This window comes from Heloderma suspectum, chromosome 14 (genome assembly GCF_057233095.1).
Source record: "Heloderma suspectum isolate Gila_16-S chromosome 14, 16-S_ref, whole genome shotgun sequence".
Taxonomy (NCBI): Eukaryota; Metazoa; Chordata; class Lepidosauria; order Squamata; family Helodermatidae; genus Heloderma; species Heloderma suspectum.
The window spans coordinates 22669057-22951722 of NC_139471.1; the positions used below are offsets into that span (position 1 = coordinate 22669057).

Consider the following 282666-nt stretch of genomic DNA (forward strand, 5'->3'; position numbering starts at 1 on the left):
CACCATCTTAGCCGACCCAGCACCACCTGCTGTGACATATCCAATCCATGTGCCATCCCCCAAAAAGGTATTTTTCCCCTTCAAAACTATTGTTTCAGGCAAATGTATACATTTAAACTCAATTTGATTAATTAACTAATCTTTAATCAGTTGACAGCCTTATTTATGAGATTTTTATCCCAGAGTTGTGCATATGGTTTTCTACCCATTTGATCCTCCCAACAACCCTGGAAAGTATGTTATAGCGGCCGAGGGAGTGCGACTGGCCAAAGATCACCTGATGAGCTTCAGGGCCAAATGGGAATTTGAACCTAGCTCTCCCCACTTCTAGTCCAACACTCTAACCCAGGGACAGGGAACCTATGGCCCTTCTAGTCAGCAGTGAGGAGTGATGGGAGTTGTAGTCCAGCAACATCTGGAGGCTACACGCTCCCTATCCCTGCTGTAACTACTGCACTACACTGCCTCTCGTTGCCCTAGTTGTGATTAATCTGAAAGGTCATTTCCAACACCTGGTGGGCCATGGTAAAGAATGCAGCTGGAAAGCGGGCCAACAGTATATCCCATATCCCCAAAGGGATTTGTCAGCGCAGGGGGATTAGTGAATGCAGCCTGCTCAAGTCACCAGCTTATGCTTTTCCGCAGGCACAGACATGCAAGCCGGCTCTCCACTTATGCACAGAGGCTCTCCCTCCCTCAGGTTTGGTTCCATGTATAGCCTGCCACATCGTGGTAGTTTTGTGGCATCCTGTTTAATGGCCCATGAGGGCCGGGGGCTCCAGTTCAAAGCATCCCTGACCTATGGCTGTCCAGTCTGCTTGGATTCCTCCAGCAAGGGAGAGCCCAGCACCTCCCTCGGCACTTGGATCCATGCTCTGACTGCTCTGATGGTTAGGAAGCTTTTCCCAATGTTCAACCGAAATCTGCCTTCCTCTAACTTGAGCCCGTTATTTCATGTCCTACAGTGCTGCATGACAGAGAACAGCTTGTGCCATCTTCTGCATGACAGCCCTGTGGGGGCTCAAAAGGTGCTCTCATGTCCCCTCTCAGTCTTCTCTTCTCAAGGCTACACATACACAGTTCCTTCCATCTTTCCTCGTAGGACTTAGCTTCTAGTCCCCTGGTCATCTTTGTTGCCCTTCTCTGAACTGGTTCCAATTTGTCTGAATCCCCCTTCAGGTGTGGTCTCCAGATGCTATTGGAGAGCTAGAATTATGTTACTGTGGGTCAAACGTAACCTTGCTGGAGTGGATCCTTCCCACCTCTCTAACAAGTACGTGCATAAAGGTGCAATCCCATGCATATTTAGGCAGAAAAAAAGTCCCACAACTCCCAGCATGCGCCAGGCTGGGGCATGCTGGGAGTTGTAGGACTTTTTTCTCACTACAAAATGCAGCACAAGTTTCTAACGTGCTCCCTGCTGCGAATCTGCCTGCCCCAGCATGTGGAAATAAGGGTGTGCCAGACATTTTCCAGAAGCGGATGGAAGCACTTAAGGGGCGTCTGCTGCCTTTCATGACACAAGCAATTAAGATTTTCCCATGCTGATAATACCTGGAAAAGGAAAACAAATCCAGGCAAACCAGGCAACTGTTCAACAGGATAACACAACAACAGGTGGGGTTGCAGAGGGTTGTTCCACAACACCAATCCTAGGCCGAGCAAAATGGGTTTCAGTCGCAACCGCTCTCATATGATAGCTGCGAAAGTCAGCTTGGAAGGGAGAAAGCGTGAGGTCCCGAAAGCCAGAGGTCAGGACAGGAGGGGGGCCCTCCGCTCTCTTTGCCCCTCTCCAAGAGTAGTAGATGGATGAGGAAAACCTCTTGCCAATTTTGCATGCCACCTTTTATGCAGGCCCTGGTGTTTTGCCTGGGATTGCCAAGAAAGGTGTGTGTTTTTCCTCCTTGAGCATTTTGTGAAAGTGTTTTGCAAAAAACAGGGAGGGGGGAGTGCAGATCTCGCCCCCCTCATCAGAACAAAGGCAGGCGAACTCCCTGTCGCACATGCACCCTAAACCAGCCCATGAGCAAGCAATCCCCCAACACCCCCGCTGCGGAAAGGGGGGCAGGGCTTCCTTGCGCAATTCGGTCCAAGACATTACTGCAGGCTGCGACGAAGCAGATGGGCCTCGTCCGAAGCCAGGAGACGCAGCCTTGGCTGGCAAGCAGTAAAGCATTTCCCGGGAGGGGGCACAAGGGATTTCACAAGGGCCTTGAAAGCCAGCGGTGTGCCAAGATTTCAGTCTAGAGAGAGCAGTATGAAGATGGGACTCTGAGTCCTTCTAGGAGTTTTTGCTTCAGCCGCCGAGTCACTGGTTTTCTCACGTGCCTCCCTACAATTCCTCTGTCTCTTCTTTGTCACCCTGCAGCCTCTCCTTCCTTCACCTCGAGGAGGCAGATGCCCACGGAAGGCAGCCCGAGCCGGGTTCCAGGAGAAGCAGGCAGCGGCGGAGCATTCCCAGGGGAGAGCGGCTTCCCGCCGGATTCCCCGGGGAGTCAGGGGCGCACCGGGGTAGTGGCCGATGCCAGCCCAAGCCCAGACAGCGGCCTCCCTACTGGACCGACAGCAAAGGCGTGCAACGTCACGCCGCGAAGGGAAGCGGGGGACATTCCGCGGGCCGCCTCCGAGGAGAGGCATGTCACACGGTGATGTGGATGGGAGCCGGGAGGTGCAGGGGGAGCCCCGTTCTGGGAACTTGTTTCTCTCAGCCCTCCTCTTCCCGTAATCCAGGGGTGGGGAACCTCTTTCAGACCGAGGGCCACATTCCGTTTCTGAGAAGCTCTCGGGGGCCACATGGCAGGGATGGGCGGAGCCAAAGGCAAAAGGGGCAGGGCCAAAAGTACCGGCATTTTTTAGCTTCAAGCTGTTCCTGCCAATAGCTCAACCTGGGAGAGGCATTCCAAGCTTTTTGAAGGGCAGGGGCTGTGCAAAAGTTGGGAAACCACCCACTGATTGGTGGTTGGGGGAAAGGGGCCCGGCCCGGGGGAAGGGGGTGTGGTCACCTGGAGAACCCCAGAGGGCCAGAGTGGGATTGCCGGAGGGCCGGATTTGCCCCCTCAGGGTGAGGTTCCCCACCCCTGCCATAATCCCTGTCTGCCCCAATTCTGTGGCAAGTGCCCACACCGCTCCCCGCCCCATTGTGTTCCTGCGGTGAAGGGCCGATGCAGGGGCTGTGCTCATGGTGCCCCGTTTATTCCCACACACACCCCGCCCGGGTTGTAGCTCTCCTGCTTGTGGCATGTTGGTTTCTGACACCAGACCCTACAACTGATCCTGCTTTTACTCATAGCCTCCTTCCAAAAACATTGCAGTATCTGGGGGGTGACAGGCAGGACTTATTCAGAGATGCAAAGAATGTCATGCTGCCTATGCTCGAAGATACTTTCTTCTAGGGCTGTGCACCGCTTCGACCCGAGGCCCGAACCCCAAGTCAAAGCGGGCTGCTTCGAACTCCAAGTCAAAGCGGGTCACTTTGTGCCCCTTCCGAGGCAAAGCGGAGGGGCACGAAGCAACCTGGAGCGGGTCAGAGGCTCTCCAAAGCATTCTGTGCGCTTCAGGGCTTCAGCCCCCTCACCCAGCCCCCCCAGTGCCTCCAGGTCCTTACCTGAGCCGCCTTCTCCACCACCGCTGTCCTCACCACCACTGCTGACCTTGCTGCCGCCAACTGCTGAGGCCTGGACACATGCAGCCACTCTTACTGCAGGGAGTTGCCATTTTAAAAATGGCAACCTCCAGGAACTTCTTGGAGGTTGCCATTTTTAAAATGGCAACTCCCTGCAGTAAGAGTGGCTACATGCATCCAGGCCTCAGCAGTTGATGGCGGCGACAAGGACGGCAATGGTGGAGGCGGCGGCGGCAAAGTAAGGGCGTTTGCGTGGGGGTGTCAGGGGGGACCTGAAGTGGGTTCAACATCTGAATCCCACTTTGGGTTTGTGGCCAAGTCAGGTCAGGGCCTCCCCAAATCTGCCTGAGTTGAATCGGGCCAGCTTGGGAAGCTGCAAAGCGGCTTCCGAGTCGAATTGGGGGGGTCCCTGCACAGCCCTACTTTCTTCTTCCTTGCTAGCTCACATGTTCCAGACAGCAAAGCACCAATTTAAAACTGGGTCTAAGACCAGGCAAGCGTAACCTTATACACTCTCCCCCTTTAAAAAAACAAATCCAACTTTCCCCATGCGCATCAGTAATGTATGAGGCCAATGTTTTTTTTTTTATTGTTTTATTTCACGTTTATTTAATTTGTTGCATTATTTATTTTCTAAAAAGTACCAGAGCCCCCAGCTGTCCACCAATTGCTGAGGTGTGGGAGGCTGGCTGTGGTGATCAAGCAAAGCCCTCTATACATCTGTACATGCTCAGTGGCACTCCTTTCTATAAGATCCACGAGGGAAGCTTTTCTCCAACAGCCTTCCGCAGGTTATGTGACGAGAGAGAGAGAGCTCTGCTGTGGCACCCTCATTGTGGAAAGCCCTCCCTTACAGCAGGGATGGGGAACATGGGGCTCAAATTACATGCATGTGCAAAACGCCCCCCCCCCCATTCCTCAGGACAGGAAAAGCCCAGTGGTCCAACTGCCATTATCCTTTTTCTTCTCTCTTTTTTTGTAATAGGCAAAATCGTCCCACTGACTCAAGCTGGTTCCCGGGGTTGGAGCAGCAGGATATTCCAGTGGTGCTGGGCTCCTCTGTGTCTCTGGGGCTGATCTTTGTATCCATGGGAGTTTATTGGCTCCAGAAGAGAATGGGGAGGTCTGAAGGCAAGTGGGGCAGCTCTGGGTTTTGAAATACGGACCGTGTGCTAATTCCTGGGGTGGGGAGCCAATTATCGGGGGCAGGTATTCTCCAGCCCAGGGTCCCTGAGGCCAGGGGGGCTGCTCGGGGGCCAGAAAGGCCCAGGGTCCTTGTATGTATGTATGTATGTATTTTTACCCCGCTCTTCAGCCAGAAAAGGTTCTCAGAACGGCCCACAGAGATTAATAATAATAAGAGAGTCCCTGGCCCTCAGGCTTACAATCTGAAAGGCACGACATAAAAGGAAAAGGGGTTGGGAGGGAAGAGGAAAAAAGAAAGAGCAAAACTTCGGCACCCGTTCTTAGCTTCAAAGTTCTTAAACTAGGCCCATCTAGAGATGCAATGAGCGTTCCAGTCACAGGGGCTGATGTCTGTTTCTTAAACTTATATGGTGCTCAAGGCAGATAACGATCATCATCATCAATATATTTCTTAGCTATCTTTCAAGACCATAGTCTTCCCGAGGTGGCTTGCGATATAAAACTGTGAAACTGAATTGGAACAAATTATAAAACCACCTTGAATTTAGACGACTGTATAATAAAAATGCAGGAAAAATATAATGAAAGCATAAAAACATATTGATTAAAACATAATTAAAACACATCAGGACCAAAGAAATAAGCAGCAGCCACCAGAATTAAAAGTGTAAAAGCCAAACGGTGGGGCAATGACTCCCACACTGGGGCCGAGAGGTTCTTGGTTCCTCCCTGGCACCTCCATCGTGAACTTTACCAGCAAAGGAAGGGATCTGGGATAGTTACCGGCAGAGACATGGTTTAGAACCCTCCTCACCAGGCTCAGTTCCAGGATCTCTTCTCAGGAACGGAGATGGGCCTCAGAATATACGAAGAAACAATAGGCATCTGAGCATGTGCAGAGTGCCCTTCTCTCACACCGCAGAATCCAGTGTTTAATATTTAATGCAGGGGTGCAGAATCTCAGGCCCCGGACTTGGTCCTCCTGAGGTCCCCAGAAGGCCCCGCCCCTTCCCCTGGCCCCACCCCTTCACCCCAACCACCAATTGTTTGGTGGTGTCCTGTCTATTGTGCCATGTTCCCCTCCTTCTCAAAGGATGAAGTGCCTCTCCTAAAGTTTAGTTGCTGGCAGTAAGGGCTTTAAGCTAAAATAGGCTGGCATTTTTGGACACACCCTTTTTGCCCCTGGCACCGCCCACAACTGGAATGTGGTCCCTGAGAACTTCTTCAGAATGGAATTTGGCCCCTTGGGCTGAAAGAGGTTCTGCACCCCTGATTTAATGACAGAGGGGACAAGGGTCAGATCCTGCCTTGAAGAAGCCAGGGCTATGATCCGAACGCAGAAGACATGAGCTGCTTTGCTGAAGCTAAACTGGCCTGGGTTTGGTTAGGGCCCAGGATTGCCCTGGAAACACCCCCCCCCCGCCCCCCAGTGGACACTGCGTTGAATTCTGCCACGGAAGAAAGGCCGGATCCAAATGTAATAAATAAGATCCAGAGTTTTCCATAAACAATAAAACAGAGGACTTCTGAAATTAGGATGATTGCTGCAGGTTGCCCAATCAACGATCTAAATATGTCAAAGCTGCCCTGGTGGAGGTGTGTTTCTTAACCATCCGCTTGAGGGCTGAATGACCCCCCTTGGTTCTTTTTCCTTGCAGCTGCCCAAGAACCATTGAAATCCCAGCCAAAGCGAAATTACCTGGTTGAAGAGGATGTGGTGTATGAGAATCGGTAAGGCTCGCACTGTTGATGAAGCCTCGTGTTGCCACTGTGCTGCATGAGCAGTCTGGGCCAAAGTCACCCGAGCAGCCCACTGAGAACAAAGTCACCGAGCAGCCCGCAGCAAAGTGGGTTTGCGAACTGGCCCTCGTCCCCTTGAGCAGACCGGAATAGTCCTCTCCGTCTTTCCAATAACTTCTCTTTGGTAGGTCTTTTCAGGAGGAGTATGTCACCAGCGCTGCCCTTTGCAGCCCATTTGAGACCCCGGCTGCCCACTGCGCTGCCAGCTCGGACCCTTCTGCGATAGCTCCAGATGCAGCTTCACCCCTTGGAGAAGTGCTTGTCATTCCCCCTGAGCCAACAGAGCCAGCTGAACAGAGGGTAGGTACTGGAAGGCACCGAGTCTTGTTTAAAATGCGAGAAGCTTTCAGGGCGGGCAGGTTCTTCTCCACACTCCACCGCTCGAAAAACACATCTTGGGCATTTTGAACGGCAGTGGATTCCAACAAGTCGTACCATTAGGGAACAGAACTTGACGGGTTGGAATAGAACTGAGTGCCATGAAGAGTGTTTTTGCCCACTGCCCCTCCCCGGGGGGGGGAGATGAAAATGTCCGGGTGTTAACGGATTTACTTTGGGAGCCTTTAGCTGCCTGTTTACTCCCTAGAGCAGATAAAAACTCTTCTACAGAAAATGTACACCAAAAATTGTTTTACATGGATTCAGTTTTGGTTTTGTACTAACAGGAATTAGGAAAGGGAAATCTTTTTGATCCATTTACAGTATTTATTAGAAATATATTTTTAACACCTTGAAATATATTGTGCATATGAAAACATTTTAGTTGTTAAACAGAGCATTGCTAAAGATCCTTAGATCTTAATAGTTTAACAGGAAATAGAATTTCTTAAACATTTCTTCTTCTTAGACTTTTAGGCTTAATTCTTTAAAAAGGAGAGATCTCATTCTAAGTACCAAGTTCCCCATTCAGTACTGAATAGGCTGACAGGTACACAGGCTTCGAATAAGAAGCCCCGTATTTTAAAATCAGCACATATTTATACTTCTTGTGTAGAAATTACTTCATAGTTAATATTAACTACTGTCCCATAAATTAGGGCTCACAGTCTAATTGTTACTAATTGTTATTAAACATTCCTAAAAAAATTAGAACATACAAAAAAGGTGTACATGTACATCTTTCAGGCTAGATAGGATCAATTTTGAATTATACCTTTGAGAAGATAACTCCTTACTCAAAATGTGCCAAATAAACCTAAGTCTACACATTTTTCTAGACATCGGTATATCAGGCTTTTTTATGTGTATACTTTACGCAATATACTTTGCTCATTAATTGATAAGCGAAAATTTTAAGTACCCTTTTGGCCTGGAATTATACAGTCTCGCACCTGTTCATTACTCGAATAACTTTTTGGCCCAGGTGATAGGGCTCTAAATCAGCATTTTCTCTTTGGATACCATCCAGGTCATCTTGACCATTATTTTTATGCCAGTTACCCAGAAGTCATCATAAACCTGCTTGTGAACCTGTACATTCCTATTGGTACCAATTTCCTTCTCATTTATTTAATTCTCTGGATTCCTAATTACCTTTTATGCAACATGCTTAATTGCCTGAGATTTGCAGCTCCAAGACAAGTCAGCTTTGTGTGTGTGTGTGTGTGTGTGTGTGTGCGCGCGCGCGCGCGCGCGTGGGGGGAATAGTCACTTTCTTTAGTAATCATTTTGAGCGCATTGAGAACTCTGCCACCAACCTTTTGCGGCAGATCCATGACATATGGGGCTCCTTAGTTTAGCGTCAAGCCAACTAAAGGGCAGGGCATGTGACGGAGGTTTGTAAAATTATACGAGCGTGGAAGAAGCGGTGGGAGGTTTTTCTCCCTCTCTAGTAAGGCTCAAAATTGGTGTCTCCCAATTACACTGATGGAAATTCAGGACAGACAAAAGGGAGCGCTTCCTCCCACAGTGCAGAATTAACCAGTGGAACTCACTGCCACAAGATGAGGCTTTGAAGGCTTTAAAGGGGGATTAGACGAATTTATGGAAGGGGAGAGCTTTATCTGCAGTTATTGGATGCAACAGCTAGACTGGATCTCCGTGGGTCAAGGCATTCTAGCTCTGAGTACCAAGAGCGCTCGTGTCCTGCCCATGGGCCTCTTGGTGGTCTCTGGTCTGATCCAGCAGGGCTCTTCTTGTGTTCTTAAACCCGAGGTTGGTAGGACAGAGCGGGGTGGGTGGGGATCTTTACTAGCATATACTTTCCAGGCTGGGAACTGGCCCCTGCCAGAGCAGCCAAGCCGCCTCAGGCCCCATGAACCACCGCCTCTGGCTTCAGCGTGGGACCCCTTGGCCCATCCTCGCTGCCGCCCCGGTCTGCCAGCACCATGATGTTTTCCCGTGAGCCCAACATGCCGCTTCGCAAGGCCACTTGGCCGGAGGGGGGTGGGATCACAGGTGCCCCAGTAACCGCATCTGAGTGCTTCCTTCAGGGCTCTTTCACAGCTCTGCCTGCGGCCACGGTCAAAAAACACCTTTTTGCAGCCCCGGCAGAGATCTCCTTGACATTGTCCCGAACAATTCCAGGAAGCCAGACTGAGAGCGCAGCAGCAGAGATATTGCTGCAGCCGGAAACACCAGCCCCGAGTCTTGGTGAGTAGTAAAACTGTTGCGATAGAAACCTCCCATGATGGATCTGGGAGTTCCTGGCGGTGGAGACATAATTATTTGGACTCCATCCGAGTTTCTGGCACTGTCCTGGTGGAAGTCCTACAAGGCCTCATCTTGGCTCACAGTCTGTTTGCCTGTAGCCTGGTGCAAGCTGACCTTGAGCTGTTTCGATTCTGGCACTTAAAGCAGTGCCAGAGTTTCTTATAGAATCTTCTTCCTTTTAGGTCGGGCAGGGGGCAGAAAAATCTGGCCTGCCTGGGGTCCCAGCCTGGGGTTCCCCAGATGGCTACACTGCCTTTCCCCCAACCACTGAGGATTTGGTGGGCTCCTAGCTTTTGTGCAGTCCCCCCCAATTCAAAAAGATTGAAATGCATCTGCTGAGGCCACGGTACTGGCAGTTAAGAGTTTAAACTACAATTCTAAACCCTCTTAGATTTGGCTCTGACTACCCTGATGCTGGGAAAGACTGAGGGCAAAAGGAGAAGGGGACGGCAGAGGATGAGATGGCTAGATAGCATCAGCAATGCAATGAATATGAACTTGAGCATCCTCCGGGAGAGAGCGCAGGACAGGAAGGCCTGGCGTGCTATGGTCCATGGGGTCACGAAGAGTCGGACACGACTGAACGACTGAACAACAATAACAACCGCTGGAATGCGGCCCCGGAGCACCTCTCCAGAATGGAATGGTGCCCTCCAAAGAGGTTTGACACCACCACCACCCCTGCTTTATGTGGTGGGTGGCAATTTAAAGCATCCCGGATCATCAGATGAAGCAAAACTGGTGAACGGAGTGTTCATTTCAGCTTCCTAAATTTTGCCTCTTCCAATTAGCTTTGCTTGCCTTTTTTCCACCAGCATCAGCAAATGGTTTATTTTTTTCTTCCTCCTTCTAAGAATTCTACCCGTTCACCCCATCCAGCCACCCCTCTGAAGGTTCCTCCTTCTCATTCTTTTGAGACCCATGACGCTAGACGCCCGCTTGGCAACTGTGCTGAACTGCCCATTTCGGGCCCCACGCAGAAGCACAAACCCAAATGGGTTTCTCCCCCCCCCCCCCCGTATAAACTTGAGCAGAAAGCTCTAGAACAGATCGATACATGCTCGCTTTCAAGGGCTTATATCCGTCTTCTCCAGCCAACCTGGTGCCCTTGAGATGTGTGGGACTGCCAACAGCCATGCTGGCTGGAAATTATGGGAGTTGTAGTCCAGCACCGATGGAGGACACCAGATTTGGGAAAGCTGGTTTATACAACTGTGGATTCCTCTGCATATTCTGCATTTGTTGTGTAACGCCGGTTCATGGACTGTCTCTCTTTGAAGGCAGATACTTACTTTGTTTTAGAATTTTCCATTCATGTTCAAGTCTATTTTTTTGTGTTGAAGTGCAGGGCATTAAATGCCTAAATCAGTCAAATTATGCGTTGGATCCTTCTGCGAGAGGAATGTTTCCACTTGCAGAAAGCCCCTCCACCTGATTTGGGGCGATTCCCCCCGCCCCCACATCACAGCGCAATCCATCCAGCAGGGTCTCCTGTGTAGCATTTTCAGGAGGCCAGAGGGGCTGCCGTGCGAAGGGGGAGCGGGGAAGTCCACTTCCATCAGCACAGTGATGCAGCATATATCTGGATCCAACCCATTGATTGTACATTGTTCATTTTAGCGCCCCTGGGTGGATCCTTTTCAAAACCTGTCATGCAGTTGTCACATAATATAAAATGGCTATTTACCAGCTTGAGTCTCCACCTTTGCCTCACTATTTGTGTTTTTGCCTTACAATAGCCCCCCCCCCCGCCCCCTGGAGGAACCCCAAGAGGCAGTGGAAGCTGGATCGGGGTGTCCCGTGAGCCCGATTAGGTGCCAGCAGTTCTGAGCCAGCTCCAAGGGATTTGGCTGGGGCCATACCCTTTTAAGCACCTCAGAAGCTATCCATGTGCATTGGGCAGCAGCTGACCAAGAACCGATAGCCGGGACGAGGCCCATGTGCTGCTGGCTGCTAAACCCTGTCCTAGATTCATTCACTGAGACTGAAGCTGTAGCCCCCTCCATCAACTCAACTCGCTGGTTGGCTCCTTCAACTTTTCTCACGGGTTGGGCTCATGTTGAAGGTGCGACTTCTCTCCTGTCCCTCCTCTGCAGGACCCGGGACCGTCTCGTGATCAGACTGAAACAACACCTGCAGGGACTAACGTCGCACTGGCGCCAGAGACCAGCCGGGAGGGTCTTGTTCCCTTTCCATGTGGAAGATCAGACTGCTCTTGTTACTGTTCCCATTAGATGGACGGGCGACTCTGCAGACCATCAGTCCAGATATCCGAACACAGAATATCGCTCTTATTGCACATTTCTAAAACTGGGACCCACTCCAGCCTCACTGTCTGCCTCGTCAGCAGCTTTGTGTTCTGTTGTGCCTGGCTCTGAGGCTGGGAGTCCTGATTCCTCAGCATTCCCTGCCTTGCCCTTTGCCAGGGGCCACAGCAAAGTGGCTGAGCACCCACTTTGCATGCAGAAAGTCCCAGGTTCAATCCCCAGCACCTCCAGCTAAAACGGCCCTGAGTAGCTGGACCGAGAAAAGCCTCTGTGCCTGAGATTCTGGAGCAGGGTTGGGGGAACCTCAGCTTTGGGGGCCAAATCCGGCCCGCTTTGGTTCTCCAGATGACCATGCCCCCTTTCTTCTGACCCCTGGGTGCTTGGTGGCTTCCCAGCTTTTGTGCAATTTCCCCCCCCCCCATCTGAAAGGTCAAAATGCTTCTCCTAAGGCTTAGTCACTGGTAGAACCAGCTTGAAGCTACAATATTTGGGGGGTATTTTGCCCCACCCCTTCTGCCCTTGGCCCCACCCACTTCACCCATGACTCCACCCACCAATGGAATGTGGCCCTTGGGAGTGCCTACAAAATTGAATTGGCCCAATCCTGCTCTGCAGAGTCTTGGCCAAACATAGTGGACAACGCTGGACTAGACGGTCCAGCGATGTCCAGGTCAGCTTGCTGTGTCCATATCTACAGCCCTCTGATGTCTTCAATGTGAGGCTGAGGCAGGTGGGACCTTCGTTGGACAAGCTAAACTATATTTGTACTAAGCTAAGTAGGGGTAATTCTTAGGGCCAGACAGTGATGCTTCATTTATTTGTTTGTTTAGATTTGTTTAGATTTCTTTCTTTCTTTCTTTCATAGCTTGATATACCACTTACTGCATTTTTTAAATAGATCTCTAAGAATTGTGCATGGCTTGCGGCCACCACTACGTCCCTGGCTATCAGCTCCACCACGTTCCAAAGTTCCCTGACCCCTTTCCTTCCCCCCTACCCCCAAAAAAGCTTTGTTAGAATTTCCTTCCCAGCTTGGCATCTGGGGATACGAGGGCGGAAACACTATACAAGGGCAGGAACAGCTGTGCCGTTTCTTCCCTTTGCTGCCGGGGCTGAGCAGAAATGACACAAAAGGCGTCACCCGTCGACTGCTTGCAGCTGGGCGTGCCTCTAAGCGTGGGGAGGGAGACGCCGCCTTATGGAGTTGCCAGCGAGTGGGTCGTGGGGAAGCTTCCCCGCCAGACTCCCAAATGCTGGGGGAGCAACCAAGGAGGCTGGACTAGGGACCACAATGCTTTTCAGGACCACGGTTGGTTGACGCCCCCGAGGCAATGCTGGGTCGGGTCCTCAAGGTCCACCAAACCATACCTGGACCCCAGCATCTGCCCGGCTTTGTCAAGTGATGGTGCAGATAATGTTCCCCCACCCCTCTGGAGAAAAGATGCACTGATTTAGCAAAAACGACCCTCTTTATTCTCAAAAGCCACACTCTGCGACCCACTGAAACTCACGGTGATCAGTTCTCTCCTGCTAAAACACCCCCTTGGAGGAATTCTCACACACAGAGGAAGAGATGTACATGCAAAAACAATCCCAGAAGTAAATTCTCTCTCTCCCTGGGTTTTGTCTGGACACATCTACGCTACAGGCGCAAAATGGGTTTAATGGTCTCAGCTTTCCTTGGCCAACCTCTGGAGCTCACAGCTTAGGTACCGGTTCTAGGAGGCGTCAAACAGAGTCCATCCCCTTCGGGGCCATTCGTATACAGCAGGGGTGTTGAACCTCAGGCCTGCAAGCCAAATCTGGCTCACCTGGGGCCCCAATCCTGCTGCCTGGGTTTTGCCCTTCCCCTGACCCCAACCTCTTTCCCCAGAACTGCCGATTGCTTGGCAGTTCCCCACCCCACCTTCCAAGAGGTTGAAATGCCTCTCCTTAGGCTGAGTTACTGACCATAAGAGCTTTCAGCCAAAATATGCTGCCATTTTTTTGTATTTCAGCCCCGCCCCTTCTGCTTTTGGTCCCAACCCTTTTGCCGGAGGCAAAAACCCACCACTGGAATTCAGCCCCTGAGAGCTGCTCTGAAATGGGATGTGGCCCTTGGGCGAAAGAGGTTCCACACCCCTGGTGTGCGGGCAGTGAAATTCCTTCTGTGACCGCGTGGCCAAGACTAGCTTGGCGGAAGCGGGTGGGTGGGGAGCAGCCGCCGGCCGGGCTGAGTATGGATTTCACCACAAGAGTCTTTAGTTTCTCCCAATAAAACAAACCCATTTTCCTCCTCCTCCTCTGGATGTAACGCCAAAGGGCCTTTCAAATATGTTGGGAGGGTGCGCGCGCGCGCGTGTGTGTGTGTGATGGTGGGGAGAGATGTTCTCTCTCTCTGCCTGCCAGCCACAGTCCACGGAAACCCCTTTCCTCCGAAAAAGGAGGGGAGCTGACTGGATCGTAGCCAAGCCCAAGAGGGACTCCGTACCTCCCCACAGTGTTAGAGTTCGGTCGATGGCTCCTTCTTCCCGGAGCTGCTGCCGCTTGATGCCGCCGCTTCCTCTCCGTCACCCTCGGGCACACGGAACGCCACATATGGGCACCTCTTCACATTGAGGCACACGAGTTTCTGGAGCGAGGCCGTGTTCACCAGCGTGAAGCCGGTGGCGCCACCGAAGGTGCTGGGCTTCCAGTATTCTGGGGAGCAGATGGGGTTGCCCAGGAGGCCCTTCAAGGAGAACGGGGCGCCGATCTCCACCATGCTCTCCCCGAAGATGGAGTTGGGGTGGCTCTTCTCCACGAGCAGGCCGGGGTAGAACTCCACGGCATCAACGTCTCCGTACAGCTCCTCCAACTTGGCCGCCTGCTCCTCCTCCCCTGTGCCGCAGAGAACAAGCGAAGATTGGGCCGTGACCCAGAGCGCCCCCTTCGTCATGGGCAAAGGCTCACCTACCGTGTATCGCTTCCCCCACTCCAAAGCTCGACAGCAGCTCCTTGCAGAGCCTTGAAAGCCATCTCAGAAGCGACATGGAGCGGGGGGCGGGGGTGTGGTGCTGCTCCCGGCCACCTCGTGGCCCGCCAGATTTGGGTTGCTGTGCCAGGGATCAACTGTGCCTTCTCGGCCATGTCGCTATCTCTCATCCTCGATTCCCCAAGGGTGAAACTTGATCTCTCGGTTCATCAGATCGTTCAGAGGATGGATTAACCAAGAGCCAGTGTGGTGCAGTGGCTGGAGGGCTGGACTGGGGCTCGGGAGGCCTGGGTGGGCTCTAGTCCCCACTCGGCCTCGAAGAGCACTGGGTGACCTTGGGCCAGTCGCTGACTCTCCGCCTGACCTGCCTCACAGGGTTGTCATGGGGATAATACGGAGAGGAGGAGGGCCATGTAAATCGCCCTGGACTCCTTTCAAGAGGAAAAATGGGGGGGGGGGTGGCATAAATGTAAGAATTAAAAAAATACGGTGATGTTACGTTGATTTTTCATCATCACAAAATACGGTGATGAAATACAGCCTCTGCTTTGCATGGAGAAGGTCCCCCCTTTGATCTCTGGCAGCATCTCCTGGTAGGGCTGAAAAAACTCCTGCCTGAAACCTCAGAGAACCGTTGCTGCCAGTCAGTCTAGATCAGGGATGCAGAACCCCAGGTCTATGGGCCAAACCTGGCCCTCCTGAGATCCCGATCTGGCTTGCCAGTGTCCCCAGAAGGCCACGCCCTCTTCCCCAGGCCCCACCCCTTCCCCCTAACCACCAATTGTTTGGTGGTTTCCCAGCTTTTCTACAACCCCCACCCCATTTTAAACGGTTGAAACGCCCCTCCTAGGGTCGAAAGAGGTTCCTCACCCCTGACGTAGACAGTCCTCAGCTAGATGGACCGAGGGTCTGACATGGGATACGGCAGCTTCCTATTTCATTCAGCCCTACTTGCTTTTTTAGTTGGAGGACAATAGCTTCGTGGTAGAACGTATGAATTGCATGCGGAAATTCCCAGGCCTGGTCCTTGGCATCTCCAGGATCAGGCTGGGAAAGATGTCCTGTTTGAAACCGGGAGAGCTTCTGCCCCTCCGCGTCTGACTTGGGATCAGGCCGTTTCCTCTGCTTCTGTGTTCTTAGAGCAAGCATGCTGCAGACCAGAATGACTTGGCAAGCTAATGTGGTGTCCGTGTATGCGTGGGGGGGGGGGATGACTGCACAGGGCCAGGTTGGACCAGCGTTACACTCCTCGGACTGCCCCCAAGAGCACTTTGCACGACTGGCGCTCCCTGCAGAAGCCGCAACTGCAAAACGCTTCTCCCTCTGCATGCACCTCTTAGCATGGGGGCCGTCCAGCCCTCGGACGGGGCAGAGCGGGGAGGTTCTCTGTGGCCGGCCCATGAAGCAAGGAGCGTTAAGAACCTCAGAAGAGCCCTGCTGGATCAGACCAAAGTGGGCACGGCAAAACCGGCATCCTCCACCCCCTCCTCTGCAGTGGCCGATCAGGGCCCCCTGGGATGCCCGAAAGCAGGGTGGGAAGGGAATTGCCCTCCCTTGCTGTCGCAGCTGTCCTACAGAATCATAGAATAGTAGGGCTGGAAGGGGCCTACAAGACCATTGAGTCCAACCCCCTGCTCAGTGCAGGAATCCAAGCCCTGGCCAGTCACTGTTGATAGAGACCCCTCTCCACCCCCCCCAATTTGCCTGATCCTCGTTGGAAGCCACCTAAGCCATCACATCATGAGAACGTCAGAAGAGCTCTGCTGGATCAGACCAAGGTCCATCTCGTCCAGCATTCTGTTCACACAGTGCCCAGCCAGCTGCCCACAGGAAACCCACAAGCAGGACAGGAGTGCAACTGCACCCTCCTGCCCAGGTTCCCCAGCATACTGCCTCCGATACTGGAGGTAGCATAGAGCCATCAGTAGCCAATGACAGCCTTCTCCTCCAGGAATTTGTCTATTTAAAGCCATCCAACTTGGTGTCTGTTACATTCTGTGGCAGAGAGTTCCAGAAGTTAATGATGCCTCGTGTGAAGCAGTTCCCCCTCTGGTCTGTCTTCCGGAATCTCCTGCCAGCTGAATTCTAGTATCACGAGGACAGGAGGAAAAACCTCTCTCTGTCCATTTCCTTCCAAATGGTACATACTTTTAGAAATCCGTATTGCTCTATCAGAGATCCCACCCCCTCGCTTCAGTGTTTCCCCCCTAAATTAGTCCCCCCAAAAGCTTCAGACCAGCCAGCCCCAACCAGGTGTCCTCCAGATATATTGGACCACAACTCCCATAATTCCCAGCCTGGTGGGGAGGCTAGGAATTGTTGGTCAACGCACCCAGAGGGTGCCGGGTTGGCGCTTGCCTTTCCTGGTCAGGAAATGGGAGAGCTTGAAATGGGCCAGCTTCTGCAGGGAGCGTGACCTCACGGCGGGGCGTTTTTCAGCCATCCCCTTGCTGGGCGGGGGCCTGTCATACCTGTCAGGTCCCGGAAGGACGTGTAGGGCTTCATGCCGAACCTCTTCCGGTATTCGTTGAAGGGCTGGAGGCGCAGCTGCCGCGATTCCTCGATTACCCCAATGGCCACTTTCAAAAGTCTCCTGTGGATGTTCGGGATCCCACCAATCTGAAAAGCGGGGGCCGACAGAGGTGCTCCGTTAACAGGAGGGGAGGAGCTGGCCCGTCTAATTGCAGAGCTCAGCCTCCAGCCCCCCCCCCAACCCTCCCGTTTGCACGCAGTTTGAAGGAAAACTGGAGGCTCTAACACACGCATGCAGCAGAAGAAATCGGGCCAACAGCAGTGGGAGGAAAAGAGAGTGAGGTTTGGGAGACTGCTTGGGGGGCCTGGTTTAGCCTGTGGGTTAACTGTTGAAGGGTGGAGACTGAATTCCTAAGCCCACTTCTGTGCTGCTACTGCAGTCGCTTCTACATTTGGGGCCCTTTAGCTGCGCTAAGGCGCTGCTTTTCCCCAATTAAAGTAGAATTGAAATGGTTGATCCACACGGCATTTTATTCAGCGCTCTACTATCTAGTTAGGCCCTTCTCCATAGCCACAGCCCTTGTATAACGTTTACTCACAAGTAAGCCCTGCTCTCTAAAGCTCCCCTCCTTGCAGGTTCTTAGTCCATTTTATTTTGTTCCGTTCAGCAGGACGGAGGATTTGTGATGAATTGCCCCTTAATTAATCACCTTCTGTTTCCTTCCTGGGGAGAAGGGGCTTTAATTCCTTTCATTGTTTCATTTGCCTCCTTTTCTTTCTTTACAGAGCTATCCTTCCATTTAAAGGGCAATTAATCACTAATTCATCTGCACTGAACAGGAAGCAATAAAATGGGCGGAACCTTCCGGGAAGGAAGTTGTAATTAATGGCACGGTGGCCCTGTACCCACTGGACAGGCATTTTATAAAATGCCTGTCCAGTGCAAAAAAGAGACCACAAATCAGGTCTAAAGAAAAAAAGGGAAGACAACAGCAGAACCACTGGAATTTCATAACGTGATCTGGATTCTTTTTCAGAAATTAGCCAGGACTCACAGGGAGATAACACAAACATCTCTTTGACTAACAGGGATACCAGTAGCTGGGGAACATGGGCAGGAGGGTGCTGTTGCACTCGTGTCCTGCTTGCGGGTTTTCTGTGGGCAGCTGGTTAGTCACTGTGTCAACAGAACACTGGACTAGATGGACCCCGGGTCTGATCCAGCATCAGGGCTCTTCTGATGTTCTTAGGGACACTGACATCTTCTGCCACCCCCACCCCCCGCATTCTCTGTTCCCTCTGAGCTTAGCAGCAATCCTCACAATAGCTGCGGGGGGGAGGGGGGATTAATTTTCTCAGCAACAATATACAGTTGTGAGTTATCTCCGTTGTCATGTAAAATATTCTGGGGTGGCCTGGTCTCCTATGGGCAATTACGACCCAATAGCTTTATCAAAGGCCTGCTCTCATGAAGACTGCTAGAACTGGTTTGTTGATATGGATCAACGGAGCGGCCTGCATTTGGGGACTTTCCCTGGGGGGCGTGACTATGGGGACTGTCACGAAGAGCGGCTGCTCTTCCAAACTGCCCACACCGCTACTGGAAACGAATGAACCAAGGATGTCTGTGCCAGAGAAAGGGGCTGAGGGTGGGAGTCCCTTGAGGTGTACAGGTGGCCAGGTTTTCTCACCTGCCCATCCGGGCGCACCCGGGACCAGCCTGCTCCTTGACGTGGAGTTGGCGCTTGCGGACAATGCTGTGATGCACCTACCTGCCCGGCCCGCTGCCTGGAGAAGGCCTCGACAAGCGCCTCCACGCCGTAGTCTGTCAGCATGGTGGTGTTGTAGACAAACTGGTCGTAGCTGTATTCTTTGCTCTGGATGCTGAAGGAATCCGGCATGAGGGGGTGCCAGTGGTACAGCTGGTTGAACTCCACGGCGATGCGGTTCCGGTACTGGAACTGAGCCCCAAAGAGAAGCTCCGGATCGAACTTCAGCTGCAGGTAGTAGCCGCTGAGATGCTGGACGTAGTCCTCAATGACTATTTTGATGGTCTCGCCTGGGAAGAGCAGAGGGAAGGAGGCCGTGGGTGTTGGCGAGCCCTGGCCCCCAAGCGGGCCCCAAAGATAACAAGGGAGCTTGTCTGGCAGGGGTTTGGTGGCGCGTTCGACGATACGACGACGCCACCTTTCGGGGGCACAGGCACATTTGGCCGTTTGAGAAGCTGTCCTGGGCACCACCACAGAATGGCTGCCGTGGGAGGCATGGCGAAGGCCGAGTCCCCTGCCCCAAAGGCTGACTCGGGGGCAGAGGTGGGGTCTGAGCCCCAACACGCAAAACGAGTCCCCTGAGCTCGGTTTTCAGCCCCAACAGAAACGTATTTCACAGAAGCCAAAGCTTCTCGTCAAAAACCTTGTACACGGGCTGGGCTCCCTTCCTACCGCCGGATGTGGGATGTGCGTGGTGTGTGTGTGGCCGGGGAGCAAAAAGGACAGTGCGGGAGACGTGCGCTGGTGTGTGGGACCCCTTGGCCTGGCCGCACCACCAGAGGGAGCGAGGTGTCACAGGGAACCCCTCCTCCCGGCTGGAGCCCCGCGCCCCACACCCCGCGCACCAATCAGTATGAGCCTGGTGGTCTGGAAGAGCTGCTCGTCGTCCCAGGTGGGGTGCTCCTCCTTCAGCAGGCCGCAGACACGGTTGTGCTCCCGCAGCCACAGGGTGGCGTACATCATGAGGCCCGGCAGGAGCCCAAAGACCTCTTGGCCCACGGCCAGCTGCTCCTCGGGCGGGATGTGCTTCGGATAGATCATGTGGACCGGTGCCTCCAGAACGGTTGGGGGATACATCTCCCCCTTCACCATCTGGGGAGACAAAGAGCGAGGGGTGCGACACGGGCCAGGCTCAGAACCCCGAGAGCGGTTCCGCAGCCCCGCCCCAGGAAGTCTCACCTGGCACCGACTCAGCCGTCCTTTCGGCACCAGGCAAAAATGCTTCTGTATTCTCCCAGGCCCTTTAACTCTCAACTCCCACTTTTACCACGACGTTCTCCTGCTTGCACGCGCTCCGCCGGCTCCCGCCATCCCAGGCACAGCGATCATTTTGCCACCTTCGTACCTGGTACTTCAGCTTCCCGTCCCGGAAGAGGCGGAGCTGGTGCTGGCGTTCCAAGTTGTCCCCGTATAGGTTCCCGAGATCCACCTGCAAGACAGGGCCACCGTTCACCTCTGTAATTAATCCCCCCCCCACCTGCCTGCCAAAAGTGCCTGGGTCCAAACCCACTTGGGAGAAGCCACGCCCACTGTTAGGAAGCCCCACCCCTCCTCCTCCTCCCAGAGATAAGACACTAGTCCTCAAGGCTCTACAAGGAGTGGGTGGAGCCACTTCTAAGGGCCAACTCTTCAATCGAGCAAAGTCTGCACAGAGCGAGTCCTACCGCTGCAGTTGTTTTTTAACATGGGCACGTTGCAATGTTTCCTGAATTTCACATGCTGAGGCTCCGAGGAGCATCTCACAACAACTGCTGTCCTCACCCCGTGGCCCAAAGCCCTGGTGAAGCCATTGCCCATCTTGCCCGAGGTTTTGAAGAACTGGTGCGTGAAGTGCTGGGCGAAGAAGGCAAACATCAGGTTCGTCCCCTGCGGATCGGGCCGGAACGTCCTGCGCAGCAGGAACTGCTCAGCCACCAGGTCTGCGTCAGGCAGCTGTGGCGGCCCTGCGAGGGAGGGACAAAAGAACACGGCAAAACAAGTCGGCACCAACTTTGCAGACCGGCGCCTCCGATTCAGGATCGCAGGCTTGGGCGTGGCAGACGAATCCCCCTCAGCGGATCAGTTGCAGGGGCTGCTTGTCAAATCGGTGCGGCAGAGAGTTAAAGCCATCATGGTTTTGTTTTCTGAGCCCATTTTAGTTCCAGTGCCTTACAGGCATCAGGGATAAATAAACTGCCCCTGGTAGCTCGCCCTTCTAGCAACGGGGCGGGGGAGTGTGTGTGAGCTTTTGTTGACAAAAGGTCAAGTCACCCATTTTCTGGTGCTGAGGAGACTCGTTTAAATGCATTAGGTTCATGAATCGACAAATAGGTTAAAAGGCTACTAAGAACATAAGAACAAGGGTCCCTTGACCCTTGTTCACAAGGGTCCATCTAGTCCAGCAACTGGTCCATCTAGTCCAGCAACAGCACCCTCCCACCCATGTTCCCCAGCAACTGGTGCACATAGGCATACTGCCTCCAATACAGGAGGCAGCATAGAGCCATCAGGACTAGCAGCATGGATAGGCTTCTCCTCCAGGCATTTCTCTAACCCCCTTTTCAAGGCTTCCAAATTGGCGGCCATTGCTACACCTTGTGGAAGTGAATTCCATAGTTTGACTATGTGCTACGTGAAGAGGTCCTTCCTTTCACGTGTCCTGACTCTCCCACCAAGCCGCTCCATGGGATGACCCCAGTGGGTTCTAGTATTATGGGAGAGGGAGAAAAACGGCTCCCTCTCCACTTTCTCCACACCAGGCATCGTTTTGTACACTGCTGTCATGTCTCCCCTTCCTCGCCTTTTCTCCAAGCTAAACAATCCCAGCTGTTGCAGCCTTCCCACACAGGGCAGTTGCTCCAGCCCCTTGATCATTTCAGCTGCTCTTTTCTGCACCTTCTCCATCTCTACAATATCCCCTTTTAGGTGCCACGACCAGAACTGTAGCAAGACCGACTTTAAAAAAGTGTTAGAGTCAATGCTTGTGAATCAGCCAGTATGGGCAGGTTGTTTTAAAAGGCTTCCCTCCGCGCTCTTATGTTTTGGCCCTAGAATCACAGAATCACAGAATAGCGGGGTTGGAAGGGGCCTATAAGACCATCGAGTCCAACCCCCTGCTCAGTGCAGGAAAACTGTCTTAGGAACACAAGAAACTGCCTTGTGCCGAGTCAGACCCTTGATCCAACTAGTCCAGTATTGTCAACACTGGCTGGCAGCAGCAGCTCTCCAAGGTTTCAGGCAGGGTTTTCTTGAGCCCTACCTGGAGATAACAGGGATCGAACCTGGCACCTTCTGTATGCAACACAGGGCCTCTAGCACTGAACTATAGCCATTCAACCTAAAAACAAAGTAAGTTTCCGGTCCTCATGGTTCTGAATAAATGACCGATTTAAATAGGAACATAGGAAGCTGCCTTCTACAGAGTCAGGCCCTGGGTCCTACTGAGTCAGGCCCTGGGTCCATAGTCCCTGGGTCCATCCAGCCCAGTCTTCTGGCTGGTAGCAGCCCTCCAGGGCCACAGACTGACCCTCGGGCTGTAAAAGGCAAGGCCTTAGACAGGAATACACATCCACCCCGCGTCCAGAGATCTTTCTGCAAGTTAGATCCTGGACGGCACTGATCCGAACTCCCACACAGGTGTCTCTTTTACATGGTAAGCAACCTGAGACTCAACAGATCGTGTTGCTCCCTTCGGGGGGCAAATGCTTCACCCAGGGTGTGGTGCTGTGAAGGCATTTCAGGCAGGGCCCTAGAAAACTGCACGTACCTTTTGTTCCCATGGGTGTGGGGCAGTCGCTGGGCACCGGTGGCAGGACACGAGTGAAGTAGCTCACGTTGGCATAGGCCTCCCAGCTGATGTACCCGTAGTCGGAGTTGTAGGTGGGTGGACTGGGAACAAGGTTAGCTCGGACTGCACGCACACAGAGAGATGGGAAGATGGTGAGAAAGCATCAGAAAATTACCCAAGCCAACATGGAACAGCCGTAGTATGAGGCAAGGAGACAGTGACTGACTCGGGTGGTGAATTTTGGGCATCACTGAGGGCAGCAGAGTGTGGGGCAAACACATCTGACCCACTAGGCACAATTTACCAGAAGTTTCCCTGCGAAAGCCCCCATCGAACTGAACAGGAGCTATGCAAAAGTTGGGGACAACACAAGCACTAACCAATGGGCGCCCTCCGCAGTACTGCTCATTCTTATGCAGCTGCTTTTCATTTCTTTTTTAAAAATATTTTTTGATTAAAAGTTTCATTCCAAATTGGTAAAACACAAATTTGTTACACTACAAATGAACAACTGGTTTCACTGTATACATACAATCGATGTCAATCTAAAGTTAATGATGGGTTAAGATAGTGCGAATCTCCCCGAGAAGTGAAAAACTGGTCCAGAATCTGCGCAACTTGGAAAAAGCCAATCTGCTGTGGAACCTGCAGGGTCGGATTCATAGAAACCTGAACTCATTTGAATCTGTTGTGGATTTCTCCAAATTTGAAACGTTCTGGGTCATTCCTGCCAAATCCTAAGATCATCTTCTGAGATTCTCTCTTTGGGGGGATAAGCATTTTCCGATGCCCTCAGAATCTTCTTCCCAGACACCCTCTCTGCCTCCCCGCAACCTCTACAACCTAATACTCTGCGCTGACCTGTCAGCACCAGCCGCATCAACGTGTCTCGGATGAAGGTGCTGTTGATGATGTTCCAGAACCACCGGAAGTGGGTCAAGATGAAGTGGTAGAAAGCTGGGCTGGGCTTTAGGGCATCTCGTAGCCTCATCCAGAACTCCGCTGGGAAGGAACATCAGAATGTAAAGAGGAGCCCTGCTAACCCATCATCCTGTCTCCAACAGGGGACGGCCAAATGTCTCCGGGAAACCTACAACAGCCCTCCCCATTTTTATGTGTCCAATGCCTGGTACTCCATGGCAGACTGCCCATGAACATGGAGGTTCCATTCCTAACTATCATGACTATAAGAAGAGCCCAGCTGGATCGGACCAAAGGCCCATCTAGTGGCCAACCAGGTACCCCAAAGGGATGCCCATGAACAAGGCATGAAAGCTGTTTGTCACACAGCATCTTGTATTCCAAGGCAGACTGCTTCCGAACATGGAGGTTCTGCTCCAGCTATCAGAAGAACACAGTATTGGTGAATTGGTTTCTTTCATTAAAGCAGCTTGGAGCTGCTCTTCAGAGATCAGTAACAGGACAGTCCCTGCTTTGGGGCTTACAATCTAACAGGCACGGCAGAAAAGGAAAAGGGAGTGGGAGGGAGGAGGAAAAATGCGAGCTCAGGCAGCGCTTCTTAGCTAGTTACAGCGTTCACCAGGTTGAGGTTCTGTCCCTAGGTGCAATGAAAGGGCTGCTGCATCCTTTGATGCTCTCAGCAATGGCTGTTGGTAGATGGGGAGGGGGGAGGGGTGCTGGGTCAAACCAAGGTGAGCCCACCTAGTCCAGCATTCACTTGACCAGCCTGGGAATGGAGATTTTTGTCAAGGGAGTGGACGGTGGGTAGGGATTAAGGAGAGGATGTAGTTCAGGGGTGGGCAGCATGCAGCCCCCGCCACCCCCCATGCAGCCCCCATTGCTCCCTGCCCTATTTTTTTTACTTTTTTTGAAAAAAAGAGGGGAAAACACTGCAGTTTGCCACTGAAATTCAGCAGCAAACAGCTACGGAAGCTTAGAAGGGACAAATTTAGCTTGTTTTTCCCCTCCCCTCCCTTAAAAAAAAATGGTACAAGGGCGGCAGAGGCCGGGGGGAGTGCAGCCCACGGCGACTCCAGGGATGGCGGGATTGGCCTGTGAGCTGCCCAGAGTTGCACACCCCGGATGTACTGGGAGGGCCCCCTCTGGGAATACACGCGACTCTCTGAGTCTGGCTCAATGGGCACTTTTCCGGGCTTAGGGATTTCCAGACAAGGTTTTTATTATGCAATGCCCCTGCCGCGTTCACAGTATTTTACCGGGGGGGCGGGCGGAGGCGGTGTGTCCAGCCATCACTGTCTTCCACTTGTAAGCCTCCTGTGTTCTGCCGCTGCTTCCTACGTCTTTTTTCTTTCCAGAAAAAATCCATCAGGAAGAAAAGACGGCAACAGCCCTCCGTCCGTGAGCACCCCGACGCTCTGGTTTTTAAAGCTAAACTAACGGCTGAACTCTTCGCTTGGACTGAGGTCTGTGCCTACGATTTAGAATACGAGTTGCACATCAAGACCTTAAACTGAGCTTGAACTGGAAGCAAAGCCTACATTTTTTTGTTTATGAGCAGACGTTTCCCCTTGCTAAGTCTGTACTGTTGGCTGCTGTGGGAACCGAATACTGGACTAGGGAAGCTTTTCTTCTGCTCCAACAGGGCTCTTCTTCCATGCTTATGTTCTGAAGTCTGCCACATCAACCCTTCAGAGATTTAAAGACGGCTTCGCCATAATCTTCTCTTTTCCAGGCTAAACGCGCTGAGCTCTTTCAACCATTCCACATGATGGGGCCTGTGTTTCCAGTCCCCCTCAGCATCCAAAATCTTCCTTTCTGTGCCCACCACCAATTTCTGTGGAAAGGGCAGGGCGGGGGGGGGGGGTTTACTCACGCGATGTGCAGTTGGGGCCATAGTATCCGGTCCGGGTGCAATCGCATTCGTAGCCCTCGGAGCCGACCCGGACACACACACCTCTGTGTTGGCATGGGAAATAGCAGCATGGGTTCACTGCAGGAAGAGCGACAACAGAGAAGGTGTAAAGATCACTGGAAGCGTTTGCCCGTGACAAGGTCTAGCAGGACAGAATGCTCTTAACAAATTCTGCATAAATACTCAAAACCCCACAGTGCCATAATTAGCAGCACCCACAAGGACAGTAGAGTCGGGGTGGGGATTTCAACCTTATTTTTATACTAAAATAAATGGGAATGGACCCAGTGACACATTTGCACTTTTGCAGTCCAATCCTACGCATGTTGACACAGGAGCATGTCCCAATGGGTTCAATGAGGGTAAGTGTGTGTAGGACTGTGTCCTCTACGTCTAGTGATCCTATTGCAAATGGAAAACAGAGCAAACCATATAAACAGCAACACACATACATAAGAACATGAGAAGAGCTCTGCTGGATCAGGCCAAGGGTCCATCTAGTCCAGCATTCTGTTCACACAGTGGCCAAGCAGCTGCCTTCGGGAAAGGGACCTGTGGCACCTTAACAACTAATTCATTTATTATGCCATAAGGTTTTGTGGATGCTGCTCACTTTATCCATGTGCATGGAGATCTGTGCCGTAATAAAAGTGTTAGATTTTAAGGTGCCACAGGTCTCTCTGTTATTATTGCTTCAACAGGCTAACACAGCTGCCCTTCTGCAAATTCTTTAGGCTCGATGCTGATGTTTTGTTTTTTAAGTCCAATCTGAGAAAGAGTCCTGTATAACTTGAAAGCTTGCACAATGCACTGACGGGTTCTAATAAAGGTAGTATTGTACCGTGCCTGGAGATTGTGTTCCAGAGACCAACACAGCTATCTGAATCAAATGATGCAAGGAGCATTTCTTAATGTGCAGAGTGCTGTATGACTGCTCTGTTGCCAATCCTTGCAACTCTGTGAAGCACATTACTGATCCCATTTTACAGATGGAGGAATGCGGAAGAGAGAAAGGGAGAGACGCTTCTGTAGCCATCCAGAGAGACTGCAGCAAGATCTAGGTCTTGAACCGCAGCCTTGCAGAACGTAATCTATTCTTTATCGACGGAACCAGGGCCAGCATCAAGGGGAAGCATGGTCAGGCACCTGCCAAGGGCCCACGCCCCGGAAGGGACCCACTAACAAGAACCCCTGGAGTCGCTCTTCCTGTCCACCGCTGCAACCTGCTTGTTCACCCGCCTCTCGCTCTGGTCTGCATAGTACAACTTGGTTACATGTGGATTTGCCTTGTTACCGCAGGGCCAGCGTCAAAGGTAGGCACAGCTGGGCACCTGCCAGGGGCCCACACCCCCGCAGGGCCCTGCTTACGAGAGCCCCCTGGAGTCGCTCCTCCTCTTCGCCATTGCAACCAGCTTGTTCCCCTGCCAGACAACGGTGGCGGTGAGGAGGAGCAGGAGATGCCATGGCCTGCTTGCTCCCGGGCGCTCTGCCTGCCAAGCGAGCAAGCGGGGGCGAGGAGGGGAAGAGGAGGAGGCACACGAGCAGCGGGTGACCGCGGCGACGAGAAGGCGGACTCGCTGGCAGAGCGGGTCCCTGAGGGTGCCTGGCCCATGGGTCCTCCAGAACTTGGGGCCGGCGCCGTATGGAGCAGCAATGGCTCAACACCAAGGGAACGGGGGATGTTGTGTGGATGGTGCCACACGTCACACTCTGGTAACCGTCTGCAGCCACGGGTAGATCTGCGGGCAGGCGGGGGGTTCACAGACTTCCGGCTGCTCCAAAACACCCCCTGGGAAGAATCTGTGCGGGGGGCGCGCGAGGTCTAGGGAAGCCGCGGTCCCCCTATCTCAGGCCACTCCGGCAGGTCTCCTCCACTTAGCCAGATGGGCTTGTTCCCTGGGCCGGGCTGGGCCGGGCTTATTGATTGATTGATTTCATTTCTATACCGCCCAATAGCCAAAGCTCTCTGGGCGGTTCACAAAAACTAAAACCTTAGCAGAGGCTTAGCAGAGGTGCCTTTTCTGATAGCACCCAAGTTCACAAAAACAACAAGGGATTTTCTGTCACAAATCCGCTGTGTGGCGTGCAGCGGCCGGCACAAGGAAAGGGAGGAAAGCCCACCTCTGGCCTGTTATTTGTATAGCCCGCTGTAAACACAGCTGAGATAAGGCCCTGGGAAGCAATCTGAGCCCAACAGAGAAGCGTAAGACACGAGAAGCGTAAGACACGGCACGGAGCGTAAAGCAGGGGAGGGGTTGAGAAAATGGCCCCACGGGCAGGCCCACTCCCGTCTCTCCCCCGAGCTGCTCCGCCTGGCTTCTCGGGCCTCTGATGGAACGGATGCTCTGGGCTCGCCAGCTCAGCTCTGCGACTCACGGAGGATCACAGTGATCGGCAGCTCAGAGGATGGGTAAGGAGACGAAGCTGCTGCAGCTACCAGAGGTTTGGGCCAGGCCTGAGGCAAGGGGACTGTCTCAGGCGGCACATGCTGGCGGGGGCGGCAGCGAGATGTCGGAGGAGAGCTATGGGTGCCATGCAGCCAGCCCTGCGCCCCCTAAGCTACCCTGCGATGGAAGACGCAGCCCAGCATCAGTGTGGACGTATATAAGAATATAAGAACGTGAGAAGAGCCCTGGGGCTGGATCCGACCAAGGGCCCATCTAGTCCAGCATTCTGTTTACGAAGGGCCAGCCAGCTGCCCGTGGGAAACCTACAGGCAGGACGCGAGCACAACAGCACCTCCCAACCATTCTCCCCAGCAACCAGTGTACACAGGCATACTGCCCCTGATACTAGAGGAAATACATAACCACCAGGACCGATAGCCATTGATAGGCTTCGCCTCTAGGAATCTGTCTTGTCCCCTTTTCAATCGGTGGCCATCACTACGTCTTGTGGTAGCAAATTTAACTCTGTGTTGTGCGAAGGACTTCCTTTCATCTGCCCTGAATCTCCCCCCAGTCAGCTTCATGGGAGGACCCTTTGGGTTCTAGTATTACGAGAGAGGGAAGAAAGTGTCTCCCTCTCCGCTTCTCCACGCCAGGCATACGCTTGCATGCCTCTATCATGTCACTTGCCTTTTCTCCAAGCGAAACTGTCCCAGACGTTGTAACCTTTCCTCCAGCCCCTTGACCGCTTCATTTACTCTTTTCTGCATTCTTCCTACTCTACAATACAAAATTCAACGGTCACGCTGGTCACCTTCTAGAGGTGGCATTGGGGGGTGAGTGCACTCCATTTTATTCTTTGCCTCGAGAAAATGTCTTGGGCCCTGGGCTTGGGAAATCAGCACCTTTGGAAATGTTAAGCAAATGAGGCCTCTTACAGCACAATGCAGGGCTTGCCTTTCTACCAGCCACCCGACAGTAGTCTCCATCTGTCAACACCAACATAAAGGTGACCTTTAGAAGCGCGCAGGATCTCCTTACGGAAAGGCGCCTGATTTTCATTGCAAATGGGTCTTTGCAGGATGGAGAGGAAAGAAGTTGTTCCTCTCCCTCACTTTAAAAAAAAAAAGTTTTCAGGCGAATTTTAAAAGCAAGGAACGAAGTTGGATCCAAGAGTCCAGCCCATCTATATTAAAAAGTGAAAGGTCAAAAGGCCTGATCCAGCCGCTCGCTGAGAACCTCATCCTTCAAGAGCAAGAATCTCAGCCTGTTTGTAAACCTGGCGCAACTCGATAACGCCCACTTCGTACAAACGGAAGCAAAGTCTCAGACCCCAGAGCTGCACCGACGTTTCTGAGTGGCCCGCCAGATCCCATTCTCTCAGACCCAGTGGAGTTACTTCATGCTAAAAACGTACTCTTCGCTTTTAAATCACATTTTCCAAAATGGCTTGCAAAAGACAAGCAGGAGACCACACTAAAACTGATGGGAGGACGACGAGTGGGGAAGCCAACTACACATCAAAACTATGGAACTCTCTGCCATTTGATGTCAAGCAAGCACCATCGTTGTTTCATTTTCAGAGCCTGCTGAAGACATTTTTATTTAAACAAGCCTTCCCTGACTAACCAACTGTGGTTTTATTGCCGTAATCTGACTGTAAATGTTTTAATTCTTCATTTCTATTGTTGTCGTTGTCATCATCGTCCTTTTTATTGTTCACTTCACCGCTCAGGTATGCAAATACTAGAAGCCTCCAAGCCAAAATGGGAGAGTTGGAGTGCTTGATTTTAAAGGAAACCCTGGATATAGTGGGCATTACAGAAACCTGGTGGGGCAGAGAGAACCAGTGGGATGCGGTCATCTCCAGATATAAACACTATAGGAAGGACAGAGAAGGGCGTACTGGGGGAGGTGTTGCCCTGCACGTCAAAGAGGGCATAGTGTCGAGCAGACTAGAACACCTAAAGGGATAAGCTCTTCCACAGAAGCTCTGTGGGTGACAATACCAGGCTCCAAAACTAATTTCGTGCTAGGAACATGCTATCGTCCCCCAGACCAGAATGCTCAAGAGTGACCTTGAGATGGAAAACAAAATCAGGGAGGCCTCCACACGAGGAGGTGTTGTAATAATGGGCGTTTTCAATTACCCCACATTGATAGGATAAATGCATGTTCCAGCCACGACAAAGAGGTTACATGTCTCGATGCCCTAAACAATTGTGCCCTAGAACAGTTGGTCATGGAACCGACCAGAGGGGAGGCGACCCTGGGTTTAATTCTAATGGTGTCACTCAGGACCTAGTACGAGATGTAAATGTTGTTGAACCAGTTGGAAACAGTGACCACAGTGCTATCAGATTGTATATATATTTAAGCGGAAAATTGCCCAGGAAGTCCAACACAGTCACATTTGACTTCAAAAGCGGAAACTTCTCTAAAGTGAGGGAGCTGGTGAAATGGAAGCTAAAAGCGGGAGTCAAAAGGATTAAATCCCTTCAAAATGCTTGGAGATTACTCAAAACCACAATAACAGAAGTCCAGCTAAATTGTATTCCACAGGTTAGGAAAGGTAGCACCAAGTCCAAGAGGTCACCGGCTTGGTCAAGGAGCAGTGCTAAGGGAGCTGTTAGAGAAAAGGGAGCTTCCTTCTGAAAATGAAGCCTTGCCCAAGCGAGGAAGACAAAAGGCAGCACAAGCTTGCACAAAGGCGATGCAAGCAGACAGCAAGAGGTGCAAAAAAGCATTTTGAAGAGCATGTCGCCAACAACATCAAGGCCAACAATAAAGAATTCTTTAAATATATCAGAAGCAGGAAAACAGCTAAGGAGGCAGATGGACCGTTGGATGACAATGGAGTTAAAGGCGTACTGAAGGAGGACAAGGAGATTGTGGAGAAGCTGAATCATTATTTATTAATTATTTGGTGCCTACGGGGGAGTGACTGACCAGGACAGCTTTCCCCAAGCTGGTGCCCTCCAAAAGTGTTGGACTACAATTCCAATCATTCCCAGCCAATATTTCCCTCGTTTTTGGTGATGTGTTTCCTCTTCTGTGGCAACGCAGAAGTGGTCACTCTACCCAGGCTATTTTAACTTGTGGGTTTTTTTTTTAAAGAATTAAGCTGTTTTGTTGCCATATTTTATGTTGTGATTGGGCTGGAAGCCTTCTGGAATTCTAAACAGGGAGGTTTTAAATTAAAAACAAAAACAGACCACCACCACCCATCAAGATCTCATTGGCCTTGTAAGAGCATATGAATTGACTGGCCGGGTCAGAACATCTAGTCCAGGGGTGGGCAGAAAGTAGATCTCCAGAAGTTTGGGGATTCAGCACCCAGCATTTCTGCTCGCTGGCTATGCTGCCAGGGGCTTCTGGGAGCTGAAGTCGGAAACATACCTTCTGCCGATCCCTGGACTAGTCCAGCATCTGGGAAGCCTTCAAGCAGGACACAAAGGCAATGCCCCTGCCCTGTTCTTTGCCCTCTAGCATCATCTGGCATGCCAAGGTAGACTGCCATTGATGATGGGTGTTCCATTGGTCATGTCCACAGTAGAGCAACCAGGATGGTGAGGGGTCTGGAAACCCAAGTGCTATGAGGAACAGTTGAAAGACAGGGTACATTTAGCCTGGAGAAGAGAGGATTAAAAGGACATATGATGACAGTCTTCAGATATCTGAAAGGCTGTCATGGAGAAGACTGTTTCTCTGTTGCTCCAGAGGGCAGGACTAGAAGCACTGGGTGGAAATTGCAGGGAAGCAGATTTTGGCTAAACATTAGCCAACTATTTGCACCTTCAACATTTTTATTAATGACTTGGATGAGGAAGTGCAGGGAATGCTTATCAGATTTGCAGATGACACAAAATTGGGCAGAATAGCCAATACCCTGGAAGACAGAAACAAAATTCAAAGTGATCTTGATAGGCTGGAGCGCTGGGCAGAAAATAACAGAATGAAATGTAATAGGGATAAATGCCAAGTTGTGCACCTAAGAAAAAGAAACCAATGCACAGTTCCAAGAAGGGGGATCACAGACTAGTAGGGTTGGAAGGGGCCTACAAGGCCATCGAGTCCAACCCCCTGCTCAATGCAGGAATCCAAGTCAGAGCATCCCTGTCAGATGGCTGTCCAGCCTCATCTTGAATGCCTCCAGTGTGGGAGAGCCCACCACCTCCCTAGGTAATGGGTTCCATTGTCGTATTGCTCTAGTAGTATCTAGGGATACTTGGCTCAACAACTCTACAAGCGAGAAGGAATCGTGGTTGATCACAAGCTGAATATAAGCCAACAATGGGATGTGGCTGCAAAAAAGGCAAATGCTATTTTGGACTGCATTAATAGAAGCATAGCTTCCTAATCCTGGGAAGTACTCGTTCCCCTCTACTCAGCACTGGTTAGGCCTCATCTGGAGTACTGTGTCCAGTTCTGGGCGCCACACTTTAAGAAGGATGCAGACAAGCTGGAGAGGCTTCAGAGGAAGGCAACCAAGATGATCAAAGGACTGGAAACAAAGCCCTATGAGGAGAGACTGAAAGAACTGGGCATGTTTAGCCTTGAGAAGAGAAGACTGAGGGGAGATAGGATAGCACTCTTCAAGTCCTTGAAAGGTTGTCACAGAGAGGAAGGCCAGGATCTCTTCTTGATCATCCCAGAGTGCAGGACATGGAATAATGGGCTCAAGTGACAGGAATCCAGATTCCGGCTGAACATCAGGAAAACCTTCGTGACTGTCAGAGCGATACGACAATGGAACCGATTACCTAGGGAGGTGGTGGGCTCTCCCACACTGGAGGCCTTCAAGACGAGGCTGGACAGCCATCTGTCAGGGATGCTCTGACTTGAATTCCTGCATTGAGCAGGGGGTTGGACATGATGGTCTTATAGGCCCCTTCCAACCCTACTATTCTATGATTTTACGATTAGGAGAAACATCCCAATAGTGAGAACTCTTCAGCAGTAGAATAGACCCTACCTTGGGAGGTGGTGGGCTGGGTGGCTGCCTGTCAGGGATACTGTAGCAGACTAGATGATCTCTGAGGTCCCTTCCAAGTCTATGATTCTATGTCCTCACAGACATCAACTTTGCCTGCTGCTCCCAGTCCTTGTTGTCCAAGCCCCATCTTGACCCAGCCGACTCTCAGCCCGTCAGGCTCTCGTGTCAATGGGATGGTGGCGGCATTTCCAGCTGTGCTGCAGCTGTTGTGGTTCGCCTCTCCGCTGGCGTGCTGCAGGAGTTGCAGCTGTGATTTATAAGCTCGGATTTATGGGACATGGAAAAATGAAGTGTTTATAGGAGAGCAGGAAGAACTAAACACACCCAGGAGACAACTGGGGAAAGGTGCAGGATCTGAGCGTTTTTGGAGATTGTGAGAAAAGTCCAGTATCAACAGTGACAGCTACATGATTGCTGAGATCCCACTAGGCTCTGGGTACAAACTGATCCTCCCTTTTGGGAAACACTAAAAAGGGTAGAGTGGCAAACCAACAAATATTTGTGTTCCGGCTCTGGGAACGGAGATTCACATTCTGCTGAATATTCATGCACTGCATTTGTTCATTAGCTGCAGTTGCAAAACAACTGCAACTTGCAGACATCTCTGATGAATGGGCAGCTCGGAAGACCCCAGTGCTGAGGAACTTTCCCCAATATTCGCCTCTGGCCATGTGGCATCCCAGCCCCCCCCCCCCCCGATTCCTCTCTTTTCTGATTGGCTGGGAGCTCTATCTCTCGGGGGTGGGCTGAAGGCAGATCTCCAAAAGTTTTGGACTTCAACTCCCAGCATTCCCGGCACAGGCTTCTGGGAGTTGATGTCCAGAACATCTGGAGATCTGCCTTCTTTGGGGCAAACATAAATAGGCATGTGTGGGGGGGTTACTTTGTTTTTGCTAGCAAACTGGAGTTAGGACAATTTGGCAGATGGGTGTCTCTTTTTCAACGAGAATCCTGTTCCTCCCAGAGTGCAACAAATCCTTCCATTTCTCCAACCACTGAGGCCATGAGCTTTTGCAGCCTCTCCGTTGAGATTCCCGGTGTACCTTCTCTGTGCGTGTATGTACCTGGCAACCCCAGGGCATACATGCCCGGCCATGCCGGGGTGGATATGGCGGAACCTCGCACACAGAGTCAGCTTCGCTTCCTTGGCAAGTGCGGACTCGGCGGACCAGCCCTTTCCCTGGGGCCTGCAATGCCGTCTCCTGCTTAGGAGAAAAATCCATTGCTGAGGGGAAGAGGCTGCCCAGCGGAGCAGCGAATCTGCTCCGGGTTTCAGTCAGAAGTCTACAGGAGCCCTCCAAGGTGCAAAGCATCTGACTGGCTCTGAATGAAACCTGGAGCGAATCCACTGCCCCAGTGGCATCAGGGCCACCAGCCTCCACTGGGTTAACATAAGAAGAGCCCTGCTGGATCAGAACAAATGTCCATCTAGTTCAAGGATGCAGAACCTTAAGCCGGGGGATTCGGCCTTTGGGCTGAAAGAGGCACAACACCCCTGATCTAGTCCAAAGCTCTGCTTCCCATAGTGGCCAGCCCAGTGCATCCAGGAAGCCTGGGGCCATGAAATAAGCAGCCCTTTCCTCCAGGTCCTTTCCATTCCATTCAGACAGGTAGAGTGCTTCTGAAAGTGGAGGCTCCATATAGCTGGTAGCAGCCCTTGGCAGATCTCCTCCTCCATGAATTGGTGGAATTGTAAAGTCGTCTATCTTACCTGCTCTTGGCCACATGTTGTGCCAGGAAATCGCATCCATGAAAGCAGCCGGACGAGGGGCTTGCAGCCCCCTAAGTGAAAAACAGAGAGGTGGCAGCAGCGTGGGCCACTTCCTCGTGAAAGCCTCTCCCACCAGTGGTGCAGTGGCACCTTAGCTCACAGGGACACAGCACCAGGACTCTTTTATTAGCAGGGACGTGGACATTGTCTGCCGCCCACCTCAGGCCTCCCTGCTCCCTCTGAGCATAGCTGCAGTCCTGACAGCAGCTGTGGGAAATGGATTTCCCCAGCCACATTATGTTGTTCCTTGTTGTAATGCAAAGTATTTGGGGCTGGCTCGGTCCTGGATGGGCAATTCAGACCCCATCGCTCTGCAAAAGTGAGGACCTGCACTTCAAAACTGACCACTAAACCATTGCTCCCCCTGCCCAACAACCCAAGAGACTGTCTAAAAAAACACTCGGCCGTAGACCCTCTCTGTTTAGGAATCAGTCACAGGACAGTGGTCGTAACTTCTACTGATGGTGCTCCTTGGATGGGAACCTAAGAAGGGCCCTTGTCTGCTGCTTTTGCCCAGCACTGAAGGTAGATTGTGTCTGAACAAGGAGGTTCCATTCTGATCTATCACCTGAACCAATAAGAACAGAAGACAAGTCCTGCTGGATCAGACCAAAGACCTTTCTCGACCAGCACCCTGCTTCTCTGAGTGGCCCACCAGATGGGAAGCCCATAACCAGGACATATGGCTACTGGAAGGACTCATATGATTAACATCACTGCTTCCCTTCTGGACTGTCTACAGGTCTGCTGGACCAGGGTGGCCACGTGTCCTACTATATAGGCGGCAGTCCTCCATCTGAAGGGCTGTCCGGTCTGTGTCCAGTTGAAAGATGAAGAGAGAGCAAAATGAGCACCTTCTACTTAGAGATGGGTGAACATGCAGTATTGAAATTCTCCAAATTCTTCCTCAAAGGTTCTCTGAATTCTTCCTCAAAGCTCGTTTTGCTTCTTTTGCATTCCCAAACATGAACATCTCCGGGGGGGCCGCATAATCAGGAAAAACATGCACTCTTAAAACTGCGCAAATTTTCCCAATTTGAAAAATATGTATTTTTTAAAATGCGCACTTTCCTGACCAAAAAGGCGCATTTCTGCCCACAGGCTGAAGTATGAAAATGTGAATTGGGGGGGGGGGGGGATTTGTGCAAGCGCACATAGCCACAAATGCAAATTTTTGGAACTGCACATTTCCACCAGTGTGCACTTTCGAATGTGGACACAAGTTTGGGAAATGGCAAACGTTTCCTGAGAATTGCGTTCCTGCTTATGTTTGGGTTTGGGTTGTGAATGGACATGTTTGCATGATTTGCAAACAGGAACGAAATCCTCGTACACCCCCACTTGGAGTTGCCCATCAACACTTAACAACACCTGGGCAGCTGACTGAGTAGCAGGAGTACAGGACAGCTGGTCCTAATCTTCCTGACTGTGGGGAGGTGTACTGTATTTCTACTCAAATAGTAGTAATTATCTTACTTCTAGTAATTATTTTATCTTTACCCTGACCTTTGACCAAAAAAGGTTCCTAGAACAGCCAGCAAAAAGCAGTTCCTGCTGTCAGGTTTACAACCTCAGCCAGTCCCTGCCCTCAGGTTTGCCATCTAAAAGGCATGACACACACGGGAAAAGGGGAGGGGGGGGAGAAGAAGCAACTCAGGCCCCAGTTCTTACAACCGACAGCTGGGATGGAAACGGTTCAGGTAGCTGCCACTACGTGAAAGTTGAGGGAGGACCAAAGGTCTCTTAGGAGAAGCAACGGAACAGCCCTGCTTCTCTTATATAAATGAGCACATAAAGCTGTGCCCTCTTCCCCCCCTTCTGGGAATGCCTTTCTTTTGGGGGCCGATGTGTAAGGGGCCACCCTAACTCAGTGGGGTGTAAGTGGAGGCAGCAATAGAGATGGTACAGAAGTGGGGTCCCTCACTTCCAAACTACCTGCGGGAGTAAACCATTGTAGGCTGAGAGTGTCAGCGTGAACATCTCCCCTGACCCCACCCCCAGGTTGCAGCAGAACTGCCTTCCCCAACTTGGTGCCCTCCAGATGGGTTGGATTACAGCTCCCATCATTCCCAGCGAGCATGGACTAGAAGCATTCTGGAGTGGGAAGCGAGCTGTATTTTTAAGAACAGATACAGCCGTTTCGCTTGATGCATCCATTCAAGCTCTGCTCTGGCTGCAGCTTTTTGAGTCAAATGCTTTCCAGAGGCGTGGCCTGGCAGAAGTCCCCTTTGCGTCCCGCCATTCAACAGCACCAAATCCTGGCGCCGTCCCAGTTTGTGTCTGGAGGACTCGACACCATTAGCTCTGTTGCGTGCTTCTCGGTATTTATTAAACATCTGGAGCCAGAAGGACTTAATTCAAGCTCTGCAGGAGGAGGAGACAGTCACTGTTCCTTTCCCCATCTCTGCGTGCAAAAGACAGGGCAGAATATTCCAGGCATCAATTTGCATGCTTCCACAATTTTCCATGATCTGGAATTCTTCCGCCAACTTGATTCCGTCACAAGAGAAGGACTCGCAGGAGTCCCTTCCGAAAGCAAAGCAAAACCGTGGCCGGCCTTTCCGGCAGGCTCTCACACTCGAGCAGGCGGGTGCCTCTGGCAAACCTCTCGTGGCACGTGGTTCTTCCAGGTTTGGGGAGTGCAGGGGCGGGGTGGCGGCCAAGGCACTGACTTTTATTAATAAACCAGCCAGTTGGGAAGTGGCAGAGCCGCTCTTATCTCAGTGCAGCAAAGGCAGCTCCAAGTGGTGGAAGCTATTTGTGGCTGTGGTTGTTTTTTTCCCCCCACCCCTTTCTGGAAGAAACAGAAAGGAATGGAGGGTTCTTTGGAAGCTTATCAGCAGACAACTGTGTCTGGAAGTCCCCCCTCCCGCCCCATCCAAGGTGCAACTGTGGTAGGATGTTGGAACAGTTTTCTGGAAGCTTCCGCCGTTCATGCAGCCCAGTGCAGACACCCACAAAGCCTGGCTCGTGCCCAGGCTGAACGGAGCAGGTGCCCTTGAGGCACCTTAGATGATCATATCTGGCCCAGGCAAGGAGCAGCTTGGGTGCTCCCGCATCCATTTGTTCAACTTTTGGATGCCTCGTGGGTGTGTTTTAAAAAGCACTTCCGACGCATTTCATGATGATCAGGCATGATCGGACATGCCTGCCATATCTGCACGCACAGATCCGATCGCAATCATGCTGCCAGGACTCAAACCAATCAGCTTTGGATCTGTGCGTAGCTGCCCTTTGTGGTGACAAGCCACCAAAATGCAGCTTTTTGCAGCTCCCGGGGCCAGCAGCCCCCCCACCTTTCCGAGACATTTGGAATTTAAAGCGCGTTGTGTCCGCTCTCACAAAATGGCTGCCACGGTGGTTGGTGGGCTTGCCCATTCACAAAATGGCTGCCACGTGGTCACGGCCGGTCACAAAACACTCATTTCCCAGAAAAGAAACCGGTGGGACGAAAAATCTAGCTTGCCCAAGAACCCGATTACATTGCAGAGGCGTGGTCTGAGCTACAAGAGCACAAAACTGCTCTTTTGAACCCAAATAAAGCTGGTGCTGGAGGGCAGCATTTTGTTTTGTAGCATCACACACACACACACACACACACCCCGGGTAAAAAAAATAATACACGGGCACCAGTCCCATCCACTGGATCAGCACCTCCTGCTTCCCAGCTCAGTGCAACCCGCTGCCTCCAGCTCTGCTCTGACACGCACACATTCACACCATTTATTGGATGAGCAAACACCGATGTTTGGAAACTGCAACTGTGCCAAAATGCAGCAGCCAGACTGATAACAGGGACCAGACAGTCTGCGCATGTAACACTGATTCTGGCGCACGTGCATTGGCTGCCTATCCGCTGCATTCCCATCCTGCTTGTGGGCTTCCAGCAGGCAGCTGGTTAGCCAATATCTATGAACCGAATGCTGGACGAGATGGACCCTTGGTCCTATCCAGCAGGGCTCTTCTTATTGTTCTTACATTAATGAGCCCAATTCAAGATAGGGATGTTGGAGGAATCCATTTGGGGGTGGAGCTCGATGAGTCCACCGGACTGCATCGTGTCAGGCCAGTTCACGGATCTTTTCATATTTTTTTATTTGCGGAAATAGAGATTTGTGCAAATTGCAGCCAAAATTTGCTCAAATTATGCAAATTGTGGCTGCAATTTGCACAAATCTCTATTTCTGCAAATAAAAAAAAATACCGGAAAAGTTCTCAGAGTTCGGGAAGAAAGCACAACTCGGCCCACAAATGCAAGCCCCGGGAACTCTGACAAGCCAAAAATGAAACGGATTTCTCAGTGACGGACTTTCCTAATTCAAAGAGCTGGTTTTAACTATAAAGCCTTATACAGCTTGGGACCTAACTGCCAGAGCGCCTCCCCCAGTATGAACCTACCCTACCCTACGATCAGCATCTGAGCACCTCCTCCGAGGGAGGTTTGAAGGATGGCAACAAGGGAGAGGGCCTTCTCGGTGGTGGCTCCCCCCAACCATGCAATGCGGGGCCTGCCTGACACCAACAATGTCATCCTTTCATAGCCAGGTTAAGACTTTCCTATTGTCAGGCATTGGACGGCATATGCTGGGCTGTTTAATGCATCCATTGAATTGTTTATGGTTGTCACTGATGGTTTAGTTGTTTTATGGGCTGTTTGTACTTTGATGGAAAATTGTTGTAGATGTTTTAAATGTTGTATGTTTTTGATTTTGTTGGCCATCAGGCTGCCAACTTTTAACAAGTGAAGAGGGCGAAGAGCATGGTTGAGGGAGCAGAGTGACTGGGGGTCTGTGGTGGGGGAGAAGGAAGAGATGAGTTGGCTGGCAAAGGGGAAATGAAGAGGAATGGATTTGGGGCAGTTTCTGGCTGGGTAATGGATTTGGAGGGAATTGATTTGGGTGTGACCTTCCTATTAATTTGGCAAAAATAATTTCAGTGGGATTTATTCAGAGGTGATTTGGGGGGAAATGACTGGGCTTGCCTTCTGTAAAATGGGAGCAGAAAACTCTGGGTTCAAAGGAGTGGGTTTGTGTTTGGGGGCTGAACCTTTTGCCTTGCATTCAGGTTCTTGGGGAAGTGGCTTGTCTGAGAAAGGGTGCTTTGGGTATAAGCCTTAAGCATCCATTCGGGATGATCTTGGTCAATCAAGACACTGAATATAGCAGAGGGAGAGATGGGCCTGCCCCGTCCCAGTATCTCTCCTTCACCTTTACCCAGCAGGTTTTAGAAATTAACAGCTGTAAATTGTTTAGAGGTCCAAGAAAAGGAGTGTTTAATTTGCAAAACAAAAAGTGCCATGGAAAATCTCCCTCCCAGTCAGTCTTGGATGCTTGAAGTGGCTGGTAGCAGGAGATCATGGTGAGAAAAAGGCGCTCCTCGCACTTTCAGAGGCACCCTCCTCTCTAGCCAGCGTGGCTGCAGAGGGGAAGAAAAATATGGCTCACGAATGCCACCAGCTGATAAGAGCGGAGGCCGGGTCAGAAGATCCCAGCCGAGCCATTAACTGTGAGCAAGACGGGGATTTTGAGGTGTGGCTTGGATCCGCTGGTTGGTGTTGTTTTGTTCCTACTAATGTTCCCCACGGGGCCAGTTTCAAAACCGCATCAGGGATTGTGGAGAAAACCAGGGCTCCGGTCCAGCAATTGGTTAAGCTAGCACTGTTCTGGCAAAGGCGACGCCCCAGAAAAAACATTCCTGGCAAAATCCCCCCCAGCAATTTTTTCCTGACAAAAGCTTCAGCGAATGAGAAACAGAGTTTTGCAAGGTGGGAGGGCAGAGGGGAAAGGGTTTGCTCCCTGTGGGTGTAGCTGCTGTAACCGCCTGTGGTGGTGCAAAGATGTGGATCTTAGTTTATCAGTAGGGGATATGCCTGTACTCGCTGTGGCTGAATGAGGTAGTTAAGGGAGGAGTGTCTCTCTCAGGTCGGGCATCCGTAAAAGGGAGAGAAGTTTTTGCAAGACAGGGGCCCTTATCTTGAAATAAAAGATCTAGAAAGTGAGACAACCCAACACAGCACCCACTGACATTTGCACTCAGCAGTTGCCCAAGACTCCAGACCCTGGTGAGGCCAACTGCCAACACCTACCTTGGGTCCCCCACACCGGGCAGCTGGGCCTGGCAGCTGCCAGCCATTTTAATGACCCACAATGCCACTGATGGAAGATGGCTCTCAGGAACTGTGGGCCCTCCAAAGGGTTCTCAGCTCCCTCGAACCGGGATTTGGCCCTGAGCACCCAAAGAAACATGCACAGTCCCATATATCATAAAGATGGGGTATATTCCTCCAAAAAAGATGTTGATGGTGACATATGCATTTACCAACTTAAATGCTTTCTATCTCTATTCAAAACGGGGGTGGGTGGGTGGACCTGTTTCAGCCTGAGGACCAAATTCCATTTTGGAGAAACTCTTGGGGGCTGCATTCCAGTCATGGGGGGGGGAGGCAAAGGGATGTGGCCACACATACCAGGCTATTTTAGCTTAAAGCTCTTCCTGCCAGCAGCTAAGCCTTTGGAGAGGCAGCTCAACCTTATAGAACTGGGAAAAAACCTGCACAAAAGCTGGGAAGCCACTAAATGATCTGGTGCTTGGAGGAAAGGGGAATGGATCGGGATCACATGCAGGCCAGATTTGGCCTGTAAACCTGAGGTTCTGCACCCCTGGTTTAAAACAACAACATCCACTCTTTGAAATCTTGGAAAGTAATGGAAAACTTCCATTAAAAAAAAACTTTGCCCGAACTCCCTGCCAAATGCTGTGTTCGAAGATAGGATAACTGTGCAAGAAACGCAGCATCTGGAGTTGCTCTTTGCCATACAAGCCTAAACATTCATACTTGTGGTGAAATGTGAGCTATTTAGGGCGCAATCCTATGCATGTTTAGACAGGAAATGTCCTACAAGTCCCAGCATGCTGGCTGGGGAATGCTGGGAGTTGTAGGGCTTTTTCTGTCTAAACATGCATAGGATTGCACCTTCAGTGTGGAGACGCCACACCTCATTTGCTCACTTTTTACGGAGCATCCACACAAGGCCGTCATGCAGTCATAACATCCTGATGGTTCCATCTTCCCTGAGGCTATGGAGCATGCTTCCAGAGTAGAGTTTCATCCTGCAGCTGCCCTGCCTTGAGATGAACTTTTACGGGGGGGGGGGGAGTTGGTGTCCAGACATTGCTGCCTTCCATTTGTAACCCTCCCATATTTCCCCACCACTACTTCTGCCTTTTTTCCTACCAGAAAAGATCCCTTAAGGAGCAATCCCATGGCCGCTAGTCAGCACCTAGACAGCCATAAGACATCTGGTTTTCCAGGAACCGACCTCGGAGCTGAACCGACCTTCCCCCCACTTCTGTGCTGTCTCGCAGGCAGCGCAGAAAAGCCCCGTGCTCCGCACTCGCAAGAGGAACATGGAGCGGCCGAAATGGGGTGTGTCTGGGGGAATACAGGTTGGGGAAGGCAAAAATGCCTGTACGACACATCCTATGTGTTGCACGGCAGCCTCCTTCCCCGCTCCGCCGTCCCACGGCTAGACAGCTGCCATCGGCTGTCTAAATGCAAAAGCAGGGCAGGAAAAGTGCGGAGCGAATGATCCCCTCTGTGCTTCTGCTGCCCTGCATTGGATAGGCAGTTGCCTCCGTGTTCGGCGGCGACCCTTTAAGGAACCTTAAGGATTGTGCCCTTAAGGAGGAAAAGGCAGAATAGGTTTGGATTGGTAGCGTTAAGAGCCCTTTATCTGGAAAAACCCAGAAAATCCAACTTTTCCCCAAAGAACTGGAACAGTTGCACAGGTTCTGCATGTGCTACTCCTTTGGTGCCACTCTACTGTCCTTTTTAAAATGGCGGGGTTTTGACACGTCCTGACAGTGACGTGCCAGGAAAATGAGCTTATCGCAGCTCAGCTCGTGTTTGTTACAAGCTTTGCAGACTGTGGCGTTTTTTTGTCACTGAGAGGAAGGCCAGGATCTCTTCTTGATCTTCCCAGAATGCAGGATGTGGAATAATGGGCTCAGGTGACAGGAAGCCAGATTCCAGCTGAGCATCAGAAGAAACTTCCTGACTGTCAGAGCAATACGACAATGGAACCAGTTACCTAGGGAGGCGGTGGGCTCTCCCACACTGGAGGCATTCAAGACAGGGCTGGACAGCTGCCTGTCAGGGATGCTCTGACTTGGATTCCTGCATTGAGCAGGGGGTTGGACTCGTTGGCCTTGTAGGCCCCTTCCAACCCTGCTATTCTATGATTCTATGATTCTAATTTTCTTCAACCGATCTTTTAATTAGTGCTAACACACTTTTCTTGCAATAACTTGTGCAGGAAGCCTCATTCCCAGGCGGTCTCCCATCCAACTACTAACCTGGGTTGACCCTGCTTAGCTTCCGAGATCAGAGGAGATCATGTATAACGCCTTAATGTTAATTGTTTAAAATAAAATAAGAACAAAACCCCCGCTGATTATCACCACTGACCCTGTTGCGAAAATGGCGGCGGCCAGAAAAGTTGGGTTTAATTAATTAATTAATTGATTGCGTGTCTATACCATCTCTTAGCTGAGGCTTCCGGGACGGTTCACAAAACAAAACTTAAAGCCGTAACGTACAATAACGTCATCCAACATCATATAAAATACATGCATCTAAAACGGAATAAAACCAAAGCAAACCCAAGAGAAAAGCCAGCTGCAGGGCAAAGTTCCAAAAACACACTTAGGGCGCAATCCTGCGCGTGTCTAGGCGGAAGAAAGCCCTACAACTCCCAGCATCCCCCCGCCAGCCGGCGGGGGGATGCTGGGAGTTGTAGGGCTTTCTTCCGCCTAGACACGCGCAGGATTGCGCCCGAAGGAATTGTTTCTTTGAAATTGTTTCTTTGAATTGTTTCCCAAGAGAAAAGCCAGCTGCAGGGCAAAGTTCCACAAACACACTTAGGGCGCAATCCTGCGCGTGTCTAGGCGGAAGAAAGCCCTACAACTCCCAGCATCCCCCCGCCAGCGGGCGGGGGGATGCTGGGAGTTGTAGGGCTTTCTTCCGCCTAGACACGCGCAGGATTGCGCCCGAAGGAAATGTTTCTTTTTCACCGGCAGAGCCTGGGATGATGAGGGCGCTGGAAGGGCCACACAGGGGCTCCTCGGCTGCGCTCCGATGCGTCTGCGCCATCCTTCACTTTCTTTAGGGGAGACGAAGCGGGGGAAGGGCGGCCGGGAGAGCCTCGGGGCGCGCGTCGGACGGTCGGCCAGAGGGCAGCGGCGAGGCGAGGCGAGGCGAGGCGAGGCGAGGCCGGGCAGTGGCGCCCCGCCAGGGCCCCGGGCGCGCGCCCAGCAGCCTCGGCCGGCGCGCGGATGCTCGCGCGGACAAAGCGGCAAAGCCGCCCGCCGGGCCGCCCGAGGCGCTCCTGCCCGCGGGCGCCCTCCGGAGAAGCGCTCGCCCGGAGAGGCACGCGCCCCCGAGCGCTCTGCGGCAGGCTGCCGCCCTGGGGAGACGCGCGTCTCCCCGAAGCGAGCCGGTCGCTGCTGCTGCTGCTGCTGCGGCTGGAGAGCGGGGCGGGGGGGGCGGGGGGCTGCCTACCTGAGCCGGAGATCGCGGGGCTGGCGCGCAGACTCAGCAGCATCGCCGCGGGGAGGGCACAGCAGAGCCCTGCGAAGCGGGGGAAAACAGAGCCGGTTAATCGGGGGGCGGGGGGCAGAGGAGGCGTCGAGCCCCTCGGCCGGGACTTACAGCGCATGGCAACAGCGGCGCGCGCTCCCTCGCTCCGGGCGCCGGCAGTCCAGGGGCAGCTGTGCCCCCGCCCGCCGCCGCGCCGGCAAAAGGCTCCCCGCCGGCCCCGCCCCCCGGAGCCGCCCCTCCCCTCCCCTCCCCTGGGCCGGGGGGGCGCCCCTTGCGCAAGCCAGCCGGGGCCGCCGGGCCGCCCGCCCCGGAAGCGCCGGCGGGTGCGCGCTGAGCATGTTCCCCTGCCGACCCCCTTGGGCAGCCTTCCCCGGCCTGGTGCCCGCCAGATGCGCTGGACGACAACTCCCATCATCCCGGGAGTTGTAATCCAGCACATGGGGGGGGGAGCAGGCTGGGGAAGGCTGCTCTTGGATGCTCCCTGCCCAATTAAAGACAAAAAACGGGGGGGGGGGGGCTTTTGACAGGCCCCAGCTGCCAACGGACACCAGGTCTCCGCCGCCCTTTTGCGCAGAATTTGCCCTGCCTTCTTTTGGCCCTCCCTGTCCTGGAGTCTTACAGCACTCGGACCTTGAGATTTCTCAGCCCTACGTCCCGAGCCTACTCGCACACCCCTGTCCCACATGGTGACCTTTAGAGAGTGGCTGGTTGCGCCTACCCACCCCCTAAAGGGAGGTGAAAAATGAGTGGAGCAACGTCTTGGGTGAGATCCACTTCGGATGGTCTGCAAGCCTTCAGGTTCCACAGCACTCTTTGTCACCATTCTGTAACATAAAATGGAAAAAAACCAACAGGGTTACACTCTAAATCTGATGTTTCTAATGGAAGCGCAGACCTTACTAGAGATAAGAGGTAACATTTTATAACCTGAAACAACCTTGTCAAACTAAGACTGCAAGTGTGTTTTCATTTTATCAACTTCTTTCATCGTGTGTATCAAGTAAGTACATTCCAATGTGATTGTTTAGGCTGATATAGATTTTAATATCTAACAGTAAATTAAATTTGACAGGTCCAGAAAGATAAATAAAAATGAAACAGACTAACAAAAAATTACGCAAGCTTTCTGAATGCCATGGCAGGCTTCCTCCAAGAAGATTGCAGGCTCTTTGGGAAGGCCCAGGTGTGGACAGGTGTGGACATCAACTCCATGGGCTTGGAGGCCAATTACCTCCTGAGAAGCACTTGCCAACCCACAAGAGGGCCCTTTCCCACACAGCGGTGCCAGCCAGCCATCGCCCGGGCCAGGGAGGAAGCTCGAGGAGGGTGCGGCTGTGTATCGCAGTTTCCGCAGCACAGGACAGCTCTAAAGGAGGTTCTAAATTAAGCTGCTGAGTTCTGGAGCATCACAGTTCTAGAGTTAAAGCGGCAGCATTGAGATGGTGACTAGAACGGACGGACACTCCTCTCTCCAAAAGGTTCTGATCAGACCGGCAGATGTTTTTCTGCAGCATGGTTTGGAAATAGCCTCTGTTGTTTTGCTTCTGCTGCGTCTCCATGGACAAAATCCAAAGGCTTGGTTTTAAAACTTGCTGGTTTGGATTGGTCATCTTCTCGCTGCTGGTGTGTATCTTTTGAGTCATTAGGGCTTCTTCCAACAAATCCACTCCCGAGAGAGAGAGAGAGAGAGAGAGAGAGAGAGAGAGAGATTTGCCAAATGCTGCTCCCCCTCCTCTATTGCTCCTCCCCCTCCAAATAAAAAATGTTGGTCCTGGGGGGGGTCCTTCCCCATCCAGTCCTAGTAGTCGCTCCTTAACACCCCCTCCCCAGCTTAGAATCATAGAATCAGAGTCATAGAATAGTAGGGTTGGAAGGGGCCTATAAGGCCATCGAGTCCAACCCCCTGCTCTATGCAGGAATCCAAGTCACAGCATCCTCGACAGATGGCTGTCCAGCCTCGTCTGGAAGGCCTCCAGTGTGGGAGAGCCCACCACCTCCCTAGGGAACTGGTTCCACTGTGCTTCAAGTGGGATAGGGGAATTTCTTTCTCTCCCTCCCTTCCCCTCCTCCATATTTACCCAGAGGTGAACTCCAAGAAAAACAATGGAAGTAATTTAAAACTTCAGCATCACTTTTCAAGAGGGGTAGAAAGAAATACTTCAAATTCCTGGAAGCCAGCACATCTGAGAACCACATTTTGAAGCACTACCTGGGTACAGGATCCTAAAAATAATTCCAGTTCTTCTGCAGCCCCAGCATAACGTTTCAATGCTGCAGATATTATAATTAACAATGAAGGATGTTTTTTCCCCCAACAAACCCTCCAAATGATCAAAATTCTGCATGAAATTGCTCACCAAGAAACACTGGATTTGATTGTCAGACCCTCCTTCCATTTGGTGGACTCAAGTTCTTTAAGGCGCAACCCTATGCATGTTTAGACAGAAAAAAAAGTCCTCCAATTCCCAACATTCCCCCAGTCAGGATGGCTGGATGGGGAATGCTGGGAGTCTGAGGACTTTTTTCTGTCTAAACATGCGTAGGGTTGCGCCCTTAGAGGCTTTAAAGCAGAGGCTAGAAGGCCCCCCTGTCCAAGATGTTTCCAACAGTGGGATTCCTCCATTGGCAGCGGGCTGTACTTGACGACCGCTGAGGGCCCTTTCAGCTCCATGATTCACCTGACTGTCGGCTCGACTAAACGTGGCAGCCCTAAAAAATGAAGTAACGCCGAGTGAGTCTGTGGCTTTCATTGCGTATTCCTTGGGGTGATATCAGTTCTGTCTCATCCCATAAATCATGGTAATTGCAGTGCATAGGCAGCGCAGGAAAAAATTGTTCGAAATAAATGCCCTTCCAGTAACAACCCGCTCCCTCTCAGATCCGGCCCACTGCCCGAATCTCTTGGTCCTAACGTGCTTTTGAACCTCTGTTTGCACCCGGAGCTAACTGAGTCAGAATAGCCCAGTAAAGAGGGAGGAGTAGCAGATCCACCCCACCCCCCTTTCCCTCTGTGCAAGACCTCCAGTCTGCAGGAGAACTGGAAGCAAACCAAATTCTTTTCCTGACTTCCACCCATTCTTTGTCTAATCCAGTTTGTTGCAAGGCACTCACGAGGTTTAGGGGCTGGGCCCACAGGACACAAATCTGCATCAAATCTCCGTATGCTCATTTACATCTATCTATATGCAACTTTAGAAATAATTACAAGGATTTATTTAAATTTCACAGAAGGCAAAGCCCGTCAATTAATTTCTCATCCAAATCAACTCAAATAAAATAAATTATTCCGTTCATTTGCCCCCTGCCCTAGATCATTCCAAACCAATGGGAAAATATTATTTTTCTAAGCTTAATCGCCATGCAGGGACAGTTTTGGTTTTGGGGGGCGTGTTGCAGCATGTGGGCAGGGGAGAGAGCCCTGCCTTCTGAAGGTGCAAACACCCTTGAAAATTGCCCCCCTGGGTGGCAATTAAGCTGAGAAAAAAACCCTTGGATTGGCACCAATAGAAGGGCTCTGTGAAATAGTTTTGGGGCCAAGCACAGCAATGCCCACACTTGACAATCTAATGTTTTCTGGCCTTATATCCAGTAGCAAGGAGTTCCACAAGTTGCCAAAGTGAAAACAAGATGGGGAGCTATGGCATTTTGGTTCCTGCATGGAGAAATCGAAGTGTCATCCAACCATCTCACTCATTAAAATGAGACCCTATCCACTGGGAGGTTCTCCTACGCACGCCCCACTGAAACAAACAGGAGCTGTGTGTGAGAGCATGGTAGTTGGTGGCATCACAGGTGCAAGCCAACCGGCACCGGACATGGCAGTACTCTTGCACTCCTCTTGTTCAGTTCAATGGCGCTTGCTCAGGAAAACATCCTGCTGGATTGGGCCAAGGGAGTCAGTCAGACTGGTCGGCCTCCGGCTATTCCACATTTAGTGGCACCTTGCCTCAGGGTACAGTCGCTCCTGCCAAACCATCTGCCCTCACAGTCTATTCTTGAGCAGGGTAAAATGACATGGAGCAAGAGCAACAACCAAAAATGCTTGATGGAGCGATCCTCTGTTTTTCTAATACTGGGGGGGGGCTCAGTCCCAGGGGGTCCCTTCCCCTGGCCCCACCCTTTCCCCCCAACCATCAATTGTTGGGTGGTTTCCTGTCTTCTGTGCAGTTTTTCCCCCTAAAAGGGGTTCAAAGCCCCTTCTGCAAGGTAGTAAAAACTGCATTCTTACAAGGGGCTCTTTGCAGCTGTACCCCAACGGGCTGAAAACCAACGGAGCCCTCCCAGGCTCGTTTTATTTTCTTACCATTCTTTCCACCAGGGAAATGTATGACGAGGAGGAAGTGTTGCTTATCTGCTTTGCTACGGGGTGATTAAGAACGACAGCCTGCGATTGGTTTGGCAACGGGGATGCTGGTTTGGTCTCAACTTTCTTTGCTCTGTACAAACAAATTAAATTGTGCTGCCCGCTTAGCAGATAATAACGTTTCCATTTCTGCCTCCTAAAGAGATCTGTTGCTGTTTTTTTTTTTTTAAATCCATGTCTGTAAAAAATATCTATACCTGCAGCAAACATAGAGTAATGTAGGAGCATGCAAGCTTTTGAGTTCAGCAGATCTCTTCAACGGTGGCAATGCAGAATTCAATATTTAAATACTTACAATTATGAAAACCTAAAACGGCCTTTCCCAACCTGGAAAGCCCTCCAGATGTGTTGGACTGGGACTCCAATAATCCCACAGCCATTGGGGAGCAACGTGGCAAGACAGAAATAACTCTGTGTGACTCAAAAGCTTGCTTGCTTTTATGATCTGATTCAGTGTAGTGGGCAAGAATGACATGCTGGAGTTATTAAGTTATTAAAGGGTTAAACCAGCACCTATTCACACTGGCATAGGTGACACTGACTGACTGGGTGTGTCTCAGGTGACCTTAGTGTTGGGGAATTCTTTAAGTTAGCCAAATGTCCCAGAACAATACTGGTGAGGGCCAGTGGAGGCTGGTGGCTCCAATGTCAGTGGGGTGGTGAATCTGCTTCGGGTTTCAGTCAGAACTCTAAAGGAGCTCTCCAAGGTGCAAAGTTCTGACTGGTTTTGACTGAAACCCAGAGTGGATTCACCGCCCCACTGACATCAGAGCCACCAGCCTCCACTGCTGACTGTTGAAAACGATAATTTCTTTTAAAGAAAATGCAGCACTAGCAAAGGAGAGCATGTACCAGGGCTGGGCAGACTTTGGGCTTGCAGGATCTATTTTGTTTTTTTAGTGCAACCCCGAGATCCACCCGCCGGAGCCAGGTTCAAAATAAATACACTCAGAATGAAAGAATTTGTTCTGAATAACAGAACTGACTGGCGTTAACACAGCCCTTCCGCACAAGAATCCACGCCTGGTTAGCCTCCAAATGCTAACCTTCGTTCCAGCAGCGTAGCTTAGGGTGTGTTGGGGACGGACGGAGCACTTTGTTGTAGTTGCTACTGTTCAAGAATTGGGAGTCAGAAATCCTTGCCAAACTACCTCAAATCACGCCGGAGCTCTTCTCATCTACTGTCTGTGCTCCCACCCGGGGGTGTTGCTAGGCACTGAAAAGATTTGGGGCCCAGCCGCCCAGGCCCATAGGACACCAATCTGCAAATTTAGAAAGAATCGCTAGGATTTATCCAAATTTCGTAGAAGGCAAAGCCAGCCAATTAATTTCCCATGCAAAGCCCACCAAATAAAATAAATTCTTTAATTAATTCGCACACACACACCCCAGGTCATCCTAAATTACTAGTTCCTCTTCAATTACAATTAATTTGTGATCAATTAGTTTGTGAAAAAAATGCACAAAAAAGACTAGCTGGTAAGGGATTTTCTTTTAATGAACCCTTTCAACCTGGCCTCCTCCATGCAGTTAAGCTTTTTCAGTGGGATTTAGTCCTCCCACCCTACCCCACCCCATACAGAGATCCAACTGAGTAATTAAGAATTAATTAACTCCAGCTGGGTTAATTAATTAATTAACCTTTGGCTCGGAGGGCTGTGTTTTTATGGAAAGGTGTGGCTAGCAAGGCTTCCAGATGTTTGAAGCTGACTTCCCGTACCCTCCACGTGCCCGCATAGCAGTGCAGCAGTGGTCAGTTTTGACATGCAGTTGCTCATCGTGACTGTCCCCATAGCCACGGCCCCACGGGGAGCCCAAAAAATGTCTTGATCCATATCAACAAACCAGTTCTAGCTGTTTTCATCTCTACCGGAAGCAGGGTTTTTTTTGGTAAAGCTCATGGGTCTGAATTGTCCACTCAAGATGAGGCCACGCCAAAAATACAACAGGGAAAATATATTGTTGTTAGGAAAATTCATCCCCTCCCACGTCAGTGTGGGGCAAAAGTGTACAAAGCCCTTCCTCCTTCTTGGTGGGGAAGGCGTACCCTCGCTTATGTAATGCCTCATTTTGCAGTATGTAAACAAATGACTTCCGAAGGCATTACTAATTTAGGAAGGTTTGCCCATAAGGTAAGCGAGATACTGCCACAATAGAAAATCCTCTGTTAAAACGAAAGTCAAGATTTTACACCTTTGCGCATATGTTCTTTCCGGCTTGGGGAATATATGATTTAGAACAAGCCTTTCTGAATGTATCCATAAAAATAAAAATAGATGCTATTCATGAGCTGAAAGTTGAAATAAAATAATTAAGTGATGTGGTCCTACAAAATGGAATAGCTCTGGACATGATGTTGGCTCAGCAAAGAGGAGTAGGTGCTGTAATTAACCAATCTTGCTGTTTCTACATCAATCATAACAGTAAAACAGAAACAGATATGGCAAAAATAAAAGAGGCTGTACATGTTTTACACCGAGTAAATACTGACCAAGTAAGAGGATGGTTTAATTGGCTAGATGACCTTCTCCCAAATATTAGAATAGCACTGAAACATCTGCTGGCCAAAATCTTAATGGGTATGCTAAGAATTACTCTGTTGATTGTCTTAGCAATCCTAGCGTGGAAAGTATCCTTCTGTCTCTGCCGGAAAGCAAGAAAGATGCAGATAACCCCTCAACGCGAATACCTCAGCATGGCAGCTATAGAAAAAGAACCTGACCATGCAGAATTACAAGTTAAATATGAAGAAATGCATGTTATTGAAGGGACGGCGGGAGATGGAAGTAATATCTTAAATTAAGAAGAAACAAATAAGCTAGGCTAGATCGAAGTGTGATGCTTCCTTTAGTATAGAAGCATCAAAAGGGAGATTGATAAGAATCATTTCTATTTTGCTGAAGATCATTGTTCGCTTGTCTGCTATAAGTAAGAGCAGGGTCAGACGCACCCTAGCAACGGGCGTGAAGAAAAGGGGAACCTAAGCAAAGGAACTCAGGATGCTTCCATGATGTGCCAGACATTTCCTGGAACATATTCGCTCACTTTGCCGACTGTTGCTTTCCAACTTTGCTAATTGTTAAGTCTGTAAAAGCTTTGCAATATAGCAGTCCTAATTTAGAATAATCATATGATTAAGAAACTGCTGTGAATAGCAGATACTAAATGCCATGTACGGTCGGTGATATACTGTGATTGGTCCTCGGGCAGGGTTTTCCCTCGGGCATATGAATGCGTTGTTCTGGAAGGACGGTTGCTGTTTCGCCTTTGTTGGTGGACATCCTTCATGCATGAATAAAGGATTTGTGTTAACTCAGCCTTGACCTGCAGCCTCATTCCTTACTGAGCGGAGGACTCGACAGGCGCCAACTGCGCCGTTCGCCTAGGGCGCCAGTTGCTGGCAGCCAGTCCAGGGCCAACCCTGGAAACCAGCGGCAGAGGGGCAGACACAACAGGAAGGAGAACCTCTTGCCCTGCTTGTGGCATCTTGTTGGCCACGGCAGGAGACAGGAACATGGACTGGCAGGTCCCTGCGCTTGTCCAGCGGAGCTCGTCTTCTTATGTTCTTAAGTGAGCTTTTGCAGGGAGATAACCGTATGTGGACATGGCCTGTGTGGATTTGTCAAGGTTCCCCTTGTAAAGCTCCCGGCTGCATCGATGATGCAACAGCAATATTTTGGCAGCTTTTATGACTTGGCTTTGCTACCTTCGCACGTCGTTCTGGTGGTGCAGCGGTCGTAAAGCCTTATAAAGGGTTAAGATTCTCAGAGGACGTCTTGAAGTGCGTGACATGGGCCCGCAGCATCTTGGACACAGTCCTGCCTTTCGAATTTGTGACTCAATGGCCTGCTTAGAGAGAGGTTTCCTTCCCCCTGACCGCCCTGCCAGCGCTGTTGCCAGTCGTGACATGGGCTGGGGGTTTTGTGCTTCATCGGTCTCCGTATGTGCACCCACGGAAGTCTGTCCTTGTCGGTGGTGCAGGGGGGTCAGGGCTTCCAGGGACGCACCTCTGGGACCAGGGCCAGCCCGAGTCATTTTGCTGCCTGAGGCGAAGGAGGAGATGGCGCCCCCTCCATTCCATGAAGCCAACTGGACTGGCAGTTGCATCTTACCTCAGCACTGGTGATAGTCTGCATCCTCCACCCTGTCACCCAAGGTCAGTAGGCTTAGTGGGTGCAGGACAGGCCGTGTGGCACACGCAGCTCTGTATTCCAAGAGAAGGGAGTGGCTGGATGGCTCAGGGGCCTCTGTTGCCCCCCAGCGTCTGCCGTCTGAGCCAGTTGCCTCGCTCGGCCTCATGGCAGGGCCAGCCCTGGCTGGGACTCTTATTAGCAGCAACTCTGGCATCACCTGCCACCCCCTCAGACTTCCCTGCTCCCTCTGTGCTGAGTAGCAATCCTCGCAGTAACCGGGTGGAAATGAATTTTCCAAACAGCAATATATTGTTCTTGGTATTAATGCAAAGCATTGGGGGTGGCCCGATGTTGTATGGGCAGCTAAGACCCAATAGCTTTATAAAAGACCTGCTCCTGGTGGAGATGAAGACTGCTAGAACAGGTTTGTTGAGATGGATCAATGCAGCTGTCTGCATTTCTGGACTCGCTGCTGGGGGCATGGCTATGGGACGGTCATGATGGGCGCCTGCATTGCAAAATGTACCACCACCCCACTGATTATTGTTTTGTTCCTCCTGTCCAGTAACAGGAGCTGACCCATTTGAGGAGGATGCTAATTATGGACCATTTCTACAGTGCTTGTGGTACATGTTTACCTTAAAGGTCTCTCTTTCTCTCTGTCTCTCTGTCTCTCTCTTTCTCTCTCTCTTTCTCTCTCTGGGGCTGTTCACACAATGCACTAAGTGGTTGACTGTGGGTTGTTGCTGAACCATGGGTTAGCGTGTGTCAGGGTTGGATCAGAGCCCAGAGAGCCCCAAAGCAGTTCTGATTCTGAGGAAGAGATAGAAACCGCGGGAGAGGAACCCGCACGCTGTTCAGAGGAGCAGCCATGGGGAGAGCCCCTCCCTGTACACATTCCTGAGAGTGATAGTGACCCTGGCAGGGAGAGGGAGGCGCAGCAGCAGTTTCTGGACGCTAGGCGCTGGCGCACCCTCAAGCATGAGATGGCGGGTGCTGAGAGGAGGCGCTCAGCCCACTTGGCGTGATGGCAACAGTGGCACCCCGATGCCCCACGGGAAAAGGGTGGACTCTCTCCTCCTAGCCCATAAGTACAGAGGTTTCCCGCCTTCCCCTCCAAACGGAGATCAACTGATTCCTAAGGTTAGAACCCCCGAGTAGGCAGCTCTCTGAAGTCTCACTCATAGGATCAAGCAATTAGCATCTGTAAGCGTCATTAGGTTGAATGGGAATAAAGCCTTGGAAAAGAGCCCTATTGTCTGAGTGTTGATTCTGGCTACCTGAGGATTTCAGAAGGCGGCAGGCGGACCGTCCAACAGTGTGCTGTCTAAACTCAGGACATTTACCGCAGTGTGGCTTGTTAACCACCCCGAATAACCCAGCAACAAACCCTGGGTTCTCAAGGCGACTTGTTCAAGAAAAATAACTGCATGGTTAACAGGCCACCCTGCGGAAAATGTCCTGGGTTCAGACAACATGCTAATCCACAGTTCAACAAACAACGCACACATAGGCATGCATGCAGGGTGTGCCAGGTGTACTCAGGCACCCCCTAATGTCTCCCCCCAAAAGTGGCCTTGCGTTTTAATTTAAGCGCATGATACGCTCTCTTTGTTGTAAAGTATGGATTCTTGTATTATGCAATAAGTGCCAAATTGTGTAATACAGATGTTGTGGAAAGGTACAGGAAGCCCACGTTCCCCCACAGCATGTGTCCCCGCTATTGCAGCACCGCATCACCACTGGTCCTCCCCTCCCGCTCCGACTACTATTCTAGAAAATTCTTTGACCGATATAAGCGGCCACGTCAGCCATGCCTGGCACAGTGTCTACAGTAATATAGTTTGTAGTTTTTGTTCAGGGAGCCACTGTAACTCTGGTGAAGCAGCTTCCGTGTCGTGGGGGGAGCAAAATATCTCAGCCCAGCCCGTAGCAGGAGAAACTCCACACAGAGGGGAAGGCCTGGGGCCTAGGATTTATTTCCTGAGGATTGTCCTTAATTTTTACAGGCATGATAGGAGCTATTATTAGTTTGGCCAATTTGGCTTAGCTCGTTATCTGGTTAAAGACAGAGATTATGAAAGTTGACTGTATCTTTGTATACCCCTGGTTATCACTACCGCAAAAATGTGGCATTTTGTGTCTAATTTTTCAAGTTTTTATTTTTTAAGTAAAGTTTAGTTCTAAATTTTTTAAAAATTAAGTTTTGTTAAGTTTTAGTTTCTATAGTTTGTTTGATGAATAAAAATAATGTCCTTTGTGATTGAGTATTCAATAAATGTTTGCCTTTAAAAAATAAAAATCAAAACAGTTCCCTGGGTGCACACCCTCACGAAATGGAATTATGGGAGTTGCAGGCCGACACATCTGGAGAGCACCAGCTGATCTAGTTCCTTTACACTTTTGGCTCTCTGTTTCTTTTTTATTTTGATTTTTGCTGCTTTGCCTTGCGGGTGGCGTAACTTCTCTAGAAATGCCACGCTTCTCGTTCCTCCTTGAACTGACAGATTAGAAAAATCAGAACATCTTTTAGGTTTCCTGTTTTATCTGGGATCTCCACCAGTCGTTTGTTGTTGTTTATTCACCCAGTCGCTTCCGACTCTTCGTGACTTCATGGACCAGCCCATGCCAGATCTTCCTGTCGGCCGTCGCCACCCCCAGCTCCCCCAAGGTCGAGTCTGTCACCTCCAGAATATCATCCATCCATCCATCCATCCATCTTGCCCTAGTTAGTTAAAGCGAAAAAAGCAGTGTCAGTTTTGACGTACAAACGCAGATCATGGCTGTGCCCATCGCCTCACCCCAAGAAGAGTCCAAAATGCAGGCAGCTGTATTGATTTCTGTCTCTGTCTCTGATTCCGTGTGTGTGTGTGTGAATATGTATATGTGCACATAACAAAGAGCAGAAGTATATAACCTAGTTCCCAATTTCTTAGGATTGGCTGACAATCATAGACTAGTGAGCTGGCAAAGGGTAGCGTAGTAGTTAGCAGCACACTAGACCTCATCTGGAGAGACCCAAGACTGCACAAGAAAGGGAAAGAGAGAGTCGCGACACGTCTCCAAACAGCATAAACCTCAAGATTTTCCAGGCGTTTCTTTTCCAAGGTAAAGGTGTTCCCAATCAATCGTGTCCGACTCTAGGGGGTGGTGCTCATCTCCATTTCTACGCCGAAGAGCCAGCTCTGTCCGAAGATACTTCCGTGGCCATGTGGCAGGCATGACTGAACACCGAGGTGCACGGAACGCTGTTACCTTTCCCGCCAAGGCGGTACCTATTTATCTACTTGCGATTTCTTGCTTTCGAACTGCTAGGTTGGCAGGAGCTGGGACTGAGGACCAGCAAGCAAATCCATGTTCCTCCCAACTGCTGTGAGGATCGCAGCTAAGCTCGGGAGGAACTGGGAAGTCTGAGCGGGGGGCTGATCACATCAGCATCCTTGCTAAGAAAAAGGTCCTGGCACTTCGACCCCGCAAGCCGTGATGTCGCTACACCACTGGATAAAAACAATCTGTGTTCCAATGGACGCTATTCATGCCCCCAAAAGTGTGTGTGGGATTTGGGGTGACATGGGGGTGTGTGTTTTCTCACTGACTAGCGGGAGCATGAATGGACAAATGTTCTAATCCACTTATGCTCCTATGCGCCTTCTCCCACCCACCCCTTCAGCAAAGACAGGGTAGCTGACACTTCTTCAAACCTTAGGCTGCTTCCAGGCTGGCTGTTTTATCTGGAAGTCACATAATTTCATTTGTCCACTCAGTTACGACGGAGGTGCCTGCCAGGTAGTTGCATTCCAGCATTCTTGTGCCTAGTGACTTCCGCACAGGAGCCTTACAGCACAGTCAAGGCATTGCACTTCTGCAATGGGATGGGAGCAGCAGGGCCCCATAAGGCACTAGTTTATTTATTTATTTGTTGCATTTATACCCCGCCTTTTTTCCTCTTGCAAGGAACCCAGGGCCGCTTACATTATCCTCCTCCTCTCCATTTTATCCTCACGACAACAACCCTGTGAGGTAGGCTGGGCTGAGAGTCTGTGACTGGCCCAAAGTCAGAGCTTCCATGGCTGAGTGGGGACTAGAACCTGGGTCTCCCGGCTCCCAGTCTGTCACTCTCACCGCTACACCACACGTGGCTCTCTAATAAAAACACACACACCATTTTCCAGTGGTGTCATGGTCTCAGAGCTTGTAAGGTTGAAGCCCTGGAACTCTTTGAATAGCTGGGACTCTGATATCAGCTGCCACCTGCTCAGAATTCCCTCTGAGCTTAGCTGCAGTCCTCACAATAGCTGGGGGGGCGGGGGGGATTTTCCCAGCAGCAATATGTTGCCCCCTGCTGCCATGCCAAGTGGTCTGGGGGTGGCCTGGTCCTGAATGGGCAATTAAGATCCGTTGACTTTACAGAAGTCCTGTTCCTAATGGAGATGTTGTTGTTGTGGATCCACACAGCTGCTTACGCTGCTGGACTCTCTTTGGGGGGAGCGTGGTTACGGGGACTGTCACGATGAACGCCTGCCCTGCAAAATGTATCACAACAACGCTGCCACTTTCATTCACAGGAAAACCCAACTTTGAAAGAGCAGGGGTATCTGTCTTTGCTCCGACTTTTGGGCAGGGGAGGGAAGGATGGACATACCCCACTACGCTCAAATCACAGCAACGGATCAGGTCCATTGTCTCCTATGAGCAGTTGCCATTGTTAACTCTCTGTTATTGCTACCGCTTGAGTGAGAGATCCTAGCCGAGGTTTACAGAATAACCAGGCAATTCAGTCTTGAGCCAATGAACTGCCAAAGTCAAGCGGATGGCAATCTTATGAATTAAACCTTTCTTTTTAAAAGGAATGCTCCATTCCAATGAGTTCACAGCCATTCTCTACCCCCCCGCACCCCATGCCTTCGGATACCAATTGTTTGAGGTCTTTCACCACCTGCTGGATTCGCTAATTCTGCAATATTCATTTGGTTGGATCCAGATTTAGTCATGCTTACAGTAGACCCACCGAAATCAATAGGATATGTTAGTCATGATGGTAGTTTATGGGATATTTTTTCCTCTTCCATCCCCATCCTTTTTTCCTTGTGTGTCCTGACTTTTTAGATTGTAAGCCTGTGGGCAGAGATTGTCTTCTTTTAAGAATTGGTTGTAAGCTGCTCTGGGAGCTTTTTTTTTTTGGCTGAGGAGTGAGGTTAAAAAAAAAACTTTAAATAAATAAATAATATATATATATTTGTGATTTTAGAGTCATGATGTTAATGTTGTCTATATGGTGTACGGTGTTCTATGTATATTATTTGATGCCCGGGGCTCTTTGTGATATAAATAAAAGAAATTATAAGTAACTTAAGTCTCATTGATTTCAATGGGTCTCCACCAACATGGTGCCCTCCAGCTGTTTTGGACTACAATTCCCATCAGCCTCAGCCAACATGGCCAATGGCCAGGACAGCTGGGAGTTATAGTCCAACACGTCTTGACAACATCTGGTTGGGAAAGGCTGGTCTACTGGAAACATGGCTGGATCCAAGACATCACAGTGAGTTCAGAAGATAGGGGCTAAATAGCAGCAAATGCATCTGAATTTATATTTGATCTTTCGTTATCCCCAGACCCCGATGTTTCTTCCTGTCTTCCTTCCTGGGGGGGAACAACACTACATGCTGAATGTTGTTTAACTCTGCCAGGATGCTGAAGTTGGTTGCTAGTTCCCCGTTCCCACTTCCACATTTGCAGAAATGTTCAGAACAGAGCTTAATAAGTAAACTTGGTACATACGCCCCTGATCCCAAAATTAGCTTTGACTTTGAGGGCAATTTCTTTTATTACACAGATTTAGATACCACTTTCCAGTAAACAATCAGAACGGTTCACATCATCCTCATATAGCCATAAGAATAGAACAACAGGGCACAGTAAAATAATCTCTGGGCGAGAATGAAACTACCGGTTGGATCCAGGATCTGCCTTTGCGGAAGGGCTCTGCTAACAATTTTGGGGGATCCCCCCATCCCCCCATGCAACAGGGCCTTCTGACCCTCTGTGTAGCATTTTCAGCTGGCTGGAGGGGCTCCTGTGGGAAGGAGGGGGTGGGGAAGTCCACTTCCATCAGCGCAGTTGGTCCAGTGTAAATCTGGATCAGACCTGGCCACAGGGAAAGCCTGCAGGAAGAGGCGGGCCTTAAGTCGGGGTCTGAAGATCAAAAGTGAAGATCAAAGCTATGCTTTATCGTGGACTTCCATGACTGGGAGCTGTCCCCTTGGAGATCCACAACACTTCTCTCCAAGATGTCTCTTGAGAAGCCTCACCCAGCACAATGGGGCTTACTCCCAGGTAAGTGGGAACAGGAGTGGCCCTCAGGCTGCATTTAACTCAAAAACTCTCCCAGTTGCAATGGTTACTCCTAGAACATTAAGGCCACGATCCTGCGCACACTTACTGGGCAGTAACGCCCACTGAATGCTTACTTCTGAGTTCACATGCATAGGATTATTATTTGTTGTTGTTCGTTCACTCAGTCGCTTCCGACGCTTCATGACTGCATGGACCAGCCCATGCCAGAGCTTCCTGTCGGCTGTCGCCACCCCCAGCTCCCCCAAGGTCGGGTCCGTCACCTCCAGAATTTGTATCTCTTTGTATACTATCTGCCAGTTTGGCTGTTTGGGGTCATCACCATCTTTCAGCACACCGGTGCTTTATTGTTTTTTTATTTTGTTGCTTACTTTGCTGCAAAGATACTGGTGCGGCATTCTGTTTCCATACATAGGAAGCTGCCTTATACTGACCCTCGCTCCATCTAGTCCTATACTGTTGACACTGAATGGCAGCAGCAGTTCTCCACAGTTTCTGGCAGGAGTTTTTCCAGCCCTACCTGGAGATGCAGGGGATCGAACCTGGGACCTTCTGCATGCAAAGCAGGGGCTCTTCCACTGAGCTGTGGTCCTTCCATTAAACATAAAGTAACATAAAGGATTCTAGTCCTTATGATTCTAAATAAAGGGCTGAACTAAACAGGAACATCAGAACTGCCTTCTACTGAGTCAGGCCCATGGTCCATCTAGCCCAGTACTGTCAACATTGACTGGCAGCAGTGGCTCGCCAGGGTTTCAGGCAGGAATTTTTCCAGCCCTACCTGGAGATGCTGGGGATCGAACCTGGGGCTTTCTGCATGCAAAGCAGGGGCTCTATCACTCAGGCTCATAGCCGGCGGGGGGGGGGGGAGGGGGAGGCCCAACCTGCTAACAGAGCCCAAAGATCACCTCCAACCTGATGGCCTCCAAAAGCGTTGCACTACAACTCCCAACATCCCCAGCCAGCATGGCCAATGGCAGTCGGCCTTTGAATACTGTTTGCTGGGGAACACAAGCAGGAGGGCCTTACTGTGCTGATGTCCAGCTTTTGGGCTTCCAGCTGGGGCATCTGATTGGACCGTAGCTCAGTGTTAGCAGGCCCCTAGCCAGCCTAAAAGTTCGGGGTGGGGGGGCTGCCAGTGGGAGGTTTCCTTTCCGTGCACATGCTGGCTTCAGAAGAGGTGTTCTGCTTGGGACCCTTGCAGGAGGAAAAAGTTCCATTCCTCCCTTGTGAGTCCAATAAAGACTGAACACCTCCCAGCTGATGCCATTCGTCTTTGGAAAGGCCGGCACATCGAATGCTAAGAGGAGCATTTGCGTTCACACTGCTGATTCAACCCCTAGCCAGAGTTTCCCCTTCCTGGAAGTTTTCATGGGAGTTTTCCCACATCCTGGCCTCTTGGGCTCTTGTGCCGGCCCTGCGTCGGCCCAGATGTTCCTTTTCTTGGCCTCGGTCTTGTTGGGCGACTGTTGCTTGGCTCCGGTCACCCGTGCGGTCGTGTTTTCCTGGCCTGCCTTCAAGTGCAGATTAAAAAGCATGACTAGACGCCGGAGCTGAGACCCCACAGTTCACCTCCTTGAAAGCCAGAAGTGAAGCAGCAGCAGCAGCAGCAAACTAGTTGGATGTACTGGCTGCCATTTATAGTCCTGGTTTTATAGAGAGTCTTCTTTGAGGTCCCTCTGGAACAGAGAAGAACCTTCTCCAACCATGCTGTGTCCACAATTCTCTTGTGACGCTATGGAACGTTCACTAACACTTTATTTATCTATTTGTTACATTTACATCTCACCTTTTCTTACAAGGAGTCCAAGGCGGCGTACGTGATCGTTGTCCTCCTCTCCATTTTATCCTCACAACAACCCTGTGAGAAAGGTTAGGCTGAGAGTCAGTGATTGGCCCAAAGTCACCCAAAGTCACATAAGAACAGCCCCGCCGGGTCAGACCAAGGGTCCACCTAGTCCAGCATTCTGTTCACACAGTGGCCAACCAGCTGCCCATGGGAATCCCACAAGCAGGACAGCAGTGTAACAGCATCCTCCCACCCATGTTCCCCAGCAACAACAACATACTGCCTATGTTGGCATACATATGGTGTACATAGGCATACTGCCTCTGATACTGGAGGCAGCATATAGCCTTCAGAACTAGTAGCCACTGATAGCCTTCTCCTCCAGCTTCATGGTAGAGTGGAGATTTGAACCCAGGTATCCTCAGTCCTTGTCCACCACTCTAACCACTACACCCCACTGGTGGTGTTTTGCATCTGTATTTATAACCCGCTTTTCCAGCCTGCCCAAAGCCTCCAAAGCAGTGACCAACATAAAATAAAAAAATATTACAATAAAAAACAACCAATCTAAATACAAAAATATATCAATCAAAATACTATCTAAAATAAGCACATCCACCCACATACACACTTAGAGCAGGCCACAGAAAAGCTAACAGTGCCGTGTTTATCAAGGGGTGTCTTCAGGGCGGAGTTACTCCCAGGTAATTGTGCATAGGATTGCAACAACCTAATACCACAAATAGAAAAGCTGGGAGAAAATACAGTTGTTCCAACACAAAGGCCTGATGGGAGGAGAATATAGTTTTGGCTGCCTATAAAATGGCTAGGGGAGTTCTAAAATGTAAGTGCCACTACCGAAAAAGCCCTGGCCTGTGTCTCTACCAACCATTCCTCTGATGGTCGTGGGACATGGAGAAGATTCATGGAGCAGAAGGCAGTTCTTTAAATACTCTGGTCCTAAACTGGATAGGGTTTTAGATGTTGTAACTACTCAGGCAGAGCTGTCACCAACAGAATGCTGACAAATACAGCGCAGTTTCCATGGTGGAACTGAGAGGTCCGTTTGGCTGCTGATGGTGGTGGGACTCACACCAGGGGCTTTAAGGATGGCATTAGAAACATAGACTCTGAGGGCTAGGTAGCTTAGTGCAGGGGTCCGCAACATTTTTGGGCTGGTAGACACATTTGAAATGTTGACTGTCGTGGGTACTCTCACAAAATGGCTGCCACAGAGGGGTTGTCCATTCACAAAATGGCTGCCATGGTGGCCATGGCCAATCATAAAACACCAAAGGCAAACTGGTGAAGCCAAAAGAAAAGTAACTTGCCGAACAGCCCTAAGTATAAGGAAGCATTGGAATCTGAGGTCTGAAACACCAAAGCCCTCTTTTGAGCCAGTCATTTTCTGCTCCAGCACCCATTTCACAGAAGGCAAACTGATGAGGCTCAGAGACAAGTAAGTTGGCCAAGGAACCGAATACAAAGCAGAGGTGGGGGCAGAGCTCCAAATGCCAGATCACATATTTGCCCCCATGAAACACAACAAAATATCCATTTCAGAGAGGGCAAAGCCTTGCTTTACAGCACAACAGCCTCCCTGTTAAAAATATTTAAACATGTAATGCTTTAACTGTGCAATCCTATGCGTGTTTAAACAGAAAAAAGTCCTACAACTCCGAGCATCCCCCAGCCAGCCAGGAGTTGTAGGACATTTTTCTGTCTATGCATAGGACTGTAGGACTTTTTTCTATCTAAACAAGCATAGGATTGTAGGCCATGCATGTTCTGTCTAGATATGCATGCGATTGCACCCTAAATGACAAATCCAAATAGTTATCTTCTAGTTATTTCCTCTAGTTATTAGTTATTTAATAGTTATTTCCTCTAGTTATTTCCTGTAGTTAATAACTAATAGTTATTTCCTCTAGCAAATAGTTATTTCTTCCAGCAAATTCCTTGCTCCAGCAGTAAGGTAGTCGATTTGGAAGTGCAGACACTCAGCATGACCACAGCCAGGCTTCCCCAAAGATCCATATCCACAAACCAGTTGTAGCCATTTTCATTTTCATCTCTAGCAGGAGCAGCTCTTTTGTAAAGCTCACACTCACAGGCCCTAATTCCCACTCAAGACTGGGCCGCCCCCAAATACCTTGCATCACAACAGGGAACGCTGTATTGTTGCTGGGAAAAATTAATTTCCCCACACAACTACTGGGAGGATCGCAGCTAAACGCAGAGGGAGCAGGGAAGTTTGAGGTGGGAGGGCAGCTGCCCTTGAAGTCCCTGCTCGTAAGAGTCCTGGTGCGGTGGCCCTGTGAGCACTGAGTCAACCACTGCCTCTCTTATGCCCTTTCCGTGCCCCATCCTCTGAGCAACCCCCAATCCCACTTTCCACCCGCTCACACTGCAGAAAACAGTTTATTGCTGTACTGATAATCAATCAGAAGGGAATTGCACAGCTCAACAGAATGAGGAAATTCCATGGATTAAGTCTTGATCTCTTAAAGGCGAGCTGAATGCTTGGGAATATACAGCTTTGTGTCCCCTGAACCCAAACCTAAGTCCCTTTCCCATCCCACACCGATGAAGGCGAACCGTGATTTACTCACCCACTTCCTTTTTAAAAAAAGAACTTAAGTTATGATAAAACTGGACTGGGGTACATCCATTCATCTACCGTGCTTGGGATCACAAAGTTCCCCCTTTCTTTTGATGTCTCTAACAGCTACATAAAAGACGGATATTCAACAGGTCATGTTTTCTCTGGCACGATGCTGCAGTGATGGGGAGGCACAGTGGTTGTATTCCTGCCTGCCATGCTGTTCGTGGGGGTGTTGGTCAAGGGAAAAGTCTTTGAGATGGAGTCCACCTCGAAGCTTTTCTGTTTAGTGTTGACAGGAGAGGACAGGACATCTTTCCTTTTCTTGTGCCTTCAAAAGCAGTGCAGCAGTCAGAGATTTAACATGATAGTCAGAAATTCAGCAGGCATAGCACCATCATAATCAGGGACATTGGTCCCAGGGACAGTGGGAGCAAGTAATATCGGTAGATGTGATACTGCCATGTCTGGCTATAAAGACTTATCATGAGACTGTATATACGGGGTGGGATCATGGTATGCATAAGGGGGCCCATGCTGCAAGTTTGTACTAGGTCCACACAAAAATGATGCTTGAGCCCTGGTCCTGAGAACTTCCTCTCTCTCTCCTTGAAAATGCACCTTCCCCAAACGGACACCCTCCAGATGTGTCAGACTATGGCCACGCTGGCTGGGAATTATGGGAGTTGCAGTCTGACACATCTTGAGGGTGCCTGGTTAGGGAAGGCCGCAAGGCCTAGGGTAGATCTCTGGATCTCGATCTCTGGGTCAGTTCTGGCATTTGCTCCTTATTCCGGCCCACTGCTGCTTTGCTGGCTGGCTGGTCCAGCTCTCGTTTTTCCTCTTGTCCTTAGCTGAGCCACTGTGCGTGCTGCCAACTGACCTACCTGCAGTGTTTACAGATGTGGAAAGGTCTCGCCTGCTGTGGCTTTTGCAGTCTCCACACCCTGTTCCTGGCCCAGAAGAAGCCCAGCGTATACTTTCCCAAGGCCCGTGTGGGTGGCTGTCATCCAAACATTTCACTCGGTCTATCGCTTCCTCCTTATTCTCTAAGAGATAACATTCCTGAGTTCAAACATTTCTTACCAGTTTATTTCCAGCGTCAGTGTTCTCTTCTGTTAATATATGACTTTGCTAGAGATGTTAAGATTACCACATTTTTTCCGTTGGCTCCTTTGCCTTGAACAGGGGAAACTCACAAGGTGAAGCTTTTCCTGCAAGCCAAAGAATTGAGAGGAGGAAAGGGCGGCCCCCATGTTCTAAAGCTGCCCTTTATATTAACCTCATCCTTCGGATCCACAATCTGACTGTGGCTGGAAACCTAAGCAGATTAATTTGGAAATAAGTCCCATTGAATTCATTGGGATTTACTTATCCATAAAGATGTGTAGGATCAAAGTGTATGCAATAATGTCACAAGGGCCAATGTAGCTCAGTCTCTTAGCTACAGTGCTACGAATCGGGAGGGCACCTGCTCGGCCTCGACCTCCTGTCTGCAATATGGAGATGATAACACTGGCCTACTTTACAGGGATGTTGTAAAGTCTACTGAGAAAAACCTAGGCGAAGTGCATGGAATGCTCTAAAGTTCTTTTAGAAATGCCAAGGCTTCTGTCTGACTAATGATTGCAAAATGCTCCAGCTGGTTTATACCACTAGCCTTTGGTGTAAAGTAAACCATCCACTTCTACATTTATACAAATGAGTTGGGAAAGATCTTTTGTATATCTGCCAAGAATTTGCACAGAGCCTTCTCTTTCCCATTCCCTGACCCCTGCATGTGCTTAATAACGTTCTGCCCCAAAACAAAGGGGCGGAGATGTTGAGGAGGGCGAGCTACTCAGAGCAAGTGGGAAAGCAGTGCGTAGGAGTGCAGAGTTATTTGCTATTATTTTATTTAAGCTGCTTCTATACCGCATGTCATCCCAGGATCTCCAAGTGGTTCACGTAAAACACATACAATACAGTATAAAAACCAATATAAAAACAGTGCAAAACAATAAATGCCTTTAAAACATTGCAACAAAAGCAGTAAAATAGAACAGTGTCATGATCGATAAGAAGTCAGGGAAAGTGGACTGTTAATCTGCTGTATCTACTTTCGGTTTCGTTGCAGAATTGAGATCAGAGCACTACCCGAGGAGCATTTCCTTTTCTACCTTTCCGCTACATAACCTCTAGGTGGCACCATGGTATACTGGAATAGTGCAAATACACAAGAGGAAATCATGCTTTCTTTTGCATTCACAATTAAAGTGCCGCATTTTCCCTGCTCTAAGAAAACTTGGCAAAAGTTTTGCCAAAAACTGGGTGACCAGCCAGATGGGCAATTAATAAATTTAATAAATAAATAAATAAATAAATAAATAAATGTGCTGGTTAGACACAGAAGCAAAACTGGAGGGTCACTATGTTGTCTCAGAACCTGTAAACAACCATGGGTAGGGAATGACAAGCACACGATAAATGCCTTGTGTAGATAAAGCCCTGAGTGAATAAATGTGTTTTCAAGAGGAGTTTGTTTGATGCTCGTCACAGTTTCCACCTCTTAAACCACACATGGGAGAGCGTTTGAGGGTGGGTGCTGCTACCAAGAAAGCCCTGCGTACGTGCTGTTGCCTGACGACACACTGTTGGTCATGGAATAACCAACATGTTCTCCTCAGAAGATTTCAGGGGTTGATTGGTGTATATAGGGGAAGGCGGTCACCTAGGAACATCAGAAGAGCCATGCTGGATGAGACCAAAGGCCTTTGTAGCCCAGCATTCTGTTCCCACAATGGCTGACTGGATACCCCAATGGGAAGCCCCTAAACCAGTACTGAGCACAATAGCACTCTCCCACTCGTGTTCCCCAGCAACTGATATACTACCTCTGATACTGGAGGAAATACACATCCATCCAGATAGGGAACCACTGATAACCTTATCCTCCATGAATTTGTCAAAACTCTTTTCAAGCTCTCCAAGTTGGTGGCCATCACTACATCTTGTGGTAGTTGCTGGGGAACCTGGGTGGGAGGGTGGTGTTACACTTGTGTCCCGCTTGTGGGCTTCCCAGAGGCCACTGGTTGGCCACTGTGTGAACAACACGCTGGATTAGACAGGCCGTTGGTAGGACTCAGCAGGGCTCTTCTAATGTTCTTATGTAGCAAATCCATTAGTTTATCTGTTGTGTGAAGAAGGACGTCCTTTTCTCTGACCTGAACAGGGCCAGCATCAAAGGTAGGCATGGGTGGGCACCTGCTGAGGGCCCACCCCCCAGCAGGGGCCCACTGACCAGAGCCTCCCGGCGTTGCGCCTCCTCTTCGCCATTGCAACCGGCTTGTTCCCCTGCCAGACAACGGAGGAGCAGGAGACGCCATGGCCCGCTTGCTCCCGGGCGCTCTGCCTGCCAAGCGAGCAGGTGGGGGCGAGGAGGAGGAAGAGGAGGAGGCGCACCGTGACCATCGTGGTGAGAAGGTCGACTCACTGCGCGAGGGGCCCACTGAGGGTGCCTTGCCAAGGGAGCTGGCGCTGATCCCGGATCTCCCACCATTCAGCTTCATGGGATGATCCCATTGGCTCCTCTACGAGCTTTACAGGAGAGGGGGGAAATGTCTCCCTCTCCACTTTCTCCACACCAGGTACACCTCTGTCAGGTCTCCCTTAGCTGCCGTCTCTCTACGCCCCAAAGACCAGACGTTGTACCCTTTCCTGGCAGCAGGGTACACCTACTTAGGCGCTAACAAAAGAGAGGGCAATGATTTGCGTAGCCTTTGCATGCGTTCGTTTATATGTATAGATGCAAATTTAGAAACAGTTGCTATCATTGAAGAAGAAACACAATACGTCTTGGGGAAGACTGTGACCAGGTCACCTGGGTGACTGCTTGGTTCAGCTGAGACAATCCACATTGGGTGTCGAGGTGCTCGCTGCGGATGGGAAAATCCTGTTCTCCCTTCTTAGGATTCTTTACCTCTAAACAGGCTTTGGACTGGACAGTCCATCGAAAAGAGGACACCTCCAGATAGAGGGCTGTCCTCTGCAAAGTAGGGCACACGGCCACCCTACCTCACAGGGGAGTCTCTCCAGCCCCTTGATCACGTTGGTTGCTCTTTTCTGCATCGTTTCCAGCTCTGCAATAGACATTTTATTTGCTTTACTGTCTCTTTCCTCATGTGAATAATCGCAAAATGTATCACTTTGTATTGTGTAGAAGGACATGTGGCAGGAGGTGGGTTGCACCTCAGGGGGGCTGGGAAGAATACGCTTGGCGGGGTCCTGCAAGCAGACCTGACTGGGTGGGCTTTCAACGAAACCTTGCTGGGAAGGACCATGAAACTGAAGAAGAAAGCAAGTAACGGGTGCAGGAGTGCAACTGGGACGGCAGTATAGGCACCCAGTGATATGCAAAACAAAAACAAAAAACCCCCAGTAAGGGAGCGGCCAGGATGTGCAACCCGTCTGATGTCTCTACACCAATTGCACAGTGTAGCGGGGTGGGGGGAACCAGGATGAACATGTGATCTGAATACAGGAAAGCAAATACAGGAAAGGCAATGTGATATAGTGGTTAGAGTGTTGGACTGGGACTCGGGAGTCCTGGGTTCTAGTCCCCCCTGGGTCATGAAGCTCACTGGGTGGCTTTGGGTCAGTCATGGACTCTCAGACAAACCTACCTCACAGGGTTGTTGTGAGGATAAATGGAGAGGAGGGGGAGGAGGAGGGGGACTATGTGAGAGCCGCCTTGGGCTCCTTGCAAGAGGGACAAAAAGGCAGGATAGAAATGTCGTGAGAATAAAATTAAGAGGCGGAAACGTGGTGGGATGAGACTCACGCTTGGATGGTGGGAATGGAAAGGTGGAACTGATTCAAGAGGAAGGGAGCAAACAGGCACGGAGGAGGAGGGAATCTGCCCATGTGAGCGCAGACTTCTGGACAAAGGGGCATTGCCGGTAAGTGTTCCCTGTAACGCAGCTTTCTCCAACCAGGTGCCATTCCAGATGTGTTGGACTACAACTCCCAGAATCCTGGCTGGCTGGGGATTCTGGGGGTTGTAGCCCAACACACCTGGAATGGCGCCTGGTTGGAGAAGGCTGCCGCAACATGTGGCAAGGAAGTGTGGAAACGTTGCAGATCCACCCAGGACCGCTGAGGGGCAGCCGCGTCCCATCTTTGAAAGCAGAAGGGTGGGTCAGGGTAACTTCTCCACAATATATGTAGCTCTTGCCAGACAGGCTTGCTGGGAGCCGGCTGTACCTCCACCCTGCGAAATGGGAACGACTTTGAATCTCCCAAAATACCTGGCCCGTGTAGGAAGAGCATCCCAGGGAGAAATATAAACAGCAGCCTTGTCCCAAGTCAGCCCGCCAGTCCATCTCGCTTGGTGTCGTCAGCACCAGGGGTGGGCAAGTGATGGCCCTCCAGATATTTCAGCCTACAACTCCCATCAGCCCTAGCCATGAGGGATCATGGGAGTTGTAGGCCAAAACATCTTTCACAGTCCTACCTAGAGGTGCCAGAGGTTGAATGTGGAACCTTCTGCATGGCTCTACTCCATCTAGGAAAAAAGTAAGATCTCAGTCCATATGGTTCTGAATAAAGGGCTGAATTTCATAGGAACAACAGGCGCTGCCATATCCTGAGTGAGACCATTGCTCCATCTAGCCCAGTATTGTCAACACAGACTGGCAGTGCCTTTTCGGGGTTTCAGGTTTTTTCCTGCCCTACCTGGAGATAACAGGGATCGAACCTGGGACTTTCTGCACACAAAGCAGGGGTCCGACCACTGAGCTGCAGCCCCACCTGATGTAACCTTCCTTGGTTCACAACCTATCATCTGAAGGCTTTACGCCAGTGGATTTAGGAACATCAGAGGAGCCCTGCTGGATAAGAGCAAGGTCCATCTGTATTATTATTATTAGTAGTAGTACTAGTATTATTATTATTCCTTTCTATACCGCCCCATAGCTGAAGCTCTCTGGGCAGTTTACAAAGATTAAAAACCATTAAAATACATTGTACAAAGTGTAAAACCATTTCTGTAAAAACATATAAACGGAGAGCGCACGCACACAGGCAACATATATCTAAAACACTTTCAAAACAATCAACCATAAGACAAATCCAGGATCAATTAAAACTCATCAGATGCTGCCAAATGCCTGAGAGAGGAGAAAGGTCTTAACCTGGTGCTGAAAAGATAATGATGTTGGTGCTAGGCGGCCCTTTTGGGGGAGGTTGTTCCATAATTGGGGGGGGCTACCACTGAGAAGGCCTCGGTGCAACGTCCGCTGTCCCACAGGGTGGCCAATTGAAATGTCTCTGGGAAGCCCACAAACATGAAAGTCATGGCCCTCTCCCACTGTTGCTCCCTAGGACATAGCATTCAGAGGTAGACTGTGTCTGAACTTGGAGTTTCCACATAGCCATCACTGCCTTTTCCTTTAGAATTCCCCCCATTTTAAATTTATTATTACATATGTATCCTGCCTTTTTTTCCTCTTACAAAGAACCCAAGGCAGCTTATGCAGCCCTCCTCCTCTCCATTTTATCTTCACAACAACCCTGTGAGGTAGGTTAGGCTGAGAGTCCATGACAGACCCAAAGTCAGCCAGTCAGCTTCATGGCTGAGTGGGGATTTGAACCCGAGTCTGCCAAGTCCATACTCTAACCACCACACCACACTGGCTCTCAAACTTTCTTCCTCCCAGGACACAGCGGACAATTTTGGTGCATACTCTAGGCACGCAGTTCACGATGGCAGATCAAGCTTTCTTTCTTTGTTTGGTGGTGGTGAGAAAAGCCCAGAAATCTGATTTTCCTCTGCTCAGCCCAGAGAGTCAGGCAGTGTTCTAGTTATCCGACCTGGACACGGAGGAATGTCTGCCTTCCCAAAAGACTGGCAGAAATCCACTGAAGCGGAGACCTGTGGTGGAGAGCTGATTGGTTGTTTAAAAATTGTTCTTAGATATATGTTGTCTCTGTGTGTGTGTGTGTGCTATCTGCTTATGTGTTTTAAGTAAAACTTTAATGGTTTTTAATTTTTGTGAACTGCCCAGAGAGCTTCGGCTATGGGGTGGTATAGAAATATAATAAATGAAATGAATCCTGTCAGGGATGCTCTGACTTGGATTCCTGCATTGAGCAGGGGGTTGGACTCGATGGCCTTGTAGGCCCCTTCCAACCCTACTATTCTATGATTCTATGAATGCAATGAGATTTATGGACCCCTCCAGGCAGTCCATAAATAAAGAAATAAAGAAATGAGAGCTGAATGAAAATGTCAGCCCAGAGCGCAGCTGCTCTGAAAAAGGCAAATTTCATGTTAGGCATAATTAGGAAAGGAATCGAAAATAAAACAGCCAATATCATAATGGCCTTATACATATCTATGGTGTGATCACGGATGGGATACTGTGCACAGTTCTGGTCACTGCAGCTCCACACAGATATTGTAGAGTTTGAAGAAGTGCAGGAAAAGGCAACTAAACTGATCAAGGGGCTGGAGCAAGTCCCCTGCGAAGAAAAGTTATGACGTCCGGGACTGTTTAGTTGAGAGAAAAGGTGAGTGAGGGGAGACATGACAGAGGTGTACAAAATGATGCCTGGTGTGGAGAATGTGGATAGGGGACATTTTTCTCCCCCTCTCATCATGCTAGAACCCAGTGGGGTCGTCCCACGAAGCTGACTGGTGGGAGATTCAGGCCAGATAAGAGGAAGGACTTCTTTACACAGCGCAGAGTTAAACTCTGGAACTCACTTCCACAAGATGTAGTGATGGCCACCAACTTGGATGGCTTTAAAAGAGGATTGGACAAATTCCTGGAGGAGAAGGCTCTTGCTGGCTACTAGTCTTGATGGCTATGTGCTCCCTCTAGTGTCAGAGGCAAAATGTCTATGTGCACCAGTTGCTGGGGAACATGGGTGGGAGGGTGCTGTTGTGTTCATGCCCTACAAGCATTTTATGGCAGAAGGATCTTGTAGAAACCCAGCCAATATCCAATTATATTCCTACTACTGCATAAATCATCTTCAACACCACCACCACCACCACCACCACCACCACTGCTTAATTCCACCCCTCCACCCACCTGCTGGTTTCCATTTTCCCCTCCATTAGTCAGTCAATATTCCATGTCCATTTACCATGCTCAGTTCTCATTATGCTGTTTTGGGTTCCTTATCCCACCCCTTACACTGTGTTTTTTTTTAAATTCCAAAACATTTGTTGTCCTTTTACAAACCTTGGGGTTACCCCAAACCCGCTAACATCTCCCTCTTGTGCATGCGTGGTGCCGTTTTGGCTACATAAAGACAGGCAACTGGAATGATGGCTACTACGCTATCAATGTGTGTGTTGCTTCTTAAAAGTACAAGAGGACAGGTCCCTGCCCCGGCAGGCTTACAATCTATAATTTGGCACTGGGGAGACAAGAGCGGAAGAAGAGGGAAGTGGCGGCGGCAGAAAAAAAAATGTAGACAGACAAAAAGTCTGACAATTCCCAGTATTGCATGGCTAGCTGGGGAATGCTGGGAGCTGCAGGACTTTTTCTGACTATACATGCATAAAATTGTAGGACTTTTTCCATCTCAACATGCATAGGATCATAGGACTTTTTTCTGTCTAAACATGCATAGGATTGCACCTTTAGAGTTGGTTGGGAAGAGAGAGGTAGGGTGGCCAGGGGTCTGCTTTGACAGAGGACCCTCCTCTGTTCTGAAAGTGTCCTCTGTTTTGAAGGGCTGTTCAGTCCAGGCCCAGTTTAACGGTAAAGACCCCTTGGAAGGAAGAGCTTGTCCTTGAAGTTGCCCATCCGCAGCTCCTGGACAGCAGACTGAGCAAGGCACACAGGACACAGTCCTCTGCACTATGCTGCGATGTACTGTATTTCTGTTTAAATTACAATAATGATTTCTAAGTCTGCATCTAGACAAATAAATTAGAACACACAAATGTTATGTGAAAAGGTATCCTATTTCGTCCCCCCTTGGGTGTGTGTGTGCATTTCCTCTTTTTGGGTGACCTATAAGTGGACACCCTAAAAAGAGGGGGGTCATGAAGATGTCCCAGGGCAGCAAGGGAGAGAGGAGTTTCTCCCAGCCCTCACCAATGGATCACAGCTGACAAGGAAAGCCATGCCAAAGGCCCTTGAAAACGTGGCATCGTTTCCCCAAAGGGTCACAGGCCGGCGGCCCACCTCCACGATGCTGGCCCAGGTGCCACGAAAGCAGCGCTCCTGCAAAGTGGGCAGACGTGGCCTTTGGGCCCTGCCGTCCAAGAAGGAGAGAGAGGGAGGGCAGCTGTTTCCGGAGTTGCAGGGGGACGGCCGACAGGCAGGGTTTAACAAGGCCACGAGGAAGGAATGAGAAAAGGGCCGAGGAAGGACAGGACGTCTGGGACGTGGAAACCCAATCTGCTGGGCGAGGGGCTTTTCAACAATCAGATTCATCATGGACTCCGGCGCAGACTCGCCCACCACCCGGCGGATCACCAGCAAACCAGCGACCCTGAGCCGGTTCCCCCGCCAGGCGCGCAAGAGATTTATTTCAGAAGCGTAAATGCTTCCAGGTTGCCAGGGAGATGCCACAGCTCAAGGGAGCAACGCTGATTATGCCGCATCGTTTGAGTGCCGGAGCCCTGGCCCCGGTTTTTGTTTTATTTTTATTGCTGTAGAGCTGCGAGGCACGCCGTCCCAGCTCTTCGGCGGTCCCAGGCCTGAGTCACAGTGATGGGCGCATCCATTCCCAGGCCACAGCTGCACGGGGCGTGTTCCTTCCACTGCCCAGTTCCAGAGAGGAGGGCCGCCCTGACTTGGTTCACACAACACAACAAGACAGAGGACAGGTTGAGTACGGGCTGAGTGTGAGCTGTCGTTGAATTGTGGCTTGTTGTGTTGTGTGAACCCAGCCGCGCTAACAAACCATGGCTTGTTAAGCATGAACAATCCACAGTTCATAACCCAAGAACAAACTGTGGTTCTGTCCATGGGTTGTTCGTGATTAACCAACTGCGGCTTGTTAGCAAGGCTGGGTTCACACAACACAACAACCCACAATTCAACAACAACCCACACTCAACCCATACTCAAATCAACCCCTACCCTGGCTTGCTGCGTTGTGTGAACCCAGCCACTCAGCATTACTGTCTCACCTGCAAAGTACTAGGGCTCAGAGTCACCTGTGAAACCACCTGGCCTGAGACTCTCTCTCTCTTCTTTAATCCTATCTTTGTAGTGAGCTGGGATTTGGCATTTGGGGTGGGGGTTCCTGGGGCTTGCTAGGGCTTCATCGTGCTGTTCCCTGGTACTTGTCAGGACATTGTCAGTTGACTGAAGCGTCTGGGCATGTGTATAAAATCACAGAATTTCAGAGTAGGAAGGGATGTTGGAGATCATCTAGTCCAGCCCCCTGCTCAACGCAGGCTCTGCAATGCAGGGTGCAGCTACAGTGTCCCTGACAGGTGGCTGCCTGGCCTCTGCTTCAATCCCTCCAGCAGGGGAGAGGCAGAGTCTGTTCTACAGCTCTCATGGTTAGGAAGTATCTCCTGATGTTTAGCCGAAATCTGCCTCCCCACAATTTCCCCTGTTCATTCAGGCCCTGGAGCAACAGAGAACGAGTCTGTGCCATGACTGCCTTTCAGATATTTCATTGCTGCTATCATGACCCCCCTTAACTTCCTCTTCTCCGGCCTAGACATACACAGCTCTTTCAACCGTTCCCCCAAGGAGATGGTTTTCCAGATCCCCGCACCATCCTGGTGCAGGGTGCCTTACCCCAGTGCCAAGAATCCCCCCCGCCCCGCCGAGTGCCAGCTCCAGGTTTTGGACAGCCTTTGGGCAAGACACCCTCAGTGGCCCCCCGCCCCCCGCGAGTCCACCTTCTCACCGCCAGTGTCCTCAGCGGCTCTTGCTCCCCCTTCTCTTTCTCATCACTTGCTGGCTCGACAGAAGGGGAGCCAGGGCGCAAGCGGGCCGCAGCCTCTCCTGCTCCTTCTGCTCACCACCACCCTTGCCTGGGCCAGGGCTAGAGGCAGGGGAACAAGCAGGCCGCCAGGGTGAAGAGGAGGAGCAAGTCCAGGGGGCTCTGCTCGTGGGCCCCTGCTGGGGAATGGGCCCTTGGAAGGTGCCCAACCATGCTTACCCGTGACGCCAGCCCTGCCCACCCCCACCCCCCACTGGCTTCTGGGACTCCACTTGACCCTAGAAGGGCTGACTTTCAAAAATTAACCACTGCTAAAATGCGATGGACGCGGCTCTGGTGTCTTCACATCCTTGAGCAACGTTGGCACGTGAGTTTTGGAGAGGCAGTGTGGCGAAGCTGCGAGAGCACCCGAGCTGATCAAACGAAGACCTGGGTTCAAGTCCCTTTGCTCAGCCAGGAACCTCACCGGGCGGCCTTAGGATGAGAACAGGTGGCCTGTCTACCTCACAGGGCTGTTATGTGAGATGACCCATGTCTGTTGACCTTGTGGTGTCCTTCGATTCGAGAATGAAATAGGTGCTGGAGCACAACTCTACCTGGAAGTGTTTTTTGTTGTGCTTTTGGCTCTTTCCCTCCTGCTGGTTTTTCACTCTGGTTTTATTGTTTTATACTTTTGAAGGTTTTACATTATGTAGTATCATGTTGTATTTTAGGGTTTTAATTTTTGTGAACTGCCCAGAGACCTTTTGGCTATTGGGCAGTTTAGAAATGTAATACATAAATAAATAAAGCCTTAACCCACAGGCAGTGGGCATATTGAGAACCCATTTATGCAGCGCCTGGGGAAAAATGGGCCCAGAAAATCCCACTGGTGGATCCGCTGAGATGCCTGGGGAGAGCAGTAGTTTCTCTGCGTTGTGGGAAATACATTCTGTCCATGGTTAGGGGCAGTCTCTCCCTTTTTCTTTTTTACACTATTACTGCTAATACTGTTTGGCTCTGGTGGCTGTCATCACCGGTGGGAAGGAAGGAAGGAAGGAAGGAAGGAAGGAAGGAAGGAAGGAAGGAAGGAAAGATTACGGGCCTGTGTGCCAAGGTGACCCCCGCCTCAAATTAGGACTGTTGGTTAGCCGGGGGGGGGGGGCGTCTGGCTGGCTCTCGCCCTCAGAAGTTGGTTCCGGCCTGGCCAAAGGTCAGCAAGAAGCATGGGCAAGGACCCACGCGCAGGCCGGAGTTTGACATGCGCAGCCATCCGTCAGTCACGGTCAACGCCAGAGGGCAGGAAATTGCAGCGGACATGAACCTAAACAGAGGGCACTGCTGTCCCGCCCCACACACCCCAGGTTATCAGCTGCCTCCCGCCCCCACCCCTAACTGTCCCAGATGACAGCTTAAATACTGGGCAAGGGAGCTTTGCAAAGGATCCCTTTCTCCTGTGGGGCTTCCCCCCCAAAAGCCAGATTTGACTCTAATTGGGGGCATAGTTGCTGTATGTCCCGTCTCTCCCCCACTTCACAATTTCAAAAAAACGAAAGAAGAAGCAGGTTTACTAAGCAGCTGCAAGGCAGTAATTTAGCGTATGGGATCATTTACCTGATTAGAGAGTTTATTTTATAAAAATTGCTTCAGAATGAGGTTTACGTCCGGGGAGGGGCAGGAGCAGGAATAAGTACACTCTGGGTACAATACGGGGCGGGAGGGCGGGGAGGTGGCCCGGCAGGAAAAGTGTACCTGCAGAGTGACACAGTGGCAAAATAGGTTGCTCCCATTAATTAAAAGCCGATTAAGAAGACTGGCGGGGAACACTATCAAAAGGAAGCTGGTGGGTTTTTTTTCCTGCCCCCCTCTGAGGGAGCGTGGGTGTTTATGATTTCCAAAATTAAGCTCCAGAAGGTGAGGCTTTCGCAGCATAGGTAGCTTTCGACAAGGACGGCTTCTCCCTTCCCTTCCCCGCCAATTTCTTAGCTGCCAGCCCTTTCAGTTATAAGGAGGGTTTCTTTAAATTAGCGCGGCTGCCTAAGGAGAGAGGGAGGCGGAGAGTGGATAGCACAGGGCAGGCCTTTCGGGGCAGGGCTGCGTGCGAATCAGGTGGGGAAAATGACCTCTCAAGAGCAAGAGGGATTTACACCTCCAAAATATGACCTCTCTGACAAATAAAAGCGATTCCTCATGATTTGTGGGTGCAAATCCCCATTATCAGATTAAAGTGGCCAAATACTTAGAAATGTTAAACCTTCCTAAATATAGGAGTGCTCTAACATGAGCTACTGTAGGTTTGAAATTCCCCCCACTGCCCTGGTACAAAAATTCAGGGTTTTCCTTCCGCATTTACATCCTTGTGGCGTTGGGAAGGTTGATCCGCTACACACGTCTCTGATTGTACTGCCCATTTTAAGCAGAGATCATATTGAAGTTACTGCCAGCTTTGAGGAAATCTTCAAATGAACGAATGCTTTGTTTTATTTCCGTAAAGAACAGGCATCAGTTTTTTTCACAAGATGGATATAGTTGCATTTATGCTGGTCTTTTTATGACTGTAATAAATCTTTGATTTGATATGGGTACCCATCCCGAAGTCTAATCAATGTTCAAAGGCAGGATGAAGAAAGGGTTGGCACCTTTTTCTACCTGGCCCTGCTTTTGTGCCTTCAAGGGGTTGCCAACTCTCTGGGAAGGAAACAACAGCTTGCCCAAGTATTTTGGTTTCTGGCCAGTTCTTATTAAAAACATGTATTTCCTGCTTTTCTACCAATAAGCTACTGAAGGTAGCTAACAAAACAAAACACCCCCCCCCAAATAAGACACATCGAATCAATCGAATATATCATAACATTAACAACTGATTATAAGCCTTACAAAGCATGTGCATATCCCACTCCCAGCAAAATTATTTAAAATAATGAGTAGGGGGAAATCAAGGGCTAAAGTTTTCTCTCCCACCACATAACTGTTCTTCTTTTTAAAAAAATGTACACTTAAGGTCGCCTTTCCCTGGCCAGGTGCCCCTGAGATGTTTTGGATTACATCCTCTGTTATTAATTTTATTTTTTAGTATTACATTTATATCGTGCCTCCCCCCCCCCTTGCAAGGAACCCAAGGCAGCTTACATGATCCTTCTCCTCCTCTCCATTTTATTCTGACAACAACGCTGTGAGGTAGGTTATGCAGAGAGTCAGGGAGTGGCTCAGAGTCACTCAGTGAGCTTCATGGATGCGTGCTATGGTCCATGGGGTCACGAAGAGTCGGACACGACTTAACAACAAACAATCCAGATCTCCCGTCCCACTCTAATGCTCTAACCACTACACCGCACTGGTTCTCTGACCATTATCCCTGACCATTGGCCATGCTGGCTGAGACTGATGGGAGTTGTAGCCCAAAACGTCTGGAGGGCACCAGATTAGGGAAGGCTGCTTTAGGTGAATAAACATCTGGGACACCGAACAGCTCCTGAGCTGGCCAAGGGATACTGGCTCCTCCCACTGGCCTGCTGTGGCCCCACCCCTTAGGTAGAAGCTCCACCCCCAGGCATCAGTTGTTGTTGTTCAGTCATTCAGTCGTGTCCAACTCTTCGTGACCCCATGGACCATAGCACGCCAGGCCTTCCTGTCCTGCGCTCTCTCCCGGAGCGTGCTCAAGTCCATATTCATTGCATCGGTGATGCTATCTAGCCATCTCATCCTCTGCCGCCCCCTTCTCCTTTTGCCTTCAGTCTTTCCCAGCATCAGGGTCTTTTCCAGAGAGTTTTCTCTTCACATTAGGTGGCCAAAATATTTGACCTTCAGCTTCAGTATCTGTCCTTCCAATGAGCACTCAGGGTTGATTTCCTTTAGTATGGACTGATTTGACCTCCTTGCAGTCCAGGGGACTCGTAAGAGTCTTCTCCAGCACCACAGTTCGAAAGCATCCATTCTTCGGCGCTCAGCCTTCCTTATAGTCCAACTCTCACAGCCATACATTACTACTGGAAAACCATAGCTTTGATTAGACGGACCTTTGTCGGCAAGGTGATGTCTCTGCTTCTTACTACGCTGTCTAGGTTGGCCATAGCTTTCCTCCCAAGGAGCAAGCGTCTTTTAATTTCATGGCTACAGTCACCGTCTGCGGTGATCTTGGAGCCCAAGAAAGTAAAATCTGTCACTGCTTCCATTTCTTCCCCTTCTATATGCCATCAGAGTTTTTGTTTATTTCAGGAGTGGGCAACCTTAGCGGACAGGAGCAGCCCCGCATGCAGAGATGGAGCCGCTGGAAGTTTTTCCTGGCATGGAGCTACAAGGGAGGGAGGGAAAAGTTTCCCCTCCGCGTAATTTCTCCACGGCAGGCTGCTGTTAAAGGCACGGGCCGGGGGCGGGGGAGACATTAGCATGCAAAGGTGACTAGGCTTCTCCAAGGCTGACTAGGGGCGCAATCCTATGCATGTTTAGATGGGAAGACTCCTACATCTCCCAGCATTCCCCGGCCAGCACAGCTGGCCAGGGAACGCAGGGAGTTGTAGACCTTTTTTCTGGCTGAACACGCATAGGATTGCATTCCAAGCGTACATATTAAGTCAAGGGAAATGTAGGGTTGCTTGGTCCCCTTCCAGCTTTGGCCTGGAGATTCAGGTTTGGGGGCACATTCCCTGGGCCCCGAAACCTCCAGGGCCACTGGGTCCTCGTCTCCAATGATGTGGGTCTAGGAGCTTTGCAGAGGTGTTATTAAGCACTCCTTTGTGGACTCGTCCGCCAGAGGACTTAGGGCCACTGGGAGCCTGTGCCCCCCTGCCTCATAGGAGAAACATCATAGCAAGGGGGGGGAACCAACCTGGCCCCATATATCAGCCGGAGAGGGAGCAGCTGCAGGGACTTTGCTTCACTCCTCCCTGCCAGAAAGAATTCCTCCAAGAACTTTGAAACGAAGAACTAGTGGCTGAGTTTTGCGCCCCCCCCCCCAGTTTCCTTTTGCATCGTGCCTTTTAGACTGTAAGCATGAGGGCTGGGGGGGGGGCTGCCTTATTATTAATCCGTCCTGCCCTTTTTGGCCAAAGAGCCGGGTGAAAAGGCTGTTAATAAATAATCCAGCAGCTTTGGTGAAAGAGAAAACAATGCATGACGTATGTTTCTCCTGCCCGCCTACCTGCAAACACTATTTTTCCAGTGGAATTCCCCCCAGCGAAAATAAACCTTTTCTCTTTTTTCTTTTTCTTTTTTCTTGAATTGTTCCATTTTCCAAGTCCACTTTGGTATTCATACCCAGTATTCACATCCAGCCCGTGGCCTTTGCAGAGTGCGGCCTTTGCAGAATGTGAATTTGGATCTTGCTGATGGATGCAGTGCTCTGTAAGACGCCAAGAAGAGCTGTGGTTTGTAGGAATGTGATCCCCTGGGGAGGCAAAAGGATCGCCAAGGGGGCTTATTGCAACTTGCGGAGAGGTCATTAATAGCTGGTGTCAGCAGGCCAGGAGTCCCCCCCGCAACCCAAAAGCCTCTGTTCCCAAGCTATCCAGCGTCCTGCCATTTCACCCCTCTCCAAACAATTCCCCAGAAAGGAAGAATGAGGGCCCCCAATTTTTCCTCAGAAATAGGTGCTGGGGCCCGAGGGACTCTACACTGGGAATGGCAGTTGCTGGACTGAATGTGAAATATGTCCAGTGCCTCAGAGAGTACAGAAAAATCACCCCATCTGCCCTTGGGTAGGAAAAACGGTATCCTGGGAATCTTGGCTCTCCCTTTAAAAAAACAAAGATCAAGCTTCTAGTCCTTATGGATGTGAAGAAGGCTCTAAGACAGCAGTGGGCAACCCAGGGCCCTCAAGATGTTTTGGCTGACTACTCCTATGAGTCCTTATCATTGGCTATGCTAGCTTGGACTGCAGGGAGTTGTAGGCCAAAACATCCCACTTGAAAACAAAACCTCACAAAATCTCCCAGTACAGCCAGGGGCTCAGCAGAAGTTCTAATGGCTGGAGGTGGGGAGGTGAGCATCTATTATCTCTGGCTGATTGGCAGTAGGTCGCCAAAGGTTTCCGACTCCCAACAGCAAGCACGTAAAATAAAAGTATACATACTGCAAGTTCTAGTAAAAATGACAGTATACATAGTCATAGACTAACAGTGCACAGTCATAGATCCCGCAAGCCTAAAGTCTCCCTGCCCCATGTTCCCATGTGTAGGGGAACCAGCTAGCTAACTGAAATCCCAAAGAGGGAAATGCAGGTTCCCCGCCCACACACACACACTTTGTCCCACACCTGTGGGATATTGGGGGTTGAGATGCAAGAGGAGTTGTCCCCCTCCCCCAGTTTTCCAGATTTCATCCCCCTCCCCAGCCCCACGCTCAGGGCCGTTGCTAAGCCCTTGAAAGGTTCAGGGCCACAGGATTCAATTCTGCATGAAATCTGCATATGTTAATTTAATCTACACATGCAAATTTAGAAATAAGTACTAGGATGTATTTATATTTCACAGAAGGCAAAGCAAGTCAATTTCTCATCCAGATCATTGCATATAAAATACATTCTTCAATTACTTGGCACCCTGATCATCCCAAACCAACGGGAAAAGTTTTATTTCAGCTGGACTGCCGTGCAGTGGGGAAATGGGGGGGGGGAGTGTGGCAGGAAGGGAGAATTAACCTTTCCCTCCCTAGCTGCAGTTCCCCTTGAAAATTGCCCCTGCTGCCTCTTAAGCTTCCATTGACATCAGTGGACATTCAGGGATCTGTGGAATAGATCTGGGTCCCTTGGAAAGAGATTCTGGGCCCTGGGAAAGGAGATTTGGGGCCCAGGCCTTCCCCGTCTCAAAGAACTCAAGTGGGGGGAGTAACATCCCCACCCAGTTTTCCAGACTCTCCCCTTGCACTCCCCCAATTGGGCTGCAAGGGAGAAGGAAAAGGAGCTGCGATCATCCAAACTCCCCACGTGTGACAAGACGGGGGAAGAGGGCAGCCACCCCAGAGTCAACGGTGACCCGCTGGGCCACTCCCCTCTCATCCCCGCCCCCACCCCGAGCCATGCAGACCACATGCCATTTATCGATCTGCTGTATTGAAATCATTTGCACCCGGGCCTTCTTGTTTGCGGAAGGCTGAGCGCAGAAGAATCGATGCGTTCGAACTGTGGTGCTGGAGAAGACTCTTACGAGTCCCCTGGACTGCAAGGAGGTCAAAGTGATGGGAGTACCAGACCACCTTACCTGTCTCCTGAGAAACCTGTACGAGGGTCAAGAAGCAACAGTAAGAACCAGACATGGAACAACCGAGTGGTTCAAAATTGGGAAAGGAGTACGACAAGGCTGCATATTGTCGCCCTGCTTATTTAACTTATATGCAGAGTACATCATGAGAAACGCCGGGTTGGATGAATCAGAGGTCGGAAATAAGATTGGCGGGAGAATTATCAACAACCTCAGATATGCAGATGATACCACCCTAATGGCAGAAAGCGAAGAGGATCTCAAGAGCCTCTTGTTGAGGGTGAAAGAGCAGAGTGCAAAAGCTGGTTTGAAACTCACCATAAAAAAACAAAGATCATGGCATCTGGCCCTATCACTTCCTGGCATACAGAAGGGGAAGAAATGGAAGCAGTGACAGATTTTACTTTCTTGGGCTCCAAGATCACCACAGACGGTGACTGTAGCCATGAAATTAAAAGACGCTTGCTCCTTGGGAGGAAAGCTATGGCACACCTAGACAGCGTAGTAAGAAGCAGAGGCATCACCTTGCCGACAAAGATCCATCTAATCAAAGCTATGGTTTTCCCAGTAGCAACGTATGGCTGTGAGAGCTGGACTATAAGGAAGGCTGAGCGCCGAAGAATTGATGCTTTCGAACTGTGCTGCTGGAGAAGACTCTTACGAGTCCCCTGGACTGCAAGGAGGTCATAGATTCGTAGAATAGTAGGGTTGGAAGGGGCCTACAAGGCCATCGAGTCCAACCCCCTGCTCAATGCAGGAATCCAAGTCAGAGCATCCCTGACAGATGGCTGTCCAGCCTCGTACTGAACGCCTCCAGGGTGGGACAGCCCACCACCTCCCCAGGTAATTGGTTCCATTGTCGTATTGCTCTGACAGTCAGGAAGTTTTTCCTGATGTTCAGCCGGAATCTGGCTTCCTGTCACTTGAGCCCATTATTCCGTGTCCTGCACTCTGGGATGATCAAGAAGAGATCCTGGCCTTCTTCTCTGTGACAACCTTTCAAGGACTTGAAGAGTGCTATGATATCTCCCCTCAGTCTTCTCTTCTCAAGGCTAAACAGGCCCAGTTCTTTCAGTCTCTCTTGATAGGGCTTTGTTTCCAGTCCCCGGATCATCTTGGTTACTCTCCTCTGAACCCTCTCCAGTTTGTCTGCATCCTTCTTAAAGTGTGGTGCCCAGAACTGGACACAGTACTCCAGATGAGGCCTAACCAGTGCTGAGTAGAGGGGAACTAGTACTTCCTGGGATTTGGAAGCGATGCATCTATGAATGCAGCCCAAAAGAGCATTTGCCTTTTTTGCAGCCACATCACATTGTTGACTCATATTCAGCTTGTGATCGACAACAATTCCAAGATCCTTCTCGCTTGTAGTGTGGTTGAGCCACGTATCCCCCATCTTGTAACTGTGCATTTGGTTTCTTTTTCCTAGGTGCAGAACTTGGCATTTGTCCCTATTAAATGTCATTCTGTTGTTTTCTGCCCAGCGCTCCAGTCTATCCAGATCACTTTGAATTTTGTTTCTGTCTTCCAAAGTATTAGCTATCCCGCCCAATTTTGTGTCATCTGCAAATTTGATCAGCATTCCCTGCACCTCCTCCTCCAAGTCATTCATAAACATGTTGAAGAGTACTGGGCCCAGGACTGAGCCCTGCGGTACCCCACTCGTTACCTCTCCCCAGTTTGAGAAGGTCCCATTGATAAGCACTCTTTGAGTCCGATTCTGTAGCCAACTGTGGATCCACCGGGTCGTTGTTTCATCTAGCCCACTTTGAGCTAGTTTGCTCATCAGGATATCATGGGGCACTTTGTCGAAAGCTTTGCTGAAGTCGAGGTATATGATGTCTCCAGCGTTCCCACAGTCCACAAGGGAGGTTACTTGATCAAAAAATGAGATCAGATTCATCTGGCGGGATTTGTTCTTGACAAATCCATGTTGGCTTCGAGTAATCACTGCATTGTTTTCGAGGTGCTTACAGACTGATTGCTTTATCATCTGCTCCAGAATTTTCCCAGGGATTGATGTCAGACTGACTGGGCTGTAGTTACCAGGTTCCTCCTTTTTACTCTTTTTGAAGATAGGGACAACGTTAGCCCTCCTCCAGTCATCTGGCACTTCCCCCGTCCTCCTTGATTTCTCAAAGAGAATAGACAGCGGTTGTGAGAGTTCTTCTGCCAGTTCCTTTATGACTCTAGGATGCAGTTCATCTGGCCCTGGAGATTTGGACTCATTCAAAGTAATGAGGTGTTCCTTGACCATATGTCGATCTCAAGCTGCAATCCTGCCCCTTCAGCCTGTACTTCGCCTTTGCCAGGGGGGTCGTAGACCCTCTTTTGGGAGAAGACTGAGCCAAAGTAGGAATTGAGCACCTCTGCCTTTTCTTTGTCATCTGTTATCGTTTTGCCATCCTTATTTAATAGCTGAACCACCATTTCTTTCCTCTGCCTTTTACTATGCACGTAGCTGAAGAAAGCCTTTTTGTTGCTTTTAGCATCCCTCGCTAACCTCAGCTCATTCTCAGCTTTAGCCTTCCTGACGCCATCCCTGCAATTCTGTGCTATCTGCCTGTACTCTTCCTTTGTTACTTGGCCTTCTTTCCACTTCCTATATGTGTCCTTTTTTGTTTTCAGGTCATCCCTAAGCTTTTTGTGAAGCCACATTGGCTTCTTCTGTTGTCTTCCACCTTTTCTTCTTGTTGGAATTGCTTGTGATTGTGCCTTGAGAATTTCCTTTTTTAAAAGCTCCCACCCATCTTGGACTCCTTTTCTCGTTAGCGTCGCTTGCCATGGGACCTTACTGATCATTGTTCTGAGTTTATGAAAATCAGCTTTCCTAAAATCCAGGGTACGCGTTTGACTACACTCGGCTTTTGCTTCCCTTAGAACCAAGAACTCAAGTGCAACATGGTCGCTTTCCCCCAGAGTTCCTGTAACTGCTACTTTATCCACTAAGTCATCTCTGTGGGTTAGGATCAAGTCAAGGATAGCCGATCCTCTAGTTCCTTCCTCTACTTTCTGTAGGAGGAAGTTATCCGTCACACAAGTCAGGAATTTCCTGGAGGGGCCATGTTTTGCAGAATTTGTCTCCCAAGAAATATCGGGGAAATTGAAGTCCCCCATTACTACTACATCATGCTTCCTTGAAACATTGGCTATGTGCTTTTCAAAAGTTTCATCCTTGTCTTCTCCTTGATTGGGTGGCCGGTAGTAGACTCCGACCACCAGGTTCCTTTTATTCTTTGCTCCATTTATTTCAACCCAGATGCTCTCGATGGGGCTACCAAGCTCCTCCTCCTGTATTTCTGTGCAGAGATATGTATTTTTCACATACAGTGCAACCCCACCTCCCTTTCTGTTCCTCCTGTTCTTTTTGAACAAGTTATATCCTTCAATTGCTGTATTCCAGCCATGAGAGTCATCCCACCAAGTCTCAGTTATACCTATCAAGTCATAATTTCCCTCCTGTGTTAAGAGTTCAGGTTCATTTCTGTTTGTTTCCCATACTCTGGGCATTAGTATATAGACATCGAAGACCATGTGCTTCATAGTCTGGCTTTCTTCCTACATGTGTCTGAAGACTATTATTGGGCGCTATCAGAGCTGTTCTCTCCATTGCAGTGCATGCGCCTATGTCCATTGTTACCCCCAACATTACATCTCCCTTCCCCGTAGGATTCAGTTTAAAGCCCTCCTGATGAAGTTCTTCATGCTGTGGCCAAACACATTCTTCCCATCAAAGGTCAAATCAGTCAGTCCTAAAGGAAATCAACCCTGAGTGCTCACTGGAAGGACAGATACTGAAGCTGAAGCTCAAATATTTTGGCCACCTAATGCGAAGAGAAAACTCTCTGGAAAAGACCCTGATGTTGGGAAAGACTGAAGGCAAAAGGAGAAGGGGACGGCAGAGGATGAGATGGCTGGATAGCATCACTGATGCAATGAATATGAACTTGAGCACGCTCCGGGAGAGAGCGCAGGACAGGAAGGCCTGGCGTGCCGTGGTCCAGGGGGTCACGAAGAGTCGGACACGACTGAACAACAACAACTTCTTGTTTGCACAATGCCCAAGGCGGCTTGCAACATAATCAAAACCGCTGCCAGCTCCGGGGCCTGTGGGCAAGGCACCCCGGGGGCCCCTCCCTCGGGGAGTCTGCCTTCCCCGCTGCCCTCCCCCCCCTCCCCCTCCTCGCTGCCACTTGCATGCAGAGAGCCAGGAGGCGGGGGGCCCGGCGCCCGCTGCTCTCCTCCTCACCACCGCCGTTGTCTCGGGCAGAGCCAGGGGCCGGTGAGCAGGCGGGCCGGACCGATGGAAAGGAGGAGCGAGCGCAGGGGCTCCGGTGTGGGCGCCTGCTGCGCCGTGGGCCCTCGCCGGGTGCGCGGCCGTGCCTGCCCCTGACGGAGGGCGACGAGCGCGCCGAGGCCCTTGAGCCGCAAGCCGGCTGCGTGGGCAAGGCTGGCGCTTAACGGCGCTCGCCGGCTCCGACGAGCGCGCCGCGCCCTCACCGGGAGGGGGCGCGCGGCGGGCGCGCGTGCGGGGGAGCGGGACGGCTGTCGGCGAGCGCCCCCCCCCCCGCCGCCACGCGCCTTTCCGGGCGGCAAGTCCCCCCACGCCGCCTCGGGCTCATCCGCAGGAGCGTCGCGCTGCCGCGCCGGGGGCCGGGTCAGCCGGGCTCCAGCAAGGGAGGGCCATCGGGCGCGGAACTGCTGATTGCATCTGCGCGCGATGAAATCACCCAGCATTCGTCCGACCCCGGCGCTCATCTGGGACGGGAGCGGGAGGACGGGAGCGGCCGCCGGGAAGCCGCGCGTGACGCGCCAGCCGTGATTAAGCCCTCGAGCGCCGGCAGCCCGCCGCGGCGCGCCTAATCAGCGCCGGGCGATTATGCGCGGCGCCCCCGCGCCGGGCCGCGCGCGCCTCGCCGCCTCTTGGCGCGCCTCTCCCGCGCCTCCCTTGGGCGCCGCCGCGGGCTGCAGCGCCGGCCCCGGCCCCCGCCCGCTGCTCGCCCTGGCGCTGCTGGGGTGGGAGGCTGCCCGGGAAGGGCCCGGCGGCAGCCTCGCGCCCGGCGCCGGCGGGCGGGCGGACCCTCGAGGCGACGCGCTGTCGCGCAGCATCGCTTGCTTGCTTCGCCGTTGCGCTCAGACCTGCAGGCCTGGTTGTGCGGAGAGGCTCCTTTGAGGCCCCTCTGGAGCGGAGGAGAGCCTTCTCCAAGCCGGCTGTGTGATGCCATGTGCGCTAGCGGACCATGCTCACTAATACTTCATTTATGTATTTGTGACATTTATAGCCCACCTTTTCCTCCAAGGAGTCCCAGGCCGCTTGCCCGGCCCGCTTCCTCTCTGACTGTGAGAGCAATGCGGCAATGGAGCCCATTCCCTGGGGAGGTGCTGGGCTCTCCCACCCTGGAGGCCTTCAAGACGCGGCTGGACAGCCACCTGCCAGGGATGCTCTGACTTGGATTCCTGCATTGAGCAGGGGGTTGGATGATCAGGGGACTGGAAACAAAGCCCTATGAAGAGAGACTGAAAGAATTGGGCATGTTTAGCCTTGAGAAGGGAAGACTGAGGGGAGACAGGATAGCGCTCTTCAAGTACTTGAAAGGCTGTCCCAGAGAGGAAGGCCAGGATCTCTTCTCGATCACCCCAGAGTGCAGGACATGGAATCATGGGCTCAAGTGACAGGAAGCCAGATTCCGGCTGAACATCAGGAAAAACTTCCTGACTGTTAGAGCAATATGGCAATGGAGCCAATGGCCTAGGGAGGTGATGGGCTCTCCCACACTGGAGGCATTCAAGACGAGGCTGGACAGCCACCTGTCAGGGATGCTCTGGCTTGGATTCCTGCATTGAGCAGGGGGTTGGACTCCACAGTCTTATAGGCCCCTTCCAACCGTACTATTCTATGATTCTATGACCACATTTTTATCCTGCTTGTTGGACACAAAGAGGCTCACATCAATAAAAAGAGAGGCGGGCACTGCCATTAGGCTTTCAAGCTAAAAAGATGCAAGGAATGAATGGGGAGTGGAGGGAAAAGGACGAGGAGGGATATCAGTTTTTCAAGGCCAGAACAAGGTGGGGAGCTGTAAAGCGGGCCTTTAAATGCACTTCGGGCCAGGCTGATCTGACCCGTGCTTGTGTTTTGCTTGACCAAGCCTCTTGGTCCTTTGCCCGATATATGGGACCAGAGCATTCCCCCTTACTTCTGCAGTCCAAAGGCAACCATCAGTAGAAGCAGTGTTCTTTCTGGCAGGGATGGGAGAAGTGAGCTCCCTCCAACTGCTCCTCTGCTGGCTGAGAGACAGGCCAGGTTGGTCTCCCCCTTGGCTTGATGTTAGCCCTGGAAAGCTGGGGGTGCAGCCTCCCAGCAGCCCAAAGTCCCCTGGCCCATGGCAGAAGCCCAAGTGTGCTTCCCTTCTGCTCTCAAGTCCTAGCACTCCAATCTGGTGCTATCCACCCTGATTTACTCATTTCCAGCCTCAATTTACGATGCTGGTGTTGGTCATTAAAGCCCTAAACCAGAGCTGGGGAACTTCGGGCCCACAGGCTGGATGCAGCCCCCTGGGGGTTCCTCCGCAATCTTCTTTTGCAGTTATCTCCGATCACTGATTGGAGAGAAGAGGGTATTTCAAGGCAATTAACCTTTAAACACCCCGCAAACAATTCAGCTGTTGCAAATTTCCAGCAGCGCATTTTGCAAGCAGGGGAGCTGCTATACAGAACTGAGGTGTGCATTTTGCAGGCAGGCAAATGCTTACTTGCGAGTTGTGAGTAGACATGCAGAGGCTTGGTATTTCGGGATGCCATTTGTATGTGCTGCTGAGTGAGACAGTCCTGAATACTTCCGAGTAGACGTGCAGCAGCTTTGTCCTGCTTACTTTTGAGTGGGCTTAAAATGGTAATAAATCACATTTGACCCTGCTCACTCTGCCTTTGGCCCCATGCATAGAAGGAATGTTTTGCCAAGAGAACATGCTGATCATAGCAAACACTCTTTTCCAACAGCACAAGAGGCGACTCTACACATGGACGTCACCAGATGGTCAATATCGAAATCAGATTGATTATGTCCTTTGCAGCCAAAGATGGAGAAGCTCCATACAGTCAGTAAAAACAAGACCTGGAGCTGACTGTGGCTCAGATCATGAGCTGCTTCTTGCAAAATTTCGGCTGAAATTGAAGAACGTAGGGAAAACCACTAAACCGTTCAGGTATGACCTAAATCATATCCCTGATGAATATACAGTGGAGGTGAGGAATAGATTTCAGGGATTAGACCTGATAGACAGAGTGCCTGAGGAACTATAGACGGAGGTCCGTAACATTGTTCAGGAGGCAGCAACTCAATCCACCCCAAAGAAAAAGAAATGCAGGAAAGCCAAGTGGCTGTCTGATGAGGCTTTACAAGTAGCTCACGAAAGAAGGGAAGCGAAAAGCAAAGGAGAAAGGGGAAGATATACCCAACTGAATGCAGAGTTCCAGAGAATAGCAAGGAGAGACAAGAAGGCCTTCTTAAATGAACAATGCAAAGAAATTGAGGAAAACAACAGAATGGGAAAGACTAGAGATCTCTTCAAGAAAATTGGAGATCTCAAGGGAACGTTTTGTGCAAAGATGGGCATGATAAAGGACAAAGAAGGCAGGGACCTAACAGAAGCAGATGAGATTAAGAAGAGGTGGCAAGAATACACAGAAGAACTATACAGGAAAGATCTGAATGTCCCTGATAGCCATGATAGTGCAGTCACTGAACTTGAGCCGGACATCCTAGAGAGTGAAGTCAAGTGGGCCTTAGGAAGCATTAGTAACAACAAAGCTAGCGGAGATGACAGTATTCCAGCCGAGCTATTTAAAATCCTAAAAGATGATGCTGTTAAAGTGCTGCACTCAATATGCCAACAAATCTGGAACACTCAACAGTGGCCACAAGACTGGAAAAGGTCAGTTTACATTCCAATTCCAAAGAAGGGCAACGCCAAAGAGTGTTCAAACTACCGCACAATTGCGCTCATTTCACATGCCAGCAAGGTGATGCTCAAAATCCTACAAGCTAGGCTTCAGCAGTATGCGAACCGAGAACTACCGGAAGTACAAGCTGGGTTTCAAAGAGGCAGAGGAACTAGAGATCAAATCGCCAACATTCGCTGCATCATGGAGAAAGCAAGAGAATTCCAGAAAAACGTCTATTTCTGCTTCATTGACTACGCTAAAGCCTTTGATTGTGTGGATCACAACAAACTGTGGCAAATTCTGAAAGTGATGGGAGTACCAGACCACCTTACCTGTCTCCTGAGAAACCTGTACGAGGGTCAAGAAGCAACAGTCAGAACCAGAGATGGAACAACCGAGTGGTTCAAAATTGGGAAAGGAGTACGACAAGGCTGCATATTGTCACCCTGCTTATTTAACTTATATGCAGAGTACATCATGAGAAATGCCGGGTTGGATGAATCAGAGGTCGGAATTAAGATTGCCGGGAGAATTATCAACAACCTCCGATATGCAGACGATACCACCCTAATGGCAGAAAGCGAAGAGGATCTCAAGAGCCTCTTGTTGAGGGTGAAAGAGGAGAGTGCAAAAGCTGGTTTGAAACTCAACATTAAAACAATGAAGATCATGTCATCTGGCCCTATCACTTCCTGGCATATAGAAGGGGAAGAAATGGAAGCAGTGACAGATTTTACTTTCTTGGGCTCCAAGATCACTGCAGACGGTGACTGTAGCCATGAAATTAAAAGACGCTTGCTCCTTGGGAGGAAAGCTATGGCAAACCTAGACAGCATAGTAAGAAGCAGAGACATCACCTTGCCGACAAAGGTCCGTCTAATCAAAGCTATGGTTTTCCCAGTAGTAATGTATGGCTGTGAGAGCTGGACTATGCGGAAGGCTGAGCGCCGAAGAATTGATGCTTTCGAACTGTGGTGCTGGAGAAGACTCTTACGAGTCCCCTGGACTGCAAGGAGGTCAAATCAGTCCATCCTAAAGGAAATCAACCCTGAGTGCTCATTGGAAGGACAGATAATGAAGCTGAAGCTCCAATATTTTGGCCACCTAATGCGAAGAGAAAACTCCCTGGAAAAGACCCTGATGCTGGGAAAGACTGAAGGCAAAAGGAGAAGGGGACGGCAGAGGATGAGATGGCTAGATAGCTTCACGGATGCAATGAATATGAACTTGAGCACGCTCCAGGACAGAGCGCAGGACAGGAAGGCCGGGCATGCTATGGTCCATGGGGTCACGAAGAGTCGGACACGACTGAACAACAACAACAATAGAAGGAATGTGCCCCCCGCCCCAGACCTTTCCCAGTTTGCACCCTCTAGGCTGAAAAAGGTTCCCCAAGCATGCCCTAGATCATTTGGGACTTGGGTATCTGGAGGACCAGCATCTTGGGCGCATGCATTTCCAGATACTCCGTTCAATACCTGAGGCTTTGCTCTGAGTGCCAAGGCTTGCATGATGATGTCTGAGGAGCATCTACCAAAAGCAGGTACCAGCCTTGTGGACCCCCCACCCCCAGAGAACTTTGCCAAGCACTGATGCAGTTTCCAACAAACGCCAGGCCAAAGCCTGACTCTTACCCTCCAAAGGCATTTTTCCGGTTTGGCCCCAGTGTGCTGCCAGCTATTGTGACTGGCTGTCACCGTGTCTTTTTGTCGAGGAAGGGCTTGCATTTTGAGGATGCATTCTGCACCAGTCTTGGTTTATAATCGTGTGCTGCTGTGTGTGTGTATCATTCAAATTAAGAAATTAAAACCCCCCCAGAGCTAACAGTTCCTGGGGCAGATGGGGAAGAGTGTATTCCTACAACTGACTTTACACCGAGGTAGTCTTCCTTTCTCCCTCCCTTGCAGGTTTTGGAGAGCTTATGTCCCCTTTTCCTGTGGTGCTCAAAACTCATCTCCCAAATGGTCATGTGAACCACCAGCTCGGATGGTTTCGTATCAGTCTATTTCTTTGCATCATGGAACCAGGGGTGGGGGGGGAGAAAGGGGAGCCCCCTGAATGCCACCTCCTGCCCATCACCCCCCAGGCAGTCACACTGCCATGCTTCAAAGTGGGGGAGCGCTTGTGCTCTAATGCAAGCCCCCTCCCTCTGGTGCTCCCTGCTGCCGTGTCTTCTCTGCTCTGCAAATAAACACCCCAGAGTAGAACGTTTACTTTTGCGCGTCCACGTGAAGTTGGGAAGCTGGGGGGGGGGGGAGAGAGAATGAAATATTTTCTTTCCTCGTAGACCCCACATGTCAACAATTTATCTGCTTTGTGTATTTTGGCCAGAAGCGCCTCCTCTCTTGATAAATGAATAGAGGGGGGAAATGAACGCCCCGCGGTGGTTGTTCGGTTCAGTAAATTGCTTTCAGCTCGTCGTCTGAGCAAGCTCCACATTTATCAAGCAGGGTCCTTCCAGTCCCAAAGAGGAAGGGGAAAGAGTGTCTGGCCCACTGGCCACAAGCTGGTACAGGAGTGGGCAATGCCCTGCTACTCTGCTGCTTGGGAATCTTGCACCTCCACCTCTTTCGGTGGGCCAGTTGGGATTTCAACAGAGCAAACCATTTATTTTTAGGACAAGCTGTAGCAGCAACAAGCCGACTGCGGCCCTTAAAGGTACATCTCCACCTGAGGAGAAACCGTCCCCCACAAAACCCAGGGATGAGCTTGCCCAAGCAAACGTTGCGCCTGTCACGCCTGCAAGATGTGCAGATGATCTTCTACCACTTGCCCCCGCCCCCTTCTCCACTGCCCGTGGTGACTCACGTGCTTCGTTATGCGCCCCTGCGTGTGGGCACACACTTGCCCCGTTGTCAGGACTGCGTGCTAAAACCACGTTAACATTCAGTGCCAAGGAAAGCTAGATTCTGCGACTGGGACAGATAATGCACAGAGAGATAATCGGAATAATTCTGCAGTTTGGCTATTTTGCATACCGTACACTGGCTTGGCTGCTCTCGGAGAGGGGCAAGGGGGTCGTCTCCCAGCGACGAGAAATCTTGTTCAGCCACCCCCAGACTTTTCAGCAAGCGTTGCCCACCCAGGCTAATCTTTGTCACCATAAGGACTAGGCTTTTGAGAGCTGAATTCTGTACCCAACAAGACTGCAACCTGCTTCTCTACGAAATCAAGGGGTTCACATAGCCTTGTACTTTATATCATGAAAAAAGGACAGCTGGGATCAGTACACTGCAGGTGTATTTTTGGAGTACAGGAAAGAAATCTAGCAGGCCGAGATGGATATCTTGACAGCCGCCGTCTGCAGCAGACAGAGCAGACCCAGAGAAAGGCCACCACTTAGCCATTCAGAGGAACAGAGGAAGCTGCCTTCTACTGAGTCAGTCCCTTGGTCCACCTAGCCCAATACTGTCGACACGGACTGGCAGCAGCAGCTCTCCACAGTTTCTACCTGGAGATGTTGGGGATCAAATCTGGGACCTTCTGCTTGCAAAAAAGCTGCTCTACCACTGAGCCACAGTGTGTTAGCTAAAGAGGCCTGCTGTGTGTTACCTTTCCTGCACCGCACACCTTCCTCCAAGGACAGGCGTCATTAGATCATACAGACACCTTGGGACTCCTGGTATATTTTATTTCATGTGTGAGATTCCTGGCAGGTTCAGGAAGATACTCTGTGCTGCTTCCTCAGACCCTTCCCCAAGAGTTTGCAAGCAAGATACAGCAGCCGCTACTGAACTACCACTGCTGCCAGGACGGCTCCGTAATTGTGCCCAGACCAAAACTGTCCAGCACACGCTCTGCCCGCAGCAACCATCTCACTGTGTGATTGTCTCGCCCAAGCACTGGTGGGCGTTACGCCCTCGTCCAAACATCAGGCCTGGCCGCTCTCAAAGTTGTTAGAGGTAGCCAAGATAAAAAGCCTAGTGCTTCGCAGAAGCGAGCCTCCGTCTCTTTTCCCGGCCAACGCCAGTACCAGGAGGAGGGCAGCAGGGCTAATCAGACACCGTGCCTTTGTCCGTGTAGTCTCACACTTGCGCACACCGGAAGTCCAAAGCTGGTTGGATGACGTGAAAAGTCACAGCAACCTACGCAGGAGGCTGTGACAGTCCAGAACGGTGTAGGAAGCCACTGGACACTATCTGCCTCGCAAGTGGTACGCCCGCCCGGCAGGGGCTACCCAAGCAGTTCCTTCGTCTTAGCTGCCAAGAGCTTGTCCATTTCAGCTGTTGTGTCATCTGCCATTTGCTGGATCTGTAGCAAATTTGAGGGAGGGGGGAAAAAACATACTGCCTGACCACCTTTCATTTTGAACAAAGGACTGGCAAGCCGCATGGGGAAGTTCACACATTTTTAAAAAACCAAATATGAACGGCATCAAGATTTCTGAAGATTATGTTCTTTACAGAAGAATGTAAGGTGCCCCATTGAATCGGACCGAAGGTCGGCCCAGCCCACACTGCTTGACACGCCGTCCAACCCGTTGCCTCCAAGCCACCCCCGCAAGCTGGGCACGAGGGCAACAGAGGGAGGCTGCCTTTGAACCTGTTAACTGCATATAGCCATCATGACTAGTAGTCATTGGCAGTTACATCAAGTGATGGCAAAGGATGCAGATTCCAAGCTGGTTTCCTATACCAGCCTTTGGACTGCAACTCCCATCATTCCCAGGAAGTGATGGGAGTTGCAGTCCAACACATCTGGAAGGCACCAGGTTGGGGGAGCCTGTGCTGTACTGTTAAATGTTCTTGAAGTGAAGGATATCTGAGCTGCAAATCTGACAGGGAGTCTTTTAGTAGCAGCAAAACCACTCTGGACAGTATTTTAAACGGTCAATCATGGAGTGTCCTCCAAAGGACCTAGAGGTTGTGAGATGGACACATGGAGATGGGTAAGAGAGCCAGTGTGGTGTATTGGCTAGGGTGTTGGACTGGGGCTTGGGAGACATGGGTTCTAGTCGCCGCCTCAGCCACAAAGCTCAGTGGGTGACTTTGGGCCAGTCCCTGACTCTCCGCCTAACCTACCTCACAGGGTTGCTGTGAGGATCAAATGGAGAGGAGGAGGATCATGTATGCCTCTTCGAACTCCTTGGAAGAAAGGCGGGATATAAATGTAACAAATACATTTAAAAAATAAGGTTTGTTGAAGAAATAGAACAGGTATTCCAAGTAACTGAGCAGATAAATGGACAACTTTTATTCAGTACTGGCATGTTGTGTTACAAGGACGTAACGCTGCAAAGACATTAATCATTGCTTTAAAAAAAGGAAATAAAAAGAATAGACAAGGATTTCTAACTGGGAGCAATTAAGCAGCTAAAAGTATAGGAGGTGAAACCTCCTAGTGTTTCCCCCACCAAAAGCCAGCCTGAATAAAAGAGCCTTGCGTCAGTTCTCCAAAGGGAGGGGTGAGGAAGGTCAGGAGGTCTTGGCAGCCGGTAAGAACCGCTTTTAACACTCCCCAAAGGGAGCAAACAGGTAACTATGGTGGTGAGATGGCTCTCACGCTCTTCTTACAGTTGCCCCCTTCATCCTGATTCTCCACACACATGCGCACTGGTACGATGCGGTGGCTTAGAAGTTGAGCAAGTTAAAATCTCTGCTCAGTCAGTCACACATTCACTATGTGGCCATAGGCAGGCTGCCCCTTGCTCGTGCATGGCCATCTGCAAGAGGGGGGAGGTAATGCTGGCCTACCTTACAAGTTTGTTGTAAGGATTACTGAGAAAAATATGGGAAGCCTTCTCAGCGTTGGTAACATGTTATACAAATGAGAAGTATTTTTTTTTAATTTTTATTTACATAGATGTAGGTCCCCGTGATTTCAACAGAACTCAGAAGTGGACGGGTGGAAGTGTAAGGAAGGGTACATGGGTGGGACCGTACCACCTTCCGGAATACCCATGGCAGGAGCGCTTGCATGAACACACATTACTCTGCCTGATGTGCTGGCTTTCCATACGTGGGGAGATTTTTTTGATGTGTGTTCATGTCCACATGTGTCCCAAGGTTCAACATTCCTGCGAGAGGACTATACCACGCCAGGAAGAGCGCAGTGCAATGTATCAGTATGAGTCAGCTATATATTGGTTCTTGCCACCACCACTGAGTTTAATACAACATGCTGTATTTGTTGTGCGGTTAGATGGAAGCTTCCCTTGTTACTCTGAGCTAAGGCAAACAAATCTGGCCTGTATGCCGATCACACAGTACCTGCTTCTCTATTAGCTTGAGGGTGTCCTCTGACACGGTGCTTTTGGCCTTCTTTGTCTGGTTGACGGCCCCAGCACGCACTTTCCGCAGGGACTCCTTGGCTTTGTTGGTCAACTGCTTGGCCGCCACGGCCAAGTTCTCCCTGTGCTCACGGGTGACCCTAGCCAACAAGAAGCAAAGGGGAGAAAGGGAGTCGTCGGGAGAACCATCTGTCCTTTGCACTCAAGCACAGGAGGAGGCAGGCGCAAACAGAGTTTTAAAAGCATACATGGAAACAAACCTGGATGGCACTGGAGATGGATGGGGAAAGCCTCGGGGCGGGATGAGGAGAGCCAGGGATTAGTAGGGTGTGAAAGCCTGATTCCTTCCAAGGCTCTCCGAAGAACCGCTGAGAAGGATCAACGTATCTCTTACTCAGCCTTTCCCAACCTGGTGCCCTCCAGATCTGTTGGACTGCAACTCCCATCAATGACCACCAGGCTGGGGGAGGCTGTCCTCAGGCCTTGAGCCTCCCCCGGTGGCACATGAGTTCTGGGACGTGGTTTTAAGCCATCCTCAAGGGGAAAGGAGCCCCCGCATGCCAAGGGCCAGATGTGGCGATGCAGCAAGCAAGCATCTCATGACAAGAAGCCGTTATGGAGATAAGCAGCCTTGCTCTCTGGCTCTGTTGCTGCAAAAAACCCAGGGAGACAGACAGAGACAGACACACACACACACATACACACACACACTAACACCCGTCTCTCTTACCCGTTCTTGGTTTTCTCCTCCTCCCCCATCATTCAAAGCGGAGGGTGACCCTGGAGCACGTTAACAATCAGGCTGCTGTGCAGCCACCTGAAATCCTCAGCAATTAGGAGTATATAATAGCAGCCTCCTTCAGAATAGGGCGGGGGGGGGGGGAGAACAGGAGAGGCAAGAGGAAGGCAGGGAGACGAGGAAGGCAGAAGGGAACAGGAGGCGGCTTAGGAGATTGAGAAAGCAGAACGGGATTTGCCCGGGCAGAGGAGCTGCCGTGACACCTCCCTTGGGGCAGAGCACTTCTCTTTGACCGACGCTCCATGTGACAACAGCGGGCCTGCCTCTGAGGGTCAGGTGAGGCTGGCCAGTCCGTCTCCAATGACGGGGCTTCGCATGGGGTTTCACTGTGGCTTTTTGTCAGAGCCCCCCAATCCAAAGATTTCTTACCGCTCGTGGGCAAATGTGCTTTTATAAAAACAAAGTTGGACTTTTTGCAGGGAGGGCTTGATCATTCAGCCCAGCATTTCTCTGTCCCATCACATCCTCAAAGATCAACAGAGACTAGCCTCTGAATAGTCCCTCCAAAGTGCCCACCAAGAGAGGTTCTCTTGGTGATCACGTCACAGACTCGATTAGACCAAAGATTAGTCCAGCCCAGCAGCCTGTTTCCAACGTGGCCAGCCAAAGCAGGGCCTTCCTCTGTGCCCAGGATCTACTTAGGAGATGGAACTTCCATGTTCAGAGGCAGTCTTTTTCGTGATTGTGGTATTCATAGACCTGGTTCGCATGTAGTGAAAAGCCACCATGGGTGAATTTCCACGTGGGGCTTCCCACTGTGGTAGTGGCTGCCATTTTGAATATTCAGAGAATGGCAATGGCATGCTTTAGCTTCTCATTACGTGCAAACCCAGCAAGGGTAGGTTGTTGGGGTGGTTGACAAGCCACCCAGAACCCAACTGAATTACAGTTGTGGGTGGCTTGTCAACCACCCCAACAACCCACCCCCGCCAGGTTTGCATGTTATGAGAAGCTACAGTGCCCCCCCGCCACCACGCTCTGAATATTCAAAATGGTGGCCACCACTGCAACAAAAACCCCACAGGGAAATTCACCCCGGTGGCTCTTCATTACATGCGAACTGGGCCACAGACTCATCTCCCATGGATTAATTTAAGACTCACTGAACCCAGTGAGACTGACACTCTGCATCAACACTGCTCGTTATGCTATAATTAACATAACCAAGTTTAATAATTTAGCATTGACTATGTTAAGTCAACATCTGAGTACCTCCACCAAGGGAGAATCATAGAACAGTAGGGTTGGAAGGGGCCTACAAGGCCATCGAGTCCAACCCCCTGCTCAGTGCAGGAATCCAAGTCAGAGCATCCCTGACAGGTGGCTGTCCAGCCTCATCTTGGATGCCTCCAGGGGGAAGAGCCCACCACTTCCCCAGGGAATTGGTTCCATTGTCATATTGCTGTAACAGTCAGGACATTTTTCCTGATGTTCAGCCGGAATCTGGCTTCCTGTAACTTGAGCCCATGATTCCGTGTCCTGCACTGTGGGATGATCGAGAAGAGTTCCTGGCCTTCCTCTCTGTGGAGGTTTGCGGAATGGCAACAAGGGAGATAGCCTTCTCGGTGGTGGCTCCTCCTCCCGCCCCCGTGACTGCAATGCAAGGCCTCACCAGTGCCGACATTGTCATATTTTCAGTGCCAGGTTAAGACTTTCCTCTACTGCCAGACATTTGACAGCGTATGGTGGGCTGTTTAATGCATCCATTGAATTGTTTATGGTTGTCGCCGATGATTTAGTTGTTTTATGGGCTGTTTGTACTTTGATGGATAACTGTTGTAGCTGTTTTAACGTTGTACGTTTTAATCCTATTATAAATTGTCTAAATAAAAAAATAAAAAATATATTTGTTAAGAGGACAATTCTCCTCTTGTTAATCTCAAAGATTTTGCCACTCAGCTTTTCTGGGCAAATTTGAGTAATGAGAGAGGGAGAGAAATTTCTACGCATGGTTTCTGAAATCTCTACTGCCCACTTCCTTCCTCCAGTTGTTGCCTTTTTAGCTGTGGTTTGCGACTGCCTCAAAATGAAAAAAAAAATCCCCTCCAAAGAGTTACAAAAGCATTACGCTTCTCTCGCAAAGCCTGTTAAAGCAGAGCTGGAAATTTTTTCCCCATATTTCCTCATTTCCTGCTGGTATTGCCTTTTAATGTGCTTCCACCAGCTGGGACAGTCTCCTGCTGCAGAACTTGTCCATTTTGCCTGGCTTTGGTGGTGGTGGGCAGTAGAGTTAACCTGGGCGGCTGAGGGCTTTAGTATCAGCTGCGTTTTTAGGGATTCTGTTGCTGTTCATAGTTTAAAACGTGACACAGCAGCCCCTGGGGGGACTGGTGGAACGGCTGGACCTTGGGCCAGTAACTTGGAGTGCTGACGGTTTTCCTGATGTCCAGAGTACAACAGGGCTAATCAGAGGAGCTGCCTTCTGACGGCACTGCTGGAAAACCGCAACAGTGAAATAAGAGCTTGAGCGGGTGTCATTATGCAGCTCCTCTGCCGAAGTAAAATTAAACCAGCCATGCCCTGGAAGGTGCAGCGGAGAGCTCGAGCCACCCACTGCTGGAAAACGCCTCCTGCAAGCCGGGGGAAGGCATGAGGGGAGGGGAGTTCCAGAAGCCCCTGGCTTCACGGCAGAGACATTGGGAAGGAGCTCCCTCAAGAGCAACTGTGGCTCTGTCTCTCTCTGGGAATTCCTCAATTAACATAGTTTTTTAAAGACTTCCAAGGGTGGCTTTGCAGACTGAAGACACTAAGAATGGTAAAATCATAAGATGCAAGAGAGCACTGCAAAAAACAAAACAAAACAGTAACACAAAAATAAAAATAAAGCAGAGCAGATATAGCGGCAGCCTTATAAAGAGAGTCTGTCATCAGGACATTTTAAAAGGCGAGGGAAAACAAGAAAGTCTTCCCCCAGCACTGAAAGGACATTGGGATGGGCACCGGGTGAACCACCCTGGTGAGAAAATCCCTGAGGGGGGGGCACAGGAGAGAAGGCCCTATGACTAGTCGCAACCCACCTCACTCAGATGGAAAGGTGGACCTGGAGGCAGGTTAACATAGGAGGCACTTCTTCAGGTAATCTCTCCCCCAGCCCCCAAATATCTCAGACACACAGAGCTAGAACTGCCCAGGATGTACTGTGACATCCCGTCCTGTCCCCCCTGCAGTCAGCGAGACAGAGAGACAGTCGTTGCGGTTGCTTACTTAGGAATAGGCACGCGGATGATCGGGCCATCTGCTTCCGGGTTTAGGTTCATTCCGCTCTCTCGGATCGCCTTGATAGCTGCAGCTGCGCTCTGCCAAACCGAGATCAAAAAGGCAGAGGGAATTAGCAAATAATTATTACCAGACGCTGGAGCCCTCCATCAACGGGGAGCAATCCATCTTGACAGAACATGGAAACGTTTAGTTCAGTTACCAGCGAGACCAGGAAGTCACATCGGCACAGGCTGCTTTGATCAAACTGAGTTGCAAACTGCAGCGCTCCCCCCACCTTCCCCCCACCCCAGTATAGAGGTATCGGTGAAGCGGCTGGGGCGGGGTGGGTGGGGAACAGTGGGTAGGGAGGGGAGGAAGAAAGCAAAAATGGAAATGGAAACCATTTTGATGGTTTGAGGCAACACAGAGTTTTTTAAGAGACAGCGAATTCTCAAGGGGGTGGGTGGGTGGGACAAGACTCTGGGAGTTTGTAAGATGTAGGACGAAAACAGATGAAAGATTCCGGGGCCTGACTCTGCGTGCCAAAGATCTCACGTGCCGGGGAGCTTAGAGGGAAGAGTTAAATTGCTGTAACTCATTCCACATTGCTATGGGCAAGTGTGAAAAGATGGGGGATTAGCACAAGGCCTGTTCTTTACAGCTGTGGATTTTCAGGCAGCGTCTGAGAGCTGCCAGCTCCGTACATAGCACCACAGTGAGGAGATGGGGACAGGGAGAGGGGTGACAGAGCAGGCAGCCCCTTGAGAGACAACATGGAGAGGGGCAACCTTTTCTCTGGGACAAACTTTTTCAAAAATGCACTCCGCATTCCACACCATGAAAAGCTGGATTCTGCGCCCTGCAAAACGTAGGCAAAATCAGCAAAATTTGCCTAGGCTATTCTGAGTTTTAAATTTAAAAATAACACCCAATTCAGAATAAGTTATTCTAAGTTTGCTAGTCACAAGGAGGGGCTAGGGGCATGCAGGGCACTGATGTCAGAGCTCCTCAATGGGCCGTGGCTCAGTGGAAGAGCTCCTGCTTTGCATGCACAAGGTCCCAGGTTTGATCCCCGGCATCTTCAGGCAGGGCTGGAAAAACACTTGCCTGAAACCCTGGAGAGCCGCCGCTGCCAGTCCATGTCAACATAGCTGGGCTAGATGGACCGATGGTCTGAATCGGTATAAGGCTGCTTCCTCAGTTCCTGTGAGGTGTCTCTCCCAGCTTTCCCCACTCTGGTGTCCTCCAGATGCGCTGGACTACAACTCTCATCGTTCCTAGCCAGCATGGCTGTTGTCCCAACGGGCCCCTATTTCTCCCCATCCTTCCCCCGTTTCTTTTGCTTTTGATCCAACTTCCCCGAAGAGCAAGCGTTGCTGCAGAGTCTGTCTCTCGGCCAGTTCTCACATGATTTTCTGACTTCGTTCACATATAACACTAACCCATGGTTTATTTAACCCATGGTTTGTTGCCCTACCCAGGGTTTGTCTCGCAGACAACTGAACAAACTGCAGTTTGTTTTCTCAGTCCCCAGGTTGTTTGTTTCCCTCCTCCTTTGCCTGTGGGCAAGAGTGGTAAAAAAAAAAACCCAGCTGTTCTACATGCCAGTACTACAGTGCTGCAAAGGCATTTGGAGTACAGGCAAAGGAGGGATTCCCTGTATCCCAAATGTCTTTGCAGCACTGTAGTACTGGCATGTAGAGCGGCTGGGGCTTTTTGATGGCTCTTGCTCACTGTCTTTGTAGCTTGGCAAAACAACCCATGAACAACTCACAGTTCTGAATTCACACATAATGACAACCCATAATTTAAACAACCCAGAGTTCACAACCCAACTATGGGCTCTTTCTGGGTTGTTCATGGTTAAACCATAGTTTGTTAATGCAGCTAGGTTAACCTTATGTGTGAACCAGGTCATTGGTTATGCAGCCGCATCAAACCATGACAGCAAAAAAGGGAGGTCTCTGCCCCAGGGAGCTTACAATCAGAAAATTTCAACCACAGGGAAGAAGCAGGCCGGACACCAGATGACTGGCAGCAGAAACAATGGCAGGTCCTCTTCAGTCTTAATTTCAGCTGTCGAGGAAGACTGGGGGGTTGAGTCAAAGGCTTTGCAGAGCAATTTGGAGGAAGTGTTCAGCTCCTAGGGTCACTTAGTGAATTTGTGGCTGTCAGATCTGAACTGGGGGGCAATTCCTGGCTCAGGCACTTCTTAACCGCTGTGCTGGGATATACACATCCACACACACCAGGGCCCAGCCATACAGAAGTCCATTGAGACAGTCAACTTACTTCAGGGAAGCTGCTCATGTTCACAACGATGAGCTGTGGGGACTTCAGGGAGACCTGCGCAAGCTGGTTTAAAGGAAATTTCCCGTCCTTGGTTGTGACTGTTATATGATCAAGAGCCCCTTCAACAAAAAGTACAATCATGTCAATACCCAATGGGTGCTTGTGGCAACAAAAATGACATGAAAATGGCTAGGTGGAGCCATGTTTCTCTGGGCCAATAGTCCAAACTATCCTAAAGGCCAAGAACAGACAGACAACCACAGAGGTGGAAGGGACCTTGGAGGTAATCTAGTCCAACACACTGCTCAGTGCAGGATCTGAAATGCAGGATGCAGCTACAGCATCCCTGGTGGATGGCTCTCCAGAAATACCTCCAACAAAGGTAATAAAAGCCCCAGTCCAAAAACCTCCCCTCCCTGAACCAATTTAGGAGCAGACAGCTTCTGTTTTGGAGATGGTGTTTTCTGCCCGGCCACTTTTGCCATGACACCCTCAGGACAACAGCTCCTTATCGTGTATTTATTCTGTATGCAGACCAGCCTGCAAGGCAGCCTGCAGTGGCTCCCTGCCTCGCTGGAGGAGGTCGAGGGCAGAATGCTGCAGCCAGGCTGGCAAAAGGGCAGCTTATCACCAGCAGAGGGCACCTATGCAGAGGGAGTGGCACCAGCTGCCTACATGCTTCCAGCCCAAGCTGAAGGTCTGGGCACCTGTACAAAGCCCTAAACAACTCACGAACAGGACACTTCAGAGCTCCCCTGATCCCCTCCCAGCCTGCTCCATTGCTGCACTCATAGGAGATTCCCTCCTGCTGGTATCCAAGACTTGGAGGTCCGGTCCACGATGGCTCAGAATAGGGCCTTTTAGTTTCCTAGCCCCCACTCCCTGGAACTTCCGACCATGACAAATTAGGCAGGTGCCGAAAAAAAACACCTTTCTACGTTTTCAATGCCTACTGAAAAGATAATTTTTGCAGCAACCATTCCAGGAAGGTAATCTTGTCTTCTGTGTACAGTAATAACATACATTCTTTAATCACGATCTTATACTGCATTGTTTTGTACATCGCTTAGAAATTTCTTTTAAGCAATTCATAAGCATAGTTAAATAAAGACATTCCTAATATGCAAATACAACTTTAATGAATTAACCCATTTAAAAAGTGAGTGGATCAAATCCATCCGCTGACCGATCACTTATAAAGGCAAATGATTAAGCTGCCCACAATGGTTGCAATGTCAGTAGCCCAACCTCTAGCACTGTACAAAGCACCTGGCACAAAACAACAATTGGTTAATTGTGGCTTCAACCCACTCCCCCTGCAAGCTCTTTGTAGCCTGCTCTCTCGTTTCCTGTGACAGAACGTTACAAGCCTGAAAAGGTTAAGGAAGGGGGAGCACTTGAACAGAACCCCCTGCCCCCAAACATGCAGCTGAGTTGTTAAGAGCGACAACATTTAAGAGGACTCGAGTAACACAACCCAAGCCCTGCGTGTGTGTGCGTCACTTTTTGTGGTGGTTTGGTGCTGAAAGTCTTTGGCCTGTGCTTGAGTGTTTCCCTAATTTTGGATCTGTAAAATTTAGTTTAGCTCGTTTTATGAAACGACAGACCAATTAAGTCAGCAAGGCAAGGGGGAACTCTTGTGGCTGCACAGATCCAAATTTGCAGCAAAAAAGCCCTTCCCCACGTCTGGATGGCAATTTCCAAGAGGCTAATTTAGTGGCAATTGCATCTTTCCTGCCTGGCCATGCTGGTAGCTGACAACGCCTTTCTCCATCACATCTGTAAACGGTTCACTTAGATGGTTCTGACATCTCCCACTTGCAATGGCTGCCTGCAGGAAGCTATTAGCAAAAATGAATCCTTCCTGGTCAAGCTCAGGGTGAGGAAAGTGGGGTGGGATTAGGTTAAGAATGTTGAGGCAACCATCAGTTTGGTGCCTGGTGTGACACTGCAGTGGCTACAGCTTTGACAGCAACCATGTGCAAGGCGGCTTTTGTGGCATGTTAAGGAGCAAAGATCCTCTCTGCTTTTTGTTTCTCTTCTTAAAAGCAAGGTTCAGGACATATGGAGCACCTTGCTGGATCAGGCCAAAGGACCATCTGGTCATAGGAACATAGGAAGTTGCCTTATACTGAGTCAGGTCCTTGGTCCATCTATCCCAGGATTGTCAACACTGACTGGCGGCAGCAGTTCTCTGGGGTTTCAGGCAGGAGTTTTTCCAGCCCTACCCGGAGATGCTGGTATTGAACCCGAGACCTTCTGCAGGCAAAGCAGGGGCTCTACCCAACATCCTGTTTCCACGGTGACCAAACAAGATGCCTCGGGAGGGGCCGTAGCTCAATCGTAAAGCCCTTGCTTTACATGCAGAGGGTCAATCCCAGGTTCAATCCTCACATCTCTAGGTAAGGCTGGAAACGATTCTAGTCTGAAACTCTGGAAAGCCATTGCTGCCAGTCAGTGTCAACAATACTGGGCAAGATGGACTTATACTGAGTGACTAGATAGACTCCGCCTAAGGCAGCTTCCTGTGCTTCTATGCCTCTGGGAAGCCCGCAAGAAGGGTTGCCAGTTTCCTATCCACATAAGTTTTCTATCTCACAAGCGTATGCCTTGTGAGAGCCTCTGGCCTTCTCTGTAAAGAAATGCCTTAAAATGTGTCATGTGTTTTTTTCTGAGCCTCTGATCAACAGGGTTATCCAATAACCATGTAGAGCTCCCATGTGCGTGAGTGAAAGTTGTGTGCAGAGTTGCCCTCTCCACTACAGCAAAGGGGGAAAGTCCACGCCTGCCAGAGCTCCCGTCCTGTAAAGGAATGGCTAGAGTGGGTCTTGGTGGAGCTTCCACTCATGGGGAATGGGGCAGTGCATGCTGAGTGAAGACCTCTTCACTCAACATACACCCCAGGATGCCTGTTCTTCTACCTATAAACCCCAACCTATTACAAAGGGTGTGCGTGCGAGCTTGTGTGTGTGCTTAAATCTCCATGCCTTGCAATACAGGTGAAATAAAAGGCAGTTGCTACGGGGCAGGCCCAGCAAACCTGCAGAAGAAAGCAACTTACCTGGCGAGGTTCTGATGTTCATGTTCTTGCTGAAATCCTCCTGCAGGGCTTTAACCACAGAGTGCATTTCCTCATTCACCTCTTCCAGGCTGATGACATCCTCAACTAAAGAGGCATTGATGCTCACTCGGGGCTGGCCTTTCTTAGCTGACAAGAGCACACATAACATTAGCTCCCTCGCACGCGAGCAGCCAACAGGATGGAAAGGGGCCTAACAGGAGCTGGGCAAGAGCAGCGAAGGAGCAAAGGCGTGTTGCTATGCAGCTCCTTTTCCTTTCTTGGGGGCTTGTGTGCAGGAGAACTTTGAAAGGGCCTTCGGGAGGCAAGGTGTGTGTTACACAGAACTCTGCAGCTGGCATAGAAAGAGCACTATGTTTTCTCTGTTTAGCAGGTAAGTCCTGCCACCTTAGTTCAGACCCAGGGCCCATGTAGCCCAGTGTCACATTTCCAATACTGGACAGCCAGATGCCACAGGAAAGCTGACAAGCAGGGTAGGAATGCAAGGCTATCTGGTACTCTGGGCTAGACTGCCTCTGGACCTGGAGGTTCCACTCCTAACTATCATGGCTGGTAAGAACATAAGAGGAGTCCTGCTAGAACTACACCAAAGTGGCTCCATCAAGATCAGCATTGTTCTTTTGAGAAGTAGCGCACAAAGGAAACAGCCCTTCCCAGTGTTCTGTCCCCAGGAACTCAGCTTTGAAGCAAGACTGCCTTTGAACGTGAAGACACTTTAACCATCATGGCTAATAGGTGTCAAGAGACTTGAAGCTGTACTGAGGGAGACGGGGAATTGGTGGATCAGTATGCTAAGGAGGGGCCGTAGCTCAATGGGAGAGCCCCCGCTTTCCATGCAGAAGGTCCCAGGTTTAATCCCCGGCAGCATCTCCAGGTAGGGCTGGAAAAGCTCCTGCCTGAAAACCTGGAGAGCTGCTGCCAGTCAGTGTTGTCAGTACTGAACTAGATGGACCAAGGGTCTGACTCAGTGTAGGGTAAGTTCTTAGGTTCCTAATAATGTGAGTGTTTAAATCTTGGCATAATTTCTACTGAGGGAAGCAGGGAAAACTCCCCCCACCTCCCTAGTCAACAGGACTGAGTGGGCTAAAAAAATGTAAACTGATTGCTGGAGGGAAAGGACATAAAAAGAAGTTCTGATGCAGGTTCCTTTTCTCACCTTTGGCCTTCTTGGCAGCAAGATGCCTGGCTTGCATAGTCTGATGGGTCCAGCTTTCCATGCGGCCCCCGAGCTTTGGAGGGGCTTGCGGGGTTGGCCTTGCGACACCCAAGGCAGAGTAACGGAGCAGGAGAGGCAACTGCCGGAGGCACCTGAGCGGCCCTGCCATGATATGCTGGTTAAAAGCAACCTAGAGAGGAAACATCCCAACATCCAGGGTCAGGCAATCCCTTTACCAACCAAACAGGCAGAACACTGTGGGGAAGCTTTTGAGATCTCTTCACTAGGCAAGATGATGCAAAAAGCAGGGGGGCTTCAATGGAAGGAATTGCGGGGGGAAGCAAAGGCTGATTTGATGCGCAAGTCTGCATGGTCAGTGCCTTGAGATGGAACACACCAACCTTCCCCAACCTGGTGGCCTTCAAGTGTTGTTGTTGTTGTTCAGACGTGTCCGACTCTTCGTGACCCCGTGGACCACGGCACGCCAGGCCTTCCTGTCCTGCGCTCTCTCCCGGAGCGTGCTCAAGTCCATATTCATTGCATCGGTGACGCTATCTAGCCATCTCATCAGATCACTGCCTTGTTGTGGCGGAGGGGCTTGCGTAACTCAGTGAAGCCATAAGCTATGCCGTGCGGGGCCACCCAAGACGGACAGGCCACGGCGGAGAGTTCTGACAAAATGTGGTACACTGGAGAAGGAAATGGCAACCCACTCCAGTATCCTTGCCAAGAAAACCCCACGGAACGCATCACAAGGCCCTTCAAGTGTGCTGGACTGCAGCTCCCATCATTCCCAGCCAGGATATGCTATTGTTTACCTGTGTGCTACCTTTACATCCCGCGCCCCGGAGGCCTTCACGACGAGGCTGGGCAGCCCCCCGCCGGGGCCGCGCTGACTCGGGCTCCTGCACTGAGCAGGGGCTGGACTCGAGGGCCTGGCGGGCCCTTCCAGCCCTGATGCTGCGACCATGCCGAGGGCTGCAGGCTGGGGGCGCCGGAGCGGAGGGGAAGGTGCCGAGGGAGAGCCGGGGCAGCCACAAATGCGGACCGGGCGGCGGCGGCGGCGGCGGCGGCGGCGGCGGCGGCGGCGGCGGCGGCGGCGGCGGGCTCCCCCCGGGCCCTCCTCCTCGGGGCCCTCGGCGATGCGGAAGAGCACCAGCCAGGCGCGCAGGCCCCGCCCACCCGCCGCCCGGCCCCGCCCCTTTCTCGGGAGCCCCGCCCACCGCCAGGGGAGGGGCGCTTCCGCTCCCGGCCCTTCCCCTGATTCCTCCTTGCCTCCGTCCCTCGCCGCCGCCGCCGCCGCCGCCGCCGCCGCTCCTGCGCTCGCCCGCCGCTCGCCGCGCCGCCGCTGAGGAGAGCCAGCCGCAGAGCGTCGCGGCCCGATGACGCAGTCCCCCTTCCTCCGCCGCGCGGGCGGGTGACGTCGCCGAACCGCGGGCGCGCCTCCCGGCGCGGGCCAGTGACGTCACACGAGAGGGAGACGGGAACGGGAGAGCGGCGCGCTGAGGGGATGCCGGTGAGTCTGGGTGGGAGGCGAGGCTTTGGGGCGGCCGGGACAGACGCGGGGGGGGGGCGTTCTGCACATGCTCAGAGGCCGCTCTTGCTTTCTCCCCCCCCTTACACGTGGTTTCGTTCTCATCTTCACAACAACCTGGCGAGGCAGGCTTAGGGTGAGAGGAAGCCGGTGGCCCAGACGCGCTGGACTACAGCTCCCATCACCCCCAGCCAGCATATGCTGCCCGGGGATACTGGGCGCTGTAGTCCAGCCCTGTTGGTGGGCGCCGGGTTGTGGAAGGCTAATTAATCTTTAATCAGATACTGAATTTAATCACATACTGAAGCTGAAGCTCAAATATTTCGGTCACCTAATGCGAAGAGAAAACTCTCTGGAAAAGACCCTGATGCTGGGAAAGACTGAAGGCAAAAGGAGAAGGGGACGGCAGGGGATGAGATGGCTAGATAGCATCACCGATGCTATGAATATGAACTTGAGCACACCCCGGGAGAGAGAGCAGGACAGGAAGGCCTGGCGTGCTATGGTCCATGGGGTCACGAAGAGTCGGACACGACTGAACAACAACAAATTAATCTTTCCACGTCCACTGGACTCTTCTAGAAAGTCGCCTCCCGGCCTTGGAAGCTGGAACTGAGTCACCAGCTGCAGAAAGAGGACAGAAGAAGCCGGCCAGGAGGGGCAAAACAACAACTACAACAACCGCTCACGCATGCACGCACAGGCACCCTTGGCTGCAGCCCCTCTCCTGTACACGGCATGTCTTTTTGTTATTTTGTATGAGAAAAAGCAAAACTTAGGGAAGAACTCCCCCGCACACACTCAGTAGAGTAAAGCAGTGTAAACATGCCATTAAAAAGAAGAAACCCAATTGATTAGTAAGCAGAAGGGCTAGATGAACTGCATATGTAGAGCAACCGTAAAATACCAGAAACAAGAGTCATGATCATGATAAAATTCCCGAACAGGTTTTTCTCCCATGTGGATCCCTGTCCTATCCTTATGTGGTAGTTTTTGTGACAGGGCTTTTTCCCTTTGCTTCCTTGTTTTTGTTTGTTAAATGTATTTGCTTACCTTCAGCTGGCGGGCTCTCGGGCAGACCCACAGAATCTGACAAAAACATACACTGGTAATTGTAAATATTAAAAAAAAAACTACAGCAGCATATGAAAAAATTAAAACATAAGGACATAAGAGGGTCCAAACTGTGTCAGAGCAAAGGCCTATCTAGGCCAGGATTCTGTTCTCACAGTGGCCAGCCAGCTGCCCCAGTGGGAAGCCCAGAGGCAGGACATGAGCACAACAGCACCCTCCTGCTCATGTTCCCCAGCAACTGGTGTACATAGGCATACTGCCTGTGAGACTGGGTAGCATCTAGCCATCAGGACTAGTAGCCATTGATAGCCTTATCCTTTATGAATTTATCAAAACCCCTTTAAAGCCATCCAAGTTGTCAGTCATCAGTATATCTCGTTGTAGCCAATTCCATAGTTTAACCCTGTACTCTGTGAAGAAGTCTTTCCTTTTATCTGACCTCCAGCCTGTTCATGGGATGACCTGGGGTTCTAGCATTATGAGGGAGAAAAACCCCTCTTATGTGCCTTTTTAGGGAAAAAAGCCTCAAACGTAATCTTTTTTTAGGGAGGGTGGTGGCGGCATTGCCTCACATTTCAGCTGAGATTGAACTCCGCATGGCTGCCACAACAATATATGTTAGCAGTTGCTTAGCGGAGTGAATCTCAGCTGAAAAGCAGAGGATACATATTGCCTACATATTTATAGTCATTATTTAGTATGTGCTGATTATGTAGTTCATTTCAGGGGGGTACGATCCAGCTGAAGCAATGCACAGTTTTAGTGGCATACCAGCACTGTGTACACTGCTAGGATGCCGCAGTAATAATATTAATATGAGAATTATATTAATAATAAGAGATTATTTGGCAGCACTCTATAATGTATGTTGAGTTTACAGAGTCTCATAAGCAAGACAAGATGGGTTCCTGCCCTGATGACATTACTGTCTAAATATTGACAATGGGGAGGGTTTGTATGTATGAATTATGTGTCATTATATTTATATCCCACCTTTTCTTGAAGGAGTTTAACATGGTTCTCTCCTTCCCATTGTAGCCTCATGACACCCTTGTGAGGTAGGCTAGGCTGAGAGATGGTGACTGGCCAAAGGTCCCCCAATGAGCTTCATGGCTTGATAGGGATTTGAACCTGGGTCTCCCTAGTCCGAGGCTGGGGGGAGGTGGTGGGCTATGAGTGAGAGGACAGGGGCTTGCCAAAGTCTAATTCTAGTGAGGTCACAGCCAATAAATCAAAGTGGAGAACATGGGCTCTCCCATACAGGTGCTACCAGACTCCAAACTGCCTCGCTTCAGCAAGAAGCTACATCACCAGAGCCACTGTGGTGTAGCAGTTAGTATGTTGGGCTGGGACTTGGGAGACCTGGGTTCTAGCCCCCAGTCAACCATGAAGCTCACTGGGTGAGTTTGGGCCAGTCACTGACTCTCAGCCAAATCTACCTCACAGGGTTATTTTGAGGATAAAGTGGAGAGGAAAAGGACTATGTAAGCCGCCTTGGGTTCCATGCAAGAAGAGGGTTCCATGCAAGAAGAGGGTTCCATGCAAGAAGAAAAGGTGGGATTTAAATGTACTACCAGTAATAATAATATAATTGTTCGTTGTCAAACAAACTGCCTAGAGAGGTTTGCCTGGCGCCTTTTTATTTTCCTAGGCATTTTTAGCATTCCAGTTTCTTAGCTCTGCTGTCTTTAAATCTGCTATTGTGCTTTAATTATCTGCATCGCTGCTAGGTTTTTACTCTGGTTGTATTTCTATTCTGTAGTTTTAATCTATTATATTTTATATTGTATTTTCATGGTTTTCATTTTGTGAACCACTCAGAGAGCTTTGGCTATTGGGCGTTATAAAAATTAATTAATTAAATAAATATATCTCATGCCCTTTTAGATACATACCATGCTTGTCTTTGCCTCTGTGCTATGCTAGTGCATTCCACTGCTGTGTTTGGGGGCTAAACCTTGGCAGGGGGCATGGATGCAGAAGCCAAGCTGTTGCTCGCAGCAAGAACAAAGCAGGGTGATGCTCGGTTATCTCGTGGGGCAGCCCTTCCCTTCTTCAGTTCCAACCTCCTTCCACCCCCTCCAACCTCTCTTCATTGTCTTCTTGCCCGGCCCTCCCGCAGGTGCGGATGGCGGCCGCGGTGCCTCCCACGCAGAGCCTGCGCCTGGAGAATGCATCCATCCTGTCTGAGGGGGCCCTGCAGGACGGGCATCGCCTCTGGATCGGAAACCTGGACCCCAAGATCACGGAGTGAGTGAGGGATAATGATGGGAGGAACTGGGGAATGGAGCCCTGAGTGGTGGGATGGAAGGGAAGATGGTCTTCCAAGAAAGGAGAACAACACATGATTGTTACTTTCTGCTGCTCTTTGAGTTTTTAATTAGCACAAATGATGTGCCAGGGTTGGACAAATCAGTGCAATCTCTCTTTCCTGTGTGTCTCCCTCAAAAAAGACTATCTAGGCGTTAAGATCTAGGGAGTGAAGGGAGTCAGACAGGTTCCCTCTTCTTCTTTCAAGCTAGTTCTATACCAGACACCTTTCCTGGGCCACTGAAGCTGCCACTGCCACCTGACTTCCTATTTGCAAGGGCTCTCTCCCATCTGTAGTTTGGCTTCTGGTATCCTCCAGTTTCATTTTTGATCCTTATCTACTGCAGTGGTTGGAATGCTTTTGCCCATGCCTCCGTTCGCCCAGTGCCTGAATAACGGGGCTGCCCTTGGGTGGTCTTTGTGATTGTGGACGGGGCCTGGTGCCTGAGGGCGGCCTTGGGAGCGCCGTCGGCCCAAACTGTTCAGGGCTTTCTATGAAGTGTCTCTAATAACTGCAGCTGCGTGAGCCCCGGACCCGTTTTCTGGTGGCAGCAAACGTTAAGTGTGTGCGTTTGACATTCCCTTGGCCTCCAAATGATTAGCACGTTTAAATTGCGTGCTAACGCGTTTGAGCAAGTTGAAGTGGGGCAATTAAACACCAAGGGAGGAGAGCTTGATTGCTTGGAGAGATATTAGATGCGCTGGTCCGGGGTTCTGGCGGCCGTCTTTCCTCCCCCCACAACCCCCAGCTTTACAAAACAATCTCAGATTTATGCATTCCAAGTGGCTGTTCTCGCTTTATCTCCCGGATATTGTGTGCCTCTCAGCTGTGGAAGCAATTTTTGCCCAGTTCTTGTGTTTCGGCAAGTGCTTTGAGTTTTTTGTTCCAAGTGCTGCTCCTTTCAGCCGGGCAGCATCCTAATCGCGCCTCTAAGTGGAGTCCATCATTAATGTAATGCCCTCTTCAGGCAACTCATTCAGCACTGCACTGACTGGCCTCTTCTTGGTTTTGCATTAATTACCATTTTTTTGCCTAGTGTTGATATTTCTGCAGCTTCTTGGTGGCGGGTAATTGCAAGCACTGCTCAGCTGACAGGCTGTCCGGGCCTTTTGAGGAGGTTTGGCTTGCTGAAGTTTGGGGGAATTAAAAGCCCAGGAATGGCACGAGGAGAAAAAGACTCTCTGGCTTGTTTGACTTCCACCCAGGAATTTTGAGATTCTGTACTCTGTCAAAACATAGGCATTCTGGCTTGTTTTGTATGTTTGGCAGGTGGGATGGATCTGCAGGGCTCGGCCTCCCAGCTCCTTCGCAAATTGCCCATCACGGGGAAGCCTCTTGACCTTCTTATGCCTAAAAATTGGATTCTGGCATCTAGGTATTGGAGATAGGGCTGTTGTTGTTTTTTGTAAACCCTGACGCTTTGAGGCATTTGTAGGATCCTGAACTCAGGAGCCAGGCAGCAGGTCTCCGCCTGCTCTTGGTATCCAGGAAGCGGTGTTCAGAAGTTGACTGTCCCCAAACCTGAAGGCTTCACTTTACTGTCTTGCTGTTGCAGCTATTGAGAGACTTACCTTCCAGGCATGTGTGTAATCCTGGGGTCTCCAGGGTGGTGCCCACTAGCCAGTTCTCTTGGCTCCAACCAGGCTCCTGCCCCTCCTGATTTTTATTTGATGTCATAAGATCTGTAAAATGATTATTATTCTTTAAACTGGGAGGCTGGCCTGCTGCAAAGTGAAGGGCTGTCCTGCAGCACCATCTTTATTTGAATTTAGTGAGCAGTTTTGTGTTTTGGACCTCAGAGCCCACCTCTGCCTTGTACTTGGTTTCATGGGCAAGTTACTTTCCTTTTAGTCTCACCAGTTTGCCTTCTGGGAAAGGAGAGTTTTTGGATGGCCATGCCCACCATGGCAGCCATTTTATTTGGGTAAGCTCCCCGCATAGCAGCCATTTAGTGAGAGAACCCACAGCATTAGCTCAAAATTCCTAATGTGCTTACTGAGCCTGATTTAATCTCCCTTTAAAGCCATCTAAAACGTTTGCCATCATCCCAGGATGTAGTAGTACACCTTCACCATCAAGCCCTACCCACATGTTGAAAGCTAGCACTTTAGAGAAAATGTTTCAGACCTCATCTTTTCCTTATGCTTTAGCTTTCTCTGTGGGGGTGGGGGTGGTGTGACGGGTACTTTTCACCTCAACCTGCCTCCTGTAGTGGTACAGTCCCAGAGGGAATCGACCACTTGCTTTTTTTCTAAATGCCTGAATATTTTCATCTGTTGCCCATTTGTAAAAACAGGGATAGTGTGACCTACCTCACGAGGTTGTCGCAAGGGCAAACAATGAAGACCACATAAACCATGCTGCCCATTAAAAAGTACCACAGATGATAGAAAGCATTCGTATTTTTGAGAGAATCATAGAATCATAGGGTGGGAAGGGGCCTACAAGACCATTGGGTCCAACCCCCTGCTCAATGCAGGAAGCCTGATTCCCAGGCGGTCTCTCATCCAAGTACTACCGAGGGCTGACCCTCCTTAGGTTCCGAGATCAGACAAGATCAGGCACATCCAGCCCTTTGCTGTCGAGAGTGACGTGGTTGTCAGTAGGGTGTTTATAGGTCAGAGACACGATGGTGACAAGGCTATTAATGGTTACCAGTCCTGATGACATATGTTACCTCCTGTATTTGAGGGAAGTCATTGAAATCCAAGTTCCATAAAAGATTCTCAGCCAAATTATATGGCAGGAAGCGCAGCTTTCCTAGTTAGCTGACCATAATAGTTTATATGTTGCTTTCAAAAATATTATTATTATTATTATTATTATTATTATTATTATTTCTTTTAAAATAATTGTTTTGTCTGAAGTCTATTGTCACTTGTATTTCATGTTGACTATTGGAAGTCACCTTGGAATTGTTTTCACTTTTAAAGGTGGCCTATACATTTTTAAATAAATGAATAAATCAAAGACATATAAATAAAATCCACCATCAGTGCCACAGGGACTAAAATAACATGATCTTAAAAGGTTTTCAGCAGCCTGGTTTTTGGGGAGTAGGGACACCTTTTTGTCGATTCTATTGTTAAATGATTAGGAGGCAGCAACCATTGCCAATATACCACAAACAACCCAGAGATCTGACAGTATAGCCTTGTATTTAAGTACTCACCTGGTTGCCCAAGGCGACCAGAAATTGCATGCAGGCGAGTGAGGACTGGTGGAGGAGGGATTGAGCCTTCTGCTGTGCTTAGCATCGAAGTGGAGCTCTCTGTCATAAGAATATAAGAGCCATGCTGGATCAGAGCAAAGTCCTAGCTATGACAGGATTCTGTTCCCCCAGTGGCCGACCACATGCCACTGGGAAGCCCACAAGCAGGACTTGAGTGCAACCCTCCTGCCCATGTTCCCCAGGGTCTGGTAGAAAGAGCCATGCTATCCCTTCTCTGCGGCCCACAGCAGGCTACTAAAAAAAATGTTGCTGGCTAGTAACTTGTGTGGGCTTATTTACAAGACTGTACCAGTACATCCCAATGTTCCTTCTGCCCACCTCTGCCCTGAAGATGCTGCCTTGCCTTCTGCAGTGGATTCTAACTCTGGTATTGTTGCAATTGTCAGCAATTGCATCTGTCTCAGCGTGCCTTAGTTTACCCATCCTCAAGGAGTCTTTGTCACAGTCCATGATAGTGCCATAAAAACAGTTTTGTGTGGCTAAGATGTGCCTTCAGGTGCCACTCCTTTGGGTAGGGAAGGGGGGACCTCAAAAGGCGCCAGGCCTCAGCTATCTGCATCTTGCTTTAAGACCCACCTGAACAACCTCACTCCGCAAAAAACGGCTCAAACCTGAGCTTGCTGACTCCCACCAGGGCAAGATTCCCAGCCGTAATGGCTTTAGCATGTGGCCGGGACCATTCCCGTATCCTTGGGACGGCATTGTTCAGAGGAAGCCCTGGCTTGCCGTTTGAATAGCTCTTAGGGTGCCAGGAGGAAAGCTGGCGGAAAAGGAAATGGGACTTGGACGGGTTGTCCTACAATTGCTTCGGATGACAGGAAGTAGAAATGAGGCCTGGCTGCAGCCCATGGCAGAGATGTGACCCTCCCCTTCCCCTGCCTCGTAGCGCATCATTCCAGGTACCCCATCAGGATGGCTCTGTCGTTTCCAGCAGCCTGCCTTCCTGTTCCCACTTCATAATGGAGTTCTCCTGTTGCTCGTAAACTCTTTCTGGGCCTCTTTAATAATTCCTTGGAAATAGCAATCAAAAATATTGGAAGTGGAGGAGAGACAGACTGAGACTTGGTGGTGAATCCAGAGTAACATTTGCAAACAGCCTCTAGGAATCTGTCTCCTTACGACTTTAGCAAGTGTATTTATTTACAACATTTCTATCCTGCCCAATAGCCAAAGCTGTCTGGGCAATTCACAAAAATTAAACACCCCAAATATAACATGCTAAAATAGAAAACGTTTAAAAGTTAAGGTTTCATGCCAATTACTTGTCTCTATATTAATGATCAACTCCCAGGTTGTGTGTGGTCATGGTTTCAGGATGCTGAACTGAGCAGCTGCCATTTGGGTAATCTACACAGCATAATAGATTTGCCAGAGAAGGTAGTTTTTCTCTTTCCCGCAAGAGTTCCAGAGAAAGCACATTTAGCATTATAGCAGGCAGCGCCATGGTGGGAAAAGGCACATGGAGAGCCCAAAACATTACAAAACTGGTTTCTCTGTCAACATAACCAGAACACTGATAGATCAGTCTAAAGGTGCATGAAATCCAGCATCCACAGCGGCCAAGCAGCAGGACATAAAAGATGAGAGGCTTCTTCAGTTTGATGCACACAGCGTCTGGTGCATCAAAGTAGAGTGCTTCTGAACATGGAGGTTTCATTTCTAACGATCTAGGCTAATAAGAAATTCAGCAAAGTGCTGCAGCTGGATCAGACTGCAAGTCCCATTATGTCCAGCACCCTTTTCCCCACAGTGACAGGCCAGATGCCTCTGGGAATTCAGGAGGCCAGTGCCCCTTCCCTGCCGTTGCTCTCCACCTGATATTCAGAGACAGCCAGCCCCTGAGAAACTTTATTTTTGTTGCTGTTGTTGTTATTACTATTATATAGATGTATATGCCATCTTTCAAAATACATTTTTTCAAGGCAGCATATAATAAAATCAATTTAAATATTAAACATAATAAACAGAAATACAATCATGAGCAGGAAAACAGTAAAATAAAATCTCTTCATTTCAGCCAGCCGTTCTGTTAAAAGATCTAAAAAACCCAGGGCCACTGAGAACAAATACAAATCTAACCCTAACCCTTCTTCATGGAAAAGCAGACTGATTTAAAAACAACGGCGATAACAACACGTTTTTAGAGCCAGCCTAAAAGACAACAGGGAGGGTGCTTAATTGTATCGCCCTGGGCAGGGAGTTCCATAGGTAGGGGACCGCCACCAAAAAGCCCCCCCCCATCCCCCCCAACCTAACTTCCCCTACTGGCAGCTGTATAAGCAGGGCGTCCATAACTGATCTCAATTTTCAGGCAGGTTTGGGTAGTGTAGCCCAGCTTTCCCCAACGCGGTGCCTTCCAGATGTGCTGGGGACAGTGGGACTTGTAGCCCAACACATCTGGAGGGTGTCAGGTTGAGGAAGGCTTAAGTCAGGGATGAGCAAAAGGTAGATTTAGATCTACTGGTAGGTCTCTGGTGTTTTGCAGTAGATTGCCAAGGATTTCTGACTCTCAACTGTTTAACAGTAAAAGCAACCAAATTACTCCCCTCCTCCTAACACAAGTTGTGTTGCTGCAATGAAGAAAGCTTGAGGGGCAACCAGGAGTGTTTTGCATAAAAGGACTGTGAGCTCCATTCAGTCCTGGTACTGAAAACAAAGTCCTCGGTTCAGAATTCTTTCATTCTAAGGGCATGTCTTTTGCACCAAGCTCTGGTTGGCAGCTCTCGGGACTCCAGTAAAAAACAAAGCGGATTCCGCAAGCCTGAAGTATGTCCACCACAGTTTGGCGGCTTCATTTAGCTAGCCTAAGAACTTGAGCAGAGCCCTGCAGCTGTGTCAGACTAAACTAGTCCAGTAGCCAATCAAGAGCCACCAGGAAGCTCTCCAGCAGGGCCACAACTGGAAGTTGCGTAGAGAGCTCTTGCTTCTCTCCTCCAGGCCTTTTGAAAGCCCCGGAGTGGGGGCCACTGCCACATCTTCTCGCAGTGGGTGGCACACTGCGTGTGGAGAATTTTTCTCCGCCCGGAATCTCCTGTCAAGGCTTTGGGTGTAGAGAACACTTCAGTTTACTCACCGGCCTCTCTGGGAAGATAGCAGCCCATATTTGCAGGCTGTGGCCAAGAAGGCAAATTATTTATGTACTTCCGGCAGCCTTCCCCAAGCTGGTGCCCTCCAGATGTGTTGGACTGTGACTGCCATCGTTCCCAGCCACTTGAACACATCTGGAGGATGCCACAATTGGGAAGGTTGACTTACAGCACATTTCTATGCATGTCTACCGAGAAGTAAGCACCATTAAATTTAATGGGGTTACTCCCACATAAGTGTGTATACTGGGATTGCAGCCTTGGATTATCTAGTATTTGAACTGGTCCAGGGGCCTTCAAGGCAGCTGGCTAGGTAAAACCCAAATGCAATGCAAGTATTAAAAGATAGTAAAAGCCAAGCCGTGATCATGAAGCAGGATTGGAAGGTCATTTCTGTACAATTTTGGTTTTGCTTTGGTGTGACAGATCTGCAGCCTCTCCTTGTGCCTTGGTTAGGCCCCGATTAAGAACATAGGAAGAGCCATCCTGGATCAAACCAAAAGTTTACCTAGTCCAGTATTCTGTTCCCACAGTGGCCAACAAGCTGCCCATGGGAAACCCACAAGCAGGACATGAGTGCAACAGCACCTTCCCTCCCATGTTCCCCAGCAATTTGTGTATATAGGCATACCGCCTCTGATACTGGAGGTAGCGTAGAGCCATCAGGACTAGTAGCCATTGATTGCCTTATCCTCCTCCATGAATTTATCCAGTCCCTTTTTAAAGCCATCCAAACGGGTGGCCACCACTACATCTTGTGGAACTGAGTTCCATAGTTTAATTCTGCACTGCATGAAGAAGCCCTTCCTTTGATCTGTCCAGAATCTCCCAGCAATCAGCTTCATGGGGTTGACCCCGTTGGGTTCTACTATTATGACAGAGGGAGAAAAATGTCTCCCTGTCCACTTTCTCCACATCATGCATAATGTTGTATGCCTCTATCATGTCTCCCCTCACTTGCCTTTTCTCTAAGCTTAGCAGTCTGTCATAACCTTTTCTCATAGGGGAGTTGCTCCAGCCCCTTGATCCTTTTAGTTGCCCTTTTCTGCACTTTCTCCAACTCTACAATGTCCTTTTTTAGAATTCCAGCATAGCCCCTTGTATGTGCCAGGCTTGGTACCCTGCCTCTTACTTTCCTTGTGAGGCTGTTGTTTTTAGAGTTCGCTCCCACTCTCTCGCAACGATTGCCTTCTTGCACAGTAATGGAACGGTGCAGCCAGTGTGAGAGAGCCCAGTGAACTGGGTGTCAGAACAGGGCATTGCTAACTCTGCCCACGTATGAACACTGCAGTGGCAGACCCTTGGGGTTAATGTGCTCATCACGCTGCACTCTAAATTGGTGCAATTTAACATTCCCCCCCCCCCCTGCAAAATCCAGCACGCTATTTAAGCTCAACGACTGAGGCTCCGTTGCTTCCCAGCTGGGCTCCGTGGAGATGCCACGGGAAAAGATGCACGTTGAATTCTGATGAAATCAAGGCTGTTGCACAACAGCTGTGCAAACAGGTCCTAGAATTAGGCGCTCTGCTGGGGGTTGCCAAAGGAAATCTAGTCGTGTTCCTCTTGGCAAGGGGCACAGCATTTCCGGTTCAAGGACCGGATGATCCGAAGGCCTAAGGGAAACAGTTGCCGTTTGCCAAGACAGAGAAGATAGTGCTGGTGGTGGGGTGGGAGGAGGATTGTTTTTGTACTTCTAACAATAGCTAATAAATCTTGATGATGACTTTCAAAAGTAAATAAGCCAAAGCCGTATGGTGTATCTCAGTGGCTGAGTATCTTCCTTGGGCCATAGAAAGAGAACGAACATGCAAAGGGAACTGTTGTCGCATACGCCTAAGGAGGGCTTTCCTCTGCCAGTTCGTTAACAGCTCCTTTAGCTGGGGTAAATCGAGTTGGCCCCCATCTTCCTCCTGTTCCAGGAATGTGTCCGCAGCAGCCTAGCCCAGGAGATTGCTTCAGTTCCTGGAATGTTCTCGCTCGTATTGGACTCTGGAGAGCGATCTGGCCGGCACCTGTGTGACCGTGAGGTCACCGTCTTGCTGGCAATCTGGAGTGGCCACTGAAATGTGGCCATGGCCATGTCCTGACCTATGTGTGGTTCCCACCCTAAGAGTCCGTGGTGGTCTTGGCTTTCATGGCTGCCTCAGGCCTGGGCTTGGAGTCCCTTGGCCCCCTGGTGACAGCCTTCTGCCGATCAGCTGGTCACCATCACAGATTTTGGAGAGCCTTTTAGCAGGAAGCATGTTCAGCTCCTTCCTTCCCTTTTTCTTTGCTTCTGATGTGGGCTCAGCTTGCTTTCTTTTCATCACAAGCAGTGACGTGGGAGCCACTTGGGCAGTTTGCCTGTTTCTTCTCGCTTGTCAGCAAAGGCCTTCATTTGGACCCCTTCTCCTTTTTCTTCTCCCAGGTACCACCTCCTCAAGCTTCTCCAGAAGTTTGGCAAGGTGAAGCAGTTTGACTTCCTTTTCCACAAGTCGGGCGCGTTGGAGGGGCAGCCCAGAGGCTACTGCTTTGTGAACTTCGAGACCAAGCAGGTAGGTTGAGGGTCACCTTTCACGGGGGAGATGAGTTTCCAGTTGGCAGCTGAGTTTCCAACAGGGCTCTTTCCCAACCCAGTTTGGAGATGCCGGGGAACCTTCTGCATGCAAAGCCAGTGCTCCACCACTGAGCCACGGCCCCTCCTCAAAGTTAAGCACAGAAGAAGAGCCCTGAGGCTGGATCAGACCAAGGGCCCATCTTGTCCAGCATTCTGTCCACGCAGCGGCCAACCAGCTGCCCACGGGAAACCCACAAACACCACATGAGGGCAACAGCACCCTCCCGCCCATGTTCCCCAGCAACTGCTGTACATAGGCTTACTGCCTGTGAGACGGGAGGTAGCATAGAACCATCAGGACTAGTAGCCGTGGTTCACCTTCTCCTCCAGGAATTTGTCTAACCCCCTTTTAAAGCCATCCAAATTGGTGGCCGTCACTGTGTCATGTGGAAGTGAATTTCAAGGGCATGGAAGTTCTTTCCTTGATCTTGATCCTGCAGGATAGAGGGTTGCCGGTCCACTGAATTCCACAGCTTTAGAATCATAGAGTTGGAAGGGACCTTGGATGTCACCTAGTCCAGCCCCCTGCTCAGTGCAGGATGCAGCTACAACATCCCTGTCAGGTGTCCATCCAGCCTCTGTTTAAATCCCTCCAACCAGTGGAGGCTGGTGCCTTCGATGTCAGTGGGGCAGTGAATCTGCTCCGGGTTCCTATCAGGATCCGTCAGAACTCTAAAGGAGCTCTCCAAGGTGCAAAGCACCCACCAGCTCCAGAGGCAGAGGTGCTGTTCCACTGCTGAACAGCCCTCACAATCCTCACAATTTGGAAGTTTCTCCCAAGGTTTATCCGAAATCTGTTTCCTGCACTTTGAAGCAGCAGAAAACAAGTGCTCCATCTTCCGCATGACAACTCTTGCAATATTTGAGGACTGCCTCCGTGTCTCCCCTTAATTTTCTGTGTAGTCAGCTCTTTCAGCAGTTTTGCATAGTTTCCAGACCCCCTCACCATCCTGGCTGCTGTCCTCCTTTAGATCATCACAGAGAAGAGAAATGTATTATATGCAAAATAGTTCATTAACAAAAAGCCCAACACATTTCAGCCTGTCCCTTATTCTGAGGCCTTCTTCAGAGGGTAGAGAAAAATGTCTGCAGAGTTACTCACAGCAAAAGGATTGTCTCCTGTATTGTTCGACTGGCGACTGAACCCTAACCTGAGGCTTAGCCCTAACACTTGCATGAAACTGAAGTATCTCCCCATCCACACAGTGTACTGTTAAGACAGTTGGCAAGCTGTGCTGGTGGACCACTCAGCCTGTCAGGTGCATCTCGGCTTTACTTAGGCCCCTGTTCCTGCACAGGGACCCAGGCCTTACTAACCCTAACCTGAGGCTGAACCCTAACCATCATGTGAAGCTGAAATACATGGGTGGAATAATCTCCCATATGAACAGTGTCTACTGCTCAAGTGAAACTGCTCCAACAGATCAGATTTCAGACAGGAATCATGCACTTTGTGTACCTAATGGAGGATGATAACGTAAGTCTATAATAACACAGGGCTTTAAAAAGGCAGAAAAAGGACCACGGACTGAACTGTTAGGTGTTAACATAATAACATCTCCAGACCAGAACAACTGCACCTTGACATTTGATTATATCACCAACATTTTGCAAGGAGGCATACAAAGACATTGGCATATAATACAGTACATCTCAGGCTGCCAAGAAAAAACATTGGGCTCCTTCAAAAGAACCAGGAATATTAGAAATTTTCTGATAGAGTGAATTTAAGCATATAGAAGTTTACCCAATGTTTTACCAGGTGCTCCATGCTTAGGGGCCCTCACCCATGTGGATACTGCACCTTTTGCAGGTACACCTCCAAAGTCACAGAATTTGAAAATCCTTCCAACCAGTAGGCATACATTTTGAAGCATTTTACCTGCTGCAGTAGTGTCTCTAGTCTACGCTATCCAGTGTAAATGCCCTACTGCGAGAAACAGTACTTACCAGAGACAATCCTTCAGCAGCGAGAAACTCTGCAAACATTTTTCTCTACCCCCTGGAGAAGGCCTCAAAATAAGGAATGGGCTGAAACGCATTGGGCTTTTTGTTAAACTATTTTGCATCCTGAGAGCCTGTTTCTCTTTTTTGTGACCTACTTTGGATGCTCACCTCCCTCTGCTTTTGTGTCCTCCGTTAGAGCTCTAATGATGGTGCCAGGTGGCCTCTGGCAAATCCCTGCCTGATGGCCTCAGTTCTGCCATCTGTAAAATGCATCTAATAAAGACCTGGCTTATGGGGAGGTTGTCGGATTGAATGTGGCAAGGAGCCGTTATCTGCCCTGAACCTGGGTTGCTGCTGTAAACAAATGCTGGAGGCAGATAAACCTGGATCATGGAGATCATGGATAAAACTGGATCATGAACAGTTTTCATGGAAATCTGTTACTTTCTCTGCTTCCTCCAGGGAGCTAAGATTCCGTGGAGCTTCGTTGTATAATAATATATCTTGCCCCTAAGCCATACCTATCGTTGTTGGACTTCCTTTCAGCAGAGTGCTGCCTTGGGAGAAGTGACTCTTGTCCCCTTGCCAACCTCCAATTTGGGGTGGTGTAAATGGGCATTGCAGCACCTTGGGGAGAACGTGCGTTGGCCATTTTGTTCTTGGTCTGCCTACTGTTCCAGTGCTCCAAGCTCTGTCCATATATGGCAGGCATGGGAAACCTCTGGTCCTCAGGCCAGATATGGCCCATGGAGTTTCTCTATCTGGCTCTCCAACTTCTTCCCCAGGCCTCGCCCCCCTCTCCAGGCAGGGGGAAGCAAAGCTTGGGGCATTCCGCAGTTCACGTTGCAAAGAGGGCATCCATTATCCCTTCCGTATCACAGGCGCTTTTGGAAACGAAACAAAAATCTGACACTTCCCCATGAACTTCCTAAAAGCTCAGAGTTGCCTGGGAGTCTTCTGGTGTTGTGGTTCTGGCGGCCCCTTGGCAAGAGAGTCAGTTGGTGTGTTTTCTCCTGCAGGAAGCCGAGCAAGCGATCCAGCGCCTCAATGGCAAACTGGCCCTCTCCAAGAAGCTGGTGGTGCGGTGGGCCCACGCCCAGGTCAAGGTGAGCAGAGCTGGTGAATCTGCGCACTCCCCGCCGCTGCAGAGCAGAGCAGGAGGAGTGTGGCTCAGTCCCTGCCCAGAAGCGGCTGCTGCCCTTTGCTTCTTCAGGGGCCAGGCCTTTCTGTCTTCCCTTCGCTGAAATAATTTTTGCTCTTTCTCTCCCAACCGCCTCCCAGAGATATGATCAGAATAAGAATGAAAAGATCCTTCCCATCAGCCTGGAGCCCTCGTCCAGCACGGAACCGGCCCAGTCCAACCTGAGGTAAGACCGCTTGCATGTCGCGTGTGGCCAGAAGGGGCTGTGGGGAAGAGGGATGTCCCTTGACCTCAGCTGGAGACACCCCCTTGTGAGAATGTGACGAGAGCCCCGCTGGTCCGTCTCATCCAGCATCTTGTTCTCCAGAGCAGCTAACCAGATGCCTCCAGGAAACCCATAAGTGGCTCATGACACCAAGCACCTTCTCCCGCTATTGCTCTGGAACGGTAGACTGCTTCTGAACTTGGAAGTTCCATTGAGCCCCTTCCTGAATGTGTCTAATCCCCTTCTAAAGCTATCTAAGCTAGTGATCATCACTGCACCTAGTGGCAGTGAGTTCCATCAGTTAATTAAGTCTTGTTTGAAGAAGTTCTTTTGGTGGGATTGGAGGGGGGGCTTGGTCCCGAACAGTACCAGCTCCAGGTCTTTGAGGGCCCTTGGGCAACCCACCCTCCATGAGCCCCCTCCCTCAGTGAGTCTAATTTCTCACCACCAGTGTCCCCAGCTGCTCGTGCGCCTCCTCCTCCTTGCCCCCACTTGCTTGCTTGGCGGGCAGAGAGCCAGGGAGCAAGCGGGCCAAGGCATCTCCTGCTCCTCCTCCTTCTCACCACCACCCTTGTCTGGGCCAGAGCGAGAGGCAGGGAACAAGCGGGTTGCAAAGCAGAAGAGGAGGAGCAACTCCAGAAGACTTTGATCAGTGGGCCCCTGCTGGGGTGTGGGCCCTCGGCAGGTGCCCGACCAGGCCGACCCTTGACACCGGCCCTGGTTCCGAACTCCCCTCCAGTCAATTTCATTGGGAAACCTTGAGTCCTAGTGTTAAAGAGGGCAACATCGGGAACTTGTGTTTCCCAAACCGCAGCCTGGCCAACCGCTTGTAAAATTAAGGGGCTTTTCGGAAGCCATTTGTGATGTGGCACTGTGTTGGGCCTGGGGCAGTTGTTCAGTGAGGTGGGGGAAAGAATCAGAAAACCCTCCTGGGTCCACCTCTTTGGATCCAGGCCTATGGACGTTGGAGTGAAGTATCCCAGCTTTACTCCAGTGCCTTTGGTCTCAGGTCCTTGAATTTCTCTCTCCTCGTCCTCACAGCAGCCCTGCGCAGGGTGAGTCAGTCTGAGAGGGAGCAAGCTGTGTAGGCTGACCAGAGATTCGATCCTGGGTTTCCAACTTTGCAAACTTTACCTGACACCGAAAGTCATACGTGCAAGAGGCATCCAAAGGGGTTGCTTTAGAGTTTGCGAGATCACGGTGGGGTTTTTATTTTATTATATTTACAATATTTCTCAGCTGTCTTTCAACAGAAAACTCTTCATGAGGTGGTTTTTAAGTAATTAAATACAAACAGAATCAGTCCAAAATGGGGGGGGGGGGGAGGGACGACAATGGCGACGACAATACAGCTAAACTAACCCTCAGAATATAAAATGACATTGAAAGAGTGAGAATCCCCACTAATCTTGAAACACCCGATGGAATAAAAGTGTTTTCACCTGCCTATGAAAGGAGGCCGGGGAACAACACACAGGGTTCTTGGGGGAGCAGATTCCACAGTCCTGAGCCACCACAGTAAAGGCCCCGCTCCTTTTCAATGACAAACTTGCCTCCCTAGACCTGGAAACCTACACTTAATAGGGAGTGAGCTCCATTGTACGCCAGGGAATTTACTTCCTAGTTAACATGCATAAGATTGCAGTGTAAAGCAGGGGTGGGCAACTTCAAGGGGTCCCCCAACCCTTCCCCTTTCCTGGGGCACCCTGTATTCTGCAGGGTGCTGAAAAAAAATCCCAGTTTTCTACCAAAAATCTGCAACAAACTGCTAAGGAAGCCTAAAGCATCCAAATCTCACTTGTTTTCCAGAGAGATTTGTCCATTTTAGGATTCCATAGCAGTAGCAGACTGCTGCAGAAGCCTAAAAGAACCAAATCTCACTTGCTTTAGTCTTCCTTAGTGGTTTACTGCTGATTTTTTTGTAGAAAACCGGCAATGTTTTTGCAGCTTGCCAGTGGGGGCCCGTCCCAGGGGGCAGCGAGGGCTGCATGCAGCTACATGTTGCCCACCCCTGCTTTAAAGGAACGAACATCGAACAGGGCTTCACTAGCGTGCCCAGAATTGGATGCCCAGATATTGTTGGACTACAGCTTCCACTCTGGGGACAGTATGCTGGACTAGATAGGCCTTTGGTCTGATCTAGCAGGGCTCACCTTATGCTCTTACGTTGTGAGGGATGTCCATGCCAGCCCTGTGCCTGGGCACACAGACTCTGCAGAAAGCCTTTCTGTGTTGAGCAGGACCATCTGCAAAGGGTCAGAAGCATCTGCGTGATCAGGGCTTTTGGCCACATGGAGGCTTCTGACCTCACAGATGCAGGTGAGCTTGGCTGCTCTTGCTCTCCTGTCCTGCTTGTGGGTTTCCTGGGGGCAGCTGGTTGGCCACTGTGTGAACAGAATGCTGGACTAAATGGACCCTTAGTCTGATCCAGCAGGGCTCTTCTTCTATTCTTATGACCATTGGCCATACTGACTGGGGATGATGGGTGTTGTACTCCAACAACATCAGGTCCCGTGATTGGGAACCACTAGGCTTCAAAAAGTCAAAACTAGCACCTTGAACTCAGCCTGGAAACAAACTGGGAACCAACTGGGAGATGTTTAGACAAGAGAAGGTTGGGGGATGTTGACCTGGTGGTGAATGGGGTACGGCTACCCTTGAAAAACCAGGTCCACAGCGTGGGGGTCATCTTAGACTCCCAGCTGTCCATGGAGGCTCAGGTGTCAGCTGTGAGCCGGACAGCACTGTACCAATTCCATCTGATACGGCGGCTGCGCCCCTGCCTTCCCGACCATCTGCTCCCATCGGTAGTACATGCCCTGGTCTCCTCTCGTCTAGACTACTGTAATGCGCTCTACGTGGGGTTACCCTTGAAGATTGTTCGGAAGCTGTAGCTGGTGCAGAACGCGGCGGTCTGCCTGATTAAAGGCAGCCGCCGGCAAGATCACATCACTCCAGTGCTGAAGGAGTTGCACTGGCTACCAGCTGTTTTCCGGGCCAAATTCAAGGTGTTGGTTTTGACCTTTAAAACCCTATACGTTTCCGGCCCAGCCTATCTCAAGGAGTGCCTCCAGCAACACCAGACAGGCTGCTCAACAAGATCAGCCTCGGATGGCCTTCTCTCTGTCCCATCAGCCAGGACAGCTAGACTGGTGGGGATGAGGGAGAGGGCCTTCTCTGTGGTGGCCCCCACTCTGTGGAACTCCCTCCCTAGGGAACTCCGCCATGCCCCCTCTTTAAAGAGCTTCCACCACGCATTGAAAACATGGTTGTTCAGGCAGGCATTGGGTGGGCTAGGGTAATTTTAAAAATGTGATGTTTTTAATGTTGGATTTTATTGTATGAACTGCTTTTATTGTTGTACATTGCCCAGAGTGGCTGGGTGACTGGCCAGATGGGCGATTAATAAAATTAATTAATTAATTAATTAATTTGGCATCATGTATTCTGAACGACCTGTACCCATCAATAGACCGGCAACAGTATTCTGTTCCAGGTGGAGTGCCTTTTTTTGCTTTTTAAAAATCTGAACAGGAGAGCCCCCCAGCGCCCATATTGCTGCCCGCTTTTGAAATTTCCCTTGGTTTCAGAGGCTGCTTCTCACGTGGTGTGGGAAGGTTGGCTCTTCAAGAAACACAGCTCTGAAGCTGCCTTGGGTGCTCAGTGGTCGTTATGCAGTTCTTTGCGTCTGGGCCCCTGCACGGATCAGTTTTTAATTTTAAATTGGGGGGCCAGGATGGATTGCAGTCCAAAGCAAACATCTGTTGTCTCCTCCACAGCGTTAGTACAAAGATCAAAGCCATCGAAGCCAAGCTGAAAATGATGGCCGAGAACCCGGACGCTGAGCTCCCACCAGCGGCACCTTACACCTACTTCAAGCCGCCTGACAAAAAACGGACTGCCCCGTACTCCAGAGCCGCCTGGAAGTCAAAGAGATGATTCTGGGGTGCAGGCAACGCCGTCCTCTTGCACGAGCTTATAAAGCCAGCGAGGCAGAAGACCCGACTGTCTTGGACTGGACTTCATTGGCTCCCTCTAGAGGGCCGCTTCCTGGCCTTTTGAATGCTCGCATCTTCTCTCGCGTCTCCGTTTGCACGTGGGAGAGAATCCGCTCCAGAGGAAGTAAACTGCAGAACTTCTCCAAACTCCAGTTATTTTCGGTAGTAAATCCAGAAGCATCTACCCATGCCAGTGTGGCTGGGTCCATCTCAGAAGTCCAAGGTGTGGGGGGGTGTATTTGTGTGTTTTCACAGCTTAAGTATTTCTCCTAGCTCAAAGATACAGAGTTCTGAGGCAGCTCACAGTCTGCGTAGAAGACATCTTTGACAAACAGCTAAATACGAAGTGAATTGAGTGACTTCTACAGCAATGGGACCTGCCAGAAAGCCAAATGGTTCTTGTAGCTTGAATTTGGGCAACAAGCTTGAATCCTGAAATGGAGGTGGGGGTGGGGGTGACATTTTGGTGTTATTACTTTGCCCAGTTGAACGCATTTAGGCCTATGTATCAATACCTTTGTAAAAAAAAAGATTGTACAGGAATAAAGTTATCCAGGCTTTCAAAGTGCATCATTTTGAAGGCTGACAGACTTAACATGAGGTGTTTGTGAAGACTGGCCAAGCTCAGCATCCTCTCTGCCTTTCAAATGAGAGGGTCAAAATTCTGCAAATCAAGTACATTTGATGCTGAAGCCATGATACTACTGGGAATCCCTACTCAGTCACCCCACCGACCTCTTTAGGGTTTGCCTGGCATTGCCTGTGCATTTTGAAGTTTCTTTTTTTCCATCCAGGAAAGCGAAAAGCACTGAGGATTCAGATTTTGTAGGAAGCAGGATTCTGTGCCAGGTTCTGGGATTTTCCTGCCCTGTTGCAGAATTCCAGCACACACCCCACACTGAAACATTTGCTACTGGTCCCTAGCCAGGTTGCAATGTTTATAATCAGTTATGCAAAATAATAAATTGAAAACATTTTAGAGCACAATCCTATGTGTGTTTAGACAGAAAAAAAGCCTACAACTCCCAGCATGCCCCAATCAGCCATGCTGTTGTAGGCCTTTTTTCTGTCTAAAGGTGCAATCCTATGCATGTTTAATCAGCTAAAAGATATTAGGTGTATATGAAAACTGCTTATGAAATAGGTGCTTACAAAAGCTGCAGATAGCATTCATCACCTATGCCTCTTCTCTTTATTTATTTATTTAGAGTATTTTTATCCTGCTCCTTAGCTAAAAATTCTCCCAAAGTGGCTTACTAATAATCAGTAAAAGAAGTCGGTCCCTGCCTGCAGGCTTACAATCTAAAAAGAGACAACACACAAGGAAAACGGAATAGGGAGGGAAGAGGAAAAAGATGCTATGACTTATACATACATCACCCGAAACAAATAAATTATGCTTCATGCTTAAGAAATAATTGTTTTTACCCATATTCAGATTTTAAATGGATCCATCCATCAACGAATCAACCCAAACTCATATGATAAACTAGTTAACATTTCTTTAATTGGCTCCTGGATGATAGCAGCAGGCATAGGATTGTTTCGTCTTTCCTTGCCTCCAGCGAGACCATGAGAGGAGCCAGTGCGAATGTAAGGGGCGTGGAGGAACCAGATTAATTGTCTGGATGTTGCTTACATCACACAAACTCAACTGTGCTGCATACCGTAGTTGGGAAAGGGGATTGTGTACAACACTTCCTAGATTTGGGTTTGGAATCCCACATTTTCCATGTTTATAAAAAGTTTCTTTGTATGTTACACAGAGGCAAACCCAGTTTTGCCACCAGGTGTTGCAGAGTTGAGGGAATTGCAGCCAGCGCCTGCTCTTCAGCCAGTGAATGAACCTGTGTGGCGTACCTGTCTGTAAACACTTCTTCGTTGCATATGCATTTTTACATTTGTAGATGCACACTTGAAAACACCCTTTGGAATATACCTAAAAAACCCCAACAACCTATCCCAGAATATGTGTGAAATGGCCTGGGTTAGATTGCGGGGCTGAGGAAGCTGGCTCGTTGGGCGTTCGGTGCCCCAGCACCAACCAGGCAGGATGGACAAGATGCTATCGCTCTGGGGGAGGAAGGCAGACAGCTCCATTACGGCTGCACCCTTGAAACGAACGCTCAAAATATTTGCTCTGTGAAATTCACATCTTAATCCAGCACTGAACCATTACGCCATGAAACTCACTGGTGACTTTGGGCCAGTCACTGACTCTCAGCCTAACCTACTTCCCAGGGTTGTTGTGAGGATAAAATGGCAGGGACAGCAGAGAAGCCACCTTGAGTTCCTTGGGGGAGAGTTAGAATATAAATACAACAAAGAATTGCATGCAAACTTGCGCTGTTTACGAAACCTTTTGGTGGGGGTGGTTGAAGACAGAATTTTTCTGATTCGGTAGGTAAGAGTGGGGAGTGAGGCAGTGGAGGGGAAGTATATAAAAAAAACACCCCGCCCCCAAGAACTTCGCAGTCTTTGGTGAGATATTCTGGAGCAGCTCCACAACTACAAGCGTGCAAAGGAGGGACTCGGAACCTACCCCAATGGTGTCCTTTTACATGCAAGGGAATGTATTTTAGTTGTGTTTTTTAAAAAATGGTTTTGCGAGCTACTGGGCTGGGGGGAGGCCTTTGCGCCAAAAGGTGGCAGTGCTAAGATAAGCCCGCACAGAAAATCCAGGGTCTGAGATGTCCATCTGGAAGATGGGAGCAGGGCTGGGATGTGGGAGAGCCTCTGCGAGCCAGAACACATCGGGCTCGGCTGGCTGGACCAGTGGCGTGTCTCTGGATTCATGCGCCCCTCTGAGAAGCCTCGAGGGAAGTTTGACGGCTGGCGGTTCTCCATTTCCCTCTTGTTGTCGCCAGCCTAATGCTTTCTGCTTGCAACAGCAGCAGCTCGGGCTGCCTCCGAAACGACTTCCCCTCTCTCTCGCCGGCCAATTTGGATGTCGGGTTCAATCAGCGTGATTATCCATCGCCGGCCTCCCGTCTTCTCGTGTTACTTCCCTAGAACCGGCTCTGCAGAGCAGCCCTGGCCAGGCCCTTGCGCCCGACGAGCGATCGGGTTACCGAGCGGGCCCTCGGCTGCGGCTGCCAAGAGGCCAAGGTGATGGGTGGGAAGCGCGCTCTCATCTTGCCGGGCTGTGGTGGGCTGGTGGCGCGCACGGTGTGGAGGCGGACGCCGAGCGCAGGCACCGAGCGGATTGCAGTCTGCAGCCAGGTCTTATCTCTGGACTGGGCCTCCTCTGCAACACCGCGGAAGGAGGCGCTTCAGGGCTGCCCAGACACCGCGGCGCCCGAGGGAGGGCAGGCGGGTTGTGCCATGGGCTCTCCACCGTCTCGGGGAGATGCCGCGCTCCGTGGTGGAGCCCCTGCTTTGCATGCAGCAGGCCCCGGCATCTCCAGGGAGGACTGGGGAAGAATCCTGCCTGAAACCCTAGGGAGCAACTGCTGCCAGTAGGTGTCAGCAGTACTGGGCTAGATGGACCCACCGTCTGACTCAGGATAAGGCAGCTTCCTATGTTCACTTTATGGCGCGATCCATCGTGCACATCCCTGAGACTGTCTTGGCAAAAGAAAATGGATATTGGTCCCCAAATATAGCAGTCTGAGAATTTCAGCTCTCATTAGAAATAAAATAAAATCAAGGCCCTAGTCCTGATGACTTGAAAGGTAGATTCGAAACTTGGTGACTCCTGGCTGGCGAAACCTGAAAAGGGCGGGCTGTGGAAGCCCTCCAGAGTGTTCAGGCTGCCTTTTGGAGTTCTTGGAGGGAGGAGGGCAAATACTGTTTTGAAAAGGGGGGGAATATTCAGCCTTGCGGCGACACATACGGTGATGAGGTGAACACCTGTTGTGCACCCATGTCCAGTGTTTGGGTACAGACACGTGTAACGTTCTGGTGGTTAGTGCTGGAAGAACTCCTGCCCGAAGCCCTGGAGAGCCACTGCTGCCGGTCAGTGTCGGCAGTACCGGGCTGGATGGACTAAGGGTCCGTTTGGGATAAGGCGGCTTCCAGTGTTCCGATGTTCAAAGTGGCATGTGTGAATAAATTGCAAAAGAGCCATGTCTGAAAAGGCACGCGGGTACAGCCCAGGAGACGCCTGAATGCTCTCCTCGCCAGAGAGGGGGGAACGGAGAGAGGCCGCGGAAGCAGCGCTGGCTGGCGCGCACCCAGATGCGCGCCTTTCCCACTGCCAACCATTGTGAGAATATTTTGTCCCGGTGCCCCGCAAGAAGAGAAGTGCGGGGCTCAGCCCTCCTTGACGCTGGGCCTTCCGTGCCTGGATCCCTCTGGCGGCGTGGCCTGTCCTTCCTCCACCGCGAGCGGGAAGAACTCTGCACGTCCTCAGAGGTGCTCTCGGCCTCACGGTTTCTCGTTCTGATAGGCGCAAGGGCTGCGCTCGGCGGGGATAGGCGGGGAGCAGCGTGTGTTCGCGCCTTGCACACGCCTTGTCTCTCCTTCCCTGCGGCTCGCTCCTCTCCTCCCCCCCACTCCCCGCCATCGAGCTGTAGGGAAGGAAGGAAGGAAGGAAGGAAGGAAGGAAGGAAGGAAGGAAGGAAGGAGGAACTTGGGGCGGGGGGGGGGGCGCGCGTCCCATTAAAGAAAAAAGAAAAGGGAAAAAAAGAAGGAACGTTTAAAGTCCTCTCCAGCAACCGCCTCGGGTGAGTCACGTCTGGGCGGCCGCTGCGGAGGGGAGCTCCCCTCCTCATGCCGCCCCCTCGTGCCCTCCCCGCCCCGTCCATGTTCTGGAAGAATGAGACCTCCGCCCCTCAGCCGGAGGGCGAGCAGCCGCGGACTGAGGTGAGACTTGATGGCATGGGGGGGGAGAGAAAAAGCGGGGGTCCTCCTATGCATAGCTGGGGGGGGAACCCCCCTCCTACACCAGGCAAACTCTTCCGAACTGGCTAGAGAGGAGAAGGCGGGGGAAGGAGGATGCCGGGAGGGGGAGAAAATGAAGTGACCTGAGGGAGAACCGGTCCCGATCCCCCAAGCAGAAGAGTCACCTCGTCCATCCCTCCACCTGAACTGGTGTATAGGTTCTTTTGCGGGGGGGGGGAGAATCTAGAGAGATCCCCCCCCCCGGTCGAGGCAGAAGGAGCCTGCAAGGAGAAAGGGGGTGAACTCCCCCCTCCTGTTTCATTTCCTTGAAGGAGGGGGGAGGAAGTCTTGCCAGCTTCATTGGAGTGTTTGGGGTCCCCCCCCCCTGTACAGATGGGGCTCCCATCTCCCAAAGTGAAAGTGACAACTTGTCTGCGTCTCTGCTTTTCCTACGGTGGGGGAAATTAGATCAACTCCCCACTTTTTCCCACCCTTGGCGGGATCTGATCTCCCAGGAGTCTAAATCTCCCCCTCTCCTGCGTATTCCCCCCCCCGGGGGGGTTTCCAACTATTTGAGAGCAGGGGGTCGAGAGAGTCCTCCTGCTTCTGCTGTCCGGGGGAGGGCTGTGCCCCCCCCCCGAGAGCGGATGCCTTGCTTGTGGATTGGGAGTGGAGGAATTGACCATTTTATACAAGAGAGCCCTCGAACAGATGTATGGGGGGGGGCTTAAAACCTCCCCCTCCAGGTGTCGCCTCGGTGTGATGGTTGAGGAATGACGGAAAACTGAGCCGGGGGTGGCGGTGGAAAGAGGTTCTAACAAGTTATTTTTTGTTTGGTGGGGGAGGGATTGAGAGATGCTCCCCTCCCTCTTTTGCTGCGTGCGGGGGTCTCCTCTCCGAGAGCTGGTTGTTTGGTGGGGAGGGGGGAGGAAGGAGGAGAAAGTGCGACGGGGGGGGAGCGCAGGAAAAGGCTGGTAGCTGCGTAATTGCTGCCTTTGCGCGGCCCAACCGACGGCGGCTGATTGACAGGCGCGCTTCTCCGGCCGGGCGTCGGGCGGCGTTGCTAATTGCAGGTGCTTCGGGGCGGCGACGCCGGCGAAGGAGGAGGACGCAGCCGCGGCTCGGGCTTGGCAAAGCGAGCGCTGGAAGCGCGGCGATTACCTCGAGAGCCGCTTTTCAAAGCCACCCCCTCCCCTCTTCTGCCCCCCCCCTCCCCGGCTGCAAATTGCTCCATTAACAAGCCCCACCGCCTCTAGCTTCCCGGGCTCCTTCGCCTCTCTCTCTCTCCTTGATCGACGCCGTTTCTATGGCCACTACAAAGTTGGGGTTTATTGTTTGGACCGGGCTTATATAGGGGGGGCCATGGAGCCCCGCAGATAGTCGAGCCCTCGACCAGCGGCGCTGCAGCCTCCCCGCCGCCGCCTGTTGCAGCCGCGGCTCCTCGGCGCGCCTTGGCGAATGGTAAGCCTCCTCCGACGGGGAGGACGCGGCGCGGCCGGCGGAGAAGCGAGGAGAGCGGGCGGGCGGGCGGGCGGGGAGGAAGCAGGACGGCTGGGGGCAGGCCCTCTGCCCGCCTGGCCCCAGCTCGGCTCCTCCGCACTCCCTCCTCTGCCCGCCTCCCGGCTGCCCCCTCGGGGCTCCGTCCCTGCTGCCCGAGCCACCCGTCGGAGCTCCCCATCTCTTTCGCTCTCCCCTCCGCAGGCCCAGCCGGACGGGGAGGCGCTCCCGTGCGCCCTGGAGAAAGAGGAGGCGCGCTCGGGCGCCAGCACCCCGTCCACGCCGTCCGTGTGCTCCCCGCCGTCCTCCGCGTCGTCCTCGCTGCCGTCGGGGGCCAAGAACCTCTGCTCCAGCTGCGGCCTGGAGATCTTGGACCGGTACCTGCTCAAGGTAAGGTGAGCTGCCGGGTCCTGGCGGGGGTGGCGGAGGAGAGCAGGCAGGCTCGGCGGAGGTCTACGGCTTCCCCGCTCGCCCTCACCTCGCTTCCGTCTCTTTGCCCCACCTCGCAGGTGAACAACCTCACCTGGCACGGGCGCTGCCTGGAGTGCTCCGTGTGCCGGACGTCGCTTCGCCAGCAGAACAGCTGCTACGTGAAGAACAAAGAGATCTTCTGCAAGATGGACTATTTCAGGTAGGAGCCGCGACGCCGCGGGGATGGGACGGGCGGCCACGGCGGGGAAGGGCGCTTCTGGGGAAGCCGGAGCGGCTCCGCTGCCTCGGGATGGCAAGCACGCTGGTCGCGGAGGGGCGAGGCTCACTCCGGATCGCTTTCAGGCGTGTCCACCCGAACTGGAGCAAGATTTCCTCTGGAGACCTGTCGACAAAGAGCCTTCTGGCCCCTAAAAGGCGGTCCGCTCAGGCTGGCAGAAGCTGCGTGGACTGTAGTCCGCTCCATCTGGGTCATCTCGGGGGAGTTCAGAACGAAACTCTCTTCTCTCTGGAGATGAAGAAAATCTGCGCTGGGTTTGTTTGGTTCCCCCCTGCCCCCCACCCCCTAGTCGCGTTCACACTTGATGCACTTGACACACGATGGGCTGGTAGTTAACCAGGGCCTGGAACTGAACAGGCGAGGGAGGCTTTGGAGCAGATCTAGATTTTTACTCCGTCTTTAGGCACCGTCTTAGTGGCTAAGAAACGGGGAGAGAGCTGAGAATCCTCCCCCCCCCCCGCCTCCACGATCACTCTCTAATTCCTGCTTCTGTCCAGAAAGGCGATTCTGACCCCTTTGTTCCTGACCCGCTGGTGGCGTTTAATCCTGGTGAATGAACTGGGAATCATGCCCGTCTCTGGCTAATCCAGCTCGGATACTGAGCTCGTTAGAGTTCCGGAGCGGTGCCGGTTTTCCAATTCGGTTTCGAAGAAAAGGGTCCTGATTTGGGTTTGGAGTCGGCCAAGGCCTTCTGTTTGGGGCATGGGAGAAGGCCGCACGTCGGAACTGGGGCCAACTGGATAGCGGAGGCGCCTGCCTGCCTGCCCTGGGCCCTCCAGATTTGCCTCTGGGCTCACGCATCCAGGGCTCCGGCGTTCTCCACCCCCCGACTGTTTGAGCTCCGGACCCGTGAGGTTTGGAATGCCAAGAAGCGGCCCGGCCTGCTTTCGGCGGTGTAATGAAGCCCGACGCGCTGGCCGGGGAGAGCCGTCGAGGTTGTGCGCGTGGCGGGGGCGGGGGTGGGGGAGAGGCGGCGGCTTTCCTTAAATGAAATAAACCAGACTGGGGGCTCCCCCCCGTGGGGAGGAAGTCTGGAGGTAGAACCACTGTCAAGCAGGGCCCAGATCCTTACTGGGGCTTCTGGGAGGAGGAATTCGGATTGTTCCCAGGACGCCTAAACTCTCCCTGGGAGTCCTGCTTCCCAGGGCAGGCGAGCGTGTGAGGTCCGGATCCGTTCGCCGGAGGCGACGCTTCATCACCGCTCTGCACGCAGATCTCCGGGCCAGAGGCGGTGAGGTTTAGACCGGATGAAAGCGGGCGGGAGGAGAAGGAAGAGGCCCCCGCGTGTGCGTCTCTGGTCAGGGCCGCTCCGTCGCTCTGCACAGATCCTCGTTGGCGAGGGACGGGGGGCGGATTTCGTTGAGGAGGACTGGAGATGCCTCCTTGGAAGAGACGTCCGGGCGGGGCGGCCAATCCGGCTCCTCCCGACCGAGTAGTGCCCGTGTAAACGCGTCGTCGGCTCTGGGACCCCCTTGGACGGTGGGAACCAGTGAAGGCGCAACACCCCCCACTACACCGCCCTCGCCCGGGGGATGGAGAGGGCCTCTGGAGCCGGAGGCGCCGAATCGCCCTCCCGCGGAGACTGCGGTTTCCGTGGCATGATTTGGTGTCCTACGTGCCCTGCGTCTCTTCGGGATCTTACCAGACGCGTTTGGAAAGGGCGATACCCGCGTGCCAACCTACACCGTTCTCTCCCCTGCCCCCGACCTGGATGTGGATCAGGTCTTGATTAATAATAATAATAATAATAATAATTAATAATAATAATAATAATAATAATAATAAAGCATCCAGTCTAATGTTCTAGACGCGATAGCACTTCGACGGGCAACTTTCTGGGGGGCTTGAAAGAAAGCGGAGCAGAGGGCGCCTCGTCTCCAGCGCCTGCACTCGGGGGCCAACAGGGAAGAGAAGCGCATCAGCTGTTCGCCACGGTCTACTCGGACGTCGGAGCCTATTGCTTGCCGCGAGACTTGCTCCCAAGGAATTGGAAGACCGCGGCAGCAAAGCCTGCACGCACGCTTACCTGGGAGTAAGCCCTATTGAACTCGATTGGACTGGCTTCTGAGTAGATGCGCATAAGAGTTGCACTGTAAAAATCTCACCCGGTGCGTAATTACGCACCGGACCGATAAAACACAGGACTCTGCCGTCTAATACATTCCCTGGACTCCAGGAGTTGCCCTGGGGCAGGCAGCGCTGCAAACGCCTCGTGTTTTAATTGCCATTTTAAGGGTTTTTTGTTTTTTAAGTAACAACGTGGATCTCGCAGTACATTCACAGACACTGTGCAGTTTTCGACACCTCCTGCAATCCGAGCCCTGGAATTCGATGGGCATTTTGCAGCTCAGATTTTGCCCCCCCCCCCTCACAGTTTCTGTCTAAATCTAAAAATATCTGGAGGCGGAGGAAATCTCTCCTGGCTTAGGATGGGAGAAAAAGCTGCCCCTTCCGAGGAATTCCGCAGCCAAGTGTCTCAGACTTGCGGCCTTAGCTCTAACTCTTTTTCCCGTGACCAGGGAGTCCCTTCTCGACGACCACCACTCCGCGACACGTACCCCCCTCTATTGACGCATCTGAGGAGAATCAGCCAGGCTGTGGCTTGCAAGAGAAATCTGCCTCCCCCCTGTGGCAACTCCACTTTGGAGAGCCCTGGAATTGTTCGTCTCCAGCGCTTGTCCCCACGACTTGTGCCGCGATTCCTCGACGGCCGAGTTAAGGCGACGAGCGGTGACGCGAACTCCCCTCTTCCTTCGAAGCGGGCGACCTGCTGGGCATACTTAGAGTGCCAAGGTGGAAGCTCAGCTCTGCCTAGCGGTCCAAATATTCCAAATGTAGACGGGGAGGGGAGACACCGTGTCCTACCTTTGCCGCTGAACCGCGATTTTCTTGAGGGGGGGAGGGGTCGTCTCGAGATTTCGAGATATGACTTCGAGCTGCGTTTTGTAGTTCCATAGGATTTACTTGCGAGTAACCAGATTGGGGCCTGGCACCCCCTCCCGCCCTTAGAATTCTTCCCCGCGGGAAAAGCAAGAAAGCTCAAATTGTGTGCCTGAAATTAACGCGAATCAGCACCCACCAGGTTAAAACATTTGGCCCCAGAAGGGAGCCTCGCAAACCAAAGCGGATGGAGCCGGGTGAGGATGAGGGTGGGAAGAAGTCTCTCCCCCGCCCCCAGTCCCTCCGGCTTTTCTGCTGTTGCTGCAAAAACTCACTGGTGTTGAAAGGGAATCCGAAGCGGTTCCCATGCTGCGTTTACACGACGCAAGCCGTTCCAGCTTTAAAATTTTATTCCAGCCTGGGTTTGGGACCAGGGTGAGAAGCGGGGTGTACCTGATGTCCCCAAGCCCTGACAAGGCTGTGCCCTAGAGTCTTCGGGCGAGTTAAGGAACCAGATGTGCTTGGAATTCACCCCCCCGCGCGCGCCTTTTAAGTGCATTTTATTAGATGGGGCCGGCCGCGTGCTCAGGAGGTCGACCGGAGCTCCCTAGCCACCTACCCGGGGAGGCGCGCTTCGCCCTACTGGGACAGCGCCCGAGGCCCCTTCCGCGGGCGGGCAGGGAGAACCCTCGTCCCAGGCAAGGGGGAAAGGACCTGCAGCGGTGGGGGCTGACTACCGTGGCTCGCCCCACTAGTCCCAAGCTCCTCGGGGCGGAGAGAGGGAAAACCAGAGGACTGGCGCCTTGTCCGCGTTGGAGCCCCCTCGCCTTCCTTATCGCCCCGGTTCTCGCGCGGCAGCCTTGGGCAGGGTTTCCCTCGAGGGAAGGGCTGGGTCAGCAACAAAAGGAAGTTGAAGGCGGCGACCCAAATGCGCGCTTACCTGGGAGTAATCCCCAGTGGACACAGTGGGTCTGACTTACGAGTAAACACGCCTAGAATTGCGCTGTTAAAAAAGGGGGGCCATCTGGAGTTTTTTGGCTCCACAAATGCCAAGCTCCGGAGCTGATGCGGGGTGGGGGGTGGCCCTCGCAGGGAATGGTGGCCTTCAGACTTCTGAACGAAAATAATGACTGAGTACCAAAGAGCGAGCCGGTGGCGCTCCTTCCTTCCTTCCTTCCTTCCTTCTCCAATGCTTGAAGTTGGGGGGCGGCGCGGGGGGGAGGAGGAAGAGGGCTGGTTCCATTATTAATGAATCGTAATCGATTACGCCAGATTAAGCCTTGCAGACCCTTGATAAAGAGGATTCCGGGTTCGGATGTTTCTGGATTCCTTGTTGTGGAATCTCACCGCTGGGAGATGCTCCACCATCAATGGGGCGCCTGTCAGCGCCTTTCCCAGGGCCCCGACGCTCATGCCTCTGTGTGGAGTGCAAAGAAGAAACGGCGTTTTTGCCACTGATTTCTCCATGGGTGTGTGTTGTGTGGGGCAGCTCAAGCGGACATGGGATGCCTCTCCCCGCCCCCCGCCGCAACGCTAGGTTTTGCTGGCGGTCCGGTCTCCACGCAGCCTCGACGGTCCGCCGGCGCTGTGCAGAGGCGGACACGAGATGGAGGGAGGAAAGCGAGGCCCGGGAGTCTGTTTCTCTAGAAATGTAGAGGAGCTTTTAACCTCCCACCCACAACAAAACCACCCAAAACACGCGCGCGCCCACCCCACCCTCGACACAAGGGTCTCCAGAGGCAGCCCTGAAAGTTTATGCCGTAATCAACAGAGTTAGGTTTTAAGGTGCCACAAGGCTCTTCGTTGTTTCGAGGTAAGGGGACTGCAATCCTGAAAACCCCCCTTCGCAAAAAAATCTCACGAATACCAAGCGCGCCTGTTTCCCAGTACATTGACCATCCCTCCATATACACCCTTCAGTTACCTGAGATATCCACATGCAAATGATATACATTATGTCTGATAATATATATGATTTGAAACCTCATCTCTGTTACTAAGGAAAGTAGAAACATTGAATTAAATGGCCACTAACTTATTTACACACACACACACACACACACACACAATTGCCCTCCCAAGACATAATGACCCTTTGTTGTATACTATTAAACTTATTTATTAATCTCATTATGTGCTAATCCTTGATATTTTTGTGCTCGCATTACTATGCACATGAATTCATTATTAGCATGGCTATTTTTACCTTGTGTCTTGGTCTCTCATGACCCCCGGCCTCTCCAAAGTGGCAAAGAAAACAAATCATATAGACAATTCATTGGGACTAAGCCCTGCTTACATCTGAGTAAGCATGCATAGGATTTTGTGTGCTGCAAGTTATTTCCCTGATCTTTTCACACACACACACACACAATATAAAACATATGGCTTATTTATGTATTACTTATCTGTTTTCATCAAACATTTATTACCCCAGAACACTCACAAATTGTACATCAGTTACAAAAACATATAAAGAATCCTGCCACAAATTGAAGAGGAACCTGAGATGGGTTACCTCTTCTGCAATTCATTTACATCTATCTATATCAATCTATCAAGAGTTTTAGATATGCAACCTGTGCAATTAAATTTCCAAGCCAAAAACCCAGGATGTGCAAGCCAGTATAATATTGTAAAAGTTCATGGATTAATACAGAACAACAGCTTATGCTTTTGATAAGGTCACTAAAATTTCAAAATCCCCTTAATGCTCGCAGATTTCTGCAGGAGCCCCAACCATCTCCTTCTGAGCATATGGCTGCTTCCTTTTCCACACCCCACAGACAGCCGTCAAAGTGATTTCAAAGCAGTTTAATTTGTCACTTCCCTGTTCAGGCAGGATCCCAAACGGAGGGACTTTAATGCTGCTAAAGTAGTGGGACCCCCCCCCCCGCCTCTGCATCACTTAATTGTCTCTTCATCACCCTTTCCTCCTCCAGATTATTAAAAACAATACTGGTTAGGCACAGTTATAAATCTTAGGACTTCCAACTGCCATGCAGACGCGAGAATGATAATTCACCAGAGTCTCGACTTGATCCTGGGACAATGTGGATACAACACGTATCTTTGGTGTTATATGTTTAGTTTGAACTATCTAATGTGTCTAACGTGCAACCCAAAAATGTTTTTCCCCTGACTTCCCTCAAGACCTATTGGGATTTTCCAACAAATAATTTGTTTTCTTTCTTTTGTTCTACTGGCATCAACATCAGCCACTTCCCCCTCCCCTTTTGCTTTGTTTACCGTCTGCCTGATGAAGAGTTCTGGAGAACTTGAAGGCTTGCACACTATTCTGTGATCTTTGAGTTGGCCTAATAAAGGTATTGCCCAAATATGGATTTTGGAATTTTTCTTATGCTTATTCCAAAAATATTTTGGAATATTTTTCGTATGGATTAACTCCTGGACCAGTTCTTCATATGTAAAACAGGAATAAAGGTTAGGCACTAAGAGTTTTGAGGACAAATGAGATTCAGTTAAAAAACGAAAAAGTTGAAATGAAAGATTGGGGGCGGGGGGATTAACCAGTTTGATGTGGACATTTTGTTGGTAATGTAGCCATTTTATAAGTTTAGTAAGGAGAAATGTTGGACCCAGTGCTGACTGGAGCTTTATGAAAGCAGGAGCTGTTGCTTGAGTTAAATTGTGCAAGGTTTTTGACACAGAACTCTTCATCAGTTAGAACCAAGAAACGGGTTCATTTGCAGCGGTATGGGACAAACTATACTCACATCTGCAGTTGTTTCTAGCACATATCTTAGATAAAGTAATATTCCATTTATTTTTGTGAAGTTTGATAATTGATATATAACCTAAAAGCAGTGTATTATGTAGTTTGGAGAGCTGGGCAATGCCTTAAGAGTTCCCCAGGGTTTACTGGTGTAGCGCCTTAGAAATCGTGAACAATATTTAGTCTTGGGCAGGGCTGGTAAAATACTGGTTCCTTGGAATTTAAAACGTTTCTACAATCCTCTGTATTTTGTCTGTTTATTAGGGCTGTCAACCAGTGACAGATTTACAGTGCAACCCTATATAATTCTACTCAGAAGTAAGCACTATTGAGTCCAATGGGACTCTTATAAATGTATACACCATTTATCTGGGGAAAAGCCCCGTTGAAAATGATGGGACCTATTTCTGAGGATACATGCAAAGGATTGGACGGCAAGGCTGCAGTATTACCTGCACTTACTTAGGGATCCCATTGAACTCCGTGGTTCTTACTTCTGAGTAGACACGCATATAGGATTGCATTGTTGTTTATTTGTTAGTTGATTGATCACCTCACTTTTCATGTGCTTCATGCCAATGCTTTAATTTTAGTGCATTTTAAAAAACCGAAGGAAGGTGGTAACTTACACCATTTAGGCTGTAGTTGTATATCCACTTACGCGGGAGTAAGCTCCAGTGAGCTCAATGGGAATAATTTCTGAGTAGAGATCCACAGAAGCCATCGTTGTTACCATTCGCTTTTGCATCCGTTTGGGAGAAAGGGTTATTCACTATGACAAGAGTACACCGGAGCCAAAACGGCTTTTAAAAATAATTAAGTTCAAGTCCCATCAGTATTGTGAAAACTCCGCATCTTAAAAAAGAAAAGAAAAAGATACAGAGGGATGCTTTTGCCAACGGAGGAATGTCCTTTTAAAAAACTGTCTGGAGTCCTTCCTTCTAGCAGCAAACACCATGAGTGGTCTGGACCGTGAAACTCCGCGAGCTTTAGACGCGAGTTTGGCACAGAGGTGAGAGAAGCCGGCAATCGGAGGAGAAATGTTAATTTTAGCCTTATTTTGGGCACATGGGAATTGTGCTAATGAGGCATAGGAAGTGATATAGAGGGATTCTGAAATGTTCTAGGCACTGTTCTGTACATTGCATTCTAACTGCAAATGTGGTGTATGTGTAGAATTAAGCATCACGTGTGAGGATGAGCCAGAAACGGCTGTGTGTGAGGGCAGGCATGTTTCAACCAGATCAAATGCACCTATGTCTACAGAGTGACATGTAATCTCATACTGAGAAAGCTGTTAGGAGAATTTCCAGAGGGGCAGCCATGTTAATCTGTCGCAGCCAAGGGTCTTGTGGCACCTTAAAGACTAACACATTTATTATGGCAGAAGCTTTGTGGACACTGTGCCTTTCATCAGCTGCCTTTGACGAAGCAGATGGTGACCGGGAAAACTTGTGCCAGAATAAGTGTTAGTCTTTAAGGTGCTACAAGACTCTTCACTGTTTTTATTAGGAGAGGAATCCAACCCTTGACTCCCAGGGGGTAGATATTTGTTAGAGATCTAATTAAAATTACACCTTCTCGAAATTAATTTGGACTATTACTATATCACACTCACAGCCCTGTGAGGTAGGACGGCATGGCTTGGTTTCTAAAACTTAGGAATCACATTGCATGGAAACTTGTATCCCCACATCCAGCTTGAGAAGCTCTTTCTCTAGTCCCAGATATGTGTGGAGTTGGTGGCGGTTCCTCAGTGGAGAGCGAAAGGTGTCCAGAGCATGCTTAGATTTATTCTCTTCCTATTATCATCTCTCCTCCTGTTCCACTAAGCACTGACTTAAATGTGAATTGTTTAAATTAAACACATCCTGATTCGCTGGGGTGCTAAGCTTGAATGTAGGCTGTAATTTAAACCTGAAAGCAAGGATGCTCAGCCATTGTTGCCTAGGTAAATCCACAAGGCAAACACCGCAGGGGTGTTTTTGACATGTTGCCTTGGTTTCCCTGCTGTGCGAGTGTGTATTTCAAACTTGGGTTGCCAGAAAGAAATAATCACTGGGCTTATTCACAATGCGAAACAGATCTAACCAAAGGGAAATCTGTATGTACCTTCTTTTAAAAATAAAATAAAGCAAATGGTTCTACTATTGGTTCTGTTACCTTGATAATTTTGGTTTTAACTACTTTGCTTCTGTAGCATTCACCAGCTCAGGTCTGTTGCTATTTAATGACACCTCAAATCGGACTTAAAACAAAAAGAGTTATAGGCTTCTCTAGCCAAAGAGGACAGGGAATGAGTTTATAAAAATACAATACTAACTTAAATAGTAATACAGTTTATTAAATTAGAGCTCTTGCTTATTGTTAAAAGGTCAGTTTTTCAAGGTGGTTCTGGGTCTGGTATGTTACTGAAACAGGGAACAGAAAGAGACCATTTTTAACAATGTTTCCCATAACTGGTTATAAACCTGCCCTCCCTAATTACAATCACCCCCCCCCCATGAAGCAATTACAGTTGATTAATCTACCTACTAAAGGGAGGAAAGCGCGCAGCCGTTAGGTAAAATATTTGTATGGGACAAAGAGAAGTGTTGCGTGTTTAACAGAACATTCTTCCTCTCCTTTTTTGATGCTGTTTGAGAGCTCTCATTTAAGAGACCCGAGCTTTTCCGAATCTGTCGCAGGAATAAAAAATTAATTAACACGGCTCTTTTGTTTGTGCAGTCGTGTAAACCAAGCACTGCGTAGTCAGCTCACTGCATTCCCCATATGCAAGAAATTAGCAAGACCTCGGCTCCTCTGCCGCTTTTCCTGCTTTTTTCTTTCCCCCTTTCCCCCAAATTGGCATTGGTTCTGCTCAAGCGAAAATCTTCACTTGCATTTAACAATAAAAATAAAAACCTGCCTCTGCCATGCCCAGCTTTGTAAGAGGGATGTAGGAAGGATAGCCAACTCAGGTGATGTTCTCTGGGACTGATTTCAGTTGCTTTGTTGCTGACCGTGGTTTTGGCCCAGGGCTTCTGAACGGGGCCCATCTCAGGACAACTTTGCTGCCAGAGATGGTTTGATTTTGCCAAAAGCCTGCTGCAGTTATTGGAACTGGTTCCAGAGAGCTTGTTAGTCAATTTTTCCTTTCGCTCTTGCCCCTAATCCAGTGGAAATTCATCCAAAGAATGGGGGGTTTCATCTTGAAAAGCACGGATCATTTCAGCCTGACCCACTCTAGCTCTACTTGTGAACAGACTCCCAGTGCTGGATGGGGCAAAAGGGTGCTTAGTCCTGAGCATCCATCCATGGGGCAACTATCATGACCCAGAGCCGAGCAGGACACAATTCTGCTAGTGCAGAGTGAAGAGCCTGAGATGACTTAAGCAAATGAGCCAAGGAACGTGTGGAAGGGACGGCCATCACACCTCCACTGGTCATCTCCCCCTCCCATCAGGCCTCTTGTAAATTTGATCTGGGAGAAACGTCTTTCCAGTCCAGACTCTAAATATTATTTCTTACATTTATATCCCACCTTTCCCTCCAAGGAGCCCAAGGCAGCTTACACGGTCCCCCTCCTCCTCTCCATTTTATCCTCACAACAACCCTGTGAGGTAGGTTAGGTTGAGAGTCAGTGACTGGCCCAAACTCACCCGGTGAGCTTCATGGCTAAGTGGGGACTAAAACCCAGATCTCCTGAGTCCCAGCCCAACACTCTAACTACTATACCATACTAGGTGTCTATAGCAATCTCTTGGGCCTCAGACAAGAGCAAAATTCATCCACCAGCAGGTCACCCTAACATTTAGGGTTGGGTACATTGCTGAGTACATCTGCCTGCCACCAAGTATGATCGTTCTTTGAGGGAGGTGGAAAATCTCCTTTATCTAAGGGTTGGCAACAGGAGGCTCACATTTGGCTGCTTGAGGGATGCTGCTTGAGGCAAAGGATGTGCACAGAAAATGAAGTCTGTCATAACAGAATGATGGTGGTGGCGGCGGCTGAGATGCTGAGCCACCCAGCCTTCCTTCCCTCTGAAAGCGGCCTCCAGGGACTGGGGTCCTCAGGCAGTGGTGTAGTGGTAAGTTTTGAAGAGCAAACTCTCATCGTTATCGCACCCATAGCCATGCCCCCAGTGGGGAGTCCAAAAATGCAAGCTGTGGGATTGATCCATATCAACAACCCGATTCTAGGAATTTTCATCCGCTAGTAGCAGGTCTTTTGCAAAGTGAATGGGTCTGAATTGCCCATGCAAGACCAAGCCAACCCCCAAATCCTTTGCATGACAACACGGAACAATATAGTGTTGCTGGGAAAATTCATTCCCCCCCAGCGCCTGTGAGGATTGCAGCTAAGCTCAGAGGGAATGGGGAATTCTGAGGGGAGACAGCAGGTGATGTTAGCGTCCCCACTAATAAAAGAGCCTTGGTGCTATGTCCCTGTGAGCCCTGGTTCCACTACACCACTGCCCTCAGGTCATCCGCAAGGAAGGGAGAGGGAACGGCTTGACTGGCACTGCGGCATCGTCTCAGAATGACAAGCAGTGCTGGGCTGTGGTGGAAAGCTGCTCTGCCTTGCAGAAGGAGGCTCATTCCTCAGCTAGGAGAGAGCAGGTCCCCTGCTTTTCATAGATGTAAAGCAGCCTTCCCCAACCTGCACTCTTCCAGATGTTTTGGGACTCCAACTCCCATCATTCCCAGCCAACATAGCCCTTGAGATGTGATGATGGACGTTGCAGTCCAACTCCTCTGGAGGGCACCAGGCTGGGGAAGGCTGACGCAAAGAGAGCCGCCACGTATGTTCGGAATCTGCCTTCCTGAATGCCTGCCATGTTTTGCCTGGCAAGGAGGGTGGGCAGCACACCACAAAGAGAGATCCCCAGTGCAAGCAGTCCCCTGGCTCGCTGATCACCTGGCTTGGTGGTCCAGAGGCCCCAGCCTTTGGGCACAATCCACCAGGAAGGCCTTCGTTTCACGCCCGATTGTTTGTGCTGTGACCGAGTGCTGGTTTAATTGTCACGACTAGCTCGCTCCCCCAAGAAACCCTGGGAACTGCAGCCTTTCCTAAAAGCTCTTCCTGGGGTTCTTAGTGGGTGGAAGGACATGGCTCTTTAATTGATTTACATTTCTAGCTCCTGCTGGGATCGGCTGTACCTACCAACACCTCCAGATGGGTCTAACTTAAGGGAATCAGGTGTGCTGCACCTTTATGTTGGACCAGAGTTTCATCAGTCTTGATTCGCTGTCCTGGGGATTCACCTTCTTGGGGTGACCATTTCTGGATTTCAGGCAGAAAGGTGGCGTGACCTAGTGGGCAGAGTCGTGATATTGTAAAAGGAGGTGTGTCAGTTTTGCTGTTGAATGTTAAAGGGTATGTAAGGGAGGCTGTTGGACACCTCCAGGTGCTGACCACTTCTTTGTTCTGTGTTTCTCTTCCTCCTTCAGTCGGTTTGGTACAAAATGTGCCCGTTGTGGGAGACAGATCTATGCCAGCGACTGGGTCCGGAGAGCCCGTGGCAACGCCTATCACTTGGCCTGCTTTGCCTGCTTCTCCTGCAAGAGGCAGCTATCCACTGGCGAGGAATTTGGCCTGGTGGAGGAAAAAGTCCTCTGCCGGATTCACTACGACACCATGATCGAGAACCTCAAACGGGCGGCAGAGAACGGTACGTGGGCGCACGCTCACTTTCTACGTGAGTAGAAGTTCTCCCTCCTGACTTGGTAACAAAGTGTTGGGACACAACGGCCTCATGGCAGCTCAGACAGGAAAATGAGAATGTTGGCTTCCAAACGTTTGTCTGTCTGTGAGGCTGGTTTATATTTATTATTTGTATTCATGAAAAACGCTGCCTCTGAGGGTTAACCATTCCCCTGGAGATGGTTTCCGATAACCAATGGAAGCATCTTGTGGCCCTCCAGATGTTTGGGCCTACACCTCCCCTCAGCCCTAGGCAGCATAGCCAATGCCGAGGGATTGTGGGAATTGTAGGCCAAATACCTGGAGGGCTGCAAGTGGCTCACGCTGGATTTAAACCCTGCTGTCCAGCAAAGAGGTTCCCCAGAGTGGCTCATGTGAGGTCAACAGCAATCAAGACAGTCCCTGACACAGGGGTCGCCAACCTTTTTGGACCCATGGGCACATTTGGGAATTCGAGAAACTGCTCTGGGCACCACCACAAAATGGCTCCCATGGAGAATGTGGCTAGTCACATAATGGCTGATGTGGAGGCCTGGTTAGTCAAGAAGTGGTGGTGGTGGCGAGAAATGGCAAGGCCAGGGGCTGGGAGGGAGGGGGAAATGAAAAGAGTTGCTTCCTGGCCTGCCACAGACCTTTCCCCTTCGCTCGCTCTCTCTCTCTTTGGACTCCCAGCCTCTAGCCTCGCTTTCTCTCCTACTCACCCCTCGACCTCACTGTTTCTCTCCACTCTGAGCCTCTAGCCTCACTATTTCTCCCCCTCAACCCCTTCCCTGGCTATTTATTTCCCTTCCTCATCCCTAGCCTTGCTGTTTCTCCCCCACCTCTTTATGTTGCTGTTCCTCCCCACTCCTAGCCTCTAGCCTCGCTCTCTCTCTCCCCTCTCCTGCCTCGCCTTGGTTTCTCTTCCTGCCTGCTGATCAGCAGTAGGCTCAGGAACAGGAAGGGGAACCTGGCACCCTAATGTTTTCCAAGTTTTTTAAATGAAAATATTTTATGAAGGGACAGGGAGTGAAGAGGTCTATGGGCGCCACTGGAGGGGCCCGCAGGCACTGTGTTGGGGCGCCCCTGCTCTGGTGGAATGGCGGCTGTTAGACAACAGCTGAGGGAGAAGAAGATGAGCCAGACAAAGTGGTTTCTCAGCAGAGCCAGCTGTCCTCTCCCCCACTCAGCTGCATTCTTTCATGTTTTCCCTGCCAAGGCACCAACCAGGGGCATTGCTAGGGACGGAAAAGATTTGGGTCCCAATCTTTCCACTGGCATCGATGGAATGCAGAGGGGGGATTTGGGGAGGGGGCACAGTGTATAGGGAGGAGAGGGTTAGCCGTTCCTTCCCCAGCTGTGTTCCCCATGGGAATCCCCCCCCCCGTAGCTAAGTTTAGGAAAAACCTCCCATAGGCACCAATGGATTTTTTTTTCCCTAGGCTGAATTGCCATGCAGAGGGAGGAGGGGGAGGGGGTGTTCCAGCAAGTGAGGAGGGGGGTGTTAACCCTTCCTTCCCCAGTTGCAGTTTCCCTTGAAAATTGGCCCCTGCATGACAATTAAGCTGAGGGGAAAAAACCTTCTGTTGGCACTAATGGACACTCAGGACTCTGGGGAACAGAGCGGAGGCCGTGGGAAATACAGTAGATCTGAGGCCAGGGCCCCGTGAATCTAGAGCTAAGAATACCCCTGGTGCCAACTGTCCCCCAGATAAAGTGGAAGATGCACAGAAGGGCCCCCTCTGGCTGACCTAGGTGAACACGCAGCAGGATTCCATGGACACGGCTGTGCTTGCCTGGTTTAGAAGGGTTGTGAATATTCATTTCTGACGCAGAACCGGAATACACAGCCGAGGACCTGCTTGGCAAAAGGTGGCGGCGGAGGCAGCAGTGGGGGAACTGGATGTTTCTGTGATGGCCGTCTCCTCAGAAATGGCTAAGGATGTCTTTGAGGTGTATGTGTCTCCAGGATCAATGTTCTTATGAGGAGAAAGGTGCCGTTTACCTCCTCTGAGAGCATTTCTGTGCAAAAGTAAAGGTAGCCACGATGGCCGTAAGGAAAACAAGATCCAAAATCCATGTTAGTGTAACATGGATTATTAGGCTGACTCAAAGGCCACAAAAGTGTGCACGCTTTGGTCCTAGGGGCACTGAAATGTGAAATAATCACATCACCTGGTAGAGTCCTGTTTGAATGTCTCCAAAGTCTCTTCCTCTATATCATCTCAAGACTCTGACTTGGACAACTTCAGCATCAGCTCAGCTGTTCCCTGCCTTTCCCCCTCCCTTGCAAACCTGCTTTTCGTAACAGCTTGCCTGATGAAGAGATCTGGAGATCTCTGAAGCTTGCACCTTGTTTGTGATCGTTGAGTTGGCCTAATAAAGATATTTACATGAAATACATGTATTTACATGTAGTTTGTCTGCCCGATGATTGCTACATCAAGCAATCTCACATGTGCCATGAAGCCCTTGCAAATCAATCACTGGCAGATCAAATTTCACACTGTATGACGTCACCTTGATGACAAGGTTTTCCAGGGGAGGTCATTGCGAGTCAGCAAGTTACACAGAGTTCATCTGCGAGTTCTGTAGTTGCTATACAGTAGTTTTTCCTCTGAACAGCTTTGAGATGCAAACTCAGCAAAGTATCAGACGAAGGATGCATGGCCAAAGTCACAGTTCCTGCTGCATTAGAAGCATTATCACTTGCTTAGGTTACAGTTTAAAAAGGGCAACACAACCCATCGTCTTTATATTGTTTGTCATATAAGAAGAGCCCTGTTTGATCAGATCAAAGGTCCATCAAGGGTCGGAAACTTGACCACCATCAAGTTTCCAACGGTGACCAAGCAGATGCCTCTAGAAAGCTCAGAAACAGGGCACAAAGATGGTTGCATCACAGGTTTATATTAAAGCATTGCTTCTCTCTCCAGACAGAGCAAATAACAACTTAATAAAAATACAGTTCTAACTGAAATACTAAAACACTTTATACTAAATACTAAAACAATACTAAAACAAACGCACTTGCTCTTGGCTGGAAGGAAAGGCTATTTTAAAAGACCGATCTGGGTCTGGTGTGTTTTGCCAGAGTTTGTACACCTTCCTATTTCGGCCAGATCTCCACTTTTGAACGAAATACCTTTTGCCTTTTATTTTACACCTGTCCTGACTCTGCTCTTTAACCATGCCAGCACCCTTTTTGAGACGGTTTTATTTTTCCTAATTTGTGGTACACGTTTTATTTATGATTCTATTATTGTTGGTGTAAATAACCGCCAAGCGACCCTCCATTTGAAGCAATTCCCACCTTAACCATTGGATAGCTATGTGTTTCAATGACACGTCTTGCACCACGTCCTGGGCAAGGACTCAGGATTGTCACAGGCATCCTTGGACGGGTCATGACTGTCACAGTACAGAGGAAAAACTGCAACAACAAGCTTGGGTCTTGCGCAGGACTCCCTCTTAGAATCCATGGCTAAGCTGAACCTGAGCTGATGCAGCCATTTCCAATTTAGAGCGTATGTTGTGTTTATTCTTACATCATTATTATCGGAAGTTCTGTACCGGATACCGGATTCTGTACATATATGCTAGAACGATAGTTATTTGGAATACGTACAGCTGGCGTCTTAGGCTTGCCCGTGTTTGTCTTTCTAAGACTGTAGGTTTTCTGGTCTTCCCACTTTTGTCAAAGGGGGAGAAAGGAATAGGATTCAAGCTGGGTCCCATCAGACCTTCTCCAGCCCTGTTGCTTTCCTCCTCCTCCAAATTAGTGTACGTGTGATTCCTGAGAGATAAAACTTTGCCCAAGTGTTAAGAAGTTGTCTGATTTTCCTTTTTCTGAGCAAATGCGAGAGGTGGGTGGGTGGGGGCTTGCGGCAGGCCATCTTGCGCAGCAGATGGAAACGATTTCAGAAGAGAAGAAGAAGGGGGGGAAATCTGAAAATGAAAATAATCAGTGTTTCTGTTTACAAGGTTTAAGCGAGGAGATGAAAACAAAATCAAAACAAGATGCCAGAGCGGCCTGGAGGAAGGGGGCCGGGCGTCCGCGTCGCTCGTTTGCGGCACACCCCGGCCAGTGTGGCTCAGCGGCTTGTTAGAGGCTTGAACTTGGACCCGGGTTCAGATGCTTTCTGGGCTACGGAAACTTGCTGGGTGGCCTTGCTTGAGCGAATGGGGTTTCCCTTGACCTTGGACCTCCCATCTGTAAAAGGGGAACATGAGTGGCCAGCAAAAAAAGGAGAGAGAGCAAGGGAGGGAGAGAATGGTGTCATTCCCCACATTTTTAATCGCATTGTTTTAAAATGTGGGAGGCAAGCATCAGGAGGCCGGGCAACTGACAGAGTGCCTCCAGCTCTTCTAGCAGATGAGATGAAGCAAGGCTTCGGGGGTGATTAGGCCTTGCTCTCAGGGCTGCCAGGCCCAGACCCGGCGAGAGCTCCCGCTCTTCCAGGAATCGCACCCAGAGGGCAGGACGAGGCATCCCACCCAGAGTTTGTGGTGCTGTCACAGGGCAGCGGGTTGTCTATCATGTCGTTTTATGCTTACATTTTCACCACCTTGGAGTGGTGTGTGTGTTTGCATGTGCTATCTGGATGTTTATTTTTTTACTTTTTCGCCTTAAGTCAAAATGCCTGCCGTTTTGGGGGGGCCAACATTTCTTGGGCTGTCTCTGGTTGCATGCAGGATGGGCAGGTGTCCTTGTTCGCAGAGGATGGTCCTCTGTTTGAAGGTGTCCTCTGTTGGAAAGGCTGTCTTGCTCACTTCTGGATTAAAGATAAAAGAGCCGTGGGAACTGTTGCCCGTGCACATGTATGTATTTCTATTAAAATAATAATCATAATGGTTTCTGAATCTGCATTCATACATGTAGATGATTGTAGGCAAATTAGTGTCTTCTTTTTGGGTGATGAGTTTCCTCATTTTTGGTTTGATTCACAAGTGGCCACCTGCACTGCATAGGAAGTAAACTTTTGCTAAGTGTGCCTAGCCTCACTTGCAGTGGACTCCCACTTCTTACATGCCAATACTTGGGCCAGTCATGCGCTCTCTCTCTCTCTCTCTCTCTCTCGCATATTTATAGCTTTTGTGGGGGGGGGAGAGTCTTGGTTGATTGTTTTTACTCCTGCTTGAGGTCTAACGGATCACTCCATTGGAGGTGGGGAAGGAGTTCTCCTCTGAGCTTTATAAGGGATTAGATAAGTAATGGAAAACTGCTCTGTCAATTATATTAGACATGGAACCTATGGAGTTTTTAATTGGCAAAGGGTATCACAGAGGTAAGACCCCTTACGAATCCATGTCTTGGTTCCAAGACTGAGTATACGTTTTTGAAATACATAGATAACAGAGGTGGAGATCCATATTACTCCCATGTTCAGATGCAATATACCTTTGAATAGCGGTTACTGGGAGCAATTGCAGAACAGGGCTTTCATGTTCTGCTTGTGGGCTTCCTGGAGGCATTTGGTTGACCACTGTGAGGAGTAGAATGCTCGCCTCGATGGACCTTTGGTCTGATGCAGCAGAGCTCCCCAGATGTTTAGTTTAGTTACTTTTCTTCGTAAGGTGGAGCTTGACCAAGTCATCTGCAGCGGTTCGCTCTTCTTGAATTCTTCCAGGTTTATCCGTTGCTCTTCCCTTGCAGCAAACACAGGGGCCTGGATTTTGAAGGCGGATTCACTGGTGAGCAGATGATCAGGTAGTCAGAGGACCGCTTTTTGGTCCTCTAAAAGCATTAGGATCATATTATGTTGCTTAACACTTGTCTTAGAACTTACAATATTTATAAGCAGCTACTCATAAAATGAGGATTGGGTCATTTATGAATAAACAGAAGCATATTTATAATGGATGGGATATTCAATGGTGTGGGAAAAGTACTTCCCACATGCTCAGATGCACTCTTATTATTTCACATGTCCCTGGTTGGCATTGATGGCGACAGCTCTCTAACCCTCCTATGGAGTTATTAATTGGCAAAGGGTATCACAGAGGTAGACGTCTTATGAGTCCATGCCTAGGTTCCAAGACTGGGTATATGTTTTTGAAATTAATAAATAACAGAGGTGGAGATCCATGTACTCCCATTTTACAGATGAGGAACTGAGGTTGAGAGAGAGGAACGTGCCTAAGGCACAGGTAGGAGCTGAACCCAGGGCTCTTAAAAAACATCCAGTTCTTCATCAATAGTTCTGCTCCTGGCTCTGCTCTCAGATTGCGCGGCTGAGCACTGGGCAAATTTGGCTCAGATTCGAGCATGTCTGTGCACAGTGGGTCCTCTCCTTCTTCTGGATGAGCCAATCATTTCTGGGGCTTGGCCTGGCTCAAATGGAACGCCGACTAATGCAGGCATTGCTTTGGCATTGGCATCTCCACATCTGAAGCAAAGCCGTCCTGGTCCTGAAATGTTCTTTGGTACCTCCCACTGTCTGCCATAACCTGGAGCTGCATCTCGACAAAGGGCTGCCCCCCCCCCCCCGGCCAGCTCTTCCTATGGTTCAGGATGCCAATTCCCAGAAGGGCAAGATGTCAACTTTGAGGGTAGGTGGTGGGCAGAGGCCAGGTGGCCGCTGGGCGTGGTGGCGTGCTGTGCCCTTTCCTGCGAGCTCCTGGGAGGGGACGCAAAGGCGAAAACGGCAATTCCATTTAGTGTGTTAGTTTCCTCCGGGAATTACAAAGTGATTTTGCCTGCGCATGAGGGTTTTCTATAGAAGGGAAAATAAACAGATGTTGCTGAAGCTGAATCCCATTAATCATCCTATAGCAATGAGTCAAACGGCTAAACAAAAAAGAAAATTCCTTCAACATGGGCCAAGATAATCACATCCCAAGTATTGCCTCCAAACTGAACATCTCAGAGGGCTGAGGGAACGCCTGAGCTAAGTGGGTGATGGGTTCCCACAGTTGCTGAAGTCTCCCTCTATGGCTGGCCTCGAATCCCTGTCACTTGTTCATCCACTCACAACACGGGGCTTAAAAACAGGAGGTAACTGCCATGTACTTGTGGTGGGTGCAAGAGAGATACAGCGTTGTTGGCTGAGCCACTGGGTTTACATTTGAGGTCATTGGCACAGAATGTTCATGAACATTCTATGTGTGGAGGGGACAGCTGTGGAATGTTGACAAACAGTACAGCTTCTATGACGGAAGTGAAAGGTCGGTCTGGCTAGGGAAATATATATCACATATAGCCTAGAGGGGACTGTGAGTAGATGGAAGGAAAAAGGGCAGTGGCTGCAAAGCTATAATGAGGTAGGGGACTTGGGAGGAGCCACAGAGTTGAAGAGAGATGGTGTTTGATGGCGTCAGATGCTGGAGCACTGTGTTCTCGAGAAGCCGCCACCTTCTTTTGGATGGGGGTTCACATGTGAGTAGGACCTGTCTTGCATTAACAAACTGAAGTTGGGTGGAATAAGATCATCCATGTGTGCCTGAGTAGTAATCATATCCTTTCCCCAGTTCTGTTTTCCCCATTAAGTCATTGTAGTGGTGGATGTGGATGGGAAAAATACGAGGAGGAAACATCCCCCCCCCAAAAAAAAAGACTAGTGGGGGGCAGCCAGGGGGAAGGAACTGGACGATCTAATCTCTGAGGTCTTTTGCCCATGGAGGATTTTTTGTTTTGTTTTGTTAATGAGTGTTGCCTCCGGGACACATAGGGCTTCCGGTTCCTGGGGACAGTGGGAGGTTTTCAGGGCAAGGTGAGGGCCAGAAATGTGGAGCAAAGAGCAAATCCTTAAAATGAATCCCATGAGAATCTGAAGATGTGGGTGAAATGTTGACTGGGGTGGGGGAGGCTGGGTCTGTCTTGGCACTTGAACAGGGCTGGCCCAGACATTTTGCTGCCTGTAGTGAGGGACAGGACAACCCCTCCCACCCTGTTCCAGGTATGGGAGCCAACTGGGCTGGCAGCAGAATCTCACTTCAACACTGGTGACAGGGGGCAGCAAGCTCTTGTGCCCCTGAAGGCAGCAGGCTAGGTGAGGGGCACGGGGTGCGCCACAAGGCTAGTAACAAGCAAGCCCCTGGGGAGCTGGCTCAGGAAGCCAGGAACAGCTGGAAGGCTCACTGGAACAGCTGGAGAAGGTGCCTGCAGCTGCTGCCACCACACAGCATCTGCCCAATGGTAGGACTGGCCCTGCAACCTGAGAAAGTGCCTTATAATGAGAAAACAGCTGATGTGTAAACCTTCCTTCAACTGGAGGTGGTTGTAATTAGCTTCAGTCCATCACCCCCAATCATTTTTAGGAGCCCTCTGAATAACATAAAGACAACCAAAATGATAAAGCGGGTGGAGCAACTGGCCTATGAAGAAAGGTTACAATGCCTGGGGCATCTTAGACAAAAAGCAGGTAATGGGGTAGGGGGAATATAATAGAGGTGTATAAAATTATGCATGATGTGGAGATGCATAAGACTTGAATCCAATGGGGTCATCCCATGAAGATGAATGGTAGGAGATTCAGCGCAGATAAGAGGAGGCACTTCTTCACACAGTGCAGAGTTAAATTATGGAACTCGCCACCACAAGATGTAGTGATCGTGACGAACTTGGGTGGTTTTAAACGGGGATTAGACAAATTCATGGAGGAGGAGGCTATCAGTGGCTGCTGGTGCTGCTGGCTGTATATTACCTCCAGTATCAGAGGCATTATGCTTTTCAATACCAGTTGCTGGGGAACACGTGCAAGAGGATGCTGTTGCCCTCCCATCCTGCTTGTGGGGGCTTCTCAGAGGCATGTGGTTGGCCACCGTGGGAACAGAAAACAGGACCAGACAGGCCTTTGGTCTGATCCAGAATGGCGCTTCTTATGTTCTTCTCTATTTAGGAAATCTCTAGGCTGCCCCTAGGTATGACATTCTCAGGGTGGCATACATGAAACAGTAAAAACAATTGTCCGTCTGTCTCTCATCTATCTATCTATCTATCTATCTATCTATCTATCTATCTAATCACATGACACAGCTTTCTCCAACCTGGTGCCATCCAGATGTGTCAGACTACAACTCCCATCATTCTCAACCAGCATGCTGGCTGGGAATAATGGGAGTTGCAGCCCAACACATTTGGACAGCTCCAGTTTGGGGAAGGCTGACATAACATATAAACAGGAGGAAGCATTTGGAAATAGAGCAATGAGAGCAAAAAGGATAAACCCACCGTTAAAACCAGCTCAGCCTCCACGTTAGAATGCAACAGATATTTGCCTAGCACTAAAGTGATATCCAAGTCAGCACCAGGCGCACTTCTGTGGGAGGGCATTCCGTACAGAGTGCCACCACTGAGAAGGCTGTCTCCTCCCTCATCAGCTGCCTAACTTCAGATGTGGGGGATGGGGATTTCGAGCAACGCCTGTCCAATGGCGACTGTCAGGGCCGGGGTGAGGGGAGCCTTCCTGGTCCTCATGAAGTGTCTGTGCCTGCTCCCCCCACCCTTTCGGGCTTTGTTGACCAACGCACATCCCCGAGAGACCCAACCTTTGAAATTGGGTCCAGGCTGATCCATCGTTCTCCTGCAGGTAACGGCATCACGTTGGAAGGGGCAGTCCCGTCCGAGCAGGACAGCCAGCCGAAGCCAGCAAAGAGAGCCCGGACGTCCTTCACGGCAGAGCAGCTGCAGGTAGAGAGCCCGGGTGGGTGAGGCAGGGCTCTCTCCGGAGCGGTGGTGGGATGCGAGAGGCTGGCGATGTGCCCGGATTACTCTGCCTATCACCCTCCCCCTAGGTCATGCAAGCACAGTTTGCTCAGGATAACAACCCAGATGCGCAGACCCTTCAGAAGCTGGCAGACATGACGGGCCTCAGCAGGAGAGTTATTCAGGTGAGGCCTTGAGTGCAACGCTGGCAGCCCGAAGGATGTGCCCTGTGCCATCAGACCTGTCCAGCTGGATAAGACCAAGAGATCCATCTAGCACAGCTCCCTGGTCTCTGAGAGCAGCCCGAGAGATGCCCCAGGAAACTTGCAACAGGGCACCATGAAGATCTCGATCCTTTTTGTTGTTGTTATGTGTTGTGGGATGTTCATCAGTGTTCTATATATGGAGGTGACAATCACAGGATGCTGCCCAACAGTCTACTTGCTGTGAGGGAAGTAAAAGGGCAGTCTGGCTGAGAGTTTTCAAGCAAGAACCCAAATAGAGCATGAGGGATTGTTGGAAGAAATAGAAACAATGGCAAGGAAGCTAGGATGTGAAGTTTCCATAAGAGCTGATTCAAATGTTCAGGGGTGCTTTCTTAATCAGTCCCAGAACTGTGAAATATTTTAATACATTTAGTTAAAATGTATTTTACATTATTTTAAGGCTTCTTTAAGGGCCAAACCCTTTAATGCTTCCCTATGGCCCAAATCAGTTGCACATAGAAAGCTATTGTGAAAGAGGAAATGTTCCCCCTAATGAGCTAGCTTTCCAAGTGCTGTGTGTGTGTGTGTGTTTAAATGGGGGGGCATTCAAATAGGGGAGCTCCCCACCTAGAGTTGGAATGGTGCAGTTCTGGGAGGGCTTTCGCTCAACTTGGAATTGGCTTGGGTGGAGGGTGTTGGTGGATGGGTGGGCTCACAGTAGAATGGCAACTCCACGGGACAATTAACTTGACAGTCAAGACAAGAATGAAGGGGAGGTGGGTACTGAGATACTGAGTTCTTAGAAGATTATAATTTTTAAGAGGATGATTGATTGACTCGAGGTGTATCTTCAGTATCGCACCCTTGCTTTGGCTGGATTGACATTTGAATGTCCAGCCCCCTTAGCCCATCTTTCCCCAAATATTTCAGAAAAAGAGATGACTTGGGCTGGCTAGCCTATCTTCTCCTGTAGCTTTGCTGTCATCTGAGTCTCCTGTCTGAAATACCTTATTTGTTGTCCATCCTTGACTGATTCCCACATCCCTGTCTTGTCTGTTGAAGGAAGGTCTGGGGTATCCTTTAGGTAGGGATCACGTCACTTCTCCTTTTTGTGCAGCACCAAATTCATTGGCAGGCAACCTGGTGGCCTGCAGATGTTTTGAGCTACAACTCCCATAAACCTCTGATCATTGGCCATGCTGGGTGGGGCTCATGGGAGTCATAGTCCAAAACATCTGCAGGGCACCAGGTTGCCTACCATTGACCTACTTCACTGTGGGTGCTAAACAGAGGGAGAGGCTGTGGCTCAGTGGTAGAGCCCCTGCTGTGCTTGTGGAAGGTCCCAGGTTTGATCCCTGGCACTGCCAGGTAAGGCTGGAAAAATTCCTGTCTGAAACCCTGGAGAGTTGCTGCCAGTCAATACTGAGCTAGATGGACAAATGGTCTGACTCAGTATAAGGTAGCTTCCTATGTTCCTATTAAATTCAACCCTTTATTTAGAATCATGAGGACTGGAATCTTACTTTATTTCTAGGTGAAGGACAGTAGCTCCATGGCAGAGCACATACTTTGCATACAAAAGATTCCATGTTCAACCTCTGGCATTTCCACGTAGGGCTGGAAAAATGTCTGCCTGAAACCCTGGCAAGCCGCTGCTGCCAGTCAGTGTTGACAATACCAGGCTAGATGGACTAAGAGTCTGTTTGGGATAAGGCAGCTTCCAAGTACTTATTTATTTCAAGTATTTTTATCCTGTTCCTCAGCCAAAGAGGTTACCAGAGCAGTTTACATATAATCAGTAAAACAAGATCGCAACATTTTTATTGCAATTCCCCTCTAAAATGTTTTTTTTGGGGGGATTTTGCATGCTAGGTTTGGTTTCAGAACTGCAGAGCGCGACATAAAAAGCACACACCCCAACATGCGGTGCCGCCATCGGGAGGTTCCCAGTCCCGCATCCCTTCGGTGTTGCCCGACGACATCCACTATTCCCCCTTCAGCAGTCCTGAGAGGGCCAGGATGGTGACGCTGCACAGCTACATAGAAAGTAAGTGTTGACGTGCGTGCGGAAAGCCACAGCGCAGCGGCTGAGAAACTGTGGTAGGAACTGGGTCCTCACCTCACCTCTGTGTGAACATCTAGGCAATCTGCCCTCTCGCTTGCTGAGCCCCAGTTCTCTGATCTGCCTTGTGGGGATAACACCCCATGATAACAAGATAACGTAAGTGAAGCATTTCAGGTGCTACGGCTGCAGTTCTAAACACGCGTCCTAGGCAGTGAGCCCCACTGAACGCAGTGAGGCTTACTTCTGAATAAAAGTACACAGGATACGGCAGTAAGTGGCACAGTCATGCTGGAAGCCGGTGAGTGACCAGGGGCCACTCGGGGAAAGAAAAGAATTGACCCTGTGAAAAGGAGATGGGAGTCCTGTGAAAGCTGGAGCAGGGCACCTTTGCCAAAGAGAAAAATGTTCCCTTGTTGCGGCTCAATAGCGCATGCGCTGTCCTCCTCTGGGATCTGAAATCCTACTTCACCATCGTGCAGTTAAGCTATGGTGTGATCCGACAGATTGTCTCTGCCCCTGCCTTTAAATATCTGCTGCTTATGGCCGCTGTGATGGGGACATCGTGTTTCCTTTGGGTACTGCACATCTGCAGTATGGTGTGGAAATATGGCGGTGGGGACCGGAGCACCAGTCACCAGCGCATGCAGCGGAACAAGCTGGAGAGGCAATGGGAATGGGAGGGGATGAGGACCACTGGTAACGGCTCACTTTGGCAGGTGTGGCCCTATCTGGTGAGCAAGTCTTTTGCTTCCTGTAGAGAACGGGGTGGTGGTGGAGGAGGAGGAGGAGGAGGAGGGTGGACAGGTGCTAATTGTCTGTAAACAACAAACCCTTGCCAGAGGTTTGTTTTTTCCTTTTCAAAAGGATCCGTAAGTGTATCTTTCTTACACGTTGTGGCTCTCCATTGTCCACCCAGCTGCCTTTCTGGTTCAGTGTATAATGTGCAGCCGTGGGGGTGCTTTCCTGTTGAATGGCACAGTGGTGATGGTGTGTCCATCTCTGGCACACAAGAATAAGGCCCGAAGCTGCCTTCTCATTCACAGGTCAGGTCCAGTGTGGACAAATGCACTGCCGCCTCCCCTACGCCGCCCCTCCTGTGCACCTCAAAGCCGACATGGAAGGACCCCTATCGAGTAGGGGAGAGAAGGTAAAGGCTCCTTTGCTTGGGCAATAACTGCTAATGCTTCCACAGCTTCAGATGTCCCCCTCCCTCCCAGTTCCACAACACGTCCCCCATGAGACCTGAACCTGATGCTTTGGGGTCTAGAAGCAAAAGCTTCACCTATTCTGGCCTGAGGAGGTGTAGCTCCTTCCCACCTCCCTCCGTTTCATCCAGCTATCACAGGCCCTGCCTGGCTCCCTGATTGGCTAGGAGCTTAATACAAACTTTCCTGGGCCAGATGACACCATTCCTGGTTGTTCTGCCATCTTGCGGAGGTGGTGATGGTGGAGGATTTCCGTGTGGTTCATTGGGTGAATGTATGAACTTGTGTCAAAACTGTTGGCGTTTGGGAGACATACAGAATCAAACACAGGGCTAAAGTAGGAGGAAAATCCCCAGTTTAGCATCAGTTCAGTAGATTGTGGTCTGGCCCAGTTAAACCTTTGCCCTTCCCACTTTGGGGGTGATTCCCTCTCTTGCACAGAACCTGTGGGGTCTCAGTACAAAGTAGCTTCATTGCTCAGTGCTAGGGCACCTGCTTTCATGCAGATGACCCCTGGTTTAATCCTCAACATCTCCGGCCAAAGCCTATCAGGCAGCAAGGTGGGGCAAGATCCCGAGACCTTGGCAGAGCAGCCGCCAGTCAGAGGAACCAGTAGTGGGGGGCTAGATGGCCCAAAGGTCTCACGCTGTATGTGCCAGACTGCTTTGTGCTTCCCACTGCCCCTAGAGGCGAGGAGGCCCTGAACAGTGTTACCCAGGGATTGGCTTCTTTTGGGGGAGAGCATGCTGGAGACTTACGGCACCTTTGTAATATTTGCTTTATTTGCAAGTATACACGCAGAGCGTAAGTGGAGGCAAACAGCAGGCACTCCTACAAGGCAGCAATTTATTTATTAATTACATTTCTATACCACCCAATAGCGGAATCTCTCCGCCCTACATTAGATCTCCAGGGAGAGAAACTTTCCCACTCTCCACCGAGCCTTCAACCATCTCACCGCTCTCTCTCTCCTTTTCAAACTCTTCTCCCGCCTCTCTGGAGGGGTGTTGCCTCCCCCACCCTTGTTCAGAACTCTCAGACTCCCACGGCCATTAGCTCCAATCCTTGGCTATTAACCAGCTACCTGTCTAGCAAAGGGATGGACAGCAAGCAGCAGAGCCCGCTCTTCCTTTGGAGAGGCACGGCTGGCCCTGGGAGCCTCTCCTGAACGCTGGCCATCTAGCCTGCGCCTTGAGTACCTCAGAGCCCCCAGTCCTATGCAGTGTGGCACTGCATTTGCCTCCTCAGGAGGAGGTGGAGGACAGGAGCAGCTGCCTCCCAGAAGGCTCAGACTGAGGAGTAGGTGAGGCCCGAGGGACTCGGGACAGGAAGAGACCCCCTCCTGCCGAAAAAGGCACTGATCTGTATCCTGGGAAGGGGAGGATAGGCGGGGCCTCCTTTCTCCCTCTCCCCTTTGTGACATTATTCCTTTCCCATGGGCAGCCACAATCCCCAGCCAGCTCCTAGCGACATTTGTATATTGCTGGATTTGTCTCTCTCCATCGCTGAGTCCCTCTGTACGGTTTTCCCAACAGGTCATCCTGTTCCAGTACTGACTGCTTATGCGCTTCCTAATCTCCGAGGGATGCTTGCAGCGGCCCTGCTGCTCAGTCATCTGTCACTGGACCCATGGCAACCGTGGGCCGCCAAGCTGCGGGAACCCGCCCGCGGCATTCTCAGTCCCTTTGACCAATCTGGCATCTGGCTCTCAACCCATCTCCGGCACGACCACCGCCACCATCATCTGTTGAGCACCTGGCTGTGTTCTTCTGCTGTCCCTCCTGCTTGGGACTTGTTGGCTGGCGACGATTCCAGGGCAGCGGATTCCAGGGCAGCGCCCTCTCCAACCAGCCGATGCAAGCAAGGAGACCCGCTCCCAGAACGAAAGGAAGAGCGAAGGTCGATGGCCAACTGTGGATGTGTCCATCTACTACCACTTCACCATATTGGAAAAAGAAACTGAGCCACTTGGGCTAAAGTGTTCCTTCTTACGTGTTGGTCGCCATTGCTCTTAAACCTCTCTAAGAATCAAGTCTACTGACAAGTCTGTCCAGCCTTTAAATAGAGACCTGGAGGCTAAATCCTTTCTCCGTTCAACAGAGTGTCGCCAGCGGGGACTAGGAACCTGTATCTTTCAATTTTTTTTTTTAAACTATTGGGTCTTTGACTCTCCCTGTAAGAAACATCCCTCGACTCCTTTGACAGGCAGGAATTTGCAGTTCTGAAACCAAACACCAGCGGTCTGTATGGGAAGGATCCATTCTAGGCTGTTTGCAGACCATCACATACACTTCTACCCAACTGCCCAGGGGGCGGGGGAAGTTAAAAAAATATTTCTAACTCCAAGGTGCCAGAATCCAATCATTCGGGCCCAAGGCCCTGCACAGAGCTGAGAAAATATTTAGATATTCCTTGGTGTCCAACTTTTTAAGGAGCTGGCTGGGGGTGATCGGGTGCCTGGGATTTTTACAACACTGCAGAGACTGTTGGCAAAACTGGAATTTCAATTGGAGGTCTCTCTCTCTCTCTCTCTCTCTTTACAGATAGTGTTCGGTGCTCTCAGGAAGAGATTTTGCTATGCAGAGCTACTGCATCAGATCTGTGATGTACACAGTATTGTCTCCTCTGCTTGGTAGCAACTCTCCGAGGCCTCAAGCTTTGCCCCGCTACAAATAGGTGGCTGTTTGATTAACTGGCAGGCGGACTGGCTCTCTTGTTAGAAAAGCCCTTACATACTGTTCCCTTGGACCCAATTCTCAGCCCTGAATGGGCGATTCCCCCGCCCCCAAAACCCTGTGCAGTGCCATAGCCTTTACCAGGGGACAAGGCCATGAGCAGTTATGTAAGCCCCTCCCTGCTGGAACTGATTACGCCAGTGATTTCTTAGCCTCCTTTCTCCTGGGGCTGCTGACTCAGTGACTGGGTTCACACAACACGCTAATCCACACTCACTGGTTGAATATGGGTTGCTTGTTGTAACCGTGGGTTAGTGCATTGTCTGAACCCAAGACATTTTCCGCAGGGTGATTTGTTAACCATGCAGTGTGGCTTATTTTCCTTGAACAAGCCACCTTGAGAACCCGTGGTTTGTTGCTGGGTTGTTCAGGGTGGTGAACAAGCCACACTGCATGGTTAACTCTGCATGGCACCTGTGGAAAATGTCCTGGGTTCAGACAACATGCTAAACCATGATTCAACAAACCACCCGTGGTTCAACAACAAACCTCACTGAACTACTGGGTTAGTGTGTTGTGCAAACAGCCCCAAAGGCATGGGGGTATCAGCACAGTGTCACATACCTGGCTAGGTCCGCTGTTTCAGTGTTCCTGATCATTGCCTACGCTTGTGCAGGTGCTTTGCTGCACCAGCCCTTCCTACTCCATGCAGCCATGAGGGCTCAGTGTGGGGTCAGCAAAGCTGGCTTCCTACATGGGGGTGCCCAGGAAAGAAAGGTTTCCTGCTTTTCCGAGATGGTTCCAGCCTTTCTGGTTGAGCACAACAGTGCCGTTTGTACCTGTCCAGAGCAGCTGATTCCATGGCTGCCTCAGGTCCAGGAACTGCAGAGCTGCTGTTGGGACCTTAGAGAGTGTGAGACATCCGGCCTGTGTGCTAGGAGGTGTGTTGCCAGTCGGGAGTTCTCCGGTGCCTTTTAAGCCACAATCTGAAGACAGTGAAATGGGCAGTGTTTGGTAGCTGAGGCTGTGGGTGAAGGAAAAGAGGCTGATGTGCAGCGCAGCCCTAATCATGCTTACTCAGAAGTCCCAATAAAACCAGTGCTCTCCAGTGATTTGTGTGCACAGGACTGCAGGCTTACTTGTGAGCCCAGATGAGACACATCCTGGAGGGGCACACTAGATGTGATATTGGGATACCCATGGTTGGATCTCCCGTTTTTTCAAAAGTCAAAGGTAACAGCAGCTGCATGGGTGCCCAAACTGATTCAGGACCATCGTTCTGGGAGTTCTTTAAACCCTCTCCCACACCATGTTTCCAATTTAAATTGCCCCCCCTCAGAATTGCTCTTTGTACTGCAGGGGAAAACGTTTAGGCGTCCCACGTGTGCCGTTAGCTGAGCAGCCCAGAGGTGAGGGCAGGGCCATTCCGGAGTGGGCAGCTGCAGCTATATCTAAAGTGAGAGCTGTAACCTTCCCACCCCCGCTAACCCCGCAGGAAGCCTTCGGCTGTGTTCCTTGGGAATGTCAGGAAGCAGCCAGGACTAGCTTTTTAAACTTGAGGATTTTGTTTTGTCTCTGCCAAGTTTTTTTTTTTTTTTTTTAAACTCTGGTGGTTTTGCAGAACTGGAAACAATTCATCATTAGTTAAATTATGTCTATGGAAAATAAACGACTGTCCTGAGAATGCAAGACATCCCCTAATTTCTATAGCCCAGTGACTCTTGTTAGCCAACGTGTTTCACACTGATCGATGGTGTTGAACAAAGCCTTATCTCAGGGCATCTTCTGTCTATACATTTTTGAAAACTTTGAACAAAGCCATGCTTTGCACTCACTTCGCTTACTCAGTAGTTGCCAGATGGGTTCTACAGGGCACAAAGCAGGTGCTGGCCCCAATCCAACAGTTCTGATGTCCATGCGGTGGCTTAATGGAGTTCCACGTAAGCAGAGGCTCCTCCTTTATTTCAATGACACCAAATGAACAAGGCCCTGCTGCCCTGGAGCTCTGTGTCTGCACTGGAGTCCCTCTGGATCTTTGGACGAAAGCTATAGTTTTATAAAATCCTGCAACACCTATTTACAAATGTGTTCCAGTCCGTGCCCCTCTGCCTCTAAACCTTCGGGCTAAAATTCATCTCAAAAATCTTCTGATAGCCTGGAAATGGGGTAATTTGAAACATAGGTGCTAAAATTTCATATATTTCATTTCCCCCAAGCATTTTGGGTTAAACGCCCATGCGCTGGCAACAACCCCAATCCTAAAACTAGGCTGCACAAGCAAAATAATGGCTTAGATAGGGCTTTACATATTTCTGGCAAATACATAATTTGGTATTGGGTACAGAACTCAGCTTCTTAAAAAGAATATGTTTTAGTTTTTCGTTTCTCTCTCTCTCTCTCTCTTTTTTAAAGAAGCTCAAGTTTCTAGCACTTAAGGCTGGGGAAAAAGTGAAACCTGGTAGAAGCTCACTCAAAAGGCAGAGCAGATCTGAACAATGATTTCCAGTAACTGGGGAGGGCATGGCTTAGGTTACATTCATAGCTTTCTGTCACTCCTTGGCAAAAACAGAAGGAATCAGGCAAATATACGCAAATTGGCTTTATTTCCATAACTGATACAGTTTGGGCTTGATGGGGCTTTGGGAGCCAGGGTTATGTCCCCATTCCTCTCACTTTTCGAAAAAAACCCCTGCTTGGATTAGCATTGCACTCCAGTAAAAGGAGCGCTGAAGATCACAGTATAAACTGGGTTACACGGCTGCAAACGGCAGAGATACTAGGTAACAGCCAGGGCCTTGCAAGGCCATGCCAGCTGCAGATACTTGGCCACATTTTTTTTCTTGAAAAAGAGCAGATTGTTTTGTTTGTAGCATGTTGCGATTGTGCATGTCTTGGCTGCGACGGCTAAAAATACCCTTCTGAAGAGCAGTCGCTCAGGACTGGATATTTATTTAAAAAGAGAGCGGGGGGGTGGGGGGGAGAAACAGAAAGGGAAAAAATGTAAAGCACTTTTTAAATTGTAAAACCAATGTCTGTTTTGTTACCTACTTTTACTGTTGTGCTTTGTAAATGTCTTATTTGTGTAATAAATAAAGTTAACGCAAGTCGAAGTGCTGGCACTTACATGAAGGAAACGGTGCAATTCCATTTTCTTTCGTTTCAGAAATGCTTCTGCAGCTTTATAATCTGACGGCAACCCGTCCCGTCCTCTTTTGTTTAGAACTCCAATGCTCACAGCAAATCGGTTTTGTTCTCTCCTTGGCAAACCAGTTATTAAAAACCATTGCTTCTGAGCTCACCGTTACAACAGCCAATTAATACCCAAGCACAGGGAGCAGGGATCCACTGTGGCTTGTGGGTGTATGTGCGACGGGTATGTAAAATGATGTTAAGAGACGGCGAGGCAGTGAGTTAATTCTTTTGTGCTCACAATATAAAAAGCCTAGTAGGCTGCACACCTCATGGGAATATTATAGTAAGTATAGGGTGATTAGTCACACAATTTCCTCTTAACGCAGCTGATGAAGTGAGGGTTTACGTTTTATTTTGTTAGAAAAGGTAACAAAAACTACCTTAATGGAGAAATTATAGGTGCTGGGTCCTTGCACAGGGAGGCAAAAGGTTTCAATGGGGAGCTTAGCTCTCTGTTTTCTTTGATGGGGCCCACTCTTTTGGCTTAAAACCAATAATTTCGTCCCAACCTTTCCGGCAGGTCCTGACAATCCAGTCATGTTCGTCGTCATCTGAAGGGGGGTGGGGGTGGGGAACAAAGGGAGCATCAAAATGGATTTTTATTCAGATTGCTCACCTTCCCGCATCCGATTTGGGGGTGCAGTTCTTGCTAGTTGTTAGCAAAGATTAAAGCAGCAGAGATGAGAGACAGAAAATTATCTGAACATTTGTGAAGACATGGGAAGAAAAACAACTAACCAGAATCATACAAAAGAATTTGGAGAAATCAAAACACCTGTGTGGCATACGTACAGTAAAAACTAAGCTTATTTTGGGTGGCATGTAGAAGTAATATTTACTAATAATGTTTAGCTGATTGACAGTAAATGTTTACTCAGAAGGAAGTCCCACTGAGTTCAGTGGGGCTTACTCCTAGGTAAGTGTGCATAGGAGTGCAGTCTAAATCTGCTTTTTAACTCAGTTAATTTAAATCATGTCAAAACCTCGATGTAGGTGCCTTTGTTCAGCTTATTCAAGGAATTGTGAATGAGAGAACTTATGATCTGATTTCTGAAAAGTGCCACACATTGTTTGAAGGAAAGGCCATTCTTAATATTTTCATTTTCATTTAAACACTTTGAACCAGAAGAATCCCCCAAATTAAACTAATGTCTCTTTAAGCCATGGATGCACCAATTACAATTGGATCACTTTGGTTCATCAGCTAGAGTATAACTTGATTTAACTGTTAAACCAATTAAAGGCTGAAGTCCTGCCATTCTGTATCCCTATAAAACCAGACTGTGATCCTGGATTTATCGGCACTTAAGTCTCACTGAAGTCAATAGAGATTGAAGCTTGCTGCTCTCAGATTTCAGCCTTAATGTGTACAACATCTTTAATGTAGTTGTGCATGACATCATTCTTCTTATGATTAACGTGTATGACATTGTTCCTCACTCCTTCAACAATATGCCATTGGTGTGCAGTTGTAGGGGTATCCTAAATGTCTTTCCTCAAGAATCCTGTCCTGTTACTTTCAACGGGACTTATTTTCAAAGAAGTATGTTTTGTGTCATGGTCTGATGTTAAACGTGTCGTCACGTCTAGCTGATCCGAACCTTTTTTACTTTAGTGTACGTATGCAGGCCCCCGATCCAGACTGAGACCACTGTACGTGGGTAGGGGGGCTGAATCTTCCTACCCAGCCACTTCCCCCCACTAACTGTCTACTCCCCAATGTGGGGAATAAAGAAACCCTCCACTGGTACATGCAGTGGTCCCAATCCAGATCAGGGCCACATGCGCTTACACTAATTAAAAAAAAGTTAGGACAAGCTATATGCTACACATTTAACACAGAGTGTAGTTTAGCCCTCAGAATCAAAATCCTAAACAGAAGCATAACCTATTTCTACCAGGATGTTTTGCTATGCAAGCTCCATTCCAGTGAATGAGGGCAGTACTGCTCTCAACACAGCTCCTGTTCCTTTTAGCAGGGCTCGTGCAGAATAATCCCCCAGTGGAATCTGCTCTTTAAAAGTTATTTATTTATTTATTTATTTATTTCATTTTAACACTGCCCAATAACCTCAGTTCCATGGGTGCTGTACAAATTAAAAAAGCAAACAAAACAGAAGAGCAACAAAGTCAAATAAAACCAAGGCAAAACAAGTCAAATAAAAACCAAGATAAAAGCAGCAGCAGCTCATAATAATAAAAAAAACCCCAGAGGTAAAACCAGCAGCATGGATAAAACAGCGTGAAGATCCAGATGTACTAAAAACGATCTCCAAATGCCTCAGAGAATTAAAAAGGTCTTCACCCGGTGCTAAAAAGATCATAACGTAGGCACCAGGCTAGCCTCTCTAGCAGCGCCACGACCCAACAGGCCCCCTCTTTAATAGCCACCCACCTTGCCTCATTTGGCGGGGCAGAACCACCTGGAGAAGAGCCTCAAATGATGACCTTAGAGTTCAGGTAGGTAAATATGGGAGGGGATGCTCCGTCGGGTAACCTAGCCCCAAGCTGTTCAAAGCAGCACTTTAAATTGTGTTCAGAAATGGACTGGCAGCCAGTGCAGATGGAAAAGTACTGCTGCAACATAACCAGGTTAATGTGATCATATCGACCGGTCCCCATTAACAACAGAGCCGCCCTGGTCTGGACTGGTTGAAGTTTCCAGACTGCCTTCAAAGGCAGCCCCATGTATGATGCACTGCAATAATTCAATGTACAGTGGGAATAACAGCCCACATCTCCATCTGAAACAGCTATGTGATTTGCCACACCACTATCCTGTCCTTCCTGCAAGGGGCTCAGAGTTATGCATATGGAGTTTCCCCTTTTTGTCTTTGCAACAAGCTTGTGAGGGAGGCCAGGCTGAGGGGGGCGGTAGTGACTGGCTGAAGGTCTCACAGTGAACTTCAGGGATGAGCAGGGATCTGAATCCAGATCTCTGAGGGCCCAGTACTCAGTCCACTGAGCCACACTGCTTCTAAGCCTAACACCAAAATGACATAGTGCTGAGCTAGGCAGTCTGATTCGGGTGACTTCCTATATCCTTGTGTGGACAGGAAGACTCCCAACTAATGGCAAGGGATCTCCAAAGGGCTGTTATTCACAAGTGACATTAACAGCGCCTTTCAATAACCTTGGAGAAAGGCTGCAAAGTGTGGGGTATGGTATGCTAGGGACTTGCTTCAGATTTGATAGAGAGCGCCCAACTGGAAGATGAATCTGCATCTAATGTTGGGCAAACTGATCCGCTCACCTACGAATTGTGGAACACTGAGCTCCCTCTTGGGGGCTGGGGGAGAAGCGGGCTTGACAGGCGTCGGGATGATCTATATGAAACGGCCATGTAAAGAGGCCACATGCCATTAAATGCCAGTAGCTGAGGGAGGCGGCAGCGAGCAAGGGCTCACAGCCTACAAGCCTTGCTTGTGGGCTTCCCGGAGGCATCTACTGTGGGAAGGAGGATGCTGGCCTGGATGGCCTCTGGGCTCTTCTCGCATTGTCTGTGCAATTAAACTGCACAGCCTGTGTCCCTGGAACACAACACTGCAGCATTGCGGGGCTGCGGTGATGACGCGCAAAGAGGCCGAAGCCTGTTAGAAGCTAAAGAGTTAACCCATGGACTGAGCATCCTACTTTGGCCACCCAAAAGGAGGAGGCTGCCTGATAATCACTGTGGCTGCCGGGTATTTGAATCAGTGCAGCTGCAGCCTCTTCAGCAGTAACCCCTGAAACAAGACAAACTGGGTTTATTGTACTGAACGAGTTTCGAGGCTCCTCCCTGATTGTTCGTAATTGCCGGCCAGGGACTTAACAGCCTCTCGACCACCCTTTTTACACTCTACCTGACTGTGCAGCTAACAATTTAAATCACAGATGCGGATCTGGCTTGGCGGCAGCTGCTTGTTAACCATGCCGGTCCCCTTGTGCCATCCCAGGCAGTTTCCGTAACCTCGCAACACCAGGGTGAGCGTGGAGAGTTGGGTTTCATCCATATTTAAAACAGAATTAAAGCCTGGAGTTTGATTAGCACTCCCAGACGGCAAGTTGTAATTACTTTTTTTTTTGCAAAGGCAATTGTTGGGCTATATGAATATGAACGCCAAAGCACATCTTCATCTTCAGATGTGATTTCCTCCTTAAAAAATAAAAAGTGGTAGTGGGGTCGGGGTGGGCAGAGAATACAAATACTCTTTAATCAGCTGGAAATTATCACCCTGGTGCAATTAGGCAACTCTCCATATTATGGGTGCGGATTTCATCAGAGCCAGTTTATTCTTTTAAAAGTGCATTCTTTTTCCATCGCCTCCTTTTTGGTGGCCCCAATTAATGTTAAAACAGGAGCCATTTAGCTGGACGTCTTTGAGAAACAAACAGAAAGAAAGAAAGAAAGAAAGAAAGAAAGAGAATGAGTGAAGATCTGCACAGAAAAGGAGATGGACTACAGGCCCGTAATCCCGGTTGGTTCCCAAAATGGCAACTTGTTTATTTCTGTGTGTCCTGATGAAAATGCATGCTGAGCGCCTAACTGACCTGCCTCCCAACTGCAAGGTAAGACAGGAGAGTCTGCACCTGGATAATGGTTGTACATTTTCTGTCTCCCCCCTCCCCCCTCCAAAGTGTAAGCCTGGTACTCTAGCACTAAAGCTACCAGCCAAGCTAAGCCAATTGAAGCACAGCCCTGGAACTGTGCCATGCTTGCCCCTGGCAGCCCTGGCCCATAAGAACAGGCTGCAGCCCGCCAGATGTGGCGTATGAGCTGCTGCCTTTATCTTCTTCATTTTCCATCTTCTACCCTCATTCCCCAAGCTGTTTGCCACTGACACAGTAGCATGGATAGCCACTCATGTGCAAATGCACGGAAGCCATCTGCAGGACCCGGGTTGTGTTTTCTTGTGCCAATGGCCTTGTGTAATAGCAGCTGGAAAAGACCTGCTACAGAGTTAGCAGTAAAAGAAAAGCAATGCTAAGTGTCCAAGACATTCTAAATCGCCCCAAAGGGTTCCGCAAAGGTCAAAAGAACACATGAAGGCCCACTCAGATCCCAGGAACGTGGTTCCAAGTGCTGGGTTTTCCCAGGGGTTGGTTGCTTTTGCAAAAACAATTCATGGTCAACACGCAGCCCTGACAGGGATGCCTCTTTCCTCAGAGCATCTTTAAGAGTATATCCCACTTGATGAGGGAATGGCTTTACTGGAGAGGTGCACTAGCCAGAGGTACATGGCACTGTGCCAACTGTTTGGAGTTCATCTGTGATGGTGTAAGGCCACTGACTTTGAGTGCTGCCAAAAAGCCCAGCCCAGCGGGAGATGAGACAGATCCAATCTGTTGGGCACAATTCAATAGGGAATTATTCTGCGCAAGCTCTCCTTGAAGCGTGAAGGGAGGTCATGTCAACTGGGCATCAGCGGCTGCAGAGCTCGGACTCAGAGCCCTGTACGTCAGGCGCCACTCCAGCTCCTTGCTCAATGAACCACCAGCACCACTGGTTAGAAGAGGGTATTGCAGTCAGTTCAAGCTGGGATGTGGTAGGCCAGGCTTTTCCTGGATGTCCTGACTAGGCACGAGGCACAGGGGAAGCGGTCTGCCATATGGCACTCACCGCCTGTTCTGGGCCACACCAGGACCTTGGATAACACGCTACACAAAGTGCTGGCTGGAGTGTGCTCCTGTAAGGAGCAGTTGTTCCAGCAAAGGGCTGCAGCCAACTGAGGTCTCAAGATGGCTGGCAGAGCCTAGTCTTTCAGCGGTTCCATCCTTGCTGGATGCCGACGGCAGTTCTTAAAGGTCTACGATCTGCTTCTGCCGTCTCATGTGCCTCTGTGGTTGTGCAGTGTTTCAGGCCGTGGGTTCCGGTGATGCTCCGTGGTGTGGCTTGGGCTGCAGGGTCTTGCTATGGATCAGTTCTAGAGCAGGGGTCAGGTTAGGCCAAGTTTCTCAGGAAGCAAAGAGGACAAAGGAGCCCTAAAGCAGAGCACTGGGTGTGAATCATTTCTTACAGACATCTGCAGAGCCCTGCGGCTGGGCCAGATCAAAGGCCCAACTAGTCTACTATCCCGTTTCCCTTGGTGGCTAAGCAGATCCTCTGGGAAATTCACAAGTAGGTATGAAGCTGACAGCCCTTTCCTGTGGTTGCTCCCCACTAACTGGTATTCAGAGGTAGACTGCTCCTGAACCTGAACATTCCATCTAGCCATGGTGACTAGCTGCCACTGAAAAAAATCTTCCTTCTCCTCCGCCTTGTCCTCCTCCTCCATGAATTAGTCAAATCCCCTTTCAAAATCATCCGAGCCAGTGCCCATCACTACACCTTGTGGCAGTGAGTTCCAGCCTTACTGTATTTATTCCATTTCTATCCCACCCAATGGCCAAAGCTCTCTGGGTGGTTTCTTCCTTTTTCTTGCCTTGATTCTACCACCAATCTATTTCACTGGGCGACTATTGACATTTTAGCGCTAGGGAGAACAAATGTTCCCTCCTCACTTCTCTATGCCAGGGGTGGGTGAACACGCCTCAGCTTGCAGGATCTACTTTGTTTTGTTATGGGAACCCCAGGATCCACCGACCGTGGCCTGGGGAAAAAGACCTAAACATAGAATCAAAGAATTCTGAGCGCAGGAATTTGTTTCAAGTACCGGAAGTGGATGGGGCTCACAGTCCTTCCACACAGAGATCCGCCTGTTAATCCCTCACCCTCTTCAATTAAACAGTATAACTTAGGGCAGCGGTGGGTGAAGAGTAATTTTGTGGGAATCAGAAATCCTTGCTGATTTACACCAAATCACCCAGAGATCTACCAGTAGATCCCAGTCTGCCTTCTGCCCACCCCTGCTGTACACCACACTTGCTTTTACAGACCTCCTTCATGTCTCCCCACCCCAACACATACCTTAGTCACCTTTTCTCTAAACTAAAAAAGCCCTAAATGCTTTACCTCTTCCCTAAGGCGCCCCAATATGTTATTGTGCGATTGGAGACTGAGGCTGACCTCCTAAGGCAGGGAGACCTCAGGTCCAGAGGCCAAATCCAGCTCTCCTGTGGTCCCAATCTGGCCCTCCAGGGTTCCCCAAATGGACCCATGCCCTTTCCCTTTCCCCCAGCCACCAAAAATGTGGTGGTTCCCCAGCCTTTGTACAGTTTTTCCCAGCTCCAAAAGCTTGAAATACCTCTCCACAGGCGCACTTACTGGGAGCAAGAGCTTTAAGCTAAAATAGGTGGGAATTTGGGGTTTTAGCCCTGCCCGTTTTGCCTTTGGCCCCACCCACCACTGAAATAAAGGCCCACAAGAGCTTCTCCAAAATGGGGTTCAGTCCTTGGGCTGAAAGAGGTTCTGCACCCCTCTCCCAAGGCACGCTTCTGTAAGAGAAATGTGGAGTAAGTGTGCTGAACGTACAGCCCAAGAATGTTGGGCTAGATGGACCGTTGGTCTGATCCAGCAGGACTTTTCTGAGGTTCTTATTGTACCTAAAAAAAAATCTGGGAACTTCCTTGTTCCAGAAAGGATTAAAAATAAGACATGATGGTGGTTTTGAGGAATTTCCTGATAAAATAAGAACCATTGTTCAAGACCCCTCTCCGGCCTAGGGCCATGCCTGCCCTCTGAACCCCCAAGGCTGACAACAAATGGAAACTTAGAAGTGCTCAGTGCAGGACAACTGCAAGTGATATTGTAGCCCTCTTGTCTCCATTTAACTTGTGCCATTACAAATTGCCCATTAAAGGGAACTTTCAGCCAGGAAGAAATTTTTATGTTTGTTAATGTTACACGACGCAGTTGACCACAAGCTCCAAGGTGGCTTGTACTGCAATCCTCTAAGTATCCACAGCGGAGAGCTAAAACCCAAACATTCTTGGCAAGCATAAGGTTTGGAATTTAAGCCTTTGCAGGTTTCGCAGCAGTAATTATTTTAGGGCCTGGAGGAAACCACGAGGATTCAGATCTCAGCCAGTGCCTGTGGCTCCTTAAACACATGGCTGCTGCCTTATACCGAGACGGGCCACTGGTCCATCTTGCCCAGTACTGTCTACCCGATTGGCAGCAGCTCCCCAAGGTCACAGGGCTGAGGTCGTTCCCAGCTCTAGATCCCTTTAACTGGACATCCCTTTAACTGGACTGAACCTGGAATGTCCTGTATGTGCCCTTCCACTGAACTGGGGGTCCTTCTCACAGTGGGTCTTCCCTTTGCATCTTTGGCCAGACCAGAACTGTCCAGAGAGAGGCTGAGAGCAGGAAATGTGAAAAAGGAAAGACAGCTCTGGCCACCATAGCTGTAGAGAGCTGCTTCAAAGCAGAGATCACCTCTAACGTTGCTTGGGACAGGTAGCTTGGTATGTCTCTTGTCTTCCGTGATACACATTGGATGGGTGCCTGTGTCACGTCTCATTTCCACTCCTCACCTAGTCTGCTCACCTCCCCTAGGAGGCCCACTCTGAGAACCACTCAAACGTAATAACATGACACAGGTGTATGTGCTGCCAGAAAGATGGGCCCGGAGGAGACAAGGGAAAAGGACGGCAAGGAGAGAAAAAACATTCTGAGCATCTTGTTTGGGCATTCTGACATCTCCAATATCCTTCAACTAGAAATAAAGTACGATTCCAGTTTTCATGGTTCTGAATAAAGGGCTGAAATGAATGGGAACACAGGAAGCTGCTTTACCCCAAGTTAGATCATCGGTCCATCTAGCTCATTATTGCAGACACTGGCTGGGTTTTTGGCAGGGCTCTTTTCTAGCCTTACCTAAAGATGCTGGGGATTGAACCTGGGATCTTTTGTACACAACGCACGTGCCCTACCCCTGCTCTGCGGCCCTTCCTTTACAGTCCCAGGTTCAGTCTCTGGCATCTCCAGTTAAAAGGATCTCAGGAGCGCAGCTGCAAAAGCGACCCCCCTCGGCTAGAGAGCTACTACCAAGTGGCTCCATAGGTGGAGAAGGGCCCATAACTCAGCTACAGAGCACATGCTCTGGATGCAGAAGGTCCCAGGTTCAATTCCCGGCAACATACACACAAAAAGGTTCGAGGAGCAAGCAATGGGAAAGGCCTCTCTCTAAAACCCTGGAGAGACCCTGGCTGTTCTACTCTACCAGTCAGAGCAGGACAGTTTTCTCCAACCTGGTGCCCTCCAGAAGTTTTGGACTTCAGCTCCCAGCCAGCATGGCCAGTTGTCAGGAATGCTGGGAGTTGTCATCCCAAACATCTGGAGGCCAGCAGGCTGGGGAAGGCTGGAACAGACAATATTGGCCTTGATGGACAAATGCTTTGATCGGGTATAAGGAAGCTGCCTAGGTTTCCAAGCCACCGAGCGATACTTTCTGAGGAAACGGCTGCATGTTTACACGTTGAACTGTCCTCCCCTGACATGCCAAGCCCAGCCAGAAAATGATCAATGAATTGACAACAAACTATATCACGTTAAGAAAACCCAGCCATGTCCCATCTCCTGCGACATGATGGAAAACAGCAAAACAATTGGCACAATTTGTTTTGTTCCGTGCCCAGGAGCAGAGACTAAAAGTGCTCACAATTAATCCCTGCAAAAGCCGAACATTCTTGCAAACAGGTCTGGCGCCCATTCCTTGAAGAATACACTGATTACCAACAATTTCTCGGGGCTCGCCACAAACATTATGTCTTTTGTTGCGCGAAAAGAGGGGGGGGGGAAGCAGAATCAACCATCTGGCAAATGCCCTGGAGCTGAAATCTTTCACACGGCTTATAATTCACAATGATTAAATATACAAAAGCAAAAAAGAAAAAAAGAGAAAGAGTTATAGCATTGCATGTTTAAAAGAAATAATAAAAATAAGCAGTGAGGGACTTTCACTGTTTGATCAAAACCCAATGCCTTTGGTTTCGAAAGTATCTAAAGAACCACATTTTTTTTCTTTTCTGGAGAGTAGTTAATAGTTTCAATTTGTAGGAGGTGGCCCTCCTCTGAATTTGGAATGGCAACGAAGAAAAAGGCAACTGGCGTATAAATGACTAAATTGTCCTGTGTTTCAAGGGCCACTTTTCATCTCTGCTTTCTAAAGACACAGGTGTGCACTCTGGAGCTGCCGGAGGGAGCAAAGGCAGGCGCCAGCCCAGGCAAAGCAGAACGAAGGACTCGGCCCCAGCATCACATGAACGTGACTGAGGGGAAGGAGCTCCCGCCTTGGAAAGCGGCCGCAAAAGCCGCCATACCCAGGCTCAGACAGTGTGGGAGGATGAGGAGGTAGCCATGATGGAAGGACACTTGTGTCACCTTGGGGACACAGCTACAGGATGCCCCACTTTGGGGAACGAGCCGTAGTTCAGTGGCGGAGCTGCTGCTTTGCATGCAGAAGATCGTAAGCCCAGTCCCTGGCATCTCCAGGTAGGAGTGGGAAAGAAGACCTTTCTCGGTCTGAAATCCTGGTAAGAGCCTCTGCCACTCAGTTCAGACTGGCCTCCCTCCAACCTAGCGCCTTACAGATGTTTTGGATTACAACTCCCAGCACTCCTGACCATGCTGTTTGGGGCTGATGGGAGTTGAAGCCCAAAACAACTGGAGTGAACCAGGTTGGGGAAGGCTGGTGTAGTGGATACTGAGCTAGATGGACAAGAGGTCTGAGTTGGGATAAGGCTGCTTCCGATGTTGCTGCAGGCCCTGTCTGACTTCTCCCACCCCACCCTTTTCTCTCATTGACCCTTCGTTCCTCAAAGCCTCCTTCCCTTAGCCTCTTCCACCTATCCTCTCCACAGGCACCAGTTCCTCAGGCTTACCACTCCCTCCAGCCGTCATACCAGTAGGTTTGCTGCCACTGAGCTATATGCTGTCACCTCTAGGCTACCCACCTCTCAACCTGCATAGCATTTCTGACTCTATCCCCCCTTCTTGGCTATGGCATACAGCCCCTCCTGTCCTTAGTCCCTCTGTGAGTTTGTTTTCTATCCGTCCAACCAACCTTTCCCTTTTCTCACAGAAGCTGCATTGTCTGCCCGCATTCAATTGCTGAACCTTCCTCCTGAGAAGTTAGACTGTTTATGGACATCCCGTGACATCACAGCCACCTGGGTTACAGGGTGGAGGGTGGCCGACAGGCACTTTTTAGATCATGTATGTGTGTGCGTCGTTGTGTATATATTACAGAAAATGTCTGATATTTAGTCAGTGTTTATATTTCCAGCCAAATTTTGTGAACATCCAAAAACTCAGGGATACACTGATGAATGTTCACAACTGTGATGGTTAGCATTCATAGGGCTATGTTCACAAATTGGGAAATATGTGTATTTTTGGACATTCATTAAATTAACCCAGGGTTGTCAGGTGACATTTTAGAATTATCTTTCCAATTGCTATCTGTGTGCATTTCCTCCTGGGTTTTTAAATAACTGTTGGTATTTTTGACTGTTTTAATTGTTTGTACCGTTAGTCACTATGAATTTTCTATTTAAATGTACATCCTGCCCCTCTTTTACAAGTAAATAAACACAAAGCATCCATGCATGAACCACAGCAGCCTATATACGAACAGCAAACTCATTCTCTGAGTGTGGATTCTTAGGTAGCCAAAACAGCACTATCGATGATAGAGGTGAGCAAAATGCCTGGTGTGGAGAAAGGAGATGGGGAGACATTTTTCTCCCTCTCTTATAATACTAGAACCCAGTGGGGTCATCCCATGAAGCTGATTGGTGGGAGATTCTGGACAGATCAAAGGAAGGACTTTTTCACACAGCGCAGAGTGGTCACCATTTTGGATGGCTTTAAAAGGGGATTGGACAAATTCATGAAGGATAAGACAATCAATTGCTGCTAGTCCTGATGGCTCTATGCTACTTACAGTATCAGAGGCCATATGCCTATATACACCAGTGGCTGGGGAACATGGGCAAGAGAGTGCTGTTGCGCTCGTGTCCTGCTTGTGGTTTCCTGGTCAACAGCTGGTTGGCCGCTGTGTGAACAGAATGCTGGACTAGATGGACCTTTGGTCTGATCCAGCACGGGCCCTGCAACAGGCCTTTCTGTGTTGAGCAGAACAGTCTGCCAGGGTCAGAAGCATCAGCGTGATCAGGACTTTTGACTGCATGGAGGCTTCTGACCTCACGGACGCAGGTGAACTTTGCTGCTGTTGCCCTCCTGTCCTGCTTGAGGGATTCCCTCAGGCAGCTGGTTGGCCACTGTGGGAACAGAATGCTAGACTGGACGGACCCTTGGTCTGATCCAGCACGGCTCTTGTTATGTTTTTATCCACACATAAGAGGGAGGTATCAGCATGTATGGGGGAACCCCAAGGTTTGCACAACTACAAATAACCTTTAGGGGGGAAACCCTAACGGGGCACCCCCCCACACACAACCCAATGGGGACTGAATGTCTTCAGTGTGCACAAAATGTGGACTGACTGTTTGGGTGGGGGGAACAGAAAACCGGGGTGGGGTGGGGGGATGGAATAGAGTATCCTGGAAAAGGCCATGGCTGGCATCCTGAACAGGAGCACTCTACACTGCAATATTTCATTGCAGGACCCACTTGTTCAACCAGCTTTAGACATTTGCTGTGACACACACAGTGACAAATATACATATAATGGTATTCACCAGTGGTGAAGAGTCACTCGGGACATGTTTTCCTCTCTTTAGAACAATGGTTTCCATTCTCCAGTAAGCGTGCTGCCTGGGCTCTCCTTCCTCAACCTTGTAAGAAGCTCTGTGATGTCAAGGGGGAATGAGGAGGAAAGCCATGGAGAGAGGGAGGCTGCAAAAAGCTGGCCTCCTCGAACCCAGCTCTTTAGGAAGATGGTATAATTTCAGCAAACCTGCGGGGATTTTGCCAGAGGTTTCTGAATGCTTCCTGCCATCTGCTTTTGATGCTTCCAAGACCTGGCCAGCAGCCTGACGGGGTTTTCCTGCCTTTCCTGTAAAGGAGCAGTCCTGGATCCGTTCCCTCTCACTCCCGGCCCCATCCTCAGCTTCTTTCGCACACAGCCTGGCTATTTACCCACCCATTTTGTCACCTCTGTGGCCTTGAGCCTCGAACGACTTCTCTTGGGGCTACTGGAGTTCCTCTGAAGTCAGGCAAGCCCTGGCTCTTTCAATTGTGTTGGTGCCCTGAAAGGAAGGGATGGACTGCCGAGCTACATCCCTTCTTCACACCCATGTCCTCAAAACAGAGAAGAACCTGGGGGCCCTCCTGGACACTCGACCGACAATTGCTTCGCAAAACGGGATACATACAATGGGCCTTTTAATCGGGGCAGATACTGTCGATTAGTTTATAGTAATAAAATCTAACAAAGGAGAGTTCAAAGCGGAGATTAAAAAAAAGAAAGAAAGAAAGAAGAGGAATTCCTAGGCGTTCCCGCCTGGGCTGATCTGTCTAGGTTCCTGTGTTTTGGGAAAGTGCGTGCTTATCGTACTCATCAGCAGAGCCACTGCATTCCAGTATTTTGGGCTGGTGCCAACAGTAGCCATTTAGATCAGTTCGTATTTAGAGTTTGGAAGTAGAAGATATGCCACAAATCCTGTTGGGGGGCCAGACAACATCTATTGTAACATTCCCAACTTGGTGCCCTCCAGATGTGTTGGACTGTTACTCTCATCAACCCCCTGGGGGTTGTGGGAGTTGTAGTCCAACACATCTGGAGGGAACATGGTTGGGGAAGGCTGATCTATTGTGTACCTTTCAGTACAAAGGCCACAGAGAGCCGGTGCGATGTATTGGACAGAGACCCAGGTTCAAACCCCTACTTAGCCATGAAACTCACAGAGTTCAAGGCTAACCCTTAAAGTAGCCTTCCCCAACCTGTGTTGGACTTCAATTCCCATCAGCCCCACCAGTATGGTCAATGGCCAGGAATGCTGGGAGTAGTAGTCCAAAACATCCGGCAGGCACCAGGCTGGTAAGGATGGCTCAAAGCAGGGGTGGTCACTTCCTGGGGCCAGGGGGGCCACATTGCCTCTCCCCTGCCCCTGCCACACCACCTCCAGGAAAAGGAAAAAAAGGGCGCTCTTTTCCTTTGGGCACACTGGGTAAAAAGGTCTCTTTTGCTTTAAAATAATCCCTTCAGCTGAACCACTGAATTTCAATGGCAAATTGAACTTTTGGATTTTAAAAGCAGGCTATTTTTTTCTTGCCGCTGCTGTAGTGGTTAGAGTGTTTGATTAGGATTGGGGGAGACTTGTGTTCAAATCTCCCCTCAGCCATGAAGCTCACTGGGTGACCTTGGGCCAATCACTCTGTTTCAGCCTAACCTACCTCCTGGGGTTGTTGTGTGGATAAGATGGAGAGAAACAAGGTACTTCACCTTGAGCTCCTTGGAGGAAGGGTGGGACGTAAATGTAAAAACAAATAAATGTTGTTGTTGTTATGATGGCTTGCTATTTTGAAGTTACAGGAATTTACCCTTCTACGATCTTGAGTAAACAAATTGTTTTCTCCATCTCCAGTAATTTTTAATGACTTGGATGAGGAGGTACAGGGAATGCTTATCAAATTTGCAGATGACACAAAATTGGGTGGGATAGCTAATACTTTGGAAGACAGAAACAGAATTCAAAGTGATCTTGATAGGCTGGAGCGCTGGGCAGAAAACAACAGAATGACATTTAATAGGGGTAAATACCAAGTTCTGCACCTAGGAAAAAGAAACCAAAGGCACAGTTACAAGATGGGGGATACTTGGCTCAACAATACTACAAGCGAGAAGGATCTTGGAATTGTTGTCGATCACAAGCTGAATATGAACCAACAATGGGATGTGGCTGCAAAAAAGGCAAATGCTATTTTGGGCTGCATTAATAGAAGTATAGCTTCCAAATCACGTGAAGTACTAGTTCCCCTCTACTCAGCACTGGTTAGGCCTCATCTGGAGTACTGTGTCCAGTTCTGGGCACCACACTTTAAGGAGGATGCAGACAAACTGGAGAGGGTTCAGAGGAGGGCAGCGAAGATGATCAGGGGACTGGAAACAAAGCCCTATCAAGAGAGACTGAAAGAAGTGGGCATGTTTAGCCTTGGGAAGAGAAGGCTGAGGGGAGATAGGATAGCGCTCTTCAAGGACTTCAAAGGTTGTCCCAGAGATGAAGGCCAGGATCTCTTCTCCATCATCCCAGAGTGCAGGACACAGAATAATGGGCTCAAGTGACAGGAAGCCAGATTCTGGCTGAACATCAGGAAAAACCTCCTGACTGTTAGAGCAATATGACAATGGAACCAATTACCTAGGGCGGTGGTGGGCTCTCCTACACTGGAGGCATTCAAGACGAGGCTGGACAGCCATCTGTCAGGGATGCTCTGACTTGGATTCCTGCATTGAGCAGGGGGTTGGACTCGATGGCCTTGTAGGCCCCTTCCAACCCTACTGTTCTATGATTCTATGATTCTAGGCCCCAGAAATCTAGGCCCTCCAGGTGCTGGCCAATTTCCTGGCTTGGCATGCTGCCTGCATTCCCTCGGTTTTCTCCCCTCTGTGACTGGGACAGAGATACCTCCAGAGTGAGGAATCTGATGACGCTCTGCAGGCTGGAGGGGTTTTCCCTGCCAGGTGGATTGGACCCATGGGCCAGAGGTTCTCCATCCCTGTTCTAGGGACAATTTGAGGCAAAGCTCCTGTTCTCAGGTGCAGGCATCCAAACTGGAGAAGTAGCAGTGTGCTTCCAGAAATGCACAGGGAATACAACTTGGAACCACAATACCTGACGGAGCGCCTCTCCTGACACGAACCTACCCATACACTACACTCAACATCTAAGGCCCTCCTCCGGCTGCCTACTCCGAGGGAAGCTTGGAAGACGGAAACAAGGGAGAGGGTCTTCTCAGTGGTGGCCCCTCAATTGTGAAATGATCTCCCCCACGAGGAGGGAGAGGGAGATCTGCCTGGTGCCAATATTGTTATCTTTTCGGTGCCGGGTTAAGAGCTTTCTCTTCTCTCAGGGATTTGGCAGCGTATAAGTTTTAATCGATCCTGGATCGATCCATCATCCCAGAGTGCAGGACACGGAATCATGGGCTCAAGTGACAGGAAGCCAGATTCTGGCTGAACATCAGGAAAAACTTCCTGACTGTTAGAGCAATATACCAATGGAACCCACTACCTAGGAAGGTGGTGGGCTCTCCCACACTGGAGGCATTCAGGATGAGGCTGGACAGCCACCTGTCAGGGATACTTTGGCTTGGATTCCTGCACTGTGCAGGGAGCTGGACTTGATGGTCCTGTAGGCCCCTTCCAACCCTAGTATTCTATGATTCTCCCATTTTCTAGCCATGATATAGGTATAGCGGTGGGGTGAGGCAGTAGGGATGAAAAGATTTGTAACCTTTTGCAAAGTTGGTTTCACGTGAAATCAATCAACGAACTGTTCAACAAAACAACACAAACAGTGTTCTCAATCTTCACCTCACAACATCCCCTTCAATGAGTCACTTCCCAGTTTGTTGCAAACCATAGTTTACCGCATGGTCAGAATGTGCAAACTACGGCACGCTCTTGAATGTCGCCATGTCTTCTGACATTTCCAATCATTATCACAGGGGGCAATTCTGGGTCCCCGAGAAGTCAGCAGATGACCCTCCTGAAGGCCATACAATCAGAATGGCACGGCAAGCACGTGCTATGCTGCACTCCTGACTCAACCAACAACAGCATACCTGCATTCCTCAGAAACCGGTACTGGTAATCGACAACCACTCTGGTCTTGGGATTATAGAAACCGTCTCCACAGTCATAGCACCCTGCTGGGATAGTCCGAGGAGGATCTAGATTTGTAAGCTGGGAAATGCCTTGAAAATGATAATAGATCAACAACAAAACGTGAAAAAGTCATCTTAAAAAATAGCCAGGCTTTCTAAGCAGAATCAACAAACAATCATTTACACCAGAGAACACGGCGCCATGAGTGATTTTGACCCAACACTTTGCTGGACTCCAAAGTATGCTGGAATCTCCTTGCCAGCAGAGGCTTCCACACGCATCTCAGTGCTGAGGAAAAGCCCTCTGTTCCCTACGTGTGGACGGGAGCTGCTCGCTCAGGGTGCTGGGTCGTATGCGTGGTATCTGAAGAAAACACAGCAGTGGGGACTGGGCACTAGTCAGCAGTTGCTGTGGGCAGCAGAAATGTGGGTGTAGGAGAAAATGGTGATGAGGGGGAAAGGAAGAGGTAGAGCGGGGGGGCCCCCAACATGGCACTTGCAGGTACCATAGCACCCGCGGGGACCTCAAACGGTGCCTGTGAAGCTCTCTACTCCCTGCGCCCTTCAACAATTTATTTTTAATAAAAAACTTGAAAAATGTTAGGGTGCCAGGTACTTCTTCTCGTTCCTGAACCTGCTGCTGATCAGCTGTTCAGCACGCAGGAAGAGAAGGAAAGAGCTGCTTCCTGGTCCCACTCAATCTTCCTCCACACAGACTTTTTCCCTTTTCTCGCTCTCCGTATCTTCACTCCCAGCCCGTACCCTTGTTATTTCTCTCTACTCAGCCCTTTTCCTCACTATTTCTCTCCCTTCCTAGTCCCTAGCCTTGTTTTTTCTCTCCCTTTATCTTGCTGTTTCTCTCCACTTCCAGCTTCTAGCCTCATTATTTCTCCCGCCACACCTCTTTATCTTGCTGTCCCCTTCCACCCTGCCTCTATCCTCGCCTTTCCTTTCCTTCCACCTCTTTTGACTAGCCAGGCCCCCACAGCAACCATTATGTGACTAGCTACTGTATATCCTCCACGGGGGAGACATTTTGTGGTGGTGCCCGGAGCAGTTTCCCAAATGTGCCCAAGGGTCCAAAAAGGTTGGGGAACCATGAGGTAGAGGTCTATTTGGCTAGTTGCTTGCTAACCTCAGCAGGCATAGTGGACCCAAAGTGACTCACTGGCCATCTACTGAGGCTACTGAGGCCACTAGCAGCAGCCATTCCAGCAGTCTGTACAGAGGGAAAGGAGAGGGGGAAGCAGACCCATTCCACCAGCCCTGCTGAAAGACTGCTTCATTTTTTCCTCTTCCCTCCCCATCCTGTTTTCCTTGTGTGTTGTGTCTTTTTAAGTTGTAAGCCAGAGGGCAGGGACTATATTGTTTTAATAATTTTATGTAAGCTGCTCTTTTGGCTGAGGAGTGGGATAAAAAAATACTTCAAATAGGTAAACTACTATTTAATCTAAACATTTAACTGAAGCAGTACCTGCTGGCTTCAGACCCTTGCAGATTTCTGTATAAAACCTTCTGTCATAGCCATCGCAATAATGCCATTTATCATCCTGGTACTCTAAACCGTCTGCGAAGGTATATTTCCCCTGCAAGGGTAAGGTTAAGAACATAAGAACAGCCCTGTTGGAACAGGCCGAAGGTCCATCTAGTCCAGCATCCTGTTTCCACAATGGCCAAGCAGATGACACTGGGAAGCTGACAAACCAGTTTGCTTATATTCACAAGAATGTTTCAGCTTAGGTGGCTTGGAGAATGGAAGCCATTGAACAACATAACAAAATGCCAGAGAAAAGATAACAGAGCTCGTAGGTAGAGAGAGAAATTCAGACAAAAACAGCAGAAAGGCAATTAAAACACGGTCAGATATCATTAGGCACAAGAGAACAGGATGGACTTTGCCTGGAGCCTAAAGGCTGGCAGAGGAGGCACCCCGTAATGACACCTAAGGACAGAGATCCATCAGTTGAGTACCACCACAGAAAAAGCCTTCTGTCCAGTAGCCATCTACTTAGCCTCCAAATTTGAGACCACCTGGAGATGGGCCTCCACCTTGGTGGAATACAAATTAATTAATTAAATCAATAAAACAATTAAGTTCACTTCGGAGAAGGTGGCTCTTTAGAAATACTTGTCACGGTACCTCTATGGATATCCCATGGTCCCAAGTCCCTTCGTATTTGCTTCCGCTGGGGAAGTGCAAGGTCCCTTTGCCGTGAAACATCCCATCTTTCATCTCACCAACATACTTGGTTTCTGTCGGGAGGGTGTAAGCGCCCAAGCCTTCCAACCTGCAGAAAGCCCAGAGAGAGAATCTGAAGAAGTGGATTTGATTTATTCATTCATTATTTTTATCCTGCTCCTCAGTAAAATGAGACAGTCCCTCCCTGCAGGCTTATAATCTAAAAAGACACAACATGCAAGGAAGGGGGGATGGGGAGGGAAAAGGAAAACATTTGATTTTTAGCAGGGCTGGTAGAATGGCTCTGCTTTGCCTCTTATCTCCTGGGGGTGGGTAGCAGTCCCACCGGAGCAGGCCCTGATGCTTCCTCTGCCTGCTCCTGTCTCCCTAGCTCCTTCATTCCCACAAGGCAGTTAATGTCATTTTAACACAGCCGAGAAAGGATTCTGATACTTTAGAGGAGTCTAAACAGGCACGTAGAGACGAAGTAATTAGGACTATTATTTCTATACCATTTTTTCTATTAAAACACATTCACAGTGATTTACTATTAAAAAAAGAGAAAATCATCATAAAGCGCTAAGTTAAAAAGTAAACAGCAGCGACAAGAAGAAATCTAAAATCAGATTTAAAAATGGAGAAAGCAAACCACTACAAGCAGGAACCAAGCAACCGTTAAAACTCCTTGGAGAATGAAAAGTCATCCGAATGATAAAAACAGGGTGCCACCAGTGAAAAACCTGTTTCCCCACCTAAGCTCTGAAAGCAGGGTCACCCAGAAGAGGACCTTGGGAACAGATCCCCAATGCCAGGAAAATGTCTATTTAAATACCAAACCCTTTCAATCTCCAAGACGCCTCAGGTGCATAGAACAAAAGGGAATCCCTTTATTTTGAGCACCCTAAACTTAGCGGGTTGCATCCAATGTTAGTCTAACTTAAGTTCCAGTCATTTCAATGGGTCTACTCTAAATAGGACTAACACAGGCTAAAACCCAATACTGCTTCACACAGGTTAATTATCCAGGGACAGCAGGTGTGTGTTTGCTGGGCTTTTTTAAAAACAAATTTTATTATAGATATACAAAAACATACAAAACGACACAGAAAAATCACAAATACAGAATAAAACCTACAGACATAAAATTCTAACAGTGCAAGCCTGTGCATGTTTAGACAGGAAAAATGTCCTAAAATTCCCAGCATTCCCCAGCCAGCCATGTTGTCTGGAGAATGCTGGGAGTTGTAGGATATTTTTCTGTCCAATCATGGATAGGATTGCACCTTTAATCTCCCTAAATTTCCAAACTCTCATAATACACAAGATACATAACAATACATTGTCCACATCAGAAATGTACACCAATAATGCAGAAGTTCTAAATTCATTAATATCCAAACTATATTGTTTGTACTTTTTAAAAAATGTCATCCAAAGTTGTTCAAATTTTTGTTTTTGTGGTCTACCTTCATACAGGTAGACCGTTAGCCATCTTGAGCGCTATTTTCTTGGAGGGAAGGTGGGGTACTAATCAAAGCAATGTAATAAATAGGTGAACAAATTCTATTAATTTAACCATTGAGGTAATGTACCCTATTTTATTAATTGATTCCTTCAATGAGTGCTAATCTCCATTTGGTGACTATGACCAATTTTGCAGCTATTTAAAAGATGTCCTGCCAATTCTGCAGGCTCATTTCTTACGACACCTGCAATCCTATACATATATTTACCTAGGAGTAAGCAGCACTGAACTCAATGGGACTTCTCAGTAGAGACAGATAGGACTGTGCAGTAAGATACCCAAGCAAGTTATACAGAGGTGTCTGTTTCCATGCCATTTTTTGTCCTTTCTGGTTGTGCAGATTCCTTCTCCTGGGCTGAGCACATATAGAAGAGGTGGGCAACTTGTGGCCCTCCAAATGTTGTTGGGCCTGCAACTCCCATCATTGGCTAGGCTGACTGGGGCTGATGGGAAATGCAGTCCAACAACCTCTGGAGGGCCACACTTCCCTATTAAGACAGAGGCATGGTTCGCACATAACGGCAACCCAGAGTACAGCTTGTTGTTGAATCATGGGTTGTTGTTATGTGCAAACTTGCATTGCGGTTTAACTATAGGTTGTTAACTACGAACAACCCAGAATTCACAAGACAATAACCACAACGCTGGGTTCTCTTTCTGGGTCGCTTGTGGTTAACAAGCCATAGTTAAACCACAGTGCAGGATTCACACGTAACGACAACCTACGATTCAACAACCTATACTCAACCCGCACTTTGGATTGGCGTTACGTGCCAACCAGTTCATTTTGTCCCATGCCATGCGTCCTCTCATCCGAATGACAGTCTCCCTGCGTGGGGTTGATATACCCAGTCCGAAGGGCCCTATGTTCCTATTTTATTTAGTTATTGAATTACATTTCTATACCACCCAATTGCCCAGGCTCTCTGGGCAGTTCACAAAACAAACCCTAACCCCATAAAATGCAAGCGCATAAAACATAATATAAAAACCTAAAAAAAAACACAAAAGTGTAAAAAGAATAGCTGTTTTTTTTTTTGTTTTTTTAATGAAGGGCTTGAGCCCTCCTGCGCGGGTGCTGCCATGACCAAGGGGTCATTGCCACGTAGACACGGGAGATGCAGAGCTCACACGTGCAGTTCCTTTTTTCCCCTTCTTAACACGGGTGTGGTTTTTCGGGGGGAGGGGCTCGTTGTACATCCCGCCCGCCAGTCCATCTCGCCAGCTCCCTCCCCACCTGCCGTTGACGCGGTTCCCCCGATAAGAGCTGCCCGTATACTCCATGCTTGCCGCCGGCGACGGGCCTGGGCCCGCTCCAGTAGGCCTCGGCAAGCGCCCGTCACCATGGCAACAAGCCGCTCAGCTGTGGGGGGGCGGGGCCAACGTGGTGACAAATACGAGGTGAGAGAAAACTCTCTTGGCCACGCCCTCTTGATTCTCCAGGGAGGGAGGAGAGCGCATGAGCATAGCTCCATCGAGCTCGCCGCGGAGGAGGGGGCGCATGCGCAGTGGAGGCGTGCGGCCTAGTCCGTGAGGGAGGGCGGCGAAGGGGAGCTCAAGGGGAGGCCGTCCTGGGTCAGCGCCTTCGCCCGCCCGCCTGCCGCCGCCGCCGCCGCCGCCATTACTACGACTACTATGCCGGGCACGATTGAGTTGCCCTCGCTGGAGGAACTCAAAGTGGAGGAGGTGAGGGAGCGGAATTGGGGGGCTCCCACCCCCCTGATTCCCCCTCCCCAATGACCCCCTCCCCCTACAGGGCTCCCCTGAAGAGCCCCTCCCCCAACGACAGCCCCTCCCCTGAAGAGCCCTCTGAAGAGCCCCTCCCCCAACGACAGCCCCTCCCCTGAAGAGCCCTCTGAAGAGCCCCTCCCCCAACGACAGCCCCTCCTCTGAAGAGCCCCTCCCCCAACGACAGCCCCTCCCCGGAAGAGCCACTCCGCCAAAGACAGCCCCTCCCCGGAAGAGCCCCCTGAAGAGCCCCTCCCCCAATGGCATCCCCTCCCCTGAAGAGCCCCTCCCCCAATAACTTCTCCTCCCCCCAGATATGGGGAGGAGGCTCAGACCCCCCCCCTTCAGTTTTCCCTCTCCCTCACATAGGGTTCTCTCTCCCCACCCCACGTCAGTTTAAGGTCAGGGGTCCTGTCGGCTGTTTCTCTTCCCCACCCCAGTCAGGATCTAGGTCCCCCTTCCCCAATCTTGTGCTCAGCTTTCTCTCTCTCTCTCTTCGCCCCCCCCATTAAAGACCTATCTCCCCACCTTGGGCCAAAAATCAGTCACTGTGATTGGATTTCTCCTCATTACCAAAACGTGCCCCCCCCCCCCCACATTCAAGCCCTTTATTTGTTTGAAATGCTTTTGTTCTGTTTTTTGGGCTCAAAAAGTTGAAGTAAAACCATCTGCAACAGCCTTTCCAATCCTGGTGCCCTCTAGCTGTATTGGACTACATCTCCCTGCCAGCAGAGCAACACATCTGGAGGGTGCCAGGCTGGCTGGGGGATGCTGGGAGTTGTATTCCAATGCATCTGGAGGGCACCAGATCGGAGACGGCTGATCTACAATATATACACTCCATAATAAGACATAAAATAAGATAAAATGAGAACAGCATCAAACTCGAACAATGCCTCCACAGGAGGGTTAGGGCCATTCTTTTCCCTACAGACAAGTGCCAAGGGGCTCGTGCTTATTGGTGAAATTTATTGTTTTTTGGGCAGTTTTTTGAATTGTCCAATAGTTTGGCAAGATAAACATCAGCCCCTTGAAGGCTCCTCCTCCCTCAACTGTCAGCTACAGCAGGCAGTATTGAGGGAAATGAAAGAGGGGCACAGGGCCTTTCCACCAGCCCTGCTGAAAGACTTAATTTTCCTTCCTCTTTTCTCCCTATTCCTTTTCCTTGTGTGTTGTATCTTTTGAGATTGTAAACCTGTGGTTGGGATTGTTAGTAAGGTGCTCTGGAAACTTTTTTGGCTAAGAAACAGGATAAAAAAGTCTAAATAAATAACCTTGAATATCCACGATGGGGAGGCAGAGTAGAAATGTTTATTATTATTATTGTTGTTGTTCAGTCGTTCAGTCGTGTCCGACTCTTCGTGACCCCATGGACTATAGCACACCAGGCCTTCCTGTCCTGCGCGCTCTCTCAGAGTGTGTTCAAGTTCATATTCATTGCATCGGTGATGCTATCTAGCCATCTTATCCTCTGCCGTCCCCTTCTCCTTTTGCCTTCAGTCTTTCCCAGCATCAGGGTCTTTTCCAGAGAGTTTTCTCTTCGCATTAGGTGGCCAAAATATTTGAGCTTCAGCTTCAGTATCTGTCCTTCCAGTGAGCACTCAGGGTTGATTTCCTTTAGGATTGACTGATTTGACCTCCTTGCAGTCCAGGGGACTCGTAAGAGTCTTCTCCAGCACCACAGTTCGAAAGCATCAATTCTTCGGCGCTCAGCCTTCCTTATAGTCCAGCTCTCAGCCATACATTACTACTGGGAAAACCATAGCTTTGATTAGACGGACCTTTGTCGGCAAGGTGATGTCTCTGCTTCTTACTATGCTGTCTAGGTTTGCCATAGCTTTCGTCCCAGGAGCAAGCGTCTTTTAATTTCACGGCTACAGTCACCGTCTGCGGTGATCTTGGAGCCCAAGAAAGTAAAATCTGTCACTGCTTCCATTTCTTCCCCTTCTATATGCCAGGAAGTGATGGGGCCAGATGCCATGATCTTCGTTTTTTTAATGTTGAGTTTCAAACCAGCTTTTGCACTCTCCTCTTTCACCCTCAACAAGAGGCTCTTTAGATTCTCTTTGCTTTCTGCCATTAGGGTGGTATCGTCTGCATATCGGAGGTTGTTGATAATTCTCCCAGCAATCTTAATTCCGACCTCTGATTCATCCAGCCCGGCATTTCTCATGATGTACTCTGCATATAAGTTAAATAAGCAGGGTGACAATATGCAGCCTTGTCGTACTCCTTTCCCAATTTGGAACCACTTGGTTGTTCCATGTCTGGTTCTTACTGTTGCTTCTTGACCCTCGTACAGGTTTCTCAGGAGACAGGTAAGGTGGTCTGGTACTCCCATCACTTTAAGAATTTGCCACAGTTTGTTGTGATCCACACAATCAAAGGCTTTAGTGTAGTCAACAAAGCAGAAATAGACGTTTTTCTGGAATTCTCTTGCTTTCTCCATGATGCAGCGAATGTTGGCGATTTGATCTCTAGTTCCTCTGCCTCTTCGAAACCCAGCTTGTACTTCCGGTAGTTCTCGGTTCGCATACTGCTGAAGCCTAGCTTGTAGGATTTTGAGCATCACCTTGCTGGCATGTGAAATGAGCGCAATTGTGCGGTAGTTTGAACACTCTTTGGCGTTGCCCTTCTTTGGAACTGGAATGTAAACTGACCTTTTCCAGTCTTGCGGCCGTTGTTGAGTGTTCCAAATTTGTTGGCATATTGAATGCAGCACCTTAACAGCATCATCTTTTAGGATTTTAAATAGCTCAGCTGGAATACTGTCATCTCCGCTAGCTTTGTTGTTACTAATGCTTCCTAAGGCCCACTTGACTTCACTCTCGAGGATGTCTGGCTAAAGTTCAGTGACCGCACTATCATGGCTATCAGGGACATTCAGATCTTTCCTGTATAGTTCTTCTGTATATTCTTGCCACCTCTTCTTAATCTCATCTGCTTCTGTTAGGTCCCTGCCTTCTTTGTCCTTTATCATGCCCGTCTTTGCACAAAACATTCCCTTGAGCTCTCCGATTTTCTTGAAGAGATCTCTAGTCTTTCCCATTCTGTTGTTTTCCTCGATTTCTTTGCATTGTTCATTTAAGAAGGCCTTCTTGTCTCTCGTTGCTATTCTCTGGAAGTCTGCATTCAGTTGGATATATCTTCCCCTTTCTCCCTTGCTTTTCGCTTCCCTTCTTTCCTCAGCTACTTGTAATTACATTATTCTTATTAACAATCTGAATTAGGGCAACACCCTATAATTGTTTAGACAGAAACCCCCCCTGTAACTCCCATTGTCCCCCAGCCAGCATGGTTGACTGAGGAATGCTGGGAGTTGTAGGACTTTTTTCTGTCTAAACAGGCATAGTCTGGCACCTTTAGTTAATCTGGATTGACAGCCATCCCTTCTCCCACCAATCCAGACCGCTTTGGTTCTTGCTGTGTTCAGCGTGAATGAGATGCACCAACTTGCGTTAAACGTTTGCATGTGCAGAGAGTTTACATGGGTGGGGAGAAGGGTTTATTCAGAGCATTAGCTGACTTCTCAAGGTTTAAGGTGTGTGTGGGGGTGTCTAATGTATGTGAAAATTCACTCTTTAAATCCTTGACTTAAAAAATACATCTCCCTGCCTACCATATTTGCATTCCATTGACTTAAGATCCACTTAGTTCTTCCTCCTTTCCGCAAGATATCCAAAGGTGGAAACTCAAAATTTCATTCTCTTACTCCAGATTAGTTAATCTGGATTGGTACCCTCTTTCTGTACTAGCAGTCACTACTGTGGATAGTGCCATCCTGCCTGAAACAGTTGCACTTTTTAAACATAGTGTGTGTTCTTTGTTATTGTTTGTATACATACATTTCCACTAATTCTATATTTATCTCCCTAACAATCTTTGTGTAAGATTGATTTAGGTTGGTGACAGAATATAACTTCATTGATAGTTATCCATCTGTATGGCACTTGGTAACTTGCAGGGTGCCCTTTATTTCATTCTGGCTCCCCAGGGTTGTTTTGAGTGTAGGGGAGTGTACACACTATTCTGTGGCTCACTTTCTGGCTTGTTCTGCAGGTTCAGGTTAGCTCTGCAGTCCTGAAAGCAGCAGCCCACCATTATGGTTCGCAGTGTGACAAGCCGAACAAGGAGTTTATGCTTTGCCGTTGGGAGGAGAAGGACCCACGGAAGTGTTTAAAGGAAGGCAAGGAAGTGAACAAGTGTGCCCTGGACTTCTTCAGGTATGCCATGAGAAGAGGTCTACTGGATCGGACCAAAGCTCCATTTAGACCAGCATCCTGTTTTCCCTACTGTGGCCAACCCAGATGGGAAGCCCAGAAGTAGGATGTGAAGAAGGCAGATTTCCCTTATTTTATTGCCCCCCCTTCCCCCTGCTCCAGCAACTTTTAGTCAGACACATTCAGTGATGTGGGGTAGAAAATTTTCTGTGCTTAATTTTTCACGGACAATTTTCCATTTCAGAAGTGCATTAGTAACAGTGAATGGAAGCCAATTGGAAATAAAGCATTTGGCAATACTGGCAGTTTCAAAGTTGTAATTGGTGTTTGTCAGGTGATTATCTCGAGCAAGTATGTGAGACAATACATGTCTATCATTGAAATGCATATATGTCACAGTGTGATATGGAATTATTATTATTATTAGCCTTTATTAACATTTCTGTACCATTTAGATACAACATATTTATAACATATATGTGTATATACACACACATGCACACATATATATATCTATATCTCAAAGGTTTGATCAAAGGGAATGATGTGCTACAATGTCCTTAATCTGGTGGCCTCCGGATGTGTTCACCTCCCAACATCTCCCAGCCAGCTATATTATAATAGGCTGGGGGATGTTGGAAATTGTCCAACGCATCTGGGGGCTGCCAGATTGAGGAAGGACATCGTAGTCCATCATTCCCTTTGAAAGCCAATCACACTAGTGGGTTATTATTTATTTTGTCGTCATTGCACAGTGATTCTGCACACTGCCTTGTGAGGGCATTTGCCCTGAAGGGCAGTTTATATATCCTTGAATAAGTAAAGCAGACACAGCCCCCCCCCCCCCTTGCTGTTTATAGGCAGATCAAGCTGCATTGTGCTGAGCCATTTACCCAATACTGGACCTGCATCGACTACAACAGCTTGCTGGAGCTTTGCAACTGCCGAAAGCAGCAGCAGGTCTTTGATGAATGTGTGCTGGAGAAATTGGGCTGGGTGAGACCAGATCTGGGGCAGCTGTCCAAGGTAACGTTTGAGCACACTGGGTGTCTCTTTCTCGCATATGCAGGCTACCAGTAAGCCAAACACTTTGTGCATTCCACCCCCACACCCCGCCGCACTTTGGATCATAAAACATGTCACCCTGCTCTCCTTTCTTCCCCCCCCATGTGAATCTAAAGATGCTACTCCCCACTTTTTGTCGTATCACAAGGGGAGACCCAAGCTTGATGTTGGCCCTTGAGGGATTTGCAAACTTAACTCAGGGTTAGCTTTTAACAGTGGACAGCTGTTTTCTGCCGAGGGCTGCATTCCCACATGATCAATCTGTCGGGGGTGGTGGGTGGAGCCGAAGCCAGTGTTTGGCAGGGCCAGAGTGGGGTGTGTGTGGGAGTCACCCCTTCTCTTCCCCCCTTCCCCCCCTTCCCCCCCTTATCTGTGCGCTTATTTCTTGGCGCTTGATCCATGAGTGTGCAAGTGCGTCTTCCTGCCTCGATGAACAAGCGAGAAGGGGTTGTTTGTATTGCTTGGGCATAGTGCAGATATAAATACATTCATGGCGGCTGCTGCTGCTGCAAACTCTACTTCTCTCCCCCCACTCCCCCAAATCTGAGACTGAGTGGTGGTAGGTAGAACAATGCTGGCATTTTGCCGGTCCTTGCCTCTGAGAGCTGCTCCAAAACTGAATCAGGCCCTCAGGCCGAAAGAGATTCAACAACCCTGATTAAAGGGGGCCATAGCTCAGTGGTAGAGTGCATGCCCTGCATGCCCATGGTCCCAACATCTTCAGTTAAAATGCTCTTGGGTAGCAGAGCTGGAAGAGGCCTCTTTGCCTGAAATGAGGCTCTGAAGAACAAGTTGCCAATCAGAGCAGAGAATTCTGGGGCAGTTGGACCAATGTTCAGACTTGATGTGAAGTAACTTCATACATTCTGTGCATGTGTGCCTTCTTGCACCGGTTGGGCGGCTTGGCTTTTGCAGAGCATCCTGTTTTTCGCTATTTTTTTTGCCTCTTGCGGCTAGCAGGGCGTTCCGATGTGATTCTTCCCTCTTCCAGGTCACCAAAGTGAAGACGGACCGGCCAATCCCTGAGAATCCCTATCAGTCCAGGCCAAGACCACCACCAAACCCACCCATTGAAGGCGAGCTGAAGCCTGCTAAATACGGTAGCCGGGTGTTTTTCTGGGATTGGTAAAAGGAACGTGGGTGAGGACGGCGGAGGACACCTTCGCTCCTTTAAAACAGTAACAAATGTCTTGTTGAATGAAAATTACTCTTTGCTGGTGTATATTGGGTGCCATCTATCTTTGGTAATTAAATATCTATTTAAATGGTATGGCTTGCCTAGTGTGTTTTCTTGTTGTTGTGGGTGTTCTGTTTCTGAACTGTAAAAGCAGAAAAATGTGATACATCTAAAATGCTGGAGTCCTCCCACTGGGACAGTTGAGAGGGAAACGAACTTCCCTTGGTTACACCACAGTTGGCTAGACTTGAGGAAGATGTTGTATGATCTTTTCTAATACCTCAGTGGTGGGTCATTGGGACGAGCTAGGATTTCTGCCATCTTTTCTTTCCCCCCACACCCCCGACCCTTGACTTTCTCAAGGCTCCAGTAGAGCAGTCCTAAGGATGTCTAGAATCTTGAGCCCTGATGCAAGCTTTCCTCACTTGCTCTGTTTTCATTCCATCCTTGTGATATATAGTGGTGTCTAACCTTTTTGCAGCATCTCTTTTTGCAGCATCTCTTGGGCTTTCGGCATCCAGCCAGTGCCAGAACTTCTTCTGTGGCTATTCAAAATTCCTGCATTCCTTTTTGTATCTGCTTCCACCACAGAAATGCAAGGTCCCCCTTTTCATGGAACTTCCCATCGGTTTCTGCAACATTGTTTGTTTGTTTTTTTTTTAAATGATCTGCATATGTTTGGTTGGTTACAGCTAATCACCAGGCACAGAAGGATTGGGGGAGAATGTCTTCTGCTGATGCCATGGTTTGTACATGATCCAGTGCTTCTAAGATTCAGTGTCTGAAAAGGGGCAGCGAGATCTCTTGACTTGGCATTAGCTTGTACCCATCCAAGTCATCTGCCTTTTCCCCCACTCCCTGACAAAGGGAGCTTTGCAACTTTTGTCCATCTTGAGTATTAATATTTTTAACGTTGCCATGAAACTAGAGATTCTTGGTATATAAATCCAAGGCCGACATAAACAGTGTGGACAGGAAGCATTTACACTATGTCAGTAGTCCTAATCTTTTTTTTTAGACTGTGCATATCCATTACAGAAATACCATTGAGTAGTTATTGTCTTGATCATAGGTCAAAGCAGAGCAAAGTATACGCAGATCAGCACATCAAGATAACATAAATAAAACATAGGTAATTACAGACCTGTTTAGAAATCAGATAAAATATACAGCATGCAAGTTTAAAACCGTCAGATGGCCTTAAAGTGTATCAAGTGTTTGTGTGCTTGTCTTGATGCTTCTGCGGCCATATATTTGCAATAACAGCCCTCTCTTTGAGAAATATGTTACACTTCAGAGCAGTTAAATCCCCAAAGCAAACGCTTGTGTAGCTTGGTTAGTATTTGTGATTCCGGTTTTTGGGGGGGTGAATGGGGGGTTTGATCTCACTGAGAATGTCACTTTTCTATTTCTAGGTATTTTCTCCAGTTGATCATTTCTCTCCCCCCCCCCCCCCCCCGCCCCATAAGTTTTGGTACTCTTATTGCTGCTTTGAGTGCCTCCTTATAATGTCTCAGCAGGGTTGAGTCATCAGCCCAAGAATGCTTCTCTGGGTAGACAGTATTGGGTTTCTGTGGAAGATTGCCTTCCCTTCTGCAAAGTTTTTATATTAAAGTGGGGTGGTTGTACCTGGTGGCTAAATTGCATACAGCTGAACCGATGAAGTTGTATAGAGCCCTGTTAGGGAGCGGGGGCCATTGAAGAGGGACGCTGTGCACTTTGCGTGTGACCTCTTCATCTTCCAGAGCATCGTTACTCGCCGCTTTTCCTAGAGGTGGGCAATCTGAGACGAGGACCTAGCAGACATTCTTCCATTTGTTGGCAATGTGACGTTGGCCAAAGGCACGCAAGCTGGAGCTGATGTGAGCATCTGTGTTTGATTAAACTAAGGTGGGCACTTCAGCCAGTGTTGCCCTAATTGTAATTTGGGGATGGGGAGGAGGGGAGTTCATCCCTCTCTGTTTTCTAGAAAAATTATTCATGTAACTTCCTTTAGATAATCCACTTTTAAAAAAAATGTGTCTGGTAAGATTTTATTTGTTTTTCTTTTTCTTTTTACCTCGCCCTTCCAAGGAGCTCCAAGTGGTATTCAGTGTTTTCCCCTTCCCCTCCCTTCCAGTTTATCCTCAAACAACCCTGTGAAGTAGGTTAGGCAGACTAGCCTGGGGTCACATTTGTAGCTGAGTGGAGCTTTGAATTTGGGCTTCCCCTGTCCTGGTCTGACACTAAACATTGCATCACAGCTGGCTCTCTTTTGTTTTGTCTGATGCCCTGAGGGCAAGTCAAATTGCCTTTCTCTTGGCAGTCCGTGATTTGGGCCCTGATCCATGTGTGCTGCAATGTCAGGTGGTAAAATGGACTGTACCTCTTCTGGCTGCCTGTGAGGAAAGCCCTTTTTGAATGGCTCCCCCATATGCACACTCCCTGAAAATGGAAAGCTACTTCACTGGGGAGAGGTTCTGTTCGAGGATACTGTGCCAGTTTTCTACTTGTAGAAAGATTTTCCCCCCGCCTAGGAGAGCAGTCCGAAGTGGGACTCCCCAACCGGCAATCTGAAATTGCACACTCCATTCTACCATTCTACCACGCCTTGTGCTGCTTGCTTAGAGGCCTTTCTGAGGAAGGAGTGTGAGATGCAGCATAGGACTCAAAACAGCAAGAGGATGGTATCAAATGCTTGAATTGAGGGTGCAAAAAGGTACTGGATCTCTGCACTTTGCAAGCATTGGCTGGCTCCAAGTGCCTCCCCTCTACTTTTTTGCCTTGCTGACCCCCCCCCCCCGCCTTAAGTAGCCTTACAGAGAAGTCCATGCAAACTACTACCCCACAAAAATAATACATGGCTTCTGAGTTCTTTGCTGCTGTGGACTCCTTTTTATCTTTTATCCGGTGCTTTTATAGTGTGCATTCTTTTAGTTATTGTTGTAAGCACCCTTTAGTATTTTAACAGAAAGGGGGGCTGTAAACATTCCAGACTGCATAAGCGGATCCTGCAGTGAAATGTTGCAATGTGGTGTGCTCCTGTTCAGACTTGCAACTGTGTCCTCCTTCAGGATACCCCATTCCATTCTTCCTCCCTTCCCTGGTCAGTTTTCCTCCCTCCTCCAACAATCAGACAGTATTTTTGTGGCCACTGAGGATGCCCAATTTTCATTGGACTGTTCTGGGCTCTCTTCCTCCATCCACCTGCCTGGATATTTCTCTTTCTAAAAAAAAGTATACTACTGCAAACTTTCAAGTTCCTTTGGGCCTATTGATACCTGCTGATACCTCCCTCTTGTGGGTGTGGGCGGGTGCTGTTTTAGCTACAAAAGGATCCACACTTGCTCCTGAGTTTCAGAAATAGAGGGACTGAAAACAGTTCTGCAACACCTGCTCTGCTGTGGTGAGTGGCTATTTACCAAGCTGCTATAAATGCAATGTGGAGCAGGAGAACGAAGTGCTGACGCTGTGTGGGGGCTGAGCGTCAAGAAGCATCGAATCTTGCAACTTGAATTGATGATCAGATGCTTTGATATTTAGCTTACAGACAAAAAGTTAAGCCAAGTTGTGTGTTTTCCCTTGGAGCTTTATGGCAGGGGTAGACAACCTGGTGCCCTCCTGATGCTTTGGACTTCAACTCCCAGCATTCCTGACAATTGGCCATGCTGGCTGGGGCTGATTGGAGCTGAAGTATAAAACATCCTGTGGGCACCAGGTTGGGGAAGGCTGATCTATTCCGTTTCCAATAGTGTTCGTAGCTGGACTTGGTTTGAAGCTAGAGAGGCGAGATGAAGCGGTTGTCCTCATTTTCTTAGAAGCCGCCTCTAGGGGTCGGCGGTTGATTTGGTGCCGCGTCTGTTCAGCATTACTCTTAATGTTTTTGTCAATCATCAGGCCCCCCCCCCCCCCCCGCGAACCCTAATGGTTTCTTGGAAACCTTAGAGCAATCAAACGTCAAGACAGAGTTAAGAACATAAAGCCATCTTGGAGGAATTTACCAGGACGTTTCCTTGGCAGATAGAGAGCAGACCCGGCTGAATTCGTCATTGGGGGTCTCTCTTTTTTTTATACCTGCAATGTGGAAAAACGTGGCTTGCACTTGGGTGTAGGCCATAACCTTTGCCAGAGCTCATCACGGCATGCCTGAAGCTAACAGGTTGTGTCAGAGAGCTTCAAGCTGGAGCCGTACTACCTTATTACGCTGAGTGGGTGTCCCACGCCGAGGACTCTCACGTACCTGGATGCACAGTTACAGGGTGTTACAGGAAATGGCACCTGAGCTAAGAGGTGCAGTGAAACAGCTTGGCTAAAGAGCAGGCCTTTTTTGTCTCTTAATTGCCCTCATGGGCTTTTCTTTTGGTGAGGGGTTCTGGGTAATTGTGATAGGTATTGTAACTGTGTTTTGAAAAACACCTTTTAAAAAGCTATTTATTCATTTCTTCCCGTCTCTCATCCACTCTTAAATTTAACAATGCTTTTACATTCTGATTGTGCACACCTCCACCTATTCAGCAATCCGCCCCAAAGAATGGCTTCTCTTCTTTCTCTTTTTTTAAAAAAAGATTTTTTTCCGGCCTTGTGCCTTCCTTCACAGCCCTGTGTCAAGGAGATCCCCTCGTTTTCCCATTCTCTTGCCTATGTGTGTGCGTAGAGTCAGAATGTCCTCAGGCCACTCACCAGAAGGGTGCTCGTACACTGGAAGAACATCCATCTTTCTCACTTAGGTCATCCATGTGCTGCAAATCATACAATTATAGCGTGGGAGGACCCTCGGTGGTCACCTAGTCTGACCTGTGCCGATGTAGAGAAATCCACTTCTGCAGCATTCCTGGTTACTGGTTATTCAGCCTCTGCTGAAAACCAACCAATGGAGGGAATTTATTTATATTTATAAGGCTGCAATCCTTTGCATGTTTAGACAAAGTTGTAGTACTACTTTCTGTCTAAACATGCATGCGATTGCACCCGAAGTCTCTCTCTTTCTCTCTGCCCCAAAGGGCCCTCAAAGTGTCATACAACATAATCATAAAATCAATTGGATAACGTCCAGTTATTTATGAAATAAATAAATAGACCACCCAGAGAACTTTAGCTATTGGGTGGTATAGAAGTGTAATGAATAAATAAATCTAAACTGATTAAAAATATGCAAGGACAGTGCAGCAAGAACAATGACTAGTCAAGTCATTGGCACAAAATGGAAACCACAAATAGAACAAAAAAGGAACCTTTAGTCTAGACCTAAGGATTGAACAAATGAGTTTTTCTGTGTTAGTTGAGGGCGTGCATGGGCCTTTCATACCTTGGTCCCAAACTAATGTGTGTGAATAGGTGGGCTAAGCAAATTAATTAAAATTGGGTTGTAAAATTTGGGGACTTCACTGCAAGGCTTGATGCCTTCACGTTGTTTAAAAATTAAGTAATATTGGGACCCACCAGCCCACAGCCTCGAATGAGATGTGCTAATGGCAACACCAGTACATCCACAGCAAAGAAGCCAGCCCAAATCGCAAAGGGGGAGCTACTATAATTGCAAAGTAGAGGACAGGTAAGGACCCTTCTCCTTCCAAGGCCCCACCCCATATTCATTGTTCAGAATGATGTTGGTGACAACAGTTTCTTTGTCCCTGAGCAGATGGAGGCAAGTGTATCTGCGTAACTTTCTGTCCTGCCTTGTAATTATCAGTTTTCAAGGCAGCTCACGATACAAGGAGAATGCTTTATTGCATTATAACGGATGCAGAACTTCAGGGCCAGTGCAGTCTGATGGCTCTGATGTCAGTGGGGCGGTGAATCCACTCCAGGTTTCAGTGAGAACCAGTCAAAACTCTAAAGGAGGTATGCTTTAGAGTTCTGACTGGTTCTCACTGAAACCTGGAGTGGATTCACTACCCCACTGTCTTTGGAGCCACCAGCCTCCACTGCCTAGGTCCATGGGCCTGGAATCCCAATGCAGCCCTCTGGGGTTCCCCATATGGGCATGCCCCTTTCCCCCTCTCGTTGGGTGGTTCCCCCCCTTCTAAAAGGTTGAAATGCCTCTCCTAAGGCTTAGCCACTGGCTGGAAGAGGTGTAAGCTACAATAGGCTGGTATTTGGGGGACAAGCTCCCTTTCCCTTCATCCCCATCCACCACTGGAATGCAGTCCCTCCCGAGAGCTTCTCCAAAATTGAATTCTGCCCTCTGGCAGAAAGAGCTACAACACCCCTTTTTATCACCTTAAAGCAACCGACAAGCAGTGAAACAGCGGAAGAAAGTCAAAACTCAACAAGTGACCTCAGATGAAAACATGTAAAAGTCCTGGGAAATTAAAAAGGCTTTTGCCCTGTGTCCCTCAAACTTGGTGTCAGGTGAGCTTCCCCAGATGATGGTGATGCATCTAAAAAGGCCCCTTCTGCTGGTTGCTACCCTCCCAGTGGTGATGGTTTTGGTACCCAAAGAACAGGCATCAGAGGGCGACCTTAACTGAGCATAGAACCATAGAATAATTGAACAGTAGGGTTGGAAGGGGTCTACAAGGCCATCGAGTCCAACCCCCTGCTCAATGCAGGAATCCAAGTCAGAGCATCCCTGACAGGTGGATGTCCAGCCTCGTCTTGAATGCCTCCAGTGTGGGAGAGCCCACCACCTCCTTAGGTCATTGGTGCCATTGTCGTGTTGCTCTAACAGTCAGGAAGTTTCTCCTGATGTTCAGCCGGAATCTGGCTTCCTGTCACTTGAGCCCATGATTCCGTGTCCTGCACTCTGGGATGATGGAGAAGAGATCCTGGCCTTTCTCTCCGTGACAACCTTTCAAGTCCTTGAAGAATGCTATCCTGTCTCTCCTCAGTCTTCTCCACACTAAACACGCCCAGTTCCTTCAGTCTCTCTTCATAGGGCTTTGTTTCCAGTCCCCTGATCATCTTTGTTGCCCTCCTCCGAACCCTCTCCAGCTTGTCTGCATCCTTCTTAAAGTGTGGCGCCCAGAACTGGACACAGTACTCCAGATGAGGCTTAACCAGCGCTGAGTATAGGGGAACGAGTACTTCCCGGGATTTGGAAGCGAGGCTTCTCTTAATGCAGCCCAAAATAGCATTTGCCTTTTTTGCAGCCACATCCCATTGTTGGTTCATATTCAGCTTGTGATCGACAATAATTCCAAGATCCTTCTCGCTTGTAGTGTTGTTGAGCCACATATCCCCCATCTTGTAACTGTGCCTTTGGTTTCTCTTTTCTAGATGCAGAACTTGGCATTTATCCCTATTAAATGTCATTCTGTTTTCTGCCCAGTGCTCCAGTCTATCAAGATCACCCTGAATTTTGTTTCTGTCTTCCAAAGTATTAGCTATCCCGCCCAATTTTGTGTCATCTGCAAATTTGCAGGTTCGCTGAGAGGCAGGTGTCCGTTTTCTTGAAGCGAAAGTAGCTCACAGGAAGGGAGAGGCTCCTGCGTTAATTGGAGGCAAGTAACGGGGGTTACGTTTTGTGCCATCATGCCCTGTCAACAGGAGCAGCCGAGCCCTGCGGCATGCTGGGAGGGCTCCCTCTTGTGGCGGCTTTGAGGCCAATGGCACAGACGTGTCAAGCTGCCTTCCCCATTGGACCATTGATCCCCCTGGGCCACTCTTGTCTTCCCTGACATAGTTTTGGAACATGGTTGCTGATTACCGTGAGGACTTTCCTCACGTGAGACCCCTGGTATCTCGTGCTTCTTCCTTGTTTGGAGCCTAATGATCCTAGATTCCTGCAATAGAGACCTTAAGCAAGCGTGCACAGCTGCAAAGGCACATCTAGCTTGTAACTAGAAGCCTCCAAAGCAACCAACTAAAGAGCAGGGGGTTGATAAAATTTGGGCGACTCTGACCGTGTAGTGTATAAACTTACTCTGCAAGTGCAGCAAGCAAGGAATCCTAACTAAGAAAGCTATTATGCACCCTGGTTTCCTTTTATTTCCTACGTTGAAGCTCTTCAAACTTTTGATCAAATTCCTACCAAGAACAGTTGCCTATATTTTTTCTGACTAACAGACAGATACACACAAAATAATATACACTTCCACATGCTCCTTTTATATGCTATGTAAATTGTTTTTTTTACTCTTCCCTTAGATAGTCATCTCCTACTTAGGCCATTTTACTGTAGATGTTCCATAAGGAAATATGCTTATATATTAGGTCATAGACTAAGAATATATATATTATATATATTATATTATATATTATAAATATTATAATATATATATTATATTATTATATATTATATTATATATATATTATATATTAGGTCATAGACTAAGAATTATAATGAGTGAATTCCTTTGTTTCTTTAGTGGTCTTGATTTATTATGTACGTTCTTTTTGTTGCCTTTATTTTGTGAACTGTATTTCAAAATAAAATGCCATGATTAGGAAAAGACTCTAGCAACGCAATGCTGGGGTTGATCCTGGGACCTTTGGGATGCAACGCAGGCGATCTTCAGGGATCTCTGCGCCCTTGCCTTTGGTTACCCTTGGGTTGTGCAAAGTTCCTTTTCACTGGTCCCAGGGCTTATCAGACTTTCTGAGCTCAACATCACAGAAGGATTAGGGCTTGTTTTTTATTACTCTGCTGCTCCAGTGTTAATCTAGCGCAGCCTTCCTCAGCTGGCTGTGCTCCAGATAGGGATGTCTGAGAAATCTGCAGTGTTCATCCAACTCATCCAAAATGAGTTTGGATGTTCATGAATCCAGCCTGCGGATTCTGCAGTGGACCGGCGTTTCCCCTGTCAGGCAGATTCCCCAGACTTGCAGACCAGTTTTCTTACTTTCTCAAATTTTGTGCAAATTTCATCGTAGAAAAATGCACATTAAAAAAAAAATAAATGGCCCAAAATACATATTTCTCCCATAGGCTAAAGTGTGAAAATGCGCGTTTGGGGGGAATTTGTACACATGCCAATTTGTGCCAATGCAAATTTGTGTACATTTGGAAACAAAATCGATGGGCAGACAATGGAACGAAAGGTGCCTGACAATCCACGAAACAGTCGGAATGGATTTCACACAATCATCCCCAGCTTGTTGGACTGCAACTCCCAGACTCCCTAGCCAGGAGTCTAGGAGTTGTAGTCCCAATGCTTCTGGAGGGCACCCGACGGGGAAGGCTGGTCTGAGGTGGTCAGGAGCCTTCCTCACCTGGCCTCCTACGCAACACTGAGCATTGGGCCAGTTGCAGAGCGCCATCTTTCCTAGAATAGTTGTCCCCGCATGCATCCCGCTTTGCACTTCCAGAGTGTGCCAAAAGAGGCGGCCCACAAGCTCCCAGCGATTTACTCGAGAGATCCGGCTGCTGCGTCCTCCTCTGTTGATTTTTGGTTTCGTTTTTAAGCGAAGCCAAAATACACAAGGCAGTGAAATTGCTGCCATGTGTGCCGAAGCTGGTACCTGAGAGCGCCGCCGCATCCTTTTGATGTCTTCCTGGTCTTGGAGATGCTCTTTACTTGTTTAGAATTCGTAGACCACTTTGGTACTCTTAGGAAGCATGTTTTATAACAAGAGTGGCGATTTGGGGGTGGGGGTTGCGGGGTTGGGGCGGCTGGAGGTTCTTTTGCAGTTTGGGGGGATGGAGCATAACAACGGCAGGAAAGTGAGATTGTTTCCAGTCTTTATTTTGCTCCTAGAATAGCTGGCCTACTGCACAATTATCCAGCCACCCACATCTCCCGCTGTCCCTGAGAACTGATCTGAATTAACAATTACACAAAGCGTGCTTCCCACTTCTCTCTCTCTCTTTCTCTCCCCCACCCCATGTGGAAAGTTGAAGGCTGCCTCTGCGGGGTTGGTGTCCTTTGGAGTACGGGCTGCTAGAGGTTTATGATGTCTGTCTGTGTGCGTGTGAGTGAAACGTATATTTGCAGGTGCTATCATGGGGATGGGGAATGGCTGCAACTCCCATCATCCTTCCCATGATCTGGGCTGATGGGAGTTGCAGTTCAACGACATGAGGGCCACACGTTCCACACCCCTGAGGTATAAAGCGGGAAGTGATGCCGAGCAACAGCAGCTGGCATTACGTTAGGGCACAAAAAGCTCCCAGCACCCCACATTTTTTCTCTGCAGAGTCCAACACCTCTCCTGCCGTAAGTCCACTCCTCTTGTTAGAGAGTGCGTCTCCTTGGAAAAACATATATCAGGCCAAGGACCAGGTCCGGCCCTCCTCGGGTCCCCATTGGGCCCTCTGGGGCTCTCCAGATGGCCCTGCCCCCTTCCCCCCTCTCCCAGCCGCCCATCGCCTGTGTGGTTTCCTGGCTTTTGTGCAGTTTTCCCCCCATTCTAAACGGCTGAAATGCCTCTCCTAAGGCTGAGCTACTGGTAGTGAGAGCTTTAAGCTAAAATAGGATTTGGCCCTCAGGCTGAAAGAGGTTTCCCCCTCCCTTATATACACCCTTTGACTCACTAGAAAAAACCTGGCTCTGTGGTAGAGCATTTGCTTTGCTTGCGGAAGGACCCAAGTTTAATTCTTGGAATTTCTAGTCTAAATTGATCTGGTGGAAGATGATGGGAAAGAGACCCTGGAGAGCCATTGCTGCCAGATGGAGGAGACAATACTGTGCTTGATGGACAAATGGTGTAAGGCAGCTTCGTGGTCGAGTATATGCCTTTTGTAGGTCCAGTTACTGGTATCTCCATTTAGAAGGCTCTCCACTCGCCAGACTGACAAAGATGTCTGAGAGCTGCTGCCAGTCAGAGTAGGCAATACTGGATTAGGTGGGCCAATGGTTGGCTTGGGATATGGAACTTCCTGCGCGATATTACTTACTTAAAGTGTATTTTTATCCTGCTCCTCAGCCAAAAGCTTATTGGTAAATCACTAAAACAAGACAGTCCCGGACTGCAGGCTTACAATCTAAGAAGACATGATATGCAAGGAAAAAGGGCTGGGGAGGGAAGAGGAAAAAATGAAGTAGTATTTCAGTAGGGCTGGTGGAAGAGAGAGAGAGCTGGGTGTTGCCGTAATAGTGATGAGACCTGCTCCCCGAACATTGCCTGAGCTCTTCCAGCAGCTTCTTGTAGACCTTAAAAAACAAGGGGGAGAAAATGAAGATCCCCATAAGGCCAGTGAAGATCCCCATAAGGCCAGTATAAGGATCTTATAAGGGTATATAAGGACCCTGAAGATCCCCATAAGGCCAATGGCCCAGGGGCTGAGCAGTAGTCCCCAGCAGCACTTTCTGGGAATGTTCGGCCAAATAGGACCAGAACCTCAGCAAGATGGTCCCCCTGAGTCCCATATTCACCAGAGGTTCCAGAAGGATACCATGGCTGATGGTACTGAATAGCCCTGGGAGGACTAGCGGAACTAGCAGTGACATGCTGCCCCTCTCAAGCTTGTGGTGAAGGTCATCCAGCAAGGTTGTTCCAGTCACAAAATTGGGTCTCAGTCCCGATGGGGAAGGATCCAAATAATCCCCTTCATCCCAGAAAGCCTGGAGTTGAGTGGCCACCACACACTTTCTATTCCCACGCTGGAGGCCTTCGAGACGAGGCTGGACAGCCGTCTGCCAGGGATGCTCTGACCTGGATTCCTGCATTGAGCAGGGGGCTGGACTCGATGGCCTTGTAGGCCCCTTCCAACCCCACTATTCTATGATTCTAGGACCTTACGAGCGAGCGAGAGGGAGGGAGGGAGGGAGGGAGGGAGGGGTTTTTTGGGGGAAGATTTTCTATGCTGAACTTTGATATTTGACGTTTATTGTGAATAGCTAGAAGGGGAATACAAGGGGGGGGTGTTTAATTGCTGAGCTCTACTCATTGACCCTTGCTGTCTCTCAACAGCATTGCGCATTTCTCTTCTTCCCTCCCACCCGGCTATTATTAAGAGCAAAGCTGAGTCTCCCCCCCGCCCCGCCTGCCCAAACTCTGTGAAACAGAACTGATGTGGGAGAGGAAGGCTTTTGCCCGTGCCTAGTGCGCCTCCCTCCCTCCCTCCCTCCCTCCTGTGTCGCGCTCTTGTTCTCTGTAGCATGCGGTATTTCTTTCCCTTGCCAAAATCTCCTTCCCGAGGCATGGTCTGCTCTGGCCTCTGCTGACCTTTGCCTTCCTGTGTTTAGCCAAGAGGGTGGGCCAGCCACGAGCCCCCAAAGCCACACCCCAGCTCGGATGCGCTGCCTTGGCACACAGCTGAGGCCAGGGGGGCCCGGCGGCAGCTTCCTGGTGGCCAAATGCCAGGCCAGGCTACACCCAGCAGGGCCCTCTGGGCCTTCCTGGCTGAGCGCGGGGACACCCGAAGCTCGGACAGCCAGAGATCCATCATGTCCAGCATCCTTTTCCCCACAGTGGCCAACCTGATGCCTACACCATGGGGGGGGGGGCAACTTGGCCGTTTTTGCCCCCCTGGACCGTACCAGTGGTGCCTGCAATTTTTTTAAATTGAGCAGTAAACTGCTATGGAGCACGAAAAGGGTCCATTTCAGCTTAAGATAAGCTAAATTTGCCCTTTGTAGCACTCTGTGATTCCTGCATTGAGCAGAGGGTTGGACTCGATATAGTCCCCTTCCAACCCTTCCAACCCCCTTCCATACTTTGGAAGACAGAAAGAAAATTCAAAGTGATCTTGATAGACGAGCGCTGGGCAGAAAACAGAATGACATTTAATAGCGATACATGCCAAGTTCTGCACCTAGGAAAAAGAACCCAGATGCACAGTTACAAGATGGGGGATACGTGGCTCAACAACACGACAAGCGAGAAGGATCTTGCAATTGTTGTCGATCACAAGCTGAATATGAGCCAACAGTGTGATGTGGCTGCAAAAAAGGCAAATGCTCTTTTGGGCTGCATTAAGAGAAGCGTAGCTTCAAAATCCCAGGAAGTACTAGTTCCCCTCTACTCAGCACTGGTTAGACCTCATCTTTATGGTTAGACACTTTAAGAAGGATGCAGACAAACTGGAGAGGGTTCAGAGGAGGGCAACAAAGATGATCAGGGGACTGGAAACAAAGCCCTATGAAGAGAGACTGAAAGAACTGGGCGTTTAGCCTTGAGAAGAGAAGACTGAGGGGAGATAGGATAGCGCTCTTCAAGTCCTTGAAAGGTTGTCCCAGAGAGGAAGGCCAGGATCTCTTCTCTATCATCCCAGAGTGCAGGACATGGAATAATGGGCTCAAGTTACAGGAAGCCAGATTCCGGCTGAACATCAGGAGAAACGTCCTGACTGTCAGAGCAATACGACAATGGAACCAATTACCTGGGGAGGTGGTGGGCTCTCCCACACTGGTGGCGTTCAAGACGAGGCTGGACAGCCATCTGTCACGGATGCTCTGACTTGGATTCCTGCATTGAGCAGGGGGTTGGACTCGATGGCCTTGTAGGCCCCTTCCAGCCCTACTATTCTATGATTCTATTCTATGATAAACCTACTATTCTATGATTCTATGAAAATCTCTGTAGTGCTAAAATCATACTGCAAGTCACCTAGAGATCCACCAATAGATCCCAGTCTATCCTCTGCCCACCCCAGATGTCATGGGTATGTGTGTGAGCATAATCACCCCAAGGTATGTTTGGGGTAATTATGCTCTGGGAAGGGCGGGGGGTCTATTTGGCTGCCCCTCCCACTGTCATTTCAGACTTCACATAATCACATTCCTCAGGAGCTTTCATACTTCAGGTTATTCTGAGGGTTGAAAATAAGAATCCCAAGAAATGTTCTTAAAGCATTTGGGGAACAAATGTTCCCTTTCCTCCCCCTCCCCCTCCCGCCCAACTGGCACCTTTGGGCTTTAATTTTGCAATTTAAACTTGAATATGCCAAGAATCAGCTTTGGCCTCTTGACTCCCCTCCAGTGAAAACTGGAATGACACCCTTGGGTATGCACCCCGCACGGCGCACAGTACAGACAGGCGCCAGTAATACAGGTGGTGTAGGCCAGGAGTGGGCAGAAAGTAGATATCCAGATGTTTTGGGGCTTCAATTCCCAACATTCCTGACCATTGGCAATGCTGGCAGGGGCTTCTGGGAGTTGAAGTCCAAAACATCTGGACATCTACCTTCTGCCCACCCCTGATGTAGTTAACAGGCTTGGACGCAAGTTCAAATCCCCTCTCAGAGTGCAAGCTCATTGAAGTCAGGCTGAATGGGGTCTAAGTCTACCTCGCAGGGTTGTGGTGGGGCTAAAACACTTCCCAGGGAAGGGTGGGGATGGGGGAATGGCAAGAAACAGCTTGGAATATTTCTCCTGCTCATCTTTGACATTTTTTACAAGTGAGACTCCCCTACCTTGGGCTTGAACGACACCAAAGTGGACCAGATGAATTCTGTCTCTGAGCACGTATAGGGTGAAGGTGGGTGCAGCGCAGTGCCGTGCTCTGAGTAATGAATGGCTGGTGCAAAAGCCAGGGGAGGCTGAAGCAAGGTTAGGGAAGAGCAAGAAAGGAGGATGCAGTCTGACTTGGAAAGTCTTTCTTGCAAGCCATGCTATGGTGGCCAGTTTTGGTAAGTCCTGGATCTTGTCATTAAATAATAGTCGTCATCATCATCTTTTGCATTGTTGATTTTGAGACCAGAGGAGTTTTTTTCTCGAATCTTAGCAGATCAGGCTCTTTTACTTTCTAGTAAATGAGGGTAGGGGGAAAGGGAAGCTGCAAGAAATGTGGCCGTTATCACCTCTTTCATCCCCCTCTGGAGAAGAAGGTCTTTGCTTCCACTTCAGTTCTAAGATGGTTTTGCACAAGCCCGCTTCCCCCCACCCAACTCCCTTCTAGGTTTTGGGACACACCTTGGGGTCAACTGTGTAAGAAACTGGTTTTGTTCCTGTAAACTGGGGGCGGGGGGGGGGCTCCTCCGCTCTTTGATCGACGCAGCAAACCTAAGAGGTCGGTTAGGCTGAAGGAGGCCAGGGATTGTATCAAGGTCGGCCAGTGACCATTCACAGCTGAGTGGGGATCCGAACCCCGTCTACCTAGTCCAACACTCCAACCTCGCCTTCCCCAACCTGATGCCCTCCAGGTGTCTTGGATCACAATTCCCATCATTCCCAGCCAGCATGGCCATCTGGAGAGCATCAAGTTAGGGAAGGCTGCTGTAACCACTGTGCTAGCTGTTCTTTCTGAAGGATGATTTGGCAGTCCAGAAAGAGAAGCAAACAGCCTCTCTTGACACCAAACTGCCCAGACTGGGGTGCATCGGAAGGCATGAGGGTGCTCGGACCAGCCAGTGGGTGCTGGAGGGTTCCTCTGGTGTCATCTGACGGGTCATGAAGGTTATCGGCTTTGACACAAATCTCCTGGCAGGAACGGCCTGTGTTTTCCTTCCTTCCCCGGCAGCCCTGGGGGCACAGGGCAGCTGTACATGAACTGCAGGGCTCCAAGTTCAAGTCCTGCTTGATGCTGCTGTTCACAGGGACTGACCATGTCCTGGTGTCTGAGCCACTTTCCTCCGGAGCAGCGCAGGCGACCTGCAATATTTTGGAACAAAATCTGTCAGCTTAATGGATTTAGCTTATGATGGGTGGGGAACGTGTGACCTTCCAGATGTTGGACTGCAACTCCCATTGTGCCTCACCATTGGCTGTGGTGGCTTGGGCTGATGGGAGTTGCAGTCTAGCAACATTGGGACGTGGGGGGCTCATGTGCGGAGGTGTGTTAAAGATGCAGCAGCAAGTGTAGACAGAGAGGCTGTCCCGTGGCAGAAATCAGCGCAGGCCCCCAAACCTGGCAAACGTCGATCACTCTGGGTTCTTCATTCTGAAGTCATTGTTATTTTTATCATTTTATTTTTTTCACAGGCTGTAAGCTGTTTAGAGGGTCACATATGTGGCAAAGAAGTGGCGAATGAATGTCGCCAACAAACAAGCAAGCCTCCTGTTCTAGCTTGCAAAATTAGCTTGCATCCTTTTCTGCTCCGTACCCTAGTTTTGCTCTTCCTAGGCAAACTCGTGTTTGCTGGCCCACTCAAGAGTCCAAAGAGTCACTGGCTTCCTATTTAACCACCGTGAATGTCTCTGTCGAATGGGTGGTTCATTCACCGAGCAACGGCTGTCAAGGAAGGGTGGAACTTCTCTGGGGAGCTCCAGTTATTCATGTCACTATTCTGGCTGAAACAGATTTGATAATAAAGATGAGCAATGCTGCAGAAGCCCGCAAGCAGAGAGCCCGCGCTATGACTCTCACCTGATCTTAAATTCCGGCATGCATAATGAACCGCTGACTCGTGAGTTGCTGAATGTGTAATATGCTCGTAATTAGAACCGAGATGTATTTGTAGTTACTTTCTCTGCTTTGTGCGGCGTGGCTGGCATGACTAAGCAGCCAAATTCAGGTAGCGACCACCATCGTTGTGCACTTTAACCCTTCAGTGACTCCACGGCTGTCAAGTCAGTTTGTCAGCCAGACGCACGTGACAATGGCCAACTGGGGAGACGCCGGGCTGGCATCAGGCGTAAGCATGGTCAGGCACCCGTCGAGGGCCCACCCCCAGCAGGGGCCCACTGACCGTGCTCCCCCTCTTCCCAGTTGCAACCCACTTGTTCCCCGGCCTCTCGTCCTGGCCCAGACAAGGGTGCCACGGCCTCCTCGCTCCCTGGCTCTCCGTCTGCCAAGCAAGCCAGTGGGAGAGAGGAGGTGCCAATGGCTGAGGGAGGGGGGCCGCTGGGGGTGTCCGAACATGAGCCCTCGAACACCCAGGGCTGGCACTGGCAAGATGCATTGTGACATACGGGACAGAAGAGGGACATTGTGCTACACATCCCATGTTCCTGAGGGGCGCTTTAACCGCAGGCGCTAAATTCAAGCACGGTAAAAATGCTCGGAAGATGGAGACCTTTCTCCCGAGTTCTCGTTCAGCTGGGTTTGTGAAATTGCACCCAACTCCGAATCGCGACAGAGGCCCGTTTGCCGATTGCTGACCGACTTATTGGTTCGCAGCTTTTAAATCGCACCCTTCCTTCAGAGAGCTCAGGGGGCACCGAGTGTGGCCCTTTTCTTCCTCCTCCCGATGACCCTGCGAGGTAGGTTAGGCTAAGAGACAGTGTGCGTCCGGCCCAAGGTGAGCGGGGGATTTGAACCTGAGCCTTGCCCATTCATCCTGCTCTGGCGCTTGAACCGTGGCGTGTGGGGAGCTTTGGCCTGGTCAGGCTAATTGCTGTTCAGGAGATCAGATTCTTGGCTGTCGTGTGCATGGCTTTTGGGGGGGTGGCACAGATCTGTGGCTGTGGAGAAGAGTGGTTCTGTTCTGTTCTGTTTAGAAGAGGACTTCAGCCCGGTTTCTGGGATTCTCACTGGCTGCAGCCCTCCTTGGCTTGCTTCATTTCGAGGAGCACAGAAGCATCATTGAGAATGCAAATCTTGACCCTTCTGTAGGGCTGCGTTTTTTTTTTTAAACGCACAAACAAACTGCAGAACACTAGCAGTAATTCATGTAGTAACTATGGCAACTGCCACGTACATTTACATATTCTTCCACTTAATCACAGGGCCATCCAAGACAACTCTTTGCCAGTTCTTTTGACATAATTTGCTGTTTTCGTTCGCTAAAACCGAGAGCTGTAATCTACAGGGGCCTTTATCATTATTATTTTAAATAAATTTGTCTGCCTTTTTACTTATCTAAAAATCGTTGGCTCCCCCCCACCCCCAAATCAAACTTTTCCTATCAAAATATGTTCAGTTTTCCTTGCCCGTTACCCAAGAATCCATGCCAACAGCTCACTGCAGGCAAAAGCTATAGTTAATTTCTTGAATGAGAACTTCCAGGGCTTAGCCGTGCCTGGAAGCTATGCCTGGTGACATGCAAGCCCTAATTCCATAGAAGTTGTGGTTGTCTGTGGCAAAAGGTACTCTGCAGCTGCTCAGAGGCACTATGTTCCAGTGCTTGGCCTTGGGCAGAGCTGATCTAACTGTACAAGCAACCAAGGCAGCCATCTGCAGTAGGGCAATTTTTTATGGGGTGGCAGAGCAGTTTGCAGACCCCGTGATCTGCAAACTTTGTATGGGATCCTGGGGTCGCTTGCCTCTCGTTGCATGGTGCAGCATCTTGGGGCTGGTGCAACAGCTCCATCCACCCCCGGCTCAAATTCTGAATGCATGGGGCTTTCCAGCTTCCAAAGAGGAGCACTTAAGCTAGCCAGTTGTTGGTTTTAATTCCTGCAGTTCTTGCCCAGGGGTTTTAGCCACTAGCCCTGTGTTCAGAGACAGCCTTACAATGAGTTAGTGAGTTAACATATTTATTTAAAGTATTTTTATTCCACTCCTCAACTGAAACAGACTTACAATCTAAAAAGACATGACACACAAGGAAAAAGGGCAGAGGAGGGAAGAGGAAAAAATTAAGTAGGCCATCAACCAGGCTAATGAAATGCTGCTGCTTCATTCTCTCATTACCTCTGAATACCAGGAGAGAGCTAATACATGCGTCCCTAAGGTCATCAGAGGTGGTTCCACATGGGCCTCTGGCCAGACTGGAGCCCACCTGGAGAAGAACCTTCAGCGTGGTGGCTCCCTTCCTATGGAACTCCCTGCCTCTGGAGGTCAGGCAGGCACCAACACTGTTGTTTTTGGCAGCTCCTGAAAACAGCTCTTTTCCAGGAAGCCTTCCTTGGTTGACTAGCCTTGGTTTTATGGGCACTCTGTTTTTTAAAGAATAATCTTAATATCATGGTTCATTCTTTGTACCCTTTGTTCATTTTATCTCTTGTGGTTCACCGCTCCGGAATCTGTTTAGATGTGGAGCGGTACACAAAGGTTGGAAATCCTCCTCCTCCTCTCTTGGCTTTTGGGCTCCGCAGAAGCATCTGGTTGGCTGCTGTTGGTAGTGAGATGCCAGGTGAGGTGGGGCTTTGGTTTGATCCAGCAGGGCTGTGCTTATGTTCTTATCAGGCCTGGTAGTCAGGAACGGCACCTCCGTGTTCAGAGGCAGCCTAGAGCCTGGGTGTTGAGCCTCAGTGCTGTGGCCCAAGTCTGACCTGCCTGGGGCCCCAATCTGGCCCTCTGAGCTTCCCCAAATGGCCACGCCCCCTTTCCCTAGCCCTGCCTTCTTGCCTCCGACTGTTTGGTGGATTCCCACCTTTTGCACAGCTTCCCCCCTCCCCGCCCCAAATTCTAAGAGGTTGAAATGCTTCTCCTAAGGCTCAGTTAAAGCAGGAAGGGCTTTAAGATACAATAGACTGGCATTTCTAGCATTTTTGGCCCCACCCCTTTCACCTTTGGCCTCACCCACCGCTGGAATGCGGCCACCCAGAGCTTCTCTGTAATGGAATTTGGCCCTCGGGCTGAAAGGAGTTCAGCACCCCTGGTCTGGGGTGGCTGGGAATGGTGGAACTTGCACCAAATTGGGGAAGGCTTGTCGCTCACCGCTGCTCATTCTGTCATCCCCTTAGCTGGGGCGGCCGCAGTCTGGGAAGCCCCGGTGCTCTGAGAAAAGCCCTAGCAAGGCTGACTTTGACATATGTTTTCAAAACGCATTCTGCTGTGATGAAGTCAGCCTTGCAGGCTGGGGAGGGGTCTCGGGCTGGTGGGGGCGGGCTCTGGCAAGGTCTAGCAGAAAGTAAACAGTCTCCAAGAGCGGCAGGCGTGCGAATTCTCCAAGCAAAGAGAGACGCATGGGCGGTATTTGGTGGGAATTTGCACAGAACCCCCCCCCACACACAATAAAGTTAGCAAGAAATAAAGAAATAAATAATGGCCGCCAAGCTGTGGTGGGTGCCAAGATTTCAGTCCAGGGCATTCAATATTCATTAGTGCGTGGAAAGCTAGACCCTGGGAAATGTCATTTGAATAATGAAAGGATCCTCAGCAGGCTGCTAACAGCCCCGGTTTAAGGCTGGTCTTGATTTTCATAAAAAAGAGACGAGGCCCGCTGCCTGCTGAAGGGAGAATGCCTCCTGTGTAACCCCAGATGCATGATGCATGATGCTTGGGAGGACTCGGGGCTGATTCCAGGTTTCTGGGGGCGGGGGGCATAGGCAAGATCAGCTTTCTCCCAACCTCCGGTGCCCTCCAGCTGTTGCAGACTACAACTCCCAGCATTCTTGACCATTGACCGTGCTGGCTGGGGCAGATGAGAGTTGCCACTGCCCATTTCTAGCCCCTCGTTCTGGGCCTGATGCTGTCAGCCAGAGCAGATTCTGCATTATGAACCCAAGAGTGTGACCTGGCGGAGGGCAGCTTGCAATGTTCTTGCAATGCAAAGCAGCTTGCAAAGCAAGGCGGAAGACCAGCGGAGCCCCCGGGCACCGGTAGCGCAGCCCCTCTTGCTGGTCCTCAGTCAGAGACTAGCAGTGCCTCCCCCCAGCAGTGGTGAAGGTCTTCTTTTTCTTCTTCACAATTCTATACTGCCCAATAGCCAAAGCTCTCTGGGCAGTTTACATAGATTAAAAATGTTAAAAATACAGTATACAGAGATTAAAAGCCGTTTACATAACAAACACACAGACAATAGACACATAAGAACATATATCTAAAACAACTTCAAGTAAGCAATCTCAAAGCAAGCAACCCTAAGCATGAGACATTCCAGGATTGATTAAAACTTATATGCTGCCAAATCCCTGAGAGAAGAGAAAGCTCTTAACCTGGCGCCGAAAAGATAACAATATTGGCACCAGGCAGGCCTTGTGGGGGAGATCATTCCACAATTGGGGGGCCACCACCAAGAAGGCCCTCTCCTTGTTGCCGTCTTCCAAGCTTCCCTCGGAGTAGGCAGCTGGAGGAGGGCCTTAGATGTTGAGTGTAGTGTATGGGTAGGTTCGTGTCAGGAGAGGCGCTCCGTCAGGTATTGTGGTTCCAAGTTGTATTCCCTGTGCATTTCTGGAAGCACACTGCTACTTCTCCAGTTTGGATGCCTGCACCTGAGAACAGGAGCTTTGCCTCAAATTGTCCCTAGAACAGGGATGGAGAACCTCTGGCCCATGGGTCCAATCCACCTGGCAGGGAAAACCCCTCCAGCCTGCAGAGCGTCATCAGATTCCTCACTCTGGAGGTATCTCTGTCCCAGTCACAGAGGGGAGAAAACCGAGGGAATGCAGGCAGCATGCCAAGCCAGGAAATTGGCCAGCACCTGGAGGGCCTAGATTTCTGGGGCCTAGAATCATAGAATCATAGAACAGTAGGGTTGGAAGGGGCCTACAAGGCCATCGAGTCCAACCCCCTGCTCAATGCAGGAATCCAAGTCAGAGCATCCCTGACAGATGGCTGTCCAGCCTCGTCTTGAATGCCTCCAGTGTAGGAGAGCCCACCACCGCCCTAGGTAATTGGTTCCATTGTCATATTGCTCTAACAGTCAGGAGGTTTTTCCTGATGTTCAGCCAGAATCTGGCTTCCTGTCACTTGAGCCCATTATTCTGTGTCCTGCACTCTGGGATGATGGAGAAGAGATCCTGGCCTTCATCTCTGGGACAACCTTTGAAGTCCTTGAAGAGCGCTATCCTATCTCCCCTCAGCCTTCTCTTCCCAAGGCTAAACATGCCCACTTCTTTCAGTCTCTCTTGATAGGGCTTTGTTTCCAGTCCCCTGATCATCTTCGCTGCCCTCCTCTGAACCCTCTCCAGTTTGTCTGCATCCTCCTTAAAGTGTGGTGCCCAGAACTGGACACAGTACTCCAGATTAGGCCCAACCAGTGCTGAGTAGAGGGGAACTAGTACTTCCCGGGATTTGGAAGCGATGCTTCTCTTAATGCAGCCCAAAAGAGCATTTGCCTTTTTTGCAGCCACATCCCATTGTTGGCTCATCCAGCCTACACCATCAACTCTAGACTACACCAGCCTTCCCCGTCTGGGTGCCCTCCAGATGTTTTGGACTACAACTCCCAGCATTCCTGATATTGGCCATGCTGGCTGAGGTTGATGGGAGTTAAGGTCCCAAACACCTGGAGTGCAGCAGGTTGGGAAAGGCTGCCCTAGAATATCTCTTTAAAATAAATGATAAAATTGCCACTGTAGCAGTAAAGTTTATGTCTGGCAAGGTGTCCTTTGCTCAATTGCGTGCAGACTTTGCCACTGGGCGCAGCATTCGAGCATCCTGCAAATCTCCAGCTCTAAAAATACATTATCAATAAATTAATAATTATAAATTCTTATTTTTTTCTAGTTTCTGTGGGTGCAAAACATGCTTCCAATCTGAGTGGGGATCAACAGCTTTTTGCTGTGATGTTTCAGCCTGGAAAACTGTATTTCGGGCGCAATCCTACGGCCCTTGGAGAGCACCCCAGTGAGCATCAGATTTTTCGGATTCCCCCTCCTGAAGCCATAGACACTGTTATGACTTTGGGAGGGGGACTACATGATCTCATGCCTCCCTTCACAGCTGCACGGAAAGAACTGCAGCACCTGCTTTCTGAGGTCTCAAAAGCATCCCTGGAGCACCTCATGGCAGTCAAAAAGGGGGAGTTCCGGGGGGAGAGGAGAAGCCCAGATATGAGAAATGCTGTGGTGTCTCCAGCTCTGCTGCTGCTGGAGTGCCTCCTCTGGACAGGAGGCTAGAATTTAAAACATTTAAAAATGAGGATGGAGAAGTGAAAGCTGCCTCCACTGTGCCTCCCGGGCATGGGATACCAGGAATCCTTCGAGATTGGAGTGTTCCGTCTAGTGGGTGTCAACCTGATAAGAGTTGCCCCTTCTTTATTTTTTAATTAAAAGATGTCCTCCATCCATGAGACATCCCAGGGTGGCACATGCAACATTAAAAAACCCCCAAGTCTAATATAAAAACCATACCATTATACTTTCAACAAACGCAAACCAAACCAGCAACCCAACAAAAAACACAACCACTCCTTGAATTAAAGATAAAATAATGTGAAAAACTGAAGTTTAACATCTTAAATGCACACAGGCCTGGTCAAAAAGGAATATTTTGATTTGGCACTGAAACAGCAACAAAGTTGGCACCAGATATATCTCCTGTGGGAGGGCGTTCCAAAGTCAGGGCACACAGAATCTTTGGGCGATGCCAAATAACAATCCCAGAAGCCAAAGAAGAAGGATGAGCAGCTAGACTATGACAAGATGCAGACAATGCGTCTAGATCAGGCTTGGGAAGAAAGCAGATCTCCAGATGTTTTGGACTTCAGCTCCCAGAACTCCTGACCATTGGCCATGCTGGCAGGGGATTCTGGGAGTTGAAGTCAATTATATGAATTATGAATTATACAGCCTCTTTGTGCCGGGCCAAGAACGCTGCCGCAATTTTGGAAATTGCCAGCCTGCATGTCTGGACCCGGGAGTGCGATTTCCTTGTAGTTTAAAAAGTCTTTTCCTCACATTAATCTCTTTTATTTTTATTTTGACAAATGTATGTTTCCAGGAAGTTGCAAAGGTCAAAGCCGCATCTGTTGCTGGTTACTTTGCAAGGAGGTGCGGGGTGGGCCGGTGAGCGGGCCCCCTCTTTTGCGACGGTTTCCAAAGCAACGGGGAGCCGAGTCATTTATAAACGAAACGTGAAAAAAGGGTAAAAAGGGTGATGGGGAGAGGGAGAGAGAGAGACGGCTGGCCTTCTCGAAGGCTGCTAATGATGATGGTGATGAAAATCAGATCGCTTGTAATTTCTTGGGGGAAATTGGATCAATTTCTCATGCGCAGAGATCAGTTTATCTCTGGTGTATATGACATAGTTGGCCTCAGGGGAAGTCCGCCCATTTTGGCCCTCGGAGGGCCCCACTCTGTCTTGCCTGGCTTGTCATTTCGTTGGCCGTGGCCCCACGCTCTGTGCCAAGCGGCTGTTAGGACTGGAAGCCCACAACCGATCAATATGTGAAATGCAGGCCCCCCTCTGCACTGCTTCGTAGCTGATTTTCCCTCTGGGGGTCTTGACCGAGCAACCCAGTGCCCGCTTGGCCCTCCAAGCCTCCCTCCTTCCTGCCTTCTGGCTGATAGCGCTGTGCTCCTCCAGTCCCTGGGCCTCTCTGGGCATCTTTTTGCTCCAATTCTTGGTGCTCCTGGCCTGGCCTGCAGCTCAGGGGTGGGGCACCTGCTTGGCAGGCAGAAGGCCCCAGGTGCAATGCTTGGCATTTCTAGTTAAAGGGTTCTTTGGGGGGCAAGGTTGCTAGAGACCCCGGAGAGGTATTCGGAGCAAACAAGATGGAGTTTGACAGGCCAAGGGGTCCTGACTCGATACATCAGCTTTCTCCAACCTAGTGCCCTCCAGACGTGTCGGATGGCAACTCCCACAATCCCCCAGCCAGCTCTGCTGGCTGGAGGATTGTGGGAATTGCCATCCGACACGTCTGGAGGGCACCAGCTTGGGGAAGCTTTACCTAACATCAAAGATCCATGCAAGAGGACTAGAAACTATTTCAATCACCTTTAAAAGAAGTCTCAATGCCTAGGCACAGCACCAGAAAGAGTGCAGTGTTGGTGCTGGGCGTACCTCCCTCCGGAGCTCATTCTAAAGTTGGGGCACCACCACCGAGAAGGCACCTTTACTTTTGACCAGCTCTCCCTTCCCCCTTAAAATTTGGCTCCTCAGACTTGTGCTCCTTCCTCTTACCTCTGTTCCTTGCCTTTTTTGTTCCCTTTCCCTCAAGCCTCTCTCTTCAGATTCCTCTTTCTCAGCTCATTCCTGACTCTGCACCCATCTGCCAGCCCCACTGCCCCAGGCTCCCTGTCTCCTTAGCATCTCTGCAGGCTGGGACCTCTGCCTTGCCCCAGCGTGGGGTTGTAATCCCAGCCAAATGGACAACTTCTCCATCCCTCACTGTCACTGGACCACAAAGCTGCTTTGATCCCTGAGCGACTGAACATTCCATGCAGCCAGAACAGCCCACCAGGGTTGGAGGCTTCACAGCTATAGGGACAGGGCAATGTAGACCTGGGGTCTCCAACGTGGTGCCCATGGGCACCAGTGGGCCCACAGACACCTCTCTTGGCACCCATCAGGTTCCCTGCCTGTGCTTGCATTTTGGAGCTCAGATCCCACCTCTGTCTTGTACTTAGGTTCTTGGGCAATTTACGTTTCTTTTAGCTTCACCAGTTTGCCTTCTGGGAAACAAGCTTTTTGTGACCAGCCACGTCCCCCATGGCAGCTGTTTTGTGAAGGGGCACCATGCTCATGGCAGCCATTTTGTGAGTGCATCCACAACACTCAAGACTCCCAGGGCACCCACTGACCCCCAAAAGGCTGGGGAGCCCTGATGCAGGCAGTGTTGTGTGTGCAGGATTGTTGGGTTGGGTGGGGCTTTCTCCACCCTGAAAGGCAATTGTGGGTTCCTCCTGTCCTGGCTGGGCTGCTGGCAGCAGTCCGAGGTGAGCCAAGAGCAGAGTGTGTCAGAGGACAAAGCAAGAGCCAGGACCAAAGAGCACACCAGAGCCTTGCGGACACATTCATAAGCACCCAAGAGGAGCCCTGCTGGATCTGCCAAGGGTCTGTCCAGTCCAGCATTCTGTTCCCACAGTGGCCAACCAGCTGCCCACGGGAATCCCTCAAGAAGGACAGGAGGGCGGCAGCAGCCAAGCTCACCTGCGTCCATGAGGTCAGAAGCCCTGATCACGCAGACGTGTCTAACCCTTGGCAGACTGTCCTGCTCAACACAGAAAGGCCTGTTGCGGAGCCCGTGTGCCTGGGCACGGGGCGGGCACAGACATCCCTCACAATATAAGAGCGTAAGGAGCGCCCTGCTGGATCAGGCCCAGGGTCCATCTAGTCCAGCATTCTGTTCCCACAGTGGCCAACCAGCTGCCCCAATGGGACAGGAGCAGAGCAGCTTCCTCCCGCCCATGTTCCCCAGCAACTGGTATTGAGAGGCATACTGCCCTGCGACAGAGTGTTATCCCCCACGTGTGCAGGCCCGTGCCTCCCTAGGGCTCAGAGCTCAGCAAGCCCTGATTGCTGATCTCAGCTGCTAAGCAGGGTCAGCCCTGGTTCGAACCTGGATGGGTGATGGACTGGGAATCAGGCTTCCTGCATTGAGCAGGGGGTTGGACTCGAAGGTCTTGGAGGCCCCTTCCAACCCTATGATTCTGTGCTTCTACGTTTGGGTGAGGCTCTTTTATACTTCTTCCTGCCCCGGAGCATCCGATGGCCTGCCTGCGTGCTGGGCTCAGCGCAGGGCCAGGCTGCCACTTGCAGTTCTGTGGTTCACCACATGGGGCAGCTGCACACCAGATAAGCAGGTCCTGACACACCCGCCCACACAAAACCCATGACCTCCTGACAGGGCCGGCCCTGCCATTAGGCCGGGTGAGGCTGCAGATGCCAGGAAGGGCAGCAAGCTGTTGTAGGACAGGGCTGCTTTGCCATCTGCCTTCAGGTGCAGTGGAGGATATCCTGTCGAAGTAAGATTCTTCTGGGATGCCACCTTGTTCACCTCTGGCAGCAAAATGCCTTGGCTGGGCCCTGCTTCCTGCGGGGCATTGGAACTTGCTCCAACCAGGGACGTTGGGGGTGATGTGAGGATCTGCCCTCTTTGTCTTCTCTTGGGGGAAATGTAGGCTTCGTCACCATACTTTGGATCAGAAAGAATCGTCCCTCTCTGTGACCTTCAGTCCTCCACCTGTATCATGCTCACTTGCCCCTTATACCGGGATCTCCCTCTCCCATAACCTTTATGTGGTGCTGCCTGTCTCTTCCCTACCCTTCAGATTGCTGCTCCATTGGCTCCCTTCCTACTCTCTGGCTCTAGCAGGGGGTCACCTCTGCCTCTGTTTCCAGCCTCCCTGCCCATCCGTCCTGGCTGAGGCCCTCCTTCCAAATGAACCTTTCACTTCCCTCAGAGAAGCAGCACTGTTGGTCAACATTCCTTTGCTGACAAGTTTCCCACTGAACAGTGTTTGCTCAACCCGCCCTGCGGTGACAACACAGCAGCTCAGTGAAGGAATAAGGGGGTTGGGGGAGAGGGGCTGACAGTTTGCAGACTTCTACATGAAAAAGTTTGTGTGTGTTATTTCACAAAGAGAGTCCTCCCGACAAAAGACAATTCCTTTGAAAACAAGTCAAGGAGGACCCTGTGCCAAGGCAAAGAGCCCGGGAGATTTATAGCTAAGGAAATACTTTCTCCTGCTCCGCGGACAGCTCCAGCAGGAACAATGGCTGATGTGCTTGTGAGCCAAGCTGATTGGGTTCTCGGGGGCGGTTATCAATGCCTTTTCCTTGTGGTCCCCTCCCTTCCTGGAAATGGGAGATACAAAAATCCCCCCCCCGGGGGGGGGGCAGCTTGCTGGTGTGTAATCAGCAGGAATCGGAATATCCGGACTCGGAAAAAGTTGTGAAGAGGGTGTCATTGGCTGGTGATGGATGGGCCCGGGCAGCAGCCAGCGATGGTGGTGGCCCGGTGGCAGAGGGCCAAAGTTCTAGCGACATCCACATATTCTTCCAGTGTCTTTGCAAACCTTCTGGGATCTCTCCAAAGGAAGCTAAAGGATCTCTCTCTGTGACACCCATGCGCGCGTGCGCGCTACGTCCTCCCACCCCTCCAGCTTGCTTTTGTAGCCAAGTACTGCACTGAGGCTTTGGGCTCGCAGGGACATGGGGAGGTCACCTCCCTGCTTCAAGCGCAGCAAGAGAACCAGTGTGGGCGCCAGGCTTTTGCCAGCTCCCTCAACGTGCCTGCTGCCTCAGTGAGTCTACCTTCTTGCCGCCACATCCTCTTTTCCCTTATCATGGCTGCCACCTACAGAGAGCTGGGGAGGGGGCCGTGGCATCTCCTGCTCCTCCATCTCGCCACCACCCTTGTCTGGGCTAGGGTGAGAGGCCTGGGAGGAGGAGCACATCCAGGGGGCTTTTGCCAGTGGGCCACGGCTGGGGTGTGGTGCTTGGCAGGTGCCCAGCTGTGCCTGCCCTTGGTGCCTGCCCTAAAGAGAATGGACTTTTCAGCCTTGGCTGAGGGGAAGGGATTTCCCAGGCTCTGCCCCCCAGCCCCTCCCTCTGGGTATGTTTTATTTATTACATGTTATGTTCTGCTTTTTTCCCCCTTGCAAGGTGGCTTATGTGGTCCTCCTCTCCAGTTTATCCTCACAGCATCCCTTGGAGGTAGGCTAGGCTGAGAGTCACTGACTGGCCCAATGTCACCCAGGGAGCTTCATGGTTGAGTGGAGACCAGAACCTGAATCTCCCAAGTCTCAACCCAGCGCTCTAACTACTATGCCACACTGCAGAATGCAAAAAATGGGGCCTTGGAAAAGCCCCTGGGCCATTCAGAGGGATGACCTCTCTCCCTGCGGCAGCTACAGCAGTGGTGGAGGGATGTGCGTCTATCCAGGGAGAGGCAACCTGGTGCCCTCCAGATGTTTTGGATGACAACTCCATCTTCCCTGACCATTGGCCATGCTGGGGCTGATAGGAGTTGTTGTCCAAAACGCCTGGAGGGCAACAGGGTTGCCTACCCCTGGCCTAACCAGCGAATGAAGGTCGTGGAAGAGCCATGTGTACATCCAGCCCAGACCTTCCAAGGCAGGGGAGCACAGGAGCACTTCCAAATCCAGCGCCGTGCCACTTCCTTGCTGGATATGTGGGCTCCGCCTTGGCCCCATCGCCTGCCCAGAAGAGAAGCGAGGAGTTCCATGGGGGCTCCGGTAAGCCCCCGGGCTTCCGTGGGTAGGCAAAGCAAAGCGCCCGCCCGCGGCTGGCTGACGCTGCCCGTGCTGGGCCGTGGGCCGGCCTCCTCCAACCGGGCGCCCCCCGGGTGTGCTGGAATGCCGCTCCTATCACGCCGGCTGGGAACGGCGGGAGCCGCGTTTCAACGCAGCGGGAGGGCGCCGGGTTGGAGGCGGCTGCTGCAGCGCGCGCGCAGCGAGACGCAGCGTAGCCCGGGCGCGCTCTTGAGGCGGCCCCGCGCGGAGGCTGATTTGGAGCTGGGCTGGATTCAGGACCCCGCCAGCTGCCGCAGCCCGCAGCGGGGCCCGAGGCGGCCCGGCCCGTTGCAACGCCCGCGGAGGGCCTGGGCGCGTGGCCTGCTCCCAGCGCCGCGGGCAGGGCCGGCGCGCGCGCTCGCTCGCTCGCTCGCCAGGGCCGCGGGGAGGCCGGGCGCGCGCGAGCCGCGGGCCCTCCCGCCGCGGGAGCCGCCCCTCCGGCCCGCCGTGCCCCCGCGCCTCGCCCCGCAAGCGGCGCCGCGAACGCCGCGGAGGGGAGGCCCCCGGCCGTCCCCGGCGCTGCGCCTCGCCGCTCCGGGCGCGCCCCTCCGCGCGGCGCACGCTGCCCGAGGCGCAGGGCGCGCGGGAGCCGTCGCGAGCGGCCGGGCTCAATTCGGCGCGCGGCGGACGGCCGCCGCCTCCCCCCGCGGCGCGGCGCGGCCCGCTCGCGCTGCGCCAGCCAGCCGCGCGCGCCGCTATTACGCCCCGCGGGGGGCCGCGAGACAATCAGGAAGCAATCAGCGCGGCGGGGGGCTGCCCGCGGCGCCCCCCGCCAGGCCGCGCCGCGTTCCCGGACTGCGCCCGCGCGGGGGCCCTCGCGCCCCCCGGGCCTTCCCGCGCGCGGCGGCCAGCCGGCTCTGCGCGGCGCCTGCCCGGAGGCCGGGTGGCGCGGCGGCTCGGCCGGTCCCGCTGCCGCGGCGCCGCTCCCGGGGCTCGGAGGGCGGCGCTCGGGTGGGCCGGAGGAAGCCGGGCTGCGGGACGTGCTGCTGGTCCTCCGCGGCCGGCTCGTGCGAGCTGCCGCGGCCCAGTGAGGGGCCGGCGGAGCTGGGAGCCCTCCGACGGCGAGACTGGCACACGGGGTCCGGCCAGGTATCCCGCCGGCCCAGCGTTCTGCCTCCAGCAGTCGCCAGCCAGATGCCTGTGGAAGCGAGGCGTGCCCTCGAGACTGGGACGCCCAGCCGGCCCTCTGGCCTTGTGCACACCAGACCGACCTCTGAGATCTTTCCAGGAGGCCGTAGCAGTCGTCCAGCGAGCAGGCGTCCAGCAGGCCTCCTCGGTGGCGGCGCCCATCCCCTGGAACGCTCTCCTGCGTGTGGTCTGCGAGGTGGACAACGTCGCGAGGACGTTTTTTCGTCCGCAGGCTTTCCCTGGCTTGTAATCACACTGCTCTGTTCTAGTGTTCCTGTAATGATTTTTAGGCAATCATTATTTTATATTGTTCTGACATTTGTGCTTATATTGTATTTATGCAATTATTTTTTAAAATGTAAACCACTTTAGAGATCATAGGACATCAAGTGGCGTATCAGTACATGAAGGATGCAATCCTATGCAAGTTTAGACAGAAAAAAAAAGCCCACAGTTCCCAGCATGCCCCAGCCATCCATGCTGGATGGGGCATGCTGGGAGTTGTAGGCCTTTGTTCTGTCTAAACTTGCATAGATTGCAGCTTAAATAACTAAAATAATAAACAGGGTAGCCTTCCCCCACCTGGTGTCCTCCAGATGTTTTGGACTACAACTCCTAGCATTCCTGACCATTGGCCATGCTGTGGCTGATGGGGGTTGAAGTCCAACACTTCTGGAAGGCACCAGGTTGCGGGAGGTTGAAGTCGGGGGCAAAATGCCAGTTTTTCCGTAGCATCTGGCACTCAGAGAGGTCTAAATTCATCTGAAGAGCCCTGCTGCTCTATCAGACCCAAGCTCCACTGGGTCCGGCCTCCTGGCCAGCTGAATGCCCCAAAGGGAAGCCCAGTACTACACGAAGGCAAGAGACCTCCCCTTGTAAGCTCCCAAGAACCAGTAATTCCGAGATAAATTGCCCCTGTCTGGAGGTTTCATGCAGCCACTGTGGCTAATAGTCACTGATAGCCTTTTCCTCCATGCGCTTGTCAAATCCCTGTTTAAAGCTGTCTAAGTAAGTTGCTATCATCACTTCATCTGGCAGCAAAGTCCATAGATAAGGGATGTTGAACCTCAGCCCTGTGTGCCAAATCTCACATGCCTCAGGCCCCAGTCCGGCTCGCCGGCATCTCCATTTTCTTTCTTTTTGTTAAAGCTGACGTGTTCAAGACCTTATTGGCAGGAAGAGCTTTAAGCTAGCATATACTGGTATTTGGGGTATATTCCCCCCTCAGTTTTGCCTTTGGCTCTGCCCACCCCAACTGCGGCCTCCGAGAACTGCTCCAAAATGGAATTTGGTTTTCGGGCTGCCCTGCATTAATGACATCCTTCCTTTTGTCTGTCCTGATGCTAGTTCTGATTAGACGGCCACATTTGTGGTCTTATCACTTAATTATGCACGGTGTAAAGGACATACTTTCTATTGTGGACATTCCTCCCCACCCAATTAAGAGGGAACAACCCTCTTAATTGGTCCTGGGTTCAAGTCTCACCTCTGCTACCTCTTTTGCGCTTTGCTGCCTTGGGGGAGTCAGCCTCAGTTCTCCATCCTGATGATAGGAATGACAGCATCCTTCCTTTCGGGGCTGTTGTGAATGCAAACACCAAACAAATGGTGCAGCACTTAGCAAAGAGAGTGCAGGTTTCAACTCCATCACCTGTACAGAGCATGCAGATTAAGGGTGTGTGTGTGTGCGTGTCTGATTTGCATAACTTCCACTGCTGTTGGACCTGGGGCTGGGGGAAAGCCAAACAGCAATGCAGGATTCCCTCATCCCCCACTACCTAAATATTGGAAATGCTTCTTTGCACCCTCCCCCACACCCCCAGGCTGTCTGAAATCTGATAGGCAGTTGCACTCATATTTTCAATCCAGCTTTTCAACTATAAGGACTAGACACTTGTTTAAATAATAATAATAATAACAACAACAACAATAATGGCATTTTCATTTTCAAGCTGACCTTCCCAACTTTAAGGTTGAGAAGAAATCCACTTCAAAAGAAAGAAAGAAAGAAAGAAAGTCAAATAGTGCAGCCCTCACAATAAACAGTAATGATGTATAGTGTTTGCTTCTCGGGGGTGGGGGGATGTGCCCTCTGCATCTACTCTGGGGAAGGCTTCTCTGTAGTGTTCCTTCATATATTCTGGAGCTGAGGCCTGGCTCAGATTTAAACGTCTGTGTCTGTTGAACTGGTGTCTGCCCAGATTTATTCAACAAGGTTACATCCAGCTACCTGGCCGGCTCCTTAAGACAGGCCAGCATCAGGGTTTCTCTTAAGCCAGGGGGGCAGAACCTCAGGCACTGGAGCCAAGTCCGTCCTGCTGGGGTCCCAATCCAGGCTTCCGGGGGCACGTAGATGGCCACACCCTCTTCCACTTTCCCCTGACCACTGACAGTTTGGTAGCTTCTCAGCTTTTTTGCAGCCTCCCCCCCCCCCCAAGTTGAAATGCCTCTGCTAAGGCTGACTTACTGGCAGTAACAGCTTGAAGCTAAAATTGGCTGGTATTTTTTGCCCCACCCTCTTTTGCCTTTGGCCACGCCCATCCGTAGAGTGTGGCCCACGAGAGCTTCTCTGAAATAGAATTTGGCCCTCAGGCGGAATGAGGTTATGCATCCTTGTCTTAAGCCAAGGCAAGGGGCAGCTGTGCAGCTGCCCTACGTTAAGGTGAAGGTCTCAAATTGCTCTGCCGAAATGCAACGCTAGATATGGGCACTATGGTGCTGTGCGATCAGCTAAGAGAGGAGTCGATGGCCCAGCTTGGACTCCATGTGCAATAGAGTGAAGTGGCAGAGTACAACTGGGAAGGAAGTTGGGCAGGAAATAGCCTCCCTGATGTGCTCCTTTTCTACTTGCGGGGAATAGTGGTTTTTAATGTGGGGAGCATGGACAAATGTGACCCCCCCAACCCATCCCACACATACACGCCTGCGGACTGATCTGCTGCTGTTCACACTACCACCGCAGGATTCCATCGCCTCATTCTGCTGGTGTGTGCAGCCCAGGCCCCAGGAATGAAAGCAAGAGAAGCTCCATGCATTGGGATCCCTGTGTGTGTTGGATGTTGGCTTGCGTTGGGTAGGTATGACTAGTGCACCTAAAGAACACTTTCTCTTGTATATGTTGCTATATAAGGTTCGGCTATTGGGCGGTATAGAAATGAAATGAAATAATAAATAAAATATGCCTTGAGACTGGCTGAGGAGGTCTGCTCAGACTACAGTGTGCCCCTATGTTTCAGATCATAAGGCCTAGAAACCTGGGTTTTTCTAATTGCCTTCAAAGCTGATCTTCACAGCTTTATGGTCAGGAAGGTGTGTGGCCATGGGGATAATGACCCCAGCCTTGGCGGTTGCCCCCTCATGATGGCATCTACTCCCCCAGGAATCTTGACAATCTGCCTTTTGGGGAGAAGGGGAGAGTCAGGCCTTCCCTAATTCTCTGTATTGCAATAGCTGTGTTTTTCGATCACTGGGCTTAATCATTTTCGATGGCTTTCTTTCTGTATTTGTGCATGTGATTCTCCAGGCAAGCAGCAACCTGCTACCTGATTACTTGAGAGTAAGCATCACCGGCTGGGATCTACATCTGAGTAAGCGTGCTCAGCATTGTCAACTTAGCCATTCTTAGTCTGTTTTATTTGTAAGCTGCTTAGACCGCCATTGCCAAAAAGCGGAAGGGTCTGTTTTTATAGAAAGGGCTCCGTTGCACGGGGACGCTTCCTTGTACAGAAATCAGACAAAGGGTGAGCCATTGCTTTAAAATAGCCTCCCCCAACCTAGTGCCCTCCAGATGTGTTGGACTACAGCTGACTGGGGATGCTGGGAGTTGTAGTCCAAGACATCTGTATGGTGCCAGGTCTGCTTTAAAACGACTGGATCCTTTCTTTTTATCAGAAGTTGCCTGCAACTTTTACCTCTCAACACAAAGGAAACTTTCCCTTCTGTGTTTTTTTTTTTTTTAAAAAAAACATAAAATAGCAGAGATGCTCACTCCATTGAAATGATTGGCAGACTAGAGAGCTGAGAAAAACCAAATTGTTTATACCCTAATGAATAGGATCTTGATTGCAAGATCCTGTTTGGAAAATTATAGTGCCTGAATGGAAGCCGTACAATTACATCCCTCAAATGCTGCATATTCATTTCATCTGCTTTGCATAGAGATTAACAAGCGTGCCCCGATGCAGACTCTGAAATTAAAGCCAGCGCCGATTTTAGTCACAGGTTACAAACTAAATGGCATTGTTGGATGGGTAGGAATCTTTACCACCTGCGTGCCAGATGATTGCCGAGCGGCATTATCCAGACAGCAAAAAGGGAGGAAATGCGTGGTTCTTCTTTCCAGAGCCCAGGCAGCATCGTAAACGTTATATACGTGTATCTGTATTAGGAATAGTGGATCTGGGCGACCTGTCGCGGGCCCTGAATTTCTGCAAGGAAGGTGCAGAAAGCTCACTGTTTTCGACAAGGATGTTGCAAGAGAGAGAAAGAAAAGAAAAAGACAATCCAGCACCAGTTAAACATACTCAACCCTCAAAGGCCTACTCCAGCCTGCACCCACCCAGGGCCCTCCAGATGGGTTGGGGCTACAATTCCCAGCACCCCAGCCTGGGGATGCTGGGAATTGTAGTCCCAGTCCATCTGGAGGGCCCCAGGTGGGGGAATTTTGGCCCAGAATCTGGTGGTAAGCTGGATTCTACCATTCCAGACTGCAGATCAGGGGGGTGGGGGTGGGGAGGCTTCCCTTTATAAAAACCAAAACAACCTCCTTTTCCCAGTAAGGGCTCACTAACTAGCCTTGCTGTGTTGGTTTTTTAAACAAATTGTAGTGAGAAAAATAAAAATGGGGGAGCATTGAAGAATATGACCCTCCCTCCCCACGTGCAAACTGACGTGGTACAGTCAGTTCTTTGTTCTGCGGCATGCTCCAGTCACTGCTGGCTTTCACTGGGGTGTACCTCATGCTGTTGTTTTTTTGGTGGGGGGTGGGGTGGCCGGATGAGTGAGCGAGTAGCCGGATCAGATATGGTTACGGTTGGCAACTTCTGTGTCTTGAAAGCTCTTGCACTTTGTACAGTGTTTCTTTCTGTTGAGGAGAACAACTTTTGGAACAGAAGGACCTAAGTGTCTCTGAGCACGTGCAAAGTGACTTTCCTTTGCAAAAGGAGCTAGCAACTGTTTTAAGAAGTGGACCTGAGAGAAACGTACCTCTCCCTTAAGGATGCCACTGCTCCTTTTTTAAATGCATATTTTAGAATGCAGAAATAAAACCACACACAAAAACATATCACCCACCCAGCCCAGTTTCACATTCCTCCATCTGCATTTTCATGGATAAGTTCTGGCTAGATCAGTAAATGTTCGGCCACTTGGTGACTTCCGGTTGAGATCCTGCTTTCTGGCTATGGATGAGGCATCTTCAGATGCTTTGCCGTCTCTTGGCCTCAGTTTGGCACCTGTAAAATGGGTCTGCTAGTGAGGGGCTCAGCATGAGTTGGAGTTGGTTTAGGATCCTGGCTTGTTCCAAAGCTGGTAACCAGAGTTTCCTGGTTTGGATGCAACAGGAAACTATTGTTCACTGAAGACCTGCAGGTCTTAATTCTTGTGTGCTGAGAAGGGAGGATGATAGGGGCTGTGTGTGCGTCCATTTGTATTTCAGTTTATTAATCCCAGATTGGATGCTCCAAATACAGTCCATGGCTGCTGCAACACAGGTGTGCATTAAGTATGCTTCCATATCGTTTTTAGCTATATGCAAATATATAGATCAGCCTTCCCCAACCTGGGCCCCTCCAAATATGCTGGACTGCAAATCCCATAATCCCCAGCCAGCAGAGCAGACTGTGGATTACGGGACTTGTAGTGCAACACATCTGGAGGGCCCCAGGTTGGGGAAGGCTGTTATAGATTAATCGGCAAAACACTTTACAGGTTACATCTTTAGTTAATGCTAGAGAACTTTTGGTAGAAGAACAGGAGAAGATGGGGGCCGGTTTGGGGAGAATGGAAAATTCCTGGGAAGCAATGCATGAAGGGAAAGGGGCCACCATCAGTTTTGATCAAGGGTTACCATGTGGCCAGGGGATCGGGTTTTTATTTGACCCCTAGACTAACAGTAGTCTGCATCATGTCTGTGCCGTAAGAATTTGGCTGTGGCTTCGGCCCAAAGAGTTCTGGGGATTTGCGGGAAGGGCCCCATGTTCCTTTGCTAGAGCTCACTTTGCAAGTGGAAAAGTGAGCTCTAGCAAAAGACCATGGGGGTCCTTCCCTCAAATCCCCAGAACTCTTTGGGACGAAGCCACGGCCAAATTCTTACTGCAGAGACGTGATGCCCGGTTCAGTTCCTGGCATCTCCTGCTAAAAAAGGGCCAGGCAAGGCAGTGACGGGAAAGAGAGGCCCTTCTCTTCCCGACACTCTGGAAAAGTGTTGCTGCTTTCTGGACTAGCGAGAATATTAGGCTCGATGGATAAAGAGCCAGACCTGGTAGAAGGCTGCTTCCTATGTGCTGTGCACAGGCTGTTAGTATATTAGAAACTCCTCAGAATTCCTGGGGAATTTTGGCTACTTGCTGCATTACGGCTCCCTGGGTTTTGTGCTTGGAAAACCGTTGTTTTAAGCTGTTGTATACACATGGGGTGGTGGTGGGGAGGCTGGGACCCTGTGACTTGATTGGCTATGCTGGCTGGGGATGATGGGAATTGCAGTCCAACACATCCGGAAGGCATTAGGTTGGGGAAGGCTGCAGGCTAAGGGACCACTTGCAACACATCCCCCAACGCCCAGGCTCTGGTGTGAAGCGGAGCACGGGACAGGCGCCCTACTCTGCTCCGAGCACGGGACAGGCGCCCTACTCTGCTCCGGGACCCTGGAGGCCTGCGCCCGGGACGCCTCTGCTGATGTTCAGCGGCCTTCACATCCTCGAACGTGAGAGTCCAAACCCCTCTGCAGCAGGCACGGCCCGCTGGGGAAACTGGGGCAGCGCTGCCCTCTGCTGGCTCAGGCTTGGCAGAGCCAGAGAAGTCCCCCCAAATCTCTCTAACTGGACAACGTTGGCAGTCTTCGACTTATGGGCAGGTGAGGCCCTTTATTCATTCATTCATTCCATTCCATTTCTATACCGCCCAATAGCTGAAGCTCTCTTAATGAAAGCCACATCCCCCAAATCTTTGCCCCCCCCCCATCTTAGTCAAACCATACCCCCCCGGACCCTTCTATAAGCAGCTAATGGTGTTGTCGCTAGGGTCGAGGGAGAAATTTGGTTTGCATTTTAATGCACTTACCTAACGCCTCGCTTTTGAACCAATACACGATTTCTCACTTTCAAACCATGTTGTGAACCGCCCAGAGAACTTTGGCTATGGGGTGATATAGGGCATCTCTGCACCAGCCTAAAATCCTGCATTTAAAACACGCCTTTCTTCTTCCGTTTTAAATGCAGGATCACCACTGACTCCCTTTACACACGCTCCCCTGCCCCTCACATCTGAGTCTTCTGTTATCGTTTATTGATCTCACTCCTCTTCTTGCCGCCTTTACTCTTTTCACAGAGGAAACTGAAGCAGAACACAATGGGGTAATTTGGTACTCATTGTCTGCGATCTATTTAAAAATGGAACAAAGGGCATTTCGTGCAGGAGACACCTTGAATGATCATGGCGTCATGTAAAGAGCCCATCTCAATTGCAGGATAAAAGCTCAGTGTGAAGGAGCTCATAGACATGTAATGAATGAAAGGAAACCGAAACCGGGTTTTGGAGAAGTTGCAATTTGCACTTCTCTGAATTTTGCAATTGAGTAATTGCAATTGTGTTGGACTCGATGGCCTTGTAGGCCCCTTCCAACCATACTATTCCATGAGTATCAAAAACGACATACAAAAACGTGTATGTTAAGAGAAACATGTACACACAACCGCAATAGGACAGTTGCTTGCAAAAATGTGCATTAGGCAAAATTGCATGCAAGAATGCATTAGGAGAAATGTGCAAAAAATATGTACGAATTTTCATGCAAACTCGGGTGTGTGTGGGGGGATTCTCAAATATCAGGATGACCCAAACTTAAGATTGCAAAAATGGAAGGAAACCAAAATTGACAGGTTTGTCTAGCCCTAGACCTGCCACACAAGGTAAGGGTGCAATCCTATGCTTGTTTGGACAGAAGAAAGTCCTACAGTTCCTAGCATGCTGGGTGGGGCATGCTGGGAAGTGTAGGACCTTTTCTAAGCTTTGCATAGGATTGAGTCCTAAAGGGGCTGTCTCCCCTGTAACTTGAACACTGAAGTTAATGCCAAAGCTTCTGAGGGTGAGCCCACCTTTCTGGGCCCATCTTGCATTGCTGGATGCCGAACTCTGCAAAGGATTGGGCTGTGGGTTGACATGAATTGTGGAGATGCCGTTGTCCCAGTTCCGCAGAATGCACAGCATAGAACAAAGCCCTCCCCTCTCTCAGCACCACTGACCTTGGCATGATCTTGGGCTTCAGTTCATGTTTTGTTTCAGCTCAGATCAGGAGCACTCATATGCGTGGTTTGGCGCAACTGACAAGCCAAATTGGCGGGAACATGGTATAGCTCACCACGTGTTCCTGCTTCACACAATTCATTTTACAGGTGCACGCAAAACATAACATGCACATAGTTGGGAAAACCCTTAACAAGGCAAAGGCGTATTTTCACAAATACATGTACGGTACAGGTGTATGTGTTTGTGAACCAGGTTTGGCTGTCTAAACGTGCTAAGAGGTTCTTGTTCTTCAGGCACAACACTGTCTGTCTAAAACGTCTGAAGTGATAGAGCCTATGGCAGCTTTCCCCAATCTGGTTTCCTCCAGATATGTTGGACTACCACTCCCAGAATCCCCCAGCCAGCATCTGGAGGGCACCTGGTTGGTGCATTGAACAGATTTAGCCCAGTCCTGATCCTAACGCGCCCCCTCCCCCAGATCCTGTTCAAAGCTTCGGAAAGTTTCGATCTTGAGAGATGGGTTGCAGCGCTCTCAGGAGAGGTGCGAATTCCAGCTTTTATTGGAATTGTCTTGTTCCAGATCGCAAACAAAAAGAGATTCAGTGGGTGTTGATGTGAGCGAGACAGGAGGAGTGTGAAATCTGTGCTGATGCTTAACTCTGGCCGCCAGAGGGCAGGTTGGGCCTACGCTACTTGGGGACCCGGGGGAAGTGAACTTCCTGAACACATTTTGCAGCCTTTTCCAGGGTTTGGATAAAGGTTATAGAGATGATAAAGATTCAGAAGAGGGCGATGGCCCCACGCACTATAATAACGAATTTTCTAGACAACACATGGAAAAAAGTTCCTGAACCAAAGAAAAGCTCAGATGCCCCAATGAATTTCAGGCAAATGAGCCCTTTGGGGAATCTAAGGCTGTCATGCCAAGTTGGTTTTGTTTTTAAAAAGTAGCTACCTTTGACATGCATTATTCCCCTAAAGAAAGGCTTTTTTAGCTCCAACCATTGTGAATATTGAGCATTAGCATTCTTCAGTCCATCTTTTGATATACCTTCTTGGATCCTTAGTTTTGTTTTAAAAAAAAAATGTTAATTTGAACTGATGATCTGCCAGCAGCAAATTGTGAATACCAGGGTCTAGACACAATACGTGGAATTACATCCTGGTGTCTTATTTTATGATGTAGCTAAAAGCAGGGTGCCCAGGTAGAGATGAGAAAATGTGGGGTGGTGCAGGGGGAGAGAAGAGAAATTAAGGCATCGCAGAGGAAAGCAACCCCCACGCCCATCAGAGAGAGAAAGAATATGCAAGAATTAAAATAGGTCAACTGGTTTGTTAAACTGAAGCAGCTGTTTTGTGTGAAGATGTGTGCGTGTGTGAAACTCACCTCCCCTTCCCAGAGAAGTTTGAGCACCTCAAAAAGACCAAGCTGTCAAACCAAAGAAAAAGGAATCTGCAATTACACTCATGGTCCCAACAATACTGAATGCTATACATAATAAAATCAGCCTTTTTTGTCTTGGTTAAAGTCTTTCATAGCAAATTACAGAATATGCTTGGAAAATAACCCCTTTTTCTGGCTCCTCTGTTTCCAAGGAAGCTTAATTACACTGGTGTCCCCCCCTCCCTGGCATTCTTTTGGGGTAGACTTTGTACTACAGCCATGGCGAGTAAATTTGGGCCAGTGTTTTCTTACTGGAAAGAAAACCAAGCTGCTATTCAGCGGGCATTTGGGGTGGGGTGGGGTTCAGCTGTGTACCAGTCTGTGTACGTGTCTGAGACTTCTCCTGCAAACAGAACGTTAGGAGTTTCCGATCATGTTCGGCTGCTTGAACAAAATGAGAATTGATGGAAATGAAGAAACTAAGTCATTAAAAAGATGGAATGCATTTAATATACACCCTACATCAACCTCCCCCAACTGGTGCTTCCTCCCCGCTGCAGCACGGGGAGGACGGGAGTCATTATCCAACACACCTTGAGGACGCCAGGTTAGTGGAAGGCTGCATCACCCCTTGCAAAATTGGGGATTATTTCAAGGGGGCTGCTTTTGGGGGAGGGGTGCTTCCAAAATGTTGATGCTTTTTCTGAATTTCCCCCTTTAGTGAAGGTTTCTGTTTTAACTTGGAAGCAGAATGATTTGAGAAGAGAGAGGGTGGATGAGAGAAAGCCACCACACCGACGCACACTGGCTTTTGGCTTAGAGATTCTCCCAGATCATGAAAGAAGACCGAACGCCTTCCTTACATCTCCACTCGTGCAGTGCACGCGTACGTGGCTGTGTCACAAATCCCTCGAGGGGTTGTGACGGGAGGATCAGCGCCGACAGAACTTCAGCCTGTCTTGGGACAGTTTCTCACTCAGTGCTTTGTGCGCTGAAACACATCCACGCTCTGTCAACTGTACAGGGCATATGGATATATGCGCAAACAGCGACATTTCAGACACGATTGAGCGGCCGGCCAATGCGCTCTCATCCACCCAGGCCCCCTCCCCAACTGACGAGGGCTCCAGTCATTCTAATCTCCTGCACCCAGAGACCGTTTTCGGCAGGCTGCCAACTCTCTTTCAACTTGCCACTGTGACCGCATCTTTCACAAGCAGCCCAAAGTGCAGGAGTTCGCAGCTGACCGCGCTGGCCGTGCTGTGTGATAGGCCCATTTCTGCACATCAAACTATGGTTCAAGGCATAAGAGCCTTTTTTCCCTGGTTGGCTGACAACCTGAATTGACCACAGTGAAGCAGCCCTCGAGGCCTAGGCCTCCTTCAGTGGTGGTTTTTAGGCAATACCCATGGTTTCTTGCCATAGTGGCCACCCTGGGCTTCCAGCCTCTGTGGTACTTGCTCTGTCTCTACAGAGGGTTGCTTGGCAACCCAGACATTCCCAGCCACTGCCTCTTTCCCTGCTGCATTGTTACGGGCGACGCATCCCTTGTGCCCCACGCAACCTTCAACGCATTCCTAACCTGCCCTGTGCAAATGTTTATTTTGGCAAAGGAGGGCAGGTGAAAGGGGCAGGTGCGGCCCAGCATGGCCATGGCCTACACCAGCCTTTCTGAACTGCATCCTGGGAAATGGCCGCTGGCCTCCCTGCACAGAACCACACTGTGCGATTCAGCCTGGCCTAACAGGACGAGAGACAGGAGCAGGGAGGCCGCACTGACTGGCCGCTGACGACATTTTGTGGACGGAGAGGCTGCTGGGCGACCTGCCCCCGAAATGGCCAAAGTCGCTCCTGGCTGTCTGGGCATCCTCGCCTACATGAGACACTCGCTCTGGTGGCTGATGTGTATCGAGGGCAGCTGGGCGACTCGCGTGAAGGATAATGGCTGTGCGGGTCAAGTGACATCCCAGTGAAGCATCCAGACCTGCAGACCCCTCCCGGACCCATCTTTTGGAACCTGACACACTACCCGGTTACGCTTATCATCAAGACATTTTTCCTGGTCTTTTAAGTCTCCCTCCCCTCCAATCTTCCTTTTCGACAACTTACTCCCAACTTTCCTCTCCTCTTTCTCTCTCTCCCCCTCCCCTTAACCACAAAGAACAGCATGATTTCCATCCTCTTTCGCATGGCTTTAGGTGTTGTTGGGTTTAAAAAACACACATTTTCCAGCTTTGCACATGTGAGATTATGACCCATGGCACAGGTTGCTAACTACAGCTTCTGTCTTCCACCTCTTCCTATTTGTCAGGGGTTGATTCATACAGCTGAATGGGGGCTGCGTTTGGACATGTCACAAGATTTTTGTGTGACAGCTCACACCCCATTTTTGTCCCACCCGAGGGCCAAGTGCCTCTGAGCATGTGCAGAGTGCTTTCCTCAAGAAGAGAAGCAAGCTTTAAAAAAAAGCCCCACGGGCAAAGCATTTTGAATATCTGCACTAGGGGTGGAGACTCTGTAGCCTTCAAGAAGTTGGGGAACCAAAACTCCCATCATCACTGACCACTGGCCGTTTGGGCTGGGGCTAATGGGAATTGAAGTCCAACAGCATTTGGATGGCCACATGTGCGCCCCCCCCCATCTGCAGAGATACTCTTCCTTCTGACAGGGAAGCAAAGCTCCTTAGAAATGTCAAGTGCTTCCCTCTCCCGACAGAAATTATCTGGTGTTTTTTTTTTTTTAGTGCATCTTGGATAGTAGAGAAACAAAAATGGAAAAATGCTGCAATACAAATTTCTCCTAGCTTATATCCTCCTGCTGGGGCAACATGTTCTAGAATAGGATAAACATGTTGGGTTGGTAAAATTATGACCAGCTGGCCACTTTACTGTACATCCAACTTTGGTCCTGTTCTACATAGTCCACTTTCAGGTATATATACGTGTGTGTGAATTGACTTTTTCGGACTCACCCGCTCCAGCACCCACGCCAACTCAAAGTGCTTGGACTCTACCTGCCCAGTTTTTAAAGTGGGGCAGAAAAGTGGAAATGGCTACCCCAGGGTCTGGGAACACGGGATGCTTATTTCTTCTGCTTCAAAAAACCAAGAACGCATAAAGGCTGCGATAGAAGGGGGGGAAAGAGATGTCTCCTGTCTTTGCCACTCAGTAAACCTACAATGCGAACGGATCCCTGCAGCCGCGATACCGTTCGCATGTTCCATGAAGCAACAAGCAGACTGCTGTGGATGTGTGGGGGGAAAAGCGGCAGCAATGGGGGGCTGGAAATTGGGGGGGGATCCTGGGGGTGGCCTGGGGCCCACGTGCAGAGTGCACAGCTCTGGCTTGCCTCAGCAATCCCCTCCTGCGTGAGCAGGGAATTCCCACCCACGGCAGTGAAGCTGCTGGAGCAGAACCGCAAGAGGGATTTTCTCCAGAAATGACGGGCTCACGGAGATGGGAAGGGAGCCTTTTTGGGGTGGAGGGAGAACGGGTTTCCTCTGCTCCAAAGTCTGAAGCCGAGACCCCTCGTGCTTGTTCCTGTGGACCGTGGCAACCTCCGAGGCGAGGTTTCCTGACCCTCCCAACACAGAAGGTGTTTGGGCTTCTATCATCCGTGACTTCAGGGTGTAGGAGGACAGGGTCCCCCTGCATACACTCCCCCTGCATACACTCCCCACATCTGGCAGTGACTACCAAGCCTTGCTGCACTCCCGCAGGCTGAACTTTGCTGGCCACCCAATGCCACCAGTCCCCACGCCCCCCGGCCATCTCTTGCGCTGCAGGCCGTCTGTCTCTTTGCCCCAACGCTGTCACAGGGCTACAGGGACAGTCTCCAGCAAAGCCCATTGTGCAGCAAAGGGTGCCCAGGTCCGTCCTGGGGAGCTGACACCCCCGGTGGCGTTTCTTTCCTGCACTTGCATCCTGGATTACATGGGGTCCTTAGAGGGTCTCCCACCACAACTGTGCCAGGCCCACCCCTGCCGGGTGTTGGCTGCCTTCGGACCATGTCCTAGTGTTTGCGGAAGACGTTTGCTTGTGTGGATTACGGCCTCAGAGAGGACTTCCGGCCTTCGCACAGAGATGATGTTTTGGATCTGAAGACTCCCTCGGTTTAAGGCGTTGCCCTTGGGGGACCCGCTGGCCCTCTGGCTCTGAGCGTTCCAGGACTCCCAGCTAGCATCACAGTGACCTAGAAGCCATTTCTACCCCATGATCCAGGATGCCCAGCTAACAGCCTGCCCCCAAAGGGTGCTTACGCACGCGCGACGCAGTTTCCCGTCTTGTCGAGCTCGTCCTCCGAGAGGCTGATATGCAAGCGGGTTTCATCACCGCCTGAGGAGAAGGGCCACGTCACGTCCACGTTGCCAGCTGAGTTCCTCGCCGGGCCCTTCTCCGGGCGACCCAACGCACCCTGCACCAGGGGGGCCCATCCCTCCTCCCCAGCACGCTCCTGGCTCAGGGGCCCCCGGTTCTCAGCACAGCCGGGCGCGGGCCCTCCTCCCAGCGTCCTAGCCTCGGGCCGCTCCAGGTTGGCGAGGGAGAAGACAGCGGCGCTGGCGAGCGTGGAGGGGGCCCCGCTGGTGGCAGCCTCTGCTTCCAGGCAGGGCGAGGTGGTTTTACTTGGCCTCCTCCGCAGGGTGGGTGGAGGCGGGTTCAGCTTGGGGATGAGCGGCTGCAACCTGTCGAGGGGAAATGGGAACGGGGTTAAGAACCAGGGCTGTCCTGTGTGGCGGGGTGTGCACAGGAAGCTGCCCTCCGCTAAGCCGGATCACCGCAGCCTGGGATGGGCGGCTCTGACTGGCAGCTGTTCTCCAGAGCAGAGACCTTCCCATCACCTCCCACCCGATGCCTGGGGTGAAATGGGGGAGCCTCTGAAAGGCTCTCCGCCACGAGCTAGGGCCTTCCCGCGGCTTGCCTGAGGCGGGATTTAAATCCGGGACTCCACCCGACCCTTCAATCCACTCTGCTCCTCCAGCTTGTGAACTCAAGCGCGCAGCTGTTGGGACACTGGCGCGGGAACCGGGTTTTGAGCCTGATTCCCCAGAGCGACATGCCGAGAGCGCACCGAGGGAATCCGTGCAGAGGTCAGCCCGGGACAGCAGGCCCCCGACTGCACGCTCTGGCTTGCTGCTGTACAGTCGGCCCCTCTGCACAGCTGCCGGAAGGAGATTCGACAGGGCGAAGGGTGCGCGTGCGTAGCTGCAAGCGTTTACCGTTGCTGCTGATTTCCTGTGCGCCACTTGGGCCCTGGAGGCCGTGCAGAGCGCACAATGAGGACAGGGTCTTTGCTCTGAAGGATATACAAATCTACACCATTTGGGCATGACTGTGGGGAGGGCCCGAGCTCTGTGGCAGGGCCCCTGCTTTGCACACCGAAGGTCCCAGGTTCTATCCTGGGCATCTCCAGGGAGGCGATCAGTCCTCAGTGCCCTGGCCAGGTACGAGGCAGCTGGCTTGGACAAGAAGGGAGAGGTCATAGAAACAGGGATGGTGCAGAACATGACAGCCTCCCACGGTGCTGTATTGCCCCCAGAAGCATAATCAAGTCACCTGTAGTGCTAGAGGGGCCTAGAGATCCATAATGCTTGCTTAAGTTCATTATGGGTGCCATTTCCTTGCTAGTAAGCCTCTGAGCATGTGAAGATGAGTCAAAGGGCCGATAGTGCGGCCTGGCACATTCCATACGAATGAGTGATTAAGATGTGCCTGGGAAGTGAAGTCTGTTTACCTTAAAGCTACAAGTGGCTGTGCTGGGAACCAAGCACTGCGAGTCTATGCTGGGAATGAACGCTAGATGGCGCTTGCTGTTGTCATGCTGCCTGATTGCTAATGTGGTATAAAACCCATTGTACCCCATGGCTCTGGGTTCAGAGAAGCTGTCTGATCCAACCATGGGGTACGCCTGCGTGCTGTAAGTTACTCAATAAAGTACTCCTTGTAAGTAAACATGGGTCTGATTTATCACTATCTTGGCACCTCTAAATTAAGAGGTTGAAGCCCATGGCTGGGGCATTACAGGTGGCAACAACTACACATGAAATATTAGACTTTTCCTGGCCTGGAATGGTACCCAAGCCCTGCCAACGGAGGGTGACTCTGCCGTGAAGAGCAGCAAGTGAAGAGCGAAGCCTGGAGCTTCCCTGGCAGTGCTGCAGCATCCGAGGCCGGGGAGGGCCACCCGGAGGGCCCCACACCCCTTCGGCGCAACAGCTGAGCAATGCAATGTGGCGACGGTCGGCTCAGGTTGGCATGATCCCGAGTGTCACTGAACTGAGATCTCCTACCTCTCCTCCTGCGCCGGAGCGCCCGACTCATCGCCCTTCTGCCGGCCGGTCCCGCTGCCGTCGGCTGCCTCCGAGCCTTCGACACTGCGGAGGCCGTCAGGCCCCTCCAGCACCGCGAGGCGCTCCTCGTTCCCCATGCTGTTGGGCAGCCCGCTGCCCGGCTCCAAGTTGGCCAGGTTCAGGTAGGATTCACACGTGCCCAGCAGGGCCACGGGGCTGCCCAAGATGCTGGCCGGGGTGGAGGTGGATGGCAGGTTGATTTCGAGGCTGTAGTGGTTCTTCAAGTTGAGGGAGAGGGACTGAGCCAGCGTCAGATTCTGTAGCGAGCGGTCAGCTAGAGACAAATCGGGGAGAGGAGGACAGGTCAGCAGCGCCACGGGCACTGGAGAGCAAGAAGAACCCTGCCGGATCTGACCAACATCATGGTCCTCCAGCGCTAGCTCCTCTTCCAGTAGCTGCCGCAAGCGATGCTGTCGCCCCTCTGCCCGCTCTCCTTGCCCAGGGCAGCCCCTCCGAACCGCCCTGCCCACAGAGGCCCTCACCTGGATGCCGCAGCTGCACCTTGATCTCGAGCTCCTTCAGCTGCTGCACCAGCAGGGAGACGTGCTGGAGGAGGTCGCGGTTGGTCAGCAGCAGCTGCCGGACGCGGGCCTGGGCCTCGATCCGGGCTGTGCTCTCGGCTGACAGCTGGTCTTTCAGCAGCTGCACCTGTTGGGGAGGAGGCGGACGGCAGAGTGACTCGAACCGAGAGGGCCGAGGGCATTCCTAAGAGGAGCCCCAAAGGTCCATCAGCCCCAGTGTCCTGCTCCCAACAGTGGCCAGACTGACGCCTACGGACAACTCAGCGGCAGGTACAAAGGTGATGGGCCTCCTTGGTGCTTGCTTTCAACATCTGGTATTCAGAGGTATGCTGCCCCTGGATATGGAGGTTCCAGTCAGCCAGCATGGTCGACAATAGTATGACATTTGTTCAATTGTCTCTGTTCAGTTCAACTCAGTTTAAGTTGAACTGAGCAGTTTAAGAGGGTAGAGAACCGTTTTCAGCCCAAGGGCTGGATTCCATTTCATACAAGCTCCCATCCGGTGGGGGCCAAAGGCAAAAGGGGTGTGCCCAAAATTACAAAAATGCCCGCCTATTTTAGCTGAAAGCTGCCAGGAACAAAGCCTTAGGAGCCTTTTAGGATGGGGGGAAAACCATGCAAATGCGGGAAAACCTCCCAACAAATGGTGGTTGGGGGAAAGGGGGGGAGGCCGAGGAAAGGGGCGTGGCAACATGAGGGACCCCGGAGGGCTGGAAGTGGACCCTTGGAGGGCCAGGCTTGGCACCAGGGCCTGAGGTTCCCCACCCCTCGTTTAAGTGGCCCACTTTAATCGCTTGGTGCAGTCCTGGACTGCCTACCACAATACACTTCCCCAGGCAGTTCACAAGGCATCCGGGGGCTGCCCCCACGGCGCTGTGGCCAGGGGCTCCACAAAGCAGCTTTGTGGCCCTCCCTAAGTGTGGCGCAGGAAAGGGCTCTGGGATGGGCGCGAACGGGAGCCGGAGCAGCGTGGCCCTGCGGGGAGCGGCCAGCCTGGTGGATGGGGGCGCTCACCTGGGCCACGGCCACCTGTGTCTGCTGCGTCTGCTGGAGGAGCTGGTGCTGGAGGAGCTGCAGGCAGTGCCGGGAGGTGAGCGGTGTCGCCGAGGCAGTGGAGCCGGGGCTGCTGGGGCTGCCCAGGGGCTGTGCGGCCGTGGGGCGGAGGGAGCTGCTCTCGTTCTCCTGGAATCCCCGGAGGCAGCAACAGGAGGGTCAGTCAGCTCCACGTCCCCCCCACCACACCCACCCAGAGAGCTCTCGGGATCCGCAGCTCCTCTTCTTACTGCGATCCCCAGGCCTTTTCTGGCTCAGCCCCCTGAACCGAAGAGGCCGCCTGAACAGCGGCCAGCTCAGCCTTTTCTGCAGGGGTGGCGTGTACAGGAGTCAGTGTGGGGTACTGGATAACCTATGTAACGGACCCAGACCAGGAGAGCCCTGCGTTCAAATCCCCCGACCAGTCAGGGTGCTCACCTCGGACCAGTCAGGCTAAACCACCTTGCAAAGTAGTTGGGAGGATAAAATACAGACCCCCCCCTCCCCGCAGTGCCTTCCCCAAGCAGCTCGGAGGGGGCAGGAAGTGACACAAATGTGATACGAAATAAAAATGCTAATGATCGACTTGCTGCAGGGACGACTCATACCTGGCTGCTCCTGTCCTTGAGGCTTGGCCCAGATTTCGGGGCCCCCAGGTCGGGCACAGCCAAAGGCAGCTCGCAGGCCCCGCACCCGGGCGCGTACGTCCCCTCGGAGTCAGCAGGAGTACGTCCCCCATCAGCCGCTGCCGGCCCGGCCAGCTGGAGACCTGCAAGCAAGGGCGGGGGAGAAGCAGCGGACACCTCGAGCACTGTGTCTGGTTCCGGACACCACACTTGAAGGAGGGTTCAGATAAACTGGAACCAGTTCGGAGGGCAGCAGAGACGATCGGGAGACTAGAAACTAAGTCCTATGAGGAAAGATGGAAGGGGCTGGGTACCTGTAGCCTTGAGAAGACTGAAGGGGGAAAGGAGAGCATTTTTCAAGCCCCTAAAGCAGAGCTTTCCAAACTGTGTGCCGCGACACATTAGTGTGTCGGCAGCAGTGTGTAGGTGTGTCACGCGAAATGCAGAAAATTGTGCGGAAGGGCAACGCGGAGCTCCCTTACTCGCGTTTGCTTCCCTTGGCCCCTCCCCCGGAACTTCCTAAAGCAGCTAATGTTAAAGCAGCTAAGGCTTAGCTACTTTAACGTTAGCTGCTTTAGGATCATGTGGCGTCTTGACGTAGGGCGCTCGTGATTGGCGGTGTTGGAGCAGTACGGCGAGGGAGAGGCGCGGGGCGAAGAGAGGGGAGGGGAGGCGCCGCCCTGGAAGCAGAGCTCGGCCGATGCCGGTGCGGAGAAGTGGCAGCAGCCACCAGCCCTGCGAGATTTCGAGCGTGCCCTTCGCGGACTTCTGCACCGCGCTTCTGTGCGGCCAGGCCAGAGTAGCGTGCGGGTGGAAACGCCGCCTGGGACTGCACCAAGCGGGCCGTCTGCCGTCTTGGCCAGTCGGAACGGAGCTCAGTGGAGGCCAGAAGCCTCAGAATCAGTGTGCTCCCAATCACCCGGGCGAGCACAGCTGCAGGCTGTCACCCAGTCAACCCACCTGCTGCTGGCTGAGGGGAGGCCACCCTCCCAAACCCAATGTGGCAAGCAGCAAGCCACCCACCATGTGGCACTTATAATTTGATTTCTGCCATTTATTTTTATTTTTACTCTGCTGTAATTGTGGATTAATCACCCACCGGCAGTGTATCACAGGAGAGTGCTGGAACTGGACTCTGGACATAGGCATTGCAAATATTTACAGCAATATAGCCTTGTAGTGAGACATATATATTTACTCCATTTTTGTTGGACTTTTGCTTCTCTACTTCATGTGTTTTTGCAGCTGAGCTCCTACCTGGGCCTATGTGTCCTAATATGTATTGTAAATACTTTAGTTAATTTTGTTTATTTTTCACATTTTCTTGCACATATTTACATACTGTTACTCATAAATGACAACAATGTATGTTATTATCTTACAAATCATATATTTTTAAAAATATAAATGAAAGGTTTTCATGGGATATGTTCTATCCCCATGCATTTCATTATTACAATTTATGTATGTGTCCGTATCTCTTATAACGGTTAGTTTAACCTCCGGTTTGCTAGTAAAACTGAATTACCGTGTCACGAAATGATGCATGTCTAAAAAGTGTGTCACCAACATGAAAAGTTTGGAAAGCTCTGCCCTAAAGGGTTGTCGTGCAGAAGAGGGCACAAGCTGTTCTCTGTCATCCAGCACTGTGGGACGTGAAATAACGGGCTCAAGTTAGAGGAAAGCAGATTTCGGTTGAGCATCGGGAGAAATTTCCTAACCAGAGCAGTCAGACCATGGGTCCAATGCCGAGGGAGGTGCTGGGCTCTCCCTCGCTGGAGGAATCCAAGCAGAGACTGGACAGCCATCGGCCAGGGATGCTTTAAATGAGTCCTGCACTGAGCAGGGGCTGGAGTGCATGGCCTAGATGGTCCCCTCCAACTCAGCGATTCTATGAAGCCCGAAGGAGGAAAGAGCCACCAGGCCTGGTGAGTGATCAGCCCATCCTGGGAAGTCAGGGGCCTGTTTTTGCAATGTGGGGTGGCTGGGTGGCCGTCTCCGGCTTGCTCTCTCTGGTGATGAGAGCAAGGAACTCCAGAGTGCCCCACTCCAGAGTTCCTACACAAGCAAGGGACTCCGGAGTGCCCCACTCCCTCACTACATTATGTTCAGGTCCTTCAAGGGTTGTGGTGTCCTGGAGTTCACTCCAGGACAGTGAACTCCCCTCACTGGAGGTGGCAACTCATCTATGGTTCACATGGTGAGTTTATCCTAGGGTAACAAAGGAGGGAGCAGAGAGTCTTGCTGAGGGTTGGGAACTCTGGTTCTGGTTATGTCAACTTCCAATGCACCCTCCGAACCTGTACACCAGGCGGTTGGATCCGGATTTTCTCTGGATCAACTGCGCTGGCCAACGTGGGCTTCCCCACCCCCTCCCTCCCATGGCAACCCCTTGAGCCCCCTGAAAATGCGACACGGAGAGCCAGGGGACCTGGCTGAATGGGGTCAGCTGTAGTGTGTGCATGCGTGTGAGGGGATCCTTAAACATCAGGCAGAGGGACCTGGTGCAAGCGGAGCCCTTCCGCGGCAGAAGGCAGATCCCGGATCCGACAGGGGGTGCAGAACCTCTTTCAGCTTGAGGGCCGCATTCCATTTCAGAGACGCTCTCGGGGGCTGCATGGGAGTGGTGGGCAGGGCCAAAAACACCAGCATATTACAGCATCAAGCTCCTTCCTGCCAGTAACTCAGCCTTAGCAGAGGCATTTCAATCTTCTAGAATGGGGGGGGGGAGAGACGCAAAAGCTGAAAATCCACCAATCAATGGTTGAGGGAAAGGGGTGGGGCCAGGGAAAGGGGGCGTGGTCATCTGGAGAACCCCAGAGAGCCAGAATGGGACTGCTGGAGGGCCAGATTTGGTCCCTGGGACTGAGGTTCCCCATCCCAGGACTGTAAATGAATCATGAGACTCGCGGGGAATTCAGGAGCGGCCGGTCAAGGGATAAGTGGCCCACGACGGCAGGGATTTAGCTTCTTGTCGCTTGATTTACCCTACGCACCCTGCCTCAGAGCATCCACTCCTTTCTAGGGAGCGTGCGACTGCTACGAGATGCACCTCATGGGGGTGTGCTCAGGCTTGCCATTAACAGGTCCACGCTCGCCACCTGGCAATACTCGTGCTCCAGAGAGTCCACAGGACAGTCTGCTGGGCTTCGACCCGAAGACCAAGCAGTGGGGAAACGCTGTAGAGGAAACGCCTGGAAACCCGGCACGGCACACTGGAACCTGTTGGCGATTCCGCGCGCTCGCCTGCCTCTCTGCCACCCTTCCCCAATTTGGTGCCCTGCTGATGCTTTGGACAACAACCCCCAGCATCCCCAACCATGCTGGCTGGGGCTGATGGGAGCTGAAGTCCAAAACTTTGGGAGAGCACCAGGGTGCGGGAAGCTGCTTTGGATGCTCTCCTCAAGAGCAACACTCAGCCAGGGCTTATCCTCCTGCCCGCAGCTCTCTGCTAATGCTGGAAAGGCCTTTTCTATTTATATTCTTTATAAAGGGCTGTTTAAAACCCACGAGGGACGCTGCCCAAATCCCTCACCTTCCAGATGGGGGTCGTCGGCCGAATTGTTGCTGGCACCGTCAGCCTGGCCGTCCGCGTTCTGGAGCGCGTGCTGGAGGCTCAGCTTGTGACACACCTCAAAGGCCTGGCCCACGGTCCGCACCACACGCATGGCCTGCGTCTGTGGGGAGAGGAGGAACCGTCTCTGCATGAGCAGGAAGGGCAGAACGGGGAGGAAGAGAGGGGCTGAGGGGCCGCCCAGCCCTGCCCCAGGCACCTTCTTCTTGGATTTGAAGACGTTGCATCGGAAAGAGTTGTTGGCGCTGTCCCTGGCGATGTAGCTGAAGATCTTCAGGTCTTGGGAGTCGTGCGAAACGTAGAAGATCCTAAGCGGGAGGGAGGGAGAGACACGCAGAGGTGTAAAAATTTCTTTCAAGGCTGCCACAGCATGTGTATGGCAACAAACGGCTCAGGTGAGCTTAGAAGTCCCTTCCCTAGCTCAAGCACTATCCTGGGATCCTAAAGAGGGTCACCTGCTGTGCTCTGATGGTGAAGATGGAATTGCCGCTGATGTGGTTGAACCACCTGGACCAAATTAACAGCTTGGCCCATCTGATTTTGCAGATTATAACCAGCCGATGCAACTTGCAGCTGGGGTGGGGAGAATCCCGGATATTCGCATCGCTTGGCCCCTCGGTAGGCAAGCTGAACCCAGAGGGGCAGCGTGAATCGAGACGTCTGGCCCCTGTTTACTCAGTGTGCTGTTCAGCCCCAAAGGGAACTCTGTTTTGCAATTGCCAGGAAACACATGCTGATGGGGCGGGAGTCAATTCTGCACCACCCCATCTCTGGCAGCTCCTGATTGTGCGGGCAAAACAAGCTGCATAAGGGTGCGAGGAGGTGGCAGCCTTTCCAGGTTCCCTCTGCGTGGCACCAAACATGGAGTACCCATATGCCACATCATCTTCTAAAGCCCTCCTCCAAGGGAGACTCAGAAGGCCACAACAAGGTAGAGGGCCTTCTTGGTGGTGGCTCCCCAACTGTGGAATGATCTCCCCGATGAGGCCCACCTGGGACCAACATAGTTATCTTTTCTGTGCCAGGTTAAGACCTTCCTCTTTTCTCAGGTGTTTGGCAGCAGATGAGGAGGTTTTAATCAGGTCCTGGATTTTTCTTATTGTTGATTGTTCAAAATTGTGCGGACGTGCGTGTCTGCATGTGTTGTCTGTTTATGTGTTTGTATGTAAATGGTTTTTACACTATGTAGAATGTATCTTTAATGGTTTTTCACCTTGTAAACCACTCACAGAGCTTCAGCTACTGGGAGGTATAGAAATGTAATAAATTGGGTTGTGGTGATCTATCGGCCAGGGGGTGGGGCGATGACCATCTGGTGCCGTTCCGGGCTACCATTCTTCCACTGGCAACGCATTTGGAAGCCCTGGCATGGCACAGATCGACAGCTGCCAGTTGAAACGTCACCTTAGCCACCAGATGCGTTCAGTGGTCATAGGAACCTGCCTTCTATGGAGTCAGACCTTCAGTCCATTTAGCTCAGCACTGTCTTCGCTGACCGACAGCAGCAGCTCTTCAGGGTTCCAGGCAGGGGCTTCTCCAGCTCGACCTGGAGATGCCGGGGATCGAACCTGGGACCTTCAGCATGCAAAGCAGGGGTTCTGCCAGTGAGCTGTGGCTCCACCTTAGCCTTCCTACTCCTGACGTTTGCGATAATAACAGTGGCCTACCTTATGGGGTGGGCAGGGTGAACTGGGGGTTGCACAAATAACTAACACAGCATATGCAAAACGCTCTGAAGGCTCAAAAGGCGCCGACCAACGCTTTAAGAGGCAAGATGGGAGGTGAATCCCACAGCTCAGCCACCGAGAGAGAGCAGGAGCAGAAAGCAGCTCCGTCTTGGATCATGAGCCCAACTGTGCAATTCATGCTCCCCCCCCCCACTTTGTGGGCAGTGGGAGAGAGATGCTGATGCAGTTAGCCCCAGGAAACTAGGATGTGCCCATCTGGTGCGTCGGAGCCGCCTTGCCAACCTAAGAGAACCTGTTCGAAAGCCGCCTGCCAGGCAATAACGCAGAAACAGCTGAGCATCTCTCCTAGGCCTGAGCTCTCCCCCTTGCTTCCAGGGGGATGGGGACACACAGATGATTCACAGCAGCTCACCGATAGACAGGGTCGTGCATCACCACCATTTTGCCCTCATCCCAGGTCCATTCCTTCCTCTGAGAAGCCAAAATTAAAAAAATAAATGAATGTTAGTAGCGAAATTTAGTTTAGTCTTAATAACCGTGCAGCATGCTGGAGCCGACGGGGGTGGAACGCTACCCTGCCAGGAGCTGATGCGGATGGAAGTCCCAACAGGCCAAAGCGGCCGCAAGAATAAACCCCACGTCATATTTATAACTGGGGCTGGATATCAATGGGGAGCATCTTGCTATGCTTCAAATGTATGCATTTCCCTGCCTAGGTAACAGGGTGTAAATATAATCAATCAATAAATGGGTGTAGGACCTTTGTTTTAGCTGCCACAGCTTCCCCCAAAGAATCCTGCAGTTGTATTTTGCAGACCAGCTAGAGGTTTTCTGTTAGAGACCCCTAACCCCTCATCCCCACCACAAGCAAGCTTCCTGGGAAGAGGACAGGGCTATTAAGCCCATTAAAGTCTCTGGTGCGAATTCTCTCCCCAGAGAATACGGGCTCCTGTTTGAACTAAGGGCCAAACTAGATGTGATGTGACTGGCAAGGACGCAGTTAATGTCCACAGGGAGGCCCTGAGCAGCCTTGGGAACAGGCAGGGTGAGGAGCGGATGTTTAACTCTCCTTCTGCAAAGGTCTCAAGGAAAATCCCCTCAGAAGCTGCTGTTTGCATTTCAAGCGGTGGGGGCTGGGGGCTCCGATGTCAGCGGGGCAGTGAATCCGCCCCGGGTTTCAGGCAGGCCTCTAAAGGGGCTATCCAAAGTGCTCCACACCTTGGATAGCTCCTGTAGAGATCTGACTGGTTCTGACCGAAAGCCGGAGCGGATTCACAGCCCCACTGAGGTCATTACAACATCCATTACAGTTTTCTCCTAATGCATGTAACACCTTCAGAGAGGGGATTTTTGTAGGGACCGTGGCAGGGAAAGGAAGTTAAATGTCCACCTCTCCACCCCGCATGGCCCTAGTGTTTCTTGGGCTTCCCCTCAAGCTGCTATTTATAGAAGCCAAAACATGTGTGTTATCTGCGTTCACACAGTTAAGGCCGTCATGTCTAGTTTTGGCTCTAACTCTTCGAACCGTGCCCCCTTTCCTGGCAAGCCTGTTGGGGCGGCGGCGGAGGGACAGCCCACCTTCTGCTTCTTGCGCAGGATCACCTTCACCCCATCCACAGAGACGACGATGTTGACTTTCTTCTTCTTGATGTTCTTGGCCTTGAATTCATACTGTGGGAGGAAAAGGGGGCAAAGGGAGGCAGTGAGGCCGCCAGTTGCCATCCAGCACTGAGCCTGACACCCAAAAGCCACTCGGTGAGGCTTCAAGCACCCGGAGTATTTGCACCCACGTCAGCAGTGGGCTGCCTCCCCCTGCATCTCCCCCCCTTTGATTTGTCTTACTTGCAAAGTGCAGAGCCTCGTTCTCCACAGCCTGCTCCTCTTCTCCCGAAGCGAAGCAGGCTGGATCCTTTTAATCTCAGCTCAGAAAGGAAGCGGTCAGCCCGGTGGCAGGAGTGCCCACTGCGCGTGGAGTGTTCAAAGGCAGCGTGTGTGGGGCTCTCCGCATGATCAGAGGGAAATGGTCTGTTATGTGGTGGTGGTGGCCGCCGGGGGCCTGTGATGCTCCCATTGTCCATTAAAAGGACCCGAGGGCCTTTGGCAATTTGAAATATGAGGGGGCTTGTGCGCGCGCATGCACGCGCACATGTGTGTCACAGAGCGAAACACCATCCCCTGCCCTCCGCGGCCCCGAAATAAGAATATAAGACGATAACTTGGAGACGAACGGCAGCTCTGGGCCAAACAATTCTGTCTTGACACCTGAAGGGCATGGTATGGGGTGTAAAGCTGGTCGAGGGCTCAGTCCTGAAGTGTGGGATGCACGTACTCAGCAATGCAGGGGAGGGGGGATGCACTCTGTACATCCTCAGAGGTACATCACACGTTCCATGGCAAGGGACACCACTAGGAAACGGGTTCGGAGGTCAAGCACAGGCTCCGTTTCAAGCCCTGCTTGGGTTTCCGTCATTTTGCCCCACCTTCTTTGCCCAAAGGATGGATTAGTGCAGCCTGGCCTGGCGTCCTCCAGCTGTGTTTGGACCACAGGGCCCATCGTCCCAGTGGCCATGCTGGCTGGGAGCTGGAGGGTACTGGGTTGATGAAGGCTGGATCAGAGGGCTGCCGCTCTGTGCTAGTCCCCCCCCCCGAGCTCCAGGGTTGAAGTTGGCACCCAGGCAGGAACCCACCCGGCTAAGCTGTGATCTCCCGACCGCCACGAATTCTTACTCAGGGCAGGCTGTTTAGAAAGTTAAATTTAGCAGCAAAGCATGTGAAACCACAGAGGACCGGGGAGGGCCGTGTTTTTATTTAAACAGAAAGAAGCGGGTGCCAAGGGGGTGTCGGATGGGATGTAATCCCTGCTGACGGCCAACAGCTGCTCCCCCCATCGCCGAGCCGTCAAAGCTACCCCCCTTTCTCCCTTCTGTCTGCAGCTAAGAGCAGTGATGTCCCCCCTTGCTTTATAGATATTTCAAGCACATAATTGCAAGGTTGGGAAGGGAGAGGCGGAAGACGCAAGCAAACCCCCGTCATCCGGTTTGGCGAGCCATGCAGAAACAGAGCCACCTGGCAGGCTCCAGAGAAACTCACCTGGAGCACCTGTCACCGGCAACTGGGGGGGTGGGACCTGTGGCCCTCCAGATGCTTTTGGGCTGCATCTGCCGTGAGCCCTGACCACTAGCCATGCTGGCTGGTGTGGATGGAAGCTAGATGCTCCGGAGGGCGGCACATTCCCCTGCCCTGCTCTGAGCCAAGAAGGGGCCATTCTGGCGTTTCAGCACCACTGGGGAGACTGCGACCCATCTGCAAATTGTCCCACACGGCTGTAGGGCCAATTCCCAGGGCCCGCAGCCGCAGTGCCTCGGTCCGCCTGCCCTGCAGCAGCGGCTCCAAGTGTGAGGGGCCCTGCCTGTTCATCGAGATCCCTCTCGGTTCGGAACTGCCAGGCCTTCGGGAAAACTACGGGATTGTGCAGCTCAGCGAGGGAGGAGGCCAGCCCGGTCCTGTTTCCTCAGGGTGGGGGCGGCCACCCTTCCTCTAGAAAAACAGGAGCACCAGCTGCCAGGGACCCTGAGCTCTGCCAAGCGGCGGCAGAAGAGGAAGCTGCACTGGAACGCCGGCAATTGTTGCCAGCTGGCCTCTGCCGCCTTCCACCCTCGGCTCTCACGCAGGGAACTGCTCGTTGCTTGGAACTCGGGCGGGAGCCAAATGTTCCCAGGGCTACAGATGGAGCTCGGTCCTCTCTTCTCCACATCTCCGAGACCTGCACTTTGGGCCAGTATAGCTACTGCTAAAGCATCGCCCAGGCTCTGCTTACAGCTATCTGTTCTGGGCAAGGGACCAGAAGCCACTGATTCTGATTTTGGATGCACAATGTATTATTATTTGTTCAAAGGCAAGTTTCTAGACCAGCTTTTCCCAACCTGATGCCCTCCAGATGGGTTGGACTACATCTGGCTGGGGGTTTCTGGGAGATGTAGTCCAAGCCATATGGAGGGCACCAGTTTGGGCAAGGCTCGTCTAGACCAAAGCTGGGCTGAAAAGTGTGTTGGCACTGCCCACTGTAATCTCTGAAGCCAGAAGAAAGTTCACAGATTTCCAGGGTGGGAAAAATGGTTGGCTTGTGTATCGATGGCTGGCAAAAACATCTGTACCATGTAGACAGTTTTTCTAGGGTGCAGAGCTCGCCCTAGTTGAACTGCAAAATGCGGACAGCCCTGTCAGTCGCACCCCCCACCCCGCCTCTCTTCTGCTGCTTTCCCTAGTCTTTTTTGCCCTGTTCCAATGCATGCATGTCCTCTGGCTATGGAAGATCAGATAAGGTGAGACACCCAACTGCAACATCCAAGTAGAGATTGGGTTCCTGGGAAATGTTTTCCACTGGTCCTTTGCCTGCTTAGGACACCAACTAGAGCAGAACGCCCCCCCCCCCACCTTGATTCCACCCTGAAGAACCACCACAAAAGGGCCACCTCTCCCTGCCCCAGCTGAACCACTTCCAGCCCCACCCTGCGCAAAACCCCACCAGCATCCAGACAGAACCGCCTGTTGAGTACATGGGGATTAGCCGGCTCTGGAGCCAGAAGCTTAAACCGGCGGGAACACCATCACGCAGCTGCATCAAGGCATTTTCCAGCTCATAATCCTGTGCAAGCAGACATAGTCAGAATCCAGGAAATCGGCTGGGCTGGTGGAACAGAACAGAAGAGCCGTTGCTGGATCAGGCCAAAGGTCCATCCAGTCCGGGTGTCCGTTTCGAGCTGCAGCCAGATGCCTCCCAGAAGCCCACAAGCACGGCATGAAGGCAACAGGCCTCTCACGTGGTTTGTCCTCGGGGATTTCGGGACAGACGGAAGCTCCATTTCACTCTGATGGCCGACAGCCCCTGAACAGCCATCTGTAGTCACCTTTCCCATGCTTAGCTCTGCCTCTGGTCACCCCTCCCAGCCCCTCCAACCACCACCGTTTCCCCCTAAAGCAGGTGTGCAGGACCTCTTTCAGTCTGAGGGCCGCTCTTAGGGGCCACATTCCAGGGCTGGGCAAGGCCAAGATCCCCCAAAACACTCGGATGTTTTGTCTTAAAGCTCTTCCTGCCGGCCCTTAAACCTCAGGAGAGCCACTTTAGAATGGGGAAAAAACTGCACAAAAGCTGCAAAGTCACCAAGCAACCATCAGTTGGGTGAAAAGGGGCGTGGCCAGGGAAAGGGGCGTGGCCATCTGGGGAGCCACTGAGGTCCAGATTGGCACCCCTGGAGGGGCAGTTTTGGCCCCCTAGTCTGAGGTTCCCCACCCCTGCCCTCAATGCAAAATCACAGAGCAGTAGGGCTTGAAGGGGCCCATAAGACCATGGAGTCCTACCCCCTGCTCAATGCAGGAATCCAAATCAAAGCATCCCTGAGAGGTGGCTGTCCAGCCTCATCTTGAATGCCTCCAGGGTGGGGGAGCCCACCACCGATCTAGGAAATCCCCCAACGCTCTCGTCTTGCGTCCTAATGAAGGTGCTCTGACCTTTTCTGATGTCCTCCTTTCCCGGCTCAGCAACCTCATTTTAGGAAGGACACGAAAGCGACCTCAGAAAAGGGATTTGGCTTGGAGAAAAAAGCAGAGGATGCAGCCTCACTGGGGTGGGCGTGTTTAATGAGCACACCCAGAGCTGTGGGGGCACTGCGGACACAGGGAGAATCCCTAATGTTGCTGTCCCGCCAGGCGCAGAGGGGCCGGGCGGGCGCCAGTTGCTTCCCAGCTACTAAATAATGCAGGCCCCTCTCTGCCCTGCTTCTTGCAATGAAGCTATTTGGGGCTGTACGGATTTCAGAGTGGAAAACGAGCCTAATCCATTCGCTTAGCACAGGACTTTATATACAAAACACGCACACTCCTGCAGCCGAGATGGACAACTCTGCTGTGGGCAGAAAGGGCTGTCTGGAGAACAGCGCTGTTTCAAGGGGGGCTTGGAGCAGGAAGGAGGGAGATGGGGGGGAGGGAGGCTCCCGGGCTGGCCCTGCCATGCCACAAGGCGAGCCAGGCTGAACTTGGGGGCACATCCCATTCAGGCAGGCAGTCATGCATGCACCTCGAAGCTTTATCTCCTGCCTTTCAGCTGCAGGAGCCCCAAAGGCAGCTCACAATGTCGCTCAGGGGTGGGCAACGCGGTGCTCTCCAGCTGTTTGTGACTACAACTCCACAATCCCTGACAATTGGGCATGCTGGCTGGAGCTGATGGGAGTTGTAGTCCAAAACATCTGGAGGGCACCAGCCTGCCCATAAAACCACAGTAATATCACTGCAGAATAGAAAAGAGCCGAGAGCGAAGGGACTGGAGCAGCATAAGTGAAGGCAAGAACGGATGCTTGAGGGGGCGGCCACACTTTCAACGATGCTTTGGCCCGAACGCCAGCCTTGTATGTGCGTGGGTGCGGCATTTGGAGTTTTGCTTCAAGCAGCAAGAAATCTTTGGACCTGCCCCGGTGGTTGCTTGGGAGCTACTAAGAGCAGATGTGAAGCAACCTTTCCTCCCAAGTAAATTTTTACTCTATTTGCCCCACCCTGCCCCATCCGACTGGGGGCTGCGCGCTCCCCTGCTGGGAATAAATGCTGTCCTTGGGAAACTGAGGCAGAAGCTGTGGGACGCAAGACGTGGTGTCCCCCAGAAGCAGTGGGGTGTGCTGGGCTTCCTCATAACTTGAGCGGTCCTGCACTTGCAAACTGCCAATAATTCTGGCCTTCTGGGAAGAAATCGTTAGGAAGAGCACCTTTTCCAACAGCCAGCATCCTCCCTTGGTCATAGGAAGCTGCCTTCTCCTGAGTCAGACCCTGGGTCCATCTAGCCCAGTACTGTTGACACTGACTAGCAGCAGCAGCTCTCCACCTTTTCAGGCAGGATTCTTTCCCAGCCCTACCTGAAGCTGCCGGAGATTGAAGCAGGGACCTTCTGCATGCAGAGGATATGTTCTACCAATGGGCTATGGTCTGTCCCCTAAAAATAAAGCCAGTTTCTGGTCCTTATGATTCTAAATCAAGGGCTGAATTACACAGGAACATCGGAAGTGGACTTATCCCAAGTCGGACCCTGGGTCCGTCTGCCCACCGCTGGCAAAGCTGACAGCAGCGCGTCGGGCTTTCAGGCCGAGGTTCTTTCCCTGCCCTAGTCTGGCGCCAAGCAGGAGCTCAGCCCCTGAGCAGCACCCACCCCCAAGGGCGTGGCCCTTCCTGATGCCAGGAAACATGACTCCTCCTCCTCCTCAGTCTGTTTCCCGCCTCCCAGCTGAGCAGAGCAGAGCAGAGCAAGCTGCTCCAGCTGGTCCAGGGACTACAGAATCAGGCAAGCTCCCAGAGAGCGAGTGAACAGAGCGAGCGAACAGGGGGAGCAAACAGGAGTTGGCCAGGGGAGTTGCAGTGGTTGAAGAGACAAAGGAGACAAAGGAGACAGAGGCTAAGAGGTAAGTGGGTTGCAGGAAGCCCAGGGCGCTGCCCTTTATCCTTCTGACTGGCTGTGAGCTCACCAGGAGCTTCTGAGAGCTCCAACTGAATTGGAGGGGTGTGGCCTGAGGACTCCCAGCAGCTGACTGGGCGGGAAGCTTCAGTCTGTTTCCCGCCTCCCAGCTGAGCAGAGCAGAGCAGAGCAAGCTGCTCCAGCTGGTCCAGGGACTACAGAAGCAGGCAAGCTCCCAGAGAGCGAGCGAACGGGGGGAGCAAACAGGAGTTGGCCAGGGGAGTTCGGCAGGGGAGGTCAAGGGGGAGGCCCCTAACATTTTTTTTATTTTATTTTATTTTATTTTTTTTTACTAACTTTTTTTCATTTATTTGTCTTGTAACACACACTTCCACACCAGTGGGACTCTGCTTTTAACCTCTACTGAGTAGAGGAGCAGGCACAGGCTAGTCTAGAACAATCACAAAGCTAGACACAAAAAGGGAAAAGAGGCTATGGAAGGACAAGACTCTCCAGTGGTGGTGACCTGCAAGGTGTGTGCAATGTTTGTTTTCTTGCCTGAGAACAACATGGCCTACACCTGCAACAAGTGCAAGTTGATCACGCTGCTGGAGGAAAAAGTAAGTGGACTGGAGCGGCGACTGTCAACCCTCCGGGGAATAAGAGAACACGAAGAGTTCTTGGACAGAATGGGGGAACTACAGCAGCAAAGGGCAGACCAGAAGCTTGAAGAGCAACAGCAAGATGAGGCAGTGGGAAATGCTGAGGTGAAGAAAAATGGAGTAGAGGATACTCCTTGGAAAACGGTGACAGTTAGGAGAAGAAGAACTAGACGCCACTCTGCACCAGTGGAAGCGGTGGAGCTGTGGAACCGATTCCAGGTACTTGCAGATGAGACTGGAGGACAGCCTGCAGAGGAAGAATCACAGGGGACCCTGCATGAGAGTGAGCAAGAGGCTGAAGGTCAGTCAAACAGAGGCGATGAAACCCAGGCCTACAAGAAGAAGAAGAGAAGAGTGGTAGTAGTGGGAGACTCCTTGCTGCGTGGGATCGAGACCCAAGTATGTCGCGAAGACCCGTGGACTCGCCAGGTATGTTGTCTCCCGGGAGGACAGATTAGAGACGTGACTGAAAGGTTGCCTGCACTCATAAAGCCCACTGACAGGTATCCCTTTCTTCTCATCCATGTGGGAACAAATGATACCGCCAAGCGGAGCTACGAAGAGATCACGTCAGACTTTGAAGCTTTGGGAAGGAAACTCAAGAACTTTGGGGCCCAGATAGTTTTCTCATCCATCCTTCCAGTAGTTAGAAGAGGGATAGAAAGGGAACGAAAAATACTCCGGGTGAATGACTGGCTACGAAGGTGGTGCCGACGAGAGAGATTTGGATTCTGGGACCACGGGCTATACTTCCTGGAAGATGGGCTGTTGGCTAGGGATGGGTTGCACCTCACAAAGGCTGGGAAGAATGTGTTTGGCCACAGCATGAAGAACTTCATCAGGAGGGCTTTAAACTGAATCCTACGGGGAAGGGAGATGTAATGTTGGGGGTAACAATGGACGTAGGCGCATGCACTGCAATGGAGAGAACAGCTCTGATAGCGTCCAATAATAGTCTTCAGACACAGGTAGGAAGAAAGCCAGACTATGAAGCACATGGTCTTCGATGTCTATATACTAATGCCCAGAGTATGGGAAACAAACAGAACGAACTTGAACTCTTAATACAGGAGGGAAATTATGACTTGATAGGTATAACTGAGACTTGGTGGGATGACTCTCATGACTGGAATACAGCAGTTGAAGGATATAACTTGTTCAAAAAGAACAGGAGGAACAGAAAGGGAGGCGGGGTTGCACTGTATGTGAAAAATACATATCTCTGCACAGAAATACAGGAGGAGGAGCTTGGTAGCCCCATCGAGAGCATCTGGGTTGAAATAAATGGAGCAAAGAATAAAAGGAACCTGGTGGTCGGAGTCTACTACCGGCCACCCAATCAAGGAGAAGACAAGGATGAAACTTTTGAAAAGCAAATAGCCAATGTTTTAAGGAAGCATGATGTAGTAGTAATGGGGGACTTCAATTTCCCCGATATTTGTTGGGAGACAAATTCTGCAAAACATGGCCCCTCCAGGAAATTCCTGACTTGTGTGGCGGATAACTTCCTCCTACAGAAAGTAGAGGAAGGAACTAGAGGATCGGCTATCCTTGACTTGATCCTAACCAACAGAGATGACTTAGTGGATAAAGTAGCAGTTACAGGAACTCTGGGGGAAAGCGACCATGTTGTACTTGAGTTTTTGGTTCTAAGGGAAGCAAAAGCCGAGTGTACTCAAACGCGTACCCTGGATTTTAGGAAAGCTGATTTTAATAAACTCAGAACAATGATCAGTAAGGTCCCATGGCAAGCAATGCTAGCGAGAAAAGGAGTCCAAGATGGGTGGGAACTTTTAAAAAAGGAAATTCTCAATGCACAATCACAAACAATTCCAACAAGAAGAAAAGGTGGAAGACAACAGAAGAAGCCAATGTGGCTTCACAAAAAGCTTAGGGATGACCTGAAAACAAAAAAGGACACATATAGGAAGTGGAAAGAAGGCCAAGTAACAAAGGAAGAGTACAGGCAGGTAGCACAGAATTGCAGGGATGGCGTCAGGAAGGCTAAAGCGGAGAACGAGGTGAGGTTAGCGAGGGATGCTAAAAACAACAAAAAGGCTTTCTTCAGCTACGTGCATAGTAAAAGGCAGAGGAAAGAAATGGTGGTTCAGCTATTAAATAAGGATGGCAAAATGATAACAGAGGACAAAGAAAAGGCAGAGGTGCTCAATTCCTACTTTGGCTCAGTCTTCTCCCAAAAGAGGGTCTATGACCCCCCTGGCAAAGGCGAAGTACAGGCTGAAGGGGCAGGATTGCAGCTTGAGATCGACAGGCATATGGTCAAGGAACACCTCATTACTTTGAATGAGTTCAAATCTCCAGGGCCAGATGAACTGCATCCTAGAGTCATAAAGGAACTGGCAGAAGAACTCTCAGAACCGCTGTCTATTCTCTTTGAGAAATCATGGAGGACAGGGGAAGTGCCAGATGACTGGAGGAGGGCTAACGTTGTCCCTATCTTCAAAAAGGGTAAAAAGGAGGAACCTGGGAACTACAGACCAGTCAGTCTGACATCAATCCCTGGGAAAATTCTGGAGCAGATCATAAAGCAATCCATCTGGAAGCACCTTGACAACAATGCCGTGATTACTCGAAGCCAACATGGATTTGTCAAAAACAAGTCCTGCCAGACAAATCTGATCTCATTTTTTGATCAAGTAACCTCCCTTGTAGACCGTGGGAATGCTGTAGACATCATATACCTCGACTTCAGCAAAGCTTTCGACAAAGTGCCCCATGATATCCTGATGAGCAAACTAGCTCGAAGTGGGCTAGATGAAACAACGATCCGGTGGATCCACAGTTGGCTACAGAATCGGACTCAAAGAGTGCTTATCAATGGGACCTTCTCAAGCTGGGGAGAGGTAACGAGTGGGGTACCGCAGGGCTCAGTCCTGGGCCCAGTGCTCTTCAACATTTTTATTAATGACTTGGAGGAGGAGGTGCAGGGAATGCTGATCAAATTTGCAGATGACACAAAATTGGGAGGGATAGCTAATACTTTGGAAGACAGAAACAAAATTCAAAGTGATCTGGATAGACTGGAGTGCTGGGCAGAAAACAACAGAATGGCATTTAATAGGGACAAATGCCAAGTTCTGCACCTAGGAAAAAGAAACCAAATGCACAGTTACAAGATGGGGGATACGTGGCTCAACCACACTACGAGCGAGAAGGATCTTGGAATTGTCGTCGATCACAAGCTGAATATGAGCCAACAGTGTGATGTGGCTGCAAAAAAGGCAAATGCTATTTTGGGCTGCATTCATAGAAGCATCGCTTCCAAATCCCGGGAAGTACTAGTTCCCCTCTACTCAGCACTGGTTAGGCCTCATCTGGAGTACTGTGTCCAGTTCTGGGCACCACACTTTAAGAAGGATGCAGACAAGCTGGAGAGGGTTCAAAGGAGGGCAACAAAGATGATCAGGGGACTGGAAACAAAGCCCTATGAAGAGAGACTGAAAGAACTGGGAATGTTTAGCCTTGAGAAGAGAAGACTGAGGGGAGATATGATAGCACTCTTCAAGTACTTGAAAGGTTGTCACAGAGAAGAAGGCCAGGATCTCTTCTTGATCATCCCAGAGTGCAGGACACGGAATAATGGGCTCAAGTTACAGGAAGCCAGATTCCGACTGAACATCAGGAAAAACTTCCTGAGTGTCAGAGCAATACGGCAATGGAACCAATTACCTGGGGAGGTGGTGGGCTCTCCCACACTGGAGGCCTTCAAGACGAGGCTGGACAGCCATTTGTCAGGGATGCTCTGACTTGGATTCCTGCATTGAGCAGGGGGTTGGACTCGATGGCCTTGTAGGCCCCTTCCAACCCTACTATTCTATGATTCTATGATTCCTCTCAGGATGGGGACCAAGCAAAATGCTCAGCCCTGGTCAGCCTTCAAGCAGGCAAAGGATTGTGCTGCTGCTTTGGAGAGGGAGAGTTCCAGGGCACTGTGCTGTGTGTATAATTCTTGTGCATGTGTTGGGGAGGGGAGCATTCAGCCTCGCTCCGTCCTTGACTCCATCTCTGCAAGCGACTCCCTTTTCCTGGGTCCCGCTTCTCTTCTTTTCCCCTTCCAAGCCAAAACCCAGCATCCACCAGGGCTGGCTGCTGAATAGGGGTGGTGAGCCGTGAACGCAAGCCCAGTGAGCTGGCCAAGTCCCGGGAGGGGCCGGCTGTCTTCCTGCGCAGGGGTTGGGACTGAAGAATGCCATCTGGGCAGACACTGCAGCGGGAACAAGATTCCCCGATGCCAGGAGGTGAACGTGGGCGCCAGAACAGAGGCGGCCTTCTCTTGATCGAGAACCTCCGACGGTTTGCGGAGGGGAAAAAGCAGGAAAGCCACCATCCCTTAAGGGAGCTCACAGGAAGGCAGCTGACCCCTGCAGACAGAGTGGTTCGAATTCCTTTGCGCCCTCCGTTTCGAGGATGGGAAGCCCAGAAGAAGGGCGCGGCGAGAACAGCCCTCTCCTGCCAGCTGGTACCCCACTCAGCCTCCTTCTGTCCCTGCAGGCTCCATTTAAGCTACCACAGCTATCAGGCCAGTGTCCAGGGTAGGCATGGCCAGGCACCTGTCGAGGGCCCACCCCCAGCAGGGCCCCCTGATCAGAGCCCCCTGGAGTTGCTCCTCCTCTTCCTCATTGCAACCGGCTTGCTCACCTGCCTCTCGCTTCGGCCCAAACAACAATGGTGGTGAGCAGCGGGAGCAGGACATGCCGCGGCCCCCTTGCTCCCGGGCCCTCTGCCTGCCAAGCAAGCAAGTGGGGGCCATGACGAGGAAGAGGAGGAGTGTGAGCAGCTGGTGACCATGGCAGTGAGATGGTAGAACTCCCCGACGGAGGGGGCCCACTGGGGGTGTCTTGCCCAAGGGCCCCCGAAACCTGGAGCTGGCACTGACGGCTGTTGATGAGGCTCCCCCTCCATGGATTTGTCTGATCCCCTAAATCCATCTAAACCACTGGCCATGGCCGCATCTTGTGGCAGTGAGTTCCCCAAGACAGTTCTGAAGACGCTGCCCTGAAACTCCTGCCAGTCAGGTTCACTGGTGGCCCTGCATTCTCGGCTTACTGAAGAGGGAGGAGGAGAAAAAGATGCAAACAAACTAATGCAGTGTCCTGCCCCTGCCAGAGGGATCCTCCTCTGAGGCTGAACCAGAGCTCCCAGATGGCCAACACCAAGGAGCCACCCATGGCGGGGACTCGGCCCTCAGGGGAGATGACCAGGGTTCCGTCCCCACTGGAAGAGGGGAGTTATGCCTCTGCGGCGTAGCGACCACCTAGCCCCCGAGAGCATCGTCACCCCCAGAGGCAGGCTGGTAGGGCTCCTTCAAGGAGAAGGGCTCAAACACAAAGAAGGACTCCTCAAGCAGAAGGGACTCCTTGGGAGCAAGGCCTGTAACAAGCTGAAGCTGAGCCCTGGGCGGGGCTCAGGAAGCTCTGGCAATAGAGGCCTGCAGTATCAGTCTAGCCTTTGCTGGAAACAACGCCTTTTACCAGCTCCTACTGCCTCGTACCCTGTTTTTCTGACCTCGCCTAGTGATTGGCCCTCCAAGCCACTGACCCTGGACTCCTGCTTGACTCTGCTTCTCGGGCTGCGTACTGTATCTGACCGCTTATCAGTGTCTGGACCACAGCTGCTCTTCAGACCTCTCTTTTGGAACTCTCCCTCTCGCCTGGGCAAACTCGGCTTTTGACCATTTCTGCTTATTGACTTGCTTGTATATTGCCCCTTAGTTTAACCCAAGCCTGAACCAGCTGCAGCAGGACGAGCACTGGCCCCCAACCTTTGTGGCGCGGCGGGCACATCTGGAATGGTGAGAGTGTTGTGGGTGCTCTCACAAAATGGCTGCCATGGGGAAGGGGCTTGCCAGTCTGTAAAACGGCTGCCATGGTGGGCATGGCTGGTCACAAAACACACGTTTCCCAGAAGACAAACTGGTGAGACTAAAAGAAAACCAACTTGCTGAAGAACCTATGTACAGGGCAGGGGTGTAGTCTGAGCTCCAAAACACAAAACCGCTCCTTTGAACCCAAATAAGGAAAGCCGTGGAGGGCACCCCTTCACTTTGCAGGCAACTTCCCTGTTAATGTTCTTACATCACAAATGAAGAAATAAAATAAAAACCAGGAGGCCCAGGGCGCCAAGAGAGGGGTCTGCAGGCACACTGGAGACCCCATGACTAAAGCAACTGAAAGCTGTGGCCAGATGTGCAAGCTCCTGTTCCCAAGATAGCTTTAGGAATGCCCCTCGTTCAGGAGAAGTGGGAGACAGGGCAGGTTGAAGCTGAGGAACACGATGTGGAAAGGGGCAGGAAACTCCCCGTCATCTCTGCAATTCACCCTTCCGCATCCAGCATTCTCAGAGCCAAACTAGAGAGCGCTAAATGCATCACTGGACCTTGCATCTTTGAATATAAGAACTTCTCTAGTCCAGCATCCTGTGGCCAAAGTGGCCATCTGGCTGCCCCGGCGGGAAGCCCCCAGGCAGGACACAAGCACCATCATGGCACCGTCCCACCCATGGTCGACAGCAACGTGGACAGAGAGGCACACTGCTTTCGATACTGGAAGGAATATAGGGCCATGAGGACTAGTAGCCAGCACAGAAATGCATCAGGCTGCTGCTGGAGAGACAGAGTATTCCGTCCTTCTCCTAGACCTCTGCAGCCTAATACATTTTTGGTGAGGTTAGTCACTTTTGTGGACTTATTTACAAGACTGGGTTAGCTCTCCCGGGGTGCAGCAGTCCCAGTGAAAATCACCTCCCCCACTCATGGGGGGCAGCAGACATTCACACAAACCAGCACTGAGGGCTGCAGCACCAGCCAGGGACCCCCCCCCCCAGTTTCAGCCATTCTGAGCACGGCATTAAAAGGTCACCATTGCATAGAGATTACACGTTCTGCCGGCTGATCCATCAGCCCATCTGCTATCAATCTTCCCTGGAACGTGATCTCATAACTGCAGCATTTTCTTCTTAACTAGCAAAATGCCCCTCATTATGACAGGGCGGTGGCAGCGGGGGAGAGATGGTGTTGATGGGCGGGCAGCTTTCTATGATCACTACCGGTACTTTAAAAAAAGGCAAGTTTTTTTTTTTTTTTTTTAAGCCCTTATGGTCGCAAAGATAAGGTTAAAATCCTTAGGGGGCTGAGCAGAGCTTGCAGTAGTCCAGGGACAGCCGTTCCATGTTCTGCATGATGAACCATCAAATTATGTTAAACACATGCAAATCTTCGTGATTGGAATAATCTGAGTAACAGAACTCAGGTTATGTTGATGAAGGAATATTCTTAAAGCACAGAGTGTAGAAAGCTCCCCTCATGGCAAGCTCTCTCTCAACTGCGACGCAGAGAGAAATGCCAAGATACCCATCAAAGTTTTGCGTATATACTCTCTTTCTACCATATCGGCCTTCCCTACAGCCCTGTGGCTTTTTTAGTGTTTGTATCTTTTTCTCGATGGCCCTAGGAAGCACACGCGCACGAGGCGACGGCCATGCCCCCCCACCCCTGGCGGCAGCTCGCCAGCCACTCGGAGACAGACTGCAGCTGACAGTAGAGGGTACACTCATTGTCCTTGCTTTTAAGCCATCTAAGTTAGTTGTCATCACTACAACTTCCGGAGGGAGAGCTGTCTTGGACTGTTGCAGCAAAAACAACCAAAGGTCTTGTCACTAGCGACGTGTGAAATTTTGTTCCTGTTTGCAGCGCAAATGCAATCAGGAACACAATTCTCAGGAAGTTTCCGCAATTCCCCACAGTTGTGTTTGAAAGTGTGCGCTCCCCAAAAATGCGCATGCGTGCCGCCCCCCCATGCACTGCCATGCTTTAGCCTACGGGGGAAAGTGTGCATTTTCAATTGATAACAATGTGTGCTTAAAAAAATGTGTGGTTTTTTCAATGGAGAAAAATGTGCATTTTTCCAGAAGATTTTTTCTTCCAAAAAAAGAAGATGCTGTCGTTTGGGAAAGTGAAGCAGGTTTCGAGGAAGAATTCAGAGTATTTCAACAAGCTCAAATATTGCGTGTTCGCCCATCCCGATTTGTGACACCTTAAAGGGTTAACACCTTGCCACAACAAATTTGCTCATCTGTTAAGGTGCCACAGGAATTTGTGGTTTTCACTGCATCTTGTTGCGACGTGTATGTGACAAATTCCTTTCGTCGTCCCGAATCTCCCAACACTCTATTTCGCTGATATTATGGTATCATTTCTCCTGGTATGATGGGATAGGGAGAAGAACTTCTCTTTATCCACTCCGTTAGTGGCTTGTTGCTAAACCTCATTCCAAGGGTGTTTACTTATTTTTGGGAAAAGGTCCTTGCATGCTGGCCGCCTAGCTTGATCTTGGGCATCAGAAGCTTTCCAATGATGCGACGCCCCCGTCACTCTGCATGCAAAAAGGTCCCTGTGCGCCTCTTGCCAGGCGCTGTTGATTCATTGCCTACAACGCTGCAGCTAGACGGCGCGGCTTGGGAATCCTGAGCTAAAAATATCCCTGCTTCTGTGACCAGAAATCTGAGCATCCTGCAGCGGGCAAGCCCTGAAGCCTGCAGCAGCCGAGGGAGAATTCTGCCAACTCTTGTGTCCTCACCTTGAATCGGGTTTTGCCCCAGAAAGGGTGGGGCTTCCGGAAGACACTTGGGAGTTATCCGTAGAGGCACAACATTTGGGGGGGGAGTGCCACTGAGCAGAAAGTAGAAGCCAAGTAGCCTACGCTCTCTCCGTCAGGCCTAACAGTGCGCACAGCTATCTTTTCCCCAGATATTTTCGCCTTGCCACACCCTGGTACTGAATGGCAGGACACTTCCCCAGGGCCAAAGTGTGATTTTGAGCAGGACTGAACTTCTCAGAATGGTTGTTTTGCGCGTGTAGCGCCCAAGAATAAGCGTGTTATCTTTCTCCAGTGGAAATACTGACTGGCTTGCCATTGCAATGCAACTGAACAATTCCTGCTCTTTAGCCTCATGTGCATTAAACAGTGGGCTATTACTCACTTCTCCCTGCTGAACCTGCTGCTCTGCTCATTATTTCAATGGGCTTATTGCTCATTTCTCCCTACTAAATGTGCTGATCCACTTGCTTTTTCCCTGGGCCCATTGCTCATTTCTCCCCACGAAATGCACTGACCAGCTCGCTACTGCACAGGGCCTATTGCCTATTACCCACCATGAAACGTGCTGACCAGCTCGCTATTGCACAGGGCCTATTGGTCATTTCTCCCCACTAAATGTGCTGATCAGCTCACTACTGCACCGAGCCTATTGCCTATTACTCACCATGAAATGTGCTGATCAGTTCGCTACTGTGCTGGTGCCGCATTGTTGCTTAAAGGACCATCACTTTGTGGCAGAGCCCCTGACTGCATCCTAAGCGCAATCCCTGGCAGCATCTCCAGTTAGGGCTGGGGAAAGCCCCTTGCGTGAAACCCTGGGGAGCTGCTGCCAGTCAGTGTTGACAATACCGAGCGAGATGGACCAAGGGCCTGGCTTAGGACAAGGCCGCTGCCTGCCCTGTCACACATGCTGTGCCTTTGGCTCAAGGCGCAACACATCACTGGCTCTTGTGCATCGGCAATCAACCACTTGGAAACCGATGGCTTTATCTGGGATGCTAACAGGCATGGGGCATTCAGTGGTGAGCTAAGGCAACAGTTCCTGAGTGCCATAAAATGCTAAAAGGAGCCCAGCCTGATCAGCAGGCAGGCCAGCAGTGTGCCTAAGGAGAGCCAAACGGTCTGTCTAGTCCAGCAATCTGTCTGCACGGTGGCCAACCAAACAACTACAGTAGGCTGGGGATCTTTTTCAGCCCGAGGGACAAATTCCTTTCCACGGAAGCTCTCGGGGGCTGCATTCCAGAAGTGGGCAGGGCAGAAGGCAAAGGGGGCGGGGCCAGAAATACAAAGAATACCAGCCTGTTTTAGCTTAAAGCTCTTGCAGCCCAGTAATGCCATCTTCAGAGAGCCATTTCAAGCACTCAGACTGGAGAAGAAACTGCACCAAAGCTGGGAACCCGCCAAATGATCCGTGGTGCAGGGAAAGGGGGTGGGGCCTTCTGGGGAATGCTGGAGGGCCGGGTTTCGACTCCAGCTGGGCTGGATTGGGGTCCTGGGTCTGAACTTCCCCACTCCTAGAATATGGGAAGCTTGGAAGCAGGACATGAGGGCGGCAGCACCCCTGACCCCGCTTGGGTTCCCCAGCCCCTGATATGCAGAGGTCTACGGTCGCTGAGACTGGAGGTAATATATGACCATTATGACTGGCAGCCGTTGATCACCTGATCCTCTGCGTGGCTTAGAAGCAGAGCATAACTGCTAGAACATATGTCCCATGTCAGAGCTCCCAAAGGGACTGAATCCTGGTCGCTTTTCAGAGCAAAATGCAACCCCTGTGCCTGTCGTAGCAGGCTGGCATGATGCAAAACCACATTTTATGGTGTGGCTTAGAGAAGGTGTCCTTGGGAGGAGAGACTGGAGTCATTTCCCTCTCGTAGCCTGCGGCAAAACCAAGCCCTATGCATGTGCCTGTGCGCGCGCAAGCGCACTGCTGCCATACCCTCGCCCTGAACAATGGCGTGCATACCTTTCGACAGAGCAGCTGGCTCAGGAGCCGACTTGCCCGCAGAAGAATCAGTCCACGTGACTTACCACGCGTGGGGAGCAATCACGCCTGCCTCGTGATTGGCAACTGAAGGGGCAGAGGAAGAGCGCCAATTCATTTTCAAGCAGCAGAGCAAGGAGAAGGCCAGAGGACAATCATTTGTTACTTTTGTCCTTGCTCATGAGGAAGCCTGTGCTGAGAATGCCATGAACAGGGCTCCATGGCTGTGCATGCTGCTAAATCTGGGGCCACAAAAGCTGAGTTCTGCAAGCTGTATACAAGTGTGCACAGTTTTTCTTATTTTGCATCATCTATTCAGGTTTCGCGAGCTATGACAGTGGGAGAAGGAAGAGCTTTCCAGGGCACTGCAGGCAAACACTCTAATCGCTGGAAGTCTTACGCAGCCACCCCGCTGGCTGCAGAGACAGCAAAAATATCTTCTCAACCGAAAGGACTAAGTTGCCTTTTTTGTGTTAGGAAGATGAATTCTGTGACAAATACCACACGGGCTGAGATCTGGAGTTTACGGCAAGATGCTTGGCCTACTCACTGTGCTTTCAACCATAAGGACTAGTAACTTGGCTCATTGTGTCAGGAAGGTACAATCTGTGAGAAATATGACATGGCTGACAGCCAGGGCTCACAATAAAAGACACTGGAGAGCAGTCTGGCCTTCCACTTGTAGCATTGCAACTCCACAGGTTTGGCAACCTTTCTGGCCTGGCTTTGCAAAATTCTGGGGACCAGCAGCTGAGGACCCCTCCCCGGGGCCAAATCTGGCATCATTGCCCCCCCCCCATCATCAACCAAGAAGCAAAAGCAGACACGGGCTGTTTAGCTGCCCTGGAGCCAAAAGAAGGAGCTGGAAAATATTTGGCCCACTGCACAGACTGCACACAAGGGATGGGGAACCTCAGGCCTGGAGGCCAACTCTGGCCCTCCTGCATTCCCCAGACACCCCTTTTCCTGTAACCATGGTTCATTTGGTGGTCTCTCTGCTTTTTTGCAGCCCCCCCCAAAAGGATGAAACGCCTCTTCCTAAGGCAGAGTTACTGCCAGCAAGAGCTTCAAGCTACAATATGCTGTTTTTTGGCTCCACCCCTTTTGCCTTCAGCCACACCTCTTCTGCCTTCATCCACGCCCACCACTGGAATGTGCCCCGGAGAGCTTATCTGAGATGGAATTCGGCTCCCCACCCTTGCTCCACACCCATCTCAAAAGTAGCGCCTGAGCAGGGCTGCATTCGGACAGAGTGCACAGCTGCCGACACCGCTCTCCTCAGCGCACCAGGCCCGCCTTCCCATCTTGCCTCCGTAGCGACGGGAATGAGGGATGCCATTCAAATCAAGCCTGCCCCGAACCCTGCCAGCCCCTCAGAAGGGAGACAATGGAGTCACCCAGTCTACATGGCTGTGGGGAGCACTTCAAGGGAGAACCCCCCCCCCAGACTCCCGGAGCAACCCAAAGATCATAGAATCATAGAATAGTAGGGTTGGAAGGGGCCCGGAAGACCATCGAGTCCAACCCTCTGCTCAATGCAGGAATCCATGTCAGAGCATCCCACAGGTATACATTGGATTCCCTTCCCATTCTGGCCTTGCATTGGTTTGCGTTTTTGTTTCTGCTTTTCAAACCTGATTTGGACTCTGGTGCGTTACCAGGGCACCAGGATGGCCCTGCGGGGACAAGCTTTTGAATTTTAAACGGCTAGGCTCACCCCCCCAACGGGAAAACGTCCCCGTCCGTCCCCGATCTCCATGGCGTTGTAACATTTACATTTAAGTTCAGCTCGATTGATTCCCAAATGGCTCCCATCGGTTCAAAGCCAGGCGCTTGATTGATCAACCTCCCCTCTCCAATTAGCTGATGGACGTAATCATTGCAACTGTTCTCCCCCTGGTGTCTTCATCCTGCGCAGAGGGGAGCCAGTGGTGTGCAGTGCTTCAAGCAGAGGTGGGCCGCCTGTGGCCCTCCCGTCACCCATAGCCTGCTTAGCCACGGTGAGAGATCATGAGAACTGCAGGCCAAAACACCCGGAGAGCCACCCCTGGGTGAGAGTGTTGGGCGAGAAGCAGCAGGACCTAGGTTCAAATCCTCATTCAGCCGTGGAGCTTATTGACTAATCTTGAGCTAGTCTTGGCCTATCCTACATCACCAGGTAATTTGTGAAAATGAAACGACGGCTGGTGTGTATGTGTGTGTTGAGCCATACAGATCAGGGATGGGGAACCAGTGGCCCTACTGGTGCTGTTGGACTCCAGCTCCCATCAGCCCCAGCCAGCATAGCCAATGTCATGGATTATGGGAGCTGGAACCCAGCACTACCTGGAGCCACAGGTTCTGCAACCCTGATTCAGATGGCCTTAAAATTAAGGATGTGCAAATCAGCCAAATTCAAGCTCATGGAAGTCCTCCGAATTCCAACCGGAAGCTTGTTCCGACTCGAGGCCGTATCGGATGGCGAGCTTTGTTTATTTCCTTTTCACATGAAAATCTGGGCGTATTTCTGTGCATGTTTTCCCAAATGTATGCATCAATTGTGCACATTTTTGACACACGCTCATTTTGAAGTGGATGCATTTATGAAATGTATGCATGCTGTCGAATGCACACTGCAAGCTCGAAAGTGTGCAGACTTCAACCGCAGATGGCATCCGAGTCTGTTTTCAGCCCAGAAGGTGTGAAATCGGTAAAATCCTGATAAAAAATGAACTGAAACAAATTTCTCATAGAGCCTTGCTTAAAGTCACCTCCTGCCTTCTTCAAGTAATCCTACCTGCTGAGACAAGATGGGGCAGGGGGTTGTTACTAGATCAAGAGCCCTTTCTACCCCCAAACAGATCCGCTGAGCACCTATCACGAATGGGGTTCAGGCACCTGGTTAAAGCTTTTCTTTTTGAGAAGGCTCTTGACTGTTGGCATGCTCATGTATGGTTGCATGGCTGTTTGGGAGCTGTTCTTTTTTTAAAATGCCATTTAATTACTTTAGGGTTTCGGCTGCCTTTTGTTTTCTATTTATTTTAGACACATTTCAGTTGTTCAGTTAAGCTGTAGTTGTATTTCTGCATACGCAGGGAGAAAAGCAACTCATAAACCGTCACTGGCCAAATCATAAATCTGGGAACACACGACTTGAAATGGAAAGTGATTCTCTGTGGATCTGTGCATCTCTGTGGCAAAAGCCATAATACACAGGTGCAGGGCCTCTTTCAGCCTGAGGGTCACATTCCATTCCGGGGAAGCTCTCAGGGGCCACATTCCAGTGGTGGGCTGGGACAAAGGGAAAACGGGCAGGACTAAAAATACCAGCCTATTTTAGTTTAAAGCTCCTCCTGTCAGTCAATAGGGGCATTTCAACCTGTTAGAATGGGGGAAAATTGCACAAAAGCCAGGACAGCAGCAGTTGGCAGCAGGGGACAGGGGGCCTGGCCATTTGGAGGTTCTGCCTTCCTGCCCTAGAATATACCTTGCATTGAGGGACAGAGTGGCTCCATTTCATACCATGTCCATACCGACTGTACCCGCATTGACAAAGAACCCCAAGAATGTCACCTTCAGCTCCTTGGGACAAGGGTAGGTTACCAATGCGGTGGTGATACCGAGCGAACAAAGCTACACTGCATTTAAAACGGCACGGGAAAAGGGTCCCGTGAGACGCCCGCCAAGATCGCCCCACCGCCGCTCTGCTTAATATTCCAGCGGCAGAAATAATGGCACAGCCAGCGCTGTTAAAATTGGGAGGCGGGCTGGCGGGTGGATTAACTCCGGCTCAGACAACCACAGTGAAGTCTGCAACTCCAGGCATCTAATAATAATCCAAAGGGAAGACGCACGATTAAAAAAATAAAATCTAACTCTGGCTGGGCTTTGCCTTCACGACAAGCCTGCCTCCCCCCCCCAATTTACATTCCGCCCCACCCACTGAGCTCCCTCCTTTGGTGCGTTCTTTTAAGAGGACATTTTACCAAGAGCGCCCCCCCCCCCCAGCGATGGCTGTGTTTGCCATTTGCCGGCCTCTGTCCCCTGCCTCCCAAGGGATCCACAGGCCCAAACAGTGCTGGGGAGACTGAGGGATGCTGTTCCCCCTGCCGCTTTTGAGCCTCCGAAGATTCTTTTGTGCAGGGGGGCGAGGACAGGAGGAGACATTCCCTCACGGCCCTACACCAAAATTCCAGCCCGCAGCCCACTGAATTTGAATGTCCATGTCATGAACAGCCAGCATGCTGAGAGAAACCGATGCCCCAGCAGCTGAGGTTCCACATGCAAATATTTTACCCGAGGGTGACTTTGGCTGGTTTATTTTGCTGGACTTGGCGCAGATCCTAGCTTTTGCCAAGGAACTGGCCCAGTCAACTGTAAAGGCCCTTGCAAAGCTCAGAGACTCTCCTTCGCATCCTAATGCTTCTGAAGCTGCAGAAGCAAAACTCGAGCTGCCGGGCACATGAAGCGACTTTCACTTGGCTGCAGGGAATTACAGTTTTGTGAGATCTGCCCTGGGTGAGAGGTTGCAGTCTGGCAGTTGTGGGTGGGGTGGGGGCGTTGGTCAAACACTTGTGCACTGTAGAAAACTGGGACCCATCAGCAGGGACTGCTATACTGCCCCCCCCTCCTTCATGACTGAATCACATTGCTTTCGATGGTCTCCCCATATGATTTCAGTTTGCATTCCCTCATTTTAAAATGCCTTCTTGCAAATCAGTCCCCCACCCCACCCTGAACATGTGCATGTGTCTGTCTGAGTGAGAAAAATAAAAATAAAAATGAGGTATAAATATAACAGTAAGAAATGGACATGGAACAACCAACTGGTTCAAAATTGGGAAAGGAGTACATCATGAGAAACGTCGGGTTGGATGAATCACAGGTCGGAATTAAGACTGCCGGGAGAATTATCAACAACCTCGGATATGCAGACGATACCACCCTAATGGCAGAAAGCGAAGAGGATCTCAAGAGCCTCTTGTTGAGGGTGAAAGAGGAGAGTGCAAAAGCTGGTTTGAAACTCAACATTAAAAAAACGAAGATCATGGCATCTGGCCCCATCACTTCCTGGCATATAGAAGGGGAAGAAATGGAAGCAGGGACAGATTTGACTTTCTTGGGCTCCAAGATCACTGCACACAATGAGTTGTGGGTACACATAAAGGGTCCCTTTCCCTGCCCACAGAAGAATGGAACCCAGCAGTCAGTCACTGGAGTCCCAAGCAGGGACTGGAAGGGGGGCACATACAAGCGTGAGAGAGATCAAAGTGGGGAGTTTGCCTCTTCTGCTCCCCCAATCAGAGAAAATCTTGGCTGTGCCCTCTTTTGCAAAACAACATCAGCACCCCAGCTCAAAATCATGTGGCTCCTTCGTCCGCCCACGCTGGCCGATGTATACGGCGAAGCCTTTTGCCTTCTTTGCCACCTCTCTCCAGAATGGGCGAGGGAGAAGCAGCCCTGTGTCATGCCCCACCCGCTGCTCCTGCCATCCACAGAGGAGGAAACGAGAACACAGAGCGACTGCAGGGCCAGAAACGGACAGAAGCGCCACCTGGCCAGCGCCACCCAGTGACAGCGCCCTCCCCTCCCCGCCAAAGGCTCTGAGCTAGTTTCATCCATCCCTGGCTCGAAGGCCAGCCGGCAACTCCCGGTAAGCTTTGCTTCTGTTCCCTCCGTGGGCTCGGGAGCAGAGGCAGAGCGCTTCTTTGCCAACCAGCCTTCTGGTGGAAAGGCTGCTTGTGAAAAAGGGAGACGGGGGTGGCATCTTTTTTGGGTGGGGGGAGGGGAGAACTCGCAACAGGAACAAAGCGACATCTTGCCTTCCTCCCCAGCTTCCATTTGATGAAATCGCTCAGTACAAGCAGAAGAGACTTCCTGGAGAGGAGGGAGAGGGGAAGGAAGGAAGGAAGGAAGGAAGGAAGGAAGGAAGGAAGGCCGTACGTGCACAGTGACTCACCCGGATCCTTCTCATCGCTGCCACGATCTCCACGCGGCTGTTGGGTCTTGGCACGTCCAAACTGCCAATGTACTAAAAGGGAGAAAGAGATACACACACACAGAGAGAACATGGCAACAATTAGTTTGGCGCATTAGATACAAGTTGCCCCCGTTTCAACGTTCGGGGGCAAGGTTCCAATGCTTGCGCGGAGCTCTTTGTTTCTTGGCCCAGGAGAGCTCTGTGAATTCATGCAGTGCATAGCAATACAGGACTGTGTGCAGGGCTCCTCGCCGCCCCCCAGCATTGACATTAATGGGACCGTTGTGGCAGGCAGGGAGCTCCGTGCGTGTATTGGAGCATCCAAACCAGAAGTGCCTGGTCTATTCAGCACATGGTGTGTGGGACTTCAAAAGGTAGGACATTTTCACCCCACACCAGATGCCCCCTGCAGGCCCCCCCCCCGGTGCTACAATACTAACTAAACAAATGGAGCAGCTATAGAGCTCTAAGAGGGTCAAAATTGGCTTGTTTGTAAGCTCTGTGTGACCCTGCTGGCGCTCCAGACACCTTTCTTTAAAAAAAATATTTTTACAATTTGGGGGTGGCGGCGGGGGCCACATGCTTCCCACCCCTGATTTATCAACTTCATAGCTTCATCCTCTACTTTGCACACCCTCCCGGAAACGCTCAAAGCGAGCGGACCAGACTGGCATGCAAAAGAGGCTCGCCACGTGCTCTAAGCCTGGTTGGCGTCCGAGGCAACACCAGACCGCATGAAAGCTCCACGCCGGGACATGTTGCTGCACGTGTGCCAGCCGTCCCTTGGGGACAGAAACACTTGCGCAAACTCGCCCTGCACTGCCCCGCATTTCGTCACCCCTTGCCTCCTGCTCTCACACAGCTCCTCACAAAACAGGCACAGTCATCGGGCCTGGAAGGAAGTGTGCAATTCACACTGGGCTAATGCCGAAAGCAGGGGGGAGAGGCACAATTGTTTATTCCCATGGTTCATTTTTAGAGGCTCCGTCAAGGCAGGGCCAGGTGCATCCACCTGCACAGAAAACTGAGCCACATCAAATAAACATCATGCACCTGCCCCAACCTGGTGCCCCCCAGATGCTTTGGACTACAACTCCAACCAGCCTGAGCCAGAATGCTGGGCTTTGTAGTCCAACACATCTGAAGAGCACTAGGTTAGGGGAGGGTGTCATAGGGGCTGTGGAATACCCGTTCCCCATCTTGCCCCCACCAGATTGGCAGCCAAGGAACCTAAGATCATTTAACACGGATGAATTGCTTAAAGCTGGTTAAACCATCCGCTCAGGGTGATGAAAGGAGAAAGGGGGGGGGGGTCCCTTCAGTGGCTCTCATAGGGGAAACAAAAAGAGTGCAATTCAGTTTAACAGCAGCCAGGGGAACTGCAGTGCAGTTCCCCTGGCTTCACAGGAAGCCTCGACCACCCGCGACCTTGTGCGTCTCGGGCGTGGTCCACAGAAGCACCTCATTTCTGGTCACGTGGTCACTTGATGCTCAGAGGCCAGGAGCGGAGCAGGTGAGCCGATGTGTACAGGAGCGAGGGTGATTGTTATTTAATATTTCTAATCCACTCTTCAGCTCACCAAACATCCAGCACAGCTTACAGCAGCGAAACAAGTACCAGACACTTAAAAGCAATCAAGAGCAATACAAAGGACAAAACACAATCCAGTTTCGAAGGTGCCAAAAAGATAAAAGCATCAATTTAAAACAGCAACTGTATACTCAAAGGCTGCCAAGATAAAACTGCTTTCAGTTTCTGCCCGAAGGACAGCAGAGGTTGCTGATGGACCCCCTCTTGGTGGGTATTCCAGAGCCAGGGCACTAACAGCAAGAAGGCCCCATCTCTTGGACTCGCTTGCCTAACAGCCTGAAATTATAGCAGACAGAGAGCAAGGCCTGCAAGGCAGGTCTTAACACCTGGACAGAACTGTAGGGGAGCAGATGGCCAGTGTGGCTGTAGTGGTTTCAGTGCTGGACTGGGATGAGAGAGACCCGGGTTCTAGTCCCCACTTGGCCCTGAAGCTCCCTGGGTGACATTGGGCCAATTACTGACTCTCAGCCTAACCTGCCTCGCAGGGTTGTTGTGAGGATAAAATGGAAAGGAGGAGGACCACGTACGCCACCTTGGGCTCCTTGGATCTACGAAAGGAGGTACCCGGACCAATCCCCAGGCATTTCCACCAATGAACTGGGTAGCCTGGTTTGTTTTTTTAGACATGTTACTCCCTTCTGGTAATGAAATGTTCCAGCTTTGCTGTGGGGCAAATGCCAAACTATCTGCTCCAGGAAGCAGAGTCTACAGCCACTGTTCATGGGGGCTGGGAATGATGGGAGTTGTAGTCCAACACATCTGGAGGGTGTCCGGAGAGCTACTCTAAAGGTCTTTTCCTGCCTCGTCTCTCCAAGTCCTTGTTACCTAAAATGCGCTCCGGGCCAGAGGGAAAATCAGTTTGCATTTCCGCCTCCGGCAAAGGATAGTCCTGAAACACCTTGCCTCTGCCTAGGAAGCCCTCCTTTTAAAGGAGCTGGTTGAAACTTTTAAGATGGTGTGCCAAACTGGAAAAATGTGATCCCTCAATCCATATTTTTGCTAAGTGAATGCATGATAATCTTCAAGCCAAGGATGAGAAAATAACGTATTTCTTAGAAACTGGCAACCTTTTTCTAAACTACTGGAAAAACAGATTTCCCTTCCTGTAAATAATGACTATATATTTGATTTATTATAAAGATCAAATTCCGTATTGTTTCTTATTTCTTTTCCCTTTGCTGTTTATTTTTTAGTACACCTGTCTGTAAGCTCTGTTAATGCTAATAAACAATGGGTTTGATCCAGACTGAGTCATACTTAGAGGAGACCCATTGAAATCAATAGGACTTAGTCATCACTTCAGTCCCACTGATTCCAGCGGATCTACTCTAAGTACAACAAAGTCTGGATTCCACCCAATGTAAATATATTTAAAAGCAACTTTTAGTTTGCAGGTTTTTAAAGAGAGAATTCTGTGCTATTGTTGGTGTGGTGAATGCCGCTGCCCACCTCCTGTGGGGGGAGGTTGAACTACCTGTTCTGTATCACAGCCTTGTAAACAGCCTGCAAATGTTACTAGCCTGCAAATAGTTCTACTAGCTTGCATGGGCTGGCAAAAGGAGGACGGAGAGTTGCACGTAGTTCCTGGCCGCCTATGGCGAACAAGCAAGTGCTTAAATACGAAGCTACTACAGCAAATGTATCAACTGCCTGTGAACTTCTGCGCATGAGGTCAAAGTGCTGTCAGTTCTTCCATTTCAAGCCCTGTTTGCCTGGCACTCACATGCCTCAGAGGCATGCGTCTGCCCTGTGAGGCTGGTTCCATGGGAGAGGCCCTGCTCGGCGAACCCATCCTGCATGAGGCGAGGACGCTGGTGCAAGGGCGAAGCCGAGATGTTTACCAATATTGCCCCAAGGGTTATGGAACTGCTCCATCCCACCGAAACGGTCCGAAGTTCTATGGTTCGAGAAGAACGAGGAGGGAAGTTTTACAACTGGGTTGGGGAATCTCTCTCTGGCTTTGGGCCAAGTTCCAGTTTGGGGGCCACATTCCATGGGTGGGCGGGGCCAAAGGCAAAAGGGGTGGGGCCAAACCTACCCCAAATCCCAGCATATTTGAGCGTAAAGCTCTTGGTAACACAACCACAGGAGAGGCACTTCAACCTTTTAGAATGGGGAAAGACCTGCACAAAAGCCGGGAAACCACCAAACAATCAGCCAGAGGGCTGGATTGGAACACCAGGGGAGCCAGATTTGGCCCCAGGCCAGAGACTTTGCACCTCTGTTTTACACAATCTGGCCGCACTTCCCTTTTAGGCTGCAGATGGCTAATGCGAGTGGGTGCATTTCTCTTTCTGTGTTTCTGTGTGCGTGGCAACGCTGGGATTGTGTCGATGGGCTGATGCTCCCTAGGGCTCCCCCTCTGCCCCTCCCCTTGCCTGTATGCGACTCGGTAAGTCCCTCGCACCACGGTCCAGTTGGAACACCCTCGATTTCACTGTCCTTCTGCCACACTGCAGCCCTTTGCATATGATCTCTAACCACTTTTGACTCTTAAGGTGCAGCAGACCGTGAAACTAGGCATTCCAACATATTTATACAGCAGATTTCTCCCCTCCATAGTTTGCGGTCTATAATTTGAGAGCACAGGGGAACGGAGGGAAGGGAACAGCATCACAATAAGGGACAAGTCTAAGATTTGCCTTATACCAGCTTTCTCCAACCTGGGCCCCTCCGGATGTGTTGGAACCACAACTCCCATAATTCCCAGCCAGCATGGAGAAGTTGGTCTTATATGGCTCCTCTTTCTAGGTTTGAGGTAGTTAGCAAGATCTAAACGCCTATCCCAAACACAGAAGCTAATATTTAAAAGATACAAGTCACGCTGTTAAGAACAGATCACTAAAACACACCCTGTTTTTTAAAAACCACCCACTCAACAGTCCTAACTAGAGAGGTAAAGGCCCAGAAAAAAAAACAGCTGAGGATGTTTTCCCCTCTTCAAGTCTCTAGTCCTAACAAGGTGCGCCTCTGCGTGTTTTGCCCCTGGACACACCCAGCTCCTTCAGAAGACACTGTTCCAAGTACTTTCTGCAGCGCGATCCTACACATATTTGCTCCAGAGTCAGCTGCACTAAATGCACTGGGGCCTGCTGTCGCGCTGTAACTGGGTTTAGGGGCTCAGTCTTAGACTTTGCTGTGGCTGGGAACAAAGAGGGAAAGGCCAGGAAAGAGATTCCGAGCCATTCAAGTGCAGCGCCTATTTTAAAACAGCATAACACTGGCATAGCGCTGCATGGGTGAGGGCAGAACAACAATGTTTGGCATTTAAAGCATCTCTCGCTGAGCTCCCAAACAGCCCTTACTGTCACCAGAGACCCATCTTCACGCATCTCTCCCCCAGCGTCCCACTGAGATCCAGTCCCTCCCTTCAAACGGGAGGATGGGCATACTGGAGGTCAGCCCCACTGGAATGCAACCAGCTTCCTTCCGCATTGTACTAGTTCAGTCTGGAACAAAATTTATAATTACTTCTGCACAAAGCCGTTCATCTCCATTTTGGTCTCCCCTGCGACACACACAGAGATATTATCTCGGGTCAAAACACAGCAAGAACAGAACACTGATCCAGCTGAGGACTGGGCTAGAGATGCTGGAGAAATCTGCAACCAATCCAAATGAGTTCACATTTCTATGAATCCAACCTGTGGATTCTGCTGCAGAGCAGCTTTTTCTGGTCATGCAGACTCATGGACCAGTTTTTCACCTGGGGGGGAGGGATTTGTGCTAATTTGCATTAACTGATGTGCATTAACGCAAGAGCATATTAGGACTAATGCACACTTGTGCTAATGTGCATTAGCACAACTAGAATGAAATTCTGGTTAAAAAATCCGATTCCGCCAATGAGCCGACGATGGAATAAAAGTCACCTGACAATCCACGAAACACTGATGGAACGGATTTAACAAAATCTGTACATCCTTAGATCGGGCAAAGTTCTACACATGCTTTGGAGTTACACAGAACTCTTCATGAACTGAATACTGACACTTTCATCAGCAGAGCAGACGGCCAATGAAAATGCAATTCTGCCATTCCGCTGCATGAAGAGATCTGTGCAATTCTGAAGCTTGTGTAGTCCTACACACAAATGGGATATTGGTACCAGCGACCGGCTGCCTGGGCAGATTAAAAAAAAAATTGCTCGAGACCCCTAGGAATATTAGAATATATTTTCTGCCTCCTGCAAAGTTGGTACCTAAGTGCTTTCATCATGTTTTAGGAGTCTGAAGTATTTTTTCCAGCCTTGCAAATTCTGTCTCTGCTACAGAGATATTCACACTAGAGTTTGAAAGGGTTGTAATGGGACATTTTTATCCAATAGAAGTCCATCAAAAATCAGCTCCCTTGCCATTCTGCCTGATGAAAAGTTCTGTGTCAGTAATAAAGCTTGCACATTCTTTGGCCAACAAGAACTTGAAACCAGATTTCAAGAAAGAGGGAGCTGTAACATGACCTGTAACATGATGGTGTGACTAGGGGACCTAAGATACTGGGCTCCTTAAAATTAAGAACAAGCACACACATCACACCAGCCTCATCTCTGATCTGATTGTTACATGATGCATATCCCAAAGTGAACTGGAATCCACCACCCCATCCCCCAGCAAACCAAGCTCCTAATTAATCCTGCAGGAAAATGTACAGCTCATATAAACTTTTCAAACCAAGGAGATGAAAATAAAATTGAAAAATAAAAAGTCTCAACAGGACAAACCAGTTTTGTACTGAACAAACACATACAACCGCTGAGACCTTCTGACATCCTGCAATGCTACCCCCCCTTCCCTCCTCCCCAAAACTTCCTTGGCTCCATCCCATTAGAACATAATAAAAATTGGCCGTCACGCCGCTTGGCTCCTTGGCCGTGCTTTTCCCCCTCTGTAGACCTGTTGAGATAAACATATTTTGACTGCTAGGCCTGCCACCGGCGTGGGAACGGTGAGTCCCAAAGCCACAAGGAGGAGAAAACACCCTCCCCAGCGTGCCTTTACATTTGGCCAGAGGGGCCTCGACCTGCAGATCTGGCAGAAGCCATGGCGAAGTCCAGGGGAAGGGGCAACCAGAGAGTCATCTGCATCCCCTAAGACATTGTTTCCCTTAAAGTCTTGCTGGACCAGAGACCACACGTCAGTTCCACGGGGGCCAACCAGAAGCAGGGCATAAAGGCCGGTAGCCCTCCCCTGTCATTGGCTCCAGAGCAAGTGGTATGCAGAGGTAGACTGCATCTGTGCACAGAGGTCCCATTTGGCCAAAACAGCCTTCCAGAACCCAGTGCCCTCCAGATGTGTTGGGGCCACAACTTGGGGATGATAGGAGTTGTAGTCCCAACACATCCGGAGGGCACCACGTTAGGGAAGGCTCAGTCATAGGAAGCACCCTGCCGGATTGGGCTTCTACTCCAACATTGTCTTTTCCGCGATGGCAACCCGAGGGGGCCACGAGCTCTACGGAGGAGAAAGGGGGCTTTAGCCAGCTAGCACAATCCGCCCCCCTGCCGGCCAAGTTTAGCCCTCTGATCTCCAATAGCCAGCTGGCAGGCCCATGTCTGCCAACGGGCAGGGCTCAGGGCGAGTGCCGGGCTGCCGAAAGAGGCGCCCCCTCCGCTGGAAGCCTAGGCACGGGAGAGGGGGCAGTTGCCACTCCCCCCCCCCCCAGCGGGGCTCATGCGTTTTTAACAGCTTCTATCACAGACAGGCAGAATCAAAGAAGAAAATCTCTCTCTCGGCTCTACCCCCCCGCCCCCCCCGAAGAAGCAGTACTGATAAAAGCAAAACACGGTCAACCAAGAGCCGGTGCCGGAGTTTTGCTCCCCGCCATCGCCTTTTCCGTTTGCGCCGCGTCTTCTCGACTGCACCCGCGGGGGCCGGGGCGGCCTGATTAACCTTTGTCAGCCCGGCCGGGGAGCCTTTTGCGGGGTTGAAGGGCGGCGGCGGGGGAGAAATGGTGCAAACAAAGAATAATGGGGAGAAGCTGCACCGGTGGCACTCCTGCCTTCTCGCGCGTCAGAGAACGGCCAAGCCCAAGCCCGCCAAAACGCGGCCGGCTCACGGGGACGGAGTCCGGCTGGAATCAGCGCCGCTTCCTCACGAGCGAACGGGCTCGGGCGGGACCCCCACACGCGCACTCCCGTCGCCTGCGAGCGTGTGGCTGAGCGACGCCCCGGGGGTCTCCTCCCCGGGGGCTTTACGCGCGAGTAAACGCGTCCGTGGGGCCGGGATGCAAAGGGGGGCAGGCGCTCTGCACATGCTCGGGGGGGCTCTCCTTCGGGGGCCGGCCTGTCCACCCCGCGCTCGCGACGCGCCGAGCGCGCGCGCTGGACCGAGAGGCGGCCCGCGGGCGCCCCCCTCGCGAGCCGGCGCGGTGGGCGACTGCGCGGGGGCCGCGCCCCTCCGCCCCGGCGGAGCAGGAGCGGGAGAGGGTCGCGCCGCGCCGCGCCGCGCCGCGCCGCACCTTGGCCTGGAAGAGGATGCCGTGCTGGAAGGCTTCCTCGTTGTGCAGCGGCAGCCGCGAGTCGCCCGCGTCGTCCACCAGGTTGTAGCGGTTCTTGAGCTTGACCGGCATGTCGCGGCCTCCCGCCGGGGCGCGCCCCGCATCGCCCGCCCCGACGGCCAGACCCCGCGCGGCCCCGGCGCCTCCGAGCGCGCGGCTGCCCAGCGGCAGCGGCGGGGCGAGAAGGAGGGGAGCGGCGCAGGCTCCGCCCGGCGCCCTCCCGTGTGATGCGCCACGTCGGGCGGGGCGGAGCGGAGCCGGCCGCCGGGAAAGGCCGGCCGAGGAGGCGCGAAGCCGGGTGCGCCTGGCCCTGCCCCGGCGCGCGGCGCTTCGCTCGCGCGTGCCTGTGTTCAGCACAGCCCTCGTTCGTCGGTCTTTATTTGTCCACGTCGGGTAGTGCATGTCGAGCCCCCCCAATCTGAACTGTGGTGCGGGAGGAAAATCCTGAGAGTGCCCCGGGCTGCAAGAAGATCACACCAGGCCACACTGCAGGAAATCAAGCCAGACTGCTGGCTTGAGGGAAGGATATGGAAGGCAAAACCGAAGCCCTTTGGCCACGTAATGGGAAGACTGGACACCCTGGAGAAGACGCTCATCGAGGGAAAGCGGAAGGCCAAAGGAAGAGGGGCCGACCGAGGGCAAGGTGGATGGATGACATTCTGGAGGTGACGGGCTCGACCGTGGGGAGCTGGGGGCGGCGACGGCCCACAGGAAGCTCCGGCGTGGGCTGGTCCACGAAGTCACGAAGAGTCGGAAGCGACTGAGCGAATAAACGACAACAGCCCTCCCAATAACTAATGTTCTCTTTTAAAGTATGTTTTTTTTAAAAGCGTTGTTAATTACTGCTCGGGGTTAGATATTGCTACGACATGTAGCGAGGACCACCATGGATGGCATCAAAAGGGGGTTAGACAAATGCTGGGAGGAGGAGAAGGCCATCCAGGCTGCTAGTCTGGATGGCTCTGTGCTGCCTCCTGTATTGGAGGCAGCATGCCTATGTGCACCGGTTTGCTGGCGAACGTGGGCGGGAGGCTGCTGTTGCACTCGTGTCCTGCTTGTGGGTTTCCTGCCAGCAGCTGGTTGACCACTGCGAGAACAGAATGCTGGACCGCATCAGGGCTTTTCTAATGTTCTTATGGCTCTTATCAGTATTATTATTTATCGTATGGCACATTCACGTTACAATAAAAACATAGAGCATAATAAATATGAAATATAAAATATAGACAGGAATATTACAAACGTCTGTCTAGGTTACAGATACAGTTTTTTGCTTCAGTTGTCACAGCCAGGAAATTGGCAAAGTCTCCATTGTAGGCTCGGTTTTGACCCTCTGTCACTATGTGCTGGATAGTTTGTTTTTCAGCCCCACAATCACAATTTGGTGATGTTGTTTTGCCCCATTTATAAAGGGCATCTGCACATCTACCATGACCCGTGCGAATTCGGTTCAAGGTTGTCCATATAGCACAAGGCTGGTCAAATCCAGGTGGTTTTTCCAAGATGCAGGGCAAGCTTCGGCATTGTGGAGGGCAGTTTCCTAGCCAATGTTGTTTCCACGTCTTGTGGGTATTGAAATCATCTTCTAGAAGAGCTTTAGCGGTAGAAATGGCGTGTTGTCTTGATCTTAACCTGTTTCGTTCCAAGTAGGTTACGTCATTTGGAGGTGGTATGTGGCTCAAAACAGGCAGCCAGTATGTGGCTCATGCAGTTGTGTATCGATCTTTCTTGTGTGTGGACTATTAAGCCACACTGGGGCACAGTACTCTGCTGCTGAGTAAACCAGACTGAGTGCGGTCGTTCTCAGCATACCCGCTGTCGAGCCCCAGCTGTCACTGCATAGTTTTGTATAGAATGTTATTTCTGCTTCTCAGCTTGGCAGCAGTCTTCATCAGGTGGTCTTTATAAGAAAGTGTCCTATCCAATGTGACCCCAAGATATTTGGGATGCATGTTATGATTGAGCTGGTTTCCCTTAAATTGAATGTTGAGCTCTCTGCCTGCTGATCTGTTACAAAGGTGGAAGCAGGTTACTTCCGTCTTTGTTGGATTGGGCTGTAACCTCCACTTACGAAAATATTAGTAATAATATTAGCAACAACAACATATATCGTCATCAGTCTGTTTCCCGCCTCCCAGCTGAGCAGAGCAGAGCAGAGCAAGCTGCTCCAGCTGGTCCAGGGACTACAGAAGCAGGCAAGCTCCCAGAGAGCGAGCGAACAGAGCGAGCGAACAGGGGGAGCAAACAGGAGTTGGCCAGGGGAGTTGCAGTGGTTGAAGAGACAAAGGAGACAAAGGAGACAGAGGCTAAGAGGTAAGTGGGTTGCAGGAAGCCCAGGGCGCTGCCCTTTATCCTTCTGACTGGCTGTGAGCTCACCAGGAGCTTCTGAGAGCTCCAACTGAATTGGAGGGGTGTGGCCTGAGTACTCCCAGCAGCTGACTGGGCGGGAAGCTTCAGTCTGTTTCCCGCCTCCCAGCTGAGCAGAGCAGAGCAGAGCAAGCTGCTCCAGCTGGTCCAGGGACTACAGAAGCAGGCAAGCTCCCAGAGAGCGAGCGAACAGAGCGAGCGAACAGGGGGAGCAAACAGGAGTTGGCCAGG

General features: G+C 50.6%; 7 protein-coding genes across 10 annotated transcripts; 3 read left to right on the forward strand and 4 right to left on the reverse strand.

Moving 5' to 3' along the window:
- Positions 1-12315: 12315 nt before the first annotated feature.
- PTGS1 (prostaglandin-endoperoxide synthase 1) lies at positions 12316-44261 on the reverse strand. The gene is made up of 11 exons (XM_084821258.1): positions 44144-44261; positions 43994-44062; positions 25242-25358; positions 23309-23449; positions 22427-22570; positions 20443-20624; positions 20027-20110; positions 19527-19773; positions 18685-18971; positions 16912-17059; positions 12316-14346 (listed from the first exon to the last, which is right to left on the reverse strand). The coding sequence occupies exons 1-11, from the start codon at positions 44148-44150 to the stop codon at positions 13970-13972; spliced, it is 1803 nt and encodes a 600-aa protein (XP_084677384.1). The 5' UTR covers positions 44151-44261; the 3' UTR covers positions 12316-13969.
- A 48647-nt stretch (positions 44262-92908) lies between these two features.
- MRRF (mitochondrial ribosome recycling factor) lies at positions 92909-107421 on the reverse strand. 2 transcript variants are annotated; one of them, XM_084821377.1, is made up of 7 exons: positions 107323-107421; positions 106048-106237; positions 104874-105020; positions 101813-101931; positions 99527-99618; positions 95504-95663; positions 92909-93545 (listed from the first exon to the last, which is right to left on the reverse strand). In XM_084821377.1, exons 2-7 carry the CDS (start codon positions 106214-106216, stop codon positions 93468-93470), a joined length of 765 nt encoding a protein of 254 aa, XP_084677503.1. In that variant the 5' UTR covers positions 106217-106237; positions 107323-107421; the 3' UTR covers positions 92909-93467. The 2 variants fall into 2 exon arrangements, with proteins under 2 accessions (XP_084677503.1, XP_084677502.1); XM_084821376.1 differs by lacking the exon at positions 107323-107421 and adding an exon at positions 106866-107231.
- A 93-nt stretch (positions 107422-107514) lies between these two features.
- RBM18 (RNA binding motif protein 18) lies at positions 107515-129540 on the forward strand. Its single transcript, XM_084821378.1, has 6 exons — positions 107515-107563; positions 110778-110905; positions 119692-119818; positions 122847-122933; positions 123109-123194; positions 127013-129540. The coding sequence occupies exons 1-6, from the start codon at positions 107558-107560 to the stop codon at positions 127170-127172; spliced, it is 594 nt and encodes a 197-aa protein (XP_084677504.1). The 5' UTR covers positions 107515-107557; the 3' UTR covers positions 127173-129540.
- Positions 129541-131977: 2437 nt separating this feature from the next.
- LHX6 (LIM homeobox 6) lies at positions 131978-161219 on the forward strand. Its single transcript, XM_084821375.1, has 9 exons — positions 131978-132037; positions 133757-133942; positions 134062-134183; positions 146310-146530; positions 156072-156172; positions 156277-156372; positions 158266-158440; positions 159502-159605; positions 161199-161219. The coding sequence occupies exons 1-9, from the start codon at positions 131978-131980 to the stop codon at positions 161217-161219; spliced, it is 1086 nt and encodes a 361-aa protein (XP_084677501.1).
- Positions 161220-164381: 3162 nt separating this feature from the next.
- On the reverse strand, positions 164382-187255 carry MORN5 (MORN repeat containing 5). Of its 3 annotated transcripts, none has more exons than XM_084821379.1 (5): positions 187126-187255; positions 184325-184472; positions 183659-183770; positions 182143-182274; positions 164382-166081 (listed from the first exon to the last, which is right to left on the reverse strand). In XM_084821379.1, exons 1-5 carry the CDS (start codon positions 187170-187172, stop codon positions 165975-165977), a joined length of 546 nt encoding a protein of 181 aa, XP_084677505.1. In that variant the 5' UTR covers positions 187173-187255; the 3' UTR covers positions 164382-165974. The 3 variants fall into 3 exon arrangements, with proteins under 3 accessions (XP_084677505.1, XP_084677507.1, XP_084677508.1); XM_084821381.1 differs by lacking the exon at positions 164382-166081 and adding an exon at positions 167592-171491; XM_084821382.1 differs by lacking the exon at positions 164382-166081 and adding an exon at positions 179863-180130.
- A 143-nt stretch (positions 187256-187398) lies between these two features.
- Positions 187399-194171, forward strand: NDUFA8 (NADH:ubiquinone oxidoreductase subunit A8). Its single transcript, XM_084821383.1, has 4 exons — positions 187399-187574; positions 191676-191839; positions 192697-192862; positions 193893-194171. The coding sequence occupies exons 1-4, from the start codon at positions 187524-187526 to the stop codon at positions 194028-194030; spliced, it is 519 nt and encodes a 172-aa protein (XP_084677509.1). The 5' UTR covers positions 187399-187523; the 3' UTR covers positions 194031-194171.
- Positions 194172-233462: 39291 nt separating this feature from the next.
- Positions 233463-280242, reverse strand: LOC146335800 (carboxyl-terminal PDZ ligand of neuronal nitric oxide synthase protein-like). Its single transcript, XM_084821370.1, has 11 exons — positions 280030-280242; positions 271962-272033; positions 248909-249001; positions 247743-247801; positions 245842-245950; positions 245604-245745; positions 242051-242211; positions 241425-241592; positions 240372-240537; positions 239830-240163; positions 233463-238224 (listed from the first exon to the last, which is right to left on the reverse strand). The coding sequence occupies exons 1-11, from the start codon at positions 280138-280140 to the stop codon at positions 237798-237800; spliced, it is 1842 nt and encodes a 613-aa protein (XP_084677496.1). The 5' UTR covers positions 280141-280242; the 3' UTR covers positions 233463-237797.
- Positions 280243-282666: the final 2424 nt, after the last annotated feature.

Excerpts from the sequence above, each read along its gene's own strand:
- NDUFA8 (XM_084821383.1), top strand. The coding sequence starts at position 187,524 with ATGCCGGGCACGATTGAGTTGCCCTCGCTGGAGGAACTCAAAGTGGAG. Across the intron at positions 191,840-192,696 it reads TGTGCCCTGGACTTCTTCAG|GCAGATCAAGCTGCATTGTG; the intron begins GTATGCCATGAG and ends TGCTGTTTATAG. Across the intron at positions 192,863-193,892 it reads ATCTGGGGCAGCTGTCCAAG|GTCACCAAAGTGAAGACGGA; the intron begins GTAACGTTTGAG and ends TCCCTCTTCCAG.
- PTGS1 (XM_084821258.1), bottom strand. Across the intron at positions 17,060-18,684 it reads CCAGGCAGCGGGCCGGGCAG|ATTGGTGGGATCCCGAACAT; the intron begins GTAGGTGCATCA and ends CCCGCTTTTCAG. Across the intron at positions 14,347-16,911 it reads GTCCTTCCGGGACCTGACAG|GGGAGGAGGAGCAGGCGGCC; the intron begins GTATGACAGGCC and ends TCTGCGGCACAG.
- LOC146335800 (XM_084821370.1), bottom strand. The coding sequence starts at position 280,140 with ATGCCGGTCAAGCTCAAGAACCGCTACAACCTGGTGGACGACGCGGGC. Across the intron at positions 247,802-248,908 it reads TCCTGCGCAAGAAGCAGAAG|AGGAAGGAATGGACCTGGGA; the intron begins GTGGGCTGTCCC and ends TTGGCTTCTCAG. Across the intron at positions 240,164-240,371 it reads GGTGCAGCTGCGGCATCCAG|CTGACCGCTCGCTACAGAAT; the intron begins GTGAGGGCCTCT and ends ATTTGTCTCTAG.
- RBM18 (XM_084821378.1), top strand. Across the intron at positions 119,819-122,846 it reads TGAACTTCGAGACCAAGCAG|GAAGCCGAGCAAGCGATCCA; the intron begins GTAGGTTGAGGG and ends TTTCTCCTGCAG. Across the intron at positions 122,934-123,108 it reads GGGCCCACGCCCAGGTCAAG|AGATATGATCAGAATAAGAA; the intron begins GTGAGCAGAGCT and ends ACCGCCTCCCAG.
- MRRF (XM_084821377.1), bottom strand. The coding sequence starts at position 106,216 with ATGGCAGGGCCGCTCAGGTGCCTCCGGCAGTTGCCTCTCCTGCTCCGT. Across the intron at positions 95,664-99,526 it reads ATCCGCGTGCCTATTCCTAA|GGTCACCCGTGAGCACAGGG; the intron begins GTAAGCAACCGC and ends CTTGTTGGCTAG. Across the intron at positions 93,546-95,503 it reads TCAAGCTAATAGAGAAGCAG|ATCCAGCAAATGGCAGATGA; the intron begins GTACTGTGTGAT and ends AATTTGCTACAG.
- MORN5 (XM_084821379.1), bottom strand. The coding sequence starts at position 187,172 with ATGGAGTATACGGGCAGCTCTTATCGGGGGAACCGCGTCAACGGCAG. Across the intron at positions 184,473-187,125 it reads GGGAACCGCGTCAACGGCAG|GTTGGAAGGCTTGGGCGCTT; the intron begins GTGGGGAGGGAG and ends GGCTTTCTGCAG. Across the intron at positions 183,771-184,324 it reads ACCATGGGATATCCATAGAG|GGGAAATATACCTTCGCAGA; the intron begins GTACCGTGACAA and ends TTACCCTTGCAG.
- LHX6 (XM_084821375.1), top strand. The coding sequence starts at position 131,978 with ATGTTCTGGAAGAATGAGACCTCCGCCCCTCAGCCGGAGGGCGAGCAG. Across the intron at positions 133,943-134,061 it reads TGGACCGGTACCTGCTCAAG|GTGAACAACCTCACCTGGCA; the intron begins GTAAGGTGAGCT and ends CCCACCTCGCAG. Across the intron at positions 158,441-159,501 it reads GCTGCACAGCTACATAGAAA|GTCAGGTCCAGTGTGGACAA; the intron begins GTAAGTGTTGAC and ends TCTCATTCACAG.